This window comes from Camelus bactrianus, chromosome 25 (assembly GCF_048773025.1).
Source record: "Camelus bactrianus isolate YW-2024 breed Bactrian camel chromosome 25, ASM4877302v1, whole genome shotgun sequence".
NCBI lineage: Eukaryota > Metazoa > Chordata > Mammalia > Artiodactyla > Camelidae > Camelus > Camelus bactrianus.
The window spans coordinates 22764701-23012738 of NC_133563.1; the positions used below are offsets into that span (position 1 = coordinate 22764701).

Here is a 248038-nt window from a genome sequence, read left to right on the forward strand (position 1 = left end):
AGTTTTAGCACTGAAAGGCCTCCAGTCCAAGGCATCTGGTCACTCTACATGGGGGTCAAAATTAAATGCCTAAAGGCAAGCAAAGTACATTAATGCAGTAGGGTAAGAATAAAAACAAATGCACTAACACAATAGAAAATGGGGACTTAAGCACCACCCAGGGTGGAAAGAAGAACAGTAAGACAGGTGGGTTTACTGGAACATAGCAAAGCCCATTTCGTTTTATGTAGCGTCTACAGTTGCTTTCGCTCTACAACAGCAGAAGAATCGAGTGATTAGAGGCTGCACGGCCAGGCTCTTTACAGAAAACATCTGCCATCCTCTCTTCCAGAAAATGCTTGTCTAAGGGCAGCCAAATCGGCTTCTACTGATTACTGACGGTAAGAACAATAGCCTACAAACGATGACTAAGTAAAAAACACTTCTAGTGTTTCAAAAGGGTTCAGAAATCTGGACTTCTGCATGGAATGTGATGATTTTAAATTTTGGCATCTAATTTATTTTTTAAAATATCACGCGGGCACAACAAAGCAATCTGTGATCCGTATCCAGCCTTCAGGCCACCATTTTGCAAAGCATGATGTATATCATCTGTTCTATACTAACACTGACCCCCAGGAGGTAATTATATTTGTTCTTTAATTTGAAGGCAAATCTATTACAGCTGACTTTTTATTCACCAATTGCTCTCAATTTCAAATTTGTTTATAATTCAATGATTTTATCCAGTAGTGCCTTCCTTTCCAAGGTTCTCAAATCTTCTCAGCAGCCTGTGAAAGCTTCTTCCCATCCTAACTGGCATCAGATCCTCCCTCAGCTCTGCCCCTCTCCTGCAGTTATTGTCTGTTTCTCCTGTTTCCCATCTTCAAAGGGCAGTCTCCATGCCCTGCCTCCAGTGTGGGCTCCCATTCTCTCCTCCTCCCAGTACAGTTTGGCCGTTTTTCAGACCACTTCATTGAATGAGCTTCCAGGAAGGTCATGGATGACCACCTTATTGCAAAATTCAATGGATGCCTTCAAACTCCTGTCTCACTTTACTTCACTCTGGCATTTGACATCGCTGACCACTTCCCCCATTTTGAAAGTGTCTGTATCCTTGGGTTTCACAATACAAGCTCTTCCCTGGTTCTCTCCCTACCTCTCAGCTACTCCTTCCATTTTAAAAAAATTTTTTTCCTGGCTCATTTTTTATTTACCTAATATTCTTGAACACCAGAGAGGTACCAAGCATGGTGCTAAGCCTTTTCCAAATGTAGCTGGTATCTACCTTTCTCTCTATTTTTCCCCCCAAATAAATCTCACTTCCAATCTGAGATTCCAGCTTACATGATGTTTTAATTCAGTCTCTATGGAGATTCTCACCTTCCCCGCTGGGTTATACCAGAATCTAGTAAATGGAAAATGATGGGAGAAATATAACAGGCATTTGTGTCTTCACTGTGCATATCCCCAGTTCCTCTGAGGTTTGCCAGTCTTCTGTTTCCAAGCCATGGCCAGGACCTCCAGGACCTAGGGTTCCACCTCCCTGAAAAGATCACAAGCACATCCTGCAGTGTAACCACCGCTCAGATCCACAGACTTCTCTCTGTCCCGAATCCCAGGAAAGGTCCCTTTTTCTCTTGGTGCTCTAAAGACTATTTCTTTCCACCTCTTCAGTGGGTTTAGGTTTTCACAAAAGACAGGAAATCCATTAATTACAGACTACTTCTGCTCCCTACACCCACTCTGCAAAAATCCCCCAAGCCAAGAAAACAACTTTGAAGGGGAATGCCTTCCTTGGAGGGGAGTGGAGATAAAAATGGAGGGAAAATTTATCAACTTGTATTTCAGAGAGATTTCCTGTCATAATTCTATGCCAACCCTGAGAAGAGTGATTATCACCTAAAATTTTATAGATGAAAAACTTTAGACTTAAATTTTCCCAAAGCCATGTACCTGCAAATCTCCAGTTTTTCCCCACTGACTAACACAGCCTCCTCTTCTCTTCTCTGGAATGAAATGCTGGCGTTCTTCCTCTATCTTGGTTTTTCTCACTCTGTGACCTTTATGAGGACAATGTGCCCCACATGTACTGTATTAACTGACAGCTACATAGCAGGTGTGCAGACTTTCCCTCCACTTGGGTCTCCTACTTTGCCTGCTTCCTGGTCACATCACTGAGATGACTTTTTCATACTTCCATTTCAGCCCTAATAAATTAATACCTTAATTTATTGTTGCTTGACTACTCCAGCATCTTTCTGTTCTTTTCCTAGAATATTTGATCCATGGCCGCATTATTTCCCCAATTGCCCAAATTCAAAGCCTCTGAATTATGCTTATCATCCCTCTGTCTGTCTGTTGAATCTCCTATTGATTTGTCAAATTTTTCCCTCCTTTCCATTCCCAACGCTATTACAACAGTTTGGGTCTTTACCCTTACACCCAGTAACAATAGGACTCTTTTTTGGGGGGAGGGGGGTAATCAGGTTTATTTCTTTCTTTATTTTTAGAGGAGGTACTGGGGATTGAACCCAGGACCTCATGCATGCTAAGCATGCATTCTACCACTTGAGTAATAACCCCCTTTTTAGGACTCTTTACTGGACGCCTACCCAAATTATGCTCTGCATTGAAGAAAGACGGAGATTCTTAAGTCACAACCCTGAGCACACTGGTCTCCATGGTAACCAAGTGCCAGCAGGATGAAGCCTAAATCCTTTCAGCAAGCTCCTCTGTTATTTGAGCTCAGCTTTGCCATTCTTTCAGTCTCAACACCCCAGTTCCAAACCCAGCATGAGCGTGCTACATGAAACCAGTTTCCACTCCCTCAGCATGCTGTGATCTCTCAAGGACGCCTGCTTTTGCAAGCATTTGCTAGCACTGCCTTCTTTCATTTTCTTCCTGAAAGACATGTACTGATCCTTCAAGTGTCTTACTGGCTTCAGCGCCGTCACTTCTCAATGTCTCTTCTGACCTGTCACTCCCAAACCTGAAAGGCAGTTTGGGGTGCGGTATTAGCCTGGCTCTTGGAGTCAGAGAGGGATCCCAGTGCTGCTCCTCTTCCCTTTACCTGTGTGACCTTGGACAGCTCAGTTTTCAGCAATCACTCTGATTTTTCTCGGCTACAGAATGTGGAGTTTAGTGTGCACGTCGGGGCTGTTACGAGTGGTGAAAGATGCAGCACAGGTAGGCCACTGGCTCACAGTCTGCCGTCTGGTAGTTGCTTAACACATGCTAATTTCCACATCAAGGTAGGGCCACTCTTCCTTTGCTTTCTCACTAAATATACTTTGCACTGTAACTATATTTTAACATGTACATGTGACCCACTCTACTGTAAGGTTTCCAAAGTTAAAACCATTTCTTGGGCATTTTTAGGTTTGCAGTGCCTGTCTCAGTCTATACTCCCTAAACTGGATGTGAAATTCCATTCAACATTTTAAATGTCATATGAATTCAATTTAGGAAAAAATAAAAAACTATCCATTACCTATTATATTCAGGGTTCAGTGCTTGGGGAAGCAGGGAACACAAAGATGAGTGAATTCTTGCCTTCAAGGACCAAGAACAGGAGGAGACAAGGCTGTGAAGCCAGACATGGCAAGATGGATAAGTTTCATTGGGCAGAAGACCCAAGGCAAGAAAACGCCACAGAGACAGAAAAGTCCAGAACTCTGCAGAGGGTCCCAAGCATTCAGGTGAACATTAATCAGTACCTGAGTTTCCACCAAAAGGCAGGAAAAGAGCCACCTGAAGGAACTGGAGGAATCAGAGCCCAGAGCTCACAGCAGGTTTGGAATTTTGCCTACTCCCAATAGCCAGAGTGAAAATATTCACAGGGCAGGGGCACCATTTCCACTTTTACATTCCAGCCAAAAGTTGGCATCCCTGCCAGGGATGGGGACAAGGAGGGGACCAGAGGGATCAGGACATGATCTTCCTAGAAATGCAGACTGAACAGGAATTCCTGTCACACTGGGCTGGGCATCGAGGGCTCTGTTTACCCCAGCCTACGAACTCAAACATCTCAGTCTTGTTCCTCACTGTCCTGTACAATCCCTCTCTCTCTTCAAAGCCATGGGAGAATTCCCGTTGCCTTTACCACTTCCCACCCACAAGGCAGCCCCGTCCTGACTCAGCAAAGAGATAGTGAGAGACAGCTGAAGCCAGAGGAGGGCCAGCAGGAGGATCAGCCCCGCGGTATCTGCAGCCACCCTCGTCCCCACCGCAAGGAATAACGGACGCTGGAAACTGGGGGCTGTAGGCAAACCCAACTGACACCAAACATGGCTTTTGTACAGAGAAATTTTTTCTTAAAGCCAGCTCTCCTAAAAACAATTCAGAATGTTTTTTGCCCTTGAGAAATTATGTGGCTGCTTTCCTGGTTTACTCTATTTACACTGAGCTCATTTTAGAGACGCAGTTTCTGAATCCGTCCACCAGGACAGGACCACCAAGCTAGCAAGCAATTGGCAACTTGCTCAATGAAAGCATGAATGGACCAAGGTCTCGATATTTAAAAAAAAAAAAAAAAAAAAAAACCAACTTAAAATAGTCTTCCAGACCTCATTTTAATAGAGTCCCTGTCCATTCAGGGACTTTCATAAATAACCCCACAATCAATGGCATGTGTTTATCGGCAAAACCACTCACCTGAAATACACAGTGGTTGGTATGGAGTTTATTTATGAGAAAGAAAGGCTTGACCTAAGGATAAAAATAGAACAGCAGTACTCAACTAAGTTTGCAACTGCTCTCCCCAAAAGCCTCAGGTATAACCTATTTTGAGAAGAGTTCAGTCTAAGGTGATGTGGAAATCGAGCTAAGCAAGGAGCTTGCAAATATTAAAAAATTTGGGAGTGTTAGGGCAGAATTACTGCACCTAATAGGCGGACCCTCTGATATCAGATGTATTTTATGTGGAATTACATTTAGAGCACACCAGGTAATTATTGCATATCTATGTCAGTGCACCGAAATCTTAAATCAGATCCTGTCACGCCTCTGCATGAGACCTCTCGATTATTTTCCATTGCACTTAAAGTAGAATACTCAACGGGGCCTCTAAGGAGGATCTGCTGAGCTGGTCCTTACCAACCCCGCCGCTGTGTTCGAGCACGCCTGTCTTCTTTCAGAACCGCACACGTCCCAACAGCTCTCCCACCCCTAGTCTTTGGCCGTGTTCTTCCTTCCTGTCCCTGGGCTTCCTGAGGCCAGCTCTTCTCAGTGTTGGCCGCACTGTCATCTAAGGCTCTTCGCTTTGCACTCCCTTGTCCCTTGGCACCTGTTTAATTCTTTAGCACACATCACAACCAAGCCCTGGGGTTTCTTGAGGGGGCTCTTTCTCCCATTAAAAGGCAAATTCTGTGATGTCAGGAACCATGCTTATATTATTTTGTTTAATCCTCAATAGCAAGTATAGGCACTGCCTGGCAGGTAGCAGATGATCAATAATGAATATTACATAAATGCTGAGTGATGTTCTAATTCATTTATACCATATTTCTGTTACCAAACCGGGTTTATTTTGCCTGATGTGCAGTAAACCTAAACACTGAGATGCTGAGGTTTGCCACAAAGAGAAGGTTTATACTAAAGGCAGCCAAGTAAGGAGACTTGAGAACAGGTCTCAGATCTGCTTCCCAGAAGGCTAGAGGCTTAGGGTATTTATGGGATAAAAAATAATAAAGAAGCAGGGCAGTCTGAGGCTTGGGGAGCACGGGAACCGTGGGGAAAGGTGATTGGAAAAAGGTGCGATAGTCAATCATCGTTCTGTGCAGGTGTAACTAAACTACGGACCTCTGCCTGTTAAAAAAAAATGGAGGCACTTAGCAGGACCCGGGGGGCGGGGTCAGCCCTGTGATGTCAGAAGGCCGCCCAGAGGACACCTGCGCATGCCCAGCTGGAGGGTTGGCGGTCCTCTCCAGTCTTAACCAGCTCAGCTCAAACTCGACACAGCTGACTGCAAGTTCCTGGAAAACAACTTGGACAAACACCTTATTGTTTAGGCTACAGGCCTCTTGCAGGACATGCAAGTCTTTCTGTACATGACCTTGATTCCTGAAGGCAGGTAGAATGGATTTGATTAATGATTACCCTCCATTTCACTTTCACCCTACCTACCCCAAACCGCAGAGCCCATTCCAGCCTTCTCCAGCCCCATCCTTTCTTCCCCTTTCCATAAAATCTTCCCTGAACTCCTCACTTTTCAATATTTAGCGTCAAAGCTGATGAAGCGCCAGAGACGTGCCTGGAACCCAGCGGCTACTGGACAAATAACAGCTGTCATCAGTGTCACCACAGTCATGTCTTCCAGTGCAGTCCCGTAGCGGTGCTTTCCAAGCATCGGTTTTCTCACACCACCTGCATGACAGTTCCCATACCTTCAGGCCTACTTTCGTTGTTACGGATTTGTTATTTAACATTTATTTCTAAAGGAAAATTTATAGAAATTAAAAACCCATTTCACTGACCAGAAAAGGGGCCTACTGTAAAAATTAACATAATGAAAAACAACAATGGCATGCTGTTCTCTTTTCTTTTTTTTTTTTTTTTAAGGGAGATTAATAACCGCTAGAGACTAAGACCCACCTTTCTCCATGATACAATCAGAAGGACTGAAAATCTGACTTTCTCACTTTGTGCTTCATTATTATTTATAAGCCATAACTGGGTCCCTCAAGAATCCCTCCATCCATCACTCAGACCCTTCCGCCATATTGCATTATTAGTAACACTTTTCACTTGGCATTTATTATTCTCTCCCTTGATTGGTTAATTACATTTTTATGTCAATCGCTCATCCCACTGTCTCATTTCTCTTTATCTCCTCCCTGGTTCTTAGGTTGATACATTATACAGAATATATGATTAGTACTGTCTCAGTTGAGTCTAATACAAACTTGGAACCAACTTGATCAAAAGATCTTGTTCCTCCAAACTTCAAAATAATTTTTTTAAATAGATAGGTGAGAGAGGGTATTCAGGGGTTCTGCTTCCCCTTTCCCTCTGCCCTTATGATTCCCCATATATAGGCACCCCATCTATCTCATCCAGGCCACCGTAGTTGAATATGGAGGATGTCCCTTTGTCTTCAAGAACTACATCCACCTGGTAAGAGGACCCAAAACAAGAAATTTTTACTTTTCATGTGCAAAATACACCAGAAGCACTCTAATTTATGTGAAATAAAGGCCAAATAAACCAGGAAAAAACTGAATGGGTGATTTATTATATTTAAGATTGGTCTATAAGGCTTAAATATATCTGTCATAATTAACAGTGAATGCAACTTTACAAAATCAGTATTTCAATATAGTACAGGACTACATGTGGCAACTGTGCATTGGAAAATTGATATTTCCTCAATGCATATATCAGATTTGCAGCACCATTTAGAAGCTCCCACTAAAAATGCAAGCTGCGGTATTTATTACAAGCTCTACTCAGAACACAAGGCTACCTAAATCAAGAATTAGAGAGAAACAGTGGAGTCACTCAGGCGTAATATGTCAGATCTGGTACAGGATTAAAAGACTAACTTCTTTTTAATGTCCTGGTTTCAAATTAATAAATACAAAAACAATATAAAAATATACACCAGTTGATAAGACTGCACCACAGAGGATCAGAAAGTTAAATCTCGCTCTCATATGTATGCAGGTATGTCTTTAGTGTCAGAATTTCTGGATAGTTGCGACTGGTCTTGCGGAAGAAATCCAGACTGGTGAGATGTTCAATGTCCCGCACCCTAGCCGTGTGCATCTTTATAAGTTCTTCTACCCACTTCGACTCATCCTCTGAGCTCTGCAATGGAAAGGGAATACAATCAGAGTCAGAATTTTCCAAAGGAGTCTCTCCAAATGGTCAGCTTGCCCCAAGTCCACAAATGACCTCTACACACTCCTGCACCCAAAGCCAATGCATGTTATTCCTTCCTGGCCTCCCCACTGCTCTCCCACATTCCTGCCGGCAACGGGCCACAAATACCGGCCCTTGGCTGTAAACATTTTCAACAGCAATTAGGTGTTCCAAATAAACGAGGCATGTGGTGTGAAAGGGCATTTGACTCAATAGGTTCTCAGAACATAAATCAAAATTAGGAAAACCAAAGGCCCTGGAGAATTCAGTAATTCGTTTCTTTCCCCTGCTGTCAAATTGCAATGTGGAGCACAGAGCATGAGGAATTAGGAATGTGCCTCTGCCTCCCAAGGAACGTGGAGAACTTGTGCCCAGTGCACAAAATGATGTGTGTGTGAATTCCTAGCCTTTCAGAAGAACATGCTAGATCAACCACATCATCTGCTGGATTGCAACCAGGTGATATTTGAATGAATTTGACTCAGAGAAGCTCAGCTGATACACCTGGCACTTTGGGGCCCAAGGGACTGGCTTGGAATTGCAGCTCTTCCACCTTCCAGCTGGGAGACCCTGGTCAAGCTACCCGACCCCTCCAGACCTTGGTTTCTTCACTGGTTCACAAGAATACTAATGCTTACTTCAGCAGCTCCCTGGGAGGCAGGAGGGAGGCAAGGAAGAAAGAAGGGGGTGGGGAAAGGTAAAGTGAGGAAGCAACATCATGGGGAAAAGCAAGGAAATCTCTTTCTGTCTTAACAACTTGACAAGAATTGCCTCATTGGCACAAATTCAAGGTGAAAGATGTTTAGATGTCCCGCCCCAAACAATTTATTTCACGTCTAGGCTGAAACGAAAAAGTAATGCAGACAAAGCATTTTATGTTTAAAAACCATCTTCTTTTACTTTTGAGGGAAGTTGAGAGAAAGAATGAGATCTGAGAGCCTTGAGAATTATGGGGAAAGGTCTACCTTCGTGGTAGACATGGGAGGCGGGCCTTTGCAAATAACTTCATTCCCAAATGCCCCCCAGAATTGCAATGGCTTCCAAAAGTCTTCCTACAAGAGGCAGGGTAGCTGTATGTTCTAGGGCTGAGGACGTTCTGGTGCCCGCACCCACCTCTCTGACTGCTAGTGGTCTCAATGAACTACCCACCGAAGCCCAAGAACCTGCAATGGGTTTTCTCGGAAAGCTCTAACCCACAGACCTGGACAGGGAGCTGCAGCAGCTTGTGCCAGGGCTAAATATGGACCAGGAGGGTGTTGGTTCAGGAAACTGATGCCTGGCCATCCCAGGAAAAATGAAGAAACAGGAAGAAATTGCTTTGCAGGCTGGGGAAGTGAGGATTTTAACCCTCCACACCCCACCCTCCTAGCCCAAGCTAACCAAGATCGCTGCGATTCATAGGAAAGGACAGGCCTAAATATAACTCTACCCACAACGGTGCTGACCAGTCCTCAGTGTGACCATATAATTAACAAAGTAGGAGGTCTCCAAATGGGTCAGGACCCCCGCAGAGTAAGCAGAGTAGGCACGAAATTATATTTTGGGAGAATTTTCATATTCAATTCATTTATTTGATTTTTCAATGGTCAGTAAGTCTAATGTTTCCTTTGTAAATGCAGTCATTTGAAATGTGTGGACAAGGGGTGAAAAGGTTTTTCCTAATTTAAATGATGGCCAGCTGGGATTATAAGAATTTAGGGGAAAATCTGTCTTTTGCTATTTCTTTCCTTGGGAAGTGACTTGCCAGTTTCATTTGAGAGACTGGTTCTCTTTCATTCTCCTCTGGTTCTCAATGCCAAAATCCTGCCTCCAATTAGTCATTGGGAAATACTGTATGCTACACGCGAAGAAAATGACTTCTGCCCCTTGCTAGCCGGCAATCCACAAAAGTTCTCGCTGAGGGAAACTCTAGTACAAAATGCAGAACTGATAAAAGTTGAGTAAAAGTTCATGTGCACCAAGGGAGGACAAGAAAAACTTTAAAAATAAATAACTTCAAATGTTAATGCAAATGATCCATGAACATGCTTGCTGTTCTTCTTGCTGTGCGTATTTACTCTTCACCTGCCTTTTCTCCCCGACTTCCTCCCAAGCGAGTTTGTGAATTGAAGCCCCAGCAGTTTTAAGGCGAACTGCAGGGCAAGGGCAGGTTTCTACGTAGGCAGGAGGTTCTTCATTAAGAAGCGTGCTGGCCATGAACTCTACAAGAAACACCTCTAAGCTCTGTGCAGAGAGGAAGACTTTTGAGGCCAGCAGTGGATTTCACTTGTCAGATGTTAACCTTTGGGGGGAATAAAGAACTGCTTTTGAGCTGAGTTCAGAACAGCATTTTTCAAACTCCCCCATCACCAAATTTCTCTAATGACAGAGAAACTTGAACATATGTTCCCCAGGAATTGAGGCATCCCTACTTTAAGTCTGAAATGTCTTTATAGTCTCTGCCTTGTTTTAAACATGTATGGTAATTTTTAATTTCACTCCATAATATACGTGTTTATTTTTTGCAAAAATTTTACCTCCCCACAACAAGGTTTTAGTAAAACTAGAGTTCAGAAACATACATCATGTTATACAGATTAGCAAATGTACACCGTTACATATATACATACATGTACACCATGTACATCATCAGTTAATCTCATGGGTTGTGAACAACCAAAATCGAGAAGGTCAAGCCAATAAGCTGATTACTGCTCCCCTCTCACCTGAAGTTCCCTTGCTTCTCCACTTCCCATCCAATTACTTCTAAGATCTTATTGATCCTTCCAGCACAGAAGATTGCCTTCCATGTACATAGCTGCCTTTCATCTTCCTCTTGAAATTTCCAGGACCACACCCCAGTTCAAGTTCTGTGACCTCAATCCCATGAATCTTGCCAAAACCCTTTGTGCACCATGCTTGCCCCTCTCTGATTCAAATTTATCTCCTGAAAGCAGAGCCTAAAATGTTGCTCTTAGGCTTAAACACCTTCTGTGGCCATCTGATGCCTGTGCAACGAGGAAAAGTCCTAAGGTCCCGAGGTTCCAGCAGGGAACCTGACCAGATTGAAAGAGGACGGGATGTGCATTCAGAGACCTTGAATCTAAAATTCTGCTCTCCTGCTGACCATCCAGGGACCCATAATATACACTTTTGCTTTATGAGCTACAGCTTTCTCAACAATGAATAAAAGGGGAGGGGAGGAGATCACATACACCTGCCTCATAGGGTAATGAGATGATTGGCAATCATATGGGAGAGGACCTGCTCTGTACTTGGATGATAACATGAACTCAACAGATGGGAACAACTACTACTGTGGCTGCTCTGACCACTGCTACCACCACTTTTATTTTATATTTGATTCCGTGCAACCTGTAAACACATCTTCCACTATTACCCTCATTTCCAGTATTCTGACCAAACTTCATTAACTTCTTAAGCAATATTTCAGATGTCTGTTTTTTTCCCCCTGCATCCCTTATTCTGTTTTGGATGGTCGTAGCCTCAGTCTTCACCCATCATTGAAGCCAGAGCTCCAAAGCTGCCTTGTCCACGAAGCTGATAATCTTTGTTGAAAATATTCTTAAGGCTCTTTGCCTTTGTTTATAGGGATGGGTTTTTTTTTTATTTAATTTTTTTTAATAGAGGGGCTGAGCACTGAACCCAGGACCTTGTGCATGCAAAGCATGCACTCTACCACTGAGCCATCCCCACCCCGTCGAGGCTCTCTGCCTTTAAGCGAAGCAATTTCGGTACTTGTTTCATTTGCTCTGCCCCTACGCAAGGCTGCCTAGAGTCGCAACCGTTTAAAACCCTATAGTTTCTCCCAGAGTACCTTACAAAATTAGGGAATGTGAGTACTGCTTGTTGACTAAAAGTCTTCTTTGTAGATTTTATCACCTATCCTTCTATTACATAAACAAAAGCACAGACTCGGAGCACAGAGTTTCTATCACATTGTAATCATGAGCTCTGTCCCCAGTGCAGAGTTAGCACAGGGCCTGGAGCATGAGGCGTGGCTCCTTCTGCCTTCCAGGGGCTTCTTCCTCGTGCTGTCCTGCTTTCACGTGGGAATCAGTGAATCAAGAGTCACCTGTGCTACTTGAGAATGAGGTGACCTCTTACATCTGCCCTCATAACTAGTAGCAAATGAGGATCTGACTTGTGAAGTACACATTCCTTTGTGTGTGTATCTTTGTAAAAAGTTTTGATTAATGAAATTTTCAAACATCCACAAATGTAGAGCGAATAACATAATAAGCTCCCAGGAACGCTTCCCTCATTTCAATAATTGCCAAAACTGTGCCACTTTCCACTTTTTACAAAATACATACATCTTTTGCACAACTGAAAACATCTGGGCACTTTTGTCACTTGTCAAAATCGAACACAGATATAGAACTACATTAAATGCACGCACACCACACATACCCTTACACTGAAAAATAAAAAGCCACTAGAACACAGAGTTCCCAAGGGTTATGAAAAGTTTTGTTTGGGTCCTTTCTAAAGACCCAATTTGTATACCCATTTGCATAGTCCAAATATTTTATACTAAGCGTGTTCTAGTCAAAGGGTGGGAATACAAATTAAGACACAAGCACGGATTATGTCAGCAAATCCTAAAGGATGCTGTCCTTGAACTCACATTGCAGCTCTCCTCGTTGTCCGGTCTGTGAGGAAGGATGAATGAGGAGACCGAGAGGGGGCCGTCACACTTGTCAGCGGGCTGCGTGAAATCCAGGCAGCTGGTAATGATGCTGTAGTAGTGAGTTGGAACGGGAATGGAACTGCCTTCCACGTACCTGAAACAGGAAGGCAAAATAAAATTACAGCTGATGTAGTGGCTTTCTTTTTTAAGTGGTGGTCAATGAATATTGCCGAAGTCACTAAAATTAAATTCCTGATTCAGTTGGGTCATTTTTCACTCACAAGCATTAGCCCACTTGTGTAACTTTGAATGTAATGTTTTCAGTGCCTGGAGTCCCTTCTTTCTCTCTACTGGGTAGAGTGAAAAAGATATTCCAGACAAAGAAAAACAGCTTGAACCAAAACATAGAGGCTGGACATGATGAATAGATAAATGGAGTAGACATGTAAGCCTGGAAGGGTCAATAAAAGCCAAAGTAGGGGGATGTTCTGAGTGCCAAAATTGTGGAGTTTGGGCATAATTATGTACACAGGGATGCTCCATGGAAGGTTTCTGGGCTAAGGAGTGCCACCAGGGAACCCATGTTTCAGGAAAATAACTTTCATAGAGTTTGAATAAAATGGACGAGGCAGGAGACACTGGAGCTAGGAGAATAATGGCCCTTTTGAGCCACAATGAGATCCTGAGCTTGGTACAGTGAATTCATTTACTAAAGAGATTTCTAAGGACTGAATGCTAGTGATGCGCCTAGAGGTACAAAAAAATCTTTTCCAGTAGAGCTTTAGTACAGAAATTCACAATTCCTCACCCAGCTTTCTATTATCTTAATTTTAATCATTTCAAAATATTGAAATAATGATTGAACTGATAATGTACTTTGGGCTAAAAACTGTAACAATAATCAGCAATAAAATAAATGTACAAGTAAGATGAAATTTCCCTTATGGGTGACTGGAAAGGGAGTAAGATAACTTCTATTTCATTAGCATGAAAAAATAGCATTTTGTTGTCTAATTATCTATTACAATGAAACCCTCTCATATTTTATGTTGTTCTCTGATTGTTTCATGCTTGTACAAAATTAAATGATGACCTCTTATGAATTTGTTGCATTTGTATTTTCTTATCTTCTCCAGTAGACTGTGAGTTCCTTATGAATAGAGTATGCCTTATCCTTTTATTTCCCTAATAGCACTACAGAGAGGGATAGAAATGAGATTGGATCAAAGTTTATATGCAATCTCCTATTGAGATATACTGACTCAGAAAACCTAAGAATCCTAAAAGTTCCCCAAAATAATGAAGATAAGAGAAAATTATCATCTTCCCACTAAAGAGCTGTTGAAGAATAAATGAAAAAAAAAATCTTTTGATAAATTTCCTTTCATGGAATTGAAAAGTGCATTTATTTACCACAAAACCCATTCCATTCCAGCCACCAGGGCTATGTTTAAGCAAAGGTCCAAAAGAACTGAAGAATTCACAAGGAGATTCAAAAAGCAAAAGATTAAAGAGGTACCAGCTCTTCTCTAATCTGAATATTTGAAAGATAATCTTTAGTGAGGTCTTAGAGTTTAAAAACACACACTGAGTAGGAATGAAAAGCTTACTGTTTGATTTTGTCTTGGGTGTCATGTAAGCCATCATAGTCATAGTCAAAAATTGGTCCACTTATCACATTGACTCCATTTCTTTCTGAAGCATACTTCTTCACCAGAACCCTTTGGAAATAATTCCAGACTCCTGTGCAAAGACAAAATCAGTTCTTCATGAACAAACTCCTTGCTTAGGCCAAGTTCTCTCCAGGATGCCTTCTACAAGCCAAATGTCACAAGCTAAGAGACAATAGAGCTGTTGTGATTCTTGAGAACAATCCCTCCTGAAGCATTAGCTGTGTGTGTCATCTATGAACCAGCAAAGAGAAAGATATTGGAGACACTGGTAGAGGAGTTGAACCCAGCCCAATAAGTCAGGGAAGCATTTACAGATGAAGTGGTTACTCGGCTGAGATCTGAAGGACAGGTGGGTGTTTCCTAGGCAAAGAAGTGGAGACAGAACATTCCAGGCTGGGAGAATATTATGTATAACAGAGGAAGTATGGTGTTTGTGAGACACTAAAAAGAAGGCCTTAATCTACTTTCTCTTCTTTCATGTCATAGACAAGCTAATTCCCAAGGTTATGTTTCTAGCCGTGACCTTTCCCTGCAGCTCCAAGCATGTTATCCAACTCATGCCTTTGAATACCTAATAATCATGCATGCATTTGAATACCTAATAATCATGTCTAACAAAAAATTATCCAAACAGAATTCTTTATTTGCCTTCTCAATTCAGCTCCAGTTCTTGGCTTCTCCATCATAGTCAATGGCATTTGCACACATCTAGATGTTCAGGTAGCAATCTTCTGAGACATCCCTGACTTCTTTATTTCAGATGTATGTGAACAAGTCCTGTCAGTGCTACCCCAAAAATACATCCCAGTCTTCCAAATCGGACTACTCCCACCATTTTCACTGCATCCACGCTGGTCTAAGTCACTTCCCTGTCTGCAATGAACTACCGCAGAAGTCTACTTCCCGAGCACCCTATGAGAAAGTCTTATTTCCCTGTAGCCCTTTCTCTACAGAGTAGCCAGATGGATCCTCTTACACCATAAATCAGATTGTATCACACTTCCCCAACACCCATTTCTAACTTCCGGATGATTTCTCACTGTAATCAGAATAAAATCCTCGCTTTCCACCATGGCCCGTGCCCACCTCCATGACGTTACTTCCTCTCCCTCTCTGCATCAGGTGCATGGTTTTCCTCCTGTCCCCCAACTTGCCAAACTTGTTTCACAGTAGGATTTTGCATATGCTCTTCCTTTTGCCTGGAAAACTCCCCAGATCTGAGCACACTTGGTTTCTCCTCCATTGTTCGTTTCTCAGTTTTACAGTCATCCTCTAGAGAAGATGCCCTTGTCCATGCTGGCTTCAGTTTACATTATGGTTAATCACAGGGGCAGGGGAGGGGCAGAATGGAAAAAGGAAAAAGCATCCACAAAGAAAGAATAAAAGAATGCCATTTACAGCAACATGGATGAACCTAGAGATTATCATACTAAGTGAAGTAAGTCAAAGACAAATATCATGCGATATCACTTATATGTGGAACCTAAAAAAAAGAATACAAAAGAACTTATGTACAAAACAGAAGTAGACTCACAGACATAGAAAACAAACATGGTTACCAAAGGAGAAAAGTGGGAGAGGGATAAATTAGGGACTTGAGATTAACAAATAGACTCTACTACACATAAAATCACAAAATGTTATGGTAGCTCATAGAGAAAAAAATGTGACAGTGGGTATGTATATGTCCATGTATGACTGAAAAATTGTGCTGAACACTGGAATTTGACACAACATTGTAAAATGATTATAAAATCAACAAGGACCCACTGCATAGCACAGGGACCTATATTCAATATCTGGTAATAATCTAGAATGGAAATGAATCATAAAGAATATATATGTATGTATAAATGAATCACTTTGCTATATACCTGAAACACTGTAAATCAACTACACTTCAATTTTTAAAAATAGTGAATAGATGACCAAAAAAAGAAAAGAAAAGAAAAGAAAAAGGCAAAAGAAGGGAAGAACAGAGGAGGACAGGAAAGGCAAACCAAAGAAGCTGGCTCTCAAATGTTAGCTTTCACTTACCACGTTCTACTCTGCATGGGGGTTTTGAGGTTCAGACTGTTATCATTTCTTGTTATTAAAAAATACTTTGGCATTTTCCTTATGGTGCTCTGTTCTAAATGAGAAAGACAGAGCAGGCCACCAGAGCCAAAATACCATGGATAATTATTTTCAATAAAGAAAGGAGGACAGTGGGGGAGAAGTTCAAATGTTAACTTCAGCATAAAAATTGGAGAGGCGTAGAAGGAGAGAAATAACAATGAGAACAGTCAAAAGGCCAAACCCGCAGAAATGTGGCCTGCGAAAAAGCCATGGCCCTGGGCAAGAACAGCGAGCCCTCTGTGAAAGGCCTTTGGCCACACCAGCCTCAGGGTGGTACCATGTGTTTCCTTTATTGCTACTTGGTCAAAAAAGCATCAGTAAAGAATAAGAAATCCAGGAAACCCTGATTTGCGGGAATTCAGTAAGGCTGCGTTCCCTGTAGTATTATGACGACTGGATCTACATAGGTTTATGAACCATGTCTCAACCGGGCCTGAGAACAAACCAGGAAACCGCCTTTTAAAAGCATACTTTAATGTTTCACTCATACGCAATGGATTCTACCTTTGAATAAGCCTTTGTTTACTAACTGAGGACATCAAATAAACATTTTTTTCCTCTAAACCATGTTCGCCATCTCATCAATGTCAAACTGGGGAGGCCTGCCCCAGTAGGTGACACTCCACCATCACGTGTTCCTATTCTGAGACTTGACTTCAGCCCTGAGAGTTGTGTAACAGGGCCCAATGCCCCTTTACTGAGTGGAATTAGGTAGAAGTGTTTCCTTTTCCTACCGTTCCCATAAGCATATATAAGTCTGCTCACTGTAAATGAGCTAAAGCCGGGGATCAAAGCTACTCCATGATGCTTTCTCTATCTCTGAATACAGGGTTGTTCGATGGATGGATGGATGGGCAAATGAATGAATTCTTTGTTATCAGAAATAGAAAATGGATTATTTTGGTCATTACACAATTGTTATAAATCCATATAAGCCATAAAAGTTATGCAACCAAATCTCATAATTTTACAAATGAGGCTAAATGGCATTTCTGTGATCACACAGCCAGTGGTAACACTCCGGGGACTAGAACTCAGTTTGGGGGCCAGGGCTCTCTGTGCCGATACCATTCATTCCACAACTATCACCCACAAATAATTATATCACATACAGAGAAATGATGAGTGTATATAATTTGCACAGCCCTAAAAACCAACTGAATAAAATACTCTGATGATTCAGAAGACCCTTTAAGTTCTTGCTGGATTTCAGGGTCAACATTCAGACTACATCATCACCATCACCCTAAAGGAAGGACGTGCTAGTGGCCTTCCCGTAATATTCAATAAATTAATACAGATGCTGTTGAATGTCAGGCAGCCTTTAAAATACCGAGAGGACTCTTTTTAACCACCAATACAGTGAGAACTGAAACAGGAAGAATACCAGATTAGAAGGAAAGCACAAACGTGATTTAGCCGTTTCTCCTATTCATGACCTGGGTTACTTCTTGTGATTTCAATTTTGGATTAACAGTAGTGAATTTACAATTAAAGGTTTTTGAAAATTGTAAAGGCTAAATACATGAAAGGTATTATTATTAAAATTAATATAGAGGTAGAAAAGGTAAGTGGTAAATTTAGAAACACTTCTTTCCACAAATAATAGCTTAATAGGTAAATATTGGACTTACGTTTGAAAGCAGGATACATTGGAACCATATTGGTTACAAGGAATGCATCATATTTAGTTTCTGGTGAAGAGCTCAGATCTAAACATCAGGAAAACAAACAGTGTCTATTACATATAAAACCTACATCAATAAAAAGGTAATCTTCTAAAATGGTCCAAATAATATGAAGTGAATGGATTTACTATTTTATTCCTATTTATTTCCTTCTTTATATACCATTTTCTACTTTGCTTCCCACTCAGCCTCTTTTCTTCACTCAATAGGTCTCTCTAAAAATTTTTTTACAATTCTTTTTCTTCTTACTTAGTCTTGGGTCTACTAACTATTATGTAGAAGAATTTCTTGATTTCAGTCACATAATTTAGACTTCAAAAAACATCATCACGGTAATGAGGAATTATTAATGTAGTCTTAAGTGACCACCTTTTAGTGTTATTTAAAAGATTAATATCTTAATAATTTACTATTTCACTTTCAGATTCTCATTTAATGATGTCAGGGAACACACAGAATATTCCTTTGCACTTTAGAATTGCCCTGGAATAGGATTTGCAAAAGCTGGTCTCTTTTCTGGCTGCTTTTGCAAGGATCCCATAGAAGTTCATCTCTTCAATCTCTTGAGCACCCCTCTTGAAGAAAACCCTGAAAACCACTGAAATCCTAAATACCAAGTTGCACACGCCAGACTCCACAAAATAACATCCCTCCAGAATGGTCAGAGCCTGGTATTCTGTAACTTACAAGGAGGAAAGAGAAATCCATAGGACATCTGTTTATCATTTTTGTAGGCCAAACAGCTCTGACTGAAACTCGGAGAAACACGGACATCAGGCCGGACACAACTGGTCAGGTGTTCGGGGACGCCAGAGACCTCAGCCTGTATGGTGAGTCAGAGGTATTCAGTAATGCCATCGCAGAGACAACACCAAACCAACAGGGAAATACTGAAGCCAGATTGCTCAGTTTCAAACAGACGAAATTAAAACCCCATTAGCTTTTCCTATAGCTGATAGTTTCATATTCTCCTTAAAAAAAAAAAAAAGGGCCTCAGTTTTATATGCACTGAGCTAGTAATTTTCAAAGTCTTAATTGTTTTTAGTAGCAGAACTCTCTTATTAGTCTTAGGTAAAACAATAATACACAAGGCATAAATCTCACTGTTGATATAATCGATAGGATTCCATAGAAGACAGCTTAAAAAATAACTCTGAGGAATAACACAGATATATCTTCTATTAAAAAAAAAGACTGGATGTGTATTGTACCTGCCTGAGTAAAAGTAAGTGCACACAGTACAAATTAACAAGAAGCTGTGTTTGGGGCAATAGAAGTAGTCATTTGTACTCAGAAATTAAAAACGTATCTCAACTGCCAAACAAATTTTTCTAATTCCTGATATAAACTCACCTATCTCATCTTTACCAAAACTAAAACCCCAACATAAAACATTTATTTAAAAAAACAGAATGTTGATAGCGAGGGAGGCTGTGCGTGGGGAGGGGGTGTGGGTATACAGGAACTCTCTGCCCTTTCCACTCAATCTTTCTGTGAACCTAAAACGGCTCCAAAAAATGAAGTCTATTAAAACAAACAGCCAAATCTTGGTGGTTTCTGCAACTGTTGGGCAATGAGAAGCAGAGTGAAAGAAATGAAAAGAATTGGTATGTTATTTCACATATTACCATGAAGTTGTTGGAACACTGCGGAAAGTCTAATTCAAGATAGTTTAGAAATGATCCAACATAGGATATCTTTCATTAGGAAAAATTAAAATCTTATCTAAGCCAAAATTCTGTTAAGAAAGCAATCATTATATTAAGGCAAGGAGTGTAATGACGTGAAGAATATGAAACCTAATTTTCTCAATAACCTGTTTGGAAACAGTGTATGATGTCCAGAGTGGCATTAGGAATATTTCGCTATAACCGCTTTCAAAGTCAGTGTGATATAAGATAGCGTATCTAGTCCGATAAAGCACTGCAGGCCGTCCATAGAGCAGGTGTCTCTCTAGGAAAGAAAAATAAACTGTGTTAAAGACATATTAAAGTTTACATCAAATGTTTGATTTGAAAGAGAGTCAAGTTGTCCACAATTTGCTTGCTTACTTATTAATAAGGTAGCTCCTTCTCCTTAATTTAATCAGGTTAGTTTTCCTAACACTTTTGTGGTTTATTTGATCACCTAAGCATGGGTCAAGGCTTACAGTTATCAAAACTGTAATGTAAATGCCATATTTATTTTAATGTTTTGTTTTCCAACTGTAAAGGATTTTAATCTGTATTGGAAGGAAACAGTATACAGTAAATTTTGAAATGACACTGCTGAATGGGAAGTCAAGAGGATTGAATTTTTATAAAATTAATTTATTTGACCCTGAAAAGGCACATCAAATTAACCAATGATTTAATTAAGAGGCACTCTGATCATTATTTGTAAACTGCAACTCAAAAACGTATTATTTCAGCATAAAAAGTGAGTAGTAATGAGCATTTAAAGAAAGTAGATTTGTGACATGGAGGAAAACTCTTTAGATAAGGACTTAAAGGAACATGTATAGATAAAATAAGTGGGCATTCAAGAGAGTCCTTTAAATACAGAAGAAAAGAGGTCATTACTTATTAAAGAACTCAGACCCCAGTATGTAGATTCTGACCCCTAAGAGAAAGCTTTCCTCTTAGGGGGAAAAAAAAAAAGCTTGAACCTTACTCTTCTAAGAAGACATGGGAATTTAGTGTGCAAACCTTCATTCCACACCCACAGTAAGTGCCTGGAGCTTGATCTGCCCATTTTAGATAGGCTAAAGTCAGAATTGCCATAAATTCTTAGAAATTGGGGTCCTATAGACCAAAATAGTTAGAGATTGAGGCTTAGGCAATTCACAGTTACCTAAGTGATAATCCAAAAGAAAAAAAAAAACTGTTACTATTATTTCTGTTAGAAACAGTCAGTTCTGGCAATCACTTATTGAATTATGTATACATGTTGCTTTAATTAAAGTATTACCATTCTACACAAGGAACAGAGAAAACTCTTTGTAGATTACTTTGCGAGACCCTCCCAAGTAGAACTGCTGATTTGAGGCAAAAAAAAGCCCACCCGGTTACAGCACAAGCCTGTTCTGGGTAGCTGGGCTTCGCAAGCATTGCAGTAAACGTAGAAGCCTTGGTTAAGCTGCCAAATTTGGGGACCCCCCCTAAGAATTAGAACATAATACACTAATATTATATAAATGAAATATAACGAACAAGTAAAAAGCCAGCAAATCATAACAGTAGTACTTGGGGGCAGTTAACCAAGTCAGACTTTCCTTCAAACCAAACCTTTTCTAGGTTCAAAATTTCCATTAACGTTTTCCTTGATTTCATTTTTGCTGCCTCTGAATTTCCTGGTTTCAGCTGGAAGCAGAAGTATCAAGATTCTTTGAGAAGCTATTCTCTTTTTATCATTCAAGTTTTAATGCTTACCCAACACATTCCTCCTAGCTCAAATGCAAACCTAGCATATTTTCCAATCTATCCCATCAAGGGGACAACAAAACAGTAGCCATATTTCGCCAGGCAACACCCCTCTTTGGAGCAGCCATCAAATAATAGTTTCAGACAATCTGTAGACTCCACCAACTCTGTTTCCTTCTTATTTCTTGTCATTCCTCAACACAGCATCCATTCCACGAAGGCTGATTCATTTGCAATACTGCTCATGACCGTTGTCAGCAATTCTGTGCTATTATATATGTGACTCCTTTTCTCTTTACTGGGAATAACTTCTCCACCAGTCCTGTCACTATCTTCAAAGATTTCATTCATGTATCCCCCCTCATCAAATGTATACTGAATACCTTCTTTGTGCCAAGCCTTGGGCTATGAAATAAAGATACTGGGTAAAGAAAATTAAGATAGAGCTTTTGCCCTCAAGAAGTTCACAGTTCGATAGGAGAGACAAACATGACACAAATAACTAAAATGCAATATGGTGCACACTCTACCGGAAATATCGACACAGTGGAAAGGGAACACAGAGCATCAGACATGCCACAGGTGGGGATGAGGTGGCATCACTACAGTCCTTACAGAACTTACGAAGCTAAGAGTGACACCCCCATCCCATTATGCCTGCTGTCCTGGTATAATTGCCCTTCTCACATTTAAAAGGGGATGACAAATAATAGGGTCACACAATTCAACTCTCATGGAAGAGACATGAGGAGGAGACGGACAAAGGGAACAAGATGGAAAGAGACAAATCTTAAGTCACTCACTCCTGACTGATTTCTCCAGTTAAGCTTCTCTATCTCTACTCACACTTCTGCTCTGCATGTACAGACTATTTTCGTCCAAAATGTGGGCTTCATGGCTCCCAAGCTCTGCACAACTATAGTTTTTGGCACACAGCTGGAGCACAAATAATTAATGATCTGACCAACTTTCTCTCAATTGTTAACTGAGCATATATGACATGAAGAGAAAAGAATGTAATAGTTTTAGCAGTCTCCTAAAATCCAGTCTAGTGCCCCAACTGACCCTAAGAATCAATTTGGGTCTTCCTGAAGCATAAGAGTCTTATCTAAGAGGTGAAATCATCCAAATTATCTAAGAAAGAGGTGAAATCATCTTTGCAGTAAGAAACACACACTTTAAGGTCCAGAACCAAAATTCAGATTTTCCTTTTTCAGCTTATCAGCATATCCAAGAATCACAAGTTCTTGGTCACAGTTTGAGTCTGCTACTCCTTATGACACCTTAGACAAGCCACCCGTTGCGTTTCTGTTTAGCAAAATGTCCTAGTCACGCCACAGGAGTGTACATGAAACTCAGTCTCTGGTCATGTAAGTGTTTCACTGAGAACCCAGTCCCCCTGGAGATGAGCCTGCGAGCCTCTGCTTTCGAAATATGTTCCTCGTGATTTCGTGATACAGATCTAGTGGAGCTTGTTTCTTCTCAGGCTGGGTTTCTACTCCATGAAATTCCAGCCAGAGCTTTCCTTCCACACCCCAGTTCCCTGTTTACAATAGTGTCTGGCATTTTTGGTACACACCAAGGTTCTCCTCCAAATACCACACTTGGCAAAATTCTGTGAGGCAAATCTTTTTAAGTGGTGTGGACTTCCTTAGTGCTCATTCTTTTTGTCTTCCAAAATTTGGTCATCCAGACTTGAGTTTGTGTTTCTTTTCCCTCCTCAGCTTCCTGATTCATATTCCCACAGATTAGCTGGCTGACTTGAGAGCCACAAGAAAATCTCTCCCCTTTTCTTTGTTTTTTCTTAAACATTCACTCCCACAATAATATGCTTTTACATTTTACCACAAAATCTCTATCCAAGGTCTTTCCTTTTCCTACATCCTTTCTCCTCCTAAGTGTCTACTACCATTTACTGCCGTGTCAACCTCCTCCAGGATCAGATTCGGTGCCTCTGTGAGTGTCCTGCTCTTTCTTACCTCAACCCTTAAAACACTATGTTGTAATTCATCAACTAGCTAAATTTCACAATAAAATAATAACTTAATGAAAACAGGGCTTTTATCTATTTTATTTAGCATTGTATCTCTACCACCAACAATGCCCAATATCTACTTGGTAAATACTTGCTGAATAAATAAATGATTGTTTTATTTTTTTTTAAATACTATTCTTTATGAGTTTTAGGAACTGGCTTTCTACATATGATCTGCCTGATATAACACCAAGAGATAGACTGGGCAGATCAGTATCTTCATTTTACTAATGAAGGAACTGGCGGTTGATGATTTGTACAAGATAATTCAGCTACATAACAGCACCGAGAATCTAGGTCTCCGATGTCCTGGTCCATTATTCTTCTCCTTATCTTTTTGGGTTGTCTCCAGGTAGAGGCTGCCTGCTGGGTTATTCTAATGGAGAGCACATTGGAATGAAGACCCATCTACTCCTGAGCAGGAGCTCTGCCTGAGTCACGCCTGCTGAAAAGCTACTGAGAGCAACAATTTGTATCCAAGCATCTCATACTTTGGGAAACAACTTCTAACCCCTGATATGCACTGAGAATCACTCCAAACACATTCTCTTTGTTCCAGCCCTTAGAAGAAGCATTTACAGAGGAAAGTACGGGGGCTTTAGTGTCATATAGGACCGAAGTCAGATCTCAGCTCAGCTCTCTACAGCTCTGTGATTCGGTAATTTAACCTCCCAAAGCCTCATATCTCACTGGAACATTGCACTGTCTACAGGAATATATGTCAAGCACCTAGCTCAGTCTTGACCCAAAGTAGTTGTAGTGATTTAGTAAAGGGTATACACTCGCCTTCAATCTCAGCAAGGAAGAGTGACAGGTAAAGGTTATTCAAATATAGTGTCTATTTCATCCAATTAGTCTTGAATCCTACTATAAATCATAAAAAATTATATCATGTATTGATCTCTTCCAAGTCTCCCCCAAAACACACACAAGAATACGTACACAGAGAAACACAAGCATATCTCCTTCCTTCTTCAGCATGGCTAACATCTCCAGTGAAATAATGAAAATGAGAAACATTTTAGAATTGAAAAGAGCTACAGAGGCGAGTCCCTCTCTAGTCACACTCAGGACTCTTCTTTAAAGTTAATAAGAGTTACTAGCGTTCAAGTCATTTTTCTAACTAAACTAACTCCTCGTGGTGTGTGATAAGGAGCCAAACATACAGGTGTTAAAATGATCTTTAATTCCTTTTCCCACAAAGATGATAGTGAAGGCCAACCTGACTAAGAAAACACAAAACATAGTCTAGCAATGTAAATAAAGAAAAGACTAAAGTGAAAATAAATAGTGCAATTATTCTTACAGTGAAAAATAAACCTGGTTCTAGGGCCAGAACTGCTTGCCATGAGAGATTTAAACATGTCCATTTTGTTCATTCATTCATCCATGGATTCAATGGATTTCAAAATGAAACTTCAGTAAGTTCGCCAAGACATTACACACATGTGATTCAGAAACAGTAGTCATGCAATCAAGATCTGGAATTCACTACATATCTAGGAACATTAAGGCTTTAGCAACAGTTTAGATCACAGTTTTTGAAGATTACATTTTTCTTCCTTTTCATTTTAGTAAAGGACTTAATTCTGGAAGTTTAATATTTATAATAAAATATAGCCTAAGATTAATTTAATATGCCTCTCTTTTGTTACCTCAAATATCCCCTGGGTATAGTGGAATGTACAGCTTTTACACATGTGTTTTGTACAGATGCATGAGTGGTTTTATGTCATGTGACATTAAAACAGCCACATATGAGTGTCACAAATGGAATGTGCAGAGTACATGGTTTATTCTGAAAAAATTGGCTACCTAGAGGGTATTTAAAAAAAAAACTAAGAATGAAAATAATATAACTGTACATTTGCATAGAACTTTAGTCCTACAAAATGGTTTAAAAGCTTCAATATATATTCAAAGATATCTGGAAAGGGGAAGTGATTACTCTGAGTATAACATGCACTTGAATTCACAAGTTTCTACTCTAGCAGAGCAGACAATGAAGATTTCCAGTGGGGCCTAGACTTATGATCCAAGATACAGCATAAGGCCTGAAAGAACTTGGACCAAGAAAATGTCATTTTGTAGCTAAAGAAATGACTGAGACAGGATCCTTAAGGAGACAAAGACCAAGAGAGAGAAAGAGAGAGAAAAACAGGACAAAGAACACTGAGGCATACACATACTCTAGCATCTAAACAAAACACTGCTCTGCACATTATAAGACAACAATACGTAATTACTTGTAATTCATGTAATAGTTTTAAAGTCTCCCTTGTATCACGCTAGATATTGGCGATTGCAAAAGGCCATTATCATGCATACATACAAAATAATGCTCTATAGACTGAAACAACATACACCAAAAAAGTCTACTGAATATTAAACTGTTAATTATAACAAAAAATAAATAAAGTCTCTCTTGTATCATCAAAGGCTACCCCACTAGGCCATGAGCAGACCAAGAGGATGCGCTACCATGATCCTCCCCTAATATTCTGTCATCATTGTGAAGTCACATGTTGGAAATTATCGGTGACAATGCTGACAGAACGAGACATCTTGAAGAAATCAGCTCCCAGCCCAGGGCAGGTGCTCGACAAATACCCATCAGGGTCCATTTCCATGAAAGTATATAAACTGTAAGCCTCAGTGATACAACATCATCTAGAAATACGACACTAATATTCACCTCTGAGCAGAGCAATGGAGCAGTGAAGTTACTAACTATGGCTCCTTCCAGCCCTGAGAGTCAGCGATTCACCCTGAAGATGCCTCTTTATTTTCATACTCAGAAGTTTGAAGCTACTGTTTAGGGTGAGTTCTGGGACTGGTTTTGTCATATGAGCACACTGCCACCAACAAACTAAATGCAGGGTGTTTTCCCAGACGGAAATGTTTTAGGACCACGAATAGCTCAAGTTTGAATCAGCAAAAACATGAGCGTCCATTCAAAGTTATCATAATTCACTATTTCATTAGTGATTTTTTTCAAGATAAACCTTTCAGTAAAATCTCTGTCTTGGTGATTGAATATTTGAAAAACTCAAATCATGAGACTCTACCCCCTTGATCTGAGCAGCATTTCAACTTCTCTGGTTACAGTGACATTGCGGTCCATTAGAGGTTAGATGTCAAACATTTCAAATCACTTCTAGAGTTTGTAAAGGATTGTGTTCCACCAACTAAGTCCTATCTCCAAAGCTGTGTTTACCCAAACATGCCAGAGTCTGTGTGTTCTATCATGAAAAAGAGAAGGGGGAGGGTGGCGATGCAGAAAGAGAAGAGGGAAGATGAAGATCTTTCTTTATAAAGCGGGAAAATAAGTCAAGTAAATAAAATCTTCCCCCAGTTTCCTCAACCTTTACTTAATCAGATTGGAAACAGCACATGTGATAAACAGAACCACATGTCAGCTAATAACCCAAGTAATGCTCTCAAGAGAATTTGACTATGTGCATCTTTACTGCATGACTTGGGCTGCTGTGCTTGAGTTCTGTCTTCTTTTTAATGTAAGTTTGGTCATTCTCTTGCTGTTACAAGATGCTATCCCATCTGCTGTAGTAACCTGACTAGAAGCTTTCCCTCCTCTTCTAATTTCTTCTCATTTTCTGGAATTTCTAAACCAGAAGAAGAGCTTGTGTAGATTGCATTGTTGTTCCTAATAATTTACAGCTCTTTTGTAAAGGATTATATAATTTCACCCATTGCCATGGGACTTGCAGTGTTATTATTGTACATAAAACAAGAGAAGGATGAGTTAGGGTTCCAGATAATTTTTATTTGAAGACAGAGTTCTGATTTGGTTCCTTCTGTGCATCCCTCCCTGTTACATGCACATTGACTCTCCAGGGAGGGAGGCTTCAGGCCGGGTAACAGCTGCTACCATTTATAACTGTGACTTCCATTCCCCTCATGGAAGTCCCCATCAGCACCTAAACTTATGATCCATCAGAGACACAATGGTATGTCTGTTTTTCAGAGGGCTTAAAGGCTATTGAGGGGGGAAAAAAAGGTAATGGAACTTTTCTGACTATTACACAGCTGGCATCTTGTCTACATAGAATAAACCAATACTTTTCCAGATGGCATTAAAATCACTTCACAACCTAAATTCAAATCTTAAAAAAATATTGTCCTTACACTATGAAGTAAATAAGAAGTCTCTCCAATTTTTGAAAACTAGACAACAAAACTTATCTGGTTGTTTTTTCCATCAACTGCTTACCTTCTGTAGACCCTTTTATATGAAGGCGTTTGTTGAGTTCATCCAATTTGTTCTTCATGTATGAAAACCAAAAGAAGAGAGAGAGAGAGAAAAGAAAGAAAATCAGAAATGTTCTTTTTTTCCAGTACCCTTCTCTCTCCTTAGTACCCAGCCAAATTCAAAACAAGATCCTTAAATTTCATCAATATCATAAGCTCTGTAGAGGTATTACTATTCTATCTCAAATTGAAATTTTAGGCTTCACTTCCTGGTGATTCTATGGTCATGAATGTTATTTACTCTCTCCTCGACTTTGTTTCCTTTCCTTAAAACTATGGGTAGTTATGGTACTAACCTCCCATGTTGGCAATGATGATTAGGGCATATATATGTACATTAATTTGAATATTGCCTCAATATTTCAGATCAATCTCAAGGTACACTAAAGTGAATCTCAAACTAACCTGTGAAATTGCTTTTTCTAAAGCTGAAACATAATGACTCAGCAATTCTGAAAAGTCATGACTCAGCCACTCCAACTCCCACTACAGCTACTAGAGACACTCAAGCGTATGTGCACAAAAAGACATCTACAGTAATGTCTATTGCAGCATTGTCTGGAGACACTAACAGCTGGAAATTACCAAATGTTCTCAAATAGGAAAATGAATAAATTCAGTATGGTATATTGATAGGATTAAATATTAACTCAGCGGTCAAAATAAATGAGCTAAAGCTTCACATAATAATAGGCATACATCTCAAAAACATAATGATGAACAAAATAATTGCAGGACACATAGCATAATAGCATTTACATAAAAGTATATAATGTGCAAAATGATACTATAGGTTATTTTAGGGAACTATACTAAAGATTACTTAATATATTATTTAAGAGCTACTTAGGTATGGAGTGAAAGTATAGAGGCCTGCTTGGCAATTATGCACACTCTATTTGGGATGTTAATTATGTCTGGGGTAGGAAGGAAGTGGGGTTGGGATGGGGAGGTGTCACGTGGAGATTCCACTCCATCTGTAATGTTGTCTTTCTCACAATGTGTATATTAAAATCTTCATTTTATTAATCTCTATACCTTATCAGTAAGTCTGTATTTTTTTTTTAAGAAAAGGAAAGTAGTCTTTTGGTGAAACCCACTGACAAAATACAGATGATCTAGAATTCCTCTAAAATGGTTTAAGATAAAATAACCAAACTATTTCTTGTTCCCCAGAAGAAAGGTAATTCAGACAACAAGATACAGCTAACAGATTCCTCTAAAATTATATCTGGAATTCACTTCAAAGACCACTTCCTGTTGACTTGGGCAACTCAACTCCTCTAGCTGAGGTCTTAGAATTACCTGTTTTATACTAATTAGCCTCATTAGTTCTCATCAGGAGCTACAGTAGGAAGGATAAAGGGCGGGGGTAGGGGGGACAGTAAGGAGGCAGAGCAAACTTTCTTCCATGGTGGGCCTCCCAAACTGTGGCTCCTAGGCCCCTAGGAGGTAGCAAATGGAAGGGAAGGGGGCTAGACCAGAAGGAAAACTATTTTCCATTTTTCTAATAGAAAGGTCTAATAGAAAGATGACATATTTGCCTGTAATAAAACCACACATGTGAAAATAACAGATTTCTTTGCCTTGTGTTGGAGTCCTATCAACTCAGTGTGGTAACACTGGTTATTTCTTTGCTGTCAGAAGCACTGATTGGCAGCTCTAAAGTCTTTGATCAGTATAAAATTCAATATGCAAATCATTGTTGAACACATGTAGTTTGTTTCAAAAACTGTCCAATCACAATGTGCTGGGTAGTCCTTATTTTCACCGCCACCAACAACGTGCTGTTCCCTTCCCTACCCGGCTCTGTGCCCTGGGAGACTGCCCTCTAGGGACTGCATCAGAAAGAAAACTTGCCCTCTAGCTGGGCTCCAACACTGGGAGGTCCCAGCAGGGGACGAGGGGCGGGTAGGATTTACTCCCCCAACTTCCCCTTTACCAGGCTGCAGTGTATTCATTCTACCCATCTACCAAATCCCAGAGGTCCTTCCTATACAGCTCTTTCTCCATGTGCTGGTCACTGCCTTAGTGTGGAGCCCTTTAGTGTGGAGGCTGAGGATTGGTACCCTAATAGCCCCAGGGTGCCTCACCATCCCTCACTGATTTCCCTCTACCCTGCCCAGCCTTTGTGAATAGTCTTCCCATTAAACATGACTGAAACAAACCCTTTAAACTTTTTTGAAAAACCTCTTCTGCGTGGGCCATCTGTTTCCTATTGAGACCATGACTGATAGACATGTAATCCAGGTTGAAAAAAAGGAAAAAAACTTTGGGCTGGGAATTGTGACTCCACAGCATAGCATTACGAATTTTACTTTTTGCTCTTCATTATCTATGCCTGTGCTGTCCAGCAGAGCAGCCACGAGCCACATATGGCTCTTTAAATTTAAAGTAACTAAACAAAACTAAAAATTTAGTTCCAGGTGCTCAGAAGTTACATCTGGTCAGTGACTACCATCTTAGAGATAGATACAGCTATAAACTACGTATATCATCACAGAAAGTCCTAACGGATGCTCTACGCCCACCAGCCTCCTCCATGAAAAACATAAAAAGATTATTTCTACCTTTGGCTCTACCTTATCATCACAGGTACAGCCCAGGTCAAAGTCAGACTGAAGGTACATAATCCCTGGGTAACTGGGTCTCGTAACCTCCTCTGGCATGGTTGGCCTGAAAGTATTAGTGCGCAGGAGATGATTCAAACTTCCATGGGTCCCGTTATTAGGCGCTGGCTTCAATCCCAGGAGATCTGATAAGAAGAAAGAAAAGAAGCCAGGTAGTCTGTAAATATTTTAGATGGGATATAGTGAGAGTCAAGACCATTCACCTTCCAAGGGTCTGAAAACTTGGAATACACATTAGAACTGGACAAAACCAAATTTAGACCGTAGGCTCACTTCTTACTTCCTAAAGTATTCCTGCCTGGTCACATTTTGACAACAGCTTTTGGAAATAGCATGTTCATTGATTGTAAAGAGAGACATTCCCAGAAAGAAAGAGTCAAGGAAGAGGGTCTTACTTGGCTACTGCCTGTGCCTGTGATGGTTTCCACTCAAGCACTATCAGTGTCAGGATCATTGCCTTTCTGCTTGTCTGAGACTTTTAATCCCAAATTTTGAAATGGGACTTATAATCAGTAAATAACCTTTAGTCTGCCCTCCAATGCACTCCACAGAAGTTCGGGGACAAGAGGAGGCTTTGGCCTTGTGCCCTGAAGTGCCGCTGTGAAATGAACAGGCTGATTTCATAGCAAGTGAATGGTTGCCAAGCGAGCATACAGTGAGTTGCCTAAGCTGAGAGGCAGGGCAGGGGAGAGCTAGCAGCCAAGATGGGAAAAGAACCCAGGAGACCCGACTTTCAGACTCCCCCTCTAACCACCAGACTGGCACTCCCTTACTAAATAGGAAAAGTTGTCCTCATTCAGCAACTAGAAACTCAAGGAAGAAAAATAATTAGAAGCACATAAATAGCTGGCCAGGATGCAAGCTGGCAACAATTTTAACTGGGCTGCAACGCGAGAGATGGAGGTGGGAGAAAGCTCTGTACCGAACTCTTGCTTCACCCGGTCTCTGACCAGTGGTGTCAAACTGTAATGCTATGTTAGATCAGCCCAAGGCTGCCAACAGCAACACTATGAAAACTCCCCATTAGTCAACTGTTGAAGGAAGACAAAGAAGCCTTAGAAGGGGATGATATTCTGTCCCTTGAACCAATGGGCAACTTACAACATTTTTTTGTGTGTGAAAGGACGAGGTGATCCCAGAAAACAGACACCTCATTTCTTTCTCTGACATTGAAGGAGGTCATATGTTAACTCAAGATTGTTTTATTGGTTTTGATTAAATAAGTGACTTACCACACATAACATTGTAAAGTTCAATGTTTTCAAATGGAGGCACTTTAGTCTTGTACTTAAATGTTGGGCCATAACCTACAAAAACAGTCTTCCAAAAGAAAAGAAAACAAACAAAAACAATTAGGCTTTGCTAAGATCCAGTAGCAACCCTTCCTCCATTTATGAGTACTTCACGAGCCTCACTCACACCACCATCCCCATCAGTTCTGAGAACAGCTCCAACACTTCAGTTCATACTTCTGTGAGCATACCTGCATACTGTTGACCTTGTTATCAAATCCATGGTCTCCCTGGAAAAAACATTTTCCCGATGGTTTCTTATAAACATCCAAAGGTTTCCTATAGCAAAACAGTTGCACAGTCAGAATTTCTCATGAAATCATTCTGATTAAAAGAAAAAAGTTCAGTGAACAAAAAAACTCTCTATGAAGTGGATTTTGCAAGCATATTTGTCTCCATTTTAACTGCATCATTCCGGTGGGGATCAAAAGATGATGATGTTCATTTGCCCCCAAGCACTTTTGCTTTGATGGTCAGCCCAGGACAAATGGGGACCCCTGACCAGAAGTCCTGGTGCCCTCCTCTTACATCGTGCTGGCACTGAGCAAAGCAGTGGTCACAGGTACAGACTCACCTCGGAGATGTTGCACGTCTGGTTCCAGACCAAGCAAGTCAATACCATAATAAATTGTCATATGAATTTTTTGGTTTTTCAGTGCCTATAAAAGTTATATTTATACTAGACTAAAGTCTATTAAGTGTGCAATAGCATTATGTCTGAAAAAACAATGTACACACCTTAATTTAAAAAATAATGCTGTTAGAAAAATGGCGCCAATAGTCTTTTTCAATGCAGGGTTGCCACAAACCTTCAATTTGTTGAAAACTCAATATGTGCAGAACAAACGAGGTATGCCTATGTTCTGTATGCTCATGCGCTTCACTAGCTCCGAGACCGTAAAATTCTCCCCTCTGGGACCAGGTTTGTCTGGTTCGCTTCTACGTACCCATCACTATGCTCAATGCCAAGCACATAGGCGACACTTTTAAAATACATGATGTTTAATCAATGAATGGAGATCTATCTTCTATAAAAATGTTTGCATACAAATTTACCTAGTAGCACAACTAGAGAGCATAACTGAGTGGTAAACTTAACATTTGTAATAGTGGCATATTTAACAAAAGCTAAGCCTCACCTGGACAGTATCTCTTATTTAGAAACAGAAAACAGAAAGTCTGCTTTCCAGACATCAGAAGCACTTGACATTCCTTGTTCTGAGAGGAAGATGCCTTTTGCTTAATGTCATGTAGCACTTTTCAAAAAAATGTTCATGTTTATTAATACAAATATTTCTTAAGTACCTATAAGTACATCACACTGAAGTAAAGTACTTGGGGGAAAACAAAGAAATTAAATTTGGGGGTCCTCACTCTTAGGAAAAGTACTTTCAACTTGGGATAGTAAGATATGTGCATATAACAACTCAACAATTCATGAGTTAAATTTAAAAGATTTACTGCTAATTAAAATGCTTGGTTTTGGTCTACGCTAATTTGCTCAACAGTCGTCATCTTTTACTTAACTTCTACTCAATTCCCAGGTCTTCTTCCTCTAAATCTACCAGTGGTGCCAAACTTGCTTTCTCTTCCAAGCCATCCCATACTCAGATATACTCAGTGAAGCCATTTTGGTCACATTTTTGTAACTTTTCCTTGAAGATTCCCCTTGTCTGTTCTACGTGACTTCAATAACTTCTAGTCCTTATGCATCTCTCTTCATAATCCTACATATTTAACCTAATGTATCCCTGACAATTGCAGTAGGGTATTTATGTATTTGTCACATGCATATCTCCAGATGGTCCATACGGATACGAACTCTTAGGGACCAACATTTCCTCGTTATCTTCTCTCCCTTGTAAGTTCATCCCAGTACCTACCCAGACTGCATCTGGTAGCTGTTCAGTTATTACTACGGATGGATTTACTACACTTTTCTTAAGAAGAAAGTCAAAGCAAGAGTGAGTGGGTAAGGGCTGCTTCCAGGTCTGTGCAAAAGGGATTAAGCTTTTGATAATTAGCTCTTTGGAACAGGCTAGAGTTCAGACACATCCACACCAGATTCAAGAGCAAGGAGTAGTCTCTTCCATGTTTGGAGAGGCTTTTGTAGCTCAAAACAAGGCAAACATCTGAAATATTTAAGGCAATGTAAAACATGCTCGCAGTAATAGAAGTGTAAAGATTAACAACATTTTCTGAACTCTTCTATAAATATCACTACAGACTACAGTCTTATCAACAGAGACCAAATCAGCCCAGTGTGGCAAGGCAATGTCCCAGCCATACTTTTGACTTACTCAAGTAATCAGAATAGGAGCTAGAATGTTAGTTTGAAAAATGAAAGAGACATACACACAAAGATGGACTAAGAGGCTACAAAAAGCCACAGGGATGCTGAGATCAGGGACCGAGAGATGAATTATCTCAGCGTTAACTGTTTATCTAGCATATAAACTCTTTGGAAACGATGCGATTTCCAACTGAGATTTCTTTTTATAATGGCTAAGGACCTTAAAGCACTCCAGGTGCCAAGGAGGTAGTTACAAAGATGAGACACAGGGACTGCCTATGCCCAAGTTACCTTGCGACATGCCACCTGCGGTCCACCAATAAATGGATATCCTCAATTCTTCTATTGTTGGCGTAGTGCAAACGTTTGGGAAGGTGCTGTTTCATGTAAGGCTTAAAGTGCTGATCTGGTTTTTTACACTGAAATACAAATGGATATTGGACTTTAGGTGGGGTGTCTTCTAGAAAAGTCCAAGATATTCTTTCTCTAGAAAGCTGAAGGAGGTTTTAAGTCAAACAAAGGCTAATTAGTGAATAAATGGAACTTGTGAGCCCCCCATCAAATAATAAAAATTGAAAACAAATAGATTCAAAGGCGATTAGATAACTTTGAAGAAGACATGGAAGGTTGTCAGAGGGGAGTTAGAAATTTTTGAGATACATTCCTGAATCGTGAGACCATCACCGAGAGCAGCTCAAACTCCAAGGCTTTTCCCAAATGCTGCAAGTCCGGGGATGGGAGGTGGAGTGGGGAGGGAGGAGGATGCATGTTCAGGCCTATGTGATCACATTCTCTACCCTGGATGGGGAAACGGTGGAACAGGGTGGTGGGCAGATCTGGTTCAGAAAGAGTAAGGGTCTGTTTAATCATAAATAAATACTTTCCAGCTCAATGGCAAGATCAAATATTCTCATTTTGTATCGTTGCCAAGACCATTAGGGAGCCTGCAGCTGTCCCCAGGCCAGAAGTTTTGAAAGCTCTTAGGGGAGCAAACATACAGGATGGTAGGGCAGTGAGGAAAATGCTCCTCTCACCCCACAGGGGAGGTGAACACAGGAGGTGAGTGTGTGGAAGCCACGCCAAGCAGAGGCCTGGTTACATGCGATACTTACCGTGAGATTAGCAATAATGATTTTAGGGTCATCTGTTTAAAGAGAAAAGGAAAAGATTTCAAAAGAGTTGGCAATAATCACTGAGAGAAATCATTTTGCGAGAGATTCCATTTTTTTTTCTCCTAGAAGAGCTACCACTTTAGGTTTTGTTTAAAATATATGTAAAACTGTGGGGGTATTTAATATTTCAGTAAGTGACAGGCAGAAAATAAGTGGACCAATTCCTATGGTCAGTGTCCCTGCTGGGTCCAGGTTAATGCTTCTGCAAGGGAATTCCTCCTTCCAGGGCACCAGGATATTGCTGGGTACATTGCTTCTTTAAATTCTCCCAGATGGTCCCAGCCTGGATTTAGTTTACTTGAAATTTAACATCGGGAACTAAACTGGGTATTTGGGGCTTCTTATGAAGCTTCCTATTTATCCACAGATCTTTGAAACAAGCCATCATCCACTTTAAGATACATCTTCTAATCCATTGAGTTACATTTTTTTAAAGGGAGTTTTGTTTCCTCGGTGACATCACAGGTCTAATTACATAGGTAGCTGCCCCCTTCCAGCCACAGACACACATGCATGCACCCCCTTTATTTTCACCACCGGCAAACAAAGGATATTTTAGTCAATACCCTGTACGAGCTAAAAGCAAAGCTATGTAAATGATGGCTCTGTGTAAACTGTGGACAGGATTACACTATCTGAAGGTCCCCTTTTGCGGGGGGGGGGGGTGTAGGGGGAAAGAGGAGATTGTATGTTGCTTGGATTTTTGTTCTGTTTTCAAAAAAATTTGCTTCAGTATGTCATTATAGAATCAGCAGAAAAGGAAAGCAGCGCTCAGAAGAGATACCAACAGTCAGGAGGCAGCTGTCCCTGGAATATAAACACCAGTAGAGCAGGTCATGTCTCTGTCACTTCCTGCTGCATCCCTGGGGCCTGGTGCATCGTAAGCACTCAATAAACATTGGTTAATAAGTATAAATAAATATTAGTTCATATTTGTTGCAAATGCATGAAGAAGCTTGCCTTGCAGCATACATATACACTCTTCAAAGACAATGTTCAGAATCTTAGTTCTAAAGCTGTGAAATCCAAAGGTAAAAATGGAGTCCCTTCTGCTTAAACTGGGGTTAAAATTTAGTTACATCTTTTAATGGCAAGCAAATCAGTAATCATGAGAGCAATAATAATTAACCCAAATTGTGTGCATACAACGTGCAGTCTCCCTGTAAGAGCTTTGCAGACACTGTCTCTCTGGTCTTTCACAACCACTCCGGGAGGTAGGTGCTGTTAGAATCCTTGCTAAGCCAATGAGCATTTAGAAGGTGGCGGCAGGGCGCACATGCACACTGGGACCCTACGGGCAATCTGACTGAGCAAGCCATGCTTTGAACTGAGACACACTGTGGCCTCATAAACCACAGTCCTCAAAGGAACCAAACAGTGTTAAGCTCATATTCTTTGATAATGAAGAAAAATAAATAGCTCAGACAAATCCCAGAGAACTTCTAGGAAATAACAGATGTCTGAGCCCATGTGGGGGACACCAATCCTACAATTCCAAACTACTCAGTCCTCTTCAGCTGACAGCTCCCACTTTGTGAGAGCAGAAAGGACCCCCAGTGCAAGGTGGTGGTTAAAACTCAGTTAAGCACCTGGGTTGAAATCCCAGCCCTGCCACTGTCATACTCGTAGCCAGTAACCTCGCCTCTCTCTGAGCCTTGATTGTTACTGTTTATAAGAGGGGATACAATAGCTGTCACATAGGGCCATTGGAATGATTAAGTAAGATGGTGTGTGTATAATCTGGCTGCAAGAGTGATGTGACGAAAACGTCACTGTCGTAACTAACATTTGTATAGCTTTGACTATGTGCTAAACACTAGTCTAAGTGATATGTAGATAAGCTCTCCTTTAATCTTCCCAGCAACCTTATTTTACAGATGAGGAAACCGAGGCACAGAGTATTTAAGTGGCTTACCCAAGGTGACAGCGTGAGCAGCCGGCAGAGCTGAGATTTGACCCCGGACACCTTGCCACGCTGGCTGTGCTCTTAACCACCCTGCTCGCCTGTCCCTCACAAAGTGTATCAAAGTGTTTTGTAAAATTACAAAACATTTAATTATTGGTAGTTATCATTTCATTGGCCCCAGGAAAGTTTTTCTTTCCCCTTAAAACAACCCCTCCATTACTTTCACTGATGTCTCAAATACCTTTCAAAATAGATAAAACCTTTCTTGCGCAAGCCCTAAAATGCAAATACTAATTCATGAGGTTACGTAGTGACTTGGCAGGCCGTCTCTGGAGAGAGCCTGCCTATCTCAAGTGAGCAGAGGAGAAGAGAGGACACAGAAGACAGAAAAGCATGGAAAAGAGAAGGCAGAGCCACCAACACTGTTTATTTCACAGCGTTGCCTGGAGTTGACCTTGGAACAGTTCCCATTTGTGTTGACTCAGGAACATCGTTTGGGAAAAACTTAATTTTCCAAAGCTTTATGCTTGATGCCAATGGTTTCTTATTCCCAAGGCTAAAAATGCTAAAGGAGTCTTTTTTTCCCCCAAAATGCAGCATGTTTCCAATAAAACTATACACTTCTCAAAAGCTAGGTGGTTGGGCAATACATAAAATATCCGAGCCCATAAATCAAAGTTCTCATCAGTGGCGTATCAGATCCCAAATGTGTAAAATATGAGTGATGATAAGATTATTCCTGTTTATCTCTAATCTTTTAAAACAGCTGCCACTTTCCAAGGGCTTAATAGTTTCTCCTGGGTTCTGTCGATCACTTTTATAAAGGTGAAGGGTCCCCTTCAACCATGCTCCTGGGAAGGTTCAGGGTCTGAGTGTGGTTCTGTCAACGCTGTCATGGACTCCCCAGCTTCCGCTCAAGAGTAAGCCTGAACCTCTTCTTGGAAAGTTTTTCTCTTGTAAACAGAAGTTTATGGTCATACACATGCCTCAAATTAAGTGTGTTTTCCACATGATAAAAACAAGAGCAAATATTTATATAATGCTACCATGTGCCAGGAACTGTTCTAAGTGATACACATAGATTCATTTTCACAACAACTCCCATGAGCTAGCTGTTATTATCATTCTCTTTCTTCAGATTAAAAACAAAAACAAAAACAAAATCCCTGAGGTTTAGAGTTTAAATGACTTATTTAAGTTCACTCGGCTAAGAAGTAGCAAAGCCAGGGATTCTACCCAAGTAGCCCAGCCTCAGAGAACAAGCCCTTTCTCACTCCACTAAATTACCATTCTAACAGCTTGGCACTTTAAGAGTCAACTTACATTTAGCATTATTGCTAAATTTGGATCGAATTCTTCCTAGGGTTCCAGGCACTAAAGTAATGTCATCCACGTTAGTCAGGTAATTGCTCAAGAATTCAGTCCTATCACATGTGACATCTTCCATTCCTACAGGAAAAAAAGAAAGCATTTTCAGGCAATTATAAAATTAATATCTCAACACAGACACTAAAGATAATATTCAAGTATCTCCTTAATTTGCTTTTAACAACTTAATGTGGGGGCCCCTCGCTTCTGAGATTTCTTAACTTGACTTTAAATTTTGTAATGCTTCTTTATATAATCTTTTCACCAGACTTTGACTTAGTCACATCATCTTGCAGCACCAGAAGGTTGAAAACACATCATCTCAATTATCATTTGAAGCCATTCAGCAAGAACAACAAGACAAAGGAAGTAACCATGATCTTAAAAAAAAAAAAAAAAAAAAAAAAAAAAACTATATACATGGTCATTATGAAAAAGATATATTCTTTAAAAAAAAAAAAATCCTAGATTGCTTTAAACTCTTCCCAGCTGGAGGTGGTGTAAATAACTGGAATATATAGTTCTGTGTCTCTTTTACAAAATGTCATTTTCCAACTCTCTCTCTCTAATATATCTTCTGACTTGAGCACATAATCACCAGTCCTCACTGCCTCCACTGGTGGCCTTGGATGTTACTGACAGAACAATACTGGCAACAAGAGATGAGAAAGAAAAATGTCCGCCCCATGACCACCCAAACTGAAAAACAAAATAACGCTGAAAACAAGTCGTAAACAAGGTAATCAGTCAAAACTGAAAGCTTGCAACTAGAACACAAAAAGGGTCTAGGTAGGGAATTTTTTAAACCAACAAATATTCTCCCCACTCACCCAAGATTTGTTCCCTGCCTACCATTAAGGAAAAGTTCTTGATCAATGTTAAAAAATAAATTAAAAAAAAAAAAGCAAGCTCAAATCTTTGAATCACAAACCATGGAGGCTGGAAGAGAACTTTATTGTCATTTCAGAATTTATCAGATGAGATGGCACTATAAAAAGTTTAAGCCATTATTTTGTACAACCCAATATCTGAATGTTCTTTAAGAGGGAGAACATAAATGATACTGTAAAGGATTCCCTAAGTTTTTGGAATTAAAAAATATAACCCAGAGTGGCCCAGAGCTGGTAAAATTCAAATTATCACTTTCTGGGGTCCTAGATCCAGACTCCCCCCCCCCCTTTTTTTTTAAATACAAATTGGAAGGAACAACAGAGCAGAAGGGCTATATATCCTGATTTTTAATATTTAAATCTCAGGAAGAAAGAAAAAACAATAAACATCTCATGTTCTAGTACAACATCAATCCAGGAAAGGGAAGTCTCTAAATATATATTAGTGGAAGACTAGAAGGATCTTCCATTTGCTACATTTCTAAGTCACCTTATGTCCCGCCAGTGGTGAACCATCTCTCTTGCTTTCAAAGTGCTTCTCAAGCATCATCACCCTTCATCCTCCCAACTAACTCTGTGTAGGTGACGTTAGTGTCCTCACTCTATGGAAGAGAAGGCTGAGACTTGGATAGGCTTATAAGTGGCACAGTGCAATTTGAGCTCCACTGAAACTCATTCTTACTCCAAAGCCCAGGCTCTGAAACACTAGACCATACCACCTTTTAAGGAAGAGATGCTATGCAATCTATTCATCCCAGAAGTCTGCACACTGGCATGACAAGGTTTTAATTCAGCCATGGCTTTTACAGTGCTCCAGCATGTGACTCATTGGGACCCATCTACTTCTTAGACATCTGGCTCCACCATGTGACCAAATGTTCTTGACACCTCTGGGCAACTTAAATTGAATTAGCTGTGTCACATGCTCCAAATTCTCTGTCCTATCTGCAGGTCTCCACCAGATCAAACTCATGGAGCATGATTTTGCAGATGGTCACAGGGATTTATTCCCTGCAAAAGAGCAAGTTAGTCCCAGGGCTTTTTTTTTTTTTTTTTAATTTCTCATAGATTTTCTAGAACATTCTGTAAAGAAAACTTCAGGCCCAGAGCAGAGTTTTGATTAGGGAGATTTATCTGCCCTTCTTAACAGAACTATCAATGAGTCAATTTTCTTCTTCCAAATCCTCTCCTAGAAGGGAGAAGCCCCATAGTCCAGGGTCACAATTGCAATTTGCTAGTTCTGGAATGCAGGAGGCACTCTCCGGAACTTAGGCTGCACACTTGTGAAATAAGAATGCTCTCTGATGGTCCCCCTTCAGCTCTATAAACATATAATGTTTCTGATGCTCTTGGTCCATGAATGTTTCTACGTTATACAGTGATTTAGAAGAACTGCTTCCTAAAGAGCTTCTTCCTCTCTTTAACAGTCTTCTCTACCCAAGCAGAGTCCTCTGGTTTGGGTCTTGAATTCACTCAGTGAATGCATGGAAATCATTTTACTTATATGACACTTCTTTGACAAGAATCCTATGTCTCTGCCCCTTTATCATGTTTAGATTTAATTTTTAGCCACATGAACTCTGTGGGTTCCTTTGGGGGATGTGGCTAGTGGGCATATGTCACATTCACAGAGCAAGCTCTTAATATCACAAGTGAATTGTCTGCAACTCTTTAATAGGAGACAGATTTTTGTAGAAAGGCTTTTCCTGCAAAGAACAGAAAGATACAGGAAGTCCCTGGTTTTGATCAAAATGAACACAGGGTCATCTCAGGTCGTCTGTTGGTTTTAAGTTGTGGCTCGATTTCTTTCCCCATCCTGAAGAAGAGGGGAAGAGGGTGAAGAATACAACCTGGGATTCTGAAGGCAAAGGTTGCCCCAAGACCATCAGAAACATTTATCCATCTACCATATTAGCAAAGAAGAAACACAGCTTTACCATGGTCTCCAACAAAGATGACATTCACACAGCGATGCAGCTTTAGTTGTTTCAGTCCATCCATTAATTGCCCCACTGTTTTGTCAATTTCCCTCAGAGGATTTGTCATCTGGAAAAAGGAGCAAATTAGTCTCTGAAGGTTTTTTTTCCCCTTTCAGTATCTCATAGATCTTCTACCCCTAGAACCTTCTGGAAAGAAAACTTCAGGCCCAGAGGCAGAGCTTTGTCTAGGGAGATTTCCTGCCATTCTTAATGGAAATCTGGTCTAAGCACTTTTATTTGTGTTCTTTCAGGAACATAAAACTTCTCCTCATCCAATCCCTTTCAAGATTCTTTAATTAAAAAGTCAAAATATTAAGGGCAACTCTTTTTTTTAAAGAGATAAAATGGCCTTTCTAAAATGTAACGATGTTCTTTAAATCCAAGAATTTTGAAAGTGATCAGAAAATTAGATGGATAGTTTAAGCCTCTTTTTCCCCATGTGAATCACCTAGACTTTGAACCATGGCAAGAAGATGGAGGCCAAGAGAATCAAAGTAGTTCTGAGGTTAAATGGTAACCTTCCACTGGATGCCAAATTAGAACATCATTAATACAATGAGATCCATCTAACGTTCCAAAAACCTTAACTGTTAATTTATGACAACATAGATTCTTAATAGAAGGACCCCTTCTAAGAAATAGGCTACTACTTCTCAAGTTAGCCCCTTTCAAGCTGATTTTGAGTACAATAAAAATCTCCAAGAATCCAAACTTAAACAGAAGTGAATTGTTGAGCTTGTTCTAGAAGATTTCTTATTTAGCCTAACAAAAAATGAAAACTCAGTTCTCTGAAGCACATTTCCAAAGCATAAGAATCATAATCCATCCCATGTTCTTGCTGCAAACGGAAGTTTCTAACAGTATAAATGTTCCCACATACTAGAGGCACGCCTTTCATTCTCATCTCTGTGTAATGGAAAGATTTTCAAGAAACATACATCAGATAAACACTTAACAGTACTTCAGCTGAATCTGACTACTAAGCTACAATCACATCCACTCCAGGTGACAGAGATAAGAACAGAAGGGATTTGCACATCTTTTTTCACTCAGACACATAGTATTATCTTCCTTCAGCATCTTCTCAGATGACTCAAGATCTTTCCTCATATCATGTCATCAGTAAAATCAGGTGTAAACTTGTTTTCTTCATGACAGGAGTCAGTATTTCAAATTCTGTTCCAAGGAGTAAGTCACAAGTGAAAGTTTCAGAATGATACGTGCGGCAAACTCTGAAAAGACTAAGAGATGCTGGCCTAGGCGGGATTTGCTTCTGAGTAAATCATGCTCTCCTCTAAGACCTTCACCTACACGAAGAAATACCAAATGCACAACATATGTCAACCTTGGCAACAAATTATTTTATTTTATTCAACAAGACGACTCAGATTAAAATCCAGAACCTACTTCTTAGTGATTAGTCCAAACAATCATAAAGAAGATAGCACCTCAGAGGTATCTGAAGGTTTCAAGAAAAGTAACAACCTATAAGCTATTCTGGATGTAAAGAAAAGAGCAGACATGGCTCTTACCTCAATAAGAAAACACATCCACTTCTGTCTACCCATTGTTTCCTCTCTCCTTCTGTCTCAGCTATTCCTTTGTCTACTACCCAAGACCTCCTCTGAACTTGAAGGTATTGACCAATAATCGAATCCGATATTCTACTGAGTTTTAACCTACACTGTTTTTTGAGGATTTCCCTGACTACCTCACTGGGTTGTTCTTAAGAACCAAGGCTACAAAGCACTCTGACAAATTCTATGGAGAAGTGCAAGCAAAACCAATAGCCTTCTTAGCATTAGTTCAAACCTAAATGTTCACACTAGTTTTAGGGCAACTGACTCTAAAGAAAGTAGAAGGCTCTTTTTTCCTGGCTGAAAGTTCAAGAAGTCTTCACATCAGGGTTAATGTCTGAAGTACCAGATTTTCTGGACTTAAAGCCAAGGATGATGTACCAGATTTTTCCTGAAACTTGTTTAGCTGATTTTCAGATCAAGGCACTGAAGGAAACCTTCAACTCAGACCTGCCCACCACAAAGCTTTGGAACAATAGATCAACTTACTTTGTCCTGACGAGTTTCCGCAGCATAATGATCCATCTTATGTAATTTTCTTCTTCTTTTCTTTGGAGGAGTAACTGGTCTTTCCTGTCTCCTCTTAGGGGTAACCTTCCTCTTAGGTCTCTTAGCCGGAGTAAAAGGTGAGCCATAACTACTCTCCTGTACTGGCGGATAGAGATGTCTGGGCTCAGAAGCCGTCTGTCCCTCTGGGTCAGATGATAAAGCCCACACTTTGCTTTCTGGGGTCAGTGGGGTCTTAGTTAAAAAAAGCTCAGACTCCGTAAGTGAGAAAAAGTTGGTATGAGGGATGATTGGGGGAACTCTACTGAGAAAAGCCGCCTGAATGGATCTTGATGCTGCTGGCACAGCTTCTCCACTGAGAACAAGAATATAATTTAAGAGAATCTAGTTATGTGGGTCTCTTTTGACTGGGGAGCCTACTTGTGGATACATCTGAAGGTGACACAGAGTTCTGCATGACACAACTCCTGTGTTATGGAGAGGCAGGTCATTGCTTGTGAAAAGCTCTCCATTTATAAAGTGCTAGCTGAAAACTAAGTAGAATATTCATCGCTTGGTCATTTCAAGGTGCAAAGGGATTCATACAGGTCGTTCCAATTCAGATTCTGATAGGTATCTGTTCATACCACGAAATATATCAAAACAACTGTCACCTTCAATGGAAAGGATCAGGAAAAAAATTTTAATGCCAAGGATGGAATGAAACATAAAAATACCAAGCAATCCTCCTTGGTCATGAATGTGCTTCCACAAATCAGGAGAGAGAACATCTCATTGGCAATTTAGGCTTCTGGTACAGAGGAACTCTAAGTCAAGAGGTAACCATAAACAGAACTGTCTTTTAAAAAATCCTCTTGTAAAATTAGGTAAAAAATGTAAAAAAAAATCATCAAGATCTCTTCATCTTGGTGTGTATATCACGCCAAGGAAGAGTCTACTTCTGCTCTTTCTGTTAGAAACCCCTTTGGGAGATCAGGCTGTGGGGAGTGGCAACACTATGCATCTTGTTTTGAAAATCAAAGAGCAGTAAGAGCTGACACATACACTGAGTAAGGAAGATACCCTAGTGGGACTTCCAAATGCTGGAGAAAAACAGGCCCCTGATTTGCTGATGGTGCAAAGGTGAATTAAAGCAGCAAGCCCTGCTGGCTACCTAGCTGGCTTCTCTTGGTAGGACTGTCCAGAGGATCATTCAGATGCAAGAAGGGGCAGGAGGAGAAACAATGTTAGTGGGTCCAAAAAGGAGGCCATCTGCCATGCGATGTCACTGTTTCCAGAGCAAGCGACTACAAAGGCCCTTCCACTGCTGTCTCGTCCTCTCTCTTTGGCAGAGCAGTTAAAAGACACAGCCCCACAGACTCTGGGTTGTTTTGGGTTTGTTTTTTTTTTTTTTTAAGTGCTTCTAGTTTTAGCCAATTCTCCATGAGAAGAGAGGAAAAAGGAAAAAGAGGGTTTACCATTTCATGGTCACCAAGTACATTCAGCTAGCGCTCAAGTCTGCCCGTCAGACACTCGGCCATTTGCAAGAGACCTCAACATTCCGAAGACTCCAAAGGCGAGCCCTTTCGATTGCAGCAGGTTAGAGGAGCAGCGGGAGAAACAGGATTTAGTCAAAATGAGTTTTCATCCAGTGATTATATGGCATATATTTCCTTCTTCGAATGTTAGAGGTAGACGAAAGCTAAGTTTTCACTGACCAGCCATACTTTAGTCTTGACTTTAGAAGATTTAGCCTGAGGTTATTAAAAGGATGGGAAGGAGAGGGGCAAATTTCCCTGCTTTTCAGAAGGATACTTTGCCATCTGGAGTAGTAACTAGCCAGCCAAAGCTCTGCCTCTAGGCCTCGAAGAGCAGCCGAACCAAGGGTCACAGAGAAAGCACAGAAGGTCAAAGAGAAAAAGGTTGCGCCAATAACCAAAAGCAAGCATATTTCTGAACATTCACCATTACACTATGAAACCAGGAGCAACACACCATCTCTTGGCGCTATTAGCTCAATCTCTGGTCATCTCATTTAATAGCCTTTGTGAATTGTCCTGAAAAAAGTATACTCAAGTGAATAAAGCACAAACTTCAACCGTGTTGTAGCACACAACATTTTGCTAGATCGAATCATTTCAATTACATCTCAAATGCAAGGTATTTTCTCATTAGATGTAAAAGATAACATGTTACTGATTGTAAAAATAATACTGCAGAAAGTATAATCTTTACATGCATAATAAATGAGAGACATACAGGCAGATAAACCAATTAGTCTACCATGGAAGAGAAGTTTTGTTGGCTTTGGTTTCATGTTTTAAAAGTATAAACTCTTTTGTTTTTCTTTCAGTAAAAAATAAGATTCTTGTCAAATGAGAAATAGTTGACATCTGAAAATACTCCTTGCCTTATCAGAAGAAAATGACCAAGTTCTCAGGTTATCATAACTGAAAATACTTTCCAAGATACCTCATCACTAGCGTTTTACCCCATAGATATAAGAATATCCTAGTTACAAGAAGCATTAATACGAAAAGGAACATAGCATGAATACTTCCAACTCTTAATTCAAAAATACTCAGGAAAAAAAAATCTGTTTGTAAATGCATGAGAATCCTGAGCGTAGAAAAATCATTACAGCAAATTAAAGCATCTTATGCTTCATTTATCACTGCTTGATACTTAAAAAAAAAACTTTTTGTTTATTTCTTGATTAAAACACACATACACACACTTTCAAAGTAAGTAATTATAACAGAACTACACATACTAGAAATCCAGAGATGTTCATGGATGAAGAACATTCATTGCTAAGCCATATAACTTTTAAGGAAATGAGAATTCTAAGAATTATACCTCACCTGTATTGTTAAAAAACCAATGTTTGGCATAAAGAACATGTTCCATAGGGCTGGAACATAGTTTATTAATGGACTACTTTGCTTATCTCCTAGACTGAAGGAGAGTTAAATGGTTCCCTGGTCTGGAAGTCGGAAGTCCTATGTCCAAGTTCACTTACCAGCCAAGCAAGTGGAGTAGCCCCTCACCTCTTTTAAGTACCAGCCTCTTGCTTTTAAAAGAAAAATGGCTCTACCAATCTCTGGTTGCCTATGCCACAGGGTCTTTTGGGGGATATTGTCATCCAAGCAAAATTGAACCTTTAAATAGGGCACGTGGAACTGCTTAGGGTTTGGTGTTTGGTTTGTTTTTTGTTTTTTAACATCCTAATAAAATGTGATTCCTTTTGTTCCCTTTAGATTAATCTCAATGAAAATCATCCTAAAGATAAAACAGCCATGGTCATTCTGGCAAGAATAAGATCTGTGTTTAATGTATGTGGATGCTTATCTCGTTTTATCATTTGTGTTTCATAATCATGCACCAGTGGTTAAACATCAAAGGACTAGGAAAAAGAGCATTAGACTTACATGACTTCAGTGATTTAAGGCCAAACTAAGAATGGTTTCACATAGCCATTAGTTTCCAGTGCTTAAAAAAAAAATCGCCACTGAATTGATGTTAAAGCCTTCAGAAATATTTATGGCTCCTTAGTATTGACTGCCTTTGTTTAGATATGCTGCATTTTGATCAAAAATACTTAAACCAAGACACATATATCTGTATTTCCTTAGTCATCTTTATGCTGAACATAGTAAACTTAATTCTAGCCATAGGCTATCAGAGAATAGGAGGTCGTTCCTTCTATCATCAGAGTTTATGAAATACTTTCTCATCGAAAATCAAATTTTATTATGTTGATGTAAACCTCACCACTCTAGTAAGGAAAAGAGGTGGAAAACATTTAAAATATTAAGATTTAGGTTTGCAAATCCCAACATATTTTAAAATGACCTAGGCTGAAACACTGGGGAGATTCCCACCTCTTGATAACAGAGGAACACAGTAAAACACCGAGAGTCCCTTTCGTACCTCCTGAATTTGAAGTTACACTGGGATACTAACTTACAAATGGACTGTCCTCTGCTAAGATGCCTGAGTGCTTGACAAAAGGGTGTCAAGCTGTTCTGCTTAACAGATTCGTTCAACAGTGTATTTCTCTCAGTTAAGAATTTGTTTCACAGCGGGGAGGGCATGGCTCAGTGGCAAGAGTTCATGCTTAGCATGCACAAGGTCATGGATTCAGTCCCCAGGACTTGTATTAAAATAAATAAATAAACCTAATTACTTCCCCCTCCCCCAATTTTTTAAAAAAATAATAAAACAATTAAATTTTTAGGAAAGAATGTGTTTCATTTTGGGGGGTGATGGACATGTTCATATTCTTGATGGCAATGATGCTCCCACAGGTATCCACCTATGTCAAGATTAATCAAATAAAGAAGAGTCCAATGCTCTCAAATTTGCCAGGTAGCCCGTACCTGCTGAGGGAATCAGAGCTACTTGGCTGACCGACCCTCTCCGAACTGCATAATCATTTTAAGGGAGCTGAAATTCGGTGGCAATGTTTTGTATTGCAGGTTTATCTCCAGATTCTTTTCCACTCCTATCCCAGTGACGGCAAATATCAACCCTTCACCTTTTGACTGATGCCTGCAGGACTGGAATATATCCCCTCCTATGAACATCAAGTTTAGGATACGTTTGAAATCAAATCAATCTGAACCAAAGTTCCTGTAAGAAAAACAGGTATGTTTGAGATGTTTTAAAATGATTTTACTCCTGTAGTTCTTTGACTATGCATCTACCTTGCAGATACAAACAGCCCAAAAGACTTTGTACAAATCCTGAAATAAGGTCAGTAGATTAGGTAGCCCAGGGCCACAAGCTCTACCAGGCAGAAGATAAGCTACTAACCTCAGGGCCAAAAGGGCCATATTTGTGTCCAGAGAAATCAGGTTGTTCGGAATAGAAGGCATAGACTGAAGGCCTACGGGAAAATTGGAAGGTTCAGAATTCCACAAACCACACATGACAAAGAATATCAATTATCCTTACACATTAAAAAAAAATCCTCTCAAATCAAGTAAATTAAATGCCCAACCACTGTCCATTTTACCATGAAAAACGTCTCTTTCTTTTTTTTTTTTTTTTTCTCTTGCTTCCACACCCACCACCCCCTCCACCACCCTCGGTGTGGTGATGGCCTGATTACTACCTTCAGGAATAAAAAGTCACCAGGGAAATCTGAATGCAAACTCAGGCCTTTGATCCTCAAGATAACAAAGCCCCGTAATAATTCACAGGGGCCAAGCAATCTACAGCTTGAAAGAAGGACTCCATTAAAGTGAAAAGTCAGTCTTCATGCTTCCCCAGTCCTTGAGATGCTGCTGGTTTGTTTATCAAAGCCGGGAACTCCCTCAAGCTCTGCTGTGGTGGCCAGGATTAATAGCTGGAGTAATCCACGTAATTAAATGGTCCCCAATAACCTACGTCCATTGTAACCTAAGTCCTTCTTAGGGAAGCAAGCTTAAGGCTAAGAACCACAAAACTTTTAATAATACCAAACCTTGGCTGTGCTTCCAACGCCCAGTCTAGCCAGTTATTCACCCAATTCCAACCAAAGATGGAAATGCACTGGAAAAAGAAGACGGAGGGTCAGGGAGGGGAGACAAATACCTTTCGTTGTCTGGCAGGGTGAGCCACTGCAGGATGGTTAATATCCTCCGCTCGTGAGGGATGACCCTGTAGGGCAGCCACAAGCAAAGCATGAGGTTAGGTTGCATTTTCCACCAACTGCAGCCTGATGAGCTCTTGCTCTTGCACTCTGGCCAAGGGCTCTCTATTTACCACCATCTGTTTTCACTTTGTTGGAGTAAAATTTCCCCTTTCCAATTAGCGTTTAAACATCCATGTCTATCTGCAACGCGTCACATTGCTCAGCCTCTGCCACCGAAGACAAGACTGGAAACTCTGATTCACAGTCAAATGAAGACTCTTCCTTGCTGATCACAGGCTCTGCTACAGAAAGGACCCTGGATTCAGAGTCATCGCCACTTAGTGGGTAAAGCCATTAGCTGTGGCCGCCAAGGGATCAGGACTTAACGTCCCCAGCCTGGCTCTTGTTGGTAATGTGGCCTCTCTCAGCCTCAGTTTACTCATCAGTAAAATAAAGATAATAGCAAAGCACACCACACAGCTTGGTTGTAAGGGTGAAATGAGACAACATAGGCCAAGGGCGTGTACAATGCCTAGCACAGAATAAATGCCAAAAAAAAAAAAACACCTTACATTTATTAATGATCATAATTAGTCATCACTCTATCTCTACATAGCTATATGACTTTAGAAACATTATTTAATCTGGAACTTTTAAGTATCTCCTCTATAAAATAAGGGGTTAGGAACAGTATTCTTGAAATTCTCTTCCAGCTCTATAAAAATCTATCAAGAATAGGCACATATAATTATGAGACTGACAAAAAGGGTATAATCTTCATCCACAATGACTTTTGTGTTTAAGGCTCATTCCTCTGTTGAAATATAATTACCCTAAATCTGGCACTCACTTCAGGAGCTCTCAGCTAGCTCTGTATCATGGGCTGAGTTACATTAAGATGCTCACAAGCTGAGTGAGATCTTCATTTGTGGGAAAAGTTGCTTATTCTTTCTTAACAAGGAGTACAACATACTTTCTGCTTCCCCATCCAAGACTAGGCATAAAGCATGTTTATGATGAATTTTAAACTGAAGCCCAAGCTTAACTGTGGATAGTAAAAATTATTGTGGCCAAGAGTGAACCCTAATGTAAACTATGGTCTCTGGGTGATAATGATGTGTTAATGGAGATTCATCATTTGTAACAAATGTACCACTCTGGTGGGGGAATGTTGATATTGGGGGAGGCTGGCCATGTGTGGGGGCAGGAGGCATAAGGAAAATCTCTGTATCCACCGTTCACTTTTGCTGGGAACCTAAAATAATAAACTATCAAAAATTTATCGTGGAATATTGGGTGAGCCACTTAAACTTTTACTTTTGGTAGGCATGTGCATGAGAGAGCTAGGAAAAAGACAAACCTTCAAAGCCATGGGAGATGGCGAGAGTTGGCGAGGACTCTGAGCAAGCAGCCTCCCCCATTTGCACCTCACCGCCCACCGCCATTAACTCCCCCTTCTCTGACAGATGGGGGATTTGTCATTCTTCCCTCTGGCCCCCTCTCTGTCTAGAACTATCCTACCAGCCCAGAAAACTCATGTTTACCATAAAATGAGTCCTAATTTAAACAAATTCCAATGCTATTGAATAAATGCAGCCCTGTTTATTATATCCTATAATTGAATTAAAAGTAGGCATAACAAAGCCAGGTTAATCGCCTGAGGTATTTAATTCTTCAGCCTTAGAAATCCCCTGCATCTGAACAAAATAATTACATACTTTGAATTCTTTCCTAACTTAAAAAAAGTGAATGTCGTAGCCTTTTCATTTTCCCTTACTTCACTACCTCTCTACAAGCTGCTTTATTTTATGAAATTGGTGTTAAGTCACAAAAAATGGATTCTGATGGAGTCACTTGGTGCTAATGGAAAAATACAAACTAATACAATTTGCGTCAAGCTCAGAGTGGTTACCCTTTAATGCCTTCTTTGGATGGGGTACTTGAACAGTAGAGAGCAGGGGAAAAAGGCATCAACTCTGAGGCCAGAATGCCTGGGTTTGTGTTAGTGATGAGATCGGCAAATTATTTAACCTTTCAGTGTCTCTATAAGATGAGGATAATAATAGTACCTATCTTATAAGATTGCTGTGAGGATTAAAAGAGAGAACACATGTAAAGCACTTAGAATAGTGCCAGGCACATAGAAAAATGCTAGCTTTTATCATTATGTACTGGATTCACAGGTCCACAGAAATTACACATTCATTCATGAAATATTTGTTAAAAGCATATTATGTTCAAGGCATTTGTGTGAATATAAATAAAGATACAAGATATTCCTACCAAAAGAAAAAAAAAAAAGAACCTAGTAAGGAGAAGTCACCATTCTCTGCTTGTAAAGATAAGCAGGTGATTATCGTTTTCTGGGCAGGGGCTGAGTGCATGTGAGCGGTAAGAGCATGAGATGAAAACTGTGGAGGTCTGAGTAGCCACTGTAAGTGTGACCTTGGGTATGACATTTCACGTCTCTAAGCCTTGGCATTCTGATCTCAAACATGAGGGGTTGGACGCAGTGGCCTCTAAGTTCCCTAGGAGTTCTAGATTATCTTTATGAAATAACCTCACAGACCAAAAGAGACATGGTCCTCAGCTATCAGTGTTTAAAATACTTGACAGAGACCATGCATAAACAGATCTGACAAAGGAAGACTGTATTCTTAACAGAAAGGGAAATGGGGTTCTTGCTGTCGTCTTTACCATCTTTGATTGATAAAGAATTTGTTATGAGATCAAGTACATTAGATATGGTCAGAAAAAGAAAAAAAAAGTAAGAAAAATGGAAGATGAACTAGATGAGGCCTTGAGTGGTAAAGGGGAACAATTACCATAGGACAGACATAGCCATTGTCTGGTCATTGTTGAAAGAGATAACGTGAGTAAGAAAACAAATACCATTTGCTGGTTGTTCTCTATGTACTAATTACCCTACTAAGCACTTTAAATAAGTTAACTCATTGTATCTTCACACCGCCCTTCACACACATCGTGCAGACGTGATCAATCCTATTTAAGGATGAGGATATTGGTTTATTGAGAGATTAAATCACCTGTCTAAGGCCAGCAGTCCAGTAAGTGACAGAGCTGGGATTAGACTCAATCTAGATACCCATATTTCGGGAGAATTACTGCCTTTGACCATGAATTGACATAAAAGAATGCAATGGAGCATCAGCCGAGGATGATTTCAAAATGAAAGACTAATGCTAGGTTGCAGTACAGAACCAGGTGGAAAAGATGACCTTCAAAGTCTAAGTCTATGGTTTGAATCTGGTTTTAAATTTAAAAATTTTCATAATGTACTATGTGTGGATTTCCTTGGCAGATATTCCACTAAATAGCTGGAGTCATGACCATGTTGTGTGTTCTTTTAATTCTAAGAAAGACTTTTTTATAAAGAAAGAAAATTAAAAAATCCAAGTCACTTCCTGGACATAGAGATAAAAGAATAATTGTCTGAGAAGCAAAGCAAAAACTGCAGACATCTTTGGAGCACACAAAAGCCACCTTCTTAGAAGGTTTGAACTGGGTGGAGAAAATTGCCATTCAAAACCAGAACACTAAGCCTTTTCAATGAAGCTCTACAGCAGTTTGGGGGGGGCAGTGAAGGTGGGGACTAAGTATTAATTATGCTGTTGGCACCTCTCCATTTTGCCAGGCAAATATGTTGTGGAACAGAAGAAATCACTTCTATAAGCATCAAGGACAGTCAAGGGTTAAAAAATGTAATGCATAAGATTAAACTGGTAAATCAACCTGTCATTTTGAACTTACACTTATTTCTCAACTGAGAAAAATCTCTCTTAAAAAAGTGAGGGGTTGGTAGGTGGAGACTTTTAAGGGACACTCTGTCAGCTTCAAATCACTGAAACCAATTTCAATTTAGCTCTTCAAATTTGAAAAAGCTGCTTTATTTCTGAATTTGGAGAATATAGGCAGTACCATTCTGGATTAATGTGAACCTGTGATTGCTCTCAGCACACTACTATTATAGAATAGTCAGATTTTTGTTAAGGCATAAGAGGCAAATACGAAAACAGCTTTAGGTGGTTTAAAAAAAAAAGATGGAAAGAACATCTCAGTGGGAATAAAATCCCCATGAAATTTGAAACAGATTCCTTTTCTTACTAAGGAGCCTCAAAAAATAATCATGTTGACACTTTTATTAGGTAAGTTTCATCTTAAGACTTTTTTCTGAACATTAACTACAAATCTCCCCATCACTTCTGTGGGGAAGAGTAGTTCCTTTTTTCTTATTAGGGAAATCCTGAAGCTTCCTGATGACTAGAAGTAGAAGAGAAGTTCTTCCTTACATTCTATTAAGAAAAGATGGGAAAAAAGAGGGAAGAGGAAAAGAAGGTGGAGATGGAAGGAGAGACAGAGAGAGGATCTCTTCAAAAAAAAAAGCCTGGAAGGTTATTTTGAATCAGAAAATATCCATAAGTTGGAGTATGTTAACATTTAACTGAAAGGAAATCAGACTGAATGAATGTTTCATAAATTGAATCATAATTGTAATTTTACAAACATTGACAAAATAAAGGTAACTTACACAGACCAGAAGAATGTCCCAGCGTTCACCCCTTGCTTGGTCGCTGTAATCCATAGCTAATGAGGAAAATATAAGAGGCTTATAACATGTTCTGAGTTTTGGTCAAAGAAGAAATGGCTTTAAAATATATTATAGCTCAGGTATCTTATACGACCAATACCCCACCATAAATTTCCCAATATTTGCAATCTTTTTTTTTTTCACATCTGGAAGTCAGAATTATTCTTTCCATAAGCGTTATTCAATACATTCTCTGCAGAAGCTTTCAAGCTTTGCTGTGATTCCAGTGGCATTTTGTGTGTGTGTGCATTTTTTTTTTAACTCATTTCATCTCAAAAGTATCTTTGGTACCTGTCTTTTCTGGTCATTTTTCTGAACATCTCACTTATATGGCAGAATTCTGCTAATCAAAAGATGCCAAGTGATCATATCTTCCCTTGACTATTAAAACCCACAGAGGAGAACCCCAGCTTAGCATACAGATGCCAACTTGGTCTTGTTTTGTTTTAAACAAGGTGGATGTAATGGGGGTTGAGGAGGAGGCAGTTTTTATTCTGGATTTCCCCTTGCATTTTTTACTTAGTCTTTTAGTAAATGAAATTTTAGGAGTAAGTTCCTGGGATAAGTTTGGTGAACCAAGTATGTCATTAAGGCTTTTAAAATATTCTTTCCAGCTCAGCTGTTGGGAGGCAGAAGATACAGCACTTAAGAACCTGAGCTCTTTGACCAGCTAGCTGGAGTTTAAGCTTTGCCTCTGTCACTTTCCAGGCACGTGGTTCTCCAGCAAGTTATTTAAGCTCTCTGTGCATCAGCTTCCTTTAAAATGTAGATAATATTATCTAGTGTATAGGACTAGTCTAAGCTTTAATGAGTTAATACATATAAAATCCTTAAAACAGTGTCTTAGCATTTGGTAAACACTAGATCAATTTTCATCTTAATTTTTATGCAATAATGGAAATAAATGTAATCCAGTTATTCTAGGAACATTAAAAATAGCTTAGGATGGCCAGTGTCCCATTGAACAGAAGTCTGTGAGAAGAAACCCCTTAAGTTTAGGTGGCAAACAGTAAAAAGAAGCATAACTAGTTTTTTTTATAAGACCAAAGCAAAAATGGTCTAGGATTTGTAACCAACCTCTTTTCTGGTTTGATTGCCTCCAGATTTTGACAGTGTTTTACTTACTCCAAAAAAACCCTTGCTTTTTGAGGAAAGGGGCAATTTGGAGATGTGGGGCATCCAGGAGCTTGGCCATGACTTCAGAAAAGTCTGGAACACCTGACCTGGGAGAATTCTGCAAGGATCTCCAGGTCCCTCAGGAAGACTGAAAATCTCCAGCTGCAAAATGACAGCTGCTGCTGCTAGCAAGTGAGGGATGGGGCTGGAGAGCACAGGGCATCCTCTCAGATCCTTGGAGGTCTGAGCTGCTAGTGGGCGTCATCAACATGAAAGAAGTGGAGTCCTTGTCCCACTGGGATGGACCAGAGAGGTCAGGATCTCAGATAGCTCTGAGCACCCTTCTGGGATTCGGTCCAAAGTATCCTTCTGCTTTACAGACAAACTCCAGCATTCCCGGGTAGCCCCTGGCCAACAAGGATTAAAAATGGGTCCTGGAGTTTCATTCATTCTTGTGTCAGCACCTCCACTACAAAGAAGATGGACTCTGAGTGCTGGACATCCTGCAGGTGCCTCAAAACCACCTCAGATACCAGAGAGATCAGCTTCTTATACTGAGCGATCTACTTTCATACTTATTTTAATTTCAGAGACACAAACATAGTGTATGCATAGCCAAACAACTGCCTAGAAAATCTAGTGCCTTGATATTTCCAAGGAAGTTGTACTAGGCAATATTTGGCAGATTGAAATGTAAGATCAATCTGGGGTTTTCTAATGAAAATTTTAAAATATATAATTTTGTCAAATGATGACCCTACACTTTCAAAAGTTATATGGTGGGATACATGCTGATGTTGGCATTATCTGGGCTACAGGAAGCCCTGTGAGTAACTTTTAGCTTACTAATACTCAGGGGAAAAGGTCACCGGAAGTAGTCTGCGGTTCTATAAGGAAAGACCACTGGGAGAGATGACAGATGCTAAGTGCGCTAAAATTATCTCAGTGGCAAAATCAGGATTGTTGGTTCTTTACACTTTTCTGTACTTCCCAAAATTTTTACAGTGACCATTAACATCGTGGGAATTAGAAAAAAAAATCAGCCAATTAGAAAAAGCAATGTGAACTGTAAAGATGAATTAAAGGTTAAAAAAATTCTCTATTTCTTTCAAAAAAGAAGCAAAAAAATTCTCCCTGCTTCTTGATAAAAGTCATGTTAGCCATATTTTCTAAAAGAAAATTGGGAGTTCAGTCAGAAAAGTGCGAAAAATGAACAGATAAGAGAGAATACTTGAAATTAAAAGACATTTTAAAATCTCAAAGAAAAGGATCCTAGCAGTAAGGAAGCTGGGCCATCAAGATTTGGCAAGTGGTACAAGACTGAAGCATAAAGAAAGTTTCTTAAGTTAAATCAGATCAGAAGCAGCTATAAAAGTTCCTTTGCAAGTTATACATATATTATTATATTTCAGAACCCTGGAGTTAAATCTAGTAATTACAGAGAAAAAAAAAAAAAGGCACTAAAATGTTGGTCCAAAAGAACAAAAATGAAAAAGAGTCTCTCAGGCTGTCAGGAAGGGAAGAGAGAGAGACAGAGAGACAGACAGAGAGAGAGAGAGAGAGAAAGGGGCGAGGAGGCGGGGGAGGCGGGGAGAGAGAGGACTGTAAAGCAGAAATCATAAAACTAGTTCCTTGTTAATTTAGAGAAATGAATTTCTCATTCTAAATCTGAATGCAATATAAATTTTCTCAGAGATAGGTAAAACAACACAGCTAAAAAAAATTAGCTGAGAAGACACTGAGTTTAGCCTTCCCACCTTTAATCCCAGTATTTCTTCCATCGCTTTGCTTTATCTAGAGGCAGGGTTTTCAACAGCTATGTCCTAGATACCACATTTTGAAAAGGGGACAAATGGGAATAATATTATACCTTCTTGATATGTTATCAGGAATTTAAAAAAAAAAACATTAAATTTTTTTAAACACTTTCCCTCTGGGACCAGGAGGATTTAAATGTGAGATCCAACACGTTCTCAAATTCAGTATTATGTGCAGCTGTGGGAGAAGGGGAGACGTTTTGAAAAAGAAAATAAGCAAAAAACACTTTTGAAAACCCTGAACTTCTACTGTAGTCTTTCTCGCAGTTCTTGGCAAGGAAATTACACTCTTGCATTCAAAAGCACAGAAGTAGAAACAACAAGGACCTGCTTTATAGCACAGGGAACTATATTCAATATTTTGAACCTATAATGGAAAAGAATCCAAAAAAGAATATATAACACGTGCAAATGAATCACTTTGATGTACATCTGAAACTAACACAATATTGTAAATCAACTATACTTCAATAAAAAAAATTTTTTTAAAGCAAAGAGATGGAATAAGTAGAATTCTGGGAGGCCAGAGGAATGGGCGGGGCCTCAGTATCAGTGGGAGGAGAGCAATCAAGAGATTCAAGAGTCAGAACAAACTACAGATGTGAGAGTTGGGGGAGGCTGCAGAATCACAGAGCTTCCAGGTGGTCAGGGCCAGAGGGACGTGAGTGATGAAATGCAGGAAGAAGTGCAGGTAAACGTGCTGCAGATGGGGGTACAGAACAGTTCAATCCAAAACATAGTGAGTGGGACCCCTAAACGTGTGAGGCTATAGGTTAGGTCCTGAATATAAGGAGATAAATATATCAAATCTCTACCCTCATGGGGCCCACAGACTAAAGCAGATATGTGAATAATTTGAAATGATATGGTCACGATTATGATAGAAATAATACGACAGTGCAAAAGAGGGTCCCTGAGCTTGGCCAGCGCTGATAGAGCTTAGTGAAAGCTATTTGGGACTGGATACTTTAACTGAAATTTGAAAGAGAAATGAGTCTGGTAGCAAACGGGAGCAGAGTCTCTCCTAAGTACCTCATCATCCTGGCTGAAAACCACCGTAGGGCAAGCAACTCGAGAAGTAACAAGAATACAACAAACTAGTGAATAAAACAAAAAAGAAGCAGACTCACAGATTCAGAAAACAAACTAGTGGTTGCCAGGGAGGAGAGGGAGTGGGGGAGGGGCAATATAAGAGGGGAGGAAAGGGGTTATTACGGGATTATGTGAAATCATGTGTGTGAAACTTTTGAAAATAGTAAAGCACTATAGAATTTAGAGACTCTTTCACTCAATAAAAAAATTAATTAAAAAAAAAATGTGTCTGCCTTCCTCCAGAGACTATGACTTCAGAGGACTTGCCTCTCAAGTTGGACTTGTCTCTCAAATGAACACTTAGCAAGCCCCTTGGAGTCTCATTCATTCTCCACTTCTCTGAGTCCAGCTTTAACCTGAACAGGGCATTTCCCCACTGAGATATCTTAGTGTTAGAAATTGTAGGATTAAAGCAGAGAGATTTTGTTCAGAGAAACAAATACACGTACGCAGTCCAGTAAGAGTATGCAACATACTTTTGTAATAAGAAAAAAAGGTAAATACAGTTTCAAAACAACAATGTAAAAAAGAATTCCATTATAATATGCAGGAGAAATGTAGGGTCATACAGTGAATGACAACTTTTACTAGTGCATTCTGATGGTTAACAAATTAAAAGCTGACTTAACTTTGTTACAGTGGTCATATCAGATTTTTTAAAATGAGATGAAATTATAGAAGTTATTTTGGGAAGTCTGATGATGTGATTCAAATTTTCAGTTGGACACTATACCAATGCCTCATGTCATACATTAGATTTCAAACTAGAATAAAAGTGGCTCTTATTCACCATTTGATCTGACTCATATATTATTTGCCAAATGTCTTTCATGGTTTAATCACCCAGTAAAAATAAGTTGAGTTTAATTTAATAACCTGTCTAAGGTTTTTATGAATATTTTCTCCACCCCAATTATTTTTTCCACTGGTGATTTTCTGTGAACTATACAAGCCTCTGAGAGGATGGTGTAAATGCTTAAGGAATATTTATTGACTCATCTTTTCTACAGGATTTATAGTTTCTTACAGTTTTTGTTCATACATCCCTCCTACATGCCAAATTTCAATAAAACGTGTTTTTAACTTAAATCTACTGTGCTCTTTGGAATTCTTTTGGTGGCCTCTTGTTCAAGAAGATAGCCAGAAACACAAATCAGTTTTACCGCAAATCTTGGTCGGGACTAGGAAATTACTAAACTTGGTGAAATGTGTCAACTTTGAGAGTTAGTGAGGAAACAGGCAAACAGAGTGAAAACAGAGACTTCACTTCATGGAGCAGGTTAACAGCATTCCCTCCGCTCTGTTTCTGCAGAAGTTAATGACTATGTGGACTCATCTTCTGAGTCATGCCAACCCCGAGGGAGCCTAATGTCAACACTTGCTTTAAGTTGATCCAATTTGATAAAATTACTATTTATCTCTATATCTTTTGTGGCTCTTCAAGCAAGCTTGCTTCCATGACAAAATTAATATAAAAGACCAACTAGCAACAGCTTGACAGAACTCTAATTTCAATCATTTTATTTACACCTAAAATGTTCCTCTATCATAAACTTTGTTTGTGAAATCCACCCTGTAAACAAATTTCGCTATGCTTACAGCGTAGGGCATCATAGATTTCTGGGAGTCCAGCCTGAATAAAGACAGCAGAATCAGAACTTCTACTAGAAAGAAACACTTCTTCAGACATACAAGAAGTCTTCCAATGTTTACTTTTTTAATGAAAAGCCCATATTTAACCTTGCATACTAATTTGTTATGCAGTATGAATTTTTTTTTTTTACCATAGATGATCTTTTCTCAAAGAGGAATACCATTTTTTTTCTTCCTTTATACTCTCCATTTTGCCCATAGACTGCAGCAAACATTTCCAGGTAGGTAGATACGTGGATGTGTGCAGACACACTGTCCACTCTTCCTGCCAGGGCAGATTGTACAAAAATCTCCCAGCCCGCTTTCCTAACCAGTGCTCCAGGAAGCCACAGCTCCCTATCAGAGTTGAAATGCGATGGAAACATTTGCCACCCTTCCTCCACCTATTTCTGATCAACTGCGTGTACTGGGATGTGTTCCTACAGGGCTTTGGGTCCTTCTAGCCAGGGTCACATGCACTTCGTTCAGTTCGGCACATTCTACAGCCATGGTTTTAGGTTGCTGCTTTGCTCACATCTGACCAAAGCAAGATGCCTGACCATACCCACAGTCACAGGAAAAATATTGTGCAGAAAGCCACCTACATCCCTTTTTACTTTCTGACCAGCCATTTATTTGATCTGAAGTAAACAGGATGACTTCTTTCAAAGTATTAATTTGCTGGTCCAGAATCAAGGTAGGATTCCATTTACTATATGTAACTTCTAAAATGTTTTTTAAAAAAAGATTAAACAAAAGAATTCCTAAATTCCTTGTGAGTTTCACTGAGCCTTTCTTTCCTCAGCAAGTGTCGCTGCTCTAGTTCATATGGCAGATGCGACAAAATTTTGCAGCAGTCATGTCATTCACTTCTTTTGCACTGTACCCCCAAATTCAGTAAATCTATAAGATCTGACTATTCCTTCTTCAAAATGTTTCTGAAAGTCACTCTTTTGTCACCATTTCCACCACTATTACCCTAATGAAGACACTTGTCATCTCACAATTTTATACTCATAACCTCACATACACATACATGCATATACACACATAGGCACATAAACACATGTGAATATACACACATTGTATACGCACATGTATACACACATACACACATATATAAATATACACACATAATACAGATGCACATAGATATATGCACATACATACACACATATATTATGTACACACATATATTATGTATATATTGTATACATATACTATGTACACACATATATACACAGTATCAGAAGACAGAAACATTGCCAAGTATGAGGAAATTAAACACATCTTTTTCGCAGGTAAAAAATTTGGTGATGAAATGTTCCAGTGCACAGACACACACAAAAATACAAAACTTACCGGTTGACCTCCCCACCACCTATGATTAAATTTCTCTCGCCCTCGAAGATGGAAAGTGGCATCAAATACAGGATCATACATTGAATTGCCAACAATTCCGTGTGATTCTGGATACAGCCCCTTTGTAGAAAAGCAAATTTATTGTTAAAAATAATCCATACACAATAGTTCTATAATAAAGTTTCTTATCATAGAAGGTTTTAGAGAAATATTTAATTTCCAAATTTATATAAGATATACATATTTAACCTTTGTATGTGTCTGTCTGTGCAAACATGAATATTATCTAGGGACAAATTATAAGCCATCTGAGAAACTTAACATGATTATAAGAAATTTAATATTTGGGTTTTTTAAACTGTTGCAATTAAGCAAGACGACAATAATTTTTATTACAATAAATTAACGTTTAGATTGAAATTGACTGATGTGCTTCCAAAGAAGCTTCTACTTCTAAATACACTATTCCTTTTCTCTAGGTTGTGTTTCTATCCCAAATCCCCCAAAATTAATTCAATAAACAAATCCTATTTTTTAAAGAAGAAAGCAAGGTAGAATTGGGAGTATGTGAAAATTAAAACACAGTAACCCTAAAGTCAACATTTTTATTTGAAAATTCAGGAAATAAAGACCAGATCTTGTGGTATCTGAGACAGGTTGAATGCATGTGTTCAGACAGAACTGCCCCTGAAAAAACAATTTTAAAGCTGCAGTGAAGTCCAGTCACCCACAAAGTTGTAAAAAGCATTTACTATGAACAACTGATACAGATAAGATGGAAAACAGAAAGATTTTCTTTGAACACTAAGGAACATGTTTTAAAATTTCCCTTTAAGTCATTTCACGATGAAATCAGCTCTTTGAATTGACACCACTTGAAAAAATACTTACAGTGGCCAAAGTGTATAAATTAGGGAAAGTTTTTGTCGGGTACACCGGCCTCATGTAGGGGGAGTGAGTGCCACAAGACCCTGGAAACAGAATTCAGATATTAGAGCAAGAGAACAAATAAGAATCACTTTACGTATGGAAATAATTGAAATCCATTCTATAAACTGACAAAGAAACGTGCTACCTTCACTTTGGAATTTCAGATAGTAAAGCCAGAGATCTCAAAGCCGACAGCTTAGTGGTTACTGTGCAGATCATGGATTACAGATGAGAACACAGTATGAAAATGACTTACTTAGTTTTTCAATATTAGGCATGACCTTGCTGCCTTTCTTCATATATGATGCACGGAAACCATCCACAGAGAAGATGATTAATGGAGGACGAACAAACCTTAAACAGTAACACATTAAGCTTTAGAAAACCTGTTGCCACAGAGTTTGCATTATTTCTAGTCATTCTGTATAACTGGAACCAAGAATTTCCAAGATGAAATTTCCAGTGAGGATATCTGTATCAGCCTGGACTTCTAGTCACATAACATTTGTGGTGACTTAAGTCCAGAGTTAAATGACCAGGGAAGGGACTGGACTCCAGATTTCCCCTAATGTGCTTTCTGCACTGTTGCCTCTTGCCTTGCAAAAAGGTTTTTCACAATGTAAAAAGCTGTTTTATTTGCCTAGAATATGTATTCTCCCACTTACTACCTGAAAAACTCCTATTCATTCTTTAAAACCCAGCTCAAGATTTGCTCTTTCATAATATTCGTTGCTCACACTTCTAAATTCCTTTAAGATATGAATTGATACCTCTTTTATCATTCATATATTTTACATTATATTATAATGTTATATTAACATGTTTATCTTCTTCATTAGTTTCAAAGCACAGTTTGCGTCTTATTCATCTTTCTATTTTGAGGCCCCATAGCTGGGCTCCCATAAATATTTATCACATACAGGAAGGGAGGGAGTGAGGGAGGAGGGTGAAATAGGAGCACTCCTGTCACTAGAATGAAACACTTATAAAGAAATTATTTTAGGTTTAATTATAAATTGATCTCAGAAATAATTTAAATTGTTGAAGCTCTCTAAAAATTAATCAATAAAGAACTAGATTATCCTTCTAACTAGGGCACGACTGATGAAATAGGGCCTTTGTTACATTCTAAAGATACAGTTGGTCAATCAGACTTGAGAATACTAAACCATGTGCAAAATTGTTTCTAACGGTTTGAAGATAATTCAGCAAGCATAGACTTGAGTTCATTTGAAGCCATATAATAAATGAAGCACATTTTAGTGTGTGGGGGGTAACTTCTGGTTTATTTATTTGTCTAATTTTTTAAACAGAGGTACTGGGAATTGAACCCAGGACCTTGTGCATGCCAGGCATGCACTTTACCACTAAGCTATTCTCTCCCCAAATGAGGCATATTTTAAATGAGTGACATATAAAGCACTTAGAACAATACTATATGAGTTCATTATTATCATTACTATTATCATTCAATGCTTCTACCACATATTGCTTTTTCCTCAGAAAGAACCAAACACATTTTAAAAGTCAGAAACTATTGCCATCCCATTCTGAAAGTCCAAAGAAGTTCAAGTAGCTCATTAATGTTAAAAAGGAGACAAAAATAAGAATATCTAAATACTTGGATTTTGTGTCCCAGGCTGTGCTGCCTAAAACAAAAATATACTCAATCAAATGCATTAATGAAAACACATTTGTAGAAAACTAATTTTCTGCCAGGCATTTTAAGGGTCCATGAATTTTCAACAGTTTCCTGGAAGGCGTAATAAGTGCCTTATGCTGGTCACACTTGAGCTGTGGGATGTCACTCAAGTCTGGCTGTACCCCAGCAGAGCAGCGCTTCAGTGGGTTGTCAAGTTTCCGTAGCATCTGGTTGGAGTTACCATCTTGGATAATATTTTTAGTTCTGTCGTCCTCCCCTCAGCCACCCCACCACCACCAAAAAAAAAAAAAAAAAAAAAAAGCAGCACTTCAGGGAAAAACAAACCACTGCCAGAAATGTTTCTTTCTGTCTTCAGTACTGTTTAGATATAATTTGTAAAATCTTCAGCTAAGGTGAAACACAGAGAATATTCAGTCTCCAACACGTGCAGAGGTGATAGGAGGGAAAAAAATTTTCATTCCCTACTTCAAGAGATCCATTCTAGCTTTTGACTGGTAAATTACTCATAAGTACTCATAAGTTTGCCTATATACGAGGATTTTAGTTTTATGTTGTTTGTAACCATTTATCCATCCACAAGCTGTGATATTTTATCAACTAAAGCATAACACTTCATAATACTCATAGAGTGCACTCACCCTGCAGGGCATTCCGGAGCCTTTATTTCCTCACAGTCATCATCTACCCAATGGGACTCTCCTGTAAGGAAAAATGGGTAGACTTTTATCAGTGAATTTAATTATAAATGCCATCCAGAGCCTTGAAGAATAGAATTGCCAGACCTGTGTCCTGTTTGATACTTGCTGTTTATGGGACACCATCTAAAAAGCACTTCTGAAATAAAGCCTCGTGTCTGCTTTGCCTTACTAAACTACACCCATACATGATGAGAAAGTCTAGATTTAATAACCCCAAGTGGTGTTTATTTGAGCCTTCTGAGTCTAGATGGTTCATAGATAAAAACACTAGTGGCGTCAGTGAACAAAATTCCATGTTTGTTTCTCCTCCAGAAATAAACTGTTTGGTCATTAGATGGGACATTTTTTCCTATGCCACCAAACATCTCAAAGCCATAGAAAACATGACAACTTCCCTCTAGTTGGGGAAGAAGATTTGGACTACTCAGGGATGATAGGTGAAGACTGCATTAGAGAGACTTTTTGCCAATGGATCTGTGTATAGCCCTTGAGTTTAGGAATTTAAAAAAAAAATGCTATCTTTTACTTTTATCTTCCACCAAAACTGAGAGCATAAACCTATGTCTTTCTTGAGTTACTTCTATTAAGAATATCGAACAGAAAAGAGCTCAGGTTAAAAAATGAAGTTTACTTTGGAGAAAATGAAAATTATCAAAAAGCATTTGCTTTACATTGTCCTAAAAGAAACAAAAATCATATGCCTTGAATGTAAGTCACATTTGTGACCAAGACTTTGAAAAACTGTTCCCATGTAAAGAGCACCGGAAATCTCATCAAGAATCTACTGACAGTTGTGTAAGTACCGAGCTCCTTAAAATGGGGATGTTTTACCACACGTGTATTAACCCAGGGTGCACACATGAGCACCACAAAAGTACTGCAACTAGAATTTTAAACCAGCCAACGTTTCATGATTCAATGACCAATGACACCTAGGACTTTATTTTCTCCTCTGATTGCCTTTGTGGTTTATTGGTACATTTACCAGGGAAATAAAAGGGAAAAGGAAATAAATTCTCAATTTTCTCTTTTATCAACAGTTACGTAGGGAAGAGAAATTTTCCAAAACTCAGCATTAATGTAGTACATCTTGCCCCAACTAAACATTACACATATTTCAGAATAAATTTGCTTTTCCCCTAAAATCTTTTAACAGAAACTCTTCTTCAATGTTTCATGTCACAGCTGGGAAGAGGACTTAACCACTAAAAAATGACTTGCAAACTTTACACAAAGATTCTTGGATCTTTCCATTAATTTCTATAAGTGGATGTCATGGCAACTTAAACTCCTTGAAGACAGAAACTGCATCTTTTATACGTTCGGCAGTCCACTGACTAGGATTTACTACTGGAATAAAAACATCACATTCTACAATCAACCACACAAAGTCAGCACACATGCATGCATGGCTTTAGGGTATAAAGGGAGTTACTGGTGCCCCATCCCCTTTAGCAGCTAGGTCCCCCATCCCCAGGCTGCTGCTAGTGCCTCGGCTTACAGCTTATACCCGGTGGGTACAAAAGCCATGTCCCTTGCCTCAAGGGTAAGAACTTGGATTTACTTTCCAGAGCCCGCAGTAGAGCAGGCCAAGTTGACTTCACCTGAGGCCACATCCTTGCTTATCTCACTCCTACCCCACATCCCCTGCTCACTTATGTGGTCCTCCCACAGAGCACTCCCCCCAATAAATTCCACATACAGAACTTCTGTCTCGTGCTCTGCTTCTAGGAAACCTGGCCTAAAACCAAGACAGGAACTCTTTTAGAAATCTCTTCATTATATGGCTCTATCAAATTATGGAGCTGGGAGTTATTTCCATGTTATTTCAGATCAGTGAAATGCAGAGAAGCAAAACTCAGACAGAAGCATGTGAAATTGAAAAGAACCACCCAGTCCTGCCTCCCAAGCCCACATCCAAGGTGTTTTACCCACAATATCCAAGATCTTTTGGAATGTCTCCAGTTTTTATTCTTTTCAAGTTCAAGCCGATGTACCTTTGCAAACCACTTGGTAATTGGTGCAGCAGTCTCCCTTGGCCAAGCAGTCTTCCGAGCAGTGGCAAGCATTGTCTTCATTTCTTACTTCTCCGCACCTGTCCTTGGTGCACTCCCAGCCTCCAGCTGAAATCGGCACAAGAGAACACGTTCATGGCTTCACGCAAACCAAATGAAAGAGGCCACAACTGCCAACCAAAAGAGCTAAAACCCCACAACATTTAATCTGCTTGTGAAATTAGAGCTGGCCTGCAGCCTAGATGATATTTGGAGGACTTACAAATAGGATGGATTTTTAATTTTTCAAATCAGAGTACAAAGCCAAATGCCATTGGGCTCCTTTGGAAAAATGGAACCCTTAACCATTTGCAAACTATTGGTCCTAAAAGACCAATAAAATGTATGGTGTACAAGGCCTGCAACACCTACGTCACGGGCATAGCTGCAGTAGCTGGGCTCTTTTATTTTCCAACTAACTTTAATCAGCTTGATTTAAATACAAGTGATGGTGCCACAAAACCACAAAATGAAATCTGCCCGCTAGATGATGCACCTGGAAGTTGAAGCCCTAAACAGACACGAGGCATACAAAGGCACACGAAAAACATTCACAGCTCTAAGTTTTGACCAAAATGTGGCCCTACCTACAACCAGAGGTTAGAGTGCTTATTTCCAAGGAGGCCAGTTGCTAGGCTACGGGTTTCTATCTGAGCGCACTTAACTGACAGCTCACAACTCAACTCTACCAAGGAAATATATTCAGAAAAATAATATTTTCATTTTAAATGAAGTGCTGTACTTTTTGTATGACTTTCATCCACTAGCCTGTGAGTTCCGCGGCAAGAAAAATCACATCTCTTCTTTCACCACTGTATTTCCAGTACCTGAGCCTTTGCCTGGCAATGCCAAGTGTTCCATGAACGCTTATTAATCTAATTGAGAGTTATCATAAAAATAAAATATGGCTCTTTAAACTCAGGGTTTTTGTATTGAGAAACTTCATAGTTAATTCAGTTTATTCAATAAATACGTCAACTATGTTCTCCATGTTCTGGGTGCTGGAAAGGTAGTGAAGAACAAGAAAGACGAGGTCCTGCCTTCATGGAGCTTACATTCCAAACTGGGAGAGACAGACCATAAGCAAGTAAACTAGTCAACCAGATCATTTCAGCTTGTGCTAAGTGCCATAAAGGAAATAACAGGATGGCACCGACAGAAAGTGATGAAGGCTGGGTTGGTCTACTTGACACAGAATGGTCAAGAAAGGCTTCTCTGAGCTAAAGGACACTTCGCGTCTTCATCTCTTAAAATATGTCATGTAAGTGGAAAGCAATGTCTTAGAAAGCAATGCTGCTGCCCAGTAACATTCTACCAAGAGATACTGCTGCTATGTGCATAAATGGGTAAAGAGATGTTAGTTGCCATGCTAAAAAAAAAATCCAACTACAGTTTAATTCCCATTTTTTTAGAATTACCTTCACAACCTGATTTCATTCTCTGATTTTTTTTATCCTGTATTTCTTTCCACAGCTTTCTCTTCCCAAGCAGATTAAACGCTTGGGAATTCTTTTATGCAGGATCTGCTATTCCCAATGGTTAGCAATTTTCCAAGGTTACTTTGACTGACAGAGGCTATGCATGTTTTTTCCCCAATTCAAGGGTAACTACCAACTAATATAATTTTATCCTCCCCTGCTTCCAGAAGAAAATCCCTTTGCTTACAGAAGAGCCTCACTATTAACAAGCTGGTTTTATTGTAGAATTATTAACTTTGTGTAAGAATAAAATTTTAAAATTCAGTGACTACAAGCAAAGTATGAGTCAGTCCACTGTATAATTTTCAAAGCAAATATGGGGATAAACATAAAAATATTTAATCTTATTAGATAATAAGAAAGCTATCAGATCAGAAAAAAAATCTTTTTAAATGAGAATATGCTGAAAAGGGAATGGTGAAAGGCTCTTGTACCCTTTGAGAGAATTATGAACTTTGAGAAGCACAATTTTGTAATATATATTTAAATTTTAAAAATGCATATATACTTTGACCCCAAAAATCTGACCCCTCAGAATTTATCTTAAGGAAGAGACAAAAATATGAATATGCATGAACAATATTCATTGATACATTGTTCATAATAGCAAAAATTGGGGAAACATAAATGCTGATCAATTACTCAACGAAGTGGGTTGCATCTGTTCAATGAATACTATTTAGGCTTTTAAAAGGATGATGTATACGAAGGAATATAAATACAGCTACACCCTCACATGGGCATAAACATACACACGTATAAATAAAAGCACACATACATTCTAAACACACACACAGTCTTGGAGTTTACACTGAAACATTGATTGTGTTTATCTCTACAGAGGTGTTAGCATAGTAGAATCAGAAATTTCTTGTTTTCTCCTTCAACCTTCTGTTATTATTTAATATTTAACTCTTCCACATTTGGCCTAAGTTATCTTTGTACACAGGGAAATTAACTACTTTAAAATGTTAGCCCAGATTTATTAAACCTGCAAGGAAGGGCATGCGCTACATTCAGAGAGAGCTAAGCTAGAGTCAGGAGATCCATTAAATGTCACAAGGAGCTCTCAGATCAGGAATCCAGAGGGGCTGAGATGATGTGTCAGGGACAAGATACTCAAGGCAGAGAGAAAGCATACAATGCTAGTTAGTCCCTCAGTGCCAAGCAAACACAGACTGCTGGTTTGAAACAACGTTTTAAAGCCAAAGAACTCTGCTGGAACATCTGTTCCATCTATATATTCAGTTTACAAGTTTCTCAGCATTTAAGTGTGCAGACCCACAACTAAGGAAGCTGGGAGAAGTTCCAAAGGAAAGTAACCCCCAAAATGGCCAAAAGTTTGGAAAATCTATTATACAAAAAAAAAAAAAAAAAAAAACAGACTAATAAAACTTATTCTGAGGGGAAAACAAACAACTCAGAACTAGTAAGGGAGCTGATGTCAGTTTTCATCTAAATCAAGGTCTATTTCTTTACTAAAGGAGAATAATGTTTCTGTTTCTAACAATATCATTAAAAAAAGATCAGATTAATATCAATGATAATGAGTTAAATTTTTTGAAAGAATCATCTAACCGTAAGAGTCAAAAAACAGGTAATAATCTGTCATGAGAGCTGTGGAATCTCTGCATTTAGTGGTCTTAAGAGCAGGGTCGCTCATCACGTTTCCCAGAGACTGAGAATGGGACGCTGCCCAGAGGTGTGGCGGAGAGCTGGTCCGGTGTCTCCAAAGTCCCATCGAAAAGTGTTGGGCCTTGGAAACACAGCAAGAACGGCAGGACCCTCCAAAGGTGCTCCTTCTCAACTTGAGCACATTCATCCAGAGGCCTGTGTATTCTACTGACTGCTCCAGTGAAGAAGAAATGTAAAGAAAGGTCAGGAAGACTGCAGAGGAAGATTGAGGGCTGCCCTGAGCATGCGATCCCAAGCAGAATTCCATAACCATTTTCTTCTTGCACAGAGAAAGAGAATGACCTCAGGGGAGACCAATAGTCACTGTATGATAAGACAAAATAAAACAAATGCTAGATACTGGACAGGCAAGCAGAAAAATAAAATTAAAATTAAAACAAAAATAAAAATAATAAAAAAACCCCAACACTTTAAGAATGTGCACAATTTCAGCCCAGGTATCCTAGGAGTGAACGAGAAAATCGACAGCAAGAGACAGAAATAATGAGGATGAAAAAGAAAAAAAAATGCTGGCCACAAATACTTCCAAAACCAGCAAATAATGACTACAACTGCAAAGAACCGTCTTTGGGTGGGCCTTGTGTGGAAACAAGAGTCAAGTGGGGTGTGCCCATAATACAACTGATAATCATTCAAGGAACAAAACTAAAACCCACTGTCTGGTTTGGCCGAAGCAGGGTGGCAGCACCAGGGTGCACCACAGCAGGGCGTCTTGAAGCCGTCTAATGAAGGCTAGAGAGGACTCAAAAGTTACGCACCTGTCTTCAAACAGAGCTCATCAAAGTCATGGCAGCAACTGCTGTAGCTCTTACACAGGTTGTCACACCGACAATCAGGGGGTCCAACCTCTTGAAGTTCAAAGCATCTGCCCTTGCAAGATCCGGAGGTGTTGGTCCAAGGAGAGTCTGATAACACTACAAGACACAAGAGACAAAGGCAACGGGACTGAAGTGTGGATTATGTTACCATGGGAAGGTGGCCCTGGGAAGCAGTACAGTGCGGTGATACAATCACACTCTGGCTGAGCAGCCTGGCTCCATCACCTGCTGCTGGCTACGTACCCTTAGCAGATTCCTTTGCCAGTTTCCTCATCTATAGAACAGAGGGAGTAATAAAAGTAATTTGAGGTTTAATAAGAATTAAAAGAAACAAACCATGTAAACCATGTAAACCATTTAACAGAGTGTCAGCCATATGGAAAGTAACAAATGTTGGCTATTGGGTTTACTACCGTTGACAATGATTATTACTACAAATCTGTGACGGTTAATGTGTGCTATGATGCCAACAGAGAACAGAACTTTGTTGTACACACTTAGAAACAGAAGTTCATTCCCCTATCCAAAACTCTATGGCTTTTGTAAGGAAAATTGAGCCTAAATGTTCTAAGAACAGTCTGAACAGATGGGCTTGGAATAGAAGACTTTTAAGATCTCTTCCAGTCATAAAATCTACACTCATAACCTGAGTCGCACAAACACAAACTCTACAATCCAGACTTTTCAAAAATAATCCTCCATTACCTTCATATGATATAACTGTATATCTAGAAATCTCAAGAATCAACTAAGAATGTGGAAAAAAAATTCAATGAGATGAAATCCTTAAATTTGTTAAGAAACAGGCAATATGAGCTCAAAGATTAAATGGAAGCTCCATTCATCATAGCACCTAAAAGGTAAAATATCTAGATGTAAATTTAATAGGACATGTAGACTTACACAAAGAATACATTAAAACTCCACAAAAAAGATATTTTAAAAGATTTCATTGAATAGTAAGACATACCATCTTGGAGGTAAAAACATCAATATTATAAAAATGTCAGTTCTTCCTAAATAAACCTAAAGATTCACTGCAATTACAATGAAGATATAAAAAGGAATTCTTAAAACTTGAGAGGATATTATAAGTTTATCAAAAAATAAACATATGAAAACAGAAAAAAACTGAAAAGAAAGAGTAATTTGGTGAAGACTAGGTAGTAAAATATATTCTGAAGTTAAATAATTAGAACAGTTTAATACTAGAAAATAAAGAGATCAGTGTTGGGCATGAAGATGAGAAATGGGGCCAAATATAAGACAATTTATTTTATACTGAAAGTAACATTTTAAATCAGAGAAAGAAAGAAGGATTAATCAATAAGTGAAAAAAAGGATTGCTGGGGTAACTGGCTGACTAGAAAAAAATTAAGCTGGGTCCTAGCTTACATCTTAGTTTACAAAATAATTAATTTCTGATGAAGGGACAGTAAAAGCAATCTTACACGTGTTGCTAGGAATGAAAATTTTTGTCAAGTAGAACACAATGTAGAAGGATCTATCACCAGTTTAGAGTGCATCTGAATTTTTCACCCAGAAATTTCATTACTAGGGGTTTATCTCTCATGGGTGTTTGCAAAAGTTTGTCGAGATATACATACAAGAAAGCATCACTAGATCCATTGATGCTATACTGCCCAGCCCTTGAAAAGAACAAGTCAGATCTGCATAAGCTAATAGGGAAACAGCTACAAAATTTACAAACACTTTTAAACAGCAAAGCACAGAAAACTGCTATCATAGTAAATAGTATATTATAGTTTATGTTAAAAATAGTGATAAAGAAAGAAATAAGGATAGAGATAAATACAAAGCCAGAGCTAGAGACAAGAGAGGTGGGGGGACACAGGCATTGAGGAAAGGTGCCCATGTTTTGTTTTGTTTTGTTTTGTTTTTTTCACTGTAAGAAACTCTTTAACCAGAACTACATTTAGGGAAAATGAGAAAGAGATAAGCAAGGGGACTTTTTAGTTTAAAACTCCTGACATTTAACAAATGCCTTTTTGTTTTTTTGCTTGCTTACTTCTCCTGTGTGTATATATGTATACATGCATATGTATATATGTACACAAAGTATACATTATATAACATATAATATATAAAATCCTAACAAATGTTACTTACAACATGCTATTTGTAACTTTATTTCCTTATTTACTTTTGTAAATTTTTCTTTTTTTTTTTTTTTAATAATTAGTATCCATTACTTGTAAAATAAAGAAAACACCAGAAGCAGGGTTGGGGGAACAGATGTTAAATGACATTTCTAGGTTCACTAAAGCCATTTATCTGAACATCCTGTTCATCCCTTAGTCTTTTGTCCTCTTTAAAGTCAGAGTCCCCCAGTCCTCGCCTGTGTGGCATTAGATCAGTTCAACTAAAGCAAACAGATTCACTAGAGCGTGAGATGCGAAGCACTTTTGCATGGTTGAATCTGGGATGTTGAAATACATACCAACCACACCAGTTCAGTTTAAGAAATAATGTCAGGTTTCCAATGCAGTCCTTTCCCTCTGGTTCATAAACCACATTTTTCTATTGACTGTGGCCAACCTATCAACAGTGCATGCTGGACCATAAGAAACCATGAGGGGAGAAGGGTTAACAAGTGGAAAAAAGGAAAAATAGAGAAAGTCCTAGAGTAAAGAATAAAGATGAGAAAAATGTTTATAATTGAATTCTTCCTCTTGTAAGGGTACTGCTTAGACCGAGTCATTCCAACAGCCACCTAATAAATCCTGAGCAGCATTCACGCCCGTGACTGCAGACATAAATACGCTCAGCTATGCTGATAGCTGAGACAAGCCAAAGGGGTCCAAAGGCACATTGTTCTCAGCTGTTTGCTTGTCCAGTCTCCTCTTCTTTATGGCACCCCAGCCGGCCTGTGAAATTTTCCTCCATTCATGCCCTTTGCTTTCCTCTGGTAATCTTCTTCCTTCTTTCTGTCTTTACTTTCAAAATATCTGTATGAATTTTTAGCTATTTTAAACTGTTCTTCATCCATTCTATCAACACAATTTTTACCATTTTCTTACAACATTAATTACCCTCTAAGTTCATCCCTTACTTTGATTTTGAAAATAGCTGAATTTCACTCAATTGCATGTCCCTATCAATTATAATCTTCCTTGGCAACTCTTCAACTATAGGCAGCTTTGTTAAGAAAGAGTTGCACTTACAGTTGTAATGCAAAGATGTATCTCATAAGAAGTATTGTTTTCAGGACTGGGTTACCAACAGCTTTCAAATAAGAGTAAATTCCAGGGCCTGTGTGGATTAGAGACACATACGCCAAAATTCATTCTTGGCTGACTTGGATTCAGCTGACAGTGGCGGGAAAAGACATAGGAAGAGGAACAACTGAGCCATGTACTTCTTCCTCCAAGAGCTGAACTGCTGTGCCTTTTTTCATAAGATAAAGTGAGAGAGTAAAGAAAGTTCACTTTGCCTTTCCACGGCCTATTGCATCCCTGCCATCTGCTTTCACAACAAGTTCTAACCCTGATTCTTTTTGTAGTTCTGCAATTCATCCCCCATGTGCTGGCTTTTTCATTCCGTGTCCAGGTCCCCACACCAGGCTAAGGACAGATTTTAGGACTTCCCTTTTGATGGCACTTGATTGAATCCTTAGATATGGAAAGATTCTCTGACTCATTATGTATGAATTCTAAAATCTGTAAAGCCTTCCTTTCCCAGATCTAAAAATCTCAGGACTAACAAGAAAGACAAAAACACAAACAAACAAACAAAAAACCTCAAAAGGATCAAGTCAGAAATCTGTTCTAAGTTTGATGAGGGCTTGAAATTTCGTATGAGGCATTTGCCAAAACTTTTATGAGATTCAAATGCTATTGCTGCCTTTTCAATTATATATTTAAATGATGTTATTTTAACTCAAAGAAATAAGTTAGTTCCAGAATCTTAAAAAATAAATGACACAGGTCTACACAGACAGAATTTCGTGTTTTAAAAATAGGTACTTTGAATTTTAAAATTCATGTATATGTACATGTATGATATATATAAAAACAATGCTATTACATTCATTATTTTTCACAGAAGCATAATTTCATGATTAAAAAAACCAATGTAAAACATTATTTATTTCATTCAAATTCATAATTCTGATAGAAACCATCAGAAGTTATGAATTTGAGATTATTGTTACTTAGTTAATTAAAACATTGTTTCTAAAATATGTACACAGAGGTAGTACAGTGGAATTCTAGTGCCATTTATATGTGGGGAAAAAACGATTGATAATTTAATTCAACTATTGGAAAAAACCTAACTCATGACAAGAGCTGTGACCTAAACACTACTTCATCATGGACCCCAATCATATTTCCCTCTAAATCTCTCTGCAAAATGGAAAATTTCAGATTTGGATGATGGCCAGCGAGGGAGGCTGTATTTAAATTTGAAAACATTTAGCTCAGCCCAAAGCTGGACAGTTCTTCTAAGTCTTGTCTGGTCCTGCATTCAGAGTTTGCGATAGGACACCCTCTCTGTTCCTCCCATTCTCCATGGTTCTCAGCTCCAGTATTTCCTGAAAGCGATAGTAAAGTCTGGAAATGAAACAGACTGTGGTTATGCCACCACCTTTTTCAAGAGCATTGAAACAGATCTCGTTCTCCTGTGTCTGCCCGCCCTGTCTGAAGTATAAAATGCAAGGAGGCAGACAATGTGGAAGACATTCAAAATGCTGCCCAACTCTCTAGAATTTAATACTGTCTGATGTCCCTTCTGGAGTATATGATTCATTCTTTCTGGTCATACTTTCTTCTACTGAAGTTGCCATTTTTTTCTCGATACTGTTGCCTTCAGCCCTTAATAAAAAGCACTTACGTATAGGCCTGCATGTCAGTTATCCCTGCATCCTAAATACATCACTTTTTATAAATACTCATGACTTTGGCATCACTGTCCTCTCCTCCTCTTCACAGCTTCTGAACCAGATTTCACAGACAATTTTTTTAATAAATAGGTCCACCTGGGAAATTTTCAAACACCTGCACTTTCAATGTATTTATAAATACAATGTCTTTTGAGGAATCTCCATACTGTTTTCCATAATGGCTGCACCAAACTACATTCCCACCAGCAGTGTAGGAGGGTTTCGTACACCAGAGATTGACACATTGTAATTCACTCTACTTCAATAAAATAAAAAAAGAAAGAAAAATAAATACAATGTCTTCAGGTAGAAAGACCTCATAAACTGCAAGAAACAGATTTCTAGATGACTTGAATACAATTTAAAGCTTTAATTCCACTTATAAACCAATCAATTAGCATTTATGATAGTAGTCAGTAGTGAAAGTCTGAATGATTTACCAATCTTCTATTAAACAATGAAACATCATTTTATATAGCAGCGAAGGTCAACTTGATAAGATAAAAATTTAGACACTGGTCTTCAAACAAAAAGCTAAATCAAATGTATTATCATATATTTAACACCTTATATTCTCATCAGCCTTAATACAGCATTTTGTTTTCAAATACCTTTTCAGATAAAGAGGCAACATTATTCCCGTTTTCCTGGTCAGAAGATCAGAACTCTAGGCCTGATTTAAGCTAGCAAAGGTTTGGCTAAAATTTTAGATCATCTGAATGTAACTACAAGACCATTTTTATGAACAAAGGATTTTTCAAATTATGTGCATAAGCTCTGAATTTTAGATGTGCTTTTTAAGACATGATTTTGAAAGATATAATCTATATTGAACTCTATTGAAGGCTGAGATTTCTGGTGAATGAAACAAGGTAGAAGACTCTGTATAGCTTTAAGATAAATGAGAAATAACTGCCCCAAATTGCCATTTAACAAAGACCTGAAAAATCCACGCTCTCTTTAAATTCTGTTTAAGATGATTTCATTTCATTGACTTAAACTCCCCAATTTCTACCTTAGAGTTAACATAAAGTCCCATGACATGACAGTCCTCTCAGTTTTCCTCGCAGAGTATGGCTGCCATATCTTTCGGCTTTGCAGTTTCCTACATGCCACCACCCGATCATTCAAGTGGCTTTTCATTATAAAATAAAGTCCCCGAAGTTATCGAAGGAACATGAACCTTGCCACTCCCGTCACCATTGTCTGTCTTCTCTATGATTCACAAGGAAAAGCTTTACTCACAAAGTTGTTAGAGACACTCTTCACTTCACATTTCCTCATGAGTTATGTTCATATTCACATACTTTTAAACTTTAAAGCCACTAAAAATGGTAATGAATCAGACTGAGCTTTCAAGTCTCTTCTAGCCAGTTATTCACAAAAGCTTTCAAATTCCCCCTTGTCTTTCAAGTATTAAGTTGCTTATCTCCAGAGGATATCCCATTTCCATCTGGTGAGGGAAAGAGTGTCTATCCCAAACTACAGTGAAATAGACTCCACCATCACATCACAAACACACACATGCACGTTACATGAGTGCACACACACTTGCACACACATAAATTCTCTCACAACCTTAAAGGTAAATCCAGCTGGCTACATCAGATGTATAGAACAAGGCTGTCAAACTGAATTGCACATATTATTTACATTTTCTTTGAAAATTTATTCCAGCCATCTCATATTCCTGATTGCCCATTATATTTACCCAAGAGTTATAATTAGATCTGCTCATCTCATATCTTCTAATAGCTTGATAGATCCTTTGTGATTTAGGAGAAGTCCTATTCCACCATGACTGCCAACAGATCACTAGATCCTAACAATAAATCCAGCTAACAAGGGTGCTAGTTAAATATAACAGTTTCTTTGCATTGCCACAGCCTTGAAACTAACACCTCAGTCCATAGTACAGCTGTGAGGGTCTACATGTGTGCAGAATGTTCTTTGCTACTGTTGAGAACTCGGAGGCACTACTTTTACTAAACAAGAAACTGAATGCTTTTGAATAAGAGGTCTTGCTCTGGGTCAGTCTGAAGCTGGCCATAGATCAATATCCTTTGTGTTCCTTCTATTTGGTGGAATAATCTTGAAGCACTGAGCTTCCCAGGATTCCTTTGGCACATGAAAGCATTGTTGAAAATAGGCATAGAAGCCTTTCCTCCTAGTAAATTGTCCGCCCAGTTTTTTCGGATCCATAGGCTTTGCTGACAGAATAGCCAACCATATGTGTTATTTCAGCCACATATAACATTTAAAGAGATGAAAATGCTTAAACTCTCTGCACTGCGCTCTCACCCAGTTTCCAAAGTACATCTTGGTCTTTATTCAGGAGAAATCAACCACAATGCCTAAAATAGCTAAGCTACATCAACAGAAAATTAAAAATAAAAAGTGCTCAGGCATACCAAAATTCTAAACTCAGACTTCAATGGCATTGCATCCTAAGACCAGCCTTCCCAGTGGTAGAATTTTCACTAATAAAATTTTTTTTAGAAGATGCCATAAAGGCCAAAAGTAATCAATGATTTAATTAAACAAATCAAGAAGCAAATATTTTGTGGTATATATAAGTTCACTTTGATTTATAGATTATGATTCAGCTTATATTATTTTTCCAGAAGTAGCATTGATTCATTAGCTCTCATAGTTGTTTTTAATAATGTATGGAAGCAACTTATTACATACAAAATATATTCAAGGATTAGTAAATCTGGTCTACATTCTTCAGGCTCTCCTGCAGAGAACACACACTTCAAAAGGCAATGAGACAAAATGGACAGAATCATGGGCTCTTTTTTTTTTTTAATACAGAAGGAAAATGAGAAATCATCTAGGCCTGTTGCTCACTGTACAACCAAGGAAACAGACCGCTCCAGTGACGTCCCCATAAGTGGATCGAAGGTGCCAGGCTGGGACTTTCATGACTATTTTCCAAAAAAGTCAACTTTGAAAATAATGGGTGACTTGATTTTACACATTCATCAGGGCAATAGCGTTTAATATCGGTTTTAGCCAAAGTAATAGATTAACAAGAAACAGGAAGATAGTTCCCTCTAGGGTCCACTGGGAAGAGCCAGCAGCGGGCTCTCAAACTGCTAGCTTGCCCACCTGACCCAGCTAGGGGTCCAATCCCCTTTCCAGTCTGTGCAGTTACAGTCAGTGTGAATGGAGTTACACTTGTCTGGAACAAGAGAATGAAGTCTTTGAAGAGAGCATTTGTTACCAATAAAAACGGGATTCTCCAGCCCAGTGACCTACTCTCCTCCCCTTCCACAACAGAAGACAACTCATTTTGTCCATTTGGCTCCCCGGAGAGGGTGCAATGTTTATGATCCATTTTCTCACTTTTCACCCCAAGCACCCCCCTACTTGGAAACATTAAACTACTTCTAATGTAATTCTTTCAACCTGACTCAAAAGTAACCTACTTGATGGAAGGAAGGCTTAGTATACCATCCATGTATGGATCATAACTTGGTTAATAAAAACTCATGCTGGCTAAACAGAGACAGGTGATAGTCTTTTATAAGAGTCAAGTCAAGAAATACAGTGCAGAGAAATACAAAACGCACAGGAAGGCAGACAAACATGCTGAGATGTCAGGGAAAGTCAAGAAAATATTGCCCCCTAGAGTACCCGTTACTTAATATGTAATTTTTATTTATAAAACCATCAGCAGCTCCAATTTCCAGGAAATTAACCAACTCATTACTTAAGACCAGGCCAGTTAAGCCCCTCCATCTGCACAAGGAGCTCCTTTATAAGAATTCCCACACTGCTTATGGTGCCGAGTATTGTAAAAGGGAACTCTTTCATTTCAGTCCTGTTAGTGAGGTCAGGACACACTATTAAAACCCACCTCTCCTCAGGCCCAAAGGAAAATCAGTGAGTGCAAGTCAATTTTGTAAGCCCTTCTAAGCATCTCCTCTCTTTTATATTTTTCCTGATTTAGGTAAATCTTAATCTCATAGTCCTGAAGTTTCATAAAGACAGTTCCCTGCCTTCTTTACTCCCATTCCTCTTTTTCTCCAGGTCAGAACTTTCTGGAGTCAAATACTACATCCCCTGCCGCGTGACCATAAATCAAATTCATGTATCTCTAATGTGAAGCTAGCACCTGTTCTCACCGCTTCTGTTTCAGCCTTGTCTATTCATAAGAGCTTTAACTTTATTTTAGCACTTATAAATTTCAGGGGACATAAATCTAAATAGCCAGTTGTCTATCATGAAGTGATCATAAAATGTTCTCTCATTAAAACCGCATTCTCTCCCCAGAATTATACACAGAGCTGGTTTTATTCCAGAGAAATCTAGGACTAAGTTACACTGCCAGATTAAAGATGAATTTTTTCATGAGCTGATATTGATCCCCCAATATATATTATTTAAAAGGACTGTACATGGGATTAGTTGCTGCACTTACCTGTGGGAGGGCCTTCATCCCATCCTTCTGCCCTCTTAATTCGATTGGCTGTGAATCCTAAGCAGATATTGACACCAACAGCAAACGTGAACAGGGATATTACCTAAGGGAATCAAGAGACCAGATTGTCAGTGCAGCCAGTCAGCTCTAAATCAAATTCCACGAAGGCAAGGCAAGTGCCTTCACCATCACCACCCAGTCCTACACGCTCCCTAACACACCACACAGCGCTGTCTTCCTTTTAAAAACAAAAAGGAAAATTTCGAAATCAGAAAGCAACTCTGCAGAGCAAGGCTTTCCCCTGTCAGTCTGTCATTCTCCTACCTGAGACAGCCGGAATGAGTTTCTCCTGGCCATGGCAGAGGGTTCTTGGAAAGCCTCTTGCAGTGTGTTCTGTTTGCCTACCCTGAATGCACTGCTTTTTTGGGGCTCTGAGTTCAGTCTATTAACTACAAGCAATCCCACCTGGGAGGTTGACAGGCTCCTCTGATTTGTCCGAAGCTTGATTTCATCACGGTTCGTTCACAAATCGCAGCTCTGAGCATAAGAAGCTTGAAACATCCCTCTCCTCTCCTCCACCCACTATCGGTCCCTCCCCTGACACACAGATACTTTCATGTGGTTTCCTCTGGTAACATAAGGGTTTCTTATGTCGCTGTAGCCAATAACAGTGCATGCTCATTTTCCTTCCCTCCCAAAAACACGGTTTTTAAAAAAGAAACCAAATGGATTTTATCCGATAAAAATGAAACAAGAGTCATAAAAGGGTTTCTACCGGCTCTCAGCTTTTAAGGTTTACAGTGTGGTTATTCAATGTCGTCAACTTCACGACTTCATTTAAAAAAAACAAAAAACAAGGAAAGTTTTATAATTTGTAAAGCTAATAACTTTCTCTGTCTTGCCCATGTATTTATTTTTCTGGCAGTTTAAAGGACCCTGTCCCTATTGCCACATTCTTAGCTGCTCCTGACTCTTCAGATATTTCTCACAATGAAATCTCCCAAGACTGTAACTAAACACAAGAGATAGCATTATTTTTCCCCCATGTTGTTGTTAGACTTGAGAGAAGTAACTTTTATCAAACTATTGGGAATGCCAGCTAAGCAGCATAGAGTTCTTCTGCCCTATGAGGAGGGACCAAATATGTTCTCAAGTTAAGTTCAGTTCTCTCTGCCTCTTCCTCCCTCGGGGTTTTTTTTTGGGGGGGGGGTGGCAGCAGGGGTGGGATGGAGGGGCTTTACTAGTGATTGAATTGAGGAAGGAAATCTCAATGGCAGCAAGCATTGAGCTTTAAAGAATTGTTTCCCGAGGTTTTTCCCAGATAAATTATCATCCAGCCACCAAACACTGTGTCCTTTGATGCTATTGTGAACATGACATTCTCCTGAACGAAGCTCGTGGGCAATCAGGAGACTTCTAAAAGAAATCGAGGGCTCAGAAGCTGAAAGATCCTTAAATCCTGTACACTTTCAGGATTCAGATGAGGGAAGAAAGCTTATCTTGGCTTTTTCTCTGGCCAGGCTGGTGACCCTCGTTCTCGCCCACAGCATATGCCTGCCCGTAAACAACTGCGGTGCTTACCACGCAACAAATTACCGAGGAAGTCGTGGCTCCGCTCAAACAAAACCTGATAGCACAAAAGCAAGAACTTGTTTACAGCGGATTGCACAGTAGGCCTGGGTTTCATTATACATTCTAGAATTTAGCAACAGTTAATCGAGAAAAAGAAACACAGACTTATAGTTGTCTTTCTAAAATCCTTTTCGTTTTGCACTCCTGCAGAGATGGCAGGCTTATGGACTTCTCTGCAGAACTGTCTCACTTTCGTCTGTGTGCCAGACTGAAATGATTTGGGGTCGGGCATTTGGCAAGGCTTATGAAAGATGTTAACCCCACGTGAGATTTTTCTACTCTTTATGTTCAAGTTCAGAATGCAGGCTGGCTTTTGCAAGGAAAACTGTAAAGTCAAAAGGAACCTATAGAAGCAATCCTGTGATTGCACTGTATACCCCAGAGTTCCAAATGTTCCGGAAAAAAAAAAACCTGCCTCCCCAGCTCTCCAACCTCCCCAGCCCTCGCCAGAGTCCAACAACTTTAGAATCTGTCTGACATTTGATGGTAGAAACCCAGCCTGAGGACAATGAAGGCTCTCCTTGAAAAAAATTAGACTCAGGAGCTGATCATTATCTATTAATTTTTTTGACATGCAGGGTTGCTGTGCAGGGGGGAAAAGTCTTAAGTGTAATAGCTAAGTTTATCCGTAATTGGCTTCTGTACAGCACTTGTTACCAATTATCTAAGAGGACTGAGCTCAGCCACTATATCTGTTCACCATTCTGCCAAAGAGCCTTGTCTTCTGCTGGGTCATTGTGCATACGGAACAGATTCTCTCTCTCTCTCTCTCTCTCTCTCTCTCTCTCTCTCTCTCTCTCTCTCTCTCTCTCTCTCTCTCTCACACACACACACACACACACACACACACACACCATCTAACCATAATTAGACAGAATTTTACCGAAGACATCATTATCAATTAACTATCAGGAGGATGACCAAAGTCCTTACCTTGGGCATCAAATCAATCGCAAAATAAAATTACCCCTCATTATCTAAAATTGAGAAAACCAAAACACCAGGTAACACATCCCACAGCATCTAGAAACTCAACTAAAAGGACTGAAATATAGTCCAAACCTTTATGATGAAACTAAATCAAGAAAGTTCACCTGCTCTGGTATTTAAGATTTTGGTAAAAGGTCACCTGTGTTTGGATCAGTCGACGAGAAAGCGAGTGAGAAAGCCTGAAATCAACTTTCAGCTTGGTTTGCTAATCCAGCCGTGTTTCAGAGAACACTGCCCCCTGGCAGAAGAAAAACCAAACAAATCTTAGAACAGTCTCAGGCCCTAAAATTCTTTCTGTGCTTCTCAAGCTTTACTGGGCATGAGAATAATCCTGAGAGCTTGTTTAAAATGCTGATACTTACACCCGCCGCCCACCAAGATTCTGATTCATTAGCTCCAGGAGATGGGGAGAAGGCAGAGGGAGTTTAGGAGCCAGACAAGAACTGACGCAAAAGGCTAGTCTGATGCAAGTAATGTGAGGACCATAGAGCATTAGAATCAGTTACTCTCAATCAATTAATTTATGCCCTGAATGTTGACTTGCTTGGCCTAACTCATAAAATAATTTTAATATATCAGTCATAGGCTTCACTACTAATTGGACACAGTTTAGATGTCTTAATGACAAACGGTGGCTGTTTGTTCCTCCGTGGGAATCCTCTCCAAACTGTAGGCAGCAGGACAGTGCTTTATTTACTTTACTGGTGGTACGCAGCAGTGGCGTGTGTATTGCTTAATTGCAATACAGTAGTTGCATTTATACAAACGCACAGTCCATCTTTTCATGAAATAGTTCTGTGAATCCTTGTTCCCAAGCTCTGATTAAGGTAAGAGGGCTTGAGGTTAACAGTGATATTTGAAAGATATGTAATTGAGGGCTGTCATTCTTGCTTCCTGAAATAATTATGAAGTTTGCATGAGCAAATTCAAACTTTGTCTATATCCAGCTTCTCATGGTGCAGAATGAGCTGCAGTCATGGCGCCTTGACTCGACTTAACTCCATTCCCAGAATACATCTACGACTAGGGTGCTAGACTGTCTCTGACCACCTGGTTATCAAGGGTATCATGTAGCAGTCACTACAGTACGTACAGCAGGAGAGTAAGAAAACAGCCCCTGTGTGTGTTCTTTCTCTCCTGTTTTAAAACTCTTTCATTTAAAAACTCTTGTTTTTCAATTCTGCTGTGGTTGAGGACTATGAGCAAATTCAGAATGAAAGCTGGACAATAGTTTTCACAAAAGGGATTTTTCCAATCTACACGTAGCAAAAAAAATATGACTGCTAATAGAAAAACAAGCAGGCTCAATTGCTCTCACAATCCAGGACTGCATATTTGTATAAAGTAGACACCACTTAAGATTTTAAACCACAGAGGCAACGTTTTACGGGTAATCTGTGGTCCCAGGGGGTTCTCCAGTAGAGAAATAGCGTATGCCTATACAAATGCAAACAGGACGTGTGTTATTAGTTATTACACAGCTGAAAGCTGAAATCAACACTGTCACATCTTTCAATGACTTCAATTTCTATCATAAACTTCTATGCATTACTTACTCCCAATGGAATGTAAGCATGAGCCCCTGCACCAGAACACTCTCTAAGAATATGCATTCATTGCACAAATATTCACCAGCTCCCGCTGTGTACTAAGCACTCTTCTGGGCACTAGCACTATACAAGGAGCCAAACCAAACATCATCCCCTGCCCTCTATATCAATCAAATAGACACAGAAATCAGTGTAAAATTGCAGCTGTGGCAAGCATAGTAGAGAGGTAAATGGTGCTGTGAGAACATATAATTCAGGTTTGATGTGGTCATGGAAGACTTTGTGACGTGTCAATTGAACTGTGAGATGAGAATAGAGGGAGTCACCAGATAAGAGAGGAGGAAAGGATTCTAGGCAGTGGGAACGGGATCTGCAAAGTTTCTATGGTGGGTGGAGGCACTGCACATCCACCAGGTGAGAAGACAGCCGGTTTGACTAATGCAGGGAGAGTGACACGGAGCGTGGAGTGAAGTAAGACTGGGAGGTCAGTAGAGGTCAGCTCACGTGGTCAGTTCATCTGTCATATCAGATGGTATTGACCTCATCCTAAAAGCTTTGGAAAGCCTTTAAAGGGCTCAAGTTGGTGAAAGTTTAATTAGATATGAAGTGTTAATCTTTGTATGGTGTGGATATGAATTGGAAAGGCTTCAAGAATGGATACAGTAGATTCGTTTGGAAACAATGGCAGTAATCCAGATGAAAGATGGTGAGTGACGTTGTGCAGCAAGAGAATTATGTGTTAGTGAAGAGGGAGAGGATGGAGAGCTGGGAAAAGACTTGTTAATGCATTGGGTATGGAGGTCGAGGGGCAGCAAGCTGTTAAACGTGACCCCTGAGTTAATGATTACTCCATGATCATCATGACCAATGAAGCCACTTCTTAAGTTTTAGCTGGATTGTAAGAAATTCTTGCTCACACTCTAGAATTAAATAGTTAAAATAAGGGATCTCACTAATAGCTTTAAGACATGTTTCAGTTGTTTTAAAAAATCTTCCAAGGCAGTTGATGTAAAGTTAAGTTATAGTGGACTTGAAATACTTGAAAATATATTTATTCATAATTGAGGTTTAAAAAGAATTACTTCCAGGAAGTAACTCAGCTTTCTTCTGAACTCTAGCTTATATTAAAATATTTTAAAGCTCAAACTCAATTTAAGTCTTTTTTTTTTTTTTTTTTTTTTTGGCCGCTCTGAAACATGCATGTTAAAGTCCGGGCAAATGAAAGAAGTCTGAGTTCCCTTTGTCATGTGGACTTTCTCCTATCTGAGCACTAATGGGTGGGGATGTGACCAGAGAAAATTGTTTGATTCAAAGTATCAACCTGAAAATGCTCATCCTTTTCCCTCCAGTCTCACACAAGCAGACAGAGAAGCTATTGTCAACTCCGCTTGCAGGTGAAGCAATGGAGGTTCAAAGAGTGTGTGACAGCTCCAAAATGGTAGAATAAGTGACTGAGCCACGTCTAGAAACTGGGCCCCCTCAGCCAGGCTAGTCCGCTTTCCACCATAGCAGGATTTCTCTCGATGAGGCCACACGAGGGCCCCAACTCGACATGTCCAAGAAAGACAATTCCCGCTCCAAGTCCTTTCCAGGGAAGGCTTAGAGCCACTTTTTCTTCTACTACGATCCTTTCACCTCTTGTTTCTAATCAGATCCCATGTCTGTAAATGCTTGTAATTTAACACGGTTGTTGCCATCCTGCACCAGAGCTTGCTAAGTGCCACGAGTACCGAAACTATCTTCCTGGGTGATCACTTTTCGGTACATCTCTCCCGCTTCATCCTTCGGGATGCACATTAGAAATTCGTCTCATAACTGCTCCTCCCATTTGCGTCCTCTGCCCTCTTCAAATACCATTTCACTGTGGCCTCTCTTATCCAACCTGCCATTCATTCTCATCCTTTACCCAGAGAGCTCTGCAGAAAATACAGGCACATCCGATGAGTTTCCCCCTCAAACTTAAAACCTTCCAGTAGCTTCCTTTCACAGCAGCTCTCAACGTGTGATTCCCCAGCAAGGTCAGAAGCACCAGGAGACTTGTTCGAAATGCAAATCCTTGGGTCTTACCTCAGAAACTCGGGGGCAAAGCCCAGAATCTATGTTTTAATAAGCCCATCAGGTGATTCTGCTGCAAGATTGAGAACCACTGACCTAGAGGATAAAATCCAAACCGCTTAGCAAGGTGCATAGGACTCTAAATCCAAAATTAAGCTCCCTGGATTCAGATCCAAGCTCTACCACTGTTTAACTGTGAGACCTTACGCGGCCCTTACGTGAATAACTTCTCCATCCTAAGACTCAGTTTTCTCATCTGTATCCAGCGCATAGGATTTTTAAGGGTATTACGTGAAATAATCCATGTAAATTGTGTAGCATAATGCCTGGAACGGAGGAATGCTTAATAAACCGTAAGTTTTCTTCATTAGAAAACTATTTGCTATTCCTTGATTAAGCTGTGCTTTCTTATACCTTTCTTCTTTAATATTCACTGCTGCTTTGGCCTAGAATGCTCTTCTCCCCCTAATCTCCCTGGCAAATACAACACATTCGTGAAGATTCAGGTCAGGTATCACTCCTCTATGAAGCACACCCTGATTTTGCCCCTTCCCAAGCAGAGCAATGGGCCTCCCACATTGTCTATAATCTCTTTTTAGGCATCCCTGTCCCTCATGATCTCTTCAAATGTAGGGACCAGTCATTCTTGCGCTCCACAGAGCTTTGCATCTTTCCTGGGATATAACAGATGGACAATAAATGTTTGTCAAATGAAGAAGTTGGCACCAAGAAATTTAAATTGGAACGTGAACTTGAATTTTTGCTCTCTTATTAACTAGCTGTGTCACTTTAAGCCCATGTTTATTCATCTGTAGAGCAGGATTATTGGGCTAACTCAGTGGTTTGAAACCCTTTTTAAGCTTTAAAACCTGATTTATTTTCTTTTTTTTTTTTGGTGGGGGGTTCTAATCTCATTTACTAAGGTTGATGCGAAATTATATATAAACAAACAGAATCTCAGAGCACATTATAAGCATAATATAGTTTATTCCAGGAATGAAAGGATAGTTCAATACTAATAAATCTCTTAATGCAATTTATCACAGCAATAAATCAAAGGAGAAAATAATGATTATCTCCAATAAATGACTTTTTGGCTAAAACCTGATTTTCCAGTATAATTTCAAAATGAACATCAACTTCTAAATTTGGAGCTGCTCTAGTGGGAGTGGGAAGCCAGGATCCCATCTAAGCAGCCACCTCCCCTCTCCCTATGGTACTTTCTCAGAGATGTGGAAATTCAAGGAGTGCAATTTATAAAAACAAACAAACAAAATAATAACTAAGTGGATTCTATTACTTAAATATTTCTCTAAACCCTACCCTTTGTTGTAATATTCATATACCTACACACACACACACACCAAAATCTGACCCAAATTGCTCCTAGATCAAATCTTCCACTGACGAATGACAGAAAACTCTCCCTCCAGTCGATCTCTTCCCCCAGGAAGTCCAAGCTAATTTCCACACTTCTTATGCTGTTTCTCAGCCCTGCTCCTCTTTCCATTGTGCTCCTTCCAATCTCAGTCAATCCATGGCCTTCCTCAAGGCTCAACATCTTCACAAGAACCCACGTCACAACTACCGCACCCACTGTTCAAGAACCTCCAGATTCTACTCAAGACGTTTATCTCTTGTCTCTTTAGTGTTCCCTGTTTTACTTAAGTATTTCTTGCCTCAGCAATAAGAATATAAATTCCCAGAGAGCAGGGGAAAGAAACAACATAGTATAGAGAATAAGAATCTGGATTAAGGAGTCCAACCAACTTGGGTCTGCCACTTTCAAGCATGAGATCTTGCTTAACTTCTCTAAAAGTCATATTTCTTTTAACAAAAATAATAGTTCTTATCACACATTGTTGATATGGAGACCAAATGATACAATGCATGTTAAGCAGGTAGCTCAGTATTTGAACATAGAAAACACAAATTTCAGCCATTATTAAATACAAGAGGATAAAGACTATATCATCTGCTGTCATGGTCTTAGTAGGTAGCAAAAGGCTGGGCACATAATAGCTGCTTGGTAGTGACAAAGGTTCTAGGAGAATTCACTTTACTTAAGGAGAGATTATATGTGGATTAAAGTTAGAAATGTTCTGAATCACTTTTCTCACATTGTCTCCAACCTCGAGAGAAAATGAGCAGCACTTGTTTGGCAAAGGGCGAGGTGATTCTGGAGAGATCTCTGAAGGCACAGGTTTCAACCACAATAATAAAGTCCCCCCATTTGCATTGGAAAGCCCCATGAATTTGAGCTTCAACTCAAGAAATGCGTTTGAACGTAAGCCTAAAAGGAAGTTCGTGCTTTCTACTGGAATGGCATCGTCACATGCTTAGCGGCACAATGGTCTCATCTTGGGGAGGAAGCAAAACTGCCATTTCTGTGATTCCCCCTGAAATCAAATAACAACGTATGACATTCAGCAAAGTAGGAATAGAAAGAAACTTCCTCTGCCTGATAAAAGACTTCTTCAGAAAACTCATAGCTAACATCATACTTAATAGGGACAGACTGAATTCGTCCACTCTAAGATCAGGAACAAGACAAGGATGTCTTCTCTCACCATTTCTATTCAACACTGCACTTCCACGTAGAGCAGTTAGACAAGAAAAACAAATAAAAGGCATTAAAATCGAAAGGGGCAAATAAAACTACCGTTAGTCACAGATGACATGAATTTATGAATCCATTTTTTTAAAGTATTAGAACTAATAAATGAATTCAGAAAGACGGCATGATACAAGTTAATGTTAAAAAATCAGTTGTATTTTTCTATGCTAATGGAAATGGACAATTTTAAATGAAATTAAGAAAGCAATTGCATTTACAATAGTGCCAAAAAATCTAAAATACTTAGTAATCAATTTTGACAAAAGAAGTGTGAGACTTCTACATTGAAAACTAGATGGGATAATGGAACAATATTATAGAAGACCTCAATAAATGGGAAGACAATTATGTTCATGGATTGGAAAACATTATTTTCAAGATGGGAAGAAAGTGAAAAGATGGTCCACAGAATGGGAAAAAAAAATTGCAAATCATATATCTGACAAGGGTCTAGTATCCAGAATATATAAGGAACTCCTACAACTCAGCAATAAAAAGACATATAACCCAACTTTTTAAATGTTCAAATGATTAGAAGAGATGTTTCTAAAAAGAAGATATATAAATGGACAATAAGTACATGAAAAGATGCTCAATATCATTAGTCATTTGGGAAATGCAAATCAAAACTACAATGAAATAAGTGTGTACCCCTTCACAACCACTAGGATGGCTAGAATTAAAAAGACAGAAAATAATAAGCATTAGGAAGGATGTAGAAAAATTGGAACCCTCATATATTATTGATAGGATTAAAAATGGTGCAGCCACTTTGGAAAACAGTTTGGCAGGTTCTCAAAGTGTTAAAGGCAGAGTTACCAAATCACCCAGCAATTTCACTGCTAGGTATATACCCAGGAGAATTGAAAACATATGTCTAGGAGGTGGATATACTGGTAGAGCACATGCTTAGCATGCATGAGGTCCTGAGTTCAATCCCCAGTACCTCCACTGAAACAAAAATAATAAATAGAAAGTAAAATAAATAATTTAATTAGTTAAAAAAGAAAAAGAAAACATATGTCTACATATAACCTTGAACACAAATGTTCATAGCAGAATGATCATCTGATGAATGGATAAACAAAGTTTGGTCTATCCATACAATTCAATGTTATTCAGCTATGTAAAGGAGTGATACCTGCTAAAACATGGATGAACCTTGAAAACATCATGCTAAGTGAAAACAGCCAGACACAAAGGCCACATGTTGTGTGACTCCACTTAGATGAAATATCTCGAATAGGCAAATCCATAGAGAAAGGACGTCCATCAGTGGTTGTCAAGTGATGTGGAAGTGACTGTATTTGGATATGAAGTTTTGTTTGGGAGTGATGGAAATGTCCTAAAATTACATTGTGGCGGTATTCACACATCTCTGAGAGTGTATTGAAAACCACTGAAACGTTCAGTTTGAAAGGATGAATTTTATGGTTTATAAATTCTATCTCAAGAAAAAAAAATGCTGCTTGAAAGAAAAAAAAAAGAGCTAGTGAGATTATTCCTACAGTGAAGCAAATTCCAAAGTATTTGGACCCACAGAAAAGGACCATTAATCCTGATCTGTAGCTCTTAGATCAGTGCCTTCAGAGCTGTCTCCAGAGTCACCTCAGTTACCCTCCAAACCTGATAATTAAGAGGAAAACTGAAGCATTGGAGTTGTGGTGTGGGCCTATTTCAACCAGCCCCTATGTGTGATGAAACCCTCTACTTTCCTAAAAATAGGAGGATTTCCTGGGACTCTTTCAGAGAACTTCAGGGTCTCTGCCATTTTGCTTTCATCAGTTTCCTGCTTCATTTTACTTTCAAATGAAATAGCCTAAGAAGAGGACCCAGAGCATAGTAGCCACATCATTCCGCCCACAGATCTCAAGGGGCCTGAATCTTAATGGCAACAAACTGTAATCAGAGTCTGTGGGACAGTTGCAGGAATTTAAGAACAGTGACTTGGAACATCATGGATGGACTTTGAGGGCATTATGCTAAGTGAAGTAAGTCAGACAGAGAAAGACAAATACTTGTATGATCTCACTTACAGGAGGAATCTTTAAAAAAAAGAAAAAAAAGAAGAGCTCATAGATACAGAGAACAGATTGGTGGTTTCCAGAGGTGGGGGGTGGGAGTGGATAAAATGAATGAGGGGGGATCAAAAGGTACAAGCGTCCAATGATACAATAAATAAGTCATGGGGATATAATGTCCAGGATGGTGACTGTAGTTAATAATACTGTGTCGCATATTTGAAGTTGCTAAGAGAGTAGATCAAAAAAGTTCTCATCATGAGAAAAAAATTTTGTAACTACATGAGGCGATGGATGTTAGCTAGACTTATTGCGGTGATCATTTCTCAATATACACAAATATCAAATAATTATTACACACTTGAAATGACTATAATGCTATATGTTGATTATACCACAAATTTTTTTAAATGCCTTGCATTTGAAGAACATTTCTTTAAAAAAAAAAAAAAAAACAGGCCTATGAGTTAGAAGAATCAACTTTCACTCACTCTTCTCATTTTGCTACCATGAAAGTCTGCTCATAGGCAAGGTCACAGAGCTAAGGGAGCTCTGGCTGGGAGATCAGGACAGCTCAGGACTGGGTGGAGGAAAGGGGAGAACAAGTGTGCAGGAGAGGTACCACACCTGGCATGGAGCACACGCTCCATGAGCGGCAGCTGGTACTTAGTAAGTGCCTGCCCTTTGCCAGGCAACATAACCAGAGACATTTGCATGTTGCCTTATTTAATCCTCATAAAACCCTTCACAGTATTATCATTGCCAATATAAGAGAAAACAAACTCAAATATAGCAGGCAACTTGCCCAAGTTCAAGTACATATTAAGTGGGGGAGTCCTCTTTTGTCCATGATTTCCCAATGAGGATTACAAAACTGGCAGGATCTAAAAGGAATGTGAATTTCAACTATTTTCTAAAAGAAACATGAGTCTATTAAAAGCATAGAATCTGATGTTTTTGATAAGTCTTGACGCTTCCTACTGTTTCCTATTTCGGCACATATCAGAAGCCACAGATTCACTTCTATTCTGGACTGACCTTGCTCTGACCCCCCCAGAAAAAAGAATTGATTGGTAATGAGGAAGTGATCAGAGCTGTGGGCATCACAGCCATGTCATGTCAAAGTTCCCAAGAGATCAGAGAGAATGCGGGTCATTGTTAGAGAATGGCTGTAAATTTTGGAACATGAGAGGTTTACAAATTCGTATAGTGTTGATTCAACACAGATTTAGTAAGTACTCACTACGATATAAGCTAAGTGAAAGCTTACTCTGTGCCAAGTACTTAATATCAGGCATATTGAGATAAAAAGCATGTGTTAGTTGGAAGGAATGGAAGTCAACAGTTGGTTAAAACACTCTGGTGTGTTCTATCCTAGAGGTATGCAATGATCATGAGCGGAAGACACTGAGAACTGGCTCCTTCAACCTCTAGATCACTTCCAGGGCACCCTCCTGTCTTGCAGGGTGTTTTGTAGGATGAGTTATGGATACAGTTTATAGACTCTGCCAGTTATGCTACTGAAACTGTCTTTAGGCACAAGAGATTTGAACAGCAGAATTAAGACAGGATCAGTCTTCCAGCCCCTTCTGGCTGTTTCTCTGTGCAAACAAGATTGTGGAAATGGGAGGTCTTCTGAAACATGATTTCAGTGTCTATTCTCCAGCCTGCTAAGCACTAGGAGACATCTATGGGGATGACAGAGATGGTAGCCTCCGGATTCCTGAATCATGGATATGGGTGTGTTCTCAAAGACAATATACCAGCAGCAGCTAGCTGCCCTGTACTATGTACCATGGACTGAATCAAAATTCAACAATATCTTGACAGGTTGAAGTCAAGAGGTTTAAAAAAAAAAAAAGAGAGAGAGAGCCAGATCAATCTGTCTGGGATAATATTCTTGAAATAGAATACGAAATTCAGTTACATGACTTCACTCTATGAGAGATCTGAATTGAAAACAATGCTTGTCAAAGAAAGCTGGGAATTTTTGTTACCTGCAAGTTCTATAGGAGCCCAGGCTTGACTACAACCCGAAATGACCTCATTCTACCTTAGGCACCTTTGCTGAACAATTACCACCAGATCCAGGAGAGAAAAGTTCAGCTAAGCCTAGCACTGCCTGGACTCCCTCTGGCCCGTTTTCACTTCTGGATGTCTCATTCAAGTAGGTCACGTCGAAACTAGATGGCACTGAGAGAGGCCTGAGCGAGACGATGAGGAGTCCCTCTTATCCACTCCACTCATTAATTCACTCATCCATTTGTTCATTTATTCAACAAGATTTTAGTGAGCACACAGTATGTCTCTGGCATTGGGAATGCAAAGTAAACAAAGCAAAGCCTCTGCCCCATGGAGTTCACATCCTAGTGGGAAAAGAAATACAATAATGTAATCGATAATGATAAGGAAAAATCAGTAGCCCTTGGTGCTGCCAGAGTTCTTTTATAAAATATGTACTCATGGTTACTACTCAATAAAACGTTGATCAGGAATTCTTATGAAGTCTCTAAATTCAAAAAAAGACTGGCTGTACAACATCTAAGGTTCCTTCCAACTCCAGTCATCTATTATTTTCCTCTCTTCTTAAACTCTCTTGAGGACCTGAGTTCCCTCTCTCTGTAATGACCAGCAAAGAGCCACTCAAATTAAATTAAATAACCAGAACTTGGTTTTATTTTTTTTCCTGAGCAAATCAAAGGGAAAGGTAAGGATCCTTATACACACTTTGTTCTTACTATTTCGTCTCCTGAAGGAAAGATACATATAGATACAGATAGGTATAGACAGATAATTGGCATGTGCAATTTAATTTATGCCAATGAAAGGAAACATGGTCAGGGCTGGACTAAGAAAAGGAGAAACACCTTTCACCTCATCATTTGATGGACTTAAGAAATGAAACGATCTACTTCTGGATGGATCAGGAAGACAGGCATGAGACATGCTGACCTTACACGGCCTCTCCCAGCCTTATTAGGTCTGTTACAATCCTTTGCAGACAGACAGCCACTGCAAAGTTGAAATCCAATAACCTCAACTTGCAGTGAGTATTATGCAAGAGAATGCAGAAGCTCTGGACCTTCCGTTGTCCCGCTAAGCTTCTGTTGCTATTACGAGAGATGTTATACAACTTGTTAATTAAGAAAATCCTGGGCTGTTGGGCTTAGTTAGAGTCATGGCTCAGATGCTCGCTAGCTAGCCCGCGTTAGGAAACCTCTCTAGACCTCCATTCCTCATATGTACAATGGGAAGAATGCCAGTACCTTCCTCACAGGACGGTAGTGGGGATTAAGCAAATTAATCCAGGTAGCGTTCATTGCTAATAGCAACAGCTACCATCCCTGGAGCACCTAGACTGTGCCAGGCATTGTACAGAAATAATCTCACTGAATTCTCTCAGTCTTGCAAAGAACATATTGGTTACTCTTTTTGACAGAGGTTCACACAAGTTTTAAGTAATTTGCCCAAATACACACATGTTTGTTCAAACTCAGATCTGCCTAACCAGAGTCCAGCTCCCAGGTATTTCTTGCTATAGTCCACTCTGCTATGATGTATTTTGTTCTATTATTTTTAAAAGAAATTCTTCCAGTCTCAAACCTGAAAGGTAGTTGAGGTTTTCGGGTTTTTTTGGGTTTTGGTTTTTCCCAACGCACTCCTTCTGTGTCATCTGACCCGAGCAGCTGCTTTTGCGTGCCTTCTAGGTTTGGAGCTGGGTAAATCTCGGTCAGAGACTTGTAGCCCATGGCTTCATGTGACAAAATATTTTGCAAAAGATGCTGTTTTGTCGTTTTCCCAGCCTTCCCTCCCTTTCTGCAGCTGTTTCGCCTTCTTCCTGAGGATTGATTAAAAATTCTGAAGCTCTTATTCTTGCAATTAATCTCATGTGACCTTACTATTGACAATGACCCAGTTGTTTCAACTACAACACAGTGGATGAGAGGCCAGTGCTAAGAACAAAGATCACCGCCTGCCGGAGCCAGGAGCAATCTTTCTGTATTGGTTCCTGGCCTGGCACGTACCATATTCTAACCCTGATAATGACCTTAAGCATAATAACAGCTACTGTGTGCCAGGAGCATACCACTTGCTAAATAATTAACCAGGATTTAGCATTCATTCACTCAGTTGTTCATCCACTTACATAGCAAATATTTTCTTGAGAATATATCATGGTCCAGGCATTGTGTTTAGGCACAAAAAAACCCGAGCAATTAGCAAAAGAACCCAAATACTTTCTCCTGGAGTTTACTTTTGGGGGATAGGAAAAGACATAAAATATATAAGCATATCAATGAGTAATAAGAGCTATGAATAAAGACTAAAAAACAGTAGTAAGAATGATGAGAGAAAGCAGTTAGCCCTTGACCCACACACATAAGGCCGTTTGAATTATCCTATTTTACAGTTTGAATAATTTGCCCAAAGTCACCCACTGTTAGAACAGAATTTGCCCTATTCTGATGACAACAGTAATAAATATAGCAATAGTGATGAAAAGTTACCATCTATTAAGCTAGTTACATAATGGCATGAAGTAGTTATAGAATCCCATTTTATGAGGAAGAAACCAAGACTCAGAAAGATGAAATAATTTGGGCGAGAGCATAGGTCAGTGGTAGAACGCATGCTTAGCCTGCCCGAGGTCCTGGGTTCAATCCAGTACCTCCATTAAAATAAATAAATAAACCTAATTACACCCCTCCCCCCCCCAAAAAAGAAAAAGATATAATTTGCTCAAGGCTACACAGTAAATGGTGGAGAAAGGATTTAAACCCAGTGTGAATGGTTCGAAGTCCCTAATCGTTTCACCACAACTTGCCTCCTGGATTGAGTTTGTTACAATAAAAATTTTTCCTACTAAACTAAGAGTTCCTTGAAGACAGGAATTACATCTCCATCATCTCCTGAAAGTTCCACATCTGGTATGGAAAGTGTGGAACTTTCTACATCTGGACCAGATGCATTCCCCAGACAGCTAGAAATCCAAGCACCCTAGAAAGATGGCTGCCAACTCTGCCATTCAGACCTGCTTAACCTCCCTTGGCAGTGGGTTGCAGTGTGTAATTAGCACTGCGGGAACTATTACCCTTGAACCCCAGAGTGCCGAATGACATTCAGAGTTCACAGTGCAATGGTAACCTGCTAGCATCAGCCTAACCTCCTCAAAACACCCACATTTACAAGCAGACTTATGACCGGGACAGACTTGTTTGCCTCTTTCTCAGACTTGTGTTTGTCTGGGAATGAAAGGAATAAAGTGGGATGCACATGCCTTGCATTTTAATGAGGGCCAGGATCCTATGGAGCAAAGAGGGCATTGTGATGCATTTGAAGAGCTTGCAGACTCCGGCTGCATCACCCAGCTCCAGGCTAACAATGCTTTCCTCAGCACTCCTCAGCGCTGGTGCTCACAGCTGCACTTGGCACTTACATACACATCGTGGCTAACCCATCGCAAATGACAAGAATGGGCAAATGAATGAACGATCTCTCCTTACTGATGTTCAGATTGCTTCATGAGAGGACAGCAGATCTGAATGTAAACATTTTGAAACCGAGTATCATTCTTTTTTGGTTAGGATTTGGTGAAGAGTGGATAGTTCTCAAAGTCAGGCAAACCTGGGTTCAAACTTCAAGGCTGCTTCTTGCTGACTAGCTGGTTGAGTTTGGAAGCTGTAACTCAGACTTCTCCACCCTCACCGAGTCTTTAGTTCTCAGCTTAAGAGAGAGGCCTTCCTGATCCCAACCAGACGACCCCCTGCTTCCCCCACCTCATTGTTCTCTTTCTGTCCCAACCTTTATGCCTTCCAGTACTTACTCTAACTCTTAGCATGTGTGCCTCTCACACTAGACTGTAAGCTCCACAAGGTTAGGAACTAAATGCGTGCCTCTTTCCTTTAACCCCCAGAGCCTAGCACAGTGCCTGGCACCCAGAGACATTCCTTAGAGTTGGATAAATACACTAAAGAAGGAAGTGGATGGCGGAGAGAGAGGAAGGGAGATGCAATCAGAGTGTGGAGAGTTGAGACAGAGGAGAAAAGGGGACAGGCAACCATCCTGCAGCCTTATGCTGTGTCAAATGGCAGCAAGGTTGCTGGGACCACCTCCTTCCATCCCCAAGGCTAGAGTTCTCAAGAATTCCCTAGATCCTAGAGGAGGGCTAAGCCCCACCCCTAGAAAAATAATGTCACTTTCTTTCTCCTGTTTCCATGCACCCAAGACATGCGAGGAAATTGCAAAACCCTGCTGACAATGGCCACGCACACTCATGCCACTCCATTTTTGCAAAGCCAAGTCTCCAGGAGTCTCGGCCATGTCTTTAATTACTTCATATTGACTAGCCCTTGAACAGTTTGTACACAATGTCGCAAATTTTTCCAGTCTTTTCAAGCCTTCCACTTCCCTCACTCTCAGGAAACAACTTTATTGCTTAATCTCTTCAAAAGATCGAGGCTTTTCTAATATATTTAACATGCTCTACATACAGACTTTATTCATAGTGACTCCAGACACAAAATACGCTTTAGAGGTTGAGGAATACTGGTAAAAACTGATTTTTTTTTTCTAGTTTTTGCCTAAGGTTTAAATTATAGATTGAGGTGTTTCTGAGGACAATTGCCTGTCTTGTGTTATTTAAGAAGGTTATTCTCTGGCAGCCTGGCTATATTTTTAGTCAATTTGGAGCCACTGGGAGTGGATATTAGGACTATAAATATCAGGGGTAATAGTAATAAGGGGTTTAAGGTCCAGCAAGCACTGGATGAACATCCTGTAACATCGCATAACACGCCTTCCCAAGGCAAACATGGCCAAACAAGGACTACAAGACGTGCTCAGACCAAAGACATCTCTCACAGCACATAATATCGGAGATACTGTGGGTTTGGTTCCAGACCACTGCAATAAGGCAAATGCCACCATAAAGCAAGTCACACAAACTTGTTAGTTTCCCCGTGCATATAAAAATCACATTTACACTATACTATAGTCTATAAAGTGTGCAATAGCATTACATCTAAAAATCAATGCATATACCTTAATTAAAAAATTCATTATTGCTAAAAAAATGCTATCATTTGAGCCATCAGCAAGTCATAACCTTTTTGCAACAGCAACATTCAAGATCAATGATGACAGATCATATAGTAACAATGAAAAAGTTTGAAATATTGCAAGAATTGCCAAAATGTGACACAGAGTCAGAAAGTGAACAAATGCTGTTGGAAAAATGGTGCCAATTGACTTGTTCCACCCAGGGTTACAACAAACCTTCAGTTTGTTTTTTAAAAAAAATGCAATATCTGCAAAGCACAGTAAAGCAAATAAAATGAGGTATACCTGTATAAAGGAGCTGGCCAGACATCTTTCCTAGCTGTTATCTGACAAGCAGGGGCCACTGTGCTCTGTTCTGTTAGCCAACCCAGATGATCCCAACTTTTCCAAACTCTTTATTTCACTCTGACTTTGAAATAATAGTTGTTTGGAATAAAAATAGTAAGTGACTGGTGGACCACATGTCAAATGCCCTTTCAGCGTTTTAGACATCGTCTCACTTGACCCCAGCATCAATCACGCATCTAGGTACAGCCATCATTGGTAATTTATAGGGGAAGAAACTGAGATACAGAGAAATTAAGTGGTAGAGCTGGGGCTTAGGCAGTGTGGCTTCAGAACCTGAGTGCTTAACTGCTACCCCACTCCTTCTGCCTTATCTTTGAGATGGATAGCATTCCATTAGAAATCACAGATCAGTTTCCCCATTGTTTAACCCAGTTAGGATAAAAGGAATTGACCATCAGCCTTAGGGTCAGCTGTAGTTAAGAGCAGAAGTTTTGGAACTCAGCCGACCTGGGTTTGAATTCTAAGAGCTGAAAGACCTTGCCCAGTTATTTAAACTTCTGCAGGCTTTTATGTTTTTCATTCTAAAAATGGGAAGAATGGCAACTCCTTCAAAGGGTGGTTTTGAGCAAGTGTAGGCAAACCTCTCCTGTAAGGGGCCAAATAGTAAATATTTTAGGTCTTGCTGGTCATAAACAATCTCCTGTCACAACCACTCAATTTACTGTTGTAGCATGAAAGCAGCCACAGACTAAGCAGAAACAAACAGAGGTGGCTGGGGTCTCGTGAAATTTTATTTACAAAATAGCCAGTGCAAGCTGTAGCTCTCCAACCCCCGGTTTTGAGGATTACGTGATACAATGCATGTGCTTTGCGTGTTCCCCAGAGTACAAGTCGTCAAACACGGAACTATCATTACGGTTTCAGCTTGAGATGACTCGGGCTTTCAAGTTGGGTCCAAAAAATGCCAATCAAAATCAAGGCAATTTAACATTTTCAGGAACCTCTGAAGTCTCCCTTGAGTAAATGTATTATTTTCGTAGACTTTTGAAATATTAACAAATTATCAACACTCTAACCCCTGATACAACCGTATAGGTAGGTTTGCCAGAGATAATATTATTTTTAGTATTTTCAATATTTGGGACATATTTATACTAAAAAAAAAGTATTTCTTGTTTATTTGACTTTGAAATTCAGCTGGGGCATCCTGGGGTTTTCTTTGTTGTTGTCTATTTTTTTTTTTTTCCTAAATCTGATAACCCTACCTACAGACGGCTACAATTCCACAATTTGGGAACCACTGGTTTTATCGCACAACAAGAACAGCCCTACACAAACGACATTCTGTTCTTTCAGGGAGGACAAGAATTACATTCTTATGGAATTATCCCCAAGGTTCAAAACTAATAAATCTCCTGTGTAGAAGCCACTGAAACTCTATGAGACAACCAGTGCTCTGCGCTCACGGGTGCCAAGAACAAGCTTAGGTCACCCAAGGAAAAAGTGCGATAATCTTGATTAAAGTCAAGCAGCTTCCTGGAAATTGTTTGGCGCCCCTCAGGTCCCTATGTTGAATTAATATCTGAGCAGTATTAATGATGGAAAAACTCAATTATATCCAACACGTCCAAAGCTTTGCAGTTGGATTTGTCAGTAATCAAACTGTATTGAGAAAGCTCACTTTGTCCATAAACAAAGCTTCTGAGTGGAGAAGAAATATTCCGTGCACATAAACACGGGCGCCTAAGTTCCTGATAAATATTTGATAATGAAGACATGGGTGGAGTAGGTGCCTTCAGCCCTCAGAGATCTTCCAACAAGTGGGATTATAAAATCATTCTCAGGGGATTTAGGGGAGAAAAAAATGAGAAAGCTGGCTTAGCACGCCACAACTCATGTCTTTTCAAATTTTAAAGAAAGAAGATGGTATTTGACACATCCATGAAGGTGAAAAGCATCGTGCTTTAATTAAAAAAGTATGGTATTTAGCACCAGAAGGCCCACGTTTTGAGTTCCAGCTCGGCCACTTCCAATCTGTGCAACTTTGAATAATTCACTTAGTCTCTCTGAACCTCTGTTTCCTATCCCTAAAGCTGAGATATAAGAATGCTCATCTTTTATGCTATGGTCAGGGTCAAGGGAGATAATGGTTATGAAAATTCGTTGTTCACTGAAATAGCAGGACACTATCACCTGTCACTCCTATGAACTCTTAGAAGTCCAAAATCAAGGTGTTAGAAGGGTTGGTTCCTTCTGAGGGCCGTGAGGAAAGGCTCTCTTCTTGGTTTTGAGGATGGCCATCTGCCTCTGTTTCTCTTCCCATCATCTTCCTCCATGTCTCTGGGTCAAATTTTCCCTTCTTATAAGGACATCAACCACTGGATGAGAGCCTACCCTGATGATGATCTCACTTTACTTTGATGACCTCTGTAAAGACCCGTATGATTGTTGACTTTATGTGTCAACATGATTGGGCTAAGGGATGTGCCTATAGCTTGCAAAACATTTCTGGGGGTGTGGGCGAGCATCGGGCAGGGTCTCTCCTTTCAGAGAATTCTCTTTATTCTGTAACATACACGTCATCACTTTTCCTTATATTTAGCTTAGGAGTAAAAATTTGTCACATTGATATTCACATAGATGCGGAAGCTTTTAGATTTCAAATTCAATTCTTCATTCCAGAAATGTAGTTATTGGTTATCTCTCACTTCTGCATCAAGCCCGCAGACTGTTGACACATTTTCAAATCAGGTATCTTCATTAGAGGGTTAATAAGTGGACATAGACATATGTGTATATATAAGACCTCATACATAATAGGGTTATATAACATAGAATCGGAATAAAGCTTTTTAAAGTAAAATCAGATCTTTTTTAACTCATGTGTTCTTAGCAACTCAATGTCATTTTTTTTTATCAACTGTCTTGCCATTTTAGAAAATATAAATGTTCCATACAGGATGGATATATGGGTACATGGATGTATGTCTCAGAGGGTCATCATAGCACCATTCATAACATCAAAAGATAGAAACAGCCAGATGCGCACCAAGAGAACTTGAAGCACGAGACAGCTACAGAATGGAACACAATTCACCACCCATTGAAGACCATGTTTTTGAAAAGTATATAATGACATGGGATAAAACATTTGCTACATTTTAGTGAAAAGCAGGTTACAGTAGGCTATGTGTCATTCCAATTTTAGGACTTCATGTGCATAAAAGAATATAGAAGGGATATTTGCCATGTTTATATGCTTATCCATAGGTACAGAGATTGTAGATGATTTTTTTGTTTCTTCCGGGTACTTTCCTTATTTAAAGTTTTTTCTACATGATGCACACATCATTTATAAAATGGAAATATGACTTTTTAAATAAATGGAAATTTCTTTCTGAAAGGTTATTGCCTTAGACACAGCACCATTCATACCATTGGATGACTATTTTTCACAGATCTTAGTACTGGTCTTCTAGAGGGAAATGGAAGGAAATCAAATATGTATAAAAATCACTGTGTACTTAGCACTACAGTGTTACAGGAAGGCTTGATGAAGGGCTCAGCGTGTGATTTAGGTTAGGCCTTGGTGGGAAAGGAGATTGTCAGTGAGGTAGACAGAATGTGCAGGGGAGGGGTATTCCTGACACAGGAAACGGCGTAAGTAAACTAACATGCAGCGAAATCCTGGGTCTCTTCTGAGAGTAACAAAAAGTTCAGTGTGAATAGTTCATAGGGTTCCTAACAGGATGCCAGGGGACGATGAGATGGGGATATCAAGTCAAGGGACGGTGATCATAAAATTTGCTGTTCAAACTAAGACTTTTTGAGAGCGAACATCGAGTGCTCTTAATAGCCACTAGGAGACCCCAGGCTGCCCTAGGGACACACAGGGAAACCAGGACAGACGGCCACTCCACAAAGGGCTGGATCCCAGTGGGCCTTAAATGCCAGGCTAAGTAAGAGACTTGAACTTCATACTCAGAATCTTGGGGTGAAAGGAAATGTCAGTGCCCTCCAGCCTGGCTACCCCATCCCTGCCTCTCCAACTTTTCCAAAAATATTTATCAAGCCTTTGTTTAAATGCCTCTGTGACAAAGAACTCATTGCCTCGGAACAATTCTGTTAGAATTCTTCAGAGTATTGGACTGGAATTTATCGCCCTGTGTCTCCCACTCATTTGACCCAGTGCTGCCATCTCAGAGAGACAAGCACAATGTTAATCTCTCATCCACATGACACTGAAAGATGTAAAGACAGAGAATGTGGCTCTCTAGAGCTTCCTCTTGGCAGGTTAAATGTCCTACAGCCTCTCTTCCTAGAGCATTCCTTTAGTTTGTCACTACTTGCTTTGTAGCTCCTAATTAGCTTGTTAAATATTCCACTCTTGTCATCTTCCTGCTACCATCTTGGTTGGAGCCACCATCCTTTCTTGCTTATACTACCACAATGCCGCCTAAGTCATTTCTCTCTCCCTCTCTCTCTCTTACTGACCACCTCCCCCCACCCAACTCATTGCCCATACTGCTACCAGAATGCTCTTCCCCAACACAAAACTGATTGTGACGCTGCCCTGCTTACAAACTTCAGTGGCTCCCTATTCTCCTAAGGACCAATTACAGCTTTACAGCATGAAGTTCTAGCCCCTGCTACCACTCTAGTCTCATATCTCTCATCCCCTTGCCTCTGTGGGTCATGTCCTTTCTTTCAATTCCTCAACAGGTCTCTGCCGTATTGAAGTTAATATCACCTGCACTTGAAACCCTCTTCCCTCCACCATCTGCACCTTGACAACCCCTACTCAGCTTTTCGGTTTCAATTTAAACATTACTGCCTCTAGAAAGTCTACCCTGGTTCCATGAAATCTGGATTAAATGCTCCTTCTTAGGTGGTTCCACAGGGACCCAAGCTTCCCCTAATATAGCAAGTATAACAGTGAATTAAATCATCTACTTGTTCACCTAGCACCTTTGCTGTATTGCTGTCTCTATTGCTATATCTCCAAACTCCAGGAGAGCAGGTCTGTCTTTTTTCAGCACAGTTGTCATTAGTACCCAGCACAGTGATCAGCACATAGTATGTGCTCCCAAAAATGCTAATGAATTAATGTGAAGCACCCAGACTTGATATAATTGTTCTAAACGTGGTTTGCATAATACAGAGTAGAATAACTACAACCCTCCATATTTAATGCTTCATACCTCTTTTAATAAAACCTAACACTATTTCAGAAGAAACATCTCATGATTGATTGTATTATCAGGTTAAATCCCTAAACCTTAACTATATGAAGCCATCACTTTGTTTTTAACTCTCTCTCTCTCTCTCCTCTCTCCTGCAACCCACTCTCTTCCCCCTACTCTCTCCCTCTCCCTCCTTCTCCATCTCACTGCTCCATACCCCCACCCCGCCCCCTGCTTTCTCTGTCTCTCTCATACACACACATCCAATAATTTGCAATTGATTTTTGGCACTATGCATGATAGATTTTAATTTTTTTTGCCTGTTTGTTTGTTTGTTTGTTTGTTTTTCTTAACAGTCCGAGGATTGAACCCAGGACCTCGTACATGCTATGCATGCACTCTACCACTGGGCTATACCCACTCCTCTGCATGATATATTTTATATCTACCTTTACACACTCCTTGCAAAAATAAAGAGTCAAAATATATTACAATTTACTGATAACTTCTAGGCTCCTAATCCTTATGCCTTTTCCCTGAGCAAATGTGATCAGTGTGTTATGCCTTCCGGGATGTCAATGACATTGAATGAAACAGGAATGAAGACGGACGCCAGTAGAACAGCACCACAGACATCCACCTGCTGATACAGCTCTCCTCTAACAGATGCATTCAGCCAGCCCATAATCCAGCCCACATGCAGGCTTCTGATCCCAAAGACTATCACAAGATCTGGGCCCTTCCTGAACTCAAGGTTTTGAATTGACTAATGTTAACTGAGTACAACACGTTCCAAGTCCTTTCACAAACTTTATTTTAGCTACCATTTCCAACCCTTGTCATCCTTTTTTAACAGATAATAAAACAATCACTCAGAGAGAAAGTCACACGCAACTAGTGAGTGCCAAAGCAGGGACATGAGCCCAAGTCTTGTGACTCCAAGTTCAACACCACACATGACACTGGGATCCTCTCAAAAGAGAAAGTGTGCATTATTGGACCATGCAGGCTCCTATTATTCATCACCTACTCCTCCAAATATCTCTCAAATGAATAAATCCTTTGCTTAGAGATTCTTACCCTGAGGTTCATGACAACTCAAGGGGGTCCAAGAGTAGGCTTGTATGAATCTCCTGGAAGTTTATGAAAAGTGCCACATGTTGTATATTGTGTATTTTTTCTGAGAAGAGTAACATGCATTTGAATCTCAAAAGGACTGTGACTCCAAACAAGAACAATCTGCAGCTTAAATCACTCTCTATAGAACTTAATCATCATCCACCTCTCTGTCTATGCACATCTTTAGGAAATCAAACTGAATTTTTTCATCTTTAGTCTCCAAAGCCTCCATCACTCTCTAGCAACCCTTAGAGATCTCACCTGCCAGTCCTGACTTCTGGTTTCAAAAGACACCAGCTTGTATGTTTGACATCAGCTTATCAAAAGTCTCTCTTAGAAATCCACTTAGCTTGGCCTTCAGTACCCTCTTCCCATGCCAGGTTCTGCCCTGAAAATGATTCCTTTGCCTTCAAAAAGCCAAAACAAAATTGCAAAAGGCTCTTCATGCAGCTTTTCCCAGCCTTGGGCAAGGTTCAGGTAGATGTGGGTAGCACATTAGCCGAGGTGTGGATTGGAGAGGAGTTGTTAGATCTGGAGACTTGGAGAACTATCTCAAATACCCAGAAAGTCTGAACTCTTCTTTTGTTAAATATTTGGAAGATTGTGCCTTTTCCTGATAATCATGGTTGACATTCATTCTTCATTCTTTACCATATTGTTTTACAGATTGGATCTCTGAACATAATAGTCATTGATAAGAATTGTAAATGAATTCATACAAATTCACTGATGATCCACATTGGGTCCAGTCTTTAGGCGCTAAGGATGCTAAGACAAAAAGAGCTGATGCCTGCCCTCGAGAAGTTTACAGGCCAAGATGGGAGAGACGAGTAATAAAGATATTTGCAATAAAGAATAGTAAATGCTCTGATAGAAGGGGTAGAGGAAGCTCTACGAGAAAAAGAAAGAAGGATGAGGAGCAGATGATCTGGTTAGTTTCCAAGAGAAAGTGGCTCTCAGCTGAGTGTTAAAGGAAAAATAGAAATTAGGCACAGACTTAAGAGAAGGACAGGGAGGAAAGTCATGTTTAGTAACTAGCTTACTATGCCTAAATTTGCACACAGTATGCCTAAAGTGTGCATTAAAATGTACATCCCATATGTGGTGAGGGAGAGACTGGCAAGAGATCAGGTTGAAGAGGAAGGGAAAAGACAAGTCTGGGAGAACCTGTGTATGTCAGTACTATTCTCAAAAGGGAAAAAAAGAAATCCACTGAAGACTTTTCAAAAAAGATCTGCATGATCATATTGCATTTTAGAAAGACCGTTTGACACCGTATGGTGACAAGGGGCCTGGGGATAGTAGTACTGGTCTTAAATGAGACACACAGAAAGTTGTGACCAGAAGCACATTTGGAGTGGTACTGGCTGACACCAAAACAGTGGCAGGTGAGATGGAGACACAGGTGTGTGTATGAAAGGCATTAAGCAGGAAGAGTAGATAGGACTTGGTGACTGATTAGGTGTCGTGAATGAAAGAGAGGAAGTCCCCTAGGATAATTCTACTGCGTCTGGCTGGGACAGCTAGGGATGCCATCGGAGCAGTGAAGAGGAGAAGCAGGCCTGGGAGAGGAAGGGGAAAGACAAATTCAGTTTGAACATGTTGATTTTAAGGTGCTCCATGGGACATCAAAGTGGAGAGGTTCTGTGTGAAAGGTTGGTATTTACAGGAAAGATCAGGAGAGGCTACAGATTTGTATGAAGTGGGTGTAGCCAGGGGGGTGGATGCGATTTTCCAGAAAGACTACTAGATGCAAAGGAAAGAGAGTCAAGGAGCAGAGTGTCTCTCCAGTATCGGTGAAGGGAAGACCTTTCAAGGCATTAAATGATAACTCAAAAGGTCAGAGGGAAACTAAGGAAGTGTCCTACCCAAGAACTCAGGACAGAGTGAAAAAAAAACAGAGAGGGTAACCAACAGTTCAAAAATGACACAGAGGAGACTTGGGGGGAAAGGTTGGATGCTACACACTCTATGGTTTAGCCACCAAAAGGTGTTTGATGGCCCTGACCAAGGTTTATCTTCAGGGGGCAGAAGCCACTGACTGGGTATGAAGGAGCTGCTGTGCAGTGAGGACATGGAGGTGGTGAATGTCACCCACTCTTTAAAGAGGTTTGGGGGGAAGGAAGAGAAAATCGAGATGGCAGCTGGAGGGGAAGTGCAGAAGCTCTACAAACATCTCAAGACTGATGTGAGGAAAACTTCCTAGTCTCCACACAACTGGCTGTGTGATAAATACAGAAACAAATGCCAGAACCCGCTTCCCCCTATGTATCCTGCAGGGCTCGAGAATGGCTTTTGTTTTCATTGTCTTTATCAGTGAGAAACGGCTCAGCTCGGACCTGTTAAAATGAAACCAGAGTGTGTAGCAGAACACCCATCGAAGCCTTTGACCCACAGCTCGCACCTGAACGCCGGCCGTGCCCCATGCCCCTTCCGACCCTCCCCACCTGCTCGATTTGCCCTGAGAGATTCCCAAGCCCGGACCAAAAGCACCACTACTCAGCTGAGACTCCAGGCTCCCTCAACTCTTATCCAAAATGAGCCAGATTCATCTGAAAGTCAGCTTGTTCAAATAATGCAGTACAAAGGGCCGAGAGACTGGCTGCCCGCCGCCGGCGCTGTGCACGCGGGTCAACATCTTCCCTTTGTGGAGCCCGCGAGGGGGCCCGGCCATGTGGAAGGGGCCCCCTCCCTCTGCGAGATGATTCTGTTTCCTTTGGAGTCAAATGTAGGCTCCCAGAGAACACGACTGAAACAGATGGCTTTAAAAATCCCCATCCTCCCCGCAAAGCCCTTGTCCAACAGGTAATAAACAAAACGCCAGGCAGTCCCGCGGCCCCCGGAGGACAGAGCTCCCCGATCCCGGCGACACGCTGTGCCCCGGGGAGCTCCCTCTTGGCACCGGTTCCAGCCGTGGGGACCGGAGACTCGTCCACGGCCCCTCTCTGCAGGCTCTACAGGCTGCCTTTCCAGAAACGAGATACGTATTTACAAACCCAAACATTCCCTGGCAGCGAAAGCTCGAAATGAGTTCAGCTCTGCATCTCGCGCGTCTGGAAATCGCTCCAGCTGAGTGCACGGGAACGCAGCCCAACGGGGACCGTTTTCCGGCGAATCCGGAGGCCCTTTGCAAAGTTTCCCGGCTGACAGAACAGCAGCTGGGACCCGGGAGCCCAAGCAATGGAGGACGGGGAGAGGGAGGCGCCTACCGTACCCGATCGGCGCGGCGGCTCATGCTGCGGCCGTCTGGGCGCCTGCTCCGGCCCGGGCGCGGCGGACGCGGCCTCCGCTGTGAGCTCTGCCCCGGGACGGCCGCCCCGGGCTGCTCTTGTTTGCACTGGGCCGTTTGCTTTTGGGATTTCTCCAATGCAGATGTAGTCAGGGGGCCGCTGTCCCGGGGGACAATGATTCCATTGGAAGCTGGCCTTTGACAAGACTCACACATGACCTTTGACTAAGATGGCTTTGGGGAAGGAAAGTGACCGGAGGCTGAAGACGGAGCATCCAGGGCAGCCGCCCGCATTCCCACCCGCAACAGTGCCAAGTTAATTTTTCATCCCGTAGTCTTTCAAGGAGAATCTCTGAGAGGTTCGATTTGCCATTTCTCTTTCATTCTGCCGGATTCTTTCCCCGGTTTCCGAAAGCCTTTTGCTGCCGAAGTTTCCTGAATGAGTATGTCCAGGTTAAACGTAAGCAATGTATTGTATACATTCCTCTAACACTGGGAAATAACACCCCCGTTTTTTTTTTCCCCTAAAGCATGCTACAGTTTACAAAGGGCTTTGACAGCCATGCTGTCATTTGGCCTCCCAGACAATGCCAGGGAAGCTCTCCTGTTACTGCCATTTTACACATAAAGAAAAAAAGACCTCCAGAAAAATAAGGTATTTGCCCAATCACCCACCCAGAAAGTGAAAATCTGGGTCCTTTTACCCCCATCCTGTTCACATCCACAAACCATCCACTTCCCTGCTAGGTGACCCATGCCACTAACTTAATTATAGCACACATTATAAAATAATTATAATGCATAATATAAAGCAAGAGTAACTATAGAATGTTTTAGCTTTCAATTTATAAAAATGTTAGAAAGTGTTTTAATATATCTGTTTTGGTTAAGGATACCCACAGATATCTCGAATTTATTGACTACATTTTTTTATTGTCTAATTTTTTTTCTCTTTACCGGGTGCTAAAAGGATGCTGTGAGAACCAGACTGGCCACTCTACAGTGTTGGCACAAGCCGTGGGTTCCTCAGGCTGCTACAAGAGTCTATCATCACTAGTCATGATCAGAGACTTTCCCCTTCCTTTTTCTGGGTCCCTCCAAATGGTGAAATACTAAATGGAAGATGGAAGAGGAAGGGGCTATGGGACTGTGAAGAGAGCCCTGAACAAGGAGTCAGCATCCCAGAATTTTAGTATGAAGAGGAGAGCTGGGATGCAGGTCTGCAGAGATGTTCTAAGCCTGCTTGGTTAGGCAAATGGCATCATTCTAATTTCTCCACTTGAAGAAGGGGGAAGGGGGTGATACTCACGCTCAGTCTGGAAGGACTGGAAGGAGTTGGCCAGGAGGAGAAGAGGGAGAAAGACATCACTGACTGAAACAACACCATGTCCAGAAGCTGTCCTGATGCCCTTGGCAAACTGAAAATAGTTCCTGCAGGCAAGAGCAGAGGGTGTGGGAGGCTGTGTCTAGAAAGGAGGATGTGGGTTTGGACTCTGATCAACCTCCTGTGTCACTCAAGGGAATCTGGACTTCATCCTGCGGTGCCCAGGGGGTTAATATAAGTTGCCCTGGGTTATCAGCTCATAAGAAAAGGATGCAGGAGTCATAGGTTATTCTACAATAAGAAAAATTTACTAGCAACGTAGCTTGCTGATAATGGGCATTGGCTTCATCAGACAGATGCAGTTTCTTCTTTTGCCTAGCTACAAAAATGCAAGCCATATACTTAACCTCCCTAGGCCTCAGTTTTCTCATCTGTAAAATGGGGATTATGGTATATGCTATGGGCCTTAAATGAAATTATGTAGGTAAAACCCTTTGCCTTTCTTCTGACATACAGTCAAACTCAGTAAGAGGTAGCTGTTGTTATCTTTTAAAGTAATGTCTGCAGCACCTACCACGGATTAACAAGGAACTCCCTTCCTTCCAGCTTGCTCCCTTCTTCCCATTATACTTTTTTGACATTTGACTCATTAGGGTTTGCCCTTTGTTCCTTCCACTTTGTTCCTCCTTCTCGACATTACTTCCTTCCTTTAGGTCCCAGTCTAGACTTTAATGTCAGTTTCAGTCTTACTCTTCTTCCACTTCAGTTTGTTCACCTCCTGGTCCTACCACTGCTATGCCCATCTGTAGACACCCCACCCAAAACGTAATCATCCGCTAGAGCTACACATCGTCACACCCCATGTCCACTGGCACCACCATCTATGTGTGGTCTGCAGCCTCGGCTGGGTGCTCAGCACCACTGTGTTCCTTACAAGTGTCCCTGGTCAGCCCCCGTCTCCAATTCCACAGTCACTAGTCCCACCTCTGCAGAACCCGGAGCCCACTCCCAGCTGACTTTTTTTCAGCAAACAACCTTCTCTCCCCCAGCAAAGAACACAGTGGCTATCAGGAGGGAACTCTGCTTCCTGTCTTTGCACCAGAAAACTTATTTCCAGTCCTAACTCCTTCCCTCCCACTTCAGAGGTGGCCCTCCTTCTGTGTGCTATGGAATGCCTCTCTTCCCATGTCTTCTGGAACATGCTTTTGTCAATAATCCCTCTGCCTTTCAGTCTTATAGTTTCTTCTCCACGGACTTCATTAGTCCACTTATTCAGCAGACATTTATAAAACAACTATTACATGACAGTCAGCATCCTTGATTCTGGGCATACAAGGATAAATACCACACCACACATAGCCTGTAAACACATTTAACTGTCTCCCATACAGTGTACTCCATTTTTCCTAACATGTTCTGAATACGTGCCTATTCTTTTTAACAACAGTAACAACACATACACATTTACACCACACGTGTCCACTGCCTTGAACATACTTCCCATGCATCTTTCAAGGCCAGTTCCTTCGTTTAGAATCAGGTTTAAAGTCACCACTTCAAGGAGTCCTTCCCTTGCCAGCCAATCTAGAGAACCATCCTCTCCCTCATTATTGGCTACCTGTTAACCTTCATTTCTGTCATATCATTTATCCCATGTTGTAATGAGAGACTCCGAATAGGCTTTCTTGCCTATTTTCTGTTGCTTCCACTAGTCCGATCTTCCACGAGGGCTTGGACTCATCTTTTAGTCACTGCTGTATCCCCAGGGCCCAGGGTGTACTTAATAGGCTCTCGGAAAACATCTGTTGATTATAAACTCCCAAGTGCCATGACCATCTTTGCCTTAATTTTTTTTTTTTATCTCCTGCTGGTTTTCAACATTTACTACAGTGAGAATTCCCTGAGAAGCTTTGAAAAATCCTGGTGCACAAAGCACCCTCTGGGGTAAGACCCTTATCTGTTTTTGTAAGTTTTCCAGGCAATTGTAAAAGCCAAGCTTAAGACATCTGACCTAACCTCTGCCTGGCATGTGGGTGATGCTGGAGAAAGAAACGAATGGATGAATGAATGATTCAAGGAATGGGGTCATTTAGCTCCTGCTTATCTTTCACTCCTCTTCCCCCCTGGTCCTCCCACACATCATCTGTTATCCAGCATGCAAACCCCCAAACAAGTCCGGCGCTCTCCTTGCTCCAAGCGTTCATGTAATATCAGCTCTACCAAGATCACCCACAGAGCAGGGGGGAGGAAGAATAAAATAGGAGTCCAAGATTAACATATACACACTATTACATATAAAATAGATGAACAACAAAGACCTGCTGTGTAGCCCAGGGAACTATATTCAGTATCTCATAACCTATAATGGAAAAGACTCTGAAAAAAAAATATATATATACACATAAATATATATATATATATGTATAACTGAATCACTTTGCTGTACACCTGAAACTAACACAACATCGTAAATCAACTATACTTCAATTAAAAGTTAGTTAATTAATTTTTTAAAAGAAACCCATAGAGCATCTTGGCTGTCTACAGAGATTCCTCGCTGCTGGACTCCCTGGTAAAATCCGAGTTTGGGCTCAATAGCATCTCTTTTGCCAGGTCTTTCCCGGCAAAAGCCCTGTTCCCATTAGCAGTCACCCCCCACTTCACCCTCCCCTGGCCCATTCAATCACGGCTTTGTTTTCTGTCTCTGTGATTTTACCTATTCTGAATATGTCCTATAGATGGAATCATATAATATTCGACCTTTTGTGTCTGGCTTATTTCACTTAGCATAACATTTTCAAGATTTTACCCTGTAGCACACTTCATTTCTTTTTTATGGCTGAATAGTGTTCCAGCATATAGATAGACCCCATTTCTCCACCCTTGCATCCTTTGAAGAATTTTTGGGTTGTTTCTGTCTTTTGGCTCTTGTGAGTAGAGTTGTGAACACTCACAGATGTCCCCAAAGGGCTCTGGGCACAAGCCCCTGTTAGAGGAGTCATGCTGCCACCAGCAGCTGTGTCACGATTGTCTCTCCTTGTACCCCAATGTGTAGCAGACTGCCCAGCCACAGATGGCACTCCACAGATATTGTGGAAGGAATTCATAAATTAATGGATTAACACATTAAACAAATTTTTAAAGAGATGCTCTATGTTTATTTTTATCTTTTGTGTGGGTTTTTTAAAACAGCCTTATTGAGCTATAAATCATATAACATAATTCCTCCATTTAAATGGTACAAGTCAGTGGTTTTTAGGATATTCACAGAGCTAACCATCACCACAGTCATTTCTAGAACATTTTCATCACTCCAAAAAGAAACATTGTACCCATTAATAGTCACTCCTCAAGACTCCCCAGCCGCTTAGCCCTAGATACCACCGATCTACTTTCTGTACCTATGGATTTGCCTATTCTGGACACGTCCTATAAATGGGGTCACACAATGCCTGTTTTTGTGTGTGATTGGCATCCACTTCCACTTTCGAAGACTTATTTGGCCACAGGACCCCTTTCACACTGAGTCGCTGTGGCAGAACATGGACTCTGGAGAGATCTTGGAGGACAAATCATGGCAATATTTCTTAGACCACATTACACAGCAACCTGGTAAATTATGCAAGTTCCCAAGCTGGGGGAAGGAGGATAGAAAGGATTAGCCACACATGCTACCAAGGGAAAAAAGGGAAAGGAGATGGATTCCAGAATGGCTCAGCTCTGCCTCACCAGCCCCATCCCAGCCAGGCCACTGGGACAGGACCTCTTGTGGCAAAAGGACCCCACATTGAGAACAGATTGCCCAGGTCAGACTCTAGATTTGATACATATTAGCCATTACTCTTCATTCCCAGCATCCTCCTCTCTAAAAAGAGTATAAAAACAATGCTATCTTATAAGCACCACATCACAGTCTTATAAAGATTAAATGAGAGTATGTCGAATCAAAAAAAAAAGAAGGAAAAAAGACACAAATGAACTATTTACATAAGAGAAACAGACTCACAGACATAGAAACAAACTTATGGTTACCAGGGGAGAAAGGAGGTGGGAAGGGATAAGTTGGGAGTTCGAGATTTGCAGTAATAACTGCTATATATAAACTAGATAAACAACAAGTTTCTTCTGTACAGCACAGGGAACTATATTCAATATCTTGTAGTTACCTATAATGAAAAAGCATATGAAAACAAATATGTGTATGGATATGAATGACTGAAACATGCTATACACCAGAAACTGACACAACACTGTGAACGGACTATATTTCAATTAGAAAAAAAAAGATTAAATGAGGGGATGCTTATCAAGTGCATCATAGCACAGCACTTGGGACACTATAAATGCCTGATAAATGTTTCTGGTGTTGTAGTTGTCGCTGTTTGACCTCAGCTGTTTCCATATTGTTCTTCTAAGTAAAATTTAATATGGCAAGAGGGTTCTGCTGCTTTAAAAAATAATTCAAACCATTATTCTAGGAAAACTTCACACACCATGCAGATATCCACTGCCAGATGGTCATCTGTGTTCTGCTTGATGAAAGTAGGGACAGTGGCAAGATTTAGCTGAAGCTGAAGAGGACCTGTCAATGGAAAGTTGTGGGGAGGAGGTGGGTTAGGTCCATTCCTGGCATAAAAAGCTGATGGAGAGAACCTAGACCTTCCCACCAAATGCTCATCAGTGCCATTCGCAGGCAGAGGATGTTGGCTATGTGGATCTTGTGTCTTGTTTGTCCACCTGCACTACTCTCCAGCAATTTCTTTATTTTTCTTTTACTATTCTTATATGTCAGCCCTGCCTCTGGCATCCTCTGCTAAGCCCTCTTAAGGAGTGTCTCTTAAGTACATCTGAAATTGACCTGTGGTAGGCAATCCAATGGTCAGACACAACCATCTGTAGCAAGTGGCCACAGGACATATCCATTTTGCTATCAAGTGGTCAATTATTCTGCCTGTTCCCCAGAGGCTGTTTTTGCAGTTAAGCGTCAAGTCTCTACTTTGAGTTACAGAGGGTAATTAGTGGAACTTCGTCTGCCTTCCACTCCTTTGAATGGCCTTTCCTGCACATCTGGTGAACCTCTGCACAGATTCAGCTCAACTGCCTCTGTTTCTTGCCTTCCTGCCCTCTGTCTTCTCACAGTCCCTTACATGCCTGTGGGATAGCGCCTAGACAGTGTCTGTTATCACCTGTGTATATGACTGAGCAACTAAAACACGAGGACTTTTCTCATTGATTTCTCTGTCTCCCATGTTCCTAGCACACAATGTTCATTCCTCCAATTTTACAGACATACATGGAGAGCCTACTGTGTGCTGACACCTCAAAATGCAAATATCTCATAGTGGCATGGGATTTTAATTCTGAAAGCAGTTTTGAGACAAGGAAATGAGATCCAGAGAAAGTTGTGTCTTATTAAGTTTCCCAGTGCCTGAGGAAGGAAAATATTGGGGAGAGAATTCAACTCTCTTGACACCTTGTTCTTTTATGGCAGGGATTTTTTTTTCTTTTTTTTTTTATGATTAAAGTAACAGATTTTTTTTACATTATTAGAAAACTAGAGAATATATAAATGATTATTTTGTTCATTAATGGTTTTTCCAGATCAAACAGTAGACCTCAAAGCACCCCTGAGTTGGTGACTAAGGATGTTAACACGCACCAATGCAAATCTGCACTGTGGCTAATTCCATTACTGTCTGACTGCCTGTACTCCTCACACCCAGCCCTGCTGGCTCCCATCTCACCCACGCCAGGCCAACCCAACCCAGGACCTGTAAAAATTTAACTTGGTGTGATTGCACAACCGTGAAAGCTCAAGTTGCTTTTTGGGGTAATGAATGAGATTCTTCAGTTGCCTCGTGAAAATGCTTCCAGTGGGAGGAAAAACAGAACAAGTTGTCACAAACATAAATGTCCCCATCAGGCTCAGGTGAGGTTATTATACAACTAAAGGCCATAGAGGACACCCATTTGGGCCAGCTCAGGGGACAAACAGAATCTTGTTCTATTTCTCTTTCCACTCCTTTGTTGAATTTCTCTTGTTAAGAGCCCTTCTGGAGGTGATAGATGTGTTTGTTACTTTGATTTGGTGTCTGCTTAAGGCCAAACTCATCAAATTATATATTAGATATATGCAGGGTTTTTTTTAAATATCAATTACACTTCAGTAAAGGTGTTTGGAAAAAAAAGAATCTATTTCCTCATCATGGTTCAGCAAATCCATGATAGTTGTCTCTCACCAAGGTGGGCTTTTGGTAAGAAAGAGCAAGACTACCATCCCTGCCTAGCTCCTGGAAGGCTGCTTGCCGAGTTCCTCTTAGCTACTCACGATGGCAGTAACTCCAATGAATGCTACTACTTCAGGTCAGGCCACCATTTCCTCTCATCTGAACCGCTAGAAAGTCTCCTAACCATACTCCTTGACTCCAATTTGAAGTCTTCTAACCTACCCTCCATGCTGCAGCCAGACAGACAGTCCTAAAATTCTAACCTGACCTAATTCCTCTGCTTAACACCCTGCAGGGTTTCCCATTGTCCTGAAGATAAAGCGTCAACTCCTTGATCTTGTTTAGCAGTAATCTGGTCAAGGTTGCAGCCTATAGACAAACGTCTCTAGCTAAGGAGTTGAGTGAGCTGAAACCTAGTCCATGTTCCACGTCCCAACCCATGAGCCCTAGCACTGACCCGTTCTGCCTGAGACCCAGGAAGGGTGAGAGATGCCCCCAGAGGACCTATTACTTCCTGCTGTAGGTGCGTATCTAACTGCCCCCGTACCTACTTCCATCTTAACTGCAGCATTATAATCCTGCCACATTAGCAACTCGGAATTCCCCTCTGTCTTACTTCTGGCCCTTTGCCCATGTTTTCCTCTGCCTGGACTTCTCTCCAGTCTTCTCTTCACCTGGGTAACTCATATTCTTCTTTCTTCTTTCCACATAAATATCACCTTCCCTGACCCTCTTGGATTAGGTTAGTTCTCCCAATATGTGTTCTCAAAGTATCATGTGTTTTTCAGAACAGAATGCTCATTCTATGGTTTTATAATTGCCTACTTATCTACCTTTCCTTGGGAGCAGGGACTATGTACCATGTACTTTGGTGCACTGTACCATGGTACCTTGTAACTTTCTTGTCTCGGTAGTCAGTGAATTATCTGTTGATCAAAGAAGTGAATGAATAAATGGATGGATGCATAAATATGTTTTTTTTAAAAACCTTGATTTCATGTTTCCAATGAACATCACATTTTGACTAAAAGCACTCTGAAATCATTACCTACTGTCTTGTTTCTGTCTTGAATGTATTGTTTTCTATCTTGACAGAATGCATTTGAAAGGGTGGAGTTCTAGGAAATGGGAACTCAGCTCATCCCAAACCACAGCTTTCCCATTTTGCAGACTGAAAATGTTAGACTTTTTTCTTTGTAGTCTTGATGGCTGTTTTCAACATGAAAAGATGCTGGTCTTTCTAAGATGCCTTCACTCATGGGTCAACCCACCCTCTGCCAACATGGCACCCAAGGTGACCCAGTAAAAGGCCTTGAATGTCTTGGTGAGGAGTTTGGCATTCATCCTGTGGGGAATAGAGAGTTCATGAAGCAAGGGAGTGACATACTCACATTTGTGCCTTGAGTAACTGCTCTAGAAGGGGTAAGGAAGATGAGAGCCTGAGGGCAGGGAAATGAGAAAGAAAGTCACTGAAACATCCAGGCAGGAGATGATGAAGGCCTGGACCAGGGAAAGGATCATGGCAATAGAGATGAGGATGTATTTTTTTTTAAAAATTGAGGCAAAATCTCTAGGACTTCATTAAATACGGTTATAAGGGAGGGAGAAGAATCAGAGAGGATTCCAGGGTTTCTAGCTTCAGCAACTGGGTCACTGGTGGCACCATCGTCTAAGCTTAGGATCATGAAGATGGTGAGTTCACTTTGAGATGTATTCTGTTTAAGGTATGGACTTTTATAGGAAATAAATGTAGGAATCATCTCTGGATACACAGTTTCAGGCAAACCTTATACATAGTAGGTGCTCAAAATGTTTCTTGAATTGAATTGAAGGGGCAGTACATCCTACTTACAGAATTTTCAATATTTAATTTTGCCTGTGTCTTTTGTCAAATTCCATTCAAAGACCCATCCAACCATACTGCTCTAATATCAACATAACAATATATTTATCCATATGACAAGCTAAGAAATTTCAACCCCCTGGAAAGTATGACTAAGAAATTTTACTGCAATAGTAATTTTCACTAAGTGGTGGAAGGAGTCAGGAAAAGGGACAGTTATTATAGCAACCACAAATGGGTCCAGGGCTACACTTGGCTTTCAGTTTCACTACAAATTTCAGAGAAGCCATAAAAGATTCAAGTGATATCTGGTTGGTTGATTAGAAACATGTGAAGGGACCCCAAACAGGCACGTGTTTCACATTTCCTACACCAAAGTTTGCCAAGTATTAATCATCATCCTCCCTGTGTTATTCCAGAAAACATAATCACTCCAGCTGGCCTTTTGGAAGGACAGGACTGGGGTCAGGAGAGCATCCACAAATCCAGGACTTCCACAGAGTGTTAGAGAAGAAGTACTGGGCAGAGGAGAGGTTGCCGCAGCGAACTTTCCCCATCTTCCCCGACTCTTCTCCTCACATTGTCCTCCACGTGCCCACCCTCAGCCCCGCCCACGCTCACCTCCACAGCAGAAGAGAAAGGGAGTTTGGAGAGGTAACCTCTCAAGTGAGAACACCATTGCTTCATGCTGAACCTCTCCTCCCCCAGAGCACAGATTCCAGAATGGAACAGACACAGGCTTTGGGGCCAGAAAGTCCCAAATTTTAAAACAAACTCCGCCATCTACTTTGGGTAATTTACTTGACCTCTTTGAGCCTCAGATTTCTCCATTTACAAAACAAGGATAATAAGACCCTCCTTGAAAGGTGAAGAACGAATGAGATGGTTTATGTAAAACACAAACCTGTGTGTGACATTCGCAAACCTGTTTAGACCTGTCTTGCCCCCGTCCTTCTGTCCATCATGACGACCTGCCCAAGCTAGCGTGGAGTCCAAACTGTCCTTCTACACAGTCCCCACTCACGGAAGTCTCACGGGAATGAGCCCGACCTTCACAGAAGCTGGAGATCTGGTCGGGATGCTCTGAGGGGGGCTCAGTTCCATCTAGTCCTCCTGGGACTCACAGAGCAGGTGAATGAGAACACATCTGGCCTCCCTCTGATTAAAGTGCTACCAGAGCAAAGACGATGAAAAAGCTGATTTTGCCTGAACAGTCGGGTCAGACCTCATAAATAAGGCATCATTTGAACCGTGCCTTCATAGATAAGTAACAATTTTCTAGGAGGAAGTCAGAGACATTTCATGCAAAAGGGGTAAATGAACAAAGACACAGAGGCCATGATGTGCTCAGGAAATAATAACTGGTAAGGCATGCCTAGAGGAGAGGCCATGGTGGCAGAGGATGGGCAGACAGATGAGTGAAGACATCTCAGAAAGACCAGTATCTTTTCATTTGGAAACATCCATCAAGACTACAGAGAAAAAAGTCTGACACTTTCAGCCTGTAAAATGTGAAAGCTGTGGTTTAGGACGAGCTGAGTTCCTGATTCCTAGAGGGCCACCCTTTCAAATGCGTTCTGTGAAGGTAGAAAAATATATATATAGTTAAGACAAATACAGGACAGTAGGTAATGATTTCAGGGCTCTTTCGGTCAAAACGTGATGTTCATTGGGAACATGAGTTCAAGGTTTTTTAAAAACATATTTATGCATCCATCCATTTATTCATTCATTTCTTTGATCAAGAAAAATGCTGGGAGACTGGTTTGCAAGGTCACTTGGATTAATTTACCAAGAGTTTACCATACTAGGCAGAGCTTCTGGACTTAATCCATAAGTAATGCAAACTCATTAAAGAGATTTGAAATTTTTCTCTTTTGAATTTGATTGTATTTTGTATTTAGCATTTTTTATTCTCCTTATGAAAACCATACACATAGTATAAAAAACTCAAATGGCACAAAAGGATGTAATAAAATGCAAATCCCTCTCTTTATCCCAGACTACTGGGTTTACTCCTACTCCTCAGTATTAAATCTTTATTCTCTCTTCTTCCAGAAATTCTACATATAAATACTTTTATACGTCTTTCTGGGGATGAATATTAATACACGAGAGTGTACGTGCTTCTTTGCACTTTACAGCGTATCCTGGAGATTCTTCTGTGGCCATGCATGTGATTTCACCTCATTTTTTAAAAATAGCTGTATGGGATTCCACACATTAGATTGTTGCATCACCTTTTATTTAACTAATTCTCAGTTGGTAAATATTTAAGTTGTTCTGAATTATTTTTTATTACAAGCAGGGTTGCAATCCATCCTTGTACTTAAGACTTTGCAAATACTTGAGAGTACGCCTGTAGAACAAACTACTAAAAGCAAAATTGCTGGATCAAAGAGTATGTGCTTTTAAAATCTGAGAGCTATTTTTAACTTGCCCATTAAAAAAAAGTACCTATTTATTATACTCTCACCACTAGAGCACGATTGTATCGGTTTCCACATACCCTTGACATTACTCTGTTATCAAACTTTTAAATCTTGGCCAATCTGATAAAAAAATTTTATTAATTTTTATCAGATTAAAAGTTTTTTAATTTCCTTGTTTTGACTTACATTTCTTTAACAGAGTGAAGATGAGCAATGGCCCTTATGTTTAGAAACCATTTGTACTTCTTTTTCTGTGGACAGCCTTTCTATTTTCCTTGCCAGCTTCTCTGTTAGTTTGTGGTCTTTTCCATGCTGATTTATTAGGCTCTTTATATACTAGTAAAATAGGTAAATTGACCACAATTTCATTTATGGCTTCTGGGCTCTATCCAGTTCTTAGAAATGTCTCTTCCACTCCAATATTATTTTAAAATCCACCCATTTTTTTCTTTCATACTTTTATGACTTTCTACTTTATGTTTACATTTGAACAAATCAAGAGTTTATGTTGCTTTAAGGTGTCAGAGAGAGATTTTATCTTATTATTCGTGCTTTGTATCTTTCTCTTAAAAGATGATTTTACCTGCATTTAAATTTATTGGCATGACAGAGGTGTTTGTTCTGAATTCCCTTCTCTTAGTTTTCTATTCTTAATGCTTCCTCTGTTTTCTAACTTTTGCTACCGGGTTTGTTTTTATCTTCTTTGATATATCTGCATTTTTCTTCTTGTCTTTTCTCGATGGAGAACTGTTTGATGGAAGAACAAGGAGTTCTGCCTGGCACACAGTGAATGAAGGCTCTGATGTCAGAGAATCCTTGTTGAGATGGCACGTCCCCAGGATTCTTCTGGCGTCACTTCCAATGACACTCCACAGTGAGGAACTGGGACTCGTACGCTCTCTTAGTCTACCTGCAGCCCCACACCTTGCTGTTTCAGGCATAATCAGCTCTTCAGTGATGTGCCGCCTCTATTTCAAAAACCGCTGTGGAAATGTGGACTTCCTATCATTGTCTTTCTTCAGTTAGATTCAAATTTTGCTACGTTCAGCAATTATTCTTCAGAGTTTGGGTTTGTAGGTCTTTGCTAAGTTCTTTGAAGATAAAAATTTTCTTTTTTTTTTTTTCAGTTGATTTTAGAAGATAGAATTGGGGTAGAAATGGATTTACACTCCTGTTTTAGCCAGAATTTCTTCATTGAAAATAGTTCAGCAGGAGAGAATATATTGACATAAAACTAATTATGATTTTGGCAGATGGACTGGAGAAGAGCAACACTGGAGTCAGGGAAACCAATTAGGAGGCTAGTGTGGTCATCGAAAATAGAAGAGAGGCGAAGCAAACCTGAATGAGGGTGGTGGTAGCAGTGATGGGGAGGAAGGAAAGTCTGGAGAATCCTGCAGGCCAAATTGATAGGACTTTGTGACTGATTAAAAGGGAAGATTAGGCCAAGTGGAAAAGAAAGAGGTAACTTGGTGGATGGCCATGCATTAGCTGAGAGAGGAAATATAGCAGAGGGAAAAGTTTATTTTTTAATATGTTGAAGTTTCTGGGGCATTCAGAGGAAGATATAATGCAGGCTGCTGGAAACACAGAACCGAGATTCAAGAAAGAGTGAAGGCGGTAGGTGTGGATTTAGAAGTCTCCAGCAGGTTGAAAGCAGTAGTGGCTGGAGCCATAAAACAGATTAATTTGCCGAGAGAGACAGTGTAAAGTTAGAGGAGGGTGAAGATGGAAGCAGAACACCTGTCTTTAAGGGGCTGGTAGGGTGAACTGAGCCCACGAAGGGCAGAATTGCAAAGGCGGGAAGAAAACAAGAGACAGTGGCATTGTGAAAAGCAACAGGAGAGAGCAATCTGGGGAGGAAGGAAGGAGAGTGGGGGGAAAGATGGCAGGGTTAAGTATCTAATACACACAGGCCATACACTAGCATTTGCATATATCATTCCAGTTAATCTTCACAGAAATCCCCCAGAAGTGGAAACAGAGGCCAACAGACATTAAGTAACCCTTGCACCATCACGTACAAACTCAAGAGGCATCTAGATTTACATGTAAGTCCATCCTGCATTCAAAGCATCATCCTGTTTCTTCTGTTAACTTCCAAGTCAGATTATAGTAATTTAACAAATGCCTATAAACTAAAAAATTTACATGCTTCAGATCAGAGCTTCCTAGAGATTTCTGTTAGAAAATTGGTGCTGGATTCTTTTTACAAATTCTGGCTGCCCATAAAAAAGAATGAAAGAATACCATTTGCAGCAACATAGATGGACCTAGAGATGATCCTACTAAGTGAAGTAAGTCAGACAGAGAAAGACAAATATCATATCACTTATATGTGGAATCCAAAAAAAAAATGATACAAAGGAACTTATTAACAAAACAGAAATAGATTCACAGATAGAAAACAAACTTACAGTTACCAAAGAGGAAGAGTTGGGAGGGATAAATCAGAGATTTGGGATTAACAGATACACACTACTATATATAAAACAGATAAACAAGGACCTCCTGTATAGCACAGGAAGCTATATTCAATATCTTGTAATAAACTTTAATGGAAAATAATCTGAAAAAGAAAACGCGCGCGCACACACACACACACACATATATAACTGAATCATTTTGCCATACACCCAAAACATTGTAAGTCAACTATACTTTAATTAAAAAAAAAAATTCTGGCTGTCAAGAAAAGCATCATCACTGTACCAGGACTGTGTTGGCACAATGTTAGCCTCCCAGCCTCCCTCCTGTAAATCAACCAGCTGCATTGGCTTCATTCCTGGCAATGGTAAGTGCTCAGGAAATGGTAACTAAACTAACAGAGGTCACGAAATTAGTGGCAAAAGACAGGCAACAAAGCAAATATCTTTCTATATCTCCCTGTTCATTCTTTAATAGACATTTCTCCATCTGGAGTTCTGTATACATATTCATTTCCAGCTATGTTTAAAGAGATGAATATACAAACTCTCTTGACCTGAGAGCTTATGTTATCATTACTCTGTCTCTGGGTATCATCTCCTCTGTTGGATTCTGTCTTTCCCGCAAGACATCAGTGCTGGTCAGTGCTCAATACAGTGCCTGCCACATAGCAAGTACTCAATGAATATTTGTTCTACTGAGTTGTTTTATCCAGGCTGAGATTACTACAGGTAACCTATTTGCCTCTGTTAAACAGAGCCTAAAAACACCAAGGTTGGGGTACATAATTGGTGATCAACTTCATTGCTCAACTAATTCAAAATCAATCAACCAATGAAATTGGCTGGACTTTTTCCCATATGGGGAAACTTTTTCCTCAATATGGGGAAAAATATGTTTTGTGGACATACTTATAATGGGTATTTCAAGATTCTGGAATTCCTGTATGCCATTTCTGTCCAGGGCACTTCTCCCACAAACACAAAGAATCCTCCAAGTAATGGCATTTCTCATGGGGCCACGGGACGGGGACTCATATATACAGAATATTCACAGCAATGATTCCCCAGACCAACTTAATTAGAAGGAAAAAAAGAACTCCTTGTTAACTCCGGCTACTGCAGTTTTTAAGGCATGCATTCTCCAGCTCATGGATGGCATGTCTTTTACTAGACATGTTTTTAGGTATATATTTTCTCAACAGGGAAATTAATAAGAAAAAAAGGACAATAAACACCATCATTTATTGCATATTGCACATGTGCCAGGACTGTGGCTTAATTCTTCCAACAGCCCTATGAGTTGAGCTCCTTAACCAAAGTCACACACATGCAGTAATCGGCAGATCCAGAGTACAATCAGATCTGTTTATCATTAAATCTATAATCTTAATATAAGAATAGGGTTCGCTGATCCTCCCCTAATCAAAAAAGAAAAAAATACTGAAATACTACTGTTGTGAAACATCTCTTTCAGGAGCTTGGAGTTCTGGCAGATCCTATTCGTTTTCTCCCTGATTGTCCCTCCCCTTCAGTAATTGGATCCCTAATATTTAACTGAGGTACTCTGGGGGGGAAAAAAAGACTATATTTCCCAGCTTCCTTTGCAGCTAGCTATAGCCATGACTAAATTTTGACAAATGTGACATAAGAAGTTGGATATGCAAAGTATTCTTAAGAAGAAGGGGATGTATCATTCTTCACCACTTCCCTCTCTCCTGCTGGCTAGAATGTATGTGTCATCACTATAGTTCCAGCAGCCATTCTGAAATGGAAGCCATACTCAGCAATGCAATAAGAAAGAAGGTGTCCAGACCAGCGGCACCATGGAGCACTGGCTACCACCTGCTGACATCTTGCATGTGGGGTGGAAATACATCTCTACTTGTTCAAGCTACTGCCTTTATTTCCTGTTTCCCACAGTTGGGTCTAAGATGCCTTATGACATCTTGTGTATTATAACACCTTGGATTGTTGCTGAATATAAGTTCATTAAGTTAAATTGGTTTTGGCCACACTAAATACTGAAGATAGAAGTGACTAAGATATAGTCTTACTGCAAGGAAGTTTCAGTTTAGAAGAGGAAAGGAGACACGTCCATGAGACTAAAATAAAGGGAATACCTGGTATGTGAGTCGAAGATTTATGCGTAGTGTATTTTTAGGTATGTTTTGGAGTGTTTGTATTTAGTTTCTCTACCTGGATGAGGGAGAAAGCACAGAAAAAGTCTGCATTTTTCTGGTTTCTGTTTTGTTTTGTTTTTCCCCTTGAATACCAGCTGGTACTCAATAGTTTGACAAATCGCTAAATATATCCTTCAACTGATCCACTGCACTTAAATAAAATTGGAACTCTGGCTAGTTTCTTGTTGGAATCTCTAAGCCCTGTTCTACCATCCTTTGGTGCAAAAGGAAGATAAAGGTTATAAGAAGAGGAGCCCCAAACCCCATGTTCCCTCCCCTGTGAGGTAAAGAGCCAGGGCCCCCTTCACTAGCCCTGCGCATGGAAAACCTCATAATGCCCTGCGAGAAATCCTGGGGGAGGGTTATCAGGAACTTGGAGAATAAAGATTTTAGGTCCTAATTCCTGGCTCTGCTGTCACTTCCCTGTACCCTTAGCAGATTGTCTCACCTTTCTGGGTCACAAGTTGCTTAATTCATAACAATGAATTAATCAATTATAACAAGGATTTGGCTTAATGCCCTCCAAGGTCTCATTTAGCACAAATGCTCTGTGATTCTACGGCTCAAACAAGCCCTGAAGAGGGAGTTAGGGAATCTTGAATTCAGTTGGGTTAAATGTTGGCTCTTTCACTAATTCACAGGATGACCTTAAGAGAGAGATGCAAAATCTGCCAACCTCAGGTTCTTCAGTTGAACAAAATGCCTTATGATATCTTGTAGACTTCAACTAGTCTATGAATGCATTATGAAAAATACTCCTTCTTGATGGAAGAAAAAATCAAGTTAATAACATAACTAGATTTAAAAATCTGTATAGGTTATAAAACAATCGCAATTTAATATTTCATGCACAAAATAAGGATTTATTCTTTAAGTTACCATCCTGGGATAATGACAAAATTGGCTCCAAGATGGAATTTTGCATTACCTTTCATCTTTTTTGCACAGGCTCTTATATGTCATGACTAAGGTCATAAATGAAAATGACCTCCATGGGAACAGAAGTGCCTTTAATAAGCATAGAGGTTCCTGTTGATAAGCACAACCAACACTTAATGTCACGTTGTTCCTCTTGATGCCAAGTCAAAATGTTCCCTTTTATCCGAGTCCAAACAATTTGTCTACGTCCATTGGAAGAAAACCACTTAGCATCATCCATCCCCTCTTTTAACACCCTAGAAATCCTCTTTATAGCAAATCTCAGCCTAAAGCCAGCAAAGTATCATGTTTTTTCCTCTTTTAGAGCCTGTACAATGTGTACACATTTCCAGAGCAAGACATTCTACGTCAACTCTAGTCTGTAACTAAGGACTTAGTAAACAAAACAGTCAGGGCTGGTTAACATAGTTTAGTGCCAAAAAATTGAAAAAATCACTATCTTTATCAAACAATGAAACCCAGAGTGAATGGAAAATTGTAATGCTTTGGAGTTTTCAAGTTGGTTTTTATTTTGTTAGAAGAACCTATATTTGTTTACCTAGTAAAAGTAAACTTTAATCAAATAAACACCCCCCAGTTTCTCCTCTTCCTGAATTAAGGCTGGACAGTTGAAGTTTCAGGTTATGGGATGAACTGTGTCCCCTGAAAATTCATATGCTGAAGTCCTAAACCCTAGTATCCTGGGATGTGACTGTATTTGGAAATTGAGTCTTTAAAGAGATAACTAAAGTGAAATTGTTGCAGAAAAATTGTGTTACAGCTCAGTGTTATAGCTCTGTGTTACAGCTCAGTTGTGACAACAACCTGGATCCAGGCGAGAGACCAAGCAGCACTCCGAGAGTTGGAGAACTCAGGTTTATTATGCCAGTGGGCCCAGAGGAGTTAACACTCCAAGCTCTGGACCCCGTCTGTAGGTTTATACAGGCTTTTATAGGCTGCCAGTTTACACTTTCAACATCATATGCAAATAAGATATAACAAAAGTTGACTAATTAGGAACAAGCTTTGTAGAAATGGACCAATCAGGAAGGAGAGAAATAACCAATGAGGGGTGAGCTCCATGCAAATGAAGTACTACAAATGGACCAATCAGAAGTTAGGGAAATGGACCAATCAGAAGTTAAGGAAATGGACCAGTCAGGAGTGAAGGAAATAACCAATCAGGAGTAAAGGAAATAACCAATCAGGAGTGAGCTCAGGGAACCAATAGAATTTTAGGGGTAAGTAAGCCATTTCAGATGCAAAAAGTGAGATAGAGCCTCTGGGCCAGGGAACTAGATGGTGCTGACAGGAGAGTAGTGGCCCTGCCTGGGGGTCCTGCCGGTCTTTTTATGAGGCTTCCCACCTCAAAATGAGGACCTATGGATGGACCCTAATCCAATATGGCTGGTGTCCTTGTGGGAACAGGAGATGAGGACACAGACAACACACAGAGGAAAGACCATGTGAAGACAGAAGGAGAAGGCAGCCATTTGCAAGCCAAGGAGAAGAAAGATCTTCTAAGAAACAACCCTGCTGCCACCTGGATCTTGAGCATAAATTTCTGTTGTTTAAGATACCCAGTCTGTGGTGCCTTGTTAGGGGAGGGAGTCCTAATAAACTGACCCACTTTGAATGTTCTGTCTCAGATTTACACAGCTGTGGTCTCTGGGGTCTCAGTGCTTAGCTTGTTGCCTTCGACATTATAAACGCTCCATTTGTGTTTGTCAAATGAACAAATTAATGCAAAAATGGAAACACCACTCACCTAGACTTCTCATGCTCTGTGAGGTGACACATGGAAGTGACAAGACTAGACTATTCTTTTTATCCTCCTCTCCTCCCTCCACCCCTCCCCCCCATCTCAGGCCTGCATTTCGATCTGAGTTCTTACTCAGTCTGTGAAAAGAACCAACACTTTTATTATGTTGCTGTCATACATGTTCCGGATTCTTCTAGAATTAGATACACTTCTACACAAAACTCAAGAAGTGATCTGAATCTCTGGTATATATAGCCTTACAAGATGCTGGAATAGTGGAGAAAACTTAAATGTAAGCATCTAAGATATAAATAAATCAATCTACTTTGAGAGTTGAGGAACTGATAGCACAAAGAAGAATCACCTAGTTATTTGGGGCTGTATTTGCCCATTCTATGACTTCTCTTTAGGCTTTACTGAGTTGGAAACTTATTTGCACCCTTCCTTCTAGCCCACCCAAACTGGAAGAGTCTCAATTACAAAATTTCTCTTGAGGAATTCTTCCCTTCCTACTTTGCATTTCAGCCGCTTATGAACACCCATCCGTGGGACTACGGAGCTATGTGAGAGCAGGATCCATCTCCCTTTAATCTTTGCATGTAGGGCCTGACCCACAAAGTGTTCACTCAAGCTGTTGTTTAAATGCATGAATGAACATCTCCGAACTATAACAACATTCATTCAGCCAGTTATGCTAAGTGCATTGCTGATACAAGCACTGTGCCAGATATGACAATCTAGAAGTACCATCAAGGAACTCCAAAGCACGTGAAAGTGCCAAGAGTAAATGACAGTGATACGATGGGAATTTAGCCACAATATGTGTGACGTGTTCATGGGAACACAGCAAAATGGAAAACCAAACTATACTAGGGCAAGGACTCCCATCTGTTTCCCTACCCTTCAACTTCAGTACTCCTGTAGTATTTGACTCATTACAAAGAGCATGTATTCAGCTTGTACATTTTTCTAAGTTCAATTGTTTGAATTTTTTGAAAGCCCAGCTTAATCTTTATCCTCTTGGGGAAATCTTTTCCGATGGCATCAGTGCTGTGTTATTTCTTTCTGTGTTATTTACTTACAGTCTTTACCACTCATTTAAGCAATGACTCCAAGACCATCTAAAGAGATACTTCACTCATTCAGTTGAATGTCTGTTTGCATCCTACATTGCTTGTATTTTTACACCTGCTTGGAGACTGCAAGCTTCTTGAAGGCAGGAACCATATACATACTCATAGAATGTTAGAAACAGAAGGAATCAATGGTGATTTGATCAAGCTCCACCTTTCACAGATGAGAAAACACAGAGCCAAGGACATTACTATTTGCCCATGAAAACATACAGAGTTAGTGAAAGAACAAAACTAAAATACAATAATACCAAGATGATTTGAAACAGTATCAGGAGGCTGACAGTCCTCACCTATTTTCCCAAGTGCTGACATATTTCTGGGTTCTTTGTTTTGTTCTGCTAATATCCTTTCTCTCTTGAACCTGGTACTTATACAAGGGGATAAAGGAATATTTTGTCCCTAACAAATACTCATCCTTCTGTTTGTGTGTGTGTGTGTGTGTACATGTGTGCACGTGCCCATAGCAAAGTACTGAAGAAAATTACAAGCTTAGGGTTGTGTTAACTCTACATAGTTTGGAATCATATAGTCCATTTTCAAGTCACAGATCTTCCACTACATTTTTTTTTTTTTTTTTTTTTTTGGTCAACGTTGGCCATCTCCAAGTCTCAGCTTCCTTAACTGGAAATAAAAATTAAAGTACATACCTCTTTTGATCTCTTACAAGATCAGACTTCTAAAGTATTGGTATAGTGCTTAGCATAAAGCAAACGTTCAATACATTTACAAACATTATGAAATTAAATGGCACAGCCTTTGATATGATCTTGATTTGACTAATACGAAAAGTAGAGGTAAAAACTGAAAGAAAGCTCACCATGTAAGGGTCATCATGTCAATTATTCATAAGCAGTTACACAATTCAAACCTCAGCATTCTTTTATTACTGCTTTTCTTTAAAAAAAATTTTTAAGATACAAAAACCTTTCCTTTTCTACTTTCCTAAAAAAAAATTTTTTTTTAAGATACAACAATCCTTTCTTTCCAGCAAGAAATGAAGACTACCAGAGATGCCCCTTCCCTTAGTTAAACGAGTTCTCTGAGAAAATACTTCAGGGCATTTATTTGTTTGCGAGTTTGGAGGACAGGCGTCAAGGTAAAAGCACTATTCATTACGTCCAATGCTCTTTCCACTCACGTACAAAAACAGGAATCAATTAATTTCCTTCAGACACCAACTAGTCAGGTCCTATTGGCAGCACTGAGGGTTTCTAAGGACTTTCTTTTGTAAATGATGTCATTAAAAGCCTTGTGAGTTTCCTTCCTCCCTGCATGTGTCTTTCTTAAGAGAAGGACATTCAGTTTACTGTTCCTTTTCTTTCCTGCTGGATAAATAAAAATTTATGGTAAAAATATGGAAAATAACCCCCATTATAGTCTTCCTTCAGCTCTGCCAAAACAAAACAAAAGATCACCACAGAACTTACAGAATATGCAAACCAGTCCTACAAGGCTGGAATGGGATTTAGTGCGTTTCTGAGTTACAGCAGATTGTGGCAATGTTTGCTCACTGGAGATGTTTTGCCATGTACTGGTGATGTTGTAGGGAGCTGCTAAATGATTTCTGTCTCCTCCTTGAAGCTCCAAACAAAACAATTCAGTTATGCTCATGGTGGTGCTCTACTGAACACAACTGGGACCAAAGGATCTGTGTATTTCTAGCTGGGAGTGATGCCTTTGTTAGCCTAGAATAAGGAGTGGGTATAAAGAGGGTAAGAAAGATTATTCCCCCTTCTGCTCCCAACTCTTTGTCTCAGCCAGCTGGTGCAGGCATTCCTCACACGGTGGAGAAATAGTAACAGGATGTGCTCTGCAATAATGCTGGAGAATAGCAGATGGATTTTGTCTTTAGGGGTAATCATGTAAGCAAATCTATCATACATTTGGCTGCTTAAAATTTCACATGATTCACCCCCAGGGTCTCTCCACCAGGGCACAGATTCTCAAAACTGTGATTAAATCACTCAAGTGTTTGTTAAACATACAATGTCCCAGGTCTTGCCCTGGAAAGGCTGATTTGGTGGGGCACAGAAATCTGAATCTTTAATAAGCTGTCTAAGTAGGATTTGTGATATAGGTGCTCAGACCACACTTATTGAAAGACTTCTCAGGATAGTGTGTCAGGCAGGCACCACGTCCTCTTTCAAAATTCATAGCCCCACGTCCTCATCCTCACCCTCAGCTACCTGTCTCACTGGAAACCAGCAATCCGACAGAGCAAAGTAGGTCATAACTAGAAAACTCTCCTGGAAATTTTTTTTTTTAATTTTAATGAGGGACAAAGGGGTGGTTAGTTTAGAAAGACAACTTCACATGAAAGAGGCATGGACACTCAAGGCAATTATGAGCATTTCAGTAGGTGAAGGAGGGATAAAACTGGGGGCTGAGCTCACAAATCACGGCAGGTGCAGCTCCGTCAAGCAGAACAGATGAACACAGAAAGCCCATGCCCGGGTCTCTCAGTGGAGCCCGGGGCTGCTGCTCCTCCTGGGTAGTCTGGGTCCCAGCAACCCAGAGGAAGCCACTGTGCCTAGCCCTTTGGCATTTCCACCCACCTGTCCAGAGATCTCAAACTTCCCTGGCTTAATTTGCAAAGTTTCTCAGAAGGCTTAAGCCCACACTGAAGTTGCCTCCCATCCCACGATCTCTCTACTGAAGCTGCAAATCAAGCCTGATTTATTTGGCATCACCAGTTATTGATTTCCTTTGCAGTTTTTTTTTTTTTTAACACTTTTCCAATGCAGAAAATCAGTGATCATTGGAAAGCCCAGGAAAGGGAAAAAGATATCCTCAGTTCTCTGTTGGGCTTGCCTCCCAACAACTGCCATATGATAAAAACAAAACAAACAAAAAACAAAAACTACTGAAAGTTTACCATACAGGAATCACACCACAATAAAGGTGTTAAAAAAAAAAAAAAACTACTGAAAATTGCACCTTCTGAACTGAAGGCATTAATGCATGCATTGCTGATTCAGGCTGTACAAACGCGACTCATTATTTTTGCTCATCAAGCCCATTAAGAGACTAGAGAGTGGTGATCTGGTGTTCACAAGCACCCACTAATTCCCAGACACTGAGCTGAGCACTCCTGTTGAGTCATGCAGTTTAAATCTCCTAACAGCCCTGTCCTGAGTAGGAGATGTTATCATGCTGTTTAGGAGATGAAAATTTACTGACTTGATGAAGTTACACACCTGGAGAACAGAAAGCTGAAATTTGTCCTCCTGACTTCGACACCCATCCTCTCACAATACCATGCTGCCTCCCTCCCTGAAGCACATGAAAAATTAATTAAAAGGGATTAATTTGTAAATTTGTAAGCCCCAAGGTCCTGAATTGATGGCGTGGATCCTCTGTAAGAGCATTTCTTTTTAAGTACCGAAAAGCTACATTACATGGATATGTGAGAGCACCATTTCCCCAGAATTGTCAATATAGTTTAATCAAAACCATCCTGTACCCAAACAGCTAACAGATATTCATAAAGTGTTTAACACTCTAGCAAAGGGTATACTGCAACATAAAACCCATCCGAGCAATATGTTTAATGCCACATTTGCAAACTTGATTCTCTATTCAACCAGAGACAGGATGGCTTAATTCCAGGGCATTAGTTCAAATCTGTTCTAGATTTGCATTGATGGAAAATTGTTCCCTCCTGACAGCCATTCAGCAGTCCCTGTTCATTCTCAGTAAATTGGGGCTCCCAGGAGGCAGAGTTGCCTGTACACAAACTCTGAAGGCCACTGGCCTCTGCTGAACCACATGGCAGAGTTGGGAGAAACCTGAGGAAAAGATCAACTTCCTTTAAAAACATTCCCAAAAGGGACCCCTTGCTTAAGGAAAAACAGATGCTCCCGAGAAACACCACCAGGCTAAGGGATGCATGTGTCATCCAGGAACTATCCCTTAATTCATCCCCTTGCTCAGGTCTCCTCTTTTCCCAATCCTCTTCTTTTTTCTGTCTTAGCAGGAGCGTCCACATGCGCACAGAGACCACAAGTCGGTGGTAGATGTCCTCAATGTAAAATCTCAGAATGATAGGGAATCTTCGAGCTTTGCACCAAGCTGGTTGTGTGTGACAGTACCCAAGAGCAACACAAACAGCTGCATTTATTGAGCACTTACTGTGCCCGGCCCTAGGCCATGTGCTTCCTGTGGATGTACAGGGGAGGAAATGGAGGCTTTCAGAAGTCGTTATTTCCAGGATCACACATAGAGCAAACAGTGGGCCTAGGATGCAAACCAGCTCACTCTGACTCTAAAACTCAAGCTCTCAATCCCCAACCTACACAACCTCTCAAATCACGGCACCCCTATGAGACTCATCTGAAAAACAGGCAAGCTGAACCAATTTGAGATTCCAGAGGGCCAAAGCCAAAACAAAAACAAAACAAAAAGCCCAGAAGGCATTATGGAATGTTTTTGTTTTGTTGACTTATTGTTTTCCAGAATTTTTCAGAATTTTGAATTTGAATGCCTTTAATCAAGGCAGCCACACGTTGGGGCCCATCTGTCTTCCCACTTAGTCTTTACTCCTTCCCTGCCGCCCCCTTGTCCTCAGAAGGCATTTGAGTCTTCAACCCCTAACACTCTATGAATATTTCCTCAGCTTGACTGTTCTGCGACCTCTGCATGGCTGGCAGTCACACAGGCATGAAAGCAGGGCGGGTGTGAAGTAGAAACCAGTAAAGTCAGGATGAGAGGCACTGGAATTAACTGATGGCTGTGTGATGAGACACCGAGTTTGCGCCTATGTGAGGAACAGCAAATATTCACCTGAAGTGCCAGCTCTGGCCTGCTATTAGTTGATGAGTGGAATATTGTGCTGAGAAGGACTCTGAGGCTGCACCTCGACTCAGCAAAGAAAAGTAACAAGTTAGATTCGCAGATTGTTTTCACCTGCAGAATGCTTTACCCGAACAAAAGCTTTTAAAGACTCTATTAATAAAACAGACAAAGGTGAAGTTGCTCAGGCAGAAACAGAGATGGGGAGCCTGAAGCACTACCCTACTGGTTTCCTTTGATTTCTACAATCACTGACATGCTGTCTTCACAGAGATCCTATGACTCCTTAGAGAATAATTTAGAAATTATTGACAAAGATGCTCCCCAAGGTTCTTTTATGCTCTGACATTCTTTGATTCCTTGAGACATCAAGAGCCTTTGTAGATGATCTGAAACACCATAAAGGAAAATTGAGGATTTTGCTTAAATTCACTTAATCTACCTTCTCACTGTGGCAAAATGACATCAAAGATAGGCTTCCGTTTCTATTGTTCCCAAGATGTTTATCTGGCAAGTCAGACCACCTCTGCCCTGTTCTCTGTGTCCAAGCCATCATCATCTCTCACCTGGATGATGGCAACTGTCTCCTAGCTGGCCTCTCTGCTTCACTCTCGTCCTCTATGGTCTATTCTCCACAAACACAGAGAGGGAACATCTTAAATGTTAGATCAACTCACTTCTCCACTCAAAACCTGACAATGACCTAATATTTTACTCAGAATAAATATCCAAGAGCTCATCACAACCTGCAAGTTGCTATATGTACTCTCTGAGGACATCTTTACCCCTTATTTCCTCAGTTACTATGTTCTAAGGCAATAGTTCTCCAAGTGTAGCTTCTGACACCCTTTCGGGGGTCTAGAGGTCAAGACTATTTTTATACTAACTCTAAAATGTTGTTTTCAGGCCTATTTTCTCATGGGGGTACAGAGAACAAATATTTTGTTGGTACAGTTTCAGATCCCACATTGCAACGACCCTTTAAAAGACCATCACTTGTTGAGTTTTGACACAATATCAAAGAAGAATAACCACAAATATCTGAAGAGATGATTAAAATGCTCCTCCGTTTTCCAACCATGTATCTGTGTGAGACCAGATTTTCCTCACATACTAAAACCAAAACAACACACTACAAGTAATTGGATGCAGGAGCATCTATGAGAATCCATCTGTCCTCTTGCAAGCCAGATACTGAAGAGATGTGCAAAATATGCAGAATAATGTTACCCTTCTCATTAAATTTTTTCTTGTCTTGGAAAATATTATTTTTTAATAAAAGTATTCTTTCTATTAACGTGTGATATATTTATTATTACCATTTTAAATGAATCAACAGATATTTTAAGATTTTTCTCAAGTTAACTTCTAATACAAGTATAGACAGAATCCAAAGCTCTTGGGGATCCGCCACCACTTTTAGGAGAGCAACAGGGTCCCAAGACCAAAATGTTTGAGAACGACTGTTCTAAACTTACTGGACTTATTGTTCCTTCTTATGCCAAAAAGAGATCTGCTCTAAGGAACTGGCTCACGTGATTATGGAGACAGAGAAGTCCAAGATCTGGAGCGCCACGAATGCTGATGGTGTATATTCCAGTCCGAGTACAAAAAGCAAGAGAAAACCGATGTCACAGCTAGAAGAGAGTCAGGCAAAGAGAGGGAGAATTCTTTCTTACTCAGTCTTTTGTTCTATGCAATGATTTGATGAAGGCCCACCCACATTAGGGCAGTAACCTGCTTTTACTATGTCTACTGATTCAGATGTTAATCTCATCCCAAACTCCCTCACAGACACACACAGACATCATGTTTAACCAAACATCTGGGAACTCTGGGGCCCAACCAAGTTGGCACATAAAATTAACCGTCACCCCTTCCATTCATTCAGGTCACTGCTCAAATATTATTTCATCGGAGGGTGGTTCCCCTCCACTGCCCTATATAAAATAATACTAGCACTCCCGTATCCTCTCTATCTCCTGAACCATGCTTCCATTTTCTTAGCATATGTCACCATTTATAAATTATGTATCTATTCTTTTATTTCTTCTTCCCCCTCTAAAATGTACATTTCTTCGTTTCTTCGATTACTGAACAGTTCAGTCCTCTGTTGCATCCCCAGGTGCTAGGATCTGGCACATAGTAGGTCTCCAGGAATATTTGTTGACTAAATGAAATAACTACATCACACTATTTATTTAGACTTTAGACCACGATGAAGGTTTGAGGAAGCAAAGTTATTAGGGAGAAAGTACTGAATTGCCCTGAAGTGAACTGTGATGTGGTCAAACACAGCTCTTTAAGCAAGGCAGACATTTATTTCTCTTTCACCTAAAAGTCTGGAACTAGGCAGTCCAGGGAAGGCATGGCAGCTCTGCTTTACAAGATCTTCAGGGACTCCACGGTGTGACCCTTGCTTCTGTGTCCAATACAACAGGTAGAGAGCCAGCCAGTATGTCTTCATTTCAAAAGAAAAGAAGGAAAAATTTAGAAAAGTGAGGCAAAGGATAACAGCGATTAAAAAAGAAAAAAAAAAAAAGAGATTTCCAGAAGGTGTCACATGACAATCCTACGTACATTCATTTCCAGCTTTAGTCAGATGCTACACTTGGTTGCAAGTGAGTCTGAGAAATATGTTTTTATTCTGGGTGGACACAAACATAGCTAAAACATTGAGGGTGGTAACTTAAAGAGAAAAGGAAGAATAAATACTGAGTGAAGAACAGCCATCTCTACTACAGGTAAATATTGCTTTACTTCTTCTGGCAAAGGAGCTCCGCCTCTACCATGAAGAAACTTCCCCGCTCTACGCCATTTCTCGTGGTCCTGGTGATTTGGTCTAGACAGTACTTCCTAGACCGGATGTGGAAGATTTAGGTTTGAGGAAGGCAAGTTATTAGGGAGAAAGTACTGAATTGCCGTGAGATGAACTGTGATGTGCACGTGTCAAACACAGCACTTTAAGCAAGGCAGACACTTATTTCTGGCTGGGTCAGTGGTCATACCCTATCCTTTCGGCCCATGGACTGGTCCAGAGATGAGCATGTGACCCAAGTAAGGCCTGGAATGGGTAAGCACTGCCAGACAGAACATCCTCTGAGATTTATACATAAATGGGGAAAAAGAAAAGCTTTTTGCCCTGGGACTGCTAAACTGGGACTTAGTCATTCCAGGGCTACTGACATTCGTTTTACCTCAGCTACGTGTAAGGTAGGAGGAAGGAGGACGTGAGGCCAGCAGAACCATAAAGTGGAGAGATGGCATCATTTGAGTTCTTTGATCCCACTGTGCCTGAAACCTGATGTCTCAGTTCCCCCTTTTGCTCAAGTTGGTTTTTGTTGGGTATCTGTCCCTTATATTTGAAATTCCTCACTGAAATGGGCACCACTGGCATATTTCTTTAAAAATTGTTTAAAATGTTATTTGCTATTTAATAAAGATTAATTTCTGATGTGAAAAGGAAAGTGCCTGTTTCTGCCCCAAAACACATATTTTTAAAAAATTTTTTCGTTTTTCATTTTCTTTTCTTTTTTTTTTCTCAAACACACATTTTTGAAGTCTGGGTTGTCTCTGTTGAAAAGTTCTGCCTGAACAAGCTCTCTTTCCCACTATCCCTACCTATCATTGCCTGCCTCATGCTCTCCTCTTATATTATTTATCTCATTACAGCTTCCATCCAACATAATACTGCATTGTATTGAAATTACTTGATTCTAGGACAACCTGTCCCTTGAGATGACAATTTTCTTGCCGACAAGGAACTATCCTATCTCATTCGCCTTCACATCGTCATATCCCCAGCCCTTACTTCACTGCTCATTGTGTAGTAATGATTATATTCAACCTGGTGTTGTAAAAATGTACCCACAATTTTTATCACCACCTCATGATAAAGGGTTTAAATTACTCTTTCCTTTGGAATCTATCAAATAATTCAAGTCCCCTTGGAAGTGGAAACTACAAAACTAAAATAATTAGCTATAGTACAATCATTGTTCAGCTGACTCAATTAGAATAAAATTCTCAAAAATGGAGTTGCTGAATGGTTTATAAAGCAAAACCATCCTAAAATAGAAGACCAATGCCTTTATTTTTAAATAAATCTTAACAAAGACCAAATCACAGGTATACACTTTGACAGATAAAGCCTGGTTTATAGTTGTAAAATTCATATTGCATCAAAGGATTTTTTTTTAAAATTTTGGTTCATTTTTGCATGAAAATGTTTTGAGGTCAGCAAATTTCCAAAAGTTTCTCTCCTTGGGGTAAAAAGCAATGCCTGGTGCAATCACAGAGCCTAATCAACCAATTATTCTAACTGGCTGCATTTCAGTCTCAAAAAATAAGTGCCTTCTGGGACATGAGTAGATATTAAATCAAATATGATTTTTTTTCAGTTTGCAAAGAGGAAGGCATTCAATATAAAGCATTGCAAGCAGGTGATCATTTGCAAGTACTGTTGGAGAATATTTCACATTTCCTCAAATCTCTAACATCCATTCTTCTCCCTCCCACTCCTCAACTCTTTTTGTATAATTGTGAAATTTCCAATCCCATGGCTTCTCTAACAAAAGCCCCCACCTGCACATTACCAACCTTCTCCCTTTTCTAGTTTATGACTCCTATCTATTGACAAAGCCTTCTCTGGCTCTTCCCCATCATTGTCTTTGCCATCTGACAAGCATGCTTGTCTTAGCTCCCCTTCCCTTTCGATAATGGCTTCATTGAAATATATTCACATACCACATACCTCATCCATTTAAAGAGTAAAATTCCATAGCTTTTAGTATACTCAGAGTTGTGCAATCATCATCACAACCAATTTTGAATATTTTCATCACTACAAAAAGAAACCCTGCACCTATTCTCAGGGACTCATCTCCCCCAACCCCAACCCAACCCTAGGCAATCACTAATCAATTTTCTTTATATGTAGATTTGCCTCTTCTGAACATTTAATTTAAATGGAATCACACAATATGTGATCCTTTGTAAATGGCTTCTTTCATTTAGCGTAATGTTTTCAATGTTCACAATCCTTTTCATTTCTGGAAATGTGGTAGTAACTTCTCCTTTATTTCTGATTTTAGTAATTTGAGGGTTTTTTTCCCCCCTTAGTCAATCCACCTAAAGATTTGTCAACTTTGTTGATCTTTTCCAAGAATCAACTTTCAATTTTGTCAATTTTCTCTATTTCCCACTTCATTAATTTCTGCTCCAATCTTTATTATTTCCTTCCTTATGCTTGTTTTGGGTTTAAAAGGTGAGATTATTGATATGAAATCTTTCTTCTTTTTTATGTAGGCATTTACAAATATAAAATTTTTCCCCTAAGCAATGTTATTGTATCCCATAAGTTTTGGTATGTGAGCTTTCATTTTCATTCATCTCACAATATTCTCTAATTTTCCTTGTGATATCTTCTTTGACTTATTGGTTATTTAGGATTTTGTTATTTAATTTCCATCTATTTGTGAATTTTCCAAATTTCCTTGTGCTTACTGATTTCTTACTTCATTGTATTCAGAAAACATGCTTCATGTGAATTCCATCCTTTTAAACTTATTATAGCTGTTTTATGGTTGAACATATGGTCTATCCTGGAGAATATTCCATGTGCACCTGAGAAGAATATGTATTCTGCTTTTGTTGTGTGGAATATTCTAAGGATGTGCATTAGATCTAATGGTTTACAGTATTGTTTGGTCTTTTATTTACTTCTCGATCTCCTGCCTAGTGGCTCTATGTATTATTGGAAGTGGGATATTTACATCTCCAAGTATGACCATTGAATTGTCTGTTTCTCCTTTCAGTTCTCTATTTTTGCTTCATGTATCTCAGGGCTCTGTTATTAGGTACATAAATATTTGTAACTGTTATATCTTCCTGATGAATTGAGCCTTTTGTTATAAAATTTCCCTCTTTATCTCCAGTAACAGAGACTTTTGTTTTAAAATCGCCTTTGCCTAATATTTGTATTGCCCCCTCAGCTTTTTTAATTGACTCCAGCTTTTTCACCCTTGCTGTTTGCATAATACATCTTTATCCATCCTTTTACTTTTAACCTATTTATGTCTTTGAATCTAAACTGTGTCTCCTATAGAATATAGTGGGATCTTGTTTTTTATTTTTTAATCCAGTTTGACATCTCTGCCTTTGGATTGTTTAATCCATTCACATTTAATTTTGTTATTCATATAGCTGGATGTACACCTGCCGTTTTACTTTGTGTTTTCTCTATGTCTCATGTCTTTTATCTTTCTTTATTCAGTCCCTATGGCTTTCTTTTGCACTAAATGTAACATTTTATTTCCTTTAATTGTTTTCACTATACTTTTGAGTTATTTTCTTCATTCATTTTATTTTCTGTCCTTTGGATTGCAAGGTTTCTATCAATCTAACATCCACTTCATTGATTTTTTTCAAATTTGGTGGTTCCTCTAGTGAAGTTCCCATTTCAGTCATACTTTTCAACTCCAGAGTTTCCATTGGCTTGTTTTTAATAATTTCTATCTCTTTGTTTGATGAGAAATTGTCATCACAGCTTCCCTTACTTCCTCAAGTATAGTTTCTTTAGTTCTTTGAACATATTTATAACGGCTGCTTTGAAGTCTTTTGTTAATTTGAGATCTAGACCCCCTCACAGTTTATACTGACTTCTTTTTCTTCTGTGTATGAGTCATACTTTCCTACTTCTTTCCATGTATTTTTTTTTTAATGGGACATTTTAGGTAATATATAGCAGCAATTCTGGATACCACTTTGCTCCTCTCTTCCTGGGGTTTTGTGTGTGCATGTATTTGTTTAGTGGCTTGGCTATACTGTGTTAATGAAATCTAATTCTTCCCCACCCCCATAGTGTGAAGCTTTGGCATAAATAGAGTCATCCTGGGATGACAGCGGTTTTAGCAAGGCTCTCTTTGACCTTCTGTTTCCCTGATCTCTGTTTAGTTGTCTGTCTCTTTTGTATCACACTTGGCTGTCAGACTCCACTAATTGCATATGATTATTCTATTCTTTTTTTTGACAATGCCCTGGGACATAAATTGCTCCTCAGTTTTATTTAATTAAATTCAGGCATGGCTAGCTTCGAGGCAAGTCTTTGAGGACTTTTTCTCATATCAGGAAGGCTCTTAGAAACTGTCTTTTTTTTTTTTTTTTTCTTTCTGATTCTCTCTAGTAAACTAACTAGCCTAGGGTTCAGCCTGATGCCCTCAGAGCTACCAGTGCCTCTTCGTTTCTTAACATCGAACCTCCATTGTTTTAGAGAGTGCCCTTAGGCTTGAAGTTCCCTTTCCTCTGTTTCAAATAAAGCTACCTCTTCTGGGGAAGAGCTTCAGAGGTCTTTGTTCTTATTGGCTGCACCCCCCTGGGCAAAATCTCCCAACCACTGGTCTAGGTGCTGGACAGTGACTTTGGCCTGCTTGTCGGAATGACATCTCTGCCTTAACGAGCAGAGATCTGGGGTGCGGTAGTAGACACTGGCCTTCTCCGTTTGCCTCTCCTCACATGAAGTTTTCACCCTCTGAATTAGCTGGGGTGAGAACAACCCTTGCCCCATTATTCTCAGACTGCTGTGCTTAAGGTAAAGCCTCCACCCTATGAGCAGGGGCTAGATGGAGGGGAGTAGCCAAACTCATGGTTGCACTCACCAGGGATTCAGCCTCTGGGACTTGAAGTTGGATGGGATTAGGAATGCTGTTGGCTTTTTCCTCCTGGTAAAATACTCTAGCCCTTGATTGGAAACTGAGGGGAATGGGAGCTGTCTTTCTGGCCACAGAGAGGTTAAGTGAATTGCCTAACATCACACAGCTGAGCAGTCAGTGGTGGAGGCTGGATTTAAACCCAGGCAGACTAATTCCTAAGACTTTCACTGAACCTTTGTACTATACTGATACTTAAAAAAAAAAAAAATTGGCTTCATTTCCAAAAATGGATACAGTAACCTCCTAAGCATGGTACTTGAGAATTTTCTTTAAGAGAATTATTCATTCACTCATTTGACAAACTTACTGAGTATCCACTATACCCTGAAGCTGGGTTGTTCAATTAAGCATGGAAACAAAATACTGACCCAGTAGGATAAAAGCTGACTCCTCTCAGAATGGGAAATAACTTCATGAAAATCTAAACCTCAGAGTCATGTTGTTAAGCATGAACATGGAACTGTGAATGTGGGAAAGGTTTTAAGACTTGAACAAGCATGTACTACAAACTGGGCACATGCTAAGCTAAAATGCTTTGTGTAAGTAATTTCACTTCATTCCTCCAAAACCCGTAAGATAAGTGGTTAAGAGCTCAGACTCTAAATTCAGACTTGTGGGGTCTGAATTCCAGTTCCATCAATGACTAGCTGTGTAAATCAGACAAACTATTTAACAATTTGGGCCTCAGTTTCCTCCGAGATTAAGAATGGTAATTCCTGCAGCAGTCAGGAATGTATTCAACTGCAAGCAAAGGAATATCTGCCCATCGTGGCCTCAGCAAAAAAGGGTTTATTCTTCTACCTAGTTGACAATCTGGAAATGGTGACTGCAGATGTTGGCTTAGCATTTCAGCAATGTCACGGCTGGTATCTGTGATTCCTTCAGCCCTTTCTGCAGGAGCACATGAGAGCTGCTGCGGTTCTAGACACCCTGTCAGAGTTTACGGCAGGAAGAGAGCAGAAGAGGGTACCAGACACAGGAGCCCTCTTCTGGTCAGAAAGCTGAGGCAGAACCCCAGGAGATTACTGTGTATGTCTCACGTGGTCAGAATTCTGTTATGTATGGCCATTCGAGCTGCAAGAAAAGCTCGATTTGAAAAGCAAATACGTAGGAGACACACTTTCACTCACACAAAATTGGGGTTCCATAAGCAAGGGAAAGGGAAAATGGATATTATTGGCTGAGCACCTAAACAGAGCTTAACATCACAGAAACAAGATTCACAGGCAGCCTTGTGGACGTCTAAACAGTAACAATGTAAACAGGCATTAGGACAATTGGGTAGAGGTGTTTAACCAGTTCCATTGCTCCTAGATTGCTTTCTGTACTCTACTTAAGATTTACCTTTTTTTTTTTTTTCTTCATAGAGGCTAAGGCATTGCTCAACTGGAGCCCCTGCAAAAATAAGTGGAAAAAGGAGTAAAGAAGTAGCCAGCTCTTTAGTCTTCTGAATCACCAGGCAATCACCTAAGAAGCAGCAGCAGAACATCTGTATTTAACCAGAAAGACCTCCGTATTTAATAGAAAGAATAGTCATGAAGCTCGATTGTTTGATTAAGCATGGAAACCAAATACTGACCTTTTAGGATAATAGCTGGCTCCTCTTGGAATGGAAAACAACTGCATGAGAATCAAAACCTGATGTGTGAAGTGTCCCCTCAAAGCAAGATATTCAAAAGATGTTAGAAGTTTTAGCCAGGAAAATAGACATCTCTATTTTTCAGTTAAAAAAAATCCCCAACTTACCATTACTAATTAAAACCACAATATGTAAAGAATAATGCCTCCCCTACCGCATGAAAGGAGTTGGTCCCATATTTGCAAGGTGTAAGGAACATGTGAGGTCTGGTGACCTCATATATAATAATTCTATGCATATAATTACTGTGTACAGAGGTGTCTGGAGAGCAGATTTTTAATCAATGCCAGAACAAGCCTGTGTTACATTAATAGAAAATGTAGAACACATGGTTCCAAGGCTGTTTGTTCAACCATAAAATGAGCTGAGTATTACTGAGTCTACTTCCTCCCAGAGGGTGAGCGAGTCGAAGACAAGTCCTCTGGGACAAAAGCTTTGTCTGCAGAGCACTGAGGGCAGTGGTCGCAAGACTCAGAGAATTCAAGGATGATCAACTTCGACCTCGCCAAGTAGGAACTTTAAAATGACAATTGTATCAACAATCCACCAATCAATGAACAAACTACCTGCCACTGTCATCATTTTATAAAAGGACTTAACACCAAGCAACTAGGATGGACATACTTATTCTCCCAGTAAAAGGAATGAGTTTTACTAAAATCTCACTCCCTCACCCTAACTTTTCTCACTTAATATGCACAGATGAACATTTCAGAGTCACGGGGTCAGTTCTGGCACTGTTCTCTTGGTCCTAGATGGACTTCTTGGACATTGGACTTCAAGGACAAGAGGGCTCTCTGGTATAGGATTACAGGCAGGGCGCAAGAGCATTAGAAAGCAGCAATTAAAACTCTTCAGCAGGAAATTTTCAAGCACACGTGGACCTGGAGTAGAGAACTTGGCAAGGCTTCCCCCTGCTCCCCTCATAGCCAGCCTTAAAGTACAGACAGCCGCTGACTTCCAGTGGTTCAGCTTAAGAGTTTTGACTTTATGATGGTGCAAAAGCCATATGCATTCCATAGAAATCGTACTTCAGATTTTGAATTTTGATCTTTTCTCAGGCTAGGGATATGTGTATGATACTCTCTCAAGATGCTGGGCGGCAGTGAGCCCCAGGTCCTAGTCAGCCAGACCGCGAGGGTGAGTAACCAAGACATTTACAATCATTCTGTACCCAGACAGCTGTTCTGTTTTTCACATTCAGTTTTCAATAAACTACATGAGATATTCAATACTTCATTATAAAATAGGCTTTGTGTTAGATGGTTTTGCCCAACTATAGGCTAATGTAAGTGTTCTGAGCACATTTTAGATAGGCCAGGCTAAGCTACAACGTTCAGTCGGTTAAATTCATTTTCTATTTTTTTTTTAAACTTACAATGGGTTTATCGGGACGTAGCTCATAGTAAATCAAGGAAGATCTGTACATCAATAGTATAAATTGAGACTCCAGGTTCAAGTTCCTATTGTTGCTACTTACGTATTTATTTTAACTCTGCTACTAGAACCTAGTCACCTTGAAGGCAGGGGCCTTATATTCTCCACGGAATCTCGCACTCGGAAGGCATCCAGTGACACCTACTGACTTGGTGTGAGCTTGATGACTATGGAGTCTATAAAAGTTCTAAAAACAAATCAGAGTGGCTGATGAAAATCAGTGGGAACTGGTCGTGGGAAAAAGATGAGCCTGTCCAAAGAGATAAGAAAAGAGAAAATACTTAACAGTCAGTTGAAAACTTTCCTGTTCACATATCTAACTACACAATGTCTTACGCATATGTAGATAGTCTGAGGTTGAAATTCAAGTTTGTTTTAGGAAGTTCAAATAAAAACAATCAAGGCTGTCTATATTTGAAAATGAAAATGAGGACTTTACCACCTACATTTCCTACACAGTACGTCAACCTCTCTACGAATTTACTGTGTAGTGGGAACAGAATAATCACAGGAGTCTGGCAGCTGACGAGAAACTTTGAGATGATCTTATTCAGTTTTCTTATTTTTCAAGAAAACTGGACTCAGTGAGGTTGGGTGATTTATTTGAGGCCACAAGGCTAGACACTCTGGTTGCGACACAGAACCCAGGTATCCTGTTTTCCAGACCATGACCTCTCCACAATATTATTTATTCACTGAGTGATGAAATCACCTTCTGCTTTCATATTAAATTCAATAAAATCTGAGCCCACGTTCAGTGCTGACAGTGCCTTGCAGTGGCAGTAGATGGTCAAGAAAGAATACACATCATGAACAGGGTAATGACATGCCCTCCACCCTCAGTGACTCATCATTAAACAGGAAGGATTCCACATAGCTAAGTACCATGTTTTTGAGGTAAAAGTTTCTCTTGAGAAATAAAAAAAATTTTTTTCAGCCTTTTCAACTCATCCCATTTGCTGAGTCCTTTCACTTTGCTCCACTATCTTCATAATATCTAACATGTGCACGTTACATGAATATCTGGTCTAGGCAACCAGACATCCCTGCTGAATAAACAAAGCCATCCAGAGCCTACTCTTCGATGTTTGAAAGAAAATGAAATAATATATTTTGTGCAATTCTCCTTTGTACCAAACCCTGCACATCAGCCTACACACTGGCATGCACACGCATAACTATGACACCAGGCAAGGTAAGAAAGCCACTTAAGGGGATGCACATCAGTGTTACTGTAGTCTTTGTTCCAAATAAATGCCACCATCCTAAAGCACTGAAGGACACAACAGGACTAATAAACTAGGCAAGCACACAACGAGACAAAGGAATGAGTGGTGTGATCTTTGAGGACACCGACTGTCTGCCTTATTGACAATATTATCACCGTCCTAGAACATGGGAAAATAGTGGGCATTCAAATATATTGTATGCACGAGGGAAAGAAAAGAAGGACGGAAAGTAGGGAGAGAGGCAGGTTGGTTGATTAGAACCTGAAAAACCCAGGTGTCAGAGGAGGTATTTTAGTAGAGTCTCAATACAAGGTACAGCTTCCTTAGCAGGAAACGGTTGTGCAGGAAAGGGGGAAGAATTTCAGGCAGAGACAGCTCTTGCTCACGTACGGCCTTGCAGGCTGTACGCTGCACTACTCTCGAGAGGGCTGTTCCCGTGGACTCCGGCAACCCCGAGGAGGGGAAAGACCAGAAGGTTTACCGCATGGTGCTGGATGTCATCTAAATAGATTTACAGTTCATCAGTCACGATTCATTTGGCTGACTAAATTTTTCTTCAGGAGGATCATTTGGGGAGAGGCAGTGGTAGAAATAGGAGACAGTTCTAGAAATGACAGATCTGGGTTAAGATCTTCATGCTTCCACTTATTTAGCTGTGTAAAGGCAGTGTAAACTCGTGGAGGGCAAAACCTGTGTCTATCTTACTCATGAATTTATCTCAGTGCCCAGTACATAGAATGCACTTAGTCAATACTGGATGACAAATTTTAATCACGTATCACGCACTTAATGGTTTCCTCATCTCTAAAATGAGAATATTGACGCTGATTTCACTATGAGTAGGAAACAAGAAAACGCGAAGGATGCAGCACAGTGCCAGACTCGTAGTCATCTTCTCTCCTGTAAGCTGAGAGACAGTAACGAGGGTCTGGAGAGAACACTGTTAGCATGTCAGTCCTCAGCCCGAGCAGTACCCACTCCTGGGGGGCATCTGAAGACAGGTGAGGTCTGATTGTTGCAATGACTGGGCCTGTTTAAGTGGGTTGGGACCAGAGTGTTAAATGTCCCGTAGCATGTGAGACAGTCCTTCATAAAATACCCCAACTGCCTAACTGTGCCCCCACTGAGAAGTGCGTATAGTGTTAAGAGGTAGTGAAGTCTGCTAGTTTCATGCGAACTGTCACTTCAAAATACAACACAGAAAACTGTTTGAAAAGTATTTGCAAATGAAATAACACTTATCCTGATTTTATTGTCACACACACACACACACAACAAAGAGGGGGGTATTACTCAGTGGTAAAATGTGTGCTTAGCGTGCATGAGGTCCTGGTGGTTCAATCTCCAGTACCCCCATTAAAAAAATAATAATAAGTAAATAAACCTAATTACCACCCCCCGCCAAAAAAAAACCAAAAGCAAACAAAAAACATCAGACTCTAACACATTATAAAGTCAACTAAAATGTCGTAATTTTTTATGACTGCAGGAAGCAAGTTCTAGTGAAGTAGTAAATCAAATAGAAAATGTGGCACTAAGTCAATGTAACAAAAAAAGAAACAGACTCACAGATACAGGGAACAAATGAGGGGTTACCTAGTCGGGAGAGGGAAGGGGGAGGGGCAGTATAGGGATAGGGCATTAAGAGGTACAAACTATTACGTATAAGTTACAAAGATACATTGTACAACAAACGGAATATGGCCAATATTCTATTATAACTATAAATGGAGTATAACCTTTAAAAATTGTGAGTCACTATATTGTACACCTGTAACTTACATATTGTACATCAACTATGCTTTAATTTTAAAAAGTTCAAAAAAACCCACTTCATTATCCACACACACACACACACACACAAAGGCACTAAAAGCAGAGAATGTGTTTGCAAGAAATGTTAAGAAGAAAGGATTTTTATCTTGTCAAAGAAGCAACCACAATTTTTCCTAAAAGAAATCAAAGAAAGCAACTTTGAAGAACTCTTATTTTTATCCTTTTATTTATTGGCTCCTTCTGGCCATGTATTCCACACAGTAAACATCTGTGTCCCGTTAAGATTTCAGTTCCCCTGCCGAGCAACAGTCCTGCTGGTCTCAAGCCCTACAGTTTGCTTATTCCTTTGCAAAGAGGAAGCCAGAACAACGATTTAAAAAGCAAGGCACTGAAGAAGAGGGATAAACAGGTCAAAAGTGAAAGGTCAAAGATCGACAGTAGGGACCTTCCCAATAGGGTACCTATGTACTCTAAGGAGCGTGCAAGAGATGTAAAAAGACTCTATTAGAACCTCTGCCTATAATGCATCTATGTACATATTAATGACATTGACATGCTCACTTGAATCCCGTGTCAGACAACACGTGAGGTATTTCAGTTTAGACTTCCGTAGTAAAGCAACTTCTCCATTCTCTCCTTAAGAATCATCAAAAAGAAGTAAGAACATGAAACAAAAATTGTAAACTTCAACCTCTCAGAAATTAGGAACACAACATTAGGAGCACGAGGAAGGGCTATGAAATGCAGAGGGAAGCCGGCTGCAGGAAGATGCTGGGAGAAGACGCCCGTCCCCGCAGCTCGCAGGCAAACAGCAAGAGACAGAAGTCACACAGAAGAGGAAATCAGAAAAGTACATGTACAAAAATCAGAAAAGAGGTACTAAAATTACCATCATTTAGAGATGATTTATTTTCAAGTAAAACCTAAGAAATGCATGCAAAATGTTGGGAATTTAGTAATGTAGCCGTGACAGTTAATTTTACATGTCAACTTGACTAGGCCAAAAGATGCACAAATAGCTGGTTAAACATTACTTCTGGTTGTGTCTGTACAGGTGTCTCAGGAAGAGATTAGCATTTGAATTGGACTAAATAAAACAGAAGCCCCTCCCCAACGTGGGTGGGCATTATCCAATCTGCTGAGGGCCTGAATAGAACAAAAAGGTGGAGGAAGGTTAAATTCCCTCTCTGCCTGTAGAAGAGCTGAGACATCAATCTTCTGCCCTTGTAGTCTTGGTTCTCAGGCCTTCAGACTGGACTGGAATTTATACTGTGGACTCTCTTGCTCTCAGGCCTTTGGACTACCCCACCAGCTTTCCTGGGTCTCTAGCTTGCAAACAGATTGTGGATTTCTCAGCCTCCATAATCACACAAGTCAATACTTGATGACAAATAGATAGTGTTTCTCTGGAACTGACTAACACAGCAACTAAGCACAAAATTAGAATGGAACTGTGGTGGTTGGATACACAAGTCCAAGCATTTGTCAAAATCCAGAGATACACACCAAAAAGATAAGTTTTACTGTATATAAATAAGTCAACCAGAAAAAGAAAATAACCTGCAAGAATAGCCAAAAAATTCTGTAGAAGAGAAGTAATGAGGAGAGACCAGCTCTACCATATCAGAACATATCACAGTGCTACAACAATCTAAACAGTGTGGTAAAGGCAGATGAGTACAGAGATCCACAAAGCCAGCTACAAAGTCCAGAAGTGAACCCCTCTAGATACGGGAATTTGGTATGTAACACTTGCAGTCTAGAGAAAAAAGATGCAGTTTTAAATGCATGGTATTGGGCAGCATTCTGGAAGGGAAAATAAAATTGGATCCCTACGTCCTACTTTCTATCAAAATAAATTCCAGATGGATTCTAGTTGGACAAAGGTTATAACCTGAAACATAAAACTTTAAAGCCAATAGAAAAAAACAGGAGAATCATTTTATAATCATGGAATACAAAAGACCTTTGCTGGTATGACATAAAATGTGGTCATCATGAACGACTATAAAAATAAAAACTATAAAAAATGACATAAAGCTATGCAAAAATAAAAAACAAATTCTGCAAGTATCATTTGTTAAAAAATGCATATGCTGTATAGATCCACGTGTAGGCTAGCTCTGGAAAGATACATGTAATCCTGGCAACAAAAACTGCCTCTGGGGGAGGAGACTGAGGAAACTCACACTAGCACTTGTATTATTTATGTGCCGTAATCTATTTCAAAAATACAAATATTGTTTTCATTGTTTACTCCTAAACAACAGCTTAAAAAAATGAAAGGTCATCATAAGAAATGTTCCTCACAAGAAACATCCAATATAAATATCCAATTTAGAAATAACTTGCGTAACATACAGTTGCTAGCACAATGCTTGATACACAAGAGGAGCTTCAGTTACAAAGTCAGCTATTACTCATCACTGCCTTCACACGAGATTATTTTGAAATGTATCCTTACTATTTTCAATAGCAATTCTATTTACAGCAGCACTACCTACTGTAATATAAAATATTCCTTTTTCCAAGAATAATTTCAGTTGGCCAACACTTAGTTAGTGAGAATATTTAAATAAATGTCATTTAGGCTCTTCAACGTCTGATCACGCACCTTTTGCACTTACACTCCTGGCCAACTGCACTGCTTAACAATTTCTGAACATGCCCTTGCTTTCCTCCATACTTTTGAAAATACTGTTTCTTCTGCTGACAGAACTTTATCCCATCTGCCAACTGAAATCATCCTTCCTAGCAGGGCTAGCTCAAATCCCACCTATCCACACAGCTGTCCTCAAACTCTGTCCGTAAGTATATTACAGACACGCACAAAGAGAAAGGTAATAAAAGATGCAGAATGATCAATTTAAAAAGTTATTTATTAAACAAGTTTAACACAACTAAAAGTATATTTAAAAGTCCAACATGACTGGATCCCTTTGATCCCTTTCAAATATTCTGGGAAAAAGCACTTTGTCAAACTTTCTAATGATAAAAGAAATGATAAAAATAGAACAGGTATGGATAACATTTTTAAACAAACAAACAATAAAGCACATGGTAAATTTAGAAATAAAAATAAAAACACACAAACATACAAACTACTGAAGTATGAAACCAAAATGTTTCATATGTTTTAAAATGCTTTTGGTATACTCACATGAGGGCTGAACTGTTTATGTCCAAGTTAACAAAAGTATATAACCACCTTTTTTTAAGGTACCAAGTAAAGGTACAGAAATAATTTCAGAATGTGTTGGGCATATAAAGTGTCCACATTTGGCAAACCTATTCTACATATGAACATATTCCCTTACACGTAATGAAAAAAAGAACTTATAAATATCTTGATTTGAGAACTGTATTTGATATTTCTGTTCAATTCCAACATCATCATCACCAAATGTGCTATCAAAAAAGTCACTCAAAATTTTTTAAAAGCTGCTTCTGAAAATTTCAGTATTTTAGGGCAAAAGAAAAATACCATGTATTCTTGCTCATGAATTCTGATGCTTAGTTTCTATGGTTAACACAGACAAAAAAAATACAGTCAGGAATACTCCTAGAGAAAAGCCTCTCTCTCAGTAGTTCCAAGTGTTGTTATACAACATTTCACTGGAAATACTGGTTTCACCACAGATTTGGTAGCAGCTTCTGTTTGAAATATAACTTTGCCCCATAACATCTATCAAAGGCTTTAAAACATAATTGACTTTGGCAGTACACATGGAGACCATGATGTGGGTGGGAACTGCCAGTGGGTATGAGGGCCTCACGGAAGGGTTCACTCTGTGTGTGTGTGTGTGTGTGTGTGTGTGTGTGTGTGTGTGTGTGTGTGTGTGTGTGTGTGTGTGTGTGTGTGTGTGTGTGTGTGTGTGTGTAGGGGGAAACAAGATGAAATGGTTTATTCAGAACTACAAAATATATTTTCCTAATTAGATTTCAATTTTATAAATAATGTAAATCAAATGTTTAGAACTTGAATCTCTATGAGAGAGGCAACTATTCTGCTTTTTTCTTCCCCGAGCACAAAGCTTTAGCTACGCATGTTCTCCTGGACACTGACGAAAAGCTCCCCTCTGTCCCCGTCTCACTCTGAAAGAGAAGGGGAACGGACAGACCTGCCGCTGGCAGGGCTGGAGAAAGCGAAGGGCTCCTTGTCCTTGTCTTTACTGTCGTGCTTGTGCTTGTGCTTGTGCTTGTGTTTGTGCTTCTTCTTCTTCTTCTTGTGCTCGTGGTGATGGTGGTGATGGTGGTCGCTGTGTTTGGAAGACGTAGATTCTTTAGTAAATACTGAAAGTGGAGCGGTTGCAACTGGATGCATACTCATCTCCAAAGGTGATTGTTCTTTACCTTCAAGATTAAAAACACCCAAATAAATTCCCATTGATAACAAGGAAAGTGAAAGGGAAGAGGGAACTGAAGACAATACAGGAAAAAGAACAGATTTCTAAGTGTTTACCACTTCCATGGGAGTAATTAGGAATGAGAGAAGTATCTAAATAAGACATCCTATTAGTTACACAAGGTAAGTTTTCAGCATTCTGGCCAGGAAGTGAATATTTCAATTCCTTGTAGTCTATACAAATTATGACATACACTAGTGTGTTATCAAACCATCTTCTAAAAATTAATATTTAATATTTAAAGTACTATGAAGCAACAATAATGATAACACGTGTGTTAGACTTGCAGCCAACTAAGAAAAAAGCCTAAGAATCATCTCAGATCCTCTTTCTTCCAGACCCAATAAGTAAACAATAATATAAATAAATAAAATATAAAATAATAAATACCTTACTTATTTTATATATTTATTTTATATATTTTTATATAAATAAATAAATCCCCAGTCTTGTTTATTCTCGCTTACGTGTACCTCTTAAATCTGCCCCTCTGTCCAGTCTGCAGCTGTACCAGTTCAAACTACCTCCCTTCCTCTGGGTCACAGTACTAGTGTCCTATTAACTGGCTTCTTTGCCTGAAGTGTCCCACAGTCAAATCCATACTTCACACAGCCGCACAGCAATGGTTCTCAGCTAGGGGCAACTTTGTCCCCCAGGGGTTGTTTGGCAATGTCTGGAGACACTTTTGTTGTCACAACTGGGGCGGGACGGGGAAGAAGTACTACTGGTCACCTGTGGGTAGAGGCTAGTGATGCTGTCAAGCATTATACGCACAGGACAGCCCCCTACAGCACAGAATTCTCATGGCCCAAACTGGCAATAGTGTTGAGGTTCAGAGGCCCTACTGCACAGACCTTCCTACAAACAAAGCCGATTATGATTATTCGTTTAAAAGCTCAGGTAGTTCTACTGACAGAACAAGATCTTTAGACCTCACTGCAGCAATTTCTGAAAAACTACTTATTTTTAAAATCTAAACTAGCTAAAAACCTAAGCTTTTCTCACTAAAATTTACTTCAATGCAGTGGTTTCTTTTCTTTTTTAAAAAGTAAATTCTCAGCACTAATTTTGATCCAGTTCAGCCCCAAGTCATTTTTTTTTAACACCAAAAGAGGCATCACCATAGAAGTTTTCTAAAAATCACTTTCAGTTGAAATTTTACTGACAGTTCGCAATCTGTTCTGAATTTACCTTATCTTCCACTATTCCCTTCTATACACTCTAAAACTACCCCCTTCACTTATTTGTAAATGCTACTCCAGCGCTTGAAATGCCCTTCCCTTGTTTCTTGTCTGACTTGCACATTCATTTAACACATGTCAGGAACTACATGAGAGAGAGGAAAATAGTGATGAACTGGACAGATCTCAGTTCTCCTGGAGCTTACAAACTAGCAAAGAAGAAAGAAATTGAGTAAGCACATTTGAGTAATAAAAAGACAAAACACCAGAAGTGAAACAGGAGCACAACCAGAGACTTAAATGAGTGGTGAGTCGGGTGGAATCAGAGACAAACTTCTCCAAGGAAGTAATGTTTAAACTGTACCCTAAAGGAAGGGAAAGGGAAAGAAACAAACATTTTAGGCTCTTTAATACTTTAAAATGCAGCTCAAATGTCACTTCTTTGGGAAGTTTTCCCCAAACTGCCCAAAAAGAATTAGTTTCTTCATGTTCCCAACAACATAATACAGATGGGGAAATTAAGGCACAGAGAAAAAGAAAAATTCAGAAAAATTTTGAGAGATATCTGATTTATAGTTAAGTCAAATATGTCACTATATAATTTCAATTTAGATTTTAAATGAAATATATAAACATATCCTCAATTCTGTATATATGGGAATATAGGTCCCTACCTAACAGAATATACACTAGCCAAGTGATGAGGATAAGTAATAGGACTTTAACGTCTCATAAACAAATTCCTATAACTTTTATCTCATTATTTAGTCACTCTACATCACCAGACTTTGCAGCTTTCCAAATGCCTGCCTGCACTACTGGGAGTCTGAGGTCCATTTCTGTTCTGAGAGAAGTTTCATCATCTAATCCTGAACACCTGCCAAGCTACTTGGATTTCAGAAAAGCCAATGATTATATTGGAAACTGTACTTCCCAGTAGAGGCAACTGCCAGGGGTACAACTAAGTGTACTCTTTCCAAGGAATATTACAGATGTTTTTTTTTTTTTATAATTTATCTCTTTTTTTTGTGGGAGGTAGGTAATTAGGTTTATTTAATTTATTTATTTAATGGAGCTACCAAGGAATACTTATAACCACTTCAAAAGTAAATCCAATCTCTTGTCTACTAGTCTTCTACTATTCATCAAAGATATACTGATTATAAATCTTCCATTTCTCTTGATTTGTATGAAGTCTATTAAGAGGACAATGGATTAGCTAGATCCAAGGAAAAAAGTGTTAGGAACCAGGGCTCCTAGGACAAATGGCTGATTCCAGGTCTGGGTAGCACAGTTGCAAGATGAGCCTAAAAATCTCGTATAACAGCAAGGAAGTTAAAGTCTTCTCAAGAGACTCAAGAGTCAACCTAAGAGATTCTCACTGACCAAAGATGGGACAATTTGAATACTGATAAGGATAATAACTGTAATGGATTAGAACTGATGGATCACCACTGGAGGATACTAATTAGCCAACTTGTTATTTTGAAAATTATTAAATAGAAAGAATCAAGCCTTTATCTTTCTTTTGCGATATGATCTATACCACTGGGTAATAGTAGATGGGGGTGAAGTTAGCTTTATGGAAATAATTCAGTTTATAAATAAAAACAGAAAGATGAATTATAATATCACCATCTTGCAACCCTTAATAAATTAATGTATCGAAGCCTTGAACATTTTAGTGGCTAACCTCATAAAAAAGTCAACCAGACATTGTATGCTTCCAGATGGAAGAACACACCACCATCTATAAACCTGAATCCAATTAAGCTTCTAGACACAACCACAAATTTAAAGGAAATATAGAGGAATCTAATTACAACACAGGTATACAATTAGCAAAATACAGACTTGAAAACTACAGATCAAAACCCTCAATTGTTTAACAAATACACTGTAAAGGGGAAAAAAGAGAGGAGAAAAGATGGACTGGAAACTTTAAAAAGATGTAAAGGATATATTAGCCAATCGCAATGTGTAGACCTTATGTGGACAGTGATTCAAACATATAGTTAAAAACTAAAACAAAAATAATGGCATTTATGACTCAATTGAAATTTAAACAGTGACTGAATATTTAATGATATGAAAAAACTGTTTACTTTTTCAAGCATAAGAATATTATTGTGGTTATGACTTTTTAAAGTCCTTACCTTTTAGAAATATATAGTAAATTATTTATGAATAAAATATGTGGGCTTTGTTTTGGAATCATTCAGAAGGGCGGAAGTGGGTAAGGGTATAGATTAAACAAGACTGATCAAGAGCTGATAATTTCTGCAGCTTTATTGGGGGTTCATTATATTAGTCTGATTACAGTTTTCCATAACAAAAGCATTTTTTAAAAAGAAGTTAAGGCAAATTGGCATTATCTGTGTAAATGTTAAATGCTCATATTTTTTGATTCAGAAAGCTCATTTCTACAAATTGATCCCACAAATTGTGCTCATGCATAACTGCAAAGAAATATATACAAAAATACTCATTAGAATAGTGTTTGTAACAGAACGTCTGATAAAACCGAATGTTACTCTATTACCACCAACATTTTCCTCTTACGTTTTCATTTCTATTGTAGACAATGTATATTTTTTATTTGTTTAATTTTTATCTTTCCTGAGTATTTTTACCAGGTCTAATACAAGGTGATAACAAAGTACAATTTCTCTCACATGTGGGACTATATTAACAGTCAGATTTGGGACACGTATGAATTTACTTTCATACTAGCATAACGAGGTCATCTACAGAATCTCTACTGAGAAAAATGCATCTATTACTATCCCCAGATACAAACATTTACATAAGAAATTTCACTATAATTTTAAGGGCTTATAAGATGCCTGGGAACTTGAGGCCCTTTCAGGTTAGACACCACTCATTTTTAAAGCTAATGAAAGCCCTTTTAATGATCTGAAATAGTAAGTCTCTATTATAAGACAGGAGATGTATCAGGAAAAGGAGATAAACGTAATTCACAATATTATAATTATCCTATTTCATGTTTTCGGGAAAGAACAAAGCAGATGTTCAGTTTTGTTGTTCTATCTAACATAAAATCTCTCCTAGAGACCTAATGAATTCACTATGGATAAGGGTTAGCTGCAGTCAATTTAACAAATGCAAAACAAATAGAAAGAAGTACTTAATACAAGCCTAATGTAGAAGCTTTGCAGTCCATTTGATAAAAGTGCTGAAAACAGACACTGAGTAATCTCCTAATCCTTTTAAATTCACTGCATTAGGTATATGTTAAAATTTAACACAAAATCTGCAGTTTCTGTTAGGAAAAGTGTGAAGTCTGTTCTTTGGATTCTTTAGATTTAAAAAATGTGTAGAATCATATCATTATAATTTAAAGAAAAAAACCAGTCTGTTTTTCATTGACTTTCAAAAGAAAGAATTCTTGGGCTCTTAAGTTTTTTTTGTTTTTTTTTAAGGTTTCTGTACCAGAACTGTGCTTTTCAGTGCTTTTCTGACTTGTGCAAGAAGTTGTTACATAATACAGCAGCCCCAGTGAGGCAACTGCAGGAACTCTCCTTCTTCTCCTCCCCACAGAAACCACCAGGGATTTCCCTCCGCTCCTGTTCCTGTCACTCCTCCACTCATCACTGCAACCCGCAGCAACTTGGGAGACAGACCAGCCACCTCAGGCCTCGGCAGCTGCGGAGAGGGAGCTGCAGTGGTGGGAAAGGAGATGACGTGGTAGGCTCAACCCATCACACCATGCGAACCACACAGCCCTTTCTCCAGATTCCCTTCCTGACTCAGGAGAGGGAAATGAAACAGTCAAGTAATGAAGGAAAATAGCACTGCCACTTCTCCTTTCTTACCTCCGATGGCTTAACCTACCACCCACATGTCACCCCTACCCTAAAATATTCCTCTCCCTATCATATGCAAGGAAAGAGAAAACGGGTGGGGAAGTTAAAAAGTAAACCATGACCTGTCTTCTACTTAACAGTTTCCACTTATCTCACCTAAATCCTCATTCCTATTCTACCCCTCCCAGATGAGGCATGCAACACATTCCAGTTCTCAATTATCTCAGACCTCATCTCGGCTCATGAATAAAGCAAGCAGGGGTCACAAACTCAAAAGCCTTGAACCTAAGGGGACACCATAAATGAGTAAGCAGACTACCAGGTGCGACACAAAAAGAACCAATGGAATGGAAAGCACATCATTGCCTAAGACAGCCTCTCAGTTAACTCTTCTTCAAGAAAAGCTGGAAATCCAAATTTTTATCTGTAATCTCTTCGTTTTTAGTCAACTACTTCAAAAATTTTTCTAAGACTTCTATGGCCAGTACAAGATGCCTCAGTTGGAAGAGCTGAATAAGGCCCCCCAAAACCCACTTGTGAACCTCAATCTATAATCCCAAGAGAGACCACAGCTTCCCTTACCACTATACAGAACCCCAACTCTCAACCCTCAGCCCAGCTTGTAATGGGAGGCAGGAAGAGAGGAAGTTCCTGTTTTACTGCCAACTTTACTTGAGTTAGGTTAAAGTTGTGCTTCTAACATTCCAAAATATGGAGCTTAAAGGGCCTTTTCTCTCAGAAACAGTGTTACACAAAGCAGCTAAGTCTGCTACTTCTGTTCTTCAGGACAGTGTAAGTTAAGAGGGTTTCTGTTGGCTAGTTTGGGAAAGTTACTTATCAAATATAACAATATGTTTACAGGAAAACTGTACTTAGAATTTCAAAATAAATACATGTATAAACAAACTTTTGGAACACTACCACTTGTAAAATGAACATTTTCTAAATTCTAATAATATCATTGTTGAATTTTAAGACCTGCTCAGTGGTCATATGGTACTGGATAGCATAAATACACTTAAGGGAAATTACAAAAGCACATTAAAGAATACATTCAAAATTAAGTTATATAGAGTCCAAAAAAAAGTTAAAATGTATTTTTTTAAAGCCATATGAAATAATGATAAAAAGGCACACTGGTGGGCACAAAAAGGTGTTAAGATCTGCTTTTATACATAGGTTAGCGTGCCACATCACTAGGAAAAAACAAATATATTCAGATTCTTTACTGGAACATGAATTTATTTGCCTGTTGGAATTTAGATAGATTTCTTTTTTAAAAGCCATGGAAAACAAGCAGGAGCATCACTCTCAAACTATATCAAGAGGCTTGAAATGCCCTAAGCTTTATAATTTTAAAAGATCTACAAAATTTTTCATGCCTGATAAAATTTTAATAAGTATAATGATTATAAAGCAAAATTACACCAAAACCCAAAACAAAACCAAGAAAATATAGAATTGGCAAGGGCCAAGAAATGTCAAAATTCACTTAAAGTTAAGTGCTAAAGTCTCTAGCTGACTTCCTTCTGAAATACATTTTGGGTGAATTTATTAAAATAAATGCATAGAACACACAAAGAGATACAAGCAAACAACAGTCTGGGGTCTCAAAACCAAAATATTCTGAGGTGTTGCTTTTGTTTGAAGTCTCCTATTCATCACAGCTGATCCCTAAGTTCCTCCAATCAATAAACAGTTACTCTTTTGTTTATATGAAAAATACATGGTTTATATTAGCAGAATCCATCAGTTGGAATTTTAAAGCCTGACTAATGACTTCTGGAAAAACTGTTCTTTAAAAATAATCTTGCTTATGTATCTTTTTTTTTCACTCCCTGTTCCTCCAAAACTTGACAACTAAATTTTTGTTCATCAGCATTAAAAGTTTACTCTTTATTTGGTTTATAATCTTCTCTTTGTAAGCAAAAGAACAGAGTTAAGTAGAAGACAATGTAGAATAGCAGAATAGGTAACAATCACGTATGAACTGAATTACCTTTCATAAACTTAAGCCCGACTGATATGAAATGATTTAAAAGAATATGTTAGTTTTCTAGGTACAGCATCAAGTCTTCATGACTAATCATGAATGACCAGTCAGGGGGAGGGTGAGAGGAGAAATAAGTAGTTGATTTTTGTATTTTATAAAAATATAATTATGGTACAGATTTGATAGCTTCTACTTAAGCTGACATTTTTCTTATTATAATATTCTTAGAAAAAGCACTGCAAGGAAAAAGCAAAATGTTAATATAATAGGTATCCTTAAAAGGCATAATAAAGGATGATTTTCCCCCTCCCTTCTACTTATCTGTTATGTCACAGTTTTATATAATAGTAGTACATTATTTTTGAAATAGCAAAAAGTCTAATTTAAAAGTCGTTATGTTAGATAATATAAAGTCAACGTGTTGCAAGAAAAGCAAGTCCTCAGATCTATAATTTTCAATGTATTTTTTTAGTTGATAAAGAAACTTTATGATGTTTGTAGATTTGTTCTTGAGCAAAATAGCAATAAAAATAATCATAATAATTTCACCTGTTCCCTTCCGTGCAAGTTCCATACTCCACTGGGGTTTTGTGGTGGGTGTGCCATCACAGCCTGATGAGTGCTGGGGTATTAAAGCAGATCGGGAGCTAGCTGGCCGATATTTTGAGAGCCCTAAAATGCCAAAGAAGAGGGAAAACAGGGATTTATTTGTTTCCCAAAAGAAGAAAACAGGCTGAAGGTTTTCTATAAGTTAACCTTAAAGCCAGAATCAGACAGATAGAAAAATTCAAATAATAAAAATAATACTATATTTTAAAACTACTGAAGATCCTATTTGATTTAATCCTTTGTCATGGTTCTGGGAAACCATGATACTTAAGTCTGAGAAAAATACACATTCAAGAAAGACAGTAAATCTGACTAGATTGAACATATAAATTAGAGTCTACATTCTGGGACAAAACCATGTCATATTTTTTATTAGTTATATGGAACTTTGCATATAATAAAGTTTGCCTGCTCCCCCCAAAATTATTAATAAATTCCATTATAATATTTACTCAACAAATAGATCAAAATAATTTAGGGATTATAGAAGATATTTAAAACAGGAAATGTTTTAATGGTTTAACATGAACAGTACTGCAGTATCAGGTGATTCAATTTCTAATTCCAAATTACCCACAAATTAGATATAAAATCCAGGACAGACATTTATTTCTTTTTGCCTCATTTTCATTTGTCACATGGAAAAGTTCTAAGATTTGGGTCTAGCTCTGAGTTGGCCATTACTTGGGTATGTCATTTAGGGCAAGTCATTTAAGATCTCTCTGCTTAAGTTTACTTATCTATAAAATGGATAGAATACATAAATAATCATTAAGATCTCATAATTATAGAAGCCAAAGAATTCATGACCTGTCAGTTTTCAAATACAATTAGGTTCATACTCTACCCGATGCCAGTTCTCAAATTCTACTAGCTCATCCTAGATTACTAGACAGTAAAAAATAATTTAGGTCTTATAAATAAAATTAAACAAAAAGCCAAACAAACAACAAGCAGACTAAGGTGGGTAAGAGAGACTTGCACAAACATAACATGTTTTTTAAAAAACCTCATTCAAATGTAAAGATCATAAAAGATAACCACAACTAGCATGAAGTGTAAATAGAACTTTCCAATAAAAAAAAAAACAGGAACAGTATCCCTCTCCCACAAAAAAGAAATGCATTATAAACTTGAATTATCATTTTACAGTTAATAAGTATCTCAAGTTATTATATTGACAATAAAATAGTACTATGAGATACAAAAAAACAATGTGATAAATAAAAATTAATGAATTACATCTTATATATCAACAGGCATGAATTTTAGCAGCATAATGCTGACTGAAAAAACCAAGTCATATCGAGTGTCATAACATTTTTATACAATTCAAAAACTAAGGGCAAGTAAACATATAGATCATATATCTATGTGGTACACTGTAAAGAAAAGCAACAGAATGATTAAGAAAAAGAAAAAACGAAAATTCAAGACAGTATTTATGTACTTGTAGTGAAAAGACAGGTGAACAGAATCAGGGAAGACACACAGAGGAATGGTCGCATACACGTTAAGGTGAGTGGTAGGTTCTCCAATATTTGCTTTATTACTGTATTTCACAACTTACATGCAAGTGACATCAAAGCTTTATTCCTAAAAAGTTTTAAATGCTGATGACATGAATTAGGTATAATCTCTTCAAAAAGCATTATGGCAGTCTGTATCAAGAGCTATAAAAATCTTCTGAAGATGGGTATTTTATAATAAAGCTAAAATTAATCTTTTCACCAAAATACACTTACATGTCTAAGAGCATAATTTGACAAAAAAGAAACAAATGCTCCAGCATAAAGTTACCCACAGAGAATTACTTGCAAAAAATTAAAATCAGAAACAACCTAAATGCCTGCCCACTGGGAAGTAATATGGTAAATTAAAGTGTATCAACTCAATACCGTCTCAGGTAATATTTTCAAAAGAAAAGATTATGATGTTTGAGAGATGTATGCAGAAATCTATGATATGATATAATATTATGTGAAACAGGAAGTTAAGAGAAAAAAGTAGTTGTCATAGGCTGCATTACTACAGTCAAGTTTTATATATAATTATACATATATAATATATAATTTATAAATACAGTTACATTATTTTTTTAAAAATCTAGAAGCCAAATACTTAAAAAGAACCAAAATAAAGTAGAAAATTAAAAGAAATACTTTTAAAAAATTTATTCCTTCGCTGATATGTGTTATAATTCGATACAATCTCGTACTTCATACTGGTTACTTTAAAACTTTATAGTTGTTCTCTTGAAAATAAAGTAACACAGTTTAAAATAGTGACATCGTGTGAACTGTCTCCACCACCCCAGTGAACGCAGTACACAGTCTTACCTGGAGTTGATGGCCTTTCAAGCATGTTTAAATGATGAGAAATGAATGCCTGGCTATCATGAACAGTATCCATATCAATTTCCTCCTCATCTTGAGAATTTGAAAACTAAAACACACACACATAAAACATGGAGAAAAAGAGCCATTATGTCACTTTATGTTTGGATTTTTCCTCCAAAAGGCAGCAGAAAGGCCACAGGATATACCCCCAAAATATCTTAAAAGGAAAAGTAGTCTTTTTCTCAAAAAGTATTAAAGAGAAAGAAAAGATTATGTGGTCCAGCCTCCATAAGAAGCTGATTAGAAATTACTGGAAATACAATAACAACTAAAATCTGTTCCTATGTTGTGGGAAGAAGTAGTGAGCTGTGGTAGACTGTGCACACATAGTTCCTCCCCCAAACAGAGAAGAAGTATGTGATAATAGAAGTTAAAAATTGGTTGGAATGGACATTGAGTTCTTCCATGATTCAGTCTGTCCCATCTGTTCCTGCTAAGGAAAAACCATCGCAAGTATTCAAAAAGATTTACAAGAAGGTGAATATCCTACACTGTTAATACAGGTTTAACCTGTATTTCTTACTCTGATTTTGAGTTTGACTTTACTGCTATCCTCATTCTTCTCCAGTATTTGACCAGGTTCTAGTGGGGACCCCAGTGGTGTATCAGCCTTCCTCTTCACTCCCTGCTGATGAGCTGATATATTACATGATGCTTCCTTGGCAAGGTGATCATCTTCCTGTGGCAATATTTAAGATCAAAATTAGATTTCTGAAGACAAGTAGCTCATGTCATAGTTGAAAACTAATACCTATAGCAACCATGCAGATTAGAGCATGCCCAGTGCCTAAAAGTTATCAGCAATGGGCTTAAAATAAATCTCACCTTTTCCTATCTGCTGGTCTTTTTGTGGGGAGAAGGGAGCTATTAAGTGAACTTTTAAAGTTTTCCCTGAAGAATCTATCCTTTTGTGTCACTTTCTCCTCTTACCCTAAAGACTTCAAGTATAAATGTGAATAAGTTAACATACATGGCAAGAATTATAAACATATTCATTTCCACTGGTTTATAAATACTCAGATCTGAAAGAGCTCTTTAATGAGACTCTTTTTTTCCTATTAAAAGATTTGTCTTACTTCTTCATAGCTCAAACCCTAGGATACATTTTAAATTTACAACAAATAAGTATGATTGTATTTTTAAAAATTTAGGTGAATAAGTAATTTTAAATAACTATTACTAACTAGCATAAAGAGAAACTTGAGTTTTAAAATGTCAAAACACCAGCAGGGAATTGCCAGGCAAGTAATCTGGTCTAAATATTGGTGAAAAATGAAGCCTGAAGTACTTGGGGACATTTTGTCATCAATAAGAAAATCGTTTCTGCAAAACCTTCTTTAAATTATAATAAAATGATTGCTATACATCCTACAGATCTTTCTACAAAAAGCTTGGTAATTACATAATGCATAGTTAGAAATAAAAGCTTTTCTGAAGGCAAACACATACACATATATATAAGTCAAAAGATGTAATGCATACTTTCCTCCCCAAATCAGCAGATTATGCAATTACCTGACTATTCATTGTCATTTACTTATTTGATTCAATAAGCATTTGCCAGGCACTTTTCACATATTTAGAATGATGCTATTACGCAAAGTAGCAAAATAAAGAAAGTCAGGGCCATGTGTTCAAACAGCTTGCCATTACTATATATGGACAAGATAGGTTAATATGTAATAGGTTAAATATTCATTTCAATTTTCTACTACTCAAAGTACAAATTCTATGCTCAAGCACAGAAAATCATTATGTTATCACAAAAGGAGTAAACAGACCGGCAGCACATCATGTTATGGGCCGCTATGTAGTTGTCGGTAGCACTTTATAAACTGTAAAGTTCTAAACTAATGTCAACCAGCAGTTTCTTAAATGGTACAAGAAGCTGTTAGTGGCTTTAAAATCCACCAGTTCAAAAGAAGCTATTCTCTTCTTTAGATAGCTCTATATAATAAAACTATGTCTTCTATAACACACGTGATTCTTACAGGGTTCTGAAATCCAACTAGCTGTGCGTGACTACTTGGATTAACTGCAGCTTCTTGGTTGCCTGCTATGGCCTCTGGAATTATGGTCGGATTTAAGACAGCTTTTTTCTCTTTCAAATTAAGGACCAACCCAAGCTCTGGCAAGGGTAAGCAGGAAGGTCTACTGAGGCCAAAAAGTGTGAAGTACAAGTCCACAGCACCACACCGTAACCTCCAGTCATGTGAAGTACCTAGGAAGTAATAATAATAAAAAGTCAATATGCACATTTATCTAGACATTTGTAACTGCTCCAGAACCTGTAGAGAGGCAAGGGATGAGAGGATTACGAGCTCTTAAATGAGCCATTTATTAATTTAGGCCCCATGGGCAAACCCTCTACCCTAAAAGATGCTTCTTACTTAACACAGGTACTTACACAAACTGGTACAGAAAAAATAAATGTTTGAATGAAATAATACATTTTACAATTGAAAAAATTTTTATTCTTTTTCTTCCTACCAAAAAAATCAGACATCTAGGGAAAATCTAATATTTGAAAAATATTAATTATTCTGGCTCTAAATCTTCCTTTTAATTCTTTCTCCTTGGTAACTACTCCACATTCATTCATTTCTGTTTACCTTGTCTGATTTTCTTTTTCAACAGCCTATTAGGAAGACGGCACACCAAGAGCCTTCATGGACTGTATCACTGGAAATAAATTCCTCTAACCCTCAAATTCATTACTTTCAGGTTTTAAATATGGTAAGAAACCCTACAAACTATTTGAAATAATACAATTCTAAACTTGAACTTATTATAGAGGAGGAAAACATTTTGCTAAACATCTTTATATCTATGTTGTTCTACTAGGTATTTGCTTTAAAAAAAAAAAAAAAAAAAAAGCAAACCCAAGAGATGGCAACAGGTTGCAAGACATGTATTGATCAGAAGACTGCCTCTGTAGAAATTCAGTATAAAGTAGTTGAGAGACTTTTCAATTTCTCTAATGAGTCTCAGCATTTTCATCTCCAAAATAAGAGTTTTGGTCTCAGATTATATCTTACCCCATAGCAATGACAGACGAGAGCACCTGACACCAGAGTTCTTTCTTGCTTTCTTTTCTTCCCCAGTGGAGCACTCTAAGTAAATACTGTCATCAAACAGAACTGACAAGATGAAATTTTCATCTAGGGTTAGATAATTTCTATCCTTTCTAGGCAGAATTTAAAATGACCTAGAGAATTTAAAACAAGTGAGAAGAAGAAATATTCTTCTGGATAAGAAAGAAATTTAAAAAAAAACTATACTTAATTTTGGCCAAGAACTGTGGTTTCAAAAGAGTACCTTAATGTTTAAAAAGGAGAAACATAAAGGAAAGAAGTTGTTACAGCAGATTTTGGACAGCATAAATATTAAGCTTTGTGGTTTTCAACAACAAATATAAAAATAAGTAAATAAATTATAATCAAGGAGTGATTTTGATGAGATTTACTCTAACAGGTAAGTAAATAATATAGTAATTATGTACAAAGGAAATACTTATGTAAGGAATTATAGTTTTACAGAATTCATACCGTACACTACACTGTGCTGCACTGCCATGAGACAACTACCAATCCTATTTGAGACATCTTCAATTCTACTACTGTGTGGTAAGGTAACAGATACATAACACTGTTAGAAACAAGCGAGAAGCAGGAGTTCCTGAGAAGAATGAGCTTTTATATCATAAAAACCACAGAGAAACTAGAAATGGGAAGAACATACAAAGTGAAAGTAAGGATGTTACACTGGAAACCCACTTCCTTCTCTGTACTATCCACATCTGGACACTTCCATGGACTAACACTGCCTAAGTTTTTCGTAGGCACTCATTATTCTCCTTCTCAAAGCATGTTACATATGTAAAGGTTCCACAAGGGACAGGTATCAGATTCCTGGGTCTTCTGTTACAAAAGCTGGAGAATGAACCCTCTGAGGAAAGGGAGGGAATCCTGCCAGAGCAGCTAGCCGTGCATCTATTTGTGGGTAGAGCAAGAAAAGAGCAACTCTCAGGTACTTTATCAGTAAGGAAACTAGAATGGTTTAGGGTGCATTTTCACTAAACCTAAGAAAACTAAACCTTGAAGATCAGTATTGCCCAATTATGTCTACTGCAAATAGTGATCCTGGAATCTTTATATATTGTAGATGATGTTGAAACCAATCAGGCAACTGAATATGAACTCCTCAAAGTTTAAAAAAAATCTTAATTTTACAAAGCAAATGGAAAATGTATACTTTGGTGAGCTGGGGTGTTGTTTTATTTTTTGAAAAGCAACTCAAAGATGATTAGGCAGTACAGTGAATGAAGGCTGCTAAGTGCACTGAACGGCTAGCACACGGCTTTTGTGACTTTTTATTTCTATGTGGGCTTTTTGGTTTTGGGTTTGTAAAGGTTTTAGTAGACCTTCAATTTGGATGGAGGAATGAACATTAATCTTTTGTTGCTGAGGGAAGTTCTTGGTAAGTATTATTTTCCTCAAAAAATTGACTTACAAGTATTAAAACCTAAGGCTGATAAGAGGGAGCAAAAAAATAAGCAGAGCTTCTATTAAAATTACAAGACAGAAAAAAAAAGGGAACTCCATTATATTTCAAAATCAAGGAATAAAATCTTAAAATGGTTGTCATGTTATAGTGGAATTAAGTGGTGTAGTGGGGAAAAACACTTCTGCTTACTTACAAGTTAGCTCTGTGATCTTGGGCAAGTCAGTTGCCTAGGCCATAAAATGAGAGCAATTAACTTAGATGATGTTTAAGATCCTCTCAGGTCTAAATTCCAAGATTCCAAATCAACCAATTTCATTAGAGAGAGGCCCTGAGAGAGCTCCTAATTTCTGCCCTCAGTTACAGAATTTTGAAGACCTTCTTTAATCTTATTTCCACCCCTCCCAACCCAATCACCTAAATGGCAAGGAATTCTCATATATATGAAAAAACAATAGTCATTATTCTTCCTCTCACGTGAAAGTGCTGTCCATTCTGTTCTCATCAGCAATTATACTTTGGGACCAGCTCTGCTTACCTGAATCAGAACAATGCTCAGTATTGATGCTCTTATTCAAATCAGAAAATATCTGAAGACAAACCCCCAAATAACAAATCTGATCTTAAAAAAGATCGCCTCTTCATTTTCTGAAGTAATTGACATTAAAGCTGATCAAGCCAAAAATCTGCTAAGAAAGCTCACTTTAAAAGACACCATTTTCACCATTTTATTTTTCAATGAACCCAGCACCCCTTGATGACAGAAGCTTTCAAATCTGCACAGTTAGTCCAGACAAATACGACTGCCATATGGTAGTTCTGTCCTGCTCTTTCTGTCCATCTTACACTAAAGTAAAAACACAGCAAATTTCGTATGTATTCACATATATAATTCACATGCGTAATTTCCTACAAAAATGAATAATGTTCAATGAAAATGTTTTCATTTTCTTCCACCATTTCTATTTCTAAGAAGGAGAGTTTCGGGGAGAGAGTAACAGAGGCGTGGAATTTTGAAATCTTCTGATGTTAATATCAAAACTGTTTTATTTTCTTATTCTGAAACCTGGCAAATTCTACCAAATTTTGTGAATTTTAAGTAATCCCTCCATTCTAACCCCTAGAGTGTAGCTATAAACTTTCAAACATTGACAATGATGCACGATGCAAATACACAGCCTGAACAATGTACTGAACAACTGCATAAATGTTTTTGTCATTCTTGTAATAAAGTACCAAACAATGAAGAGTAGCTTGGGAGTAACGGATAAAATTTCCTTCATAATAATACAGTAGCTTGTCAATGAAAGCCTATTATCTTAACAAATTAAAAAGCATATTAAGCAGGCAAGACCAGAGAAATTACTTACTTTTAAATAAAATACAAAGCACCAATAAAAATCTTTAATTCTTAGATTTTTATTTTTTCAATGTACTTTCTGAAGTACTGTCATGCTGGTCTATAATCCAGTATTTTACTTAAAGCTATTAAAAGGTAAGATCTCATATATTCTAAATTTTGAAACATTTTTCTTTGGGAAAGGTAAATCATTTCTTTCAGTGTGGAAAAGAATACATACAGCTAATACAAGTCAGACCAGTCATAACTCTACCTGCTCCTCATTATCTACAGGATACAACACAAATTTCTGAGGCCTTTCACTTTTGGATCCTAATCTATCTTTCCAGATAATACTATTTTCCAAATATCCTTTCAGAACTCAAAGCTTTTACATACAATTCTCTTACCTAAAATGTCTTTCTCCTGTGGCAAACTCTTTTCCATTCCTCAAGAGCTAACCCAAATATCACCACTCCATAAACATTCTGGCATTTCCGGCAGGGTTCATGGTTCTGTTCTTCAAGTTCCCAGAGTACTTTGTTCTTTTTATTTTAGCAACTACCTAGTTGTATTATAATTTATCATTTCCTATGTCTCTCTTTCCATTATACTAAGTTACTACAAAGGTATCTTTCTACACACAAAACAGCACAGTGGTAAACGAGAAGTGTTCAAGAAACAACTGGTGAATAAATTAATGTTCAGAATCTCTAAAAAGAATTACCCCTGGACAATGTAAGTTTTTAATTAAAAATAAAACTAAGATTCTTAAGCAGCTAGAGATGAAGGCTATATAATGTGAAAAGATGTTTCTCTTTAAAAATGTTTTACTAGGGGGAGGGTATAGCTTATGGTAGAGTGGGTGTTTAGCATGCAAGAGGTCCTGGGTTCAATCCTCAGTACCCAATATAAACAAATAAATTAACCTAATTACCTACCCCAAGCAAAAACATAAAATAAAAAATGTTTAACTTTCTGTGGAGGATTACTATTTAAAAGGTATATGTGAACTGTAAGAACACTTTGGGGGGCAACTGAGGAAATCTGAATATGGGATGTATTTTGGGGTGGAGTGTGATAATGGTACTGTGTATGTATAGGAGAATGTCCATATTCTTAGGAATATAAACTGAGTATCTTAGGAAGAGTAGCATGATGTAACTTATTTTCAAATGATTCAGAAACACAGTTTGTACATACATACAAAGAGAGTGAAAAGGGAAGAAGTAAATACGGTAAAATGTTAACAACTAGTGAACAGAGCTGAAAGTATATGGTTATTTGTTGTACTGTTTTTTAAATTTTTCTAAGCTTCAAAAATTTTAAAAACAAAAGCATGGAGAGAAAGAGTTAATATGGGAAAATTAAACCAATGAATGAATTAAGATATCTGATATGAGTATGTATGTATATACAGTCCTGTGTGTGTGTGTGTGTACTTTCAAAGCAAAAACTGTTAGAAAAATATCCAACTAGTGCCCAGAACTCAAGGTTAGGTAGAGCTACCACACATTAAGAGAGTGCAAAGACCAGGCAGTCCTGGAATCTCAAAAGTAGAAGTCTCGGAACCTCCTTTCTGGCATAAAGCTATTAACCCCCCCAACCAAATACACTTCTAAAAAGAGTGTTATTAATATTTATTGAATAATATACCAGTTTTTAAAAGGACAAATACGATTTAATTCATCTGTTTTATTCTCAAAGTAATTTCAATTTTCTAAATCCTATTTCTATATATTCTACAACAATTAATCTCTTATCAAAGTTTCTGAAACCAGCTAAGCAAACTTTGATTCCTCAAAAGCCTGATGACCATGTCATAAGATGATCCTTTCTTAACTGCCATGTTACTCTCTCCCATATATTTTAAATGAACTAAAACATTTTATAACTTCAGTGCAAAGTCAACACTTCTCAAAACCACTCTGGAATAAGATGGAAATAAATGAATAAATATAAATAAATCCTCATTGTCCACAATTTATTTGTTCTCCATATATAAATCAAGATAATGCTCAGCTCAAGTGACGTGATAACCCAAGAACCCCAATAAGGAGTAACGGGCAGACAGATTTCAGCAGGATTTAGAGATTTAGATGATGTTTTAGCTCCTTTTGTTACAAGTGAGTTTTCATTACCATTTCTTAAAATAGTAACTATTAAGAAGATAATATAGCAATGTGAAAAATTCTCATGATAAAATGCAATTTTAAAACTTTATTCCAACTACAATTATGTATATACACCCACAATTTTTATTTTCTCTAAAGGTCAAATATACTCAAATCCTCATAGTGGGGATATAATGGAATTATGTAACATTTGGGGTTTTTGTTACTTTGTTCAGATAAGCTCTGCAACATATTACTTATCATTTAAATTAAAAAAAAAAAAAACTAAAAAGGAATTTCTTAGATCAGATTCACTCATGTATCCCAGAGGCTCAGGCTTGGAAGGGAAACGAGCAGTCCTCTAACCAGTCTTCCCTGTCTAATATCCAATGTTCTCCAAAAACACTAAAAAGAAAAACAAAACCAAAAAACCCTCCTAATTATCTGTGCCACTCCTACTGTTCATATTGTCCCCATTTATTTATAAATCTGAAGAACTGAGCAATAAATTGTTTATGACTATGGCCTCAACTGATCTGTTTCGTTTACATTATTGGCACAGGGAATTCCAAACCAAAGCAGTAATTGTACTTTATACTGAACACTATCAAAATTAAATACTAAAACATCAATCAGAGCTTGAATTTGTATAACCACAATCTCCCAATGGGCTTCAAATGTTTTATAGAGATTGTCCCATTAGTTTTAAACACACATTTATTTATTTTGTCCATGAAATCTTCCCTAGAAGGTGTTAAGAGAATTCTTTGTACTTCATTATGCTTTCCTCAAAACTGTAATCCATCATAATCATGGAATCATGCACTTTGGTTAAGAATATATTCAACACAGTACAGTTCGTGCCACGTATTAACTGCTAAATGATCCTTTACAAGTTTGTGAACTTGTGTGATCATCCCCTAGATCTAAATGACAGTAATCATAACACCCTTTAAGGTAACCACAAGTAGCAAAAGATCAAACACTGTGTAAATAGCAGCAATCATTCTTCTAGGGATTAGGGAAAACATGAGAAAAATAATTTGGCAGCATCGATGAATTATGTGTTGTTTTCTGAATATTCTGGGGACAAGGGCCATTCTATTTTCAATTTTATTAAATTTCAGTGAAATATCTACTATGGTGTCTTTACTTGGTACTGTACTATATTATGAAACTGAGGGACAGAAGTTATACAACTACTTTACATCTCACTGTTAGTAAATTAAATATTTTTTGAAAAAGAATCAGAATTTGATATTTAGTTGTGATTCAGTGAAACAGTCACTAATGACATTGGCAGGGCAAGTTACTTTCCAGCATTCTAGAGAGAAGGTAATGTGACATACCTATTAGAACGAATACCCACTGCTCCCTCACTGTCTATCTGTAATAATTTATCTTTAAGCAAAATACCTTTCAGCTTAGCTTTTGCTTGAATTTTAAACTAAAACCAGTATTACAATTTCAACATAGACATAAGGCAAATTTTCTTTAAATATATACAACACTTACAAGTCAAACGGGAAAGACCAATAATTCATTTAAATAAAAATGACAAAGAATATGAATGACTTTAAAAAGGAAATATAAATAGCCCACAATATGAGAAGTATAATATCATTACTATGTTAGTATAACAACATTTCTGAGCACTGAATGTGAACTAGATATTGCGCTTTACAACTATTAATTCATTTAATTTTCAGTTTGCAGAAGTAGGTATCATCACTTCCGTTTTAAAAATGAAAACTTATAGGCTTAGACAAGCCACACTGAGAATAAGTCACTCAGTTGAGACTTAACTCTCAGCAAACTGGTTCCAGATCTCATGTTCGAGAGCACCAGTCAACTCCAGACTTCACTCAAATAATGTGAAATAATAATGTAAATTAAAACTGTGATGAGATACCATGATCTCCAAGGTGGAGAACAGTAACAAATATGTATTGCTCTTAAAAGGATACAGAAGAAATTGGTTACCTCTGGGAAAGGCCTCGAGGAGGCTAGGGAAAAGAAGTGAGGAGACTTACTTTTTCAACCCTCTGTAAGCTTCCAAAATAAAAATAACAATAATAGTTTGCAAGTACATGTTTAAGCTCTTTAAACATTTGAGACACTTTCACACAAATTCATATTTGTGTGAAATATTTGTGTGATATTTTTGTTTCCTCAACCACCCTGTGGGGCAAAGTGACTGGTTATGTTCTCAGCAAATGTTATCACACAGACCACTGTGAAGGCAGGTGTGGTTAAGTATTCTCCTTAAAAAAACAAACAAACAGACAAAACCCAGAAAACAACAGAAAAATTAACCACAGTGCTTTAAGTATTAAAAACCTGTTATGGGAAGAGGGTATGGCTCAGTGGTAGAGGGTATGCTTGGCATGCATAAGGTCCTGGGTTCAATCCCCAGTACCCCCATTAAAAAAAAAACCTAATTATCGCTCCACCACACAAAATAAATAAATAAAAAGAAACTGCCACTTTAAAAAAATAAAAAATTATTTTCTTAAAAAACCTGTTATAAAACAAAAATACTACAATAATAAAAAAAAATTTTTTTAAGCCATTGCTGTCTTACCAGAATTCATAAGTTTCCAAAGTTGATCTACCAAAGCTTCATTGCATAAGGGAGATTCCATGTTCTTAGTAAATGGTGGGTTTTTGGTCAACATGTTTAGAATCTTATGTCTGAAAAACAGAAAAAAATTAAATTTTTGCTAACCATTAAGTAAAAACATTTGAAAATTATCTGCAGTTTCTCCTTCCTATTTTATCATCTCTCTTAGATCTAGCTTTGTATTTAAGTTTAGTTTCATTTCAAAAGACATTATGTTGCATCCTAAATATTTACTACTGCTTTTTCACTAAAAAATTCTGGTGGGTCTGTTCTCTCTAAAAGCACTTTAGTATACAATGAGGTCTTCCAAAACCTGACTCTGTTTCCTAACCAACCTTTCCTATCCCACTTCTAAAATGAATACTTTACTCTTCTTAGAAAAGTTTACAAAAAGACTGGTCATTAAATATACAAATCTTAAAATGAGCCCCAAAAATCATACATACGCCAAGAATTTACATTTGAGATAATAAAATGAATATAAACTTCATAATTATAGTATCTTTGTAATGCCTGAAAATGTGCAGAAAATTTTAAATATGGAGATTGCAAAAAGGTTTCCTCAAAATAAGCTGAAGTTTAGAAGAATCAGTTAATAAAAGTATCCTCACAGAGGGTAACAGTTAAACTCCACTACTAGAAGTTTTTATCTTATGTGAGAGGCTACCGAACACATTACGGAGTCTTCTGAAAAATAGGACAATGTGACCAAAACAAAATCTGAAAAAGAAAATGCCCAATGCTATGAGTAGGAGACATCATAAAAAGAGAAAAGAGAAGGAAAAGGAGAGGCAAGGGAGCCATGGCAGTAGTCTAGCATTCAGTGAAGGGTACAAGCCAGGCCTAGGGCTAGGTCTGACCTCAGGGTAATGGAAGGCTTGGCCATAACAAGAAGTGTAGGTTGTAGTATTTGTTGAAGTTATTAGCAAGACCTTAGAGAAGATGAAACTGGGAAAGTTTTACATTTAGTTGTCAGTGGTAAGACAGCAAACTGGATTTATACTTGAGAAAAAATGGGAGGAAAGTAGAACCGCAAGGTGTAGTTTAAGTCACTTAACCCTTTGGGCTTTAATTTCATGTCTGTAAAACTGAAAGATGTGGACTCTCATTGTTAACACCTTTTGTGGTTTGAAATATTTAGACTGTCTGAAAGACTACTGAAAGGCTATGAGAACGAAACATGAAATGTGATTATAAGTGCAGTTTATAGATAATAACATGAAAGGGGATACATACTGTATGGATATTTCATACCCATATTTTTGTATCTTTATGAGTAAACACAATTCCTGTCCTTAAGGACCTCAAAATCTATTTGTAAGAATCAGTATTACGGGTAAATAATCTTTTAAAATGTGGATGAGTTTTTCTTTACAAGATGTTAATGTTGTTAAATTTTTAATTCGCATAAAGAAGAAAAGTTGTTTCTATCTGACTGCTTTCCCAAATACCCCAAATACCGAAGTGGCAGGGCCCAACTAATAAAACTTAATGGTATTTACTCAGATTGTTACAAACTCTTTACAGTTATGCCAATGAATTGTAAAGGATGCTCTGGGGATATCTCTGAAATTATAACTAAAAGAGCAATAATGATTATTACGTGTATTACTTTTAGCAAATTAAGCATTTTTTCGAAAGTTTTGTTTTTCTTTAAGGTTTAGATGATAGAAGAAAGGCTTTTTACAAGGAAGTATTTATAATTGACTAAACACTCAAAGCAATACTCAGAAGAGATTAAGTTTAAGGGAACAAAATGAGAATCTTACACTTAATTTTTAAAGATTTACATTAAAATTAAAACATCATATTAATTCCCTAAACAACTGACAGTTTTCTTGGTGGACTAATCCAACCCCATCGCCAGTCATTATCTGTTAGAAATGCAGTCAGTCAAATCAAAACCAAAAAAAAACATTTAAAATCTCTCTGGAGAAAAAGCACTGGATGTAAGTGTGTCCCTTGAGGAACTCATACATTGTGATCCTATGAATGTTTGATTACAACATGAGAAGATATTTCTATGTCATCTTTAAAATAATCCTACCCAATTTAAAGTAAATATAACTAATAAGTTCTTCCTATTAATGTAAAAAGTATACTCATGCTTGTATTTTCCAGAAATGACTGGAAAAAAATAATCCAAAATGTTAAAAATTATTGCTTCTGGTTGAAATAATTATATGCTATTTTTAAGTTTTCTTCTTAATGTGAGTTTGTATTTTTCCAAATCTGAATGAGCATTTTAAAGTTATTCTCGTGCTTGCTTCGGCAGCACATATACTAAAATTGGAATGATACAGAAAAGATTAGCGTGGCCCCTGAGCAAGGATGACATGCAAATTCGTGAAGCGTTAATATTTTTGTAGATACTGACAGGTATATATAGAATAGACAAATAAATTTATACTGTATAGCACAGGGAAATATATAGAAGATCCTGTGGTAGCTCATGGTGAAAAAGAACATGACAATGAACATATGTATGGTCATGTATGACTGAAAAATTGTGCTCTATGCTGGAAATTGACACAACATTGTAAACTGACTATAACTCAATAAGATAAAATTTAAAAATAAATAAATAAAGTTATTCTCATTGAAAGGACACTAATCTTCAAAAATGTAAATTTCATTTGTTTTAACAACAGCGCACCAACCAAAGTACACTTACTTAAATTCTTAAGATATCTAACACTCTGAAAATCTTCCATTGAGAGAAGACTATACAAGGAAAGCCGACAATCCTATTATTACATTTAAAACGTCAAACTCAAATAAAAAACTAAGAATTTTCCCAAACATGTATAAATAATTAAACAACTTAAAGGTTTTTTCTATATACAGTTATTATAGAGATATAAATCACTTCTCTTTAACATATGAATTAAGTTAAACATACGTATGATTAGAGGGGAAAGAAATTTTTTTCTTCATTTTTTTAGAAGTTTTATTATCATTACTTTTTTAACATTTTTTATTGATTTATAATCATTTTACAATGTTGTGTCAAATTCCAGTCTAGAGCACAATTTTTCAGTTATACATGAACATACATATATTCATTGTCACATTTTTTTCTCTGTGAGCTACCATAAGATCTTGTGTATATTTCTCTGTGCTATACAGTATAATCTTGTTTATCTATTCTACAATTTTGAAATCCAGTCTATCCCTTCCCACCCTCTGCCCCCTTGGCAACCACAAGTTTGTATTCTATGTTTATGAGTCTATTTCTGTTTTGTATTTATGCTTTGTTTTTTTGTTTTTGTTTTTTTTAGATTCCACACATGAGCGGTCTCATATGGTATTTTTCTTTCTTTCTGTTTTACTTCACTTAGAATGACATTCTCCAGGAGCATCCATGTTGCTGCAAATGGCGTTATGTTGTTGGTTTTTATGGCTGAGTAGTATTTCACTGTATAAATATACCACTCTTCTTTATCCAGTCATCTGTTCATGGACATTTAGGCTGTTTCCATGTCTTGGCTATTGTAAATAGTGCTGCTATGAACATTGGGGTGCAGGTGTCTTTCTGAAGTAGGGTTCCTTCTGGATATATGCCCAGGAGTGGGATTCCTGGGTCATACGGTAAGTCTATTCCTAGTCTTTTGAGGAATCTCCATACTGTTTTCCACAGTGGCTGCACCAAACTGCATTCCCACCAGCAGTGTAGGAGGGGAGGGGAAAGAAATTATATCCAACCACTTTAACATGTATTTAACAAATCACGTGCAAAGTGTCATGCTATGTGCTAGACACACAGTGGCAAAAGAAGACACAGTCCCTGTCTTTTTAAAACTTTTATTACCGTGAGGGAGACAGCAATAATTAAAAAGTCAAACTATAAAATTAATACTTATACATGGGAAGTATTTGCATACTTGAGTAAAGGAACAACCCTAGGATTTCATGGGCCATTACGACCTGAGGGACCTGACCTAGTGCAGGGAGTCAAGAAAGCATCCTCATAGAAATGATGTTCAAGTTTAGCTCTAAAGTATAAAGGAGTAATTACAAGTAATTAGGTTTTTTTCCTCCAAATTTTAAGGTTTCATCCCTCGAGTTTTTTAGAGCTTTATCTAAATCTAAAATAATTAGTAACCCTGATTATACATAATATTAAAGACAGAAATTTTTTAAAATATTAAAAAAATGAATTCTTATTAAAGGCCAATTTACCTCTTTTAATGGGCTTTATTTTATTTTATGTTTATTTTATTTGTGTTGTTTTTTGTGAAGAGGGTGGTAATTAGGTTATTCTTGGAGGAGGTACTGGGGATTGAACTCAGAACCTCATGCCTGCTAAGCACACGCTCTACCACTTGAGCTATCACCTCCCCTCATTTTACTATCAGAAGTTTAGAAATCAACCAAAAGCCATAAAAATAAAATGCTGTGTTTGGGGCAGGAAAAGGAATGTCACTGATTTTTAAGAGAGACAGAAACAGAAACATTTACCTAAGATTAAGAATTCTATCCAATTAACACAGCAGAACATAGCTACTTGATGAGTTCAGAAAAAGTAACAGAACAGACTGGTGGTTGCCAGGAGCTAGATGGTGGCAAAATGGGTAAGGTGGGTTATAAAATAATAAGTCATGGGGAGGTAATTTATAGCAATGGTGACTACAGATAGTAATACTGTGTTGCATATTTGCAAGTTGCCAAGAGAGCAGATCTTAAAAGTTCTCATCGCAAGAAAAAAAAAAATTTGTTAACTATGTATAATGACAGATGTTAGTCAGACTTACGGTAATGATCATTTTCCAATATATACCAATATGGAGTCATGCTGTACATCTGAAACTAGTATGTCAATTATACCTCAATATGGAAGGAAGGAAGGGAAGGAGGAAGGGAGGAAGGGAAAAGGTAATCATGGGGACAAAGACAAAAGGAAAGAGTTCCTATTCAAAGTATAAAAAAACAGCAGAAGAAAACCACAAAAATGGAGATGGATGTCCCAAGATATCAAGTATTACACATACACAATGACTGCTAATGTGGTAACACTTCTACCCTGTGACCATTCACTGCCATTAAAGATTTTTTTAAGACATGTTGAATTTTTTTTAACTATGAGTGTAATTATGGGCTAGAGGATTCAAGTAAACTCTAAGAGGCTCCTTATTGGTGATATAAATGAATCACATTAATTATGAAATAAATATGCCAAATATAATCATGAAATACATCTTTAAATAGATTTTCAGTTCAGAATGTAAATAACAGTGCTCTTAAAATATAAATACTAACAGCTTCACATTTCAAAAGCAGCATTTAGATTATACAGTATATAATTTAGAAATATAACTTCAAATATTATGTATTATAATCTGCTAAAAATTATCTTCAAAACACAATTTCAAGATCTCAGAAATGTGTGCCTTAATGTTAATTATTGTTGTGAATTGAAAACATAAATGAATATATGATAAGCTTTATTTATACTGCATTTATTCTTTCTGTTCCTACTTGCTACCAGTAGCATCTTATTATAAACTTTCAAATGCATAAGCTCCATCAGATAAGAGATGATGCTGGATTTCTGCTATCTTCTTTTATATAAATATATACTTCTGAGTGGCTGATTCTAAGATTTTTGTCCATGTCAATCCTACCCTTAGTATACATCAATCACAAGGACAAATTATTTAAAATACAATTCAGATCATACGAATCAAGAGCTATGAAATATAAACAGCCAAACTTTGTACAAAGACTATTTATTTAATAAGCATCACTTGAAACAATGAAATATAAAGTGACTTAATCAGGACCTCACTACTACAACTAACCTGAAAACTATTGTTGTTCAAAGATGTTTCTCCGTTAGGGAGCCGAAATCTTCTTATGTGGATTCCTTCCACCCAGATGCATTTCAGTGAGATTAGAAGGCAGAGTTTATTTGTATGCCTTTTTAGAAGAAAACATCTGCCAACTGATGTATAAAGCTGAGCAAGACAATGTCTCTAGGTCTATGTTCTTATTTCTAGTTGGAATGCCTAAAATCTGTTACTTTCCAGCTTTCAAATTTCATTTCATGAAAACAAATTACTACAACAAATGAAAACAAATCTGAGTCTACTATATGTAAGGAAGACAAAAATGATAAAAATTTTAATCCTATTCGAAAAACTATAAATATCCTATTTTATAAAAGAAAGCAGTAGAAATAAAGGAAATGAAGAAGAGGATATAAAAATGAAGATAGTTACCATGTTAGGACTGAGATTTCTTTTATTTTCTCTTATTTTCTAAATTTTTAATAATGTTATATTACACTTTAATCCCAAATCCATTTATTAAAAATTAAAATTTTATGAGATTGAAGGTAACAAATGGGATACACCAAAACATCGCTCTTATTTTCTTTTAAAATAGATTAAATCAATTGAAATGAAGGTTTTATGATTTTTGATAAAAAATGGACTCCTCCATGTGCACTAAAAACTGTTACATAAGCTTTTCTTTAAGTTACAATAGAAATCATATGTAAAATTAAAGGAATAACCTTTAGTAACAATATATTACTTAAAATGTCTTTCCAAAGGTAAATCAAAGAAAAAAGGATGTGAATGAATGGATAATGTAATCCTATATTTTCAAAAATTAGGACTTCTTCCATGTATAATCTGAAATTATTTACTTTAGGATTTATAAAAACAAAATACTACAGCATAAAAAAACTAACCTTACATAGGGTACAGGGTCATTCTGAATCATATTAAGTAGCCATTGCAGTTCTTCATAACTCCTGTCCACTGAAAATCAGGAAATATATTTGTTATTACTTATAACAAATTAAACAACAAGTGACAAACGGAGTTTACATTTAATATCTAGGCTCTGCCTTAGCCAGATTTCCAATCAGAGTCAAAGGCTGTACATTTTTTAATGTAATAGGCCACTTTGCAAATTTTGCAAGTATTGTGCAAACAGGACCAAGAGCATATGTTCTTCTAAGGCTCAAATCAACAGCATATACAACATAAAACAAATTGTAATTTATTAAGAGCCCTAAATTAGAGATGATTAACTCTAAATGGACAAAATGTGTTTAAATAAATTGTTCTTCTAGATGTTTAAATCAAATTATAGAGAGGTTTGATACCTAAAGGTATCTCAATTATATCACACAGGATGGTAAACTGTTTTTGCCCAAGTGGTTTCTTTCATTTAAGACTAAAGAGCAGCTTTAACTTTTCCACATAACATAAAAAACAATTGCAAAATTAGTGTTAAAAATATAATTGACTTTAACAAAATGACTCATTAGCTATTTCCGCTTACCTTTTCAAACAAGTATTGCTTTTCTGATTTGAAAAGCTTTATTTTCAGAATTTTATTTCTAGTATTTTCCATTTTTTCATTTTCTAATGAACTGGATTCATGGTTCACATTTAAACATGTCTCAAATAAATTATACTTATTAATTTAGCATTCTTTTGGAAATCACAATATTAGCATTCTATTTGATTTCAGGAAGTACTTATTTATGAAATCTTTATATTTCTGTGACAGTGAACACCATTCATATACCGTGGCTGGAAATAATGGCATATTTGGTGGATCTCAAGATTTCTAGATTTCATAAATTAGATTACATTTTTTTCTTGCTAAAACACATGAAAAAATATCACTTTTTTCACCAGCACTTTTTAAAAGAAAGAATATTTTAACCGTCAACAAAAAAGAACAAATGACAGTCCTTTTTGAACTTGGGCCAACATATATAATATATACACTGTATCATTCTTGCCATTTTATAATATCTTACTAGTAGCAATATTTTTATTGAAATAAAACAATAAAATAAAACATTTTTTGGCTTTATGTTTTTATCAACTTCACGAAGCCTTGCCTAATCCCTTCCTGAAGCTCTTACTTACGTCTCTTGCTCTACTTTCACAGGTAAAATTTTTGACAGGTGCAAAATGTTTCTTGAATCCTTGCATCATTAGAAATCACCTCCAAATCCTCTATTTTTTAAGATAACACGTAATTAAAGCTACAGAATGATACACTGACTTTTCGGAAAGGCCCAAAACATCTATAATTTTATTGTTTTCCCTCGTTTACTAATTCTTATATGAATTCTACATTTATCAAAAATTCTAAATCAGTGTCAAGAATTTAAAATTAAAAATCTGTATTGCACATATGAAAACTTTAATTAAACAGTAAATGATAAACATTTTCTAAAATAATGAGCATATATTTCTAAAGCATTACCTTTAGTATAATCAACCACTGCTTCCAAAGCTGCTATCCTAATGTCCACAAAGTGGCCATATTCTGCGTAAGATTTAAAAAGAGCTGGATCACTTGGCACATGTCCATTCTTCTGAAGCACTCGTATAGCTCTCAAACAACTAGGAAAATAGTATTTACAGTTAAACACTTTTTTTGTTAAAGCATCTTCAATTACACTGGCTTCCTAGGCATTAGAAATTAACCTGTAACAGTAAATTGAAAAACTGGTATTATTTGAATCCACTTTTTAATTTTTTAACATTCAATTTTTGTAATGGCCATAAGAAACCCTATTAAAAGGAAACAAGTTTCAAAACTTGTTTGGAAATCCAATTTAAAGTATCATTACATTTACTAAAGAAATATACTTCAGAAAAATATATTCAGTATAAAACATAATTTAAAGTATTTTCTCTAAGAGTTTTAGTAATATTTACTTACTAATATATATAGAAAGTTAAAAGTGTTCATAATGTTTGAATCAGTAAATAAACTTTTTTTCAGCAGAAACAAAAATTTCCTAAAAAAATAGAACTTGTTGATAGCCATAAACAAAGAAGTTGAGAGAAGCAAAAAATCTTAAAAGAAGCCTCACTATAGAGGGATGTTTAAACTATATCCAATGGGATAAAAGATTATGCAGGCATCAAATATACTGCTTATGAAAAATTTCTGATGATATGAGGAAGTCTTTATGATTTAAGCAGAATACAAAGACTATAAATAGAATATATTTCAAATAATTTTAAAAGTTATATAGTTACCAGAGCAAAAAAAAAACTTAGAACGTCATTCCCCAAAATACCAATAATTTACCCACAGATTATAGAATCACATAGGATTTAATTTTCTCGTTTTACTTTATTATATTTCCCAATTTTCTGTGAAAATAAATTTATTCTTAATTATTAAAACAAATAACTTAAAAAAATGTAAAGAATCATCATACCTGACAGTGATGGTATGTCTATAACTTGGAAGAAGTTTTTCCATATTCAAAAACCTAGTGATTTCTTCAAGAATGAGTCGCACATCTGGATTTAAGTTATCCAAAGTTCGAACTTCATTATTCACACTGACTGCAGGCGTAACAGAGTTGGCAAGGGCATCAATCATTTCTGCACGATAATAGTTATCTGAAAACTAAGCCAAAAAATAATTACAAAACAACAAAATTCATACTTCTATTCAAAAATTAATAAAAAAAATATGTAACTTTAAAATATAATTTATCTGAAAATATAAGCAAGTTCACAGGTAAATATTCAATTCTGTCCCTGCAGAGAGTCACACGTCAGAGAAAGAAGTGAAAGAGATTTACTAATTATTAATTAGTAATACATTAGTTTACTTAATAAATGTTTACTGTATGTAAGGCATTCTTACAGTAATATAGCCAGATTCCTCTAAAAGGAAAACCACAGTCCACAAATCCTACCGGTAATACAGAGCTTCTAATCAGCAATTCTAGTGCTCTCCTCTCATCTAAAACACAACCAAGGGTCACCAGATATTTGAAGAAAGTATCGACATAAACAGAGACCAGAACAAAGGGGAAAAAGTAACTTGGAGGAAATAAGAGTATGCAAGGAAAAGAAAACCAGTAGAGGAAAAAATTATCATAAATATTGTCTGAGAAATAACCAATATGACTTTCAACAATATAACATATTTTTCAAAGAGAGAAATAGGCAGAGAATAAGAATCAAAATTAAGTTGGAATATGAAATTGAAAAAAAATCTGAAATTTTGAGGAAAAAAAAGATAAAAAACAGGAAGTAAAGCACAAGGAAATTGGAGGGCTCGTGTAGAAGACATAACATACAAATAACAGCAGTTCTAGTAAAAGAAGCAGAGAAAATGGAGAAAACCATACCAAAAAAACCAAAAACCAAAAACCAGAAAAATTCCTAAATCCATACCCTAGTCAATTCCCAGAGAAGCGATTTACTGAAAGCAATCTGGGTGTGGCTTGATTTAAAACTCAGCAAAATCAGATGCTCTAGCCTAGAAATTTGAACATGGAGCAAACACATTAATTAATTCTATCAGCAGTGTAGGAAGTATGTTGTGGCCACACAAACTGCCAGGGGACAGAGGAAGAATTCCTGCCCCCTTTTAACTTTCATCGTGGAGCCAGATTTCATATTGACACAAATACTGTCAGAGTCCCTAAACATCCCCATGTTCAAATACTGGGTAGGAGAAAAAAGTAAGGCACATAAAAACAAACAAAACCAAAGTACTCCACAAGTACCAAATACTGCAGAAGTATTCACTATGGATGAAGTTCTGTTTTCAAATTGTCCTAATGACTAAAAAATTTACCTCTGTAACTTCAATCTTTTCTCTATGGTTTCTGAAGTTTGTTTCACCTCTTAGAAAGGCCATTTGTATTTAGAGATTATTTAAATTAAGTGTACAGTTTTATTCCAAATATTTTTATAGTTTCATTGTTACCTCTGATAACTACTTTGCTAACAAAGCAAGAGCCCATTTACTTAGCTGTTGGTTCTGATCTAAGTATTCAGAGCGCAGGAAGAACTCAAGTACCATGGACTCAACAGTAATTTTACAGTCTAAATATTTCTTTGAAAAGCAAAATATCATTGGTTAGTTTTATAACATTAAGGTATCTTACCTTATTTTTCCTGTTGTCATTGTACTTGATTAAATCTAAAATAAACGTTAAGACTTCTTTGGGACAAAGGTTATGAACATCTCTCAATAAAGCCATTGCAACTGGCATAGTCTACAAAAAAAAATTTTTTTTTTAATTTTCCTTACTACAATTCAATGAAGCATATGTTGAAAAAGGGTTATTCTGGGGCTGACATAAGTATTTGAATGGAGCCATATTCCCCTGACTCCTACCCCCTCCCACTGGAAACATGTCTAAACATTCTAACAAAAGAGAAGAGCCGGGTAGGAAACCAAGAGACAGCTGCATAACTGGATACACTCTGTAGCCCATTTGTCAGAGAAAGTATATGTAATATAAATTTAGTTCTGTGTTTTACAGAGGAAAAGGTGTGGGCTTTAATACTAGATAGACCATTATTCAACTTCTACTCCACTATCTACTAAGATGGATTATTTTAGCTAATTGCCAAGTGCGCAGGAGCCTAGTTTCCTCATATCTGTTTTCAGGATTAAAAGATACAGTAGTGGCTGGAGGCACATGGCAGGCAGTAGAGTTCAATCATCAGTCTAAGAAAACACTGATACTCCAGTACCACCCCATTCTCAGCCTAAGAGAAAATGGTAAATTATCTAAAATCCAGCCTTTCTCAGATTTTCACAGGCAACTTTTCTAAGGAGGTGGAAGCCTCACTCATACAGTGGTAACCTCTACAAATAAAACAAAGCTATTCAAATTCAAGACAGAACTACAAATGAAGAGACATCACAGTCTCCAGTATACAGAGAGGTTTGGACTATCCCCTCTTCTGATTCAAAATCACTACGCCCTCTAAAATGAGGGACAAAAAGTAGCATGGCTCCTTTCTTTCCTTTAACGACCAGAAGCAATGGGATGGTCAGTGTTACAGTAGTCAGTATTAATGCTGTAAGCACTGAGAGAAAGGCTCTTTTCCATAGAAATAGGACTCAAGTTTGATTTAAGCACTAATCTCCCTCTTTTCTGCTGTTAGAGGTGTTATGTGAAAGGTGAACTTGTCTAAAAGTACTGCTTTTCCAATTTTTTGAAGTGCAGCCCACAGTAAGAAATATACTTCTACGCCAACCTAACACACACAAACACATTTAAATATTATGTATATAAACTAAAAACTACAACAAAAAAACCTTGTATCTACCCTAACTTTTTTACATGTGTTGCATTTTTTACATGTGTTTACATGTGTTGCTATTTTCTTTCATTTAAAAAAACAACAAAAGCTTCCAAATTGGTTTCATGATCCCCTCACTGATGGGTCACAACTCCCAACCAGCAAATTGACCTAAGGTATCTGGAACAATGGCACGATGAAGGGGACAGATTCAACAGACACCGAAATCAACTTGCTTCCAGACCATAAAGTAGTGAAATGGCTACAGAGAGCTGAGCCATGTGGTTAAGTACTATCAAATGCTCAGACCCAAAAATTAAATAACAGGATACCTCAGACTTCTTTCATCACACCAGGCTTCCCTCAAACCTGGATCTCCTGAGTCTGTTCTGCTGAAGAAATTCACTTTAAATGCATCATGATATCCACTCTCAGCACGTGCCCCAAAGTTGTGGGGGGCTCCTTTCACTTTCCCCTCCCTCCTATGTAAATCTAACTTTGCTTCACATCCCCCTCAACATCTATCATTTCATTTACTTTTAATCTGCTTTCTACCTGCTTCAGAAAAAGGAATGTTCTTATCTTTTCTAAAATTAACCTCCCAGCTGTGTCCTGCCCACTACTAATAATTACAGAATTTGCTCTATCTTATCGCTTTTATATTTACTTGCTCCCACTTGAGTATTCCATCTTTCTCTGTGCCAAACATGCCAAGAGTCTTCTCTCCCTCTATACAAAACAAAATCGACTAAAATGTCCTTTTCTAAGCCTTGCTTTATGCTTAACATGTTGTCTCCTTTCTCGTGCTCTTCAATACCAAAAACATGAAAGAACAGGCTTCATAAGATTTTTATACTTCAACTTTACTCCTACTTCTAGTTCAATGTAGTTAATCTGATATCTGCCTTCATTATTATTAAATTACTCAAAATATTTTACAAATGATTCCCAAATTACCAAAACTCTAACACCTGCCATTCCCACATCCCTTTCTAAAACAGTGACCCTTCACATCACCACTTTCGAAATTACCATTTATAAAAAACTTTATGTGATAAATATAGTATAAAACACTTCACATGCTTGATATTATTTAATCCTAAAAAAAAAAAAGATTAATTTTACAATTCAGTAAACTAAGGCTTGGAAAGTTAAACTTGTCCTCACACAAACTGTGAGTGAGCAGGAGAGCTGGGACTGAAACTGGAGCTTGTGCCGCATTGTCTCTGACTCAGAAATGCTGTCCACATTCTACAAGGACTGCCAACAGAAGGTCTTAGCCATACCTCCATCCCCCATGTAACCAACCCAAAAGTCAAATTATCCACCTCTTTTTCCTTTAGTATTACCGTAGACAGTGACTTATTTGCACACAGTTCATAAAATCAATGAACAATCAAAACCTTTGGAAAAAAAGAAAAAAACTTTGCATTTTAGAAGCAAGAAGAGAACAAAGATAAAATCATATATAAGAAAGTAAATATACTTATTATTTAAAGAGCCCTCAAGTTAACTGAGATACACAGATTTTGGCATAAAACAATCAGAAGAAAACTAGAAGGTAAACTGTACCTTCTGTAGAAAGTAACTTTGAAAGCTCATGAAGTTGTTTGTTTTCACAATGTTTGGACAAGTTTTACAACAAAACATTCTAGTAAAGAGTGACTTCATGGCTGGTGGTCCTGTCCATGTGCTCACCATTGAATTTGCAATCTGTAAATAATTAGAAAATGAAGTAATTTCCATCACCAGGGTAAAAATATTTTTAAATAAATGAAATAGCTTCCTAAAAGTTATCAATACAACTGGATTTATTTTCAACCACTTCAATTCTCAGGAATACATTTTAGCTTCTTATTATCATTTCTAAGAACATATATAAACTCATATACAAACTTAAAAAGTTCTTACATACATTTGCAACTATTTGCTACAAGTTTAATTTCTAAATGGGAGCATTCTTTTTATGTTTTAAAAAACACATTTGCAAAAGGCTTCTACTCTGAATAAGTCTGTCTTTCTGCATTCAGGAAGATATAGTTCTAACCTTTTAAATTTATCAGATATAGAAACATCATCATGAATTTTAAATAAGGCTTTTGAATCTACTCTAATTGAAAAATAAGCCAAGTCCAGTGCTACCACTCAAGTCTGTAGGAATGCTTTAGAAGAAACTATATCTTGCTACTGATACTTTTAGTGTATATAAAAATCATGTCTGAAAAGAATGAAATTATAATTAACTTTAAATAACATAGTCTATAATTTTATGGATCTGCTAAGAATTTGGCATTCATGAATCACAAAGATCTTTATAGAAGCAATGAAATTATACCTTTAGCGGATGCTTATCAAGGAAAATCATGTTCCCCTCATATGTTAGAGTAGATGTAGGAATTTAACTACTCACTAGCTACCATGAAAGCTAAAACAAATCTAAACGATCATAATCTGCTGAAATGTTGGACAACGGGATTTAGCAGTAAGGAAGGCACGAGTCACTACATGAAAATGAATCGGTTATCAAAATGCTTTTTAAATACCCAGAACCCAGTAGTTCTGGCCGAATTTTTCTCTGCGGTTTCTGGTTTTCATTTGTTCTATCTTCAGTTTGTTTGTTTGTTTTGTTTCATTTTTGCATCTAAAGGAAAAAACTTAGTTTTCTTAATAAATTAACTTTTCTAGCATGTTAAATTATAGAATGGATCGTTTTAAGTTATATCCCCAATATTGATTTCTAAGCCCAAATCAACATGAAATAACCATCAAAGTGGGACAATTAAGAAGAACTGATTTCATGTAGCATTACGTAAAACATCTCTCAAAGCAAGGAATGACTTAAATTCTTTGCTTTAACAATGTGGTTGGCAATTCAATAAAATGGAAGGAATTCTCTTTGGTTTTAAAATCTCACTTTCAGTTTGACAATTATAACATTTCAGTGCATTATTTTCAGGTCAAAACATGTTTCTTTCAAATCAGCCTTGTTAAAAGCATTTGGCAAAATCTGTCAAGAGACCAACTGCCAAGTAAAATTAAAGACTATGGTGAATTTCAATTCATCCTCAGAGGCTTGGTTTTTGTAGTTGTTGTTGTTGAAACATGCAGTAGCCATTTCTTTTTTCTACTATACATAATCATACCTTTGCAAGACAGAAACAGGCTGACATCCTCACTCTGTAGAAACACTGCTCTTGTTCTAGTATGTCCGTGAGGGCAAGCCGAGATGCTGGAGTAGGGAACTTCTCCAAGGCCAAGATGGACTCTTGCTGTGCGACCACATCCCTCTCATAGCGGAGCTGGTACTGCCACATAAAGTCAGCCTGCTCAAACTCCACTTTCCTCAGTACCGACATGTCTGGGTCTATCCTTATCCACAGCAAAGGAGAATCAGCACTGAAAGAAAATATAATTTTCTTATTTACTTTTTCAATTTCATATATTTATAAAATAAAAACAGAGTATTTATTAACCAGATTCTCTTCTCCATGCAGTGCTCAAGAATGCCTGGAGTTTTACTGTATTCATTTTTTTAAAAAATCACATTGACAACTTTCTCATTATGTTCAGTAAGTATTTCAAGTTTCTCACAATGTCTAATCTGTATCAATCTTGCTGAAAAGAACTCCAAGAATAAGACAGTTTTCACAAAAAAATGTCACCTGAAAATATTTATTTGGGGATTTTGATCAGTGATTTTATGATGTAAAGAGGGAAAATGGGACCAAATTTCTTCATTTTACTTCCTAAAGCCTAAAAACTGACAATGGTGGTAGATGCCACCCTTTATTAGAAATCAATCTGTGACTAAGAAACAAATTTATTTCTTATTATTTTACTAAATTAATTTGTTTAGCTGACTTTTAGTATTTTTTTAAATGCTGGACTCATGATCACCTTTATTAAACAGAAAGTTCTGAAATCACAGTGCAGAGGCACAGCACAACTTCCCCTCACGTACTTCTCAAAGTAACAAGCAGTTTTAAAAATCTAGTCTAACACTTTTATCAAAAGAGCCCCACCTGAAATATTAATTCAATTCAACAAATACTACTGGGTGCTTACTATAGGCAAGGAACTTGATATGGAAAAATGATATAAACTCTATATAAACAGCAGTGATATTTGGCAACCAAGCTAGTAAATAATTCAGATGTTTTATAAAAAATACAAAGGCACAATATGGACGGGCAAAATAAAGCCTGAGCTACATTATATTTAAAAATAAAACACTGTCAATCAACAAATATTACCACAAAAAATTTATGATGATATTTAAATTGTTTTTTGCAAACATAGGGAGCATCAAAGAGCCCAGGGGCTTTCGACCAAAGACAAAGAGAACCAGTACCACCTGAGAGCTCACTGGAAATGCAAACTATCAGGACCCACTAGTGAAGTGCTGGATCAGAAACTGAATTTTAAGAAGATTCCCAATGACTAACATGAACTTTAGTTTGAGAAGCACTGCTCTGGAGGCCACCAGGGGAGCAAGAAAGCTGCCTAAGCCAAGGCTATGCCCACCCCACCACCATCCTGCACTTCCTTTGAATTTCACCTGGGCCAGGCTATATTTACGTCTCTCTCTTTGATTAATTATAATTTTAAGTAAGATTTGGTAGGTGTCTATTGCCTTTTAAAAGTTTTAAAAGCACTAATTTCAGGACATTCACATACTTTTAGATGTATAAGACAAATGAGACTGCAGAAAACACTGTATCCTTAAACTTAAGTAACTAACTTACTCCATTGCAGAAAGATCCATGTCAACTTCTTCTCCATTCATCAGTGGAATTTTTTTCTTCTTATTCCTACATTTTAGGAAAAACAAGTTTGCAAATTGTGACATATCCAATTTTGAAAGGAGATAACGAGCAGCTGAAGTTCAAATTAAGAATTTTACATGTTGAAAGATCCTGAGGAGGAAGGGATAACAAAAGGTAATGGAATTTAAACACAACAAATCTGTCTATTTTGAAACTAAAGGGAATGAAGTAAATGATACTAAAATGCCTTCCTGATCGACGTTTAACAAAAATCAGAAATATATAATTAAATGTCAACTTAAAACATATACATATTCCTAAGAACTGGTACTTGCAGTTTTATACAGAAAGGTAAGAGATATACCAATAAAGAAACCCTTTATAAAAAAAATTAAAAAAAAAAAAAAAAGCTAGGCCTGAAATGAGACATGAATAATTCTGAACATGTGCTGTCCTATATGAAGTAAATGGGTAACTATAAAACATCTTAACAGTACTAATTAATGTGTATAATTAACTAATTTGCACAAGATTTAAGATAAGCCAAAACAAAAGTAACTGCTTCCATGCAAACTACTCTTGAATCATAAAATCTACTGGACACCACACTAGATGCATGGTCATGTGAGGACAAATAAAACAGGAAAGAGTCCTCACACCAAAAGAATACCCAGATGACATACTGTTACTATAGAGAAAACAAAACTGAGGAAATGTTATGAAAAGGGTAGCAATCAGATGTTCCCAATTTTGAAGGTGAACGGGACAAAAAGAAAGGATTTCACTTTGAACTAAGAATTTTTACAATGAAAGACTGATTAGAGAACTTGATTCTGAAATCTCCCTGTAAAGTCCTTCAGAATTAACTGACATTCTCATCTGTCTGAGATGACCTAAGCATAGTCATGGGTATAAGATTTGTATTTCTGAAATTTTGACATTACTACACATTCCCCGAGGAAAGCACAAAAATATTTCATCTTTCACTATTCTGAGTATATGCTAATGGCTGAATTAGAAAAACAAGGAGTGGTAAAGAAAAAATATATTAAATGAAAGATGAACTATTGGACATTTTTTGTTTTTGTCTTTGTTTGGGGGGGTAATTAGGTTTCTTTATGTATTTTTGAATTAATTTTTTATTTTATTTTATTTTATTTTATTTTATTTTATTTTATTTTATTTTATTTTTTAGTGGAGGTACTGGGGATCGAACCCAGGACCTCACGCATGCTAAGCACCAATTCTACCACTGAGCTATACCCTCTCTCTTCCCTTTTTTTTTGTTTTTGTTTTTGTTTTTTGAACATTTTTTAAGTAAACTGGCAATGTGCCTTTGAAAGACATCAAGGATGTTCTTTAAGGGCATGGTGATACAGAGAAAAGGGAGAAAGACATAGTAAAGATGATGCAGGGGCTTTTCATGACATATGTCATGCAGCTTTCTTTACAGTCAATGATCATTTTTCCAAAATTTCCTATAGCTATTAATCCAATGAGACTAATAAGAATGAACCTAAGGAGGAGGGTATAGCTCAGTGGTAGAGCACATGCTTAGCATGCATGAGGTCCTGGATTCAATCCCCAGCACCTCCACTGAAATGAATAAACAGATAAACTTAATTACCACCCTCTACAAAGAAAGACAAAAGAAAAAAACAAAACAAAAAAATAAAAACAAGAAAAAAAAGAAATTAAAAAAAAAACAAACAAAATGAAACTAAGCAGTTCGTTTTAAATTTTTCCTGGCTCCCAAAACTCTAACTTCCATTCCACCTCCTCCTGTCCCTACAAAATGATTCTCAAACCTAAATTTTAAAATTAATTACTTAATTCTAAGGATAAAAATGTTATCAAGAACAGAAAGCAAATAAAGAATGTTTGGTAATACTAACTTGAAGTAAAACGGGAAAAAAAGATACTAGATAACATGTTCTCACCTGAAAAATTAGGTATACAGTAGGGTTTCTATTTTGGCATTTTAATGTGAGAGACCGAAGTTTATAGTTATAACCCAGTGCCTACCTTCTGCTTTTGGAATGGCAGGGAATATCATGTTTAAGACTGTTTTCTTCAATCTGCAATGTATGATTGAAGGATCCATCTAATTCCTGTACTGTCACTTTAAGTGGCCCCTTTAAGAAGAAACATACTATTCAAAGATAGTACTAGGAAAATATCAGTATGTACTCTTATGTGTACAGGTATATATAGCAAGATATAAAATAATACTATACAAGATTTCACATGGTAACCCAGAAAGGCAGCTGGTGCCAAAGAAGGGGAGAACTGGGAGAATTTGTTTCCCCTGAAATCTCCATCTGTAACCCCTGCCCCCCTTCACTGACACTTGCTGTTTTCTCAGTTTCATTCTTTGCAAACAAAATCTCATTAGGAGATTTCTAACCAGCTCCCCAACCATAAGCCTTTCTTTTATTTAAGTTGGGGAGAAAGCAGTGCAGAAGGCCATTTTGGAAAACAACGTACCACATATTTCTGAGTTCCAGGAGATGTATAATCTTGTTTTATTTCCAACTCCAAGACATTTCGTTTTCTATTAAAGGCAAAACTTCCATAAAATTTTACCACTCCACTCTGGTCTCTGAAGAACTGTAAAGGAATTTTTGCATACTGAAAGAAATATGTACTAAACAAAATAAATTATTCATGAGGGTAGTAATAATTTTCAAGTGCACTCCCATCAGTTCAAAGCTTGAGAGCATACTTCACTGAAAACCAGGTGGCAAAGTATTCAAAATTCTTGTGAAAAAATGTTCCCTCACATTTAAAAGAAAAAAAATCTGAAACATTAAGAAATTAGTTTTTGAAAGAAGCAAAACCACTCTACCAGGTTATTAATATAGTGCTTTGAAATGAAAAAATGTAAAAATTGAAAAGTTCCAAGATACCACTCAAGTTGTGCCAACCTTCAACCACATCTAAAAGTCACCAGACCGCTGCATCTTACAAGTAATCCTACAGGCCTGTCTGGTGCATTATTTACTTCCCTCACCATCAAGCCTACTATTGTACTCACACACTAACGGTACTTCAAATTTGACAAATTTTACAAACACAGATGTGATTTATGTGTGTATCTCAATGATTAGTAGGTACCCTAGAGGAAATGGTTTACAGTTCCTGGTTATTTCTATTATTTACCTCCTTTCGCCCCCACCAAAGCCCTCTTCCTCCTCCTTCCCCTTATACACATAATCTTCCCTCCTTTGCCAAACTGCTATTGAAAAGGATACACCCACTGCTTTATTAAAGGCTGGATGTCTTTGCCAGAGACATTCGAGATGGATTTCAAAAACCCAGATGTGGAAACCAACATCTGACTCCACATATGTGACTGGAACTTCTGAGATGAAGCAGTACTAGCCAAACTTAGCAGTTTATTGAAAACCTGTAAGAATCAAAGTGTTGCTTAGTAAGTCTATATAACATAATACACATTGCCTTCAATTCTGTACTATTCCAACTTTGCATTATAAGTTTATTATAGACAATTACAGAAGACAATAATTTCACATCTTACTTCATAGATTGTTCTAGCGAAAGACTATTAGCAAGGGAAGCATAAAAAGATTCAAACAGCCAGACTATAACACCATTCTTCCTCTAAACATAATTGAATTTTAATGGTATCCTGGCCAAACAATGAATATTATGTTTTTAAGAATTATAATAATATATAATACCTATAATGTATTGTGCTATGAGGTTTACATAGGAATGAAACATTCATTAAGAACTTGAGAATACTCATGCAGATTTATACCACTTTAAAAAGCTGACGGAAGGGGGATAAAGCTCAGTGGTAGAATGCATGCTTAGCATGCATGAGGTCCTGGGTTCAATTCCCAGTACCTCCATTAAAACAAATAACTAAATAAATAAACCCAATTACCTCCTCAAAAAACAAACAAAAAATCTAATAAAATTTTTTTAAATAAACATTTTTTAAAAAGTTGATTGGCTCTTTATAGACCACCTCTTATTTATTATTTCTGTTCTTTACTCTAAAGGCAAGGTGAAGGACAGAAGGATTAAAGAAACTTAACTTTACGGCAAACTTAAATGCTTTTAAAAAAAGATTACTAAAAAGTTTTTTTTAACTTACCTCTAAGAATATTACCAATAGGAAAAAAAAGATGAATATTTATAATACAACTAGCTTCTACTATCTCAATTAGCACATCTCAACTACTCACACCAAAACTTACTTAAAACATACAGCAGAATTTAGCAGTACTAAAAATAAACATCTTTTCGATAGGTTTGCTTTTTCCTATTGAAAATATTTCTAAATGGCACTTCATCCTTAATATTCTAAATAATGCCAAACACAAAATCATAGCATAAATAGGTTTCACTTTTAACCTCCCATTCTAATTTTATCTTCATAAAAATCCTGCTCTAAGTGCATCAAGTATTGATACCCATTCTGTACCTGAGGAAACCAACAAAAAGAACAGGTTACTTAGTGGACAAACAGCTAATGAATAACAGAACTCCAGCTATAAACCCAGATACCCTGACTCCTATTCTACAGAATAGTATTCAGATTACATACATATAGAACAGATCTTTCTTTACAATTAGTAAGTTCTTAACTTTAGTACTTACTTGTAACATAAATTCCATACTGATCCTATTTTCAATCAATCTCATCACAAGGTGAGCCTTACACTGAAACATAGTGTAGTATTCCCAGGACAGTGTATGTGGATGCTTTATTGAAAAGTGTAGATGGGATGCTGGACTAAAAAAATAAACAGATTTGCTTAATATAACAAATTTGAATTAAGTCAACAATAAATTTCATAGCTATATCAAAACAATAAATCAAAAACCTTTTGGGACTACCTTAGCAATTTCCTTAGTATGAGAGCAACAAAGACTAGGAAACATCTAAAAATAAACTTAACTGGAAGAAAATTATAAAGTTTTATGAGACGACATAAAGGAAAACTTGAATAAATGGAAACATATGCCAAGCTCCCAGGTAGGAAGATGCAATATTATAAATATTTCAGTACTCTCTAAATTCATCTGTACAATCAATGCAATTCCAATCAATATCCCAAGGTTAAAGCATGCACAAAAAACATTCAAGATGGATTATATATCTAAAACAAAAATAGTTACAAAAGTACCAGAAGAAAAAAAAAAAAAAGGAAAAATTTTCTTTTCATAATTTTGGGGTAGGAAAAATCTCCTTAAGGAAAAATACAAAGTCCAGAAGACATAAAGAGAAGACCATGTAAAAATTTTAAATCTTGACATGATGAAAGAGACCATCAGTAAATTAAAAGACAGGTAGAGTTAACAGAAAATACAACACACATGAACATTTAAGATATTTACACTTTTTACTCTTTCAAATAATGTGATAGTGATTATCCTTTTATACTTTTGCAAGTATTTCTGTATGGCAAATGTCTAGAAGTATAATTTCTATATAATAATATACTTAGTAGTAGAACCGCTGAAACTAAAAATTACCCATTTTAGAATTTTGATTGGTGCTAACAAATTACCCTTCAAAAATCAGTGTACCAAATTATACTCCCAAAATCAATGTGTAAGAACTGTCATTATATATTTCCTTAAAAAACATGGAATATTGGAATTTAAAATATTTGTTAATTTAATATTTAAAAAATTACTTTTATACTTCATTTACTACTTCTGAGCTTATGAACTTATAGACAGTAATATGAAAAAGGTTAAATAAATTCCAAGAGTTAATAAAATACTATATAGTGCTTAAATGGAACAAAATAAATTCATGTACAGTCACATGGAATGCTTGCCAAAATTTACAGATATGGTTAATTTTTTAAAAAAGAAAAGTACACAGTAATATGCATGATTAAATTACATTTTATAAATGCCATATACACATAAAAAAAGACAAAAAAATAAAAAGGAGGAAGTCTGGAAGACAATATACCAAATTTATAACCACGGTTATCTCCAAGGAGAGGAACTGGTAGGAGCGAGGGGTGGTAAAAGAGGGCTAAAAAGAACCTTTTACTTGTTACTCCACAAGCTTCTAAACTGTCCTTTTTTGAATCTCTTCAAAGAGCATGTATTCACGTACTGCTTTTACAGTACAAATTTTAAAAATCAAACATCAGAAAGAACTAAATAAATAGGCAGAACCAAGGTAAAAGCATTTAGTGTAAATAACATTGACACACAATGGGAACACACTCTAATTATATGCTAGGAAACTGCCACATAGCAGGCAGTCAGGAGAAGAAAGTAAAAGAACTAACATTTGAGTGAGTGCATACTATGTATAAAGCTTTATCTCAAGTAATCCTGGCAACCAACCTGATTAAGATGGATCATTTTATACATTAAAACATACATACACACTCAGAAAGGTTATACAATTTTCTTAGATCACAAAAATTAGTAACTATAAAAGTTTGTCTAACTCCAAATTCCTATGCCTTTCCACTGACTTAATCTTGTCTCAGTGACCATGCTTCAACAAAAGACTACTGATTATACAACTTCAAGTTTCTTAATCTTTGTTGTACTTTCTAGACTCTTGGGTAGTCTGGTTAATCCTACAGACATGAGAAAAACTGCTTATAATGTACAAAATAAACACACAGGAAATCAGTATTAATGAAATATAGTTGTCAAAGTATTTTTTAAAAACTATGATGCTACCAATATAGGAGCTAGTTTATTATTTATATAGCATTCAATAAGATCTAGCAGTGGTTTACTGCAGTAATTTTAAGGTAATGGAGTGCAAAGAATATTTCAAGGTATCTGCTAACAATTATAATGTGAGAGGAAAACATCTATGATTTCTACTGCTGACAAAGTCACAGCATTGTCTTTTACCTACAGTCATAATTGAAGGTATAAAATTTCAGTTAATGGTTAGTAAAAATACGGAAGAAATTTCCTATCCAATTCAATCCATATTCCCTTAGGAAATCCATGGACCCTAGAACAAATAAGGATTCCTGCTAGCACCATTATTTTGTTGTAAGTGGTTGTCTCCTTTACAGTTACCTGCTAAAAAACAGAAAGAGAGAGAGAAAGGGAAAGAGAAGGGAAGTGAGAGAGGGGGAAATAAAAGGAAAAAGGGAAAAAAGGAAAGAGTAAATAATTATCTAGGTAGGTGACCATTCAGATAAACAGGTACAGGTAGGATGTCTTAATGCTGAAACTATCTACTTAGACTTAAAAAAAAAATCAGTGGTACATAAGCAAAATACTTGTTTCTATTACTTTCAAACTTTTATGAGAATAGGACAATATATCAGCATTAGGAAATTAAAAGGAAAAAGAAAAAAACATATTTTTGAGCCTTTTTTTTTAATGTTTAAATCCATTTATAGTCATCATTTGCAATAAAAACAGTAATGAAAGGAGTAATGAGAATATTACCAGCATTTGTGGCCTCAATATTATTACATACTATTATTACTACTTCTTTGGCCTGTGTGGGCTCGCACACATACAAGTGATCCTAAAAGACTAATTCCATAAAACAGGGTTTGTAATATCCTATCTGAACAATCAACATACTTATCCTTCTCTTTTCCTCCACCAAATATGGGATGTAGTAAAACTCCACCAGTTTTTAGTTCATAAGCCACTATTTTGTCCAGCTCCTAAAAAAGATATAAAAATAAGAGACAGTGAAAATTATTTTACATAACAAATTTAAGAACCAAACTGTAATTTCTAATTTCCTGGAATCAGAATGTAAATCTCTTAAAATGAATGAAATGTATTTGGGGAGTAGTTTATTTTCTTACAAACAAAACAGAATACACAGCTGGCTGAATGATAGAGCCCAAAAGCCTTCTCTACTTTGCGTTCAGGGCTCACCAGTAGCCTGGCAAGTTTTCCTAATGGTTCTTCCCAAACTCTCTGACCTGTGCTCCAAGTTTATTTCTTCCCTCTCTGTATTTTGCTTCTGGTGGAGGATGTAAGCAAGTGAAAAGAAACAGAGATAGAATTATGCCAGGAAACTATCATTATAAAACTTCTCTAGTTTTCTCTAATATGACACAGATCAAATTGAAAAAAAACTTTAAGTGGATAAAAAAGACAACACAACTGTGCTGAAAATTCATGCCTAGTTTAAATTTTATATAAGCAGTACAGAGAAGTGGCAAAAACCATACTGAAGTAGTTAAAAGCCAGGTTTGAATCCTGCTCTACTACTTACTACCTGTGTAACTTTAGCCAAATAACAACCTCTCTTTCCTTATCTGTAAAATGCAGATAACAACAAAGGAGTTAGAAGGAATAAGACAGTTAATATTTATAAGATGTTTATAACAGTGCTTGACACACTGTAGTGCTATATGTTATTTTTTCCCCCTTTATTAAGTTTTTGAAGTGAAAAATGGACTCTTCCAGTTCTAGATGTACAAAGTCGTTTATAGTTCTCAATGTTTGAAATCTTTTACAATTATCTTTTGGCTTGAGTTTAGGTTTGGATGATGAAAATATATAAAATAAGAAAAAAGAAGGAAGATGGAGGGGACTATTTATTTACTGAGGATACTAAAGGCTGAAATTTTTCCAACTGAGTAGAAGTATGATGTGATTAAAATGTATATAAACAGAATGGGCTAGGCAAAATTTTCTTGGTTTTTTTTTCTTTTTGGCAAAATCTCTAAATAATGGGAAAAAGATGTGAAAATGATAGAGAACACAAATGCACTGAAGGACTAGCCAACATACAGTAAGTACTTACTACGTACTAGGCACTACGCACATTACATGTATAATGTCTCACAATCCCTGTCCACGTGTAGACGCTACTACTACTCTCCTTATACAGATGAGGCTTTGAAAGATTGGCCAAAATCATAAAGCCTGTAAATGTATGAAGCAGAATGAAAAGCAATCTGACTCCAGAATCCAGGCGCTAAGTCTAAACAAATTTAGGAAGCACAGAATTACATTAAAAATGACTACCATGATGAGCTGGAATATATCTAATGACTAGGTTGATGTAAAGAACTTGAATATTCTCTTCCTTAGCAAAAAAGTCTTTGGAGGCCAACACTGACAATGGAAACTAGACCATTAGTCTTTCTCTGAAAAGTGATTCTCATTTTGCTGGAAAAAATTAGGAACTTTCAAATGACAGTAAGTATTTTATAAATAGTAAAAATAAAAAACATGCAACTGGAAAATCAGGAGAACACTACCATGTCTATTGACTTCCAAGTGGATAATGGATCCAGCTGCTTTTTTTACCTCTTTAATCCAATGGCGATATTCATTAACACCAAAAGTTTTTTTCATCCAAAGGCCATAAATATAGCCTGAAATTCCTTTCAGCACCCATTCATCAGACCTAAGCAAAAAGTTAAATAATAATAAGTTATTTCTATATTTTAATATAAATAAAAAACAAATTTTATTATTTTAATAATAAAAATTCCTCAGATAAGGCCAAAGAGGACACAGAACTAGTGTAGTGTGTACTTCTCTCCTTCTTAAAGAAAATGAAAGTTATTAAACCATTTGGTTTTCCCACTTCCTCTGGCTGAGTTCTTCTTGTCCATTCATTATACCTTCTTCACATCTGGCTTGAACTTAACTGTAAGACCACTTTATTCTCTTATTTCAAGTATAATGTACCTATGTTTGTGCTTTGCTCTGGCAGTACTGGTTCCTTCGTGCCCAATTCTGTCCATACTGTCTGCCTCTAAGAAAATACGTGCACATACCCAGGACCATACTGCTCAATTCCTAAAGTACACATTCTATTACTGCCAATTCCATGCGTAAGTATTAGTGGGATCCAAAGACCTAAAGTTTAATTACTTAATTATTTTTTAATTTCTTAAGAAGAAAGGCAATGACACCATTCATTAATTTGTATGTTTATCCATTTATTCATTCGTTTATTCAAACATTTTGTCTATCACGTTCCATGTATTATTCTTTAACGAAATTATGTAATTTTAGGAAAATTACAAAGAGGCCTTACTCTGCCCTTTCCCCTCCAGAAGGAAAGAAAAAGAAATCAAGATTCACATATTACATATAGCACAGAATGGTCACAATTATAAATTATAATCATAAATAATAATCTGAAGGGAATTTTGTCTATTTCTTCAAATTCACCTCAACTTAATCAAAAACAAAATAAAAAGTGTTTTATTTCTCCCATCTTTCAAGTAAATTAGTTCAAAGGTAGGTACTAACAGGAAAACATCTGTATCATTATCACTACTGTAGAGGACCATTATTTTACCTTAAACATTATCAACTGCATTGAATATTGACATTAGTATTCCAACCATAGTTCTCTGTACACTGAAGTCCTTATATCTACAATACTTATTCAGTTCTTTAAGAAATTGTTGCTATCAAAATTCTTACCTTATTCTTATTGCAAATTACGGAATTAACTATATTGATATGTTGAGGTCATGGTCAAAAATTTAGGACAGAATTTAGACTCATTACTTTTCTTTAAACATACAGAGAAATAGTGTCTGTTAAGTTAATTATCTGCAGCTAGGACAAACTTCAGTTTACACTGCAGGAAAAGAAAATAAAAATAAACTTTCCTAATTCTTCTCAGTAGTTGTAAACTTTGAAATTACTCACCAAGACATTCTGGATATGAAACATCCGAAAAACTGCTGGGCCAAGGACTGAGCTAAACACCTTCTAGTCAAAGGTGTTTCATCTATAATCATGGCACTGTGTAACAGATTTGTGCTGCGAATTTAAAATAAGAGGTGGCTAATTATAACCAAGAAATAAACAATTATTCAGTCAAAATAAAATAATCACACTTTAAAAATAGTGGAGTTCAATTAAGACATAAAAGAGAAAAACCAAAATACTCTCCCCAAGAGCTTTCAGATCTTTTCAAATTTTAGTTGAAAATCCATAATCATAGTAACTTTTGCTTGAAAGCAAGAACTGTTTCCCATCGATTTTCATGAAAAATATAAATGTCCTTTTTGGGGGGTAGGGAGTTGCAGCATCAATCAGAAACTGATATATTAATCAGAGACTAATCCTTTTACAAAGGGCTCTTCTAATTTCAAAAATCTTTTCCTAATAATACTATTAATTTTTTGTGCTATAGTATTTACTTTCAAATATATTGTCCTGTTGTCTCTTTTAACAACTCTGGAGAATGCAGGAACAGTATTATTACGTTCATTTTACAGGTGAAAAAACAGGCTTGGAGGAGGGAAAAAAGACTGACCCTGAGACATAAAACTTCTAAATTTGAAACTTTTCACGGAAATTAACACAACTTATAAACTGACTATATGTCAATAAAAAATAAAAAATAAAAATAAACTTTTCAAGGAATGAAAGAAAGGACGGAGGTAAAGAAGATACAAGAAGAAAGAAAACAAAGTTCTCTCTTTTTTTGGGCATAAACATTTCTGATGGTATCAGTAAATTTTTAAATAGTGCTAGGACAAAAATCCAACTAGACATCCATATAGTAACTTGCATGATTTTGTTTAAATGCATAAGGAGAAAAGAGACTAAAACAACTATGTAAAATATTAGTATCAATTAATTCTGGAGAAAGATGAGTCTTTTGGGTTATTTTGTAATTTTCTTCTTTGTGCTTTTCTACATTTTTAAATTTTAAAAACAACAGATTTTCTATAAAGCCAATCATAACTAAATGGAAGGGGAAAAGTTCAAACCACATCTTAAAACTGATCACAAAATAAATAACTTGTTTTCACATCATTAACCTAATTCAGGCATTTCAAATTTGAAGAGATACAAACCTAAAAATGCTCATGGAAGCATAAGCAGCCACTTCAACATAAGCCTCATCAATGAATACAGTCTTAAAACAGGAATATGGGTATCGACACGTAAGAATTTCTTCATAAAATTCAAAAACTTCATGAAGATATGATGTGGTATGTTTAAGCAATGGAAGAAGTTGAGGCAAACAAAAATGAGTAACCTAAAAACAAAAAGCAGGAAAGCAGATCATTAAATAAAAGAGTTAACTTAAATCTTTTTAATTTCCTAAATACTGCAATTATAAATGAAGCTGCATATAAATCCCTCCCCTTGCTTTTTTTTTTTAAACAAATCCATGGCACTGAGAGAAAATACTGTTATGAAATCAGTGGTAAGTTTTACTGACCATATTTATAAAATAATCAATGCAATGAAGAATTAAATTCATGATGAATTATAAGTCTCTGAAATGCTTAGATCCAATGAAAATATAACTTTGGTTCCAAATTAAAGTTTCTTTTGTATATATGCACACAAAACAAGAACAATCTAGATTTCCGTGGCTTACTGTAAAACCACCTTTGATTATCAATATCTAATGTAGTGAATGTTGCACATCATAGTACTATCTTGATAATAGTTAATGTCAATTACACTATCTTCAGTAAATATAAAGAACAATATAAAAGCTACAGGGAAGCTTTTTGGTAGTTAGGAGATAAGAAATGTCAGCAATAAATAATTCTGATTTTCTTATCACATTACATTCCACTTGGACAAACACTCAAATATCACATCCCGCCTCAATGTTCCACACTATGATTCTGTGCCAAATGAATGACATCGATAAGGACAGATTACTCTGACTAGAACGACCCAGTAAGGTTTCATGAGGAAGACTGATTCTGAGCTGCTCTTTTTGAATTGGACAAAAGCCTAATAGGTAAGAAGAGGAAAAGAAGATATCCCAAACAGAGTCAAAGACAGGAAAAAACATGATTTGGTCAGAAAAAAATCCAAGTAAACTATATTCAATGTAACAAACATAAATAGGAAAGTAATGGGGAAAAAGCTAGAAAGGAATATTAGGGTCAAATTCTAGAAGCTCTTGAAAGCCCTGCTAAAGAGATTTGATTACTGCAAGCCTGTGGAGGCAAGGAAAGTTTCTAATGCATGATGAAAATTATTTTTCTAACAGCATTATGAAAGAACAGAGTAGAGACTACCATAAGTGAACAAGGAGCATCTATGTGTTATTAATGGTCAGAGTCCAAACTGCATCAGGGTGAGCACTCCTCTTGGTACACAAACAAAAAATAAAATACTATTCATCAAAAACAAAAACAAAAACAAAAACAAAAAAGAAAAAAGGAAAAAGAATCACTTTTAGACAAACCTACATGGTAGCAAATCTACTGATAATGCAGTAAACACCATTTATTTCAGAGAGAAAGACCAAGTTATAGTCTTAAGTATTCAAGAACAATACTTCTTGACTGTCATTTACTTTTCTCCCATCCAGTGGCTCAGAGTGAGAAAATAAAAATTCTTCCAAAATACAAAGTAGGTACTAATCAAATGTCAATTTTAAAGTTGATCAATTACCAAAGATGATAAAATTTACCACCAATCTTACCAGTGAATACACTTCAAAGAGTCATTGTGAAGACACCAAAAGCAAACCATTCATAAAATATCTTGAATATTTTCCATGAGCGATTTTATAAATCTTGTGAATTTCAGGGAAGCAAATATAAGGGCAGATTGAGGAGCTACACTGACTTTCTAAACCTGGCTGCCCTCAATTTTTGCTCATACAACTTGAAAGAAGTGCTGTTGAGACATACATGGTCATAACACAAGCCTTATATTTAAAACAAAACGAAACGAAACTAAACTTGAAAACATAAAGGACAAGAGTAAATGAAAAGAGATTCACTCAAACGTTACTTTAAATATTTATGGAAGAGAGGATGGTCAATAACCAATGAATCACTTTGTAACCACCGGAAGTGTCATGCTTGGGGAGGCCTAAAAGCACTACTAGGCTTATCAACTGACACAGAATATGTGGCCAGATACAAGATGGGAGGAAAGTAGAGGAAACTTTCATGAGTTTGTTGACCAAAATTCTAACTCAACCTTTTTCTCTTTCCTCCTGTACATGCAGAAGTGACACTAAATCTGGTTCTTAAATTTTGAAATTCCAGTATTCCAGGTTCTGGAGATGGGATTATAACATTCATAAACTCAGGTTAACTCTGTTAACAGAATTAGTTATAGAAATAAACCTATATACTCTAATGAAGGCATGCTTGCAGCTCTTTTGGAACACTAAGCCCTCTGATGAAAAAGATATGAAATTTTAGTATGACATTTTAAAAGGAATTCATATCATTAAATATTTCAGGAAACCTTTTCTCTCTAGTGATATTCTTGATAGTTGAAGGAAGAATTAAGAAAAATTTAGTATTTCATTAATATCCACCTTATTAAGAGTAAAATGGTGGGAGTGAAAGGAGCAAGAAGCTACGGCTTACCTCATGCATATATGGATCTACAAGTATTTCAAAAGGTCCAATGGCCAAGGAGATATTTGACGCAGCTGTTGGAATGGTAAGCATGTAATGGAAGGTCTTCTTCCTCATATCATGTGTATACACTGTCTCCACCAAATCTCCATTGGAAACAGCCACCATTGCAGCATCTACTGTAAATTCTAATTTCCATGTGCATAATTCAGAGTATGAATCAACACATGGGAACCAAAATCTAGAAAAAAGATCAACAGTATGAAAAATATGTTCAAAGTGCAACCTACATTGTTTCCCCCACATATAAGTTATTTTAACATTTACAGAATATGTACAAAAAGAAACTTCAGCTATTTGCCTACTGATGCTTTTTACTGAGTAACCTGAAAGAATGTGATTAAAGACAGAGCCCTGTTTCCAAATATTATTCAGCAGTATTAAGAAAACATATCATGTGGTACCTCCAGTTTAAACCGTGAGAAGAGGTAAACCCTTAGTTTCCAATTTTTAAATGAAAAATAATTTTACTTATATATTCACAGTCAGTTTTTACGTAGCATTCATTTCTGGAAACTAAAAATGTTTACAATAGTTTAAAAAAATACAATACTCATAATCTATTCCGTAAGTTAGGAAACTGCTTTTCTGGAGTATCTGATGCATTCATAAGTTCAAATAGTGCTGGTAAAGCCACACATAAAATTTCTATTCAACTTTCTATTCAGGTCAGGTTTTACTATGTGTCAGGTTCTGTACTTGGTACTGGAACACAAAGAAGTATAAGACATCATCTTTGGCTTGGAGGAGTTAATAATCTGAGGAGGGTACATGTAAAATAATGTTTCTATAACATGCGGTAAACTGTAGAGCTATGAGAATGAATTATAATACGTACAACAATAACTACCAGTGTTGAACAAAAAAGCCAGATAGAAAGAGTATAATGCATATGATTCCATTTAATAAAGTTCAAAAATAGGTGTAGTTAATCTATGGTATTTTAGAAATTAGGATGGTGGTTACCCTGGGGCAGGAGGATATCAGGTGGGGAACAGTGAATGGAAGTGGGGAGGAGGGGTGACTCTGCGATGCTGGTAATGTTAATGTTCTCTTTCTTCATGTGAGCATGAACTACATGAGTTTGTTCACTTGTGAAAATGTATTGAGCTTTCTCTTTACAATTCATGCAATTTTCTGTATGTTGCATTACTTCAATAAAAAATTTTTAAAAATAAAAGAACTAAGATGATTTTAGAAAAGCAGAATTAAAAAGAAGAGAAGGAGGGAACATATAGGACTGAGGAGGAATGATTAATGTAACAAGATTCAGAAGAAGTTACTAAAGAGTTGAGGATCAAGCTTATACTTCTCATTTTGTACTAAATACATGTATTGCATATACACAGGAAAAAAACGCAACAGAAAAATGAAACCAAGTGAAATACGTAAGAATTAGTAATCTACCTTGTGGAATTTTGATACCCACAAGAGAAAACATGAGCACCTCTTTCTGCCATACTTCCCTCTACACTTGGTACCACAAAATGAAGACCTCCTTTTGGTTGATCCAAAGAAAAATTGATGTGTATCTTTAGGACCTTTAATTCTGCAACAAACAAATATATACATACAATGATATTTAAATAAATAATTAGGTAACAGTGGTGGATATAATACGGGCAAAGACTTACACTGAACATAAATAGGAATCAAAGGCTCAGTTTACATGAAAACCCATACTACTCAACCTAGTTTTGGCTTTTACCATCTCTTCGCCTATAGTAACTCAACAGTCTGCTTCCACGGGTGTCCTTATCTCCACTCGATTCTAGTCATTGCTAGCTATGTCCTCCCAAAATAGAGATCATGCCATATCCTCCTCTCAGCGTTTCTGCCTGAAGAAAAAAGTCCAAAACTACCACAGAGGACACATAAGGCCTTCCAGACTCAATTCAAAACTTACTTTTCAAGTCTGTTCTATTATTACACTTCCCCACAGACTGTTAACCCTAGTTTTGATTTTGAGGAGTAGAAGGAGTAGGGGTGAGGTAGGTAGGAAGGCCCACCCAAGAATTTACATAACATAGCATTATTTATTATGTTTCATTTCTACATAATATGTGTTGCTTTCATAAGATTAAAAGATTTTTTTTTAAATTTCCCCCAAGGCATTACAACCATATGGACTTTCTTCAATCCCTGAACATGCATGATGACATTCCATGCCTGTCCCCTAAACTAGGCAACTTGCCTCCCAAATAATCCCCTACCCCCAGCACACACACACAAACTATCCAAAAAAAGCAACAAGCAAAAAGAAAACAGTCTTCTACTTCCTTATCTTGATTAATTTTTATAAGGCTAAAAACAGGTAAGCAGAAGGTTATATATAATAATTATAATGGTTGTAACTTTATACAAGAAAATAAAGAAGATTTACAAATAACAAGACAGTAAAAGTGTCAGGAACCCTATGTCCTAGCCTTGGCTCCACTACTAATAACATTCAGCAGGTCACTTACTCTCTTTAAACCTCAGATCACTCTTCTGTAAAAGGAAGGAATTAAATCAGATGACTTTTTAGGATCCTTCCTATTATAAAATGCTGTAATTCTAAACTGATTTAATATTGTATGGGTTCTTAAATCAAATTGCTCCATTCATCTAATTTCTTAAAATAACTTTCATGTTAAAACCAACATAGCCCTTGATTGCTATTTTCCTGTTGGCCAGCTATCCTTAAAAAAAAGAGCTTCCAACTTCTGTATATTTCAACTGATTAACTTAAAACTCTGACATCATTAATTTTCATGAAAAGTTTCTAGTTGCTGAATACAACATTATTTTATTGTACAATCAACATATTCTTGTTATTTTACCATCAACATGTTTCCATAACTCTGACGGGACCTTAATGCAAAGTTCTCCATTCCCTGCATCAGGATCCACAGCGCTAACCGCAGCTGCATAAGCGTTGGAAAAATAATTGAGATTTCTCCTGGAAAAAAAAAGAGTCAATTTTAATAATAAGCCATATATTTCACCAAACATTTTCTTAAATACTTGGCATCATTTGCTTGTGAGCATTGTATCATCTTAACTAATTCATAGGAATGCTTTTTAGCCAAGTAACGGTTGCTCTGTTTCCCAAGACAAAAACTATTAAACTATAAATGTAATGGCATATATAGTCTACACATCAATGCTATGTGATTAAGATTATTACATCCATCATTAATTTTGGAATGCCAAAGCCACTACACTTTCCTGATACAAATGTAAAGAATATATGTAGAACTGAAGACATAATTGTTATTAATCTGGCAAAAATTTGAATGGATTCAACAAGCTTTATAATCTGATAGAAATTAAAATGTTTCAAACAAGTCAGGATGGGAATCAATTCCTCAAACTATAGTACTGCTCCCAGTGCATGACAATGTAAGCTTAAGGAAGAAGGGAACTTTTGGGTGGTTCACTGTTATATCCCCTTAATGCCAAGGGACATAAATAATATTTGTTCAATAGTTACTTGGCCTTATTTCCCACTGGACGAAATACACAGAAGCCTTATGGAAATATGAAAACATTGTTCTCATCTGATTTTCTAATGGTAGACCATAAAAATGACTTATACACATATATTTACACACACACGCGTATTACATTTCCCCACTGAAATCAGTTAAAGGAATATGGAAGAAATGGGAGAAAAAAGAAAGATGAAGAATGGCAAGAGTGAGAAAATAAGAGACACACCACCATGAGCCATATTCTTGTTGTGCACCTTTGTGTCTATCATCTTGCCATTAGACGAATCCACAAACTTAGTGACATTTCACTAGCTTAATATATTTTTAACTTATTAAAAGACAAGTTTCATATACTGTACAGAAGATTATAGGGAAAATAAAATAGGAAAAGTTATTAAATAAAACATTAAATTTACATACTTTCAACAGGACAGAAGCCATTCCTCCCCCACCTCCATCTCTCTAACTAGGAGAATATAATGTTAACTGTGGCCTTTAACAACTACAAAACACAAAGTTCTGAAGTAGTTAGGCAGCCTTCTCAACAATTTCAACATTTTCTTTTTTCCGATATGTAAAATAAAAGGTATAAAAACTCCAGGACCACAATTAAAAAAAAAGGTAACATACTACCTTTTTTTTTTAACTAGCATACAGTAAAAGTAAAATTTTTCCTTTGTTATATAAATCTGTCAATTTTAACACATGTGTAAACACTACCACAATCAGGATATGGGACAGTTCCATCATCCCGCAAAGTCCCTTATGCTATGCATCACGTCAAATAAACGGAATCATACAGAATGCAACCTTTTGAGGCTGGCTTATCTCACCCAGTATGTCTTTGAAATTCATCTAAGGGGTAACATGTATCAATAATTTGTTCCTTTTACACTAATAGTATCCCATTGTATGGACTATACCATACATTGTTTATTATTTATTCATTCATCTACTCAAAGACATCTGGGCTGTTTCCAGCTTTTGGCTATCACAAATAAAGCTGCTATAAACAACTGGGAATCAGTTTTTATGTGAATTTAATTTTCATTTCTGTAGTACAAAGACTCAAGAATAGGACTGTTGAGTCATATAGTAAATATAAATTTAGCTTTATAAGAATCTGCTAAAATTATTTTCAAGAACAGCTGTATCATTCTGCTTTTCCACGAGCATTATAAGAGATGCCCGTTGCTCTGTATCCTTGCCAGCACTTAGTTAACATACTATCTAATTTTAAAGACTACTTTGTACATCTGTAGGATGCAATTTCTTTTCAATAAAATTTCACAAGAATGAAATCTGAAAAATAACTAAAGAACTTATAATTTCCCCCAGTTATCTGTGAAATTCAAAAATGTAAAAATCATCATTACACAAAAAGCCAAATTTAAACATTAGACATTAAATCATTCAGTTTTTTTTTTTTTATGGGAAATCATTCTCACTTAATCTCCTCATTTCCTGAGAAAAGGTAAAGTGGTCCAAATAAAATGGTGAGTCATTATAAATGGAATCTACTGGAAAGTCAGTTATGAGGAACAACCTTCTCATGGTTTGGATTTCAGTGTTTCCTTTCATAAAACAAATCAAATGTGTTTCCTTTCATAATAACTTCATAAAAGCCAAAAATTACAAGGCAAGATTATAGTGTTTTCAATTTTCAGAATAACAATGACTCCAAATATTAATGAGCCCTTGCCCTATAACCACCACTATGCCAATCCCCAGTCCTCTTTAAGGGAACAAAGCTTAAAGATGAGTAATGTTGTAGGGGATATTGAAAAACTAGTAAATCAAGGTAATCAAAAGAATTTTCTCCAAAATCCTATTATAAAAATTCATATTAAATAAAATAATCTGTTAATTCTTTGTCAAATAAGGAATGTGTGCTTCTTAAAACTATAGGCACAGATTTTGCAAAACTTAACATTCAGTTACTCATAAACTTTTTCTCCATTTAAAAAAATATTCATGAAAGCACATGTACATCAGAAAAGTACATATACTCTACGTATACAGCTTGATGAATTTTCACAAAACCCAAGTAACCAGCATGCAGAGCAAGAACAGAACTTTACCAGCCTCCCAGAAGCCCTCTTGTAATCACTAACCTAGCCCTGCTTCCCATGACCAAGGGTAACGCATTATTCTGACATCTCATGTGATAGATTAACAACTTAATACATGTTCTTTCATGTCTGACTTCTTTTATTCAATGTTAAGTTTGTGAAATTCATCCATGCTAATAATGCATCTAGCTATTGGTCACTCAGTCTCATTACCTGTAGAATTCTAATAGTGTGAAAATATATCACAATCTACTATTCTACCATTGATGGGTTTTCAGTAATTTTGACTATTACAAATGCTGCTGTGAACATTTTTATACTTTTCTGTATATACCTAGGAGTGAGAATGCCAATCATAGAGTTTGTATACATTCAACCTCAATTTACATTTCTATTAGCAATGGTTGAGAATTCTTACTCGATATCTTTGTCAACATTCGTTCTTTCTTGTCTTTAGTTTTGATAGTTTACATACAGAATAAAATAAATAAAAGCCAATAGAAAAATCTATTTTACAGAAATGGAATTTCAAAATTAATAAAAATTAATTTTTAAAAGTAATCAAAATAACATTTGATATGATACCATTACCATGAAATAATAAGGTTGCTTAGAGAAAGCCCTTCCTTAACAAGTTTTTCTATGAAAAAGCCTAGAGGATTTCACTAATTATAAGCTCAAACTTGAATCAACTACTTAAAAGTAACTATTTGTGAAAGGCTAATGAATTTCAAGCCACTAGAAATACTGACTACAGGTAAGAACAAAATGGCTCTACTGCTAAGCATGTGTGATTATAAGAAGTCCAAGTAAGAAGAACTCTATCTAGTTCTAGGGTTACCACATTTAAGAAAACACAATGCTAGAGAGTATTCAGAGAAGGGCAAAGAGAACGGTTAACAAATTTGGGAAGAGTTTTAAATGAGGAATGGTTGAGAGTAGTGAGATGGTACAGACTGGAAAAGAGAAAACTTAAGAGGAAAACAATTTTTAATTAGGATAAGTCTGTGAACATCATAGCAAAACAGACTGTAACTCAATGTAGTAAAAAAACTTTCTAGCACTTAGAAATAATGAAAAGGGTGCTTTAAAATACAGTGAGCTCTCCAGAGCTGGAAGCATTCAAGTAGAAGGTAGAATAGTAAAGGAAAAATTCCTGATGAAGTTTTGACTAAATCAACCCCAATGTTCTTCAAATTATGACAACTTAATTCCAAGCAATACTACTAAAACAACTGGCCATGAGGCATTGTGGCTGAGTTAAACTATAAAACTATCCATTTTACTTAACCATAATCAATAAGAGAATTAACCACTTCTACCACATGACATTAGTAAAATAATAGCATTTAAAATCTCTATGTAAGTCTGTATTAAATACAGGTCCTAGAAAATCTTTTTTTTTTTTTTAAAGTAACTAAAAAAAAAAATCAATTCTAGTCACTCTAAAAATTGCTCCAATCACTCAAGTTATTTCATTTATATCTTAAGTTAGCTTCATTTCTACTGTCACTCCTTAGTGGGAATGAAGACAGAAGACAGGAATGAAACTAATTCCTGAAACTGGAGACTTTTCAAGTAAAATAAAAAGGTCTTCTCAAAGTAGCAAAGCCTATCAAAGGAAGGGAAATAAACAAAGAGGAAAGAGAAATCTCGGCCACTGTAGGCTATCTATGCACAGAAACAGTTTCTCTGGCAAAGTCTACATTTATTTTATTCTAAGAAGAGAGAAATGTGGAGAAAGAAAGAAAGGAAGAAAGGAAGGAAGGAAGAAAGCACAAAAACAAACTTTAAAAACTACCAAAGAGCCACAGCTCCCATGGAGGCAAACTATACCTACAACATGTGAGACTCAAACAGAAAATATATTTGGAGAAACTTCAAGTGCTTCAATTATTTTACTGGTAAAGAAAAAAAAAATGTTTTTAAATTATTTTACTGACAGACAATAAGCCAGAGAGGGAGGGAGGGAGAGAAAGAGGCAGAGAGAGACGAGAGAGAGAGAGAGAGAGAGAGAGAGAGAGAGAGAGAGAGAGACACAGACAGACAGACAGACAGACAGACAAACAAAGAGAAAGAGGCAGAGAAGCCTTACAGATGTTACATAACAAACAGGCTTTTTAATTGCTAGTACAGGTAACTTAACAACTCAGCTAACATTAGTGGGATAAATTAGGTAGAAACGCCTTTTGGCCCCTTATCTGAATGTTTCCCCTCCTTACATTACCCCTGCAGTTCAAAGGTGCTGAATCTTAACCAAGGTAAGCACACTCTTTCCATTAAAAACAGAAGGGCCTGGCACCTTAACTTTAAAACAAATAAGAAGAAAATGTGATGAAGTAGCATATTACTTCTTTGAACGTTAGCACATTCTTATATGTATTCAAGATCAAATTTTACCACTGAGTTTTAAGTTTAATTTTCAATTTCAAATCTTTTATATTTAATTTCTGTTTCAGCTTTAGCGGAAATTGTATTGGTTCACTAAAAAAAAGTTACTTTCGAAACAAGAGATGTAACAGAAGTATTAGGGACATGCTAAAGACCTTAACTATCTGCCTTTCCCAAAGTTATCTTTAAAAATAAACAATATCATTAACAGGAGATACTTTTCACATCTAACTGCTAAGCAGTATTTTTTTCTGAGTAACCGGTGGTTTCTTTCTCATATCTTATGAATCTTATACACGTACAACAGTGATTCCCCCTTTGTATGACAACCAGAAATATCAAAACCAAGCCTACAGTCCTCCTCTAACAATTGTGCAGTAGCTTAGTAGTGTGTTACCACCCTATACTTTTTCACCCTTCATGCTAATTTGATTAACTACTTTAAAAACCTGTCATACAATAAAATTCTAAAACCAATCTCAAATTCTTTTCTGAACAAGTCAGAGAATACACAAACATCAGCAAAAACAACTAATGTCATCTCTCTTTGAAAGTAATAAAAAAAAAAAAAAAAGGTAATCAAGATTCTAGAGCCAGGAAGAACATCACAGGTTGTCATGAGTATTTAATAAGTGACCACGGCTAACAGAGCTCTGATACCAGCTGAAAATTTTAAATACATTCTAACTTTCCCAATTTTCTAACCTAATCTTTGAAAAGATTCTCCTTTATGACTTCCTTTCCTTCCTTTATAATACAAAAAGTAATGCGGTATCTTCCTTATCACTAAAGAAAAATTTTAGGGGCTATCATCATCTCAAAATTAACATAGCAAAGTAAAGCTTGCTTCCTCAACGGATCTGGAGTCCACTGTTCCTGTCACTGCAATGTCATAGATTATCTTCTTTGAGACCTGAGCATCAACAACAGGTAAAAAGCAGCTGTGCAAACGCTGTGTTTTGTGACTGGCAGATGGAAAAGCTTCTTACTCTGGCATCAATGCAGAGTTCTAGGCTCAACAGAGTAGCTATTTTGGACTTTTTAACAAGGCAGTAGCTCCTACTTGCCCTTTTACCCATGCCTTTTTCATCCCTTAGTGGTACCTACTTACTGCTCCAAAGCCAGATGATTATTTTTGGGGGGAGGAAGAAGATGCAGATGATTTTGTAATAAGTCTTTTTATGTCAATTCTACAAGTATGGCTGTAAAAGCATGTATTTTCAACAGCTCATCTTTATAGAATGGGAAGTCACAGGAGCAACTCAGAGATTCCCTGAATTTTTCTAACACCCCTTTCTTTTCTCCGAGTTTGACAAATTCTAAATCAATAGTTATTGGGATGATAAATATGCCTACAGATAAGCCTCCTTTCTCAACTATCCCAATCCCTTAAAGAGGAGTGGTTCCTTCTCAAGCTTTAGATTGTATCAGAATTACCTGGCAGACTAGTTAAAACACAAACTGCAGAACCCTATCCCCAGTTTCTGAACCAGCAGGTCTAGGGTAATGCTTGGAAATTTGCATTTCTAACAAGCTCCAGGTGATGCTGATGATGCCTGTCTGTGAATCACACTTTGAGACCTGCTGCCTTAAGGCAAATATTACAGATTTAGACTAGTTAAAATATCATCTTGACTAAAAAGAGTTTACAGTTTATGAATAAAAGAGTTTAGTTTGGGGCATTCTACCCCAAAACACTGGGAATCACAGACATGATATAATCCAATGCTATCGAAGCTTTGAAAAAACAAGTGCCTTCAAACAAAGTTGACAGTATTTAAATCAGTACAAATCTTACCAGGGCACAATCAAGTAAAATACTAGAAGAGCCATAAGAAAAATGAGAATCCCATTTTCCTAAGAAAATCATTGAAAGAAAAAAAAAAAAAGAATCTGAAAAATAATCATGCAAACCACAGCATACTGAGTAAATGGAATACTACCTGCCCCTAAAAATGATTAAAAAAATGAAGCCTATCATTATACGTGGAAAAGTGAAAACAAAGTATTTAAATGAAAAATGTAGAACATAAAACTGATCACAAAAATATATGTTTACTGATAAAAATCGGAAGTAGCCTCAAGAGAGGCAATATTTAAGGTGAAGGAATGAGATATTTCAGATAATACTTTGAAATGTTCTAAAGTTGTCAAATATTTTATAGAATATTTTAAAACAGTTTCTGGTCTACAGATTACAGTACTATATAACTCACTGAAGATTACATTAATCTCTGTGAAGAAAATACTATTTTTAAAACATTAAAAGTAGAAAAATGGCTAAGAAAATTTAACATTCTCTCACAGCCCTTCTTTAAAACTGCAGTCTGAAGAAAGGAAACTTAGTAACTTATGTTGGGCAGAGCTAGTAAAATTGCTTGAACCAAATGTAAGTAGTGGTAAAAACAACAGAATTATAATTTGGAAAAAAATTGGGTAAGTGCGTCTAATAATAATCTAAGAAAAATCTGTTGAAAAAAATTAATCCAATCATTAAAAAAAAACTGTCAGAAATATCAACTTTTGGACTTAAACATAAGACAAGACACTATAAAACTCCTAGAAGAAAACACAGGCTAAACATTCTCTAACATAAATTTTAGCCATGTTCTCCTAGGGCACTCTCCCCAGGCAATAGAAATAAAAGCAAAAATAAACAAATGGGACCTAATTAAACTCATAAACTTTTGCACAGGCAAAGGAAACTATAAACAAAAGACAACCTATGAAATGGTAAAAAATATTTGCAAATGATGCAACTGACAAGGGCTTAATTTCCAAAATATATAAACAGCTCATACAAAGTAGTAACAAAAAAAACAAACAACCCAATCCAAAAATGGGCAGAAGACCTAAAGAAGCAATTCTCCTATGAAGACATACAAATGGCCAATAGGCACATGGAAAAAGAATGCTCAATATCACTAATTATCAGAGGAATGCAAATCATAACTATAATGAGGTATCATCTCACACCAATCAGAATGGCCATCATTAAAAAGCCCACAAATGGTAAATGCTGGAGAGGTTGTAGAGAATAAAGGAACCCTTATACACTGTTGGTGGGAATGTAGTTTGGTGCATCCACTACAGAAAACAGTATGGAGATGCCTTAAAAAACTAAAAGCATACTTACCACATGATCCAGCAATCCCACTCCTGGGCACATATCCAGAGGGAATTCTAATGTAAAAAGATACATGTACCCCAATGTTCATAGCAGGACTATTTACAATAGCCAAGACAAGGAAACAACCTAAATGTCCATTGACAGATGACTGGATAAAGAAGATGTGGTATATTTATATGATGGAATATTACCCAGCCATAAAAAAGGATAAAATACCATTTGCTGCAACATGGATGGACCTAGAGATCATCATTCTAAGCCAGAAAGAGAAAGAAAAATACCATATGATATCACTTATATGTGGAATCTTAATAAAAAAGACAGAAATGAACTTATTTACAAAACAGAAACAGACTCACAGACATAGATAACAAACTTATGGTTATCGAGGGGAATGGGGGTGGGAGGGGACAAAATGGGAGTTCAAGGTTTGCAGATACTAACTACTACATATGAAATAGATAAGCAAGAAGTTTCTTCTGTGTAGCACAGGGAACTATATTCAACATCTTGTAATAACCTACAGTGAAAAAGAGTATGAAAAGGAATATATGTATGTGCATGTATGACTGAGACATTATGCTGTACACCAGATATTGATACAACGTTGTAAACCGACTACACTTCAATAAAAAAATTAAATTAAATTAAAATTTAAAATATCGACTTTTAAAGTGTATAACTTACTGTTTTGATTCATTGTGACAAACTTCCAAGGTTGGATCATTATATATAAAAGCAGCTTCTAAATCATTGATCCTTACTCGGTATATTCTACACTGTTTGCTGTTCAACTTGATTCTATTCAAGTTTGCAACTGTGGGAAATATAGTCAGTTCTACGAATCCCTGTAAAGATAAAGAATAGTGATTATAATTAATACTGGTATGTTTTAGAACATATTTCTTTGATTTCTACTACTTATACATATACTACATTCTGCAGGCAGACTCCCAAATAGATACACACACAAGTATTCTCCAAGTATCTTCATTTCAAGAATGGTTGTCCTAGCGACTAAATGGGCGTGAATTACATATACTTTATCATGTCCTGGTGGTTCACATTCACTATCAGTGAAATTCAGACCATCTGCTAGAAAGCAAAGTAAAAGGACTCACCACTCTCAAGTATTAGAAATCCAAACAGGCAATAAGGGGGGGAAAAAATGACAGAGCAAAAAGAGAATCAAAACCAGTTCAGTGAATAAAAAAACGTGGCTTCTAAAAATAGGGTAAAAAAACTACACTACCAAGTGGGAATCTCTCTGCTCATGCGATGTAAATCAGGAAATGTGAAAGGGTAAGAGTTGCAAGAGATATTCAGGCAAGTAGGAAAAAAAATCTATTTCCACCTCCAAGGGCAGCATATACTTCAAAGTGCTGGATGACTTCCTACCAAGTAATCACAAAGGGCGCATACAGTTCTACCACGTTAGTTGTGTGGTGAGCAATCTATCTGAAGCATGTACACAAGACAAGAGAGACAGCTAAATACACTGACTGTCCACCACCCTCCTGCATTTAATCAAATTGGAAAGATGGACCAGTGAAACAGGGAATGTATGCCCCGTGAGTTTAATATTCTGGGTTGAAAACATAAAATATAGGAGGGCATGAAATAGTAACATTGCAGGGGCTGCAAAGTGAACAGAAAAATTTCACAGACCACAACAGGCATAACTAAGATGAAATTCAGGCAATAACCAGAGAGAACTAGATTATGACAATTATAATGGCTACTATTTAATGAGCACTACTGCACGCCAGACATTACACTAGAACTTTCCTATGTTCTTTCTAATCCCAACAACTTTAAGAGATAATACTTTATGCTTTTTACATATAAGTGAACAGAGTTAAAATGATTATATCATTAATAAGTGGAGAACTGAGATTCAAACACACGTCGAAATGATCCCAACTGATTCCCACTATGCCATAATGTCTCTCAGACAAGGCTTTTAAATAATACGCAGAAATTTGGTTTTTTTTATAACATTCAGCCCAACTGCTCAAAAGCCCATCTATCTACTCTATAGCTCCCTTTCCTCCAATTCCCAAATAAGAGAGTCCTACATCCTTAAATCAGACCATCTGGACAGATCTATGTGGAAGCAAATAAGAACAGAAAAAGCAGAAGCAAAAATACTGTTGATGAAGTTTAAAGGTATTAAACTGTGAGCAATGTAGGAAGACCCAAATTCCCTTAATTATCATATCAGCGAGCCAAAGACCAACCTACATAAATAAGCTTGGATCACCAAAAAGAAAGACGACAAGCAGAACCAAGATGATGTCAAAAAGTGAACTAGAAAAGATTACGGAAACTGGTGTCAACAAGCAGTTACATGAGTGGGACATAAGAACAGGCTCCGGCTTTCTAAACTAAGATTAATAATAATGACAGTGAATGAAGTCTATTTCATGAAGACAGGGGAAGCTCAGTCTCCTTCTATCACCAGGTCTCTGACACCACCTAGAGCCCTAACCTACACCTGCCAGCAACATTCAGACCCACTGACTGGCCTCCAATCCCTGTCTTCCTTAGCCACTAGCACAACTGCAAGCCTGCCAGGTCATCTAACCTCTAACGTATCCTCTTCTTGCTCCTTGGTCTCTCCCCACCACTTAACAGCTGACCATCCTCCCAGAGCCCCTAGCCCATTTTAAGTAACTCTCCTGAGACACGCAACCTTTTCAAAAACTCCTCTACCCACTAGCCTTAGATGAAACATCTCTTAAGTCCACCTTGAAAAGAAGCTACTTATTCTTTCATTCACTATAAATTAGAGGAAGGCAAAACAGGAACCCTCCTAGTTTTCATCACTATTTCTAGACCATTTGTAGGATTTCAAATGGCTGTAAGAGCGAGGGCAGAATAGTGTCACTGTTAAATACATGTGTTCTTGAGACAGATTGCCTGCTTTCAAATCCCAGCCCCACCACTTAGTAAGTGTATGATGATCTTGAGCTAAGTTACTCTAGCTTTCTGTACCTCACTTTCCTCATCTGTAAAACAAGAATGACACCACCTACCTTTTGGTGTTATTATGATAATTGAGAAAATTAATACATGGAAAGCACTTAAAACCGCAGCTGACATCTAGTAAATGTTTTTATTATTATTCTTTTCTACTTCTTTTCCTATGAGTCCATGCCATACAGTACACCAGCTTCTATCCCTTTCACTAATATCTCCCAAGTCCTCCAGCATTCACTGAAGGTTCATACTTTCCCTTTCTAACCCATCTCAGCCATCAATCTAAGTGACATGAATCAGACACAGCTGATCCACACAGTAACACTGCTTCAAAGCCCCCGACCTCAGTTCCTACAATCTCCACTACCATTCCAGGACAGCAATCAAGATCACACTCTAAAAGACACCTCATCACTGCTCAGGACTGCTCTGATGTTGACGTTTTAAACTTGAATTCTTGTCCTTCTGCTCCTCTTATTACTTCTCTGCCAGTCCTCCTGTTCAACCACATGAAATTCTCCTGTTCCTTGGCCTCCTCCAGTCTCACAATCCTTCCCTATATTTTTAAGGCTACTCTCTTCCCTGTTCACCCAAGATCCTTAACTTGAACCACTCTGCCAACTGTCAATTCTCTTGCCCTTCTGCTACACGTACCTATCTCTCCCTCCTGTTGAGGATGATCCTTCTACTACTCCAACAGAGGCCATCCTCTGTGGTATTCTCAGAAATCCTGCTAAAAAAAACAAAAAGGAAAAACAAAACAAAACAAAAAAAGAAAAAGAAATCCTGCTCTATTAATTATCCTCTCCTATAATTACAATCTTATCTCTCTGTTGGACTTTCTCCCATGCCTACAAACACATTCAACTCTCACTTATCTTTCTTTTGAAATCTTGAGATCCGTCACCTCAAATAAATTAATTTTTGCCCTTTTCCTGGAATTACTGTATGTTGGTTCTGAACTGACACTAATCCCCAGAGTCCCAAAACTATACAATAGTCCACTAGTCAGAGTGGAAGTCTTTGGAGGTCAATAAAGGGGTTCCCAAGTCTGTATCAGAATAGGACTAGTACTTATTTCCCCAGTCCCAGGACATACAGCATATATTTTAGAAATTGGCAAATCCCCATATTCATTCTCTGACCTCACCCTCTGAGCAAGGACTACAGTGGAAGGACATGACCCTGGACTCCCAAAAATTTCAGGTAATTTTAGTTACCTGAAATGGCCATCATGAACTCAGCATAACATGAAGCTCTTAAAAATAAAACTGGGCATGTGCAGCAGCTTTCTACTTTTAAATGGAAACAACTCCTCCAGACCAGGCCCAAGCAGGTTTATAAGGCACGACAAGCAAACAGCATGAGCAGGTGACTCAGAATCCAGTAAGACTTGTTCCCACTACATCTCCATCTCTCCCTCAAATCACACCTACAGCCTCATGGAGAGTTCCTCATGCTTAGTTAACAGAATAAGACAAAGCACAAGCCTGAATTATGAGTAAGTCTGCACAGGATGCTAGTAAAGTTGGAAGTGGATAGTAGCTGCCATTGAAACCCAATGAGGTATGGTCCTGAAATACAGTGGAAGAAAACTGTACCATGGGCAGAATGCTGGGAAATACATCTAGTTGTACACTGTTAAAGAAGGAGAGATGACCTGAAGCACACAGCTATACTGATCCACGGGCAGTTGTTAATGTGTTGGCCAGCTGGTTAGGAATGTGGAAAGAACAAGACTAAAAGACTGTAAATAAGTGGATGGTGGGAGAAGTGTATAAATGAATTTCTCAGAGTAGGTATAATATGAAAATATTTATGTTATCACATAAATAACCATCAGAGGCATCCTCAGAGATTGCAGAGGGGGGCCCTCAAAAATCAACTGGCAAGATTATCTATCCAGTAGATGTCAGACTCTTTCCCTAGCCACCCTGCTCAATATAAAAGTGGTCACTGAGCAGGTAGGGAGGAGATGCACGAACCCAACAACACGGTCTTCCCCTTGCAGAGCTGCTCTGGCTACCACCACTGCTGAGTGCCCACCTCTCTACAGCAGAGGATCAAGATAAACTTCTAATACGAGGCCTTCCCGAGAAGGATCAGGGAGTTACTCTGAAATAAAATGGCTACATTAGACAGCCAGTATTATGGAGGGAGACAGTAATTTGCCTTTAAAGAACAAACACATATTCTAGATTTTTCTTCCCTAACTATAATACTTACAAAAAGCCATACATATCAACACGCAATCCTATACATGCCTTCATGTATATAGAAAAGTGTGGCAGTAGGCTCTTATGCACAAAATTTACTAAGATGGTCTTACATGCAGTACGTATTTAATAAATGTCCACTATAAATCAATCATGTTCACTCTATTTCTATGCCATTTCATTAATGATATCTCCATTCAGGGCTAAACCATTTCTACCCCAGATTGTTACAGTAACCTCTTAACTAACTCTTTAATTCTCATATCTTCCCTACCCAATTCATACAACACATCTAAAGTATCCTTCCATGAAATATAAGGTAATAAATTTTGAAAGAGAAATTCCTTAAATGAGGAAATTGGACTTAATAAACCTTTAAGGATCTTTATAGATCTAAGATTCTGTGATCCTAATGAAAAGTTTACACTTTTAAATACAGTTCACCTTAAGTAAACAAGTTTGAGAGGGAAGCTGATGCCACCAAAGAAAACCAGCTTTCATTAAGATTTTGGTCTATTTAGCACACAATTTTAAAATGTTTGGTAATACAGATTTTCATATTCTATAACAGATTAAAAGAAATAAAATTTTAATCAGAAAATAGGAGAAAAAAAAAAAGGAAAGACAGAATTGAGGAGGCAGCCAATATAGGAGCAAGGGCATGGCCCTTGAACTCACACAGTATGAATTTTAATTCTAGCCTATTCTTGAAACAGTTACCTGGACAGGAAAGTTCCTAAGTGCTGTAAAGGATGGACTTGTTATTGCTTATAATTGTTGAGAATATACTCACCACAACAGATTTTCTCTGAAAGTTTATGTTGTTGATGCAGACCACCTGATGGGTTGTATATTAAAAAATAAAGGAAATATTTTGATTATTAAATAATGCATAATTCTATTCAAGTATAAACAAGAACTATGTTCCAAGCAGGTCAAAATCACACGTATCTTTCATGTCAAAACCCTATAAATTGGGGTAACTTGCTCCTTTTAAATTTAGTTAACAGCCATGAAAATAAATTTCTTCGTACAAAAATGCAGCTTAGTACTTTAAGGAAAAGGTTTATTAACCCGCAAGGGGCAGTAAATCTGCTGAATTACACTGTCATCCAAAACACTTTCACCCTACAAACACCATTTCCATCAGATCCGTGAGTGGCTTCTAGTTTCCCTGGCCCACTAAGTTTCAAGCAATCACAAAACATAACTAATGAAAACCCAACCTAGAAGAGGAAAGGGAAATGAAAAATACTTATAATTTATATGGCCTTGGGCTTTCAAAGCCCTTGTCTCCTTTCTTCCTGTTCATTCTGGCGGGCTCTAAACCAGTCGGCGGCATGAAGGGATCCCGCGGAGCTCGGCTTCCCGGCTTCCCGGGGGGCGGCGGAGCATCACCGGTCTCAGGCACCAGACACTCCCCGCTCCCCCACGCTCCCCGCAGTCACGCCCCGTGGCGGGGGCTCCCTCGGCACCCACGCCCGGCCCTGCCCGATCCGCCGCCGCCGCCGCCGCCGCCTCAAGCTCGCTCCCGCAGTACGGCTCCTTCAGCTGTCTCCGCCGAGCTTCTGTCACGGGGATGCTCCTCTCAGAGGCCCCTCACAGCTACCAGCAGCCGACATCTTGTCACCTCTGACCTCCGACATCAGCGGAAGTGGGACGGCGGTGAGGGCGGGAGCGGGAAGTTTCGTCAGTGGGCGGGGCTTACATGAGAGTTACTGGCGCTTTTGCGTTTGCCTTTGCGTATACAGGTGAGAGCTGTTAAAATTTAAGAACACAGACGGGGATGTTTTGTGCGTGACGTAAGAAGAGGAAACGGAAAGGAAGAAACACAACTTCAGAGGAGTAAAGATCTAGCGCAAGAGTACTGAGAAGTATGAGGACAAAGTTTGTGAAGAGCCGGGGGCTGGGGCTGGTAACCCGGGACATAGGAAACCAGGAGAGGTGTGCCTCTGGTTTGTTGTGTGAACAGACACCATTAACTCACTGGGCCCCTCTTAAGTGTAAAATACGTGATTAGACCTCAAGCAGTCTAACTCAAATTCCAGAGTCCTCACTAGGCACTGCTGCCTCAGTATTTAATGAAAGTAAATAAATAAATAAGTGGATTATATTGATGCAGAAAAATTTATTGATACACTGGACAAATATTTTGAAGCCATAGTATTCACAATTCATGTGCATGAAAATAAAACAGTTGTAAATTCCAGTAACAGTTAAATCTTGATTAACTATGTATTATCCATTCACTTGTTTTTCTTTTAACTTTGGCTCAGATTTAACTTTGCTTATCCCTTCCAACTATCCTAGTGACAAGTTCATTAGCTAAGTTAAAATTAATTTGAACTTTGGTCTAAACGAAAATGTATTAAGGAAAGTAAAGATACAAAGGAGCTTTATTAAGCATTCCAAAACCAGCTAGAAATCACTTGCAGTTTTCTAGTGAGTGTTACCTGTATCCTTTATTATAGGATTATAAACTACTCTGTTATTATTCTTCACATAGAATTAGTATTGACATGGGTCTTCTTGAATTATAAACTAACACCATTTTGCATGGAAGATGGAGAATAGTTACTGGGATGGATAAGATGCCACTCGGTTAAAGAGATGTTACTGGGTTAAGGAACAAATGGGAGACAAAGAAGCAGAAAGAGAGTACATAAACTTTCATCCCAAAGTGCATGTGTACATCAGCCAGGTGAACAGGAGCAACTGTCAAGCCAATTTCATCAGTACAAACAACTAATTTAGATAACTGATAGCATCATGTGACTTCCTGTTTTGGTGGAAGGTCAAAATTAAAGGGGAACTCACTTACTTGAGAAATGACATTTAAGTGAATAAATAATTTTCTTCTAGTAAACTATTACTATTCAGTTCTCTGAAAATTTTTGAATTTATTAATGATTAGAATGTCAAATCCTAATTAAAGTGTGATTTTAAATATAAAAAAACAAAACTACTGTTCTATAAATAAAATCATATAGACTACAGAGAAATACTAAAATAGGAAATAACATTTTTTTGTCCTTGTTTACACTGTGTACATAACACAAACATAACCTGAAAGATACAAAATATCCTATTACATTTAAGAAAAAAGAAGAGCAGTAGTTTAAAAATGCTTAAGATGAGGAGAAAAATGCCTCAAAGGTCTAGGTTTTTAAGTCTGTAACACAAATACACTAAAAAAAAACCAAAACTTTTTCTTACAACTAGCAACTTTACAAAGCACTTTAGTCCCAAAGAAAAGACTTTGTTCTTAAGAAATTGGTCTCCTTGAGTTATAAACTTTAACACCATTTTGCACTGAAGATCGGGAATATTTAGTGAGTAATGCACCAATGGTTTGCTTCTCTCCACACAAATCTCTGTGGGAATAAAAACAAAAATGAACAACATAAATATTCTAGGGAACATAACACAATGTTCACAATACTAGTTATTTATATCTCTCCCCTAAATCCATCTTTCCAACAAACATAAGGGTGTGTGTTTGTGGGAGCGACAGGGTAGAGAGAGGTTACGAAGTCATAATTGTACATTACATGTATGTATTATCTTCAACCTTCTTGATAAGAGTATGAGTGATGTATTTTTTTAACCCCATGTTAGACATGAGGAGACTGAGGCTCAGGTGGTAAAGGGTGGAGACAAATTTTGCAGCCAGCTCTGCATGACATCAAAGTCTGTGTTTTCTCCATTGTAACACACAGCCTCCAAATCAGAAATGCAAGCAACGTAATACAGTGGGGTCTAGACTCAGAGAACCTGGATACTAGGCTACCTGTGTGAGCTTGTCTAGGTTACCTACCCTATCTGAACTTTAACTTCTTCTGCACCTCAGAGAGAAGACTTTGACTGGAACATCAGGAGGGAAGGGAAGATATGTGAGGACATGAGCTGGAGAAGACAGCAAGGGCAAGATCACGTGAGGCCTTGAAGAACACAAGGGGAGCTAGAATTTAACTAAGTATAACAGGAAGCTACTGGGAAGGTTTTAATTCATGGAAAAGCATAATGTAATCTAAGTTGTAAACAACAGAGGCAATGAGTTAATGATTATGGAAGCTATGTGGTGAGTACACAGATAGTTCATCATATTATAGTGTCACTTTTAAATGTTTACAATTTTTTAAAAGTTTAAAAAGGGTAGAGAGCAAAACCAGAAGTAGGGAGACCAATTCAGAGGCAAGTATGAGATGATCAGGATTTGCTCATACTCTGAACCAGGGGGCAAGAGAGATTAAAAAAAAAAAAAAAAAAAAAAGACAAAGATGATTTTAGACTTTTTGCTTGAGGAACTAGATTAATGGCAGTGTTGTTAACTCAGATGAGGAAGATGGGGTTTGGACAAAGGGAAATCAACAATTCCAACAACAGAAACAATTCCTATTCGATCTCCAAGTGGAAATGTTAACTAGGGAGCTAGATATAAGAAGCTGGAGCTCAGGAAAAAAGTCAAGTAGGAAGATAAATTAGGAAGTCACTAAAATGAAATCCAGGCCTACATAAGAGCACCAAGGGAAAAAATATAAAATGAAGAGAAGATGGCCAAGGACAGGATGCTGGAGCACTCTGACATTTACAGATTGGGAAGGGGCAGGGTATAGGTCAGCAGCAGAGTGCACGAGGTCCTGGGTTTAATCCCCAATACCTCCATTAGAAACAAACAAACAAGCAAACAAACCTAATCCCCGCCCCCAAATAGAAATAAACAAGTAAGTAAGTAAGTAAAGGGAGGAACAGGAAGACATCAGCAAGAGATGGCAAAGGAGCTGCCTTGGGGGAGAAGTGAGAAAGCCAGTGTTTCAAGAAGGAAGTGGTCCACTGTGTCAAATCGTGCTAAGGGGCCAAGTAAACAAGGACAGACAATTGACCACTGAAGGCAGGAAGATGGACGCCATTGGGTTAAGAAAAGATGAGACACAAAGAAGCAGAGAGTAAGTACACAAAGTTTTACAAGGAGCTTTCTTGTGAGGAGAGCAAAGGACATGGGGTTCCATAGATTGTTACTGTTGTTTTTTAAGATGAGCAACACTACAGAATGTCGAGTCTTGCTGGGAGTAATCCAGTTGTTAGGGAGATACTGATAACACAATGGGGAAGGGATAACCAGAGGATGCTAACAAGGCCAGAGGGGATGGGTCTACTGCAGAAGGAGGATTGGCCTTAGGCATAGGGTCAGCTCATGCCTTACACGGGAGGGACTGCAAAAGAAGTGTGTGCAGCACAAGGAAGCTGGCAGTCTGGGCTGTGGGAAAGAAAGTAGCTCTCATCTTTTCTTGTCTGCTTACATTTTCCCAGGAAACAAAGTCATAAGCTGAGGGTGAAGAGGAAACGGGGTGTTGCTGGTATAAACAGAGAAACGAAGATGTAACATGAGTTCCAAGGCTAGAAAAGTTTCACGAGACCATGGTGCCTTGCCAAGGGCCCTGCTAACTACCATTGGAGGTCTTGAGTGAGACTGGCAAGCCCCATTGTGTTAGTTTTCTCCAGGAAATTTCAGCTGCCCCGCTGCAGGTACAGAGTAAGCAGAAAGCTGGATTTAATCTTTGCAGATTTTTGCAAAGAGATAATGACAAGACACAGAGATAGGGCTCAAGGAGTAGAGTGTGTACAGTAAGAGTTAGAAAGTCTGACCCTGGAATCCAAGCCAGGTAAAAAGGATGGAGAGGACCTGAGGGGTGTGACGCACAGTGAAGAAGTGGTAGCATTAGTGGATTTGAGGTCGGACCTGAAAGCAGTGACTTTAGGGCTAACTTGTTCTTCTGCAGTCTGGCTTCTACCAAAACGCTAAGGTAAGGCAGTGGGAAAGAAAGAAGGTGGCCATCAGAAAGGAGTGCTTGTCTTAGAGTCATAAGGGGTATATAGTTGACTGTCCCTCTAAGAGTTGCATTTCTGCAGGGAGAAGAGCAGTGATTCTTCAAGATACAAAATCCAGAATTATATAAAGTATATACAATCTTGGCCTACCAGGCCCAGTAAGGAAGAGAGATGACACATAACTCCACTTCCAGGATCAGGAATTGTGGAGAATGACAGAGAAGACAGCCACCACTTGAGAAAGTCTGGAAGAAAGCAGTGTCTTCAGGGAATACTCAAAAAAAAGTTCTAATAATCTAAAACCCCATGCCACTCATTAGAAAATGAACCACCCTCAAAATCCATTTGTAATAAATTACTTACTGAATATATGGAGCAATATCTCCTTCTGTCCACTTCTCCCTTAGAGAGAACAGACTATTAAAACGTTCCTGATTATCCTCAGGTAAATCATCTACTTTCAGCAAAAATATAATTTCCGGTCTTGAGTGTCTGTCCACCAAGGCTAAACCCTGTAAGAAATGGGAAGAAAACGGACAATTAAAGTAATAGTCTAATGTTTAAAAATGACTCATTCTTTTACCTTAGGTTTAGCTTAGCCCAAAGTATTTAAAATGTCAGCCACATGAAACTTACACAAACTACCCAGAACTTACAATAGCTTCTTTCATAAGAATTGCTCCTCTAAGCAGTGACTTACTGTCCCTTCCATAATCTGGCTTTTACTACCACCAGTTCACCGAGATGGCTCTAGTTCTAAAGGTTACCAATGACCTGTCATTACCAAATCAGTGGGGCCTTTTCTTGGGTTCACCTCACTGGCCCCATGTAGTTTGTTAGTGTTGATCACTCCTTCCTCTAAGTCTTTAAGCCTGCATCACTATCTCATTATTTTCCTCCTTACTTGATGTTGTAGTTCCCTGGGCCTCTGTCCCATCCCTGTATATGATCAGCTGTCACTGTCCTGGGTAACTTCCTCTACACCTGTGACTTCAACCACTACTTAGTTGCTATTGACTGTAATATTTGTATCTTCCACTCAAATCCCTCTTCTAAGCACCAGATCTCTATGTCCAAATCTATATATGAACTCACTGTGCTTGTCACCCAAACCTGGAGTAGTCCTGCTCACTATCCTAGGAAACCAGGAAACCCAGGCACCATCCTAGATTCCATTATTCAAACCCCACCTCTAAGTGGTCACTAAATCCTATAGAGTTTAAGGCCTCAACACTTCTCCCTCCATTCCCCATCGCCCATTCCTTTGGCCCGTACTCTCTTAGTTACAAATACTTAAGTTTTGAAAGCCTGGGCAGTTCTCCTTTTTCATAATCTAGTCAACCTTGCAAAATCTATCCATCCTCATTACTGTCACAGTGCTCTTTCCAAAATGCAAAACTCATCAGGTAGCTCTTCTAATGGATGCCACTGAATGGCCCCAAAGTGCTTTCTAGATGGAGCCGAAATTCCTGAGCACAACCCATAGTGTCCTTCACCAACTAACCAGCACCCTTCACTCCAGCCATGAGTCCCTATGATGTGTCCCAATTTTTATCCCTCCATGCCTTGGAACATACTCTCCTGGATTCTTGTCTCTGCCCTTCCATCCAGAGAGTAATAGGTCATCCTTTCAAACTCGGCAGCTAAAACATCCCTTCCTTCAGAAAACCATCCCTGATTGACCAGTCAGATGGGTAAGCTCCTTTATTTGTTCCTGTAACATCTTGTGCACGTTTTTCCCATGGCTCTGCATTGTAGGAAGAGATATATACGTGTAACGTGCATCCCCATTGCCAGTCCCCAGGCTGAGGACCTGGACGGCACCTTTCATGACGTTTTCTCCTCAGCATCTAGCATGGTGCCTGGACACAAACGGAACTCCGTAAATATTGAGCCAGTCCTTTCACTTATGTAAGATTCTTATCGAGCATACACTACATGCAAAGTAGGGTGCTATACACTGGCAAGCAGCAGTGAAAAAAAATCCTATCAAAGTGGTGAGCAGGGAACCACGTAACGAAATGTTCTTCCAAAGCTAAGTGATAAGTGCTATGAAAAATCCAGGGTGCAATGGAAGAGTAAAGCAGGAAGCACTTAGAGTAAAGGAAGGCCTCCTTGATAAAGTGACTCAAAGATGAGTAGGGGGTGTCCAGGTGAAACTGGGGAGAGGCTTATTCTAGAACACAAAGCCTTGTGTGAAGGTCGTACGGCAGGAAAGAGCTTGATGATCTTGAAAACCCAAAAGATGGCTGGTCTACAGGGAGCAGGAGAGAAAGTAGCAAGAGCTAAAGCTACAGGGGAGATTATGCAGGGCCTTGTAGGCCAAGATTGTATATATTTTATATAGTTCTGGATTTTATATCTTGAATGCAGTAGGAAACCATTAAACTGACTTAAGCAAGATGCTCATCTACTCTGGCATTTTTTTAAAGATAATTCTAGTAGTACCATAGAGAATGAACTGGAGGTGGGCAAAGTTAAAAGGACGGAAGGCCCACTGAAGGATGCCATTGCTACTTAGAGCCAGACGAACATGATAGTCTTGGCTAAGATGGTGGTGGTGGAAACGGAGAGAAATGGAACAAAATGAGGTGCACCAGGTGTGAACCAGGATGAACTGTAAATGGGCCTGAATGATCTCAGTGAGGTGATAGAAATGTTCTAAAACTAGATTTTGATGGCTGGTAACTCATTAAATTTACTGCAGAGTCTTTTCAAAAGGTTGAATTGTGACATGAAAAATTATACTTCAATCAAGTGGGTTTCTTTTGTTTTGTTTTGTTTTGTTTTAAGGATTTTGTGATGAATTGAATATAGGGTACACTTGGAATAGGCAGCTAGGAAAATAAGTTGGCTCCAAATTCAGTTCCCATAAAGGTTTCATTCACCTAGTAATCCGATGAGTTACGGAGATAATCACCATCACTACTTTACCTTAAGCTGATCAAGCCTAGTTATCATTCCTTCAGGAACACTCTGTTGCCACACTTCTTGAAATTCGGTAAGGTTGAATTTCACCGCATTCTGAAGTAGCATTTGTGCTGTGGCTCTGCAAATTTTATCTGCACTCAATTCAAAATAAACTTCACCTAAAGAAAAGGTATCAGACAGTTTCACATTGTGTTCTGACAGTTAATTACACCAGTGTTTCCTTTTCCCCAATGCAGTTTCACAGAAGGAATTATACACAACTAGTTGCCCATCCCCCCATGGAATTCTTATTTTTAACAGGAAGACACTTGAAAAGGGCAGTATCAGTTTTAACACACATGAGTTAAAATACCCATTAATATACTTTCCCAATCTTACCGTCCTCTATGTATTTCTTTCCATAACATTTAAGACAGTGTTCGATCATTTCCCTGAAAAATGTAAAACAGTTATTTGGAAAGTTTTCACATTTTTATGCATCATATTTTAAACACCGCTGCTAACTAGAAACTAAGATATAAATTTGAATATATGTAATATATATACACAACTAAATATATGTATTTATATGCTTTATATATGTATAATACTAAATGATTTTAGTTGACAAGTAAAACTTTACCTTAGAAACTAACTAAAATATACTGGAAAGCTACTATATGCCAGACCCATGGTAAACATTTTTATATGAATTATGTGAGCATACATTTATTATTATAAAATAGCTTAAACATAATAATTTCTTTATATTTTTTATGGCAGGAAAAAAATGACGCACATTTATTCAGTCCAGTGACCAAAATTGCCAAGACCTTCCTAGTTTTATAGTTTTAAAATTTCTATATCGAAATGTAAAGTCTATGCCCTGTGCTTAGTTCCACCCTGGAAAATAGTTTTCTTCCCCTTCAGGAAATCTGGAGGGACAGTGATTAAAATACTTACTCTGGCTCCAGTGGTCCAAGCTCCTGAAGGCATATACTCAAAGGCACTTTACTAAAAGGCCAGGATTCAGAATCCACAAGCTGAGTGACGTGATTCAGAAGTTTCATCTCGTAATCAAATTCAAGAATCCTCCAATAACCTACAAGTTCCAAAATTACATTTACCAAAGAACACGTGAAGCAAATTAACTGGCTGATAGATTGATAGCATACTGTTGCCCTTGCATAAGAGAGACACTAAGCTTGACTCTTAGCTTTCTTTATAAACAATGCTTCTGTTTATGCTTTTCTCCCAGTCATTGCAAATGGTGTCTTAATGGAGATCAGGTGGTTTTTAAAGAGTACATTTGACTAACACTTTTTTTTCCCAAGTGCTTTTGTATTCAGTTATCTCACAATAACCTTGTGGTTCCAAATGGAAATGTGAAAACTTGTAGCTGGTACAGTCATTTCATTAGAACATCACACAGGTGAGGTGAAGGTCGTAGGCTGGATATCCCACAGTCATCTCCATTGTGGGCACTGCCATGGTTACAACCCTCACATCAGCTATCTTGGAGAGATGTTCTCATGCTCATAAAGCAGTCTAGCTCATACAAGAGACAACAGGCTCAGAGGTACGATGTGGACCAGTGGCAAAACAAAAGCTGAGCATCAAGATACACTTCCCTATTCCTGTAAAAGGTTATGAAATGCCATCTTATAAGCGAAGGCACTACCAACCATCCCTGGAGATACAAATCAAGTACACATCCAGCATTTCCACTGGGGAATGTTGCTATTCTTATTCTGAAAAAATAAAGGCAATGTTAAAAAATGGAATGTGTGATGTAAAACAGAGAAAGAAAGCTAGGGGAAAAAAGTCTATGCACCCCCACCCCCCTACATACACACCAAAATATTATCTGTTGCCACACAGTAAGTGGATAATGCAGAGGGCTACACTAAATCCATCGTTTTTTTAAGGTTAACATTCACGGTACACATTACCACAGTAATTAGCAGCTGGCACCCACAATTTAAAGCTTTATTTCCAATGCTGAGGACCAAATGTGTCTCAGGGAACCACAACAAAGAACTAAGTGCTTCCAGTTCGTTCTGAAGTTGTGTGCAGTTGCTTGGAATTCACCACATTTGAGAGTGAAGGTCTCACAAAAGCTAATCTTGCTCAGAGGATTGTGAGCAGACTGAAGAGTGCATCCACTGAACCAGGCCAGTTTCCTCCTTCCTAACACACAGGTGCAGAATTAAGCTGCTTCTCCCAGCAAGCTTATGAGGGCTGAAAATCCACACAAACATCTACTCAAGTATTACTGCAGGCCCAGGTGCTGGGGAAAAAAGCTCCCACTCCAGACCAGAAGCCAGTCAAAACCCTGAAGAATATACTACAGGGCGGCTCCATCAGCCTCTGAGACCAACACACACCACTACATCTTTTACTCAGGTTTATTATGTAAACTATTTAACAAATATTCAAAAATATGTTGAGTTATCCCATCTTCTAAGCAATCTGGCAATACAATGCGGTTATCCAATTACTTCTGAGCCAGGAGTTCAAGTACCTGGGTTTTATGCCTTATCCTATCACTGACTCAACATGGAACCCTGGACAAGTCAGTTTCCCTTCCTAGGCCTTCGTTTCCTCACCTATTAAAAACAGTGACGGGATTCGACTACCTGATACCTAAGACCTTTCTAGGTCTAGCATGGTTCTTCTAGTACCATTTAGTCCAAACAAAAAGGCCTGTACGGAGTGGATAAAGTCGCTGGTTGGAGACTGACCTTCTCATGTCAAGGTGATCACCTACAGTCTGTACCCCACACCCAGAAGTAAAAATGTCATCATCTTTGAGCCCAAAAGAAGATTAAATAAATAGCATGCAACAGCAGTAAACAGGTGAAGATGTCCAAAAATTTCTCTCTGATACCCAATTCCACTGTTATTAATAATAGTAAGTAACACTACCTCCAATTTCACAGGCATTTAGAACTTGTAATTGGGCAATTATTTCTTCCTCACTTGCCTGAATTCGATCAAGCAGATCTTCAGTTGTATACTGAAACAAAAACAAAAAACACATTTTAGGGCATTTGAAGAATTTTTTTTAGACTTACTGATTCTGGGGGAATAAATACATAGAACAGATTAAGGCAATACTTATAGGTACACTAGCTTAATTTCTTTTGTTAAGGCATAATGATTACTACACAAAATCAGTGGATATCTTAGAAGAAAACACAGGTAAAATCTTTGTGATGTTGGATTTAGCAATGGTTTTAGGTATTTTACCAAAAAAAGAAGCAACAAGGTAGAGTGCATGCTTAGCATGCCGGAGGTCCTGGGTTCAATCCCCAGTACCTCCTCTAAAAGTAAGTAAGTAAGTAAACCTAATTATGTCCTCCCAAATAAACAAACAAAAAGAAGGCACTAACTATTCTAAAAGTAAATAAACAAAAACAGAAGCAACAAAAGAAAAGCAATGTGGACTTCATCAAAATGAAAACTTTCATACTTCAAAACATCAACACAAGAGGACAAATATTGTTTGATTCCACTAATATGGGAGATTTGGCATAGGCAAATTCAGAGACAAAAAGTAAAATAGTGGTTGCCAGGGGGTGAGAGGCAGGGAACACTGGGGAGTTAGTGTTTAATGGGTACAGAGCTTCAGTGTGGGAAGATGAAAATTTTCTGTAGATGGATGGTGGTGATGATTGCAGAACAATTAAGTGTATGCAGTGTCAGAACTATATAGATAAAAATGGTTAAAATGGTAAATTGTACTTGTGAATTTATACAATTTTTTTAAAAAATCAAGAAAGAGAAAAACCCCACAAAATAGGAGAAAATATTTGCATATCACATATCTGACAAGGAACTGGTATTTTAGATCATATAAAGAACTCTCCTACAATTTAGTAATAAAAAGACAAATAACCCAATTAAAAATTGGGCAAAGGAGTTTCTGTATAGACATTACCCAAAGATAAATAGTCAACAAGCACATGAAAAGATGCTCAATGTCATTAGTCATTAGGAAAATGCACATCAAAACCATAATGAGAACCTTTCAAACCCATTAGGATGGATATAAAAAACATAATAATAATAGTTGTTTAGGATATGGAGAAATTGGGACCCTCACATAGAGGAAATGTAACAGCCACCTTGGAAAACAGTCTGGCACTTCTTCAAAAGGTTATACAGAGTTACCACATGACCCATCAATTCCATTCTTAGGTATATACCAAGAGAAATAAAAACATAGGTCCACTAGAAACTTGTACATGAATGTTCACAGCAATTTTATTCATAATAATCAAAATAATCAAAAAGCAGATGCTCCCCACATGTCTATCAGCTGATGAAGGATGAATAAAATATGGTATATCCATAAAATGGGGTATATTCAGCAATAAAAATGAATAAATTACTGACACATGGTACAACATGAATATAAACCTTGCAAACATGCGAAGTCAAAGAAGCCAGTCAGAAGAGGCCCTTCCTATATAATACGACTATTCATATAAAACATCCAGAAGAGGCAAAAATGAATAGAAAGTAGATTAGTGGCTGCCTAAGGCTGAGGTGGGAGAGGGAAGAAGGGAGAAGTAGGATCAGAAGGCAGGAGCTAAAGGGCACAGGGCTTCTATTGGGGGTGATGAAAATATTCTGAGCTTCATCGTGGTGACGATTGCACAACTCTGTGAACATACTAAAAACCATTGAGTTATACACTCTAAAATGAGTGAACTGCTTGGTATCTGAATTATATCTCAATAAAGCTGTTACAAAGAAAAAGAGTTCAATCAGTCAAACTTCTAAGACAAATATGGCCTTCAGAATACCAGTAGAGTTCTAGAATTTTGAATTACATTTAAAACTTAAATTTTTTTAACTTGGTCTATAAATATTTTTCCATACTTCCAGGAACTAGTCCATTCTGATTTTCCATTTTCCTAATGCCTTTTCTCAAGAACCCTTAATTATAATTTTTAATTAAATAAAAATTAACTTCTAAGAAACTATTATTTCATAGTTAGGAACATGAGAAGCTTTCAGCTATACAAATGTCACCATATCTAGGATTTGCTTTAAAATACTCCAGAAGAAGGGGGGGAAAAAGGTAGAGGACAGCAGGGGTATGGAAGAGATGAGATTGACAAAAGATTGATAAATGGTCAATAGAGTGGTGAATACGTGGGGGTCCTTCTGCTTTTAGGTATGTTTGACATTTTCACAATATAAACTTTGAAAAGACCATCACCATTAAGTGCCTCTAATTTGAGTTTTATTTTTTAAATTCCAACTGAAAAAAACAAAAATAATAGTCTTACTTTTGGGTGACTGGAATCCTTTTCTTTTTGACTATCAGGTCCTTCATAGGTGTTTTCCATCAAAAGTTTCTTGAGCTTCTTTAATTTAGGTCTACATCTTCTCACTTCCCAGTAATTATTAGAAAAACCAAAGATCTAGAAATTACAAAAATATCATAACCTTTTAGTGGCCATTCTAAAAGAAAATTGCAGTATAAAATTTCAAGCAACCCACCCACCCTCACCTCAACAAGAAGCAAGAAAAGAGAGCCAAGGTATTCTGCTTTCTGTTAAGAAGGCACTCATCCAGCTGTCTCAAGCAGATGGATGGTTGTCTTTTAGAAACACTTTTTTCAAACCCCAATTAAGAAGACACTGCCAATATAGTGAGAATGGATAACTGAACTCCATATCTCAAACATACTCTGGAAACTAGAGTAAAAAAATCACCAGGATGGTGACAATCCTAGTAGAAACAGGCAAACCACAGAAACAACAGAAACGGAGTATCTTTAGGAAAAAAAAAAAATCTTTTAGGCTAAAAAACAAAATAGAGATGAGACATTATCACAGTCTTCAAATAATGAAGGGATGTTAAAGGAAAGAGGGGGTACACTTGTTGGGTGTTGCTCTTGATGTCAAAACTAAGCGGAAGTTAAGGAAGACAGACTTCTATTCAGTGCAAGAACTGCTTGCTATTTAGAATGGCAGCTAATTCCTTATCGGACTCGTGAAAGAGTTAGAGGCCTATCACTCAAGGAAATCCAGTGGGGGATAAATACCCGTTCTCCCTCTCTGTATCTCTAGGACTTGCTTGATATCTAGCACTTAGTAGGTGCCCAGTAACTGTTTCACATGAAAAAAGGCTGAAATGAATTATCTCTGGGGTGCCCTCCAACTCTAAAATGAAAGGTCAGGGGATGCTTCTACTCTCAAACTAGTCTAAGCTTTGATTGACAAAACAAGGACCAGATGGAGCCAGATATTGCTGAATCTGAGGGCTTCAAAGCAAAAAGCTTAAGGACCAAAACAGAAAGACTGATTTCACCCACCGTTCACAAACGGCAGCCTGCTGGCATGTCTATCCAGTGCACAGATGCTGGTGTGTGCTTTTGTGCTGGGAAGAAGGGAGGCTCAGTATAGAGTTTAAATTAGTTCCCAACATTGAAAAATAAAGAGGTTTTGCCCCCAAAATCTAAATTTTAAGCTTTATTTGGAAAAAAAGATACCAGAAGATCTGGCAGTGCTGAGCCTGCTTTCCCCCAAGGCCAAGAAATGACCACTCACCTACTTGGGGCTTGGGCACTCCAATTTGCCACAGATCCCACCGTTCCCTGTTACTCCTGAGACTGGGTACCCACTGCCACTTAGCAATGCCAGCCTGCTTTGCTCGTGTGCATTCCTGACCTAACCTTTTTAGGCAACCACAGATTAACACTTCGGTTAGTAGGTCTTTAAGTTTTACTCAGCACCAGTCCACAGAATTCCTACGAGAGCTCAAAGGTACTCACTGATGTTTTTATAACCTCACAAAACAGGTATGTGAAAAAATAACATCTTTTACAAAAGGACTAACCACCAATATTTCCAGTTAATCATGATGAAAGATGTAACACTACAAAAACCAAAATACAATATTTACTTTAAGTTCTTCTGTTCTAGCAACATCATATGAATCACTGAAATGTCCCAATAGTTTCACTCATTTCTATCCCAATTTTGTTTTTAGGAAATACTTGGCCTAAAGTTGTCCTGATAGAATTAAGGGCTGTGCTTTTGTATAGGTGTAACAATCTAGCCAGGATGGAGACGTTTGTTTGGTATCTGCCATCAATAGTCTCCATAATAATTAAGAATTTGTTATCCATGGCTATAGGTGGTAATAAACTAAACCAACTTCAAAAGTGAGAAATACACTTCCCTCAAAAACTCAATGTCTTCATTTCTCTACCTGATCTAATGCACTAGTTATGGTTTGAGGGAGTCTCCTTTCAAAACCTACCCACAGCAAAACTGATTGAAAATAGGTAAAAGTTTTAGAATGAGTCACCTAATAGGAAATTTTCAGAAATTGGTCAACTTATCTGGGACTTAAAAATCAAATTGGGAAAATAAATACAACTTTTTACAAGACTCCACACAAACAAACAGTAACGCTGAGAAATTTCAGATTTCACTGGAGACCTTTTCAGACTCTCTGTGATTATACATTTAACACCTGGAGTCTTTAATGAAAGGCAAGATGAGCACATGTGTTTTCATTCTCATATAAATCAGGAAACAGAAGACAGTACCTCAGTGTGAATAATGTTACAGTGCGTTTCTTCCATCTGCAGCTGGTCTGGAGTTTTACAACCAGGAATAAAAAGCAACATATTGGAAGTGTCTGCAATTTTCAAGTCATAGGTTTTGTCTCTACTGCACAGCACAGCCTGCTCATCTTTATCACCACGAATCACAAGACTGCAGGAAAATGGGGAAACAAAATACCTGGTTTATTGAGACACCAATGGATGTCTTCATTATAAACGGCTCCAAAATCCTCTAGGCTTGTAGGATTTAAAACTGAGTCTTGAGGCTCTGTCTGGTCCCTGCTTTCACAGTCCTTGCACAGTGATGGTCTTCACAGGGCAAGGACTGAGCCAACTAAGAGCCAGAGGGGCACCAGGTGGCCTCATTAAGGAAAAATCATTCAACACGGGCAAAAAACATCTAAAGAGGCCGAATGTCACCACATGGTATCTTTGTGCAAACTGCTGGGAAGCGTACAAAACAAAGCATCCAGAAGCTTCAGTCAAGATGTCAGTTTTCTAATATGCTAAAGCAATACTTTTCAAACTTATGCAGGCACCTTAAGGAATCTTGTTAAAAAGCAAACGGGATTCAGTAGGTCTAGGATAGGACCTAGGATTCTGCATTACTAACAAGCTCCCAGATGATGACCGTGTTGTTGGTCCTGGTACCATCCAGGAGTGGTCCTTCTTGTCTTGTCCTGAGTATTACCTAACAATCAAAAGAGCACATCCTGGTTTAACCATCACTTATGCTGTAAAGAAACTGAGACTTTGAGAAAAGACAGCTGCAATAATGAATAAAAATATGAAAATGATATATTTACAAACGAGGCTAAATGTCTCTAACAAAGGGTCACAGGTAGAGAAAAGCAAGAAGGTAAAGGGGAAGATAAAAGTGGAAGAAGAAAAACTAATGATAAAGATGACGGAGATGACAAAAAAGGAGTTGATTCTATTTTTCCTTGTCTATAAAGTATTTTATCCTCTATACACAGTGCACTTCTCTTAATAATTAAAAACCTGAAATAGAAGACTGTAAATATTTTTTAAAACTAAGCCTTCATTAGAGGGAGGGTATAGCTCAAGTGGTAGAGCTCATGCTTAGCATGCGCGAGGTCCTGGGTTCAATCCCCTGTACCTCCTTTGAAAATAAGTAAATAAACCTAATTACCTCCCCCTACCCAAAAGAAAAAACAAAAACAAAAAACTAAGCCTTCATTTAAGTGAAAAGAATAAAAGGGTTTTTCTTTTCTTAGCTTCTTGGTCCTAAAAATTTAGTAGTCCTAAGTACCTACTCTTCAACATTTATTTCTACACTGCTCTAATATTTTGTTTAAAACAACTGTCCCTTCCCCCAGCAAGAAAAATTTTAAAACACACGCTTTTCAGGCCCTTCTGGTTTTTGCCAGCTAGATTAACTATAAAAGCGGACAAAAAAAGTCCTCACACCCGAAGTCTTTTCTCAAATTTCTGCCAACTCATCTGGGACAAAAACCCATGAGTGAGGTTCTCCTTTAGTTCCCTTAAAGATGCTAAACTATAATACTGTTAGGTGAATAAAGTAGGAAAACTGAAAGCCTGAAAGATTCAAAGATTACAAGAGAACAAACTAATAAAATACAGGTGTTGGAGGAACGACAGTGGAGAAGAGAGCTAAACCAGAGCCCTCAGTATCTCACTTCCAGGGACTGCACAAGGTTGAGAGAGAATGGACTTCTCCTATGACTGTTTCTTTTTGTTTGGGAGGGAGGTAATTAGGTCTGTTTACTTATTATTAGTTAATCTAGGGTTTTTTTTTTTTAATGGAGGTACTGGGGGTTGAACCCATGACCTCCTGCATGCTAAGCACACACTCTACCACTAAGGTATATCCCCACTCCGCCGACTATGTTTTTTAACCCATGGTTTTGCAGCAAATGGGTAGCTGACCTGGAAACAGAAAGAAACAGCTTCAGATCCCCACTGAGTGACCCCCAAGCAAGTGGGGTTTTTTAAGGGCCTTCCATAATTACTTCCGTAAATACGGCTTTAAACTTATTTAAACAGTCCTACCTATTGTCTGAGTGAAATAAATATAAGTAGAAGGCAAAGGAACTCTGTAAATACCAGATATTACTGTTGGACTTTAAGGTAGAATGGCAGTGTCCAGCGCAGTCCCTAGCCTCACTGTTAACATCTTCAAAACTTCACTGAGGTTCTATTTCCTGACTTGTTTCCGCCGACAGGCCTCCAAGGTCAGCTGCACCAAGTCCTATTTATCTCCTCGGTCCAGCTAACCCAACAGACTAGCAGGGGTGGGGACTCTTCGGGAAAAGTAGCGAGCGTGCTGGACTGTGAGGCCCCCAGTCAAATCAATGCACTTCTCTGTCCCAATTTCCCCATCCTGTTTCCCCGCAGCAAAATCAGAAGGTGGCTGGCAGGAGGCTGGGGGAGGCAGACCCCGGCCTAGGCTCACCTGTGTCCCGCCTCCAGCTGCTCGCACAGCGCGGGCTCCAGCTCCAGCAGGCAGAAGTCGCCGGCGGCCGCGCTGGCCCCGGGGCCGAAGCCCAGGCAGTGCACGGTGGGCAGCAGCTCGGCCGCGTTCAGCTTGGCGATCTGGAGCGTCGCGTCCACCTCCTCGCGGGTCCTCCTCATCGCTGGTCGGGGTCGGGGCGGGGTTCCCGCCGCGCCGGGGGCCGCAGGTTTAGTGCAGAAGAACCAAGCCCCCCGAGTTGTCTGGACCCTGCGAAACGTACACAAGAACCGGACTGTTTCAAAAGCGCGCGCAGACGGCCGGGGGCGTGTTTCCGGGGCGGAGCGCGCCGCGGTGGCGTTCCCGGGAAGGTCCGCAAGCTTCCCCTTGGCTCGTACCCTGCCCAGGCCTGGGCGCCCCAGGCGGAGCAGCGGCTGCTGGAATAAAACCCGGCTTCCACGAGGCTCTCTCAGCGGAAGCTCGCAGGAGCCGAGCTGCGACCCCGCGGGGCGCCACGTAGAACCCTCTCCCACCCCTTCCGCTGCCCTCCTCCCCGCCCAGTTTCGCGCCAATACCCGCATTTCCTTGCCATCAAAATAGTCTCATCTTCTGCCAGTGGTGGGCCCTGTGATAAGCACTTTGCAAGCATAATTTCCTAAGTCCTTCACCACAACCCTGTGAAGTGGGCCCTTTTAAAATCCGTTTTGAAAATGAAGAAGCAAACCCCTGACCCAGAGTGCAGGGCCAGGAGGTCGTAATACTGATTTCAGCCTAGTCTGTTATGGCTCTGAAAACATCCGGCCGGGTTTGCGTAAACACCTTGGACCTGGAGCGAAGCCCTGGTAGAACTGGACAGAGCATCTCACTTCTTGGGGTCTGGGGACCATCCATCGTATCTGGGAGTCTATGGCTTGGACTAGGTCTGTCCATTCACTGAGTACCTACTCTGTGCTGGGTGGTAGGTGAGGGGCTGAGAGCTCAAAATAATGATGAGGGGCCCTGGGTTTCAGAAATAATTTTTGAGATTAAACGGACAACAGTGGCTATTTGATTATACAGGGGGAGTAAGGGAGGGGAGAGAATGAAGGATAAATTCTAGATTCCTGCAACAGTAACTGCATTTCCGGTCATTTACAACACATTGTAGGAAGGATCGGAATAGATTTGGGGTGAGATGAGTTCTGGTTTTGGTATGTGGAGACTGAGTTGCTTTGAGAATATACATATGAGGACATGCCTTGAAGCTGGACCTAGAAGTTGGAGTTTGAATAAAGGTCTGGCCAGGAGCTAAAAGATAAAGCTTTTAAATGCATATATATGGCGATTACGAGAGTACCAGTGAATGAGGTTGAACCTGAGCCTGTGGGACCTTCCTGGGGACAGACCCCCTCCCCACCTCTTGTTTACAGAAAAGCTTTAACCTCCTAGGCCTTCCCTGAGTTCCAAAGAGCAAACTTAATCAGAAAAGTGAGACATCACAGAAACAAAGGAAAACAGTCAAGCAAGACACAATAATAATACTTAAGCCATGAAACAATGTCAAAGACCTTTAGTTTCTCTTCAAGGGCTACAGATAATATCCTGAGGCCATATCCTTGAGTTGTTTTGCAGAGATTAAAACCCCCACCAGGTGGAAGAAATTAACTGCTGACCACAGGTACGGAGACCTCAGACCGGTTGGAACAAGAAAGTTGATGTTGACTTCTGAAATACCTCCAGGGACCTCACTGCCATCCAGTCAGAAGAACTGTGCATGAGCTGATCACACACCCTAAGACTCGCTTCACACTGTCTTTAAAAGCTGTTCCCTGAAAGCCATCAGGGAGTTCAGGACTTCTGAGCACACGATCCCTATGCTCCTTGCTCAGCCCCATGCTGGGCACCTTGCAGTAAAAGCTATACTGTTCTTCACCCCAACCTGGTGTCAGCAGATTGGCTTTGCTGTTCACAAGCAGACTCAAGTTTGGTTTGGTAGCAAGATCACCCAGAGAGGGTGTGACATACAACTAAAAACTGGACTAAAGGTGAAACCTCACCAAATATTTGAGGTGGAAGTCTTCAAAGAAATACCTCTCTGGAGGAAAGAAGTGCACATGGTAGAAGAAACAGAACACCCTAGCTCAGTGGTAGGGTGCATGCTTAGCATGCACAAGGTCCTGGGTTCAATCCCCAGTACCTCGATTAAAGAAAATAAACCTAATTACCTCCCACTCTGAAAGAATAAAAGAACACAGTAGTGTGTGTCTTGGAAGCCACATTACCTTATATTTACTTAAAAATCACTTCAGATAAGGATGTTCTAATTCACAGCAACATTTATTTCATTCTATGGGAAATGCTGTAGTTTAGATTTTAACTTCACATCCTTTATTAAAACTTTTTAGGCTTTGCAGTTAGGATTTTTCCCACTAGATGGTGGTGTTGTTTCATGTTTCACAGAGTAGCCTGCTTTCCCCTTTCCTCCACTGCCTTAAAAAAGAGAAGGAATATTTTTATTTACAGAGTCAGGCACTGAACTGTGTAACCAATACACAGTATCTTCTGCGGTCTTTGCAATAATATAAGTCAGAGCATGGCATTCCTCTCTTCAAAATCTGCCAATGGGATTCTGATCACCTTCAGAATAAACCCTGTCGACTCAAAGAAAAATACGCAATGTGAGAGTGTGAATTTCAGTTTTATTCAGGATCTTAATAAGGACTAGCACTTGGGAGATAGCCACTCAGTTAGCTCTGAGGAGGTAGGGGAGAAGCCAGTTTGTATATGATTTTTGGCCAGGAAACACGTGCAGTCAAGCATACATCTTGGTAATAGTTTACTGCTAATCACAAAGAACAGATATCTCAAGTTAATGAATTTAGTGCGTTTCTATGTATGGGAAGATGCAAGAATCTGGGGTCATTGAAATTCTTCCTGAGAGATGTATCTACCTACCTAGGGGCCTGCTCATCCAAAGCATAGAATGCCTCCTCTTATATTTCATCCTGGACTCCTTTCAGGGTGCATTGTCATTAGTTAACTACAGTGGGTTATGACTTAACCCATGTGGAACCAGATGATGAGCATTGCTCTATGTCCTAGGGATCTTTTTTTTTAAGTGGACGTACTGAGGATTGAACCCAGGACCCCGTGCACGTGAAGCATGTACTCTACCACTGAGCTACCCCACCGCCACCCCTGTCCTAGGGAATGTTAATTTTTCTGTGTACACAGCCTCCAAATCCGTATCAAGGCTGATAAGACCCATAAGATCTCATACAATCTCCACCCTTACCTGACCCCCCTTCACCCAGGTGCCCCTGCTAGTCTAAGTTTATAGGAGACACTGCTGCCTTGGGGCTCTTTTGTTTTTAAATCAACCTTATTGAGATATAATTTAAGTAAAATTAATTGCATCCCTTTAAAGTGTATAATTTAAGGATCTGATAAATTTACACACTGGTAAAATCACCACCACAATGAAAATGCAGAACCTTCTTATTACTTAACAATTGGTTCTCACAAGCCAGTGCACACTGGCTCCAGCATGTTACTGATTATAAACCCAACAGATGTTAGAACTATAAAAGCAAAGTGTTATAATTTTGCTTTGAACCATCATGTGTATTTTTTGAATTAAGAGAAAAGAATCACCTTAGTATTTTCCCATGTATGTGCCATTTATTATGCTCTTTATTCTCTCCTAAATTATGAATTTCCTTCTGGTCTCATTTCCATTCAGCATAAAGTATCTCCTTTTGCATTTCTTATAGTGCAGATTTCCTGGCAACAAATTCTACTGGTGTTATTTTATCTCAAAATGTTTTCATTTCACTTACATTCCTGAAGGTCATGTTCATGGAATACAGGACTCTGTTTTTACAGCTTTTTCTTTCAGCCCTTTAACAGCTTATTCCACTGTGTCTGGCCTCCATAGTTTCTGATGAAAAGTCCACTTTTCTTGAACAGTTGTTTCTCTAAATGTGGTATGTTGTTTTTCTCTATCTGATTTAAAGATTTCTATTTATCCCACATAAACAAAAGTACGTTGGTGTCCTCAATAATATTTTGCAGTCAAAATGTGTCCTAAAACTAAAATGCTTAAGAACTACTGATTTATACAGTGTCTCCGCCTGGGTGGAGTGGAGAGCATTTCTCATGTACAGTAATAGCGATGGCCATGGATTTGCTGCCTGTTTCAATCTTCATTTCTAACTCTTACTGGCTGCGTGACCTTGAGGAAATGTATTTAATTTTGTTTTGCTTTAGTTTCCTTTTATGTAAAACAGAGATGATAATAATCAGGATCCAAAGAGAAAAAAAGGAACACAGTCTAGACATTTAAAGGAGGGGAGAATTTATTATACCAGATGGTTTTACGGGTGATGGAAGACCTGAAAAGCACCCCCCCCCAAAAGAGATACTGATGCAATTGAGAGGGTAGCAAAAGCCCGAAACCGCTAGCATCGCCAGGCCAGAGAGACGAGGGGAAGAAACAGGTTCTGGGTCCTAGGGGACCGTGGTCATCTCAGGAACTATCATGGACCTGTCTAGTGGACCTAAAGCCTCAGAAGCAGAGAGACAGAGAGAAATACCCTGACTTCTCCTTTACGTCTGCACTCCAGTCTCCCACCGATGCCTCCCATTGGCTGAATCTACCTGGAAACCACGGGACCCAGAAGCCTGGGAAATGCAACCTACAGTTCAGATCCCTCGTGAGATGGAGCAGAGCCGGGCGAAGACCTGGGCATTGGAGAGCAAACCGTTGCTAAAAGATTAGCACACCATCTCGTCTCATAGGAAGGGTAGGATGAAATGATTTAACATTTGTAAAGCACTTAGAATATTACCTGGCACAAAGTAAGTACTTTACAAGGGTTTGCTTAAAATCAAATAACTAAAGCAAACATTATCTCCAGCTGTTACACGTGTAATGGTTTTTAAATTGAGTTTAAGTTGATGTACAATATTGTATGTTGCAGGTGTACAATACAGTGATTCACAATTTTTAAAGGTTATACTCCATTTATAGTTAGTATAAAACATTGGCTATATTCCCCGTGCTGTACAATATATCCTTGTAGCTTATTTTATATGTAAAAGTTTGTTGTAATATTGCTTTTGTTTTGTTTGTTTTAAATATTAAGACTTCCTTGGTTGACAGTCTAGTGTTCTGATCTTCTTTTTGCTGTCAGAGCCTCTGGTGGAAGAGAACTCTTCCAGCCCTATTATCCAGAAAAACCCTCCAGTGTGCCCACATGCTTATACAGAAACTCAAAGATTTCCTAGGTCTTCTGTTGTGATTGAAAAAGAGAGAGATCACTTCTTTTTAGATGGTATTTTTGACTTGAGAACAACGTAATATTTTCATGTCCTGAGCCACTGAGCAACCATGCAAGTACATTTTCTGTGCCTAGAACTAGGCTGGGTCCTACGAGGGCAGAAGGAAGAGGATGACAACGGGGCCACGCTCATTTATAATCTGGGTAGAGAGAGAGGATATGCACCTGTGATACTGTGATTTTTATTAAGAAATATGTTTTGGTCTTCATCCGTGTTTGGGGCCGAGCTCCTAAAACCCTTAGAATTTCCTAAGTGATAAAAGAAATCAAGGTGTATTTGTTATATTAATGAGGGGACTTTTGGAAAGCCCCTAGGTCACCTAAGGATGAATGCTGGTCGCTAGTGGATCCAACCCCATGATTAGAGGTTTGGCACTTTCAGCCCCACCCCTGGCCTCTAGGGAGGGCAGAGGGGTTGGAGATTGAGTTCAATCTGTTGCCTATGACTTAACTGATCCTGCCTGTGTAACATAAACAAAGAACAGAGATCGTGGCTTATGCGCCATTTCTGAAGATTAACCTGATGCCGTCACTGACCAACAGTGCCCTCTGTGCTTCAGACAGTGGAAATTAAGAATCACAGATTCTCTATGCTTTGGACAAGCAGGCCCCTTAGATAATTAAATGTGTATCTCAGGAAGAATTTCAGTGACCCCAGATTCCTCCATCTTCCCATGCAGAGGAAAGCGCTAAGACCACTAGCTTGAGATGCCTGCTTTGTGACCAGCAAGTACTCTTTTTCCAAGATGTACACTTGACCGCACATACTCCCTAGCCAAAAAAAAAGAAAAAAGAAAAAAAAATCACATGTCCACTGGCTTCTCTCTCACCTCTTTGGAACAGCTTCCTCAGAGCTCCTGAGTGGCTGTCTCACAGGCTGTCATTCTCAGGAAGACCCTGAATAAAACAAACTCACAACTCCTTTGTTGTGAGGTTGTCCTCCAGCTGACATTAATCTATGAAGCCTCCATTGAAACCCATAAAAGATGGGGTTCAGAGAGCTTCCAGGTCTGTGAGCACATCCACACCAAGAGTACATCCATACTGGAAGAGTGACACACCCCAGCTCCATGGGGACAGAAGCTCACCCTGTATATCTCCCCATCTGGCTGTTCATCTGTGTCCTTTATTATATCCTTTAATAGCCTGGTAAATGTAAGTAAGTGTTGCTCTGAGTTCTGTGAGCTGCTCTAGCAAATTATTACATTTGAGGAGGGGGTCTTGGGACTCTCTGATGTACAGCCGATTGGTTAGAATCTTCAGTAACAACTGGGACTTAAGATTTCCATCTGAAGTGGGGCAAGGTCAGTGGGGAGTGGGTGAGCAGTCTCTTGGGACTGAGCCCTTCACCTGTGGGATTTCCAGGTGGATTGTGTCAGAATTGAGTTTAAATTGTAGGATGCCCAGCTAATGTCCTGAGCATTGCTTGATGGTGTCGGGGGCGGGTGGTAACAGCCCCCTCTACATGTTGGAAATTGGTCTCAGACTCTTTTAACCCACTCCCACTGGGAAATCTACTTCTGTGCCAACAGAAGTAATTAGACCATGCTAGGCTAACATATAATGGTAACTGAAGGGTATGAGCATGTGAGAGGAGTCAGGGCAGGGAGAGCTCCGAGATCCATCATAATATCCCTTCTTTCGTGCCCCTGATTATCCAGGCCTGCAGTGGGATAAAACTAATATCATTCATAGCGCTTCTAAAGCTTTTTCACAGTTTCTCATTCAAGCCTGTGAAGTAGACATGGGCCCCCAACATGTCCAGCAGCGGGGTCTCAGCACCTAGACAGCTGAGATAGTATTACCTGCTGCAAAGCGATGTTGTGAGGCTTAAGTGACGTCTCCCGCAAAGCACAGAAAACTTCAGGGCTGGTCCACGAGAAGTGTGCGGTGCTCTGGGATCTGTCGTTTTGGAGATTATGATTCTAAAGCCTCAGGGGCTGGGTTCAGACCCAAGCTTCACCATAAATACTCCACTGTAGATGAATTTCCTAGTCCCCTCTGTGTTTCTGTTTCTTCGTCTGAAAAAGTGGAAAGAAGAATACTGGCCCACTCACAGGGTTATTTTGGGGAATAAATGTTTAACACATGTACAACCCTTTGAACATGGCCAGCCACCAAGCAAGAGCTCAGTAACCGTAACGTATTCCATTAAAAAATTCTCAATCCCATCTAATTCAATGTCCCCTTTAAAAATAATAGACCTTATGTAATGCTCGCTTTATTTTCTTGTCATTAAATCCATAGATAACATAAGCTTTCTGTGTGCATTACTTAAAAAAGAAAATCAACATGATGCCCTTATGCTGCAATGTAGGGGAGAAAAAGAAAAGGAAAGTCATGTATAACAAAATAATGTATACTTTAATATTTAAATAACTGTAGTAGAAGGCCTGGTGAAGTCATGATGTTTATTATAACTAATGAACAATTTTAGAATAACAGAATTAAGGCAATATTTAACTGAATATCGCCATCGCTTTTTTTTTCATAGTTGGCACTTTACTATTTTGCTTAATATGTTCCTATACAAAAACACACATAGAATCCGTGGGCATGTAATATCTAACAAATGCAGACTGAAGAAGATGTGCTACATTCATGGTACTACACAAATGGTGAGTGAAGCAATTTTATGCAATGATGAAACTTTCTCCGTAACGTTTTGAGCAGAACAAAGTACAATCTTTCCCTTGGTGTACACAGTAATTGCATCTGTGGACAATTCAAGATTATATTAAAATATGCAAAAAAAATCTTGTGTTTCTATATAATATTAAATGCAATTAAAGCTCAGGTAACTGAAAACAGGTTTTTCAAACACATGAAGAGCCCACAGGACATACAAAAGACATTCAGGGTTTAGGACAATTCTTTGTGAGCTGTTGTCTCAAGAAAATGAGAATACCTAGCATTCCTACTGTGTGCTCACCGAAAGCCAGTAACAGTCCCAGTAAGGAGACAGGTAACAATCCCTCTCCAACCCCAAATTTCTCCAAAGCCTTCTTGGGTGGGAACCTTTTCCTCTAGGAGATCCACTATCACTTAGTGTCATTGCAAAACAACCCACGAGGTGGCAGCATCTACCAAAGATTAAGTATTTTTGATGCCCTTAAACAGCGTCAAGAACTTACTGGAAGGGAGCAGGGCTGAGACTGAAGGACCTCAAATTTATTTGTAATGTTTTATTTCTGTCACTACAAAAAGATGGTAAAAATATTGAAGATGAATGTGAATGAAGAAGACATGAAAATTTAATTTGTCTCTATCTTTACATGTATTTATTTTCCCAGTGGCTTAATACATTTTATTTTGTTCATGATTTTTTCTTTTTTTAAATTGAAGAATAGTACATTTACAATGTTTCCTTACATTTATTTTTTTTAAAGGCAAGTTCCCTTGCTAAAGGGTCAACAGAAAGATCTGGATAGGATATTGCTAAACCCTCCATCCACAGAAAGAAGAAAAATTACGGCAGCTGGAGAATCAAGAATTCCATTAATGGTTAAGAATAATGTACATCTTTGAATACCATGAGAATATGCAGAAAAGAACAACACACCACATGGAGGAGGGCAAGAAGAGAGTACAGAGAAGGTGGGGTTTGAGTCCATCTTTAATATCAGGTGGGAATGATACAGGTGTATATTAAGAGGCAATAATGAAAATGATGAATAACATGTTATTAAGCTTCATAGTTGACAGTATTCTTTCACGTATTTTGTTCAGGTTCATCTTCTCACACTGCTGCTCACCCTTAGCCAGAACTAGTCAGGGTGGTCTGCCAGCTGGTGACCATTACCTGTATTGAGAGATAGGAAGACATACAGATATTGAGATAAATTATTTAGAGATGTTTATAGAAATTTGACGATTTTCTATCTGTTGACCACAACAATAAACAATTTGGGCTTGTGTTTTGTATGTTTTTAAATTTCATTTTTACCGCGTTTTACCAAAGTATCAGTCTTCAATGGGTTGAAAACACATGTACTCATGTGCGCACATGCACACGCTACACATCTGATCCTTATCTACCAAAAGCTGGAGGAGCATTGGCCCCAGAGCACCAAACAGCCAGGAAGCACTCGGCAGGTGAGCCAGGAGAGCTGGGGGAGTGGGCGCACATTTCACAGTTTCCACCTGTGACAAGTGAGCTCATTAGATTTTATTTAATTCTCCCAACAACCCAGTGGGATAGGTGGTATGATCTTGACTTTACAAAGGAGGGCAAAAATTTCAGAGAAGATAATGAATTTGCCCCACTAAAACCAGGAGCCAGGATCTGCTGGAATTTTCAGCCGTTCTGAGATCCTGTTGGGTAAGTCACCACGTCAGCGCCCTTCTCTCATCTATCAATACCTCTAGATCACACTTTATTCTGGGACCAGTTGCTCCAGAGCTCAGTTCTGGCATTGGTGCTTACCAGTCCTCAGGGGGCAGTTCACTAATCTTTCCCTAAGTTTGGAAAAAGAGTCTGTCTTCTAACCCAACGGAGCATGGTCAAAAGAAAGGTTAAAACAATAACAGCACGCCAGCTCCCCATTTCCTGCCTGTTCACATCTACACCCACCCACACACAAAACCTTCTCATCAAGCATGAAAAATAAATTCTGTTCTCTCTCACTGGAGTAGTAGTGGTATCAGGTATATGTTCCTGACTTGACTTTTTCCCCCTTATGTTAAAGTGATTTTTTATCTTATTTTTTATTATAAGCTTTTATAACAAGTTTTTATCATTAACTTTGTATCAGAAACTATTAAACAATGAAGTATTTTACAAGAAAGTATTTTTCTCGTTTACTTTTCAGATAAAGCTGCATGAATTCAAATGAGAACACGACTGGATTTAAAGGGAGAAGAACCAGAAGACAATCATATAGTGATATGATTTACAGTATGTAGCTAGAGCTTTTGTATGAAACTAAATGTTGATCGAACAATGGATAACTAGGAATATGTAACTTCTTTTCCATTCTACACTCTCATTATAAAACCAAAATGGGTATAAAGCTGCACTTTCCTTTATTTTGAAGGCCCCCTAATAATCAAAAATTAATTAGAGATAACTTGAGAAAAAGTGTTTTATCTAGCATTAAAAACTCATAATGGAAAGTGTCTGGAAAAAATTTCTTCTCCTTTTACCCCTTCTTAAAAGCAGTAACGATAATAAAAGAGAACAGCCATTGAACACATATCATGTACTTAGAAACTTTACCTGTTATTTTATTTAAGCTACACAACATCCCTATAAGGTAGGAATTATTCCTAGTTTATCAACAGGAAATTCAGGCTCAGAGACATTAAGCAACTAGTACGACGTTGCAAATTTTGTAAATAACAGACTCAGGATAGAACTGAGTGTTGGAGCGTGATGCCCAGGAAAACTCTTGACATTCTATGTAATGATTATAGAATTAAAACACGAGCAACAGCCAGCTGTTAATCTCGTTAACTCTGGGAACTCTATTTCTGTTAAGTGATTCTCATACTTTATGCAGAGTGAGGCTCAATTTACCTCATCTCTGCAAGCCTGCTTCCTGACGTAAAAGGACAATACTCTTTTTATGATTTGTTGCAATTAAACAAGGTAACGACTACCTGAAGCTTTAATGCAGCAGATGTCAACAAGTAGTAGCCACAATCATTTTTATTGTGTAAAGGTAGAAACGGGATTAAACATATTTAGTCGGGAAATTATAGGTGTGGATCCCAGGTCTGTGTGATTCCCAGGCCAGCATTCTTTATTGATTACACCATAAGGTAAGCAAGCTGTCTTTGGTAAAAC

The 248038-nt window shown here is 38.2% G+C and overlaps 3 protein-coding genes and 2 non-coding genes across 25 annotated transcripts; 2 read left to right on the forward strand and 3 right to left on the reverse strand.

Moving 5' to 3' along the window:
* Positions 1–7192: 7192 nt before the first annotated feature.
* ENPP2 (ectonucleotide pyrophosphatase/phosphodiesterase 2) lies at positions 7193–108370 on the reverse strand. 10 transcript variants are annotated; one of them, XM_074352966.1, is made up of 28 exons: positions 108221–108370; positions 106897–107346; positions 79169–79271; positions 69777–69932; positions 65789–65914; positions 63732–63792; positions 61687–61784; positions 61392–61471; positions 60501–60620; positions 53422–53477; positions 48833–48898; positions 48071–48143; positions 43256–43411; positions 41148–41256; positions 38276–38401; positions 34987–35018; positions 34166–34293; positions 31773–31860; positions 31522–31609; positions 30242–30414; positions 27622–27673; positions 21221–21295; positions 19771–19907; positions 18642–18777; positions 17901–17978; positions 14086–14218; positions 12473–12629; positions 7193–7788 (listed from the first exon to the last, which is right to left on the reverse strand). In XM_074352966.1, exons 2-28 carry the CDS (start codon positions 107125–107127, stop codon positions 7618–7620), a joined length of 3009 nt encoding a protein of 1002 aa, XP_074209067.1. In that variant the 5' UTR covers positions 107128–107346; positions 108221–108370; the 3' UTR covers positions 7193–7617. The 10 variants fall into 10 exon arrangements, with proteins under 10 accessions (XP_074209067.1, XP_074209066.1, XP_074209069.1 ...); XM_074352965.1 differs by having other exon boundaries at positions 30230–30414; positions 108221–108369; XM_074352968.1 differs by lacking the exon at positions 21221–21295.
* A 16756-nt stretch (positions 108371–125126) lies between these two features.
* TAF2 (TATA-box binding protein associated factor 2) lies at positions 125127–219812 on the reverse strand. Of its 10 annotated transcripts, XR_012502223.1 has the most exons (31): positions 219421–219812; positions 218956–219009; positions 213652–213812; positions 204718–204836; positions 203303–203444; positions 201845–202076; positions 199340–199524; positions 198180–198293; positions 196815–196914; positions 195123–195208; positions 192186–192321; positions 190808–190962; positions 190041–190155; positions 189579–189688; positions 187533–187598; positions 185931–186183; positions 184360–184500; positions 181638–181748; positions 179946–180139; positions 178976–179115; positions 177435–177504; positions 170699–170808; positions 162150–162379; positions 160682–160837; positions 160099–160204; positions 157700–157822; positions 149865–150096; positions 141242–142988; positions 141007–141057; positions 134288–134414; positions 125127–133590 (listed from the first exon to the last, which is right to left on the reverse strand). XR_012502223.1 is itself a non-coding variant. In XM_074352975.1 (28 exons), exons 1-28 carry the CDS (start codon positions 219502–219504, stop codon positions 142937–142939), a joined length of 3777 nt encoding a protein of 1258 aa, XP_074209076.1. In that variant the 5' UTR covers positions 219505–219812; the 3' UTR covers positions 125127–142936. The 10 variants fall into 10 exon arrangements, 3 of the variants coding, with proteins under 3 accessions (XP_074209076.1, XP_074209077.1, XP_074209078.1); XR_012502225.1 differs by having other exon boundaries at positions 125127–141057; positions 141242–141319; positions 142818–142988; XR_012502222.1 differs by having other exon boundaries at positions 125127–134414.
* TRNAA-GGC (transfer RNA alanine (anticodon GGC)) lies at positions 170467–170538 on the forward strand. The gene has a single exon. It is a non-coding gene; the product is annotated as a tRNA-Ala (tRNA).
* LOC123613568 (U6 spliceosomal RNA) lies at positions 172997–173103 on the forward strand. Its single transcript, XR_006720939.1, has one exon. It is a non-coding gene; the product is annotated as a U6 spliceosomal RNA (small nuclear RNA).
* Positions 219813–220270: 458 nt separating the features above from the next.
* DSCC1 (DNA replication and sister chromatid cohesion 1) lies at positions 220271–237629 on the reverse strand. Of its 3 annotated transcripts, none has more exons than XM_074352978.1 (10): positions 237505–237629; positions 236933–237199; positions 234478–234646; positions 232205–232339; positions 229830–229920; positions 227865–228003; positions 227301–227353; positions 226926–227080; positions 224355–224503; positions 220271–221536 (listed from the first exon to the last, which is right to left on the reverse strand). In XM_074352978.1, exons 1-10 carry the CDS (start codon positions 237576–237578, stop codon positions 221428–221430), a joined length of 1341 nt encoding a protein of 446 aa, XP_074209079.1. In that variant the 5' UTR covers positions 237579–237629; the 3' UTR covers positions 220271–221427. The 3 variants fall into 3 exon arrangements, with proteins under 3 accessions (XP_074209079.1, XP_074209080.1, XP_010970986.2); XM_074352979.1 differs by lacking the exon at positions 237505–237629 and adding an exon at positions 237328–237452; XM_010972684.3 differs by lacking the exon at positions 237505–237629 and having other exon boundaries at positions 236933–237435.
* Positions 237630–248038: the final 10409 nt, after the last annotated feature.

Bases quoted from the DNA above. Each gene is read 5' to 3' on its own strand.
- DSCC1 (XM_074352978.1), bottom strand. From the start codon at position 237,578: ATGCTTGCAAAGTGCTTATCACAGGGCCCACCACTGGCAGAAGATGAG. The intron at 228,004-229,829 runs GTAGTGTTACTT...TGGAACTTGTAG, and splicing joins AAATGCCTGTGAAATTGGAG to GTTATTGGAGGATTCTTGAA. The intron at 224,504-226,925 runs GTAAAGTAGTGA...CATTTCTTACAG, and splicing joins CTAGGCTTGATCAGCTTAAG to GGTTTAGCCTTGGTGGACAG.
- TAF2 (XM_074352975.1), bottom strand. From the start codon at position 219,504: ATGCCGCCGACTGGTTTAGAGCCCGCCAGAATGAACAGGAAGAAAGGA. The intron at 177,505-178,975 runs GTAATGCTTTAG...CCTGATTTTCAG, and splicing joins AGTGGTTGATTATACTAAAG to TGGACAGGAGTTATGAAGAA. The intron at 162,380-170,698 runs GTAAGACAGCAA...ATTACTTCCTAG, and splicing joins TTGGAAACTTATGAATTCTG to GTACTTCACATGACTGGAGG.
- ENPP2 (XM_074352965.1), bottom strand. From the start codon at position 107,127: ATGTGTGAGTCTTGTCAAAGGCCAGCTTCCAATGGAATCATTGTCCCC. The intron at 48,144-48,832 runs GTATTTGTCTCC...ATTTTCCCGTAG, and splicing joins ACCCTGCCAGACAACGAAAG to GCCTTCAGTCTATGCCTTCT. The intron at 30,415-31,521 runs GTAAGTCACTTA...TCTTCTTATCAG, and splicing joins ACTTTACAATGTTATGTGTG to ATCTCCTGGGATTGAAGCCA.